A 245,932-nucleotide genomic window follows, 5' to 3' on the forward strand; every position below is an offset into this window, starting at 1 on the left:
TTATGTAAAATGTAATTAATTTAAAAAATGTGTATATTACATCAAGGAATTGGATTTAACAGTAGCACTGTTCATAGATCATATATTTATGACATAAAAAGGAATGATTGTACTATAATTTTGGAGCATTTCCGTATTTGTGTGAAGTTTTTCCAAATGATAATCGGAATTTGATGATTGAGTGTAATATTGATTTAGGAAATAGTTGGGTTACGCCACTGGCAAAAACTCTCAACTCCTTCTCGTCAATAGAACATCCAGTTCGGCTTCTCCCGCAACACAATATCGCTCCCATTCGCGTCCTCTTCCGAGGTATCCGAACACAGACGGATCTCCAACCGCCCGTCCATCCCATCCCATCCTAATCACCCGTCCATTCACTCCCCCCCGGTAGCGCTCAATAATTCATAAGTTCGCGTCTCCTTCCCCGACTGGAGCGACACTGCCAAGGCCCGCCGCCGCCCTACCGTAGCTCCCCCCATTCCCCCCACCAGAAAGCCGAGGGGGGCGTGGTCGCGCCAGGCTGCGCGAACCTTCGCCTACCGTCGCACAAGTGCGCGGTCTGTCGCATGGCTTTCATGTGTATCGGCCTGTCTCGCGTCCGCTTGCCATGCGCGCCGCCGATTGCTGAACCGACGTAGACGCGCGAATCCTCGCACCGCACCTGTCAAAAATATTGGTTTTGCCGATTTTTTTCGCTCCTCTTCTTCGTGTCTCTGGTAGGACGCGTGGTGCCGGGCTGGTGGTGATCCGCGGAGGATAACACGGGAACGGGACTCTGGAAAGTGCGCGAGGGCTGGAGTGGCGGGCTTGATATGGTGTAGGGGCGTCGGGGGTGGACACGCCGCCGCTTATTGCTGGACGCGGTAGACGCCGTACACGGCGTGGTGGTAGTTAAGGTGTCCGCGAGTCGTGGACGCGAGGTCCGTTCCTCGGGGCTGTCGTATCTGCAGATGGGGGTGTTTGAGGACTCCGGTGGTAGGCGCATCTCACACGGCATGCATTGGGTAAGATAATCCCTCTCTCGAAATCAATGAAAATAAATGATCTACATTACATGAAACGGTTGTTTAATTATATGATGATCATCAAAAATATATCTACATCGCTGTCTCATAAATTTCATTTTCATTACCTAACCATTAAAATAAATTTGGTAATTTCAACGGCGCTTTTTGATTTGTTAAGTAATAACAATGGCATATAAATCAAAAATGTACATTTAAATAAAGTAAATAATTAAGTAATAAAGTTCATTCTAATGATTCAAATGATTCCAAATTTATGAGACAGCGACGTAGATATATTTTTAACGATTATCATATAAATAAACAACCAATAAACAACCGGTATATATATATATATATATATATATATATATATATATATATATATATATCAATCGTCTTATTTCCAAAAGTGAAAATTAACTTTCTACCATATATTCAGGCATATATATAGTCTATTTTTATTTGTAATGGCACAAAAAACTCTTTATGGGCCTAATGTTGAATCATTTTATATCCTCTAATCTATTTATTAATTATATTTTCTAAATTTGCCTGTAATAGCATCGTTAGGGTAAAATATTTCCGCTCTTGAAACCAAAAGTACTTGTTCTCAGCCTAAATTAACTTGATCTACTTTATTTGAAACGGTTGTTTATTTATATGATGATCGTTAAAAATATATCTACGTCGCTGTCTCATAAATTTGGAATCATTTGGATCATTAGAATGAACTTTATTACTTAATTATTTACTTTATTTAGTACATTTTTGACATTCATTTAGTAGAGTTCTTAACAATTATAACAAAGAGTTTTTAGGAATCGCTTTATTACCAAAAGTAAGAATTGAGTGGACTCTAAATTTGTCTGTAACAGCATTGTTAGTAGTTCTACATAATTGTAGGACGTATATCATGTAACAAAATCAGGTCAATATTATGTGAAAATTAGTAAACTGATTTTCTGTAACACAATACTTAAGTAGCTAAAGCTGCGGATGAAGAAGAAGGTTTATATTAACCTGCAACTCGGTGTACCACAATATTCCAAAATCCATCATATACCCAGGAATCACGCCGAACAACATTTATTAATATTTAGGTCGTCAATTTATTTGAAGATACACTACAAGTGACCTTTCAAAGCCTGAATCGTTATCACCATTTTACAACTGATAAAAGTCGACAGCAGCCATTCTGGCCTCAGATACTGTTCACATTATATTCTTATAATTTTAGCAAATGTCCTTTTGCAGACGTATGCAGATAATAGTTATGTTTTACAAAAAAAAACATTGTCTACATTACTTCAAACAAACTATTGTTTATTTATATGACTGCTATTAAAATATATCTACCTTATCTATATCTATCTTATAAATTAATTTATTCTACTCACCTGATCATTAAAAGACGATATTTTAAATGACAACAGTAGCATCTATAAATCACTCAATATACTCTCCATTGTTTTATAGATAATTAAAACCAATGTAAACTTTATTCAAAACTAACTAATTTTTAACAATCGCCTAATTACCAAAAGTGAAAATTGGTTTCCTATATTGAGGTCTTATAGTCTCTTTTATTTGAAACAGTTCTTGTTTTTGGGGCCCAAGGTTATGGCAGATATAAGCTTTAATCTATTTGTATATCTACATATTATATACATCAAGAAATTGGATTTAACTATAACCCCGTAATGGCTCTTATATTTATATTGTGTCTACATCATGTCGATTATAAACTAGTATTTAAATTAGAACGTTATTTTGATTATGTTTCTACACTTGAGCATCATGAAACTAACCTGTTTGTTGCCAGTCTAATATAACAGGAACTACATTGCTCTAAACGATTGTTTATTTATATAACCGCTATTAAAAATATATGTATGTAGCTGCCTCATAAAAGTATTTATTCTTATTAACTGTTCATTAAAAGTCTAAAACTTTAAGTTTGTTTTAAGGCGTTTAGTAATTTTGACAAAATTTTGTGCTGTATATTTCAATTTTTTTATAACCTCTTTATTAGATACGCTTAGTACAATCTTAATTTACAATTAATTTATTAGTACTTTTCCTATGTACTTGGATTAGTTAATAAGCAAGACGAGTGCGAGAAAATACATCAGTATGTATTCCTCAATTATAAAATTATAGTTATTTATTAATTATTAACTTATAGCTATAGTTTACACTAAGAGTACACACTAAATTTTCAAACAAGTTCGTATGGTTTTGTTCGTTTCAATCTCCTGACATCTTGCGCGCTGTACAGCAGTTGTGTGGCTTCCACGTTAGTATGATTTATTAATATTCTTTCGTGTTTTAAGGCGAAATCCTGCACAAGTTCGCAAATCCATTTGATTTCCAGGTCATCGTGCAGTTCTTCATTGGTTACATAGCGATAGGCATTGGTAATCAATCGAAGAACCTTGTTTTGACAGCGCTGTATGAATAACTGATTTGAATTTTTAGTGCAACCCCATATTTGCACCCCATAGGTCCAAATTGGCTTTATAATTGTATTATAGATCAACCTCTTTGATTTTAGATTAAGTTGAGAGTATCTTCCGACTAACCAGTATAATTGTTTTATTTTGGTTCTAATGTGTTTTGCTTTGTGTCTAACGTGATGCTATTTCAATATTGTGAATATTTTCTATATAACTAGACTTATTTAAAACTAACTAGTTTATATGACTCATCGTATTGCCAAGGATGAAAATTCATATATCATATCATATTCAAGTATATTATTTTTTTATTTCTATTTATTACTTACCCATCCAGAAGATGGATTGCTAGTTACAAATTGGTATGTAATCGTTATTTACTATAACTTTTACAATGTGTTACTTTGATACCATTCTACAAAACTATACCATACTTTAGCCAGATATATACACAGAAATGCAACCGAGCAAGATCTTTTAACATTTAGGTCTTCGTTTAATTGGCGATACACTCCAAATGACCTTTCAAAGTCTGAATCGTTATCACCAGTTTAAAATTGTCCACAATCTATTATTACGAACTTAATAAAGGTCTTTTTATAGCATAGGCGAAGTTAAAGCAGTCAAAAAATGTAATATGCCAGTCCCATTTTTAGAATATATTCTCGTTGTTTTGATGATAATAAATCGCAGGCTGAAAAAAAGATTATATTATCCTTAGTATACTATTATATAACAATCATATATGTTAAAATAAGCAGTAAATTAATTACTTTTATTATCAATACAGTAATTGACGGCACATTTTGGTTAAGATATTCCCATAAACTTAAAACTAACTAGTTATGTTGTTCCTAGTTTAAAACAACATGTCATATTATTTATATTTATTTGGCAATGATTAAAGATATACCTATGTAGTTGTCCCATAAATTTCTTTATACTAATTACCTGGCGATTAAAAGGTGATACTTTAAATTTTTGAATGAATCTAATGATTTTACCACACTTTTTATGTTCTATATTTCCAATTTGTGAAGTTCTTCATTCGTAGTATCAATTTTTTAATGATACTAATTAATAAATGCATTATTTTTTTATATTTGAAAAAGAATAAAGACTTTGTAGGTCTAATAGTTCCACAGTTTCTAATATCTTTTTAATATAATAAAACTTAATTTTGATAATATTTCTACAGTTGGAGATGAATAAAGATCCTATAGAAAATCAACATAATTGTTTTGTTAATGAAACAGAAATTGTCCAAGAAAGGTTCCCAGTAAATTTCCTTGTAAAATTATTGACTTGTTTTAGATAATTTATGTAAATATTCATTCGTCAACTAGTCTGGTATTTTTAATTACTCGCAAGTTATTTTGTGAAAGTGATTATTTTCATCGGCTAGACAAAAAGCTTTCTAATAATTCTCATATTTTGGCGTTCAGTGATTTTATAACATAAATAATTACTTAGCTGTATATTATATTAAATATGTACGGATACATTGATACCGATTCCTGACTTGTTATAGTAAGTATTAGTTATCACTGGTTTTTGTTTTTATACGATTCGATTTTACTATTTTTAAATAATGAATCTATGTAAGAAATTGGGTATTAAAATAAATTTGACTGTCTTATATTATTGTTCTATTTATTATATTTGTATATACTTGAGTAAATGTTATTAATATAGCATAACAGATCAATTGAAAAGTTACCGGGCTACCACAGTAAAACACATTTTTTTGCTAAAATTAGTTTTTTTTATTCAACATAATTTCCCTCAAGTATGATACAGTTATTATAGCCCTCCAACTTTTCCATACCATTTTTGTAGTACGATTTGTCCTTTGCTTCAAAATAGGCCTCAATTTCGTCGATCAACTCTTCATTCAACGAAACTTTCTTCCCAGCGAGCATGCTTATGAGATCTGAGGACAGCAGATAGTCGCTGGGGGTCAGATCTGGAGAATACGGTGGATGAGGAAGCAATTCGAAGCTCAATTCATGGACTTTTGGCACGGTGTATTGTCTTGCTGAAGCATCACTTCCTTTTCCTTCAAATGCGGCCGTTTTTGGCGATTTTGTCATTCAAACGGTCCATTAACGCTATGTAATAGTCGCTGTTGATGGTCCTTCCTTTATCAAGGTAGTCAATGAAAATTACTCCATGCGCATCCCAAAATACAGACGCCACAACCTTGCCAGCCGACTGTTGCGTTTTCCCACGCTTTGGAGCGGGTTCATAGTGTGCAGTCCACTCGGATGACTGTCGATTGGACTTCGGAGTGAAAAACTCGGGTTTATTATGCTTGATATACACGTTCAGTTGATATCTTTAGAGTGTCTGCTGTTTCATTCAGTTTCAACTTCTTTCAATTTTATTTTGTGCATGTTTTCGTCGGTAACAACCTCTCTTGGGCGTCCACTGCGTTCACTCTCTTCGGTGTTCATTTCACCTCTAAACTCTAAACTGTATTTTTTCCGTTCAAAAAGCAATATTTTATCAACACGCGAAATTCCTTTTTATCCATTTTCCTTACAATAACAAAAATTGCTTCACTCAAAATGCTATAATTCACAAACTAATGATCCGACAGCTGTCAATATACAGCTTATACACGCATCTTTTAAGGCCTAGGGCTAACTAAAAAACATATGGATTTAATTGAAGTAGCGCCATCTATGTATCAGGCCGGGGACTTTTCAATTGAACTGTTACGTATTTGCTTTCCTTTAAAAAGTATTTATCGATAATAATAAGTAATTAAAAATATTTAAAATTCTACTTTTCTTTACTAATGTAAATAACAAGTGGCCGAAGGAAATTGTAACAATGAAATATATTTATCTATCTTACAGTATTGGATGTGTATTAACATAATAATAGTGTATCAATAGACTGTCAGCTTAAATTTTGTACATAATAGATCTAGGGCCCAGAATTTTCTTAATATTGTTTAAAACAATCAGATCTTCTTCTGATCTGATGACTTACTTGAACGGATATTGCAAGATCGTTTTACGGCTTACGAGATTGAGATATCTGTTAAAAATGAATACTATTTTATTTTATTAATGTACATGTAATTCACATAATTATTGTCCAGAACCTACATTATAAACTAATAAAATATCAAAATTGTGTGCCAGATCAGTAAAAGAACATCATATGTTAAAATTAATACCAAAAAATGACCTATTTTATTAAAACATTTGGGGTTATGGAGAGGATGCCCCGTAACTCTCGTTAGGTTTTATGATTGTTTGAATACATTGGTAGCTTTATACATTATTTCTAAACAGAAAGTTGATGTCCAGTTTTGAACTTGTAACTGTAGCTTGTAACCCGAATTGAATTCGAAAAAAATTGACCGATTTTTGTGCCCGATAGATAACTGTTATGATTAGATTTCTTATACTGATATAAAGCTATTGATTTTCATGTCCATATCAAATTACATTTGTCGAATTAATGGCTCATACGATTACAATCTAATTAAAATATGTTCCATTAATGCCTTACGAGATCTAGTTAGTATTATTAAAAAAATTGTACATTTACTGTAGATATTTTTTTATAAAACATCCTCACGTATGTCCCACTAAAAGTGGAATTGTATAATAGACTTTTATCACTATTTCTCATGATTTTAAACTTGGAAGATATTATCTCTTCAATATCTATCACGACAATGTTGGTATTACTTTGATTTTTGGAAATAAATATGATTACATTGTTCGGATAATGCTTAAAATGAATACCTATATAGAAGTGCAGAAGCGAGAAGTCAATTAACTTTATAATATTTACATTATCAGATAGTATCTCTTCTGATCATATTTTAGCTATGGTGCTAGTGTAAAAGTATAGCATAGTGCTAGCATACGCGTTAATATTACTGTAATCAAGTTGATGGAACTTTATGGTGATTAAATAAAAATATCTAGTTTTGTTTTAATAATTTAGGACTGCATACTGTTCCTTTTTTTAATGCCATTTTAAAGTTCATAGAGAGAATAAAACCTAATAGCAACACACCAGTTTGGGTTTATTAACAACAAGCACTCAACAATTGACCAGGTCGACAGAATAACAGATGTTATTGAAAAGGTCTACGAAAGTAAAAAATATACTCAGCTATATTTTTAGATGTAACACAAACTTTCGATAAGGTTTGGCATGAAGGCCTTATTCATAAACTACAGAAAATGCTACCAAAACAACACACTGAACAATTAAAATCATACATTACAACCAGAATGTTTAGAGTCAAACAAGAAGAAGCTTACTCTGCAATAAAAGAAGCTAAAGCAGGTGTACCACAAGGAAGTGTTCGGGGAAGAATGCTTTATCTACTCTACACTTGTGATATACCACAAACGGAAAATATTACGATGGATACATTTGCTGAAGATACTGCGATTATAGCTGTCGGAGACAATAGTGAAGAAGCCTCAAAGATAAGAAGAAGAAGAAGACTGAGATAGGGCCGATGGGTCCTCCTAGTTATATACCTAGATTTAAGTTATCATAAAGACAAATTGTAGGTTGGAAGGAAATTGTGGTTGTAGGACGGAAACAACTAGTGACAATATATTAATTAAATAATATTAAAAAATATTTTAAAGTGTCATTTTTACCAACTAGTCTTTATCTGGGACTGGATCTATTGTTTAGGTGGGCTCCGAACCACGGTCTTCGGCTTTAAGCTACAACTGGCCAGTGATCAACTTAGTTGCCATTCCAGAAGATATCCGGTCTTATCCAGTCTAGCTACTGGTGTATCTGAGATGATTATTCTTCGGCAGATTTTATACCATTGCCTAGATACATTTACAATTGCAAACTGCAAAAATGTTTGTTTTTATAACCTGTTTGTTGAAATAAGTACATTAGTGCTTCTTTGCATCTGGCACATAAGCAAAGGTTCTGTCAATTCAGCCAATGATGACAACAAATAATGAAAATTTAATTATAATTAACTGGATATTGAACTAATTACAAAAAGAGCATTATATATACCAAATATCAAGTTTATCAAAGACTGAATATAAAATAGGTATAGAGAGGCAGTGTACATCAAGTATACAACTTAACAAATCATACATCCAAATACTTTTTTACTTTGAGTGGTATTGCAATGAATGCCGATTGCATTTACATCATTTATTTACATTAACCAACAACATAATGTTTACTTTAGTTACAATATAATCTCTTAGGTTAATTTTGTTTTTATTTCAAATATTACTAAAGAAGATAAGGTACTATTGAACGTTGATCCACGTGAATTGCTTTCCTTATTTTAAGGAGATTTACATAAATATATACCAGGACTGTTTAAAAAGTAATTTATTGAATGAAAGATTTTTCCGACAAAATCAATTTTCCAGTTATTTTATTCGTTAAAACCAATAAATTTTCTCAAGGTCCTCAAAATAAGCGTTTGTTTCAGTGATGACCTCTTATTCATTCAACCTAAATCTCTTACCACCAGCCTATTCTTCAGGTTTGGAATCAGGTACTAGTCACAGGTAGCAGTAGGGTACGCAGGACGAGGCAGCACTTCGTAGACCAGTCTATGGATTTTTCTGATCGTGATCGCGATGAATAAGATGATTCTTCCTTCATATCAATATCAAATCTATCAAAAAGCTCTGTATAATATTCGCCGGTGAACGTTTTCCTCTTTTCACGATAATCTGTTTGAACGGCATCTCCGTCAAATATAACTCGACCTTCTTCGCCAAACATTCCTTTGAAGAAGTCACACAGTTGTGGTTATGGTCGATTGTAAGGAATCGCGGCTCTCATATTGCGGATAGCTTTTTCATATCTAAATATTAATATAAAAAGTAATATTTTTCTTTTATTCTCCGATCGTCCAATATCGCTCCAAGGATTGTATCGATGATCTCTGGTGTGAAGGCCGCTTTTTCGCCAATTGAACTACTATAAACGATTTATTTAATACTGAAATTGATGGTGTAGAGTCTATATAGTTTTTATTAAACCTTTCCTTGGGTTCGGTCTTGGCTTTTTTCTAAAAATAATACTTAATCCGCATATAAGAACTGCTTTTTTTGACTTTTTGCAAAAAATTTGAGAGGTTATTTGCTCTCAATGGGGATCAGTATATATATATCAGATCTCAATATTAACATATGCCGGTTGAGGGCCGCAGTGATGCATTTGAAGTTACAGAACACAAAAAAATTACTTATTAAACGGCTCTCGTATATTATGCTAGACTGTGCAATATTTAAATGTCTCTTTTTAACAACTGGTGGTTTATCTGGACGGAACCTACAGTTTAACGTGGGCCCTGAACCACGGTCCTCACCATTAAGCCTACTGACTGGCGAGTGACCAACTCTAGAAATCATCCCAGAAGACATCCGGTTTTACCCAGTCTGGTTACTGGCGTGACTGGGATCATTTTCCTCATCGGATTTTACAACCTTGCCTAGGACAATCACAACTTTTAAACAATCACAAACATAAATTAACGACCTATCGCCTTTACCACTGCGCCACCAAGCCGGCTATTTTAATTTTAATAGGATATTTTAATTTTTTCACCTTAACTTTATCGAATAATTAACAGTTTTGAATAAAACTAGTTGAATTAAGGCTTTGATTATTTAAATAAAAACATACGCGCTGTTCGATATTTCCTATTGCGCGTTGGAAGTGATAAAAGTGTTTTTTTTTTTTGGTGTTCTTATGTCGTAGCAGACTAAGAACGCAATACAAAGAGCATAAAATAATTTAAAGATTTCTAATTATTAATCGATTTATCTTATTATTTAAATGCACGTATCGGATATGAATAGATTAACCTTCAGAATGCAGATTTGAAAGCGCATACTTGATACAATGCTAATTATACGGAGGGTGCTTAAAAAGTTATTTAGTTTTTTGAGTATATATTTAGTAGAAATATTAGGTTAGAGAAAAAGCAGAGGTAATGAGACTCAAAATCAAAGAACTATACTGGTAAGTCGGAACATACAACTAAGGTATAAACACTGGTTTGTCAGTCAGGGTTGCTAAGACATTGGATCCACCTAGTAAACCATCGCTGCCAAAACAAAGCTCTCCGATAGATTACCAATCCTTATGTCTACTTAACAAGCATAAAACTGTACAACAACTTTAAAATTAAGTAGATATATAAAGTTATACTAGATTTCTCCTTAAAATACGAAAGGACGTTAGTAAATTATAGTAATATGGAAGCAATAGCTTTTAAATAACGTGCAGGAAATCAGAATCAACTTAATACCAAGGACCGTGGTTCGAAGTCCACGTTAACTAGTAGTAGGTCTATCCCCGATAAGCCCTAGTTGGTAATAAAGAGACCGTAAAATATAGTAAAAAGTATATACAAACTCCTACATAACTGTATCGAACAGGAAATATCAAAAAATTGATTTCCATTTATTTAATTCCAATTAAGATGAAACATCAAAAAAACCAAAAACATTTGTTCCTTTTTACGACAGCAGCAACTTGAACTTGTAAAATTTAGTGACAATAAGCTTCTCAATAACTTAAATATACCTAGATGTAATTAATGTAGTACTGTAAATTAGAATTTGCTCTGTTGTATTCTTGCAAAATTGGCCAATTTAGTTATTAAAAACAGTTGATGTGCGTGAAATTTCCATAACAACATCATATAAAATTTTTTATGTTATCATTATTGGTTTCCTAATTTTAGGTGATTTTATTGTGCTACAAATATCACGCTTAGCCATAGATGACTCATATTTTACTAAATTCTTAATTTCAATAATGCAATTATTTTGCTCTAGGACTTCAACTGTTCTTTGAGCCTTTTCTGTATTGACAATTTGATGGATTAGTCATTCTTATATATATGCAACCAATAAAAATGTATGATAACCTCAAAATTAAATGAATCAATGAACTTTTTCTTCTAAAGAATTTACTGATTCTACAATTAGGAAAGCTAGTGCCAATTTAGAGAGAAATTCAGCATTTTAGAGTGGACTAGCCAAGGCTATGGACGAACAACTACAATATTGTTATTACATTTATAAATATACTGGTACATTTTCCATTATTCATATGTAGGCCGAGATGTAGGTGTTCCTTTTTACGATTCATTTAATACAAAATTATTATATCACCTTCATACCTCGGCCAAATTTATTCTGGCAACGTGACAACATTTTTTCTATCTTAATAAAACGATATCGTCCTTTGTCTATTAGTTCGTAATTTAATGTCTAATATACGTCGGCAATTTCAAACAAAGCTTCATTTTCGACATTTAGAACCGTTTGTATTAAATATATATGGAAAATTTATATAATATTTTATTAGGTTGTCTTAATAGATTCCGTCGCGTTTTATCTCAAAACATATTAAATATTAAAAATTGGGAATAAAATATTAAGGTTATATATAGTTTTATTGAACTTGTTTTATGTGACTTTTTTTTGTTGATATTGACCGGAGAAAAGTGACATTCTCTGTTGGTGATTATGTAAAACCTCTACTAATGACATACCATAAAAATGTTAATAGTAATTAATTATTAATTCCGGTAGATACCACAAATTGCCTCTTAGATAGTGTCCATATTTAACTAATCTAAAATTAAGCATTTTCTATCGTAAAAAATGACCAGAATGAAATTAATGGCATAAGGAGAGTTTAAGGTTATTGTTTAGATATGAAGATGGCGCTATTGAATATGAAAATGTTAAATAGATACTGATATAAAACAAATAAAAGTATGAAAATATGTTTTAAAAGTATTTCTTTTATATGTTATATGGGTCATTTCAAAAACCAACTAGGAAACTTACTAATTTCATGAAATTTCATTGAATAGTCACTGAATATTATATGGATACCAATCCATAAATTAAAGTTGCAAAATTTAGTATGATCACCGTATTCACTAGGCATTTCTCCTTCTTGATTGGCCTAGTAAATTGTATTTCCTTAAAACGAAAAGAAAAACGAGGGAAGCTGAACATTGGAAAAAATTTTAAAAAGCCTCAGAACTTATCGCTGAAAATATGTGTTGACGTGATTTGATTTTGATTCATATGCCTCATTTCATTTTCCAGTCCAGTGTTAGTCCTAAAATGAAGCACTCCAATTCATCTTTCTCTCAATTCTATTTATCAACCTAATATTATTTGATGAAGCTGAATAAGATATTACATAATTCTTTTTCAATTCCCAGAAGTATTTCAACAACCTGCCCAATGGGCAATAAGTATTTCTTATGGTAGTTATTGAATATATAACAAATAGAAGATGCTGTAATGTCCATATAGGGGATGTACAAAATAAATACCTGACGTTTATATAATATTTATTTATTTATATGTGTCGCTTTTACACCACTTGTTTTTAAAGTAGTTCTTTACGGAATCGATTAGTAGTAATAGCGGACCATACTACATGTTGCAATCTCAGCCCTTGTACAAATGTTAGCTTTGTGGAACTTCTGCAGTATATTTTTGTCAAGACAGTATTATTCAGGTGAGTGTTGGGACCTGCTGTTACCTTTGTCTAGCAGAACAGTTAAGAAGAATTGTACTCGCTTAAGAACTGGTAGTAATTGATAAGGTTTTGGAGACATAGTATGTTATTGTATTAGGTACATTTAAAATTTATTAAGATTTTTTTGTGGATTTTATTGGTACTAAATTATGATCAATTTGATTAGCAAATTCATTTCCTAAAAAAACAGTAACCAAATATAGCAGGAAATTAATGCATTAATTTGTGCATAAAGAATTAAAATAAATGTTGTAAAGAATAATAGCGATTATAAAATAGGTTGTACAATTTTAATTCCTCATTTATTGTGGAGTTTTTAGTCCCAATGTGGGACAAACCATGGAAAGTGAATTCCATATTACATAATATGATAGCTCGAAATAAATAAATTTACTGGCAGGAAAATATATGACAGATAGGATTTTAAAGATTGAATAGTGGACTAAATAAGAATAACAAAAAAAGTGCCTAATTGTGTTCGTTGTTATTTTAATTAAAATTAAAATTAATAATTAATAAACTTAATAATAATACTTAAAAGTATATAAAAATCATATATACTTATATTTGATACTCTGAAGTTGTTACAGTTCTGAAAATAATCTTACTCATGATACTTTTATTATAATGTTCAGTGGTATATTAACAGTTTGTCGATTAATAAGATTTATGGCCGGCTGGATGGAGCAGTGGTAAAGGCAACAGGACGGTCCTACTACTGTTGCGATAGCCGGTTCGAATCCTGCTGGGGCATGGTCGTAAATTTATGTTTGTGATTGTTTAATATTTGTGATTGTTGTAGGCAAGGATGTAAAATCCGACAAGGATAAGGCTGGGTAAGATCGAATGTCTTCTGGGATGATTTCTAAAGTTGGTCACTTCTACCGACTGGCTGTCGAGGACCGTGGTTCGGAGCCCATGTTAAACTGTAGGCCCAGTTCAGATAAACCCCTAGTTGGTAAAAGGAGACTTTAAAATATATTTATTAAAAAACTTACGGAAATTGGGCTTAATTAAGTGCCATTAGAAAAAATTTAGTGAGTGTTAGTTCTTGAGATAGTTTGCCTATATTTTAATATACAGACATTTGATACCAAATTACCAAATATATTTATGTTATACATGAAATATATTAATTATTAATAATATTGTGACCTTACATTCAAAATATTGTCAAAACAAGTTTCAGTTATGAGAGCATTACAATTTTTAAATTATTCTCTTTATTATATGAGAAACATGCTTAATTTGATAAATTTTGTGGTATTTCGATAAAGTATGGTATATATTTCTTGTATTGATGTTTGAAGTTGAACTTTTGCCCGTTTGAGTCCCGTTTGTGCGTGAGGATGACGTTCTCTTCGTTGAGGCTGACGGCCTCGTCAATGCTCGTCCCCAGATTATAGATATTAAAATTTTTCGGAAAATGTTAGGTCGCACGGCCGGGACTCGATGAAAAAGTCACGATCCCGTATCGTTCGACGGACTGGTGCTGTTGACCTTTCGCAGATTAACAGGTAAACCGATTGAGATGGGCCTCCGTGAGCAAGGCTCGCATTTTTGGGCAGAGGCGTGATTTTGCACGGTTTGCCCTTTTCACGATTGACAAGAGCTCTCTTCAAAAAGAGCAAATTAATATCGTTGTCTTTCTTTTTTACGTTTCAATCTTTTTTTTTTTTTCGGGTTAATGTGATGTCTTCGATAATCCGACGCATCCTTGTATCCAGCTGAACCAAATTTATTATACGAGGATATCTCTTAAAGATTTAGTGAGGAAAATTGAAACCATGTAAAAATTGAATTGAATATTCAATCAATACTGAAAAGAGTAGTTATACTGGTTATATGACTTGTTATATAGTTAGCATTAAGCATAACTATTGATTAAAATGTAAAGTATATTATCTTTATAAAATGTCTATGTATGATTGCTGAAAACCAGCAATAGTAGGTGAAAGATGGAAAGTGTCCCTTTTGCATCCTGCTGAAAGACTGTACAATGGTGTTGAAGTTCTAATGGTAAGTTCTACCACACCCAGTACACTCACAAGACACAGCACCTCGCGATTATCATTTTTTCAAGTGACTGTATAGTGGCTTGGTTGGTAAACGGTTTCGAATGGATCCATGATTGAATCAGTATCAAACCAATGTCTGTCTCTGGACACAGTATCACTATTTTGCCAGAAAAATGGGAAGTATTTGTAGAAAATTATGCAAACTATTTTGCATAAATATTTTGTTATTTTTAATATTTTTCTCTTAAAATGTCTTTTTAATATCGAAAATGACTAGAATACAAGCAGGCAGTATCATATCATCATGTATAAGCAAATCAAAATATACAATGACAGCAATGTAAATTTTATAGAATAATGACAAATATATCAATATATTGTTTAATATTGTATTGATGTTAGTAAATATGTTGTCTTTATTTTGAAGAAGGTTTCATTGTAGAAATATTATTAGGAGAACCCATCTGTTAACATTTATATACGAATAAATATGTCAATGAATATAAGAAAAGGTGGATGAAACGCTTATTATGACTTACGATTGTCCGAAAATATTTTTCAAGGAAAGGAAAATTTAAATGTATAAAGTAACTGAACAGTCCTTATCTCTCTAAATATGAATATATGAATAAATATTTATTTAACAATTTAAAGGAACTCATAAGAGATATAATTAAAAATCGTAGAAGAATGGTAGAAAATTTTCTTTTATATTTAAGCCGAATTTCAACCTCCAGCTTTGCACTTATGTAATGAACCACCTGTCAAATTAATTCAGTTACGTTTGAACGCTAACGCCACTTGTGTTTGTTGAAACTAATCAAGGCTGGCCATATATTAATGCATTCCAGTATACATAATGTTTGGTTTTTTGAAAGAGAAGTTAATTTGTGAAATACACTCAAACATAGACATATACACACACACACACACAATCGACCCGATATGTTCAGAAAAAGGCCCGTACAGTCATATTTAACATAAAGTCGACTTGAAGTTAATGATAAACGACACTAATTTACATATGCGCATTAAATATCGGAATATATAGATACGATATGAATAGAAAACAAGCACCGTTCTACAAATCTAGTTGTTGTTGCGTGCTCATTATATAACTTGGTATAAAAAAAAGTTGGTGTAAAACAATAAATGTATACATTACCCTGGAATTGTAGGTTTCCATTTAGTTCAACATTTTAATATAGTAAGGGACATTTATTATTCCAAATCTAGCGTTGTGATATTTTGTGAATTTTAATTTGAACTGTTGCAACCTAATAATTAAAATATTTACCAGAACATATATTACGGCTGGAGTAGGTATTTTTCTAAATTTCTTTTAAAAACTATTTACAAGGAAACAAATATGTATTAACATTTGTATAACACGCTCAAAAATAACTATTTCAATATTTAATACAACGCCATCAATATTTCTTTTGTGTTAGACAAAATGCTTTAAAGCTCCAAACTACATATTTCGGAGTCAAGTTAGTTGGTGTAGCGGCCAAGGCGGCAAGACGGTATTCATGCTGTTGCGACGGTCACATGTTCGAATCCTGCTGGGTCATGGTTGTGTATTTATATTTGTGATTTGTCTATAAGGCAAAACTGTAAAATCTGACTAGAAAAATTATCTCAGTCAAGCCAGTATCCAAGCTGGGTAAGCACGTCAGGCAGTAAGTCCAGCCCAGATGAATCCTAGTTGGTAAAAGGTAGTCCCTAAAATATAAAAAAACACATACTTGTTGCATTACGTTTGATAGAATGAGCTGTTTGTACTCTATTGGTACTAAAACTGAACTAAACTGTAACGAATATAACTAATAACAAGAATGGTCTGCAAATAGCAATGATTGCTCATATTATGCAATTTCTGAATGAAAAAATCTTATGGATATCTATTTGTAAGCGCTTACATTTAAATTGTTATCACGCATGGTGGTGTAGTTTATCACGTCCACTGTCTACCAGAGTACCCCATAATGTTACTATATGATTTCAGATTTTTGAACTCAAATTTCTCCAAAAAAAATTAGAAAAAATTGATTTCGACGATTGTGAAATACGATAATTATTTCACATAATTTGTTTCAATATTTTAAGATCTCAAAGGGTGTTTGAAAATGTAACGTTCGTTCTATAACTATAAAAATCCCATCAAAGCAAACATTATATTAGTTTTTAATTTCAATATTATCTCTTTCAGTAAGTTTTATGTATAGTAATCATATCCTAGAAGTTTTTTTATTAATATTTTACAAATTAGAGCCTCTCTTGATTAGATCAACTTACAAACTATTCCAAAATATAAACGATATTTTTATAAAGCTTTCTAATAAAAATATCTAATTGTTTACAAATGTGTTATAAACTTAAATAGCAATGTCTTACAATTGATATTTGTCATTCAGTTGTGTATAATTTGAAACAACGATATCCGTAGTGCTAGCCAATTCATTCGACCATCAGATTAAAGTACTCTGCAAAATAAACATTTCTCTACTACCTAAGCCGACAAGCGGTGAAAATTTGGCTGCCGAACATGTGTTCTTGAATATGTTCCTGTTTAATAAAAGTGACAACTAGAAGCATTTCTACGTCTTTATATATTTTATGTGATAATGACAATTTTATTTCGTTTAAAAGTTGCTCTTATTTTATTTAAAAATATTTGATGAATTTGGTCGCTCATTCAAATATAAGGTGTCCCAACTTATTTTTTTAATTATAATAGTTTGATTGAGTTATCAAGTTGACACTATTTTGTTGAAAATGTATATGGTTAGTGGATGAATGCTTGATCCTGGGAGAAATAACGAACCTCTACAGATTCCTGATATAGATAGCCATAATTTCAATATTATTTATAAGTCAAATAAACATTTATGCATATCATAGGTTTTGTCCATCACTTAAAATCATTAGCGATCATTTATAGTTAATCTATCACTATCAAAGCAGAGAAATTAATGATCATGTCTTTTTATTGAGAGTTGCTATGAGTTTTCAAAGGTACCTGATCAGTGTTAATGACTAGCAACAAAATATAAAAAATATCTATATTCAGAGCTTCCAGAGACTTATACATTATTAGTGTGCATTTCAATAGTACTGATGGGAACTGATGCTACGAAGTTTTCATTGGTACAAATTATTTCTATGTCTCTTGTTTCAAATTACTTGCCTGACTGTGTAAAGCTGGTTTTATGGGAAAATATAAGAAAATTTAACATTGACATTTTAACATACATTCAGAGCTACTAGAGACAGAACTTTATCATGATCATTGTTCTTATTGCTTTTTACCACAACACAGTTTAGGTCAAACTAATATATAACTAAATATAATTATAGTTAGACCAAGATTTAACCAATTCTGGTTTTAAAATATTCGCGGAAGAATAGGAAAGGCTTGTGTGATGAGAAAATATGGAATGATTGCAAGGAAAATAGTAAAAATAATCATTTTCATTTCCCTTACTAAGTGCCACAAAAATTCGGATTTATTACACCTGATCATCTTCAAGCACTGCTGCGAATCATCAACTTGTCGTTGTTTTTGGTCAAAAGTGAGCTCACGCAGCATCCACTTTGCACAGAGTTTTGTCAAACCCAAATATTCGAGAATGATATGATGTACACTTTCAGTTGATATATTCAGAGTGTCTCCTATTTCATTCATTTTCAATTTACGGTAATTCAAAGTCATTTTGTGGGTTTTTTAAATGTTTTCGTCGGTAACAACCTCTTTTGGGCATCCACTGCGTTCACCGTCTTCGGCGCTCATTTCACCACATCTAAACTTAGCATACCACTCCTTGATGATTGATTTTCCTGGGGATGTGTCCAGAAACACATCATTAATTCAAGTTTTTGCTTTAACCGTATTTTTTCCCTTCAAAAAGCAATAATTTATCAACGCGTGAAATTCCTTTTAATCATTTTTTTTCACAATAACAAAAGTAGCTTCACCCACAATGCTATAATTCACAAACTAATGATCCGACAGCTGTCAAATTTATACACGCATCTTTTGAGGTTTAGGGCTAACTAAATACATTTAATTCTAGCAGCGCCATCTATATGTTAGCCTAGGGACTTTTCAATTTACCTGTTATCTGTTGAGAACACGGGGAAGTTTAATTTCTGACAATCGACAAAACAATAGCTACTGTTATTGTCGAAGAAAATTTACAAGATAGATGTGGATACAATGTTATCAAGTCATCTAGTTCATTACATAAACATTTCATGTCTATATGTTTTAATATCCACTAAACGAATTTATTTTGCAAATATGTTTGTATATAATATTCACTAAAAAATGTTGTTTGTTCATAATTCTGATAAACAAAACTTATATTATTTTTGAAGGAAGGTCACTCGATTTTTTTTATACAAACAAAAAGACGACCGATTAGATAGGACAAATATATCTCTACAAAACCGACGGTATGGTAAATCAATCAAGAGTTATTCAAATTGCTGTATTCATTTCGATGTAAAAATAACGAGGGTGTCTACGAATAACGGTACAAATGTTGTGCTATCAATAGCCTGCAAGAAAATTAATCAAAAATCCGGTCGCGATCAAAGTTCGGTCGGTCCCCGATGATTTATTTGAAATATTTCTTGCGATAAGAACTTAGATAACGAGCATACACTTTGACATTGAACGGTTATTTTCGATGAGGATTTCGGAGCGAAGATATTATTGTTTTGGTTCGCGTCTTTTTTTTTCGATTACTATTTGGCAAACGACTTGATTTGATAAAGCAAAAAAATCGTAAATAACTAACAATATCAGCATCGTAAATATAGTTTCGCGGATGGGATACCGAAAGCCGAATACAAAATCTAATCTTAATTGAAATCATTTATGACTTCAATCAGGTTTTGGTTCAACCAAGACCGTAATAGGTCTTGGTATCATAGAGTAATAGAGAGAAAACGCAATAGGGGCCTCTATCGAAAAGTTTTGCTTTGGCCAACATCCAGATGGCACCTGTTAAAATATTTCGGTGTGAAGACATTTGATTGGTTCTTTGATAAAATTTACCACGGAGGTGCAGTACGTAACAGCCTTGATGTCACGTTTAATTAACCAATACAATTTAAATAAAAAACAATTTAATTTCTGAAATAAATTTATTAAATAAAATTAAATGAATCAAATAAATATATCTATAAAATATAATCTATTTATCTTCTTCAGTCCATTCCCTATTCCATATTTGTTTAGTGCCATCAATTTAATTTATTAGAGGTATATCAGAGTTCTGTCGTTTTGTTTTCTTATACTGAAAGAATACTTTGAGTCTTTGACTAATAAAATTCCGTTTTACTAAAAGTATATAGCGCACCTCATTATTTATAATATTTTATATGGAAATACTAAATTATACCGAATAATACATATTCCTGAATCCATGAGCTACAATAGATCCAAAAGCAATTCCAAACTATCTTCATTAAGTAGCCTTGAGCCAAAATATTTATTCGGATAATTACACTTTTTCTTTAATGAAATTAACCCCTCAAGGTAGTTATTAAATTGATGACACTTTAACAAATTTGTTCTTACTTGGGCGATACATTTTACACCAAAATTCTTCATGTATTGAATTTCGGTTAATCCTTTCTTAATATATTTGCATTTAGGAGCTATTATCTTATTGGAGTTGCATCTATTGATCCAATAAAAAAAAGTATATAGTCGTTTGCAAATTGGTAATATATAATAATCTTCTGCAAAATAACTTACGAACTTTCATGTATATATATATATATATATATATATATATATATATATATATATATATATATATATATATATATATATATATATATATATATATATATATATATATATATATATTGAAGAACTTTGAACTTGAACTCTGAACTTTTAATATTGAAATAAACCTATGATGATATAATCTTATCAACTCATAACAAATATTTATATTTGCACGTGATAAACAAAGAAATAGTAGAACTATAGATATAAACAATAGAACTATCATTATTATGAAACTTAAAATTTTCTTTGTAGTAAAATATTGTCTTGGTTTGTTGATTTTTTTCTTTGCATATTTAATATCTTCATTGTCAGCTCTAATATGGAAAACAGAGAGAAAATAAGAGAAATTGATGTGGAAATGAAACTTAATTAAGGGTGACCGAATATTACTTCGAATGAAAAATGAACACTTGATAGAGTAATGTGGGAGGTGATTGGGATAATTGAACGCTGTATGTCTGTGTCCTTCAGTGATTGGATTTGTGACGCTTTCGTTTTCGATAGTTCTGTTGCTAACTCACATATTCATTGACTTCAGCGATATTTAACATTTTTGTGTAATCTTTAGACTAGACTGCTGTTGAAACATGTACAATTTATATTCGATAGATTTCAAGGTTGCCACAAAAATAAACATAATTGAATCATAATTAAAATATCAGACTATTATCATTAATAATTCTACTAAAATGTGATTAAGTTGCTCTATTATCAAAAAAAAATTAATATAAACAATATTGTCTAAACTAGCTAGCTAGATAACATGCAGTCATTGGTATTATATAATTCTTTATTGAGATGACGGCAATTTTAAAATAATTGGTTTTTGAACATTATTTTAATTGTCTTTATGTGATAAATTAGCATTACTTGTGTAAATAATTGAGTTCCTAGAGTAAATAAGTAGACCTAATTAACTAGAAGAAAATATAAGGTAACTATATTGATTTTATCCTATATTGAATTATTCCTTAAAACAGCATTTTGTGAGACTTTGCAAGCTGTATTACAACTTTTATTATATTGTCTTATATATTAATAGTTTTGTAATGTATTACAATACTTAACAATATGAGCCAATGAAATGTCTAAAAAATAGAAGGAATTTTGATGTGGTTAACCTGTTAATTAAGGAAAAACAGTTATCATACAATTAAAAATATAATCTAGTAGTTTTGCGATGTAATAACTTTCGTAAAACCTTATTATAGCAACCATCTTAATTACCATACATACTGGTGATGGTACAAGGGCTACTTAGAAAAATACTACCTTGATTGTTTATATATGCAGATATGACAGCCGATCTGTAGTATTTTTTTAAAATTTATTACTACTTTAGTAGTTCCACAATCTGTCTAGAAGACTATAAGTATTTGTTGTTTATATTATATATACATGGCACTTTATTAAGTGATCTCTAGTACAAAATACTATCTTAATTAATTAGTCTTTTTTTTTAAACTTATTCTAAAGTATATATATCTCCAATAATCAGATGTGTTTGTATTACATGTTTTAGTCTAGGCACTTCAATGTCACTTCGCATATTTAGCTGATTAGCGAGCACATTAGGATGCACTTGTCACTCTTTCGAAGTACTTCACACATGTTGAAATACAGGCGATATTGTTTCTAAAGGAATATCGTGTTGTATTACTTCAGTTGAAACATAGTACGGAGCATCGACAGTAGCACGCAACACTTTATTTTGGAAGCGTTGTTTAAAAGATATATTAAACTTACTAAAGATTCTCCATAGTTGGTTCCATATGACCAAATAGGCTTGAGTTGAGATTTATACAATAATATCGACAATTATCTAATGATAACTTGGATTTGCGCCCGATAAGCTAATACATTTGATGGTTGTCCAAGTTGTTTCCGTCTGGCGAATATGTTATTCTTCCCAGTTAGGCGTCGATCTAGGTGCATACCATCAGTAGTAATAAATTTGTAAATTAAGACTCTAGTAAGCATATCTGATGTAACGAGTAATAAATAAAAAAGTATCTAATGCTATTGTTATATAATACGATAGAATAGGCTATGAAGCTAAAAAGGTATGTTCAGTTATATTCTTAGATGTACAAGAAACCGTTGATAAGGTATGACAGCCTTGTTCAGCTACAGAAAATGTTACCGAATAAGCACACTGATCTATTAAAATCTTATATTACACCCAGAATATTTAAAGTCAAACTCCTGGTGCACCACAAGAAATTGTATTGGACTAATTCTTTACCTACTCTACACATGTGATATGCCACATAGAGAAAATATTACAATGGCTGCATTTTCTGATGATACTGCTATTCTTACTCTTGGAGACAATAGCGAAGAAGCCATATGAAAATTACAACAGGCAAATGACAATATAAATAATTGTACCCAACCAAAGACCAATAACTCGCCAAGCACTAAACAATAATTATCTCGGAATAAATCTTGCAAAATTGTTTTAGAAGGAACATGTAAAAAAGAAAAGGAAATACATGGAGTTATTTGGACAAAAATGACAATTAACAGTACATAATAAATTGCTATTATACAAGTGAGTATTGAAACCTGTATGGACATTCGAAATTCTATTATGGGGATGTTCCGCAAAAAGTAATATAAATACAGTAGGAGTTTTTCAGAACAAAGTCCTGAAAATTATTTTAAGTGCACTCAAATACTACAGGTCTGTGTACTTACACCGAAACCTTCAGATACCGACTGTAACTCAACAAATCAAGGGAATTGCAAGAAGACATGAGAACAGGCTTCATTTTTGAGTGAATATCTAAGTAATGCAGCTCTGGGATCATACCAGAATACGACACACATCATTTTCATGTCGATATCGAAATAATACAACTCTTTTATAACACCAGAAGAGGACACAAATTCAAAAGAATCAAACCGTTTGATCTTGTGTGGTGGGGTACATTTAATAGAAACACAGCAGTGTTAATACATAAATATTATTACACTAGAGACTAATATAGAGCCGATAGGTCCTTCTAGATAATACTAATAACTAGATTAAGTTATCATAAAGACAAAATGTAGGTTAGCCGGGCAACGATTAGTAATAATCTAATAAATAATAAGAAATATGTTAGAATACTTCTTATTGCTATGAATTCTATCAAAAAATATTGCTATACGATAAAAAATAAAGCAGAATGAGCGGGATTAAAGCATTCTCATGCGTTCCTTGACCCGCCCGAGTTGTTTTTCTCCTTCGCGAGGCTCCCCGTTCGTTTAGAGGCCCCCTGCTCAACAAGGCATTACACGTTTATTTAGGGGGTCCTAAGTCTTTGCAGTGTCAAAATTATAAACTGGCGTTTGGCCTGGGCCAACATGTGTAAGTCAGCGGGACATCGGCTGGGCCGACCATAATTCTTCGAAGCAGGTGAAACGGTTTATTTTTATGGAATCGAGGCCCGTCTCGTAGCGTCGCGTTCCGATATAAATATCGGGTCCAGTTTTCGAACCCGTTCGAAACCCATCGACGCACGGGTGCTCCGCTCTTCTACTATTCGCGGGGCTTTTTTACGAAAATTCCTGAGGTCTCGGAACGTGGCTTTTTCCTCTACTTTATTGCGTCGCCTTGCCGAACGTTCGCAATCACTGCAATGGTCGCATGTCCCTGTTGGAATTGGAAAATCATTATCGGATGTCTTCGCCATTTCCCGTAGTTGTTAACTATCGGAAGTATTTTAATAACGACCGATTATATTTTCTTCTGGGAAGATTCTCGGATTTTTATGTACTTCGTCTTTTCTCATCCGTCTGACGCGCGGTTTAATTGTTTATGTGGTAGTTTCTGGTTTGTTTATTATTTCTTTATTTGATTTAAACTATTTATCCTAAACTTGTATATTTTAAAATAGATTTTTTTAAACTTCTAGAATACAATACCTAAATTATAATCTGGTGCTAGAATTCTCTATATATTTTAATGTCCTAACAATATAAAACTATAACAAAACTTGGATCTTTACTATTTTTAGCCAAATTTACCATTTTATTTAATGGCCGTTTCTTTATTTTCTTCTCGATATTTTCTACACATTGTTTCTTACACAATTTCTTGCAAATTATAAATTCCAAACAAGTATCAAACAATATTATTGAAACTTATTACGCCAGCTAGATAAAAGTTGAAATATAAGGCAGAAAAATAAGCTTCAAAAACGAGAAACCAGAAGTGATTGAACTGAAGTTCAACTTATTACAACATTCACTTTGTTTATCAGATCTAGTTTCCCTTTACTTTTACCTGGTATTATATCCCAAATAATTCTAAGTAAAACCATAACTTTTTAAAAATTTTCTTCTTTACTTTTTTAAATTTACTACTATTTTTACTAAACGCTATATCTCCTTATTCAGAACATATTTATTAGTATTCGTAAACTAGATGTAGTTTACTGTACTGCTCTTACCTACTAAAATAATGTACTTACTTGGCTAAATGGGAAGAAGTAATAATGATCATATTTGTCGATGATACACCTCCACTATTACTAATAACATTGAGACAAATGCAACTAGACCAAAAACAGCTACTAATAACATTAATGTACATTTCTGTAAGCTAAAGAAGTTACACTAAACAAGTTCGTGTGGTTTGGTTCGCTCCAATCTTTTAATTTTCTGCATGTTGGCCAGAACCTGTATTCCTTTCACGTTACTTTGATTTTGCCGCGATTATTTTATGTTTTAAAACGAAATCTTCATATATTCATTTGATTCCGAGGTCATCGTTCAACTCTTCGTTGATTATGTAGCGATAAACATTGGTAATTAATCGTAGAACTTTATTTTGAATATGTTAGATTTGTTGGTTTGATGTCTTGAATAGAACGCCATATTTCTTTGATTTTTGGTCAAGTTGAGAGTATCTTCCGACTAACCGGTACAGTTGCTTGACTTTGAGTCTAATCTTCTCTGCCTTTTGTCTAACATGATGTTTCCAATTTAACTTACCATCGAGATGTATGCCTAGGTATTTAGCTGATTCTGCTTGAGAAATCGCGCATTCACCACAGAGTAATTAACGCGGACAGATTTAGAGCTATTAAGATTGTAGTTCCAGTCTCTAATCCATTTATAGATCTGGTTAACACTTACTTGTACTTTTTCTACATCTGTAGGCAGAGATATATATTTTGTCACAACCGTATCGTCGGCAAATTTCAGTTCCAAGTACTGTTTATTTTGTTGTTGGGATATCTGCAGTGTAAAGTAGACACCTTTGTAATCCCAAGAGACTACCCGATCCCAAGAAACTCCAACAGAAATATGTTTAAATGTTTAGAATACTCCTTTCAATAAATTATATCTAATATTTTATTATTAATTTATCGAACAAATTAAGAATCATTTTCAAATATTTGTCATAGTCTTATAAATACCAATAGCATTATCAGGCAGAAAACAGTAGATTGCCCACCCTCTATATTAAATTATTGCTGTATTAAAAATGGACTGACAAAGATATCCAATTATTTTAGGGATATATTCTAGACGTATAATAAATAATATGGGTTGGTGGCGCAGTGGTAAAGGCGATGGGACGGTCCTCCTACTGTTGCGATAGCCGCGGGTTCGAATACTACTGGGGCATGCTTGTGAATGTTCTAGGCAAGAGTGGAAACCAGGTTGGGTAAGACCGGATGTCTTCTGGGATGATTTCTAAAGTTGGTCACTCGCCAGTCGGTAGGCTTAATGCTGAGGACCATGGTTCGGAGCCCACGTTAAACTTTAGGCCCAGTCCAGATAAACCCATACTTGGTAAAAGGAGAGTTTAAAATATATATAAAATAATAATAATAATAATATGAATTTAATAAATTATTTGTCACAATAAAAATTCGAATGAAAAATAACGGTGACTAAATTTAAAAATGATACTTAACAGCTAGTAAAAATCACAAGATATTTATAAATAATCGACACTCAAATTTCATTGACAAAAACTATTTATCTCCGATGGATTTGCATTCACCCATGAAGAGAAACATGCTTTTATTCGTACTTTTCAACATCCATAATCTCTTTGTTCGATCACGGGTCAGTCCCAGGCAGTTTTAACATGGATTCGGGATCAAATATACCGGAAAATGGTTTTTAATCTTTGCATAATGCTTCGGTTAACCAGTCGATAGAAAATACATCAATCTTTCGGAGGCCGGATATTATAGGAAACTTTTCAAAATTGACGGAGCTGCGTTCTCGATTTTGTTTTTTTATCGTTTAAGTTTTAAGTTTTACTTACTGTGTTTACTAATGTTGGATTTCTGGTTATATAAATGAGAAATATATATATACGCCCGAGAAAAATTCATCAATCAATATAGTTAGCGCGTAAGTCCGCGACATAATTTTAGTTCATTATACATTTTTCATTAAAGATTTTAATAAAAATTAATGTTTAGCTTTTAATTTCCAATTTGTGAGTTCTATACGTATTTCAAGATAATATATGTGTTAAACTTCACTTTAATTTTTCATGAGGCCTTACGGAGAAAAACTCGAAGAAAATCCTTTATACAACTGGTATAAAAACACTTGTAAAAGTATTCAGGGTCTCTTACATAAAGGTAGACATTTAAGATGAAAGAGTGGTTTGCCGAAGAACATATCTTATGGAAAAATGTGGCCATTTAACATTTTTTGATGAAAATAAATTCAATTGGGATCGCTCTGACGGATATATGTATAAATATCATAATTTAAGAAAAGAACATTAATATTATAAGTTATATTAAATTGGTTGACGGACAATAAACCAAATATGTGGCAAAAATTGCCGGCCAGAATTATATTTTCCTGCGAGACAAAACTGCTATTCATACTGCAAATCTTAAGGTTAAGGTTAAGTTAGCATATACTCTGTGCCCAAATGGTAAACAATTTAACAATGTTTAACAACTAATAAATGCTATCCAAAATTAGTGGAAGAAACTAGACCAATATTATGTTAAAAATCTATATGAAACGCTGCCACAGAGATTAATTGAAATTGTGCGAAATAGAGGATCAGTTCTTTGTTTAACCTAACGGTGCTACAGTATTGTTCGAGTCGATTTTGCGAGAAATCTATAAGTAAACATTAGCTGCTTCCTTCTGATGTTTATATGAATACTATGACTAACATAAACTGTAGATTCTAAAAGCCAAATATTTATTTTAAATAAAAGTTGTAACGAAAATGTGCCGTGTGCTAGCATTTTGTCGCAGAGTGTAATACATACGCTGCTGTTGGTATCGTACTTTTGCGGGATTAGCTGCCATATTCTTTTGAATTAACTAAATAGGGCTGTTGTTCATACTCAGAAGAAAATACTGCTCATCAGTGAATCTTTGTAATACAGAAATTCCACACATCAACATATGTTGGGTCATCAGACCGACAAGCAAGGTGAGTATTAAGTTACAGCCAATATAAATATACATAGATAAATTACCTATATATAAAGTTATACTCCAGCCTGTATAGACGTATGATGTACAGCTATGGGGCACAATCAGCCACTGTAATATTGATATACTAGAAAAGTTTCAAAGTAAAATGAAGATAACCATGTTCAATATTCCACTGTACATAAACAATCAATATGTGTACCTAAATTTAAATGCACAAACAGTAAAGAACGAAATTGAGTAATGCAGCAAGAACTGTCAAGTTAGCCTGGACCAACCCAATAACTAGTTAACTGCTAAACTGCAGTTTAAGATATTCTCGCATTAAAAGAAATAGTATAACCAGATCTACAAAAAAAAAGGAAAAACGTAACCTAAAAAAAGGTAAAAATAAACCCTCTGCAATGTCATAACAGACAACAAAACAATGCACATAATAAACCAGTATAGTACGTGTTAACGAATACGAATACTTATGAGAATCATATAATATATTTTGTTGATAAACATAGATAAGGAATGACACTAAAGGAATTACGAACGCAGTCATTTCGCCAGTCCGTTCGGGTACTTGACATATTTCAGGTAGCGGTTTTATCTCGGTATTGTCATAATGGTACTCGAACGATGCGGCTTATTCTTATCGCCTTCAACATCTGCTGCGCCTAGGAGGCAGTAGGTGGTCCTTCCTTTTCGCTAAATGGCTTAAAAATGACGGATTTCATTTCGACCGCAGTTCTATTGTGTGGTCGTATAATGGAATTGTCACCACTCTTCTCGACCGTTCGCAAAATGAAAAATCGTCCACCAGATGTTGAAAACCGCTTGCGGTAGCACCCAGAAGGAAACACTGTAACTGTAGCACGTGACTCAAGGTTTACATTCCTTCTTTTCTAGTTTCCGAAAGGTTATTTATTGTGAATCAAACAACCGATGTTGAAGCAAAACTGTCGGATTATCACTTTATTGTTTCCATATTATGTATTAGCTTTGTAATGTCTTTGATATAACTGGTCAATTGAAAAAAAAACAGGCAATTTTTTTTATTTCACATAATTCCCTTCAAGGGTGATATACTGATTATAGCGACCCTCGAACTTTTCGATACCATCTTTGTAGTACGATTTGTCCTTTGCTTCAAAATAGGCCTCAGTTTCGGCGATCACCATTTCATACGACGATTTCTTCCCAGCGAGCATTCCTTTGAGATCTGAGAATAAGAAATAGTCGCTGGGTACCAGATCTGGAGAATAGGGTGGATGAGGAAGCCATTCGAAGCCCAATTCATGGATTTTTCCCATCGTTTCTATTGACTTGTGACACGGTGCATTGTCTTAGTGAAGCAGCACTTTCTTTTTCTTCAAATGCGGCCGTTTTCGACGATTTCGTCTTTCAAACGGTCCAATGACGCTGTTGATGATCCTTCAAGGTAGTCAATGAAAATCATTCCATGCGCATCCCAAAATACAAACGTCATAAACTCATCATGTGCAGTCTATTCTGATGTCTGTCGATTGGACTTCGGAGTGAAATGATGGAATCATATTTCATCCATTGTCATATATCGACGCAAAAACTCGGGTTTATTACGCTTGATCATTTTCAAGCACTGCTCCGAATCATCAATTCGTTGTTGTTTTTGGTCAAAAGTGAGCTCGCGCGGCACCCACTTTACACAGAGCTTTCTCATACCCAAATATTCGTGAATGATATGATGTACACGTTCAGTTGATATCTTTAGAGTGACTGCCATTTCATTCAATTTAAATTTACGGTCATTCAAAATCATTTTGTGGATTTTTTAATGTTTTCATCGGTAACAATCTCTTTTGGGCCTCCACTGCGTTCACCGTCTTCGGTGCTCATTTCACCACGTCTAAAACACGAGAAATTCCTCTTTATCCATTTTTTCATAATAACAAAAGTTGCTTCACTCAAAATGCTATAATTCACAAAGTAATGATCCGACAGCTGTCAAATTTATACGCGCACCTTTGGAGGATTGGAGCTAACTAAAAAACCTATGGATTTAATTCTAGTAGCGCCATCTATGTGTCAAACCGGGGACTTTTCAATTGATCTGTTAATTGTTCTTTAAATAGCATCTTTGCAGCCTCAATATCTTCAGGCTAGCCAAATCTCAAAGTTTTTTGTTCAGTTATAATATGGTGGATTAGTTCTAAATGATCAGCGAGCTGTGATTTTGAAGAGATATTCTCATATAAAGGACTGAGAGTCATATTTATCTGCACTTTTACCTTCACAGGGCCAACAATGCCTAAAATATAATGAATCCCGTTTGCAAAATTAAAATATAAATTGAATATATACGCACCTGGATGGAATGTCCTCATATATCTCTTCATTACTGCCTGCTATTTATAATCTAAATATAAACGGTACAACAACAAATAAATTATAAAGAACAAAATTCTTAACCTTATAAAGCAGAAAATCTGGTCGCTGTAGTTCGTTGGATTTTACCTCTTGATGGCTTGTAAAGGGCAAGTCGCAAATCAGGCGGAAACTACCGAAGTTTACCGAATGTTTGCGATGATTATTCAAAACTAGCAACTACTTTTTTTTTGAAGATTCTATCGAGAATTTATTATTCTTTTAGTATTTAAAAAGATTTGTTATCATTTTATATACGTTTTATGACCAGCAATTATCTCAGCATTATTCCTGTGATGCCTTTTCGAATCTAGATAGGAATCTAACTGGTTTCAAGAATGTAAAAATCTTTTTCATCACACTTTAATGTCGAAACAACCAGATACATCGTCAACACCTTTTCGGGCCGTGTAAAACGAAGCACCGACGACTCTCTCTAACAAGATGAAATAAAATGTAGCAGCGCGTAATAAGAAGAAACAATAATTATTTGTCGGTGAGAATTTATTGACGTTAGCGCGGTTCGCTCATTACGGAATATTTTCCAGCTTTTTCCATCTACGGTCGCCATTTTTAATTAAAGCTCTGCCCGATGAATTTTATCGAATGTTTTTATTCATAAGGCATATTTTTTCCAGTTCGGTCTCTATGGCCGGTCGCGATATTAAATATTTTCTCGTTTTCACGTAACGGATATCATCGGTGGCCGGTGTTGCCGCATCAAAGGCGGCTCATGTAATAAATATTCCGTTTATTCATCGGTTTTTTTTTGCGCCACGCTGTGCGGATTTTCTGACTATCCTGTCTTTGACTGAATAAGAGCGAATATCTGGTTTGAGACCAAAGAAAAGTGTTTTATATTGCGACGGTCTTCATGTTATATCAATCCCAACAATTTTTCGTCAACGATACTAATAATGTATTGCCCTATAAATTAGTATTAAAGGATTTTTTGTTGAATTGTATTATCCATCCATAGGCGTCCCTTTTTTTCTTCAAAACATCATCTCAAAGTAAAAAAATGAGAAATTAAAAGATTTAATTAAAGAAAAGTGTTAAAAATGGTCGCTATAATTTGAAAATAAATGGAAAGTTCATATATTTAATTCTTTATTTTTATTAATAACATCTTACTTTGGATATGCTTTGTACAATCTTAATTTAAAAACTAATTTATTAGTACTGTTCTGTAATACTTGCACATACAGCATTTTACGCTGTACATTAAGTTTGGTTTAGTGCTTTTCAATCTTCTGATTTCCTCCTATTCCTTCTGGTGTCCAGAAATTGTACCGTTTCTACGTTGTTGTGATTTAATAACCATATTTCATGTTTTAAGCCGAAATCTTCCGTAATTTCGTAAATATATTTGATTTCGAGGTTATCGGGCAGCTCTTCATTAGGTAACATAGCGTTAACCATTTGTAATTTATCATAGAACTTTGTTTTGGCAGCGTTGGATTACTAGTTGGTTTGCTGATTCAGTGCAACCCCATATTTGCACTCTTAGGTACAAGTTACTTTTATGATTAACTGATAAACCAATCTCTTTGATTTTTAGTCAAGTTAAAAGTATCTTCTGACTGTCCAGTGCAGTTGCTTGATATTGAATCTGATCATTTCTGCTTTTTGGCCTAATATACTGTTTCGTATTTCACCTACCATCGAGATGGATGCCGAGGTATTTAGCTGATTCTGCTTAAAGAATCAGGCATATTCGAAAATAATTTGAAGTGATTTTGCTTTAAAAGTTTTCGTAAGAGTATACGTCAGCTCGAAGATAATATTTATCACCATATTGTCGAAACGGCAAGATTTACTATCTCAGTTTCGGAGAGATAGAAGATTAATGTTTATTAATATTAAAATTCATTGTACACAATTTCTTAATATTCCATATTTCTTCGTTTTCTGCGTCTTTGGAAGAACAAACGGATTCTGCGTTCAAAAGTCTTCAGCGATACAGGAGTCGATTCAGTTTTGAGCTCCTTCCTTACAAGTGACCTTTTCATTCAGGCACAATCGCTTTTGAAATGTGAAACTAGGACTCATATGTTTTTGTTGATGGAGCATGTGTCCAATAAGATTCATTAAGAAATTGATTTCCATTACTGGCACCTTTTATCAAATTAAAACAATAAAATAGAGCCACATAGTTACAGTACGGTCCTAATACTACTTATACACTACTTACGTCATCCTTTCTAAATATTTCAAGCTATTCTTGTATATCTTATATTTTATGATATTGTAACGCGTTAATGTAAAAAACAATGGAATCAGAATGTATAATATAAACTAGCAGGCATCATCGATATAAAACTGATTCACTATGTCGACGATGTGGGAAAATATTTGTTTTCATCTACGGCATCCCGGCGAAGATAACCTAACCGAGTCGATTGTCTGGCATCGCGAGTAAATGACCACTCAATTTCGATAATCGTATTTCGCAGTTTGTTTGTGTAAATAAGATGCACTTTTACGCTGATGAAAATCTGTTCAGCAACGGTCCCGTCTATAATTATTGTTTTTGCTCTCGAAACGAACGATATTGAAGAATGCTACCGTTGCACCATGGATCAATAGGTGAATTTCAGATAAGAGCAAAAGCTTTTTGTCTTAAGAATATCTGCACGTTATAAGAGAATTTTGTTTATAATCGTTAACTTGATTTCTCACTATTTGGTATACAGGATATGGATAAAATAATAAGAACAGCTGACATATACGCAATATTTATTTATTAACAAAGTATTAATCCACAATTTGCTTTTCCACAACAGCTGTGGCATGTAAACTGAGAAGTATATAGATGGCAAAATAATAGCAAACTATTCCTATCCTTAGGTATAAAAACAGAAGTAAATATGTTTTATAAGCGCTTAGACGAATATATATTCCATAAAATTAACTAATAATTCACATGTATCAACTCCACAAGTTCTTGGTAGATTGTTATATGTTATAGGTTGATATTTATTATATATTGGGCTGCAGTAAAATAAATATTAAATGATGTATTAATTAGGTACAATATAAGAATTGATTAGACGCCCACTCGAATGAAAATGTAAAAAATTATCATATTTTTTTAAAGAATTCTGCATGTAAGAATAAAACTTATTCATATTTTTGTATAAAGTTTTCTATAATCATTTTAGACGCAGGATATATTATGGAGATTCATTTTCCATCAAATTCAGTAATAACATCATCAAAGAAATCATCTAAATAATGTTTATGAATAAGAAACGTAATGGTCAACCTAAGATGACCTTTTACCTGGGATATATCTAGATTTAATCAAAAGTTATTTGATAAATAGACTTTAGGCATTAACTTATTTAAATAGTCTATAAAATACAATTCTATTTTATGTTTAGGAATATGTAAAAAGAGCGCTAATACCGTAAAATAAACATCGCTAAATGTCAGAGTCCGAAGAGATATTTGACAGTTTAAAATTCAGTACCATACTTGAGACCGCTAGCAGTGTACTTGGCAGTACTCGCCAATAATAAGTAAACAAGGCAAACACAACGAACATATGAATGCTTTTTGCCGCGACTTCCATCTCTAGAGGCTGAGTCTCCATCAGGATTTCGACATTGCGGCAGCGTATGTAATAGGCGACGGAATGGTAGAGGTCCAACACGTTGGAGACAATTACTGCTAATATTGCCACTTGAACAGTTCTCGATCTAGGCGTTTTAACTATGACATAATAATACATTACGGATACTATTAGAGAGACGAAACCTGAAAAGCAATCTTGTTATTTATCTTCGATTTCTATAAAAATTTACCTAGCAGGATAAAAGAAATTCCAAAATAGAAACATATTGTTGTGAAAACCAATGTGAATCCGATGGACATCTTAACAATAGAGGCTATTACTGAGACAGTAGTTAGAGTAATCAAGCAGATCAGGTATATATCCTCGCTGACAACCATTACTGCAATGTGAATAATTAAATAAAATGTTGACGTAGTACTTTACTTGTGACCTAGGTGAATTTTTGTCCTCTATTCTAAATCATGTTTTTTAATTTTGAGTTAGTTATGTTTTAAATCTTGACGTTGTCGTTATTGATGACATTTGATTGACATTTTTCATATCTTGTATTGCTATTCATTGGTTTCGTTGCATTTCATTGGTTAGTTTAAATTACCATTACAGGCACCTGTAAAGAAAACATTTTATTAGGAAAGCATGTCATTGGTTGACGATTTCACACGCATCACGTGGCCAACTTCTAACGTCTCATTCTACTGACTAAATTTGAAATAAAACCCAAATGTAGTTTTTCAAAAAAGTTAATTAAAATAAATTTCTATATAAATACAAATATTATATAAAAATTTATCCATATTTCTTTAGTGTTCTTAATCTAGCCTACATGGGTTGTTTCATCCAAGGAAAATGACGTCTGATTTTTTTATTTCCATACACACACTGGATAAAAAACACTTTTGAGAATGAAGATACAGATAGAGATATGAAGATATTATAATCAAATTCTAGTGATTTTAATTAAGACACAAAAGGCTGATCGTACTTATGGCTGTTACACAGAAATGGTATTATAAACAAACCGAATCAAACAATCGCGTCATAGAAATGAGACAATCAAATGCCTTTGTAGGCCAATTCAAATGAACCAATCAAAAGCGTAAAGACGAAATGAAACAGTAGTCTTTACATTTTGTGACCGTTATTTATTGACAATTTAAAAAAATGTAGAAAATACAAAATAGATAAAACGGATGGCAGCGGTGTTACCTGGTGATGAGGCTTGGACAGTCGATGGTAGCACGTCTAAACCAAACCATGGTCGGTTGCTGAATGATTGGAAATACCCTTCAATAACATCCCAGATAAACGTCTCGGGGTCGCTAGCTATTCGTTATCGGGTTGGTTCCAGTTGGCGCTGCTGGCATCCCGCCCGTGTTCAACATCTGGGATTATATTTCTGGGTATTTTGTAGACCGTTATTCCACTATGTAAAGTTCGACATGCCTCAAGGTCGCTACATTATTAATGTTATTGTATTCACTAATGTGATAAAATATATGGCTAAATTCTCAAATATGAGATTCTTATTAGGAGCTCCAATGTATTTTGGAAAAACATCCAAAAGGAAAGAAAATATTGGACATAGGAATTTAGTGAATATACCACTTCATGCCAAGATTGCGCCTTTGAAAAATTGCTTTTAATATATTTTCACTAATTTTATCATTTTGCATTTGATATACTATTTTATTGCTTTGGGCAAATAAAAATAATATTATTAATATATATATATATATATATATATATATATATATATATATATATATATATATATATATATATATATATATATATATATATATATATATATATATTCTCAGACATTTATGATATTTTATTATTAGGAGTTTTCATAACAATCTGGTTAGATAATTTATGTGGCGGTCATATTGATGACATTTATTTTCGTCACTAGATCTCGGTGGTTCATATATTTTTAGATGATGATTTGGGTGACTGGGGATTTTTTTAGTGTTGCTTTGTTTTCGGCTTTTTTATTGTACCCATAAAAGCGATATTATCAGTGAGCCGTTTTAGATTTGTGATGATTTATTGGGAAAGAGAGCCAGAGAACCGAAATAATAAAACGTTCATAAAGAATACTGACCTTTTTATTGATGATAGTAAGTGCCGGTCCCGGTTTTAATATGTTTGTTTTTCCTTGGTGTGGTGTTGTAAAATTCGGCCTTAATATTTTATCTTGGGACGATCGGTAATTAATAGAGTTTTAATTATTTAATAAATCTTTATTATCCGTGACTGATTATCTATTATTTGAATCACTCCAACTGTTTTTAAATATCTGAAAATAGTTGACTGATCAACATCTAGCAAGACCTGCATGATAGTATTATGATTATTTGAAGCAGATTTCTTGAGCTTCAATTGCATCAAACATCTGGTGTACTTAGAATTTAGTGATACCAGATTACTAACAATTACATTTTCATTTTTAAGAAATAAGTCACATAAATTATGGGAATTATGGTATTTAAAAATACGTCAGCTTGCTTAGTTTATTTTAATTAGTTTATTTGTTAAATACATTAATTTCTATATAGATAAAGTTACAGAACGTTTGTAGTATATAAATAGTTCACTTAGTGTATTATTTTTATCGCTAAATGGCAAGTCCGTACGAATATAGAATCGGTTCAATGAGTTTTAACAAAGACATGATAACTAATAATTGGTCGAAATAACAGGGAAGGTTGATTTCGACTACATAAATTTTGATTGATACAATTCATGAATTTTGTTCAGTGTAAATCGTCGCATAACAACAATATCGTCAATATGTTTTGCACCTTGTTTTCTTCTGTTTATACTATGGATGAGTCGTTATTTCCTCCACCTTTGATGGTGGTGTTTAAAATATCTTTTCGATGTTCTATTCTTACTCTATCATTATTTCTGTGATTGTTGATAAATGGCTAAGGGATCTGTCTCGAATTTAAAAAAAAATGCTGATGACAAATCCTTTAGAGGACCTAATTCAAGGCTTTCACATCAAATACGATTTTAGCCAAAAATTTATTTACTTAGTCAGTTTTTAAACATTATTTGGATAGGTATGGATTATTCTATGAATCAAAGAATATGTCCACTATCACTATATATTTAGTTTTCTTCGTAAAAATATTCTGTTGTTGATATTTTGCAATTCTTGAGACGGATAGATTAAAACTGACACTGGTATTTTTTTGTCATCTCTATTATACACAATTCAAAATATTTAGATGTGACCAAAATGATCTTTTTTCGAACGCAGACACTGATATTTCAATTGTGAGATAAGTAGAGGTTGTATCAACCAGCAGTCATCATGCGAGACCACCACGCGTGTGTAACCATCATTCATCAAGCGTGTAAAAATGATTCGTGGTTCTAAAGATAAGCCATGTCTCTTTCATTACTCATTTCTTTCTTATTTAGATATATAAGAGTATTGTAAGTAAGGTTTGAAGTGGATTAACTAATGTAATGTAAACCAAACCAATTCACAGAGAACGCAGCAAATCCTCTTAGTTATCGTCAATAAAGCTGATGAAAAGCATGATTGAAATGCAGCATAAAATATCATAATGATGAATCCAAAGAAATTAGTGCCAAGAAAATTTTATAATAGGAGTTTCATAGTTTCAAAAGAAGAATTTATAGATTTTACGGGCCTTGTCGTTTCATAGACCGGAACTTAAGCGTAAGAAAGAAAGACCTTTTTCTCCTTGTACCACACACTAAAACTAATGTTTTCATTATATATACATATGTTTCTATTCTATTTGATGTTTTAATAAAAAATTTTTTCAAGATTATGATGGTTATTGAAACATATTTTTGTCCTGTGTGAGCATAGTGTTTTGTTGAGGTTTCCAAATATATATTTGTTTTCCGAATTGGGTAGATTTTTGCTTCTTGGAGATTCTACTTACTTTGTCTGAGGTCAGTTGAAACAGGCCATTGAGCAGGTTAATTCAAAAGATCCCGCTTAGCTCTAACCTTCAAAAAATGCGTGTATAAATTTGACATCTGCCGGATCACTAGTTTGTGAATTATAGCATTTTGACTGAAGCAACTTTTGTTATTGTGAAAAAATGGATAAAAAGAATTTCGCGTGCTGATAAAATATTGATTTTTGAAGGGAAAAATACAGTTGAAGCAAAAACTTGGCTTGATGCCGAGTTTTCGGACATTGTCCCAGGAAAATCAACCATTAAGGATTGGTATGCTATGTTTAGACGTGGTGAAATGAGCACCGAAGACGGTGAACGCAGTAGAGGCCGAAAAGAGGTTGTTACCGACGAAAACACTAATAAAAAGCCACAAAATGATTTTGAATGAAATTGCGGACACTCTGAAGATATCAACTGAACGTCTGAGAGCTCTGTGCAAAATGGGTGCCGCGAGAACTCACTTTTAACCAAAAACAACGACGAGTTGACGATTCGGAGCAGTGTTTGAAGGTGATCAAGCGTAATAAAACCGAGTTTTTGCATATATATGTGACAATGGATGAAACATGGCTCCATCATTTCACTCCGAAGTCCAATCGACAGTTATCCGAGTGGACTGCACACGCTGAATCCGCTCCAAAGCGTCGGAAAACGCAACAGTTGGCTGGCAAGGTTATTGCGTCTGTATTTTGGGATGCTCATGGAATAATTTTTATTGACTACCTTGAAAAAGGAAGGACCATCAACAGCGACTATCACATAGCGTTGTTGGGCCGTTTGAAGGACGAAATCGCCAAAAAACGGCCGCATTTGAAGAAAAAGAAAGTGCTGGTTCACCAAGACAGTGCACCGTGTCACAAGTTCGTTAAAACAATTGCAAAAATCCATGAAATGGGCTTCGAAGTGCATCCTCATCCATCGTATTCTCTAGATCTGCCCCCCCAGCAACTATTTCCTGTTCTCAGATCTCAAAAAAATGCGTCGAAATTTTCGTCGAATGAAGAGGTGATCGCCGAAACTGAGAACTATTTTCATGCAAAGGACAAATCATACTACAGAAACGGTATCGAAAAGTTGGATGGTCGTTATAATCAGTGTATCTCCTTTGAAGGGAATTATGTTGAATAAAAAAAAACAATTTTTGCCAAAGATATGTGTTTTACTATGGTAGGCCGGGGACTTTTCAATATATATATATATGTAGGGTAAATGATACGGTTCGGTGAATGGAGGTAAAACGAAATGAAACAGTGGTGTTTACATTATGTGACTGTTTATTATTGAAGTAATATAAAATATAAAAATACAAATGGGCAGTCGATGGTGGCACGTCTAAACCAAAGAATGGTCGAGTACTGAATGAATCGAAATACCCTTCAATAACATCCCAGATAAACGTCTCGGGGTTGCCAGCTATTCGTTATCGGTTTCTAGTTGGCGCTGCTTGCACCCCGCCCGTGTTCAGCACCTGGTATTTGATTTCTGGGTATTTTGTAGACCGTTATTCCACGATGTAAAATTCGACATGCCTCAAGGTAGTTACATATATATAAGCTACGTATTTCCACCCTATATCAGTGCTAAATTCCCAGACGTTCAATATCGAAAAAATGAACGCTCCATTTCAATTCAAACATGATTTATAACGCTGCGAACACAAATAAATAAGGCTGCTTTCTCTATCAAAAACACGGCATTTAATACGGATGCCCTGTTATCGCCAACGACCTATACTGTGACTTCCTGAACTCACGATAACCACTGCTGTGGGTGTAGCCGTCGTATTTTTCTTCGAACCTTTTGATCGTTGAGTAATATTGTTAAAATTTAAATTATTTCGATAGGATTTGCGCGGGGTTCGTTCAGACGGAAACCGACACGAGTCCAGATTCTTTTTATTGGATTTCGACAACACTCGAAAATGCGTGGTTTGTTGTTATTATTGTTATACGATAGCTTATATACATATATATCATTTAACAAGTGTTCTTCTAAAATATCTGACTAATGTTCACTATTATGTAACTTTTTAATTTGATATTTATTGTTTTCAACGAACCAATATATATTGTGCAGCACTTATCGATCATTTGTTTTAATACATTTAAGAGGTGGTATCTTCCATTATAATCTAATCAACGATTTGATCAATAGCTATTAAACTAAATAACTATTTGTATTCTAACCATATTGAAATATTATTAAAAATAAATTGACTTGACATAACTTGAGACCAAACTAATAGGTCAAGTCCCCGGCCAGACACATAGATGGCGCTACTAAAATTAAATCTTTATGTTTTTAGTTAGCCCTAACCCTCAAAAGATGCTGGTGTAAATTTGACAGCTGTCGGATCATTAGTTTGTGAATTATAGCATTTTCAGTGAAGCAACTTTGGTTATTGTGAAAAAAATGGATGAAAAGGAATTTCGCGTGTTGATAAAATATTGCTTTTTGGAGGGAAAAATACAGTTGAAGCAAAAACTTGGCTTGATGCCGAGTTTCCGGACACTGCTCCAGGAAAATCAATCATCAATGACTACCCAAAAGAGGTTGTTACCGACGAAAACATTAAAAAAATGATTTAAATTTATTAATTAGAAAAATGATTTTGAATAACAGTAAATTGAAATCGAATGCAATAGCAGACACTCTAAAAGATGGAAGGTCGCTATAATTAGTGTATCATTTTGAATTTTGTTTTCGTTAAATAAGTCAGTTCATATTTTGGATTTTCTTGTACTTTCAGGCCGTTGTTCTTATTGACATCAAAGTCATCACTTTTAAAACGTTGAACGGCGACTCGTAATTGAGATTTGACGGAGAAATATATCTATCCATAAGTATTTGATAGGCTTAACATTAGATTTCTTCATATTAAACAATAAAAGTAATGAATTGTACATTTTTGGTATACACTGAATAATTCAATAATGGATAAGATGGAAAACTGATATTTCATATAGATAAATTTCAAAAAATGTGTGTTTTTAAATTGTGAGTATTTTAAAAATATTTGACAATATTTACCAAATATATATTATCCTGCATAAGCTATATGGTATAAGTAGTTTTAAAGCATGCCTTACCCTACCTTATATGTAGGAAATGACCAAGTTTTTATCGCTTAAAGCACTGCATTCACGTCATCTAAACTAATGACGTTAAAATGTCCAAATGTTACCGCATTGACTTTGAGTTTTAGAACTAATCCTTCTGTACTCCTCATGACCCTGTCTCGGTAATTGCCAGTAATGGATCATATCCGCAATATTTCATCCACTGTCACTGTCATTTTCTGAGCCATTATTCAAGTCAATAACTAAGCTGTTAATTTCCATGTGTTACGGAATTCATCTAGGCTAAAGGTGTTATGATAGACAATATTTTTTCCACACATCCAAACAGTTATTGCTTGAATATATTCTAGACCTGCATGTTCATCGTAGTAATTATCTGCCAAGACTTGCATAATAAGCATCTATGCAATAATAAGAGGACGTAATTTAGATATTAATCTGATATCCTTTTCAGGTCTATACCCATAGAAGCAAATTACACAAAACACAATTAAACATTTGATTTATATTTAGAGAGCAACAATTTCAAATAGTTCACACTGCAACATGGAATCTAAACTATATTTATGTTTTGTAAATTCTTCTTAATTACAGTTTTTGCCGGTGTACATTTTGGGATCTTTTCCATCGGTATACTAATCAGGTTCATTTTCAATAACTATAGTTTTTCCAAGTCCTTTATTAGCTTTTTTCAAACTAGAGCAGAAACATGTTATAGTTAAGGCAAAGGAAAACGCTAACTCTGCTCCAGGAATAATACCATTCCTGTTTCCAGCATGAAGAGTAACAAATTTGCAATGAATTATTAACCTAATCAAATGTTATTCTAACATATAACCTTTCATGTCAAATTTTGTTGGCGTTACGCTATTTTGGTAATTGTTGCCTTCAGAGGCAAAATGTTCTATTTTGAAATATCCATGTCTCATCTAAATATACACATTAAACTAACACACCTTCTTCATTCATTGGATTGAAAGGCGATCCACGACAATTAGCCAAAAACTGTACCCCTTTTTCGAAACTTCAGTGTCGTTGTGTCTCGTCGTTCAAGCAATCGCCCCTTTTTTCTAAACTAAATCAGTTTTCAAGCAAAATAATAGTTTTTTGTTTAAAACACTTTCATAAAATATAACTTATATGCATTAATCATCTGGACGAAGATAATTATTCGAAACGTGATTACGAAACATAAACTTTAGTCTCTATGTGCAGCGAGCACGAAATTCAGATCATTTCCTGATCGGTTGCGTTATGGCCGGCGCATTTTTTCTCCATCTCCCGACGAGGCCTATTCAATCATCGTGGCCGTCGTCGACATCGACGCGGGGCTAGTCGCATGCCACACAGATCGAACCGTCGTCCCGACACGGTCTTTTTGAGAGGCGAGGTCGCGACCCCCGTGTCCGCGTCCCCCCTCGGCCCCCCTCCTTCGGGGGCCACGGGTCTGACAGCTATCAGTCTCACGACTGCACGACGCTGTACCGTACCCGGGGCTCACTGTACGCTCATTACGTGGCCGGATCACCGCGGTTCGTGTTTGTTTAGAACCCAACGTACAATTATGTCCCTTCTACAGGGTGATCGACTTCAGTAATGAATACAGCCCAGACAACTCAGTTATAACCCAACAATATTAATTTTTTAGGGATGTTAAGGTCACTAGTGTTATATCAATACGTTTTCAACATTATCCATGTACTGCATATGAGTTATAATATGTGGAAGGGTTTAGAAAACAAGAACTGTTCATTTACTTGAAAACATTATTTTATTTGTCGAAAAGAAAAGGCGACTTGTCGAACGGCGAAAGCACAATGATAGCACAACCCGTCTCACTCGTTCACCATTCAGGTTGTTTTAAAACAAATGTCCGGATTCATCCTAAAGAAACGGTCAAACATGGTCATTATTCCTTCTGGATAGCTTATAATTACTCTACTAAAATTGTGTTTGAATATTGCCTGTACTTTCTTCTGCCAGTTTGCCTTTGAAGATCTTCGAAATGGTACTGTTTCTAGCCAAATTTCCGTCATACCTCTCTACAGATTCGTCTCACATATTTTGTTGAATCCAGGTCTCAATAGTCGACGGCTAAGAAAATGGTGTTGTAGTGGATGGTGGCCGTTCACCTTGAACTGTAAGCTTCTGTTTAAGTTTCGGTTTCTCATATTTCACCATGTTGGTCAGCGCCATTTTTTCTAAAAACATAACCAAACTTTCATTTTAAAAACGGAGAATAATGTGCTTTTCAGTAATTAGGTTCGGTAAGACCAAATCTAGAATAATCTCTGAAGGATTAGTTAATTGAGCCCGGAAGTAGGGCGCAAAGGGGTGCTATTGCACCAATTTGTAAGGAAAGACACTCAGTTACTGTTTGAATAAAAACTGAAGACTTTTAGGTCGCTGTCCTAATTTGTCCATCATTTTGTTAATACATTCTTTTATTCCTCCTGTGACCGCTGAGCCTTGACTCTACGTTTTGATAATCGTAATTTGCTAACTGTACGGTCATTACTACATGTAGTTGCTAAAATAGTTAAAACAGTTTTGATTGCTTATCATACTGTTGGCTACACTTATTTATTCAGCAAGAGATTCATGTAAAACCGCATTAATTGCTTCATTTGTGTTCATCATCTCGTACCATGTGGTAGTCTCCATATTATGTGAAAGGAAAAACCCTTATAAGTGGACTATCGGTTCCTAGAAAAGGTGTCTGTCAGATACAGTAGAGTTTCAGAGTGGGTGTGACATACACACCACCTTAAATAGGGTGAACCAAGACGTTTACAAGCCATCACGACCATTCACAATAAAGTATTTATGAAATATCCACGACCAATTCAAGATAAATTAGTTATTAGTCAATTTTGTAAAATAAGATCAATCCGTATGATCGAAGATAGTTCATGTATTTTATAGTTTTGCATTGTATTGTAACTGTAAATACAAGTTTAATATAAGTCATGAAGAAACAGTTAAATTTTATTTAAAGAAAGATACACAGGAACTAATTGATGTCAAATTTCGTGAATCACTGACACCTTTAAGAACGACTTATTGTTTGACTTGAACCAGCGTTCTGGAAATTATTCAATGAATTAAACAAGTAATTCAACATGATCCTTCTAGCCGAATAGAAGTAGCACATATCGATTCAATAAAGAGAAACAAAACAAAAAAAAACTGTCCTTGTAGACCATCCTGAGTTGGAAACCTTTGATGTAACTATAGATCATTTTGGACTTAATGATACATAAACATAACATAATGTATTGATGCAGATGGTTCTCCCTGATAGGAATCTTGTAATGAAGGCGCCCATTGGTTACTCGTCAATCAAAAATCTAATGTCGCAAGGATTGTGCCTCAAAATCCTGACACAATCTGGATGCTGAAGAGAAGATTGAAGTGAAATTTAAAAGAAAATAACAAAATAACCACAGTTTATTAAGTGACCATAGGTTCAAGTAAGAATGGTTAATGAAACAGTTATATCTCTATATAGAAAAATCTGCCACAACTTTGGAGGAGACACTGAGGATATAACTAAAACTATAGCATATAACAAAATTATAGTTCTTGTGGTAGTAGTTTCTTTTGGCTTAGAGGGTTACATCTTTCTAGAGGAGAAATGACAGACAATTATAAGAAATGAGGGAAAATATTTCGAATAACATATAATGCATGTGTTTGTTTCAAATACTGTTACCTATCGTTATCTATTTCTCAATATATTTTGCATTACTTTATATAATTGACTTCTTTAAGCCTAAATCTAAAGGTTTAAGATCTGAAAACGAAAGGTTATTGCGTAACTATACGCCTATATGTTTTGAGATTGTTCCACGTTGAATAGAGACGGGATGAAATAAGACTTGTAGCAAATGAACGTAGGCGACCTCTTTATTATGTCATGGTTGGTGTAAATGCTTTGAGAATCCTTAAATCCACAGATCCCCGAAATCAACAGTTCTAGCCTTTGGTTCCTTTGTTACTATAAAATTAATATTGCTGCACGTTAAATGTTTTCGTGAACATAAAGATCTGGAATCAAAGCTACATAATAATAATGTATAAATAGTATTGTTGTACAGGTCAAGGATAGATTCGTCAACACGTTATTTCACGTGCAGCTTTAGAAATATTCATATGCTAGCATCTCTGAATGTGTATCTTTATATAAAATAATTTTTCATTGAAATAAGCGAGAAAAAACGAACCATCTCACTGCACCAGCTCATTACGTGTGGCCATAAACAATATTCTCAGCGCCGTGGCGGCAGAGGAAGTCGTCTCCGGCCAGCTCCTGGATTTATACCTTCCCTTCAGGTGGTTTTAGCACGCAAACCGTCATCTATTTTTAGTATTAAAGGCGTGCCGGGACTACCCCTGCGAGCGTTGCGCTTTTACCGCTTTTTTTCTCTGGTCGGACCGCGTTACTATCCGAAACTTTCCATTCTCTCGTCGGAGCCTTCGACACGAAAAAATTCTCTATCGCCGATCGGTCGACTTGATTTAAATATTTATCCTTATCTCGACATTGCATCTTGATATTAATATTTCGACAAATTTATGCAAATAAAAATCTGTGCCAAACACCTCGGTACAAAGCAGGCCGTGCCCGCTCTCTGAACGTGACAGGTGACAGGTGGGATCTCACTTTTACCGACCGGACTGGAATGTGTAGAGTTTGAAAAGGCGAGAGTCGAGAATGTCTCGGTCTAATCGGTTAAGTCGTGAAGTAAGATAGATATTATGAGACCACATTGCGAAATGTCATAACTCTAGCCAGGTTTACGTCAAATACATATAATACATTTCAGTTATAATATGTATATATATATATATATATATATATATATATATATATATATTTATATATATATATATATATATATATATATATATTTATATATATATATATATATATATATATATATATTTATATATATATATATTTATATATATATATATATATATTTATATATATATATATATATATATATATATATATATATATATATATATATATATATTTTTTAACTTGTTATACATATTAATAACTTGTTATAACATAAATTATATTATAACAGGTCAATTGAAAAGTCCCCGGGCTAGTAAAACACATTCTTTTAGCAAAATTAGTTTTTTTTATTCAACATAATTGCCTTCAAGGGTGCTACACTGATTATAGTAACCCTCCAACTTCTCGATACCATTTTTGTAGTACGACTTGTCCTTTGCTTCAAAATAGGCTTCAATTTCGTTGATCACCTCTTCATTCCACAATTTCTCTCCAGCGAGCATTCTTTTGAGATCTGGGGACAGGAAATAGTCACTGGGGGCCAGATCTGGAGAATACAGTAGATGAAGAAGCAAGTCGAAGTCCAATTCAGGTTTTTTTGCCATCATTTTCACTGACTTGTGACACAATATATTGTCTTGATGAAACAGAACTCTCTTCTTTTTCAAATGCGGCTGTTTTTCGGCTATTTCGTCCTTCAAACGACCCAATAACGCTATATGATAGTGGCTGTTGATGGTCCTTCCTTTTTCAAGGTGATCAATGAAAATTATTACTTGCACATCCCAAAATAAAGACGCCATAACCTTGCCAGCCGGCTGTTGCGTTTTTCCACGCTTTGGAGCGGGTTCATCTTGTGCAGTCCACTCGGATGACTGTCGATTGGACTTCGGATATAAATAATGGAGCTATTTTTCATCCATTGTCACATATCGACGCAAAAACTCGGGTTTGTTATGCCTGATCATCTTCAAACAGTGCTCCGAATCATCAACTGTCGTTATTTTTAGTCAAAAGTGAGCTCGCGCAGCACCCATTTTACATAGAGCTTTCTCATACCCAAATATTCGTGAATGATATGATGTACACGTTCAGTTAGTATCCTTAGAGTGTCTGCCATTTTATTCAGTTTCGATTTACGGTCATTCAAAATCATTTTATGGATTTTTTAATGTTTTCGTCGGTAATAACCTCTTTTGAGCATCTTTTGAGAGTTAGGGCTAACTACGAAACGTATGGATTTAATTCTACTAGCGCCATCTATGTGTCAGGCCGGAGATTTTTCAATTGTCCTGTTACTATAAAAACTTTTACCCGAAGCTTTCTTAACAATATATTTTAATAATACCCTATAACTTTCAAATGAAGTTAATCTTTGATGCTCCTTGATATATCTACCATCCAAGAGCAACAGCACCCAAGAGTCTATTGACAGGGACGCTCAGCATACAAACTATAATTTAATTTTGGCGGGCTGCCAATTCGTGTAAAATATATGTATGTTATTTTGTTGGCATTTATTTCAGGCGATAGTACGAAAAAAAACATAACAAATATTCTTTCTAAGCTCTGTTTTAACTATGATACAATAACAGTAAAATATCTCAAATGGCAGTCCTGAAGCCGATTTAATCTGATCATACAGACATTAAAAGCAGAAGTTTCCTATAATAACAATTAATCTCAATGTAATCTTAAGTTTCAATGCTTCAATGACTTCCTCCGAATATTCTAGTTCCATGACCGAGAAAGGGTTAGTTTTACCGCGAGTCTAATGATTCAGAAAGTTGGATCTATTTTTCTGACTCGTTAACATTTCTGGAGAGGGAAAAACAACTGAACGTGGCTTTCTTTCTTAGATGGAGACATGCACTAATCAACAACGAAAGTTATCGAGCGTTATTTTTGGTAGAATACACCTATTAATAAGATCACTAAATTTATGTTCAAATGTGTTCTGAAGTCATAAGTATTTGAAATAATAATTACAGAATATATCAGCATCAGGTAATTGACACATACATTACAAATAACATTTTTAAACAATAATTTAAATACTAATACAAAATTCTAATATTGCGGATACTGTTAAACTTTTGTGTTTCAGATTTTTAAAATGGTCTTTTTGGAACTCATAATTCTGTTTAAAAGTTTAATATCACTACAGAAATTTGAGTTATATTTCATTGAGTTCCTTCTTAATTTGACAATCATGCACAATCTACTATTGAGATCAAAATCTGATTACTGACCCTCAACTTCTTAAACCCTTTAATTTTAAGGCAGGTTATCCCACTGTTGTTAATTGTTTAGTAAAATTTTCATTATTTTTTGAAATTTATTTACTAAATTTTTGTCAATTAACTTACAATTTGTCTTTACAATAGCTTAAATCTGGTAATATATCTAGGAGAACCTATCGGTCCCACCTTAATATCTAATGTAATAATATTTATATATTAACACTGCTAGTTTTTCTATCAAATGCACCTCACCAAGTCTGTCTTCATGTGTCGTCCCAAAACATTTGATTTCCTGAGTAACAGTCGTTATTTCAAGGTCTCGGTTTAAGTAATGGATCTTGTAGTATCTGGGTGTAACTACAATACTACTCAGAACTTCTGGAAAACTTGTATTTATATTAAATTCCATATGTCCATATAGGTTTTCAATACTTGCTTTTATAATAACAATTTGTGTAGTGATAATTGTGATTTTCTTCCAATTAACCATTATATCTTCCTATATTTAATCGTTAACATTTTCTGTAGCTTACGAACAAGGCAGTGATGACATACCTTCTCGAAGACTTATGCTACATCTAAGAATATAGCTGAACATACATTTCTAGCTTCATAAGCAGTTAGGAACATAAATGAAGGCTTTTGTTATGATCGAATGTGTTTCTTTTATTTTAATATAACGGTTTTCGATTATTTTTTGTAGATTTCTTTTAGTTGCTCGAGAACAGTACGGCCGTACATCAGGTAACCGGAAGAGACGAGCCGTCATCTTCGTCGTCATCATCATCTCCCGGCCTGGTTCCAATAATCTGATTCCCAGCAACCGTTAAGCACATCCATTAAGCTGAACAACACTCCAAAAAGTCCCCGTACAGCACATGGCACGAGTTGGGTTCTTGTCGTCGTCCGCTTCGATGAAATGAAAACGCCGTCGGTACTGGAACTCGCGCTTTATTGATTCCGATGGTGGAGCGGGCCTGTAATTACGGTACAACCGTAATTGTTTCCGATTGAAACCGCTGCCGTACGATAAGGTACCGTCGACCACGACGTGCCGATGCCGATTCGAGTGGTGAAATTTCGGTTTTCGTTGCGGTTCTGACGAGTTATCGACGCCTAATGCATTAAACCGTTTCACTGTTCAGGTTTTCAGTACCATTTTACCACTTTTATTGGTTTTAAAGTACCACTTTAAATGATATGGAATTTCTATTGTATTTTTTTGCATATTATGTATATATTACTGTACGTATATGTTAAGTAATAGGAAAGATTACTGTAATAAAGAATCATAAATATATTGTTTTTTATCAATAATAATATAATAGAGATGTTATAGTATACTATAGAATACTAGAACTTAGTATATAATTATGTACTAATGTATATGTATACATATACAACTGCTCATTCACATTTATTCTAAAATAGTTTTAATAATTGTAGAGCCACGCATTGGATCTTTAATATACAAACTATTAATGTTGTGTAAGAAAATAGAAACCATATAATTGAATGTTTCAATAAACTAGAAGATCAATTCTCCAGCAACACAGTCGTGCAGCAGCTTCTATTCACTATACATTAAATGATCCGATCTTCAATTTTTGGCTAACTTTTTTTCATCGTGCGACGCTCAACCCCATGTAGATATCATTTTTAAAGAACTGCAGCAAAGAAAAATCGAACCACTGGAATAAGAGACGCTATCAATTTAACTTAACTTTATCCTTAACTAGAATACAATGAGAAGGAAAATATTGTCTGATTCTGAAACGAATTTACCGATTGCAATGCACGATAGCATATTATCGAAGCACTTAAACTACAAACAACTACAAGAAAAATCAAAAATACCAAACAGCCATTTTAAATTTATCAAAACAAGCAAATCGCCAAAGCGACGTTAGCTGGTTTATAACTTCTTTTTATTATCACTAATATTTTAAAGAATATTGCAAGCATTTGACAACCGAGCGAATTTTGTAGGTTGATTCAAACGTATCAGACTATCTAGTACCATCTATTTTGTAACTAGAATGAAATCAGAATTTTAATGATTTTTAACTAACCACGAAATGAACCCTAAGAGAACTTCTCGGCTTATTTGAATCCTAAATGTTAAAATAAACAACCATGTCTTTAAGAACAGTCCTAATTTAACATTATCTAACACATTCTTTTTAATTTCCCATTAATAAACTTACACAATGGCTTTCACAATAAATGGTTCAGGATAGGGTATGGGAACTAACCTAAAACTTGTATCAAATAAATTAATGGTTGATATACCATGTAAATATTTTATCCTTGTCGATATAAAATTGGAACTGATTTTTTAATAATTAAAGGCGTCCGCCAATGACCTGAAACTATTGCTAGGTCATACCGTGAAAAATTAATGCCTGTAACGATAGCTTTAAATACTTCAACGTCCTTAGAAAAACAATTTCCCATAAAATAAAAAAATAAAATTGTTCGCAAGTTCGAGGTAATATTGATAACATTATTAGTGAAGTGTCAGATATGTCAGGAGCCACCAGAAAACAAACGCAACCGTCCAGGCAACAGTAAATTTGATAATCGAATTTCTGTTTTAAAGAAGGGTGATGTCATAATAAATTTTGTAACATATCGATTTAATTTTAAAGGGCATCATTTCATCACTTTTCTTTTCGGAATACTTTTGAGTATTGCCATAACTTTCCTGATGATAAACTCACATCCGTTTGTTCCTTTAATCCCACACTGGTTGAAGAAAGATTACGAACTGAATGGTCAGTTATTTATTCAAGAAATAATTGCAGGTTATTAAATGGTGAACTAACTCTTGTAAAAATTGTAACAGCAAACAATATAGGAGACACGTTGAAGGAGACTAGACAATTATTAGAAATCGTGATAACAACAGCTATGACAACATCAGGGCTGAAAGGAGTTTCTCAATATTAAAGCGCACCAAAACGTATGTATTGAGAAACAGTTTATCTCCAGATAATTTTAAGGAGAAAGTGATTACCAAATTCGCGAACAGAATAGAACGTAGGATGGACTTAATTTATAAGAAATAGGTAAGTTTCTTTTTGCAAAAATTGCAGAACAGCTTAAGATATTTACCATGGACCGCCATTATTGTATCCTTTTCAAATTTACATTTACGTAACGTCTGAATACTCTAATTAACGTCAGGAACAGTAATTTTATGGAAACAGCGAAACACAACTCGGTTCGTGACATATTTCCAGTGCCAGTTTCCACACTCTCTATGCGAGCTCGTACCGAAACAACTCCCGCATTACCCACGTTTCCGTAGATTTTAATGAATTTCGGTTCGGCCTTTTAGAGTCACCATTCAACCCCCCATAATGGAGCGAAGTTGTTGACGTCCGACGCGTCCATATACGGCGCCGGACACTGAAAAACGTCGCGAAAACCGCAAAAAACCTCCGCCTTCCGTCTCCGTCGCGCTCACAGCCTCCCTCTCCTCTCTCTCTTATCCCCTGCATACCGATGCGTACGCACGGCCCATCGGAAAAAGGTTTACAGCATCGATAGCGAAATGGCGATTCGATTTTATGACATGGCGACAGAAAAAACGGCCGAGGAGTCGGCTAGAATTTTAAATTTGTAAGGAATTAGCTTTCCCACAGATAAATTGCCATTGATTCCAGAGAGGAAAAAAACCCGATGAATTATATTGTATTTGTCGTTAGGTTCTCTAGGAACGGTACCGGGTGATTGATTTATTTCGCCGGGTACGTGATGCCGTGTCTACCATCTTCAACTTTTGTCCTGGCTATTGTTAAGGGGAATGACAATAGCAGGAACAATGCCGTGTTTTTGTATCACGCTGCGTAATGTTCCGACAGCAATTATATAATTACACGCGTAAATTATGTTAATCACAGTTACAATCACGAACATGTGTACGAGTGTGAAACTCTACAATAAGAAACTATCGAAAACATGACAATAGCGTAGTTCAGTAAGACCAAATGTACTCGTATTTAAGGCAATATTTAAGTTAGTTACTCGGCAGAAGGTAGGCTTATTACTAGCGTTGGGAACTATTGACCGAAAACAGTCAAAACCGTCGATAGTCGCCAAACAGTCGAAACAGTCGATAGTCAAAAAACTAGGGACTGAAGATGGTAACTACTATTTTTAATCAAATGCACGGTGAGAGAGGAAAAGACGGAGAAAATCGCTTGAACCAGTTAATTTTATATGTACTTATACTTTCCAACGATAGAATAAGCGAGACGGAGATGTGCGTATTCCTTTACGTACTAATTTAAAAAAAAGGAAAAAATACTTACTGAATAATATTGTAATAATACATAACATGCAATTTATAATTTAATTTTAAACGAAGTAAAATTACTTGATTATGATATTATTTGAATGTTCTGTGGGTCTGTAAGAAAGAATGGAATTTTTCTATAAAATGGAATAATACACCACAGATGTTTTATTGGATTTTAATGTGTTACTTGCTATTTTTACTTAAACAAAACCTAAAAACTAAAGATGTACAATAATCATAAATACTATATAAAAATTAAACATATACCCAATCATTGAACAACAAGCTAATTGGTGACATAATTAAAAATGATCTGAATGAAATGATATAAATGCTTTATTTATTATTAAACGAAAATATTTTTTAACAAAAATTGAGAGAGTAATGGAAATATTACCTATATTGCCATAAAAATAATCAAACTATTTTAGTATTTATCATTCCCAATTTTATTCTTTTTACCCTATTACATTAACAATCTTGATAAATATCGAACCAAGATGCTATAATATTAATATACCATATAATGTTATTTACAAGCAAATTACCAAAAAATCATAAAACTAGATATATTACATATAAATCTATGTAAGCATAAATTGGGTACATTTTTGTCAAGGTCGCGCATAGGACGACCGAGCCAAAACATTAAAAGTCAGTCTAATTAAACTAGTAGAACCAAAAATAGTAACTAAAAGTACACGACTCTAACAGTCGATAGTAAATAGTAACATTATCAGTCGGAGGGAAAATAGCCACTGAAAACAGTCGATAGTAAAAAGTAGTTAATTACTAAAGAGTCGATAGTTCCCAACACTACTTAATACCAATATTGTACCAGGTGTACCAAAAAATCAAAAAAAGAATATGAAAAAATGTATTTTTTCAAGGTATTGGCCAATTGATTCTAGACATCTTGCCCATCTAAAAAAAATATTTTGTTGTTTGAGCAAAACCATTCATCGAGCCATTTTCTTACTTCTTCGAAATTGGCGATGTGCTGCTCTGTAAGCGCGTATCCCATTGATACGAAAAGTTTATAGTCAAATTGATTGTCAGTAGCAATCACTATTGACTATTTCGGCAGGTTTAAGCAGTTTTGTAACACACCACGACACTCTAGTCCTACCAAACAAAGAGCATTGTCTTGCAACCGAAACGATGTTGCCTTAGAGTCGATCGGCCGGCTACTCCAAATGATTTTTTGCTCTTAGGGTGTTCAAAATAAATTAGCTTTTTGTCACCGTCACTATTCGATGCAGATATGACTTCCGATCCTACCTTTGAATCATTTCACAAACGATTTTTTGATTTTCCAGGTGCATATCATTCAGTTGCTATCGTACCCATTTTCTCATCTTTTGGATTTTCTTCTATGTTATATTTTTTTTTTCTTTTTCTTTCTTCTATGTTATATTATATAGTTTCATATCAGAGCCTTACATATGTCAACATTTAAAATGTATACTTTCCAGCGATTTGTATCTATAACCCAGAAAATATAAAATTATTGTAATCAGACGCCTATTTCAACGTGACAGATATAACATTAAGCTATAAAGGATATATTAGTTAAACATTATCTAATTAGCTTAATTACTATGATTCTAGAAGCTATTATGGTGATTAAATGAATCAAGGCATTCGCTTGCTCAGTAACCATATGTGACTATCAGCAATTGTAAATAAAATGAAATAATTCTGCAAAAATCGGTACAATGTTATAAAAATAAAACGCTATGTTATTTACATAATATGACGAATTAATGGTTTATTTTCATTTAAATCACTGAAGGTCGTTACAGTAATGATGAACCGTAAGTATAAAAATAGTTATCTAATATAATAATAATTTTATAAATACACTCTTTATTGGTGTTATACAGGTTACTTTAGTACTGACTTTTATGATACAAATTAGTTTTGCTTTTTGTGTTTTCTATAAGAATGTTCTCAATTTTGTTTGAAATGTTAATAATGAAAGTATTTTTTTATAAAACACTCAATTTTATTTCTGGCTAGTCATGACTTTGCTTGTGTTAAAATAATGGCTCATTAATATTTTCCAGGCGTGGAGTTTTTCTTAAATGTACATCAAACTAAATCGGCTGAAATCTTTAATAAATATTATATGGTATTGTTTAAATTGAACATAAAGCTTTGCCGCGATCTTATATTCTAGGAAACAATCAGCTTTAGAGTTGAACTTAAGTTGTTAGCATTATAAGGCGATAACAAAATATTTTTTTAATTTTATATACTTTTTAATTTTGGTGTTTGCACCAAAAAGTTAATTTACACATAATTCAGCGGCTTTATAGCAAGTTATTGATGAATAATGTTAATACTCAGTGGTTCTTCAGGAATAATAATATCCAAAGAGACTTGTAAATGGGCACCATTAACCAAAAACTCTTTCATGAGACTTAATATAAAAAATAAGTGTTCTGTTTTATGGTGGGTGGTGTAAAAGTTCTCAATTAAACATTATCATGTAGGTAATTGTTTTCATATTATCAAGGGTTAGTATGTTGCAAAATCCATAAAAAGCCTGAAATTCCACTACTTGTAGCGATATAAGTTATGAAACATGTGTGAAATTATTTGTTGATCTTCTGAATAACACCTTTATCTAAATTTCCATTGTATGGAATATACCCAGTACGGAATGGTTTTCTGAAGTTTTACTAACATCAAATTACAATAGACTACGACTGAGAAACTGAGCTAATGCAATTAGCCTTTGGTGGTCGTCCACAAGGAATTGGGAGTTTTAGTCCAACTCTCAGTAAACAATGTTTGTTACCAGCAACTTCAGTCCGCTTTTAGTGACCTCATTCGCTGAAGTGTGATGCCGCGAAATCACTGACTATATTTTTCATACGGATAATTTTCAAGGCTTGAATGTAATAGACTACGGCTAGTGGTCTTTGAGTACCTTTAATCCACCTTTCGTGATGTTACAACTTCTGCAACGATGCTTTTGCCTGAACTCCATTTAACTACACCTATGAAAGCTTCGAGTATCCAACATCCAATCCAACATCACCCTAACTTCTACGATAATTAATTTTATTCAATTGGTAATTAATTGAATTTCATCAAAATACCTTAATAACCAAAATAACCTTATGACCTTTCCGTCTGTCTAAAATGAGCAAATTTCTACCGTGGAATTACTGTCGACTGCTAGAATCGTCTATTTTCGAAAGAAAATTTAATCATAGTCTTCTATGTAGGGGCATTCCCAACATTAAACCTATTTCGGCTGGAGTTCCACAAGGCAGTGTCTTGGGACCATTTTTAAATAGAAAAAAGATGTATCTCTGTCTAAGAATATACAAGTATCGATCAACAAGATCTATAAATGGACTAGAGACTGAAAAATACAGCTTAATGACTCCAAATCTGTCTATGTTAATTTTGCGTTGCCGCGAATTGACAAATACTTAATTATATCACTTGACGGATGCCCGATTCCTCAAGCAGAATCAGCTTGATACCTCGGAATATATCTCGATAGTAGATTAAACAGGAAACATCATATCAGACAAAAAGCAGAGAAGACTAGATTCAAAGTCAATCAACTGTATTGGTTAGTCGGAAGATACTCCCAACTTAGGATAAAATCAAAGAGATAAGTTTATTAGTCAATCATATTTCCTATTTGGACATATGGAGTGCAAATATGGAGTTGCACTAAAACATCAAACCAACCCGTAACCCAACGCGCCCAAAACAAAGTGCTACGATTAATTAGCAATGGTTATCACTACCTAACCAACGAAGAGCTGCACCATGATCTCGGTATATGGGTAAATGGGTACACAACCAACCAAGATTTCACCTTAAAACATGAAATAAGATTGCTAACTCAAAGCAACGTGGAAGCAATACAACTACTAGACAACACGCAGGAAATCAGAAGATTCAAGCGAACCAAACTACATGAACTTGTTTAGTGTATAAGTATATTTTTAACTTAGTTTAATTAAGCATTATTTAAGTTTTATTTTAATTTGGGAAATACATACTGATGTTTTAATACCGTACTTGTCTTGCTTATATATTAATGCAAGTACAACAGAATAGTAGCAATAAATTACATTATAAATGTAAGCTGTAATTATTTTTAAAAAAATGTGTTGCCAAAAGTATGTGTTTTTCTTTAAATGTACTTCTTATAATTAGTGCTATAAACGACACTCAAAAAAATGTAATTTCCCAAAAAAGACGGTGGAAACTCGAGAACAAAGACGGTAACAGCGAGTGGTTTCCTTCGGCGTGGTAGTCGGTTGTACCAATCGTCCCGTAACCGAGAAGAAAAAATGGTTACGTGACACTGCTCTACCGTGGGTCCCCCATATAAGGCCAGTTTTTACGCTTGACAAGTATCGTATAGGAATTGCCATAACTTCTCTTCCTGATTCATAATTCATTGGCCGTGCTGCCGTTTCTCGATTTACTGCTTTTTTCGGTGGCATCAGTTTGATGAAAATGGCGTCGTTAAAGTTATGGACGCTTGAGAATTTTTGTCGCTGGTCCCCTGCCATATGTCGACGGGAAAAGCAGCTGCCATGATAAGAACGGATCAGGAAATCATGCTCGCTCTTTTTCTTCTTTGGTCATTTGCGCTACTATGAATATATAATCGTCTAACAGACATTACGATCGGTGGTTTGGTTATTAACAACTCATTAATTCCTCGAGACTTTTCATCAATTTTATTTTAAAATCGACCGAAGACTGATAACAAATACCGATTACAATCTGATTAGACTAAGGTTTAAATTAATGATATCAAATTTTATCGTACACTTTTTAATTTAAAATATAGATAACGTGAATATATCATATAAGGTGGTTAATGTGTTTAATTTTGATATTGAAGTTGTTTAGTCATTGCCAACTAACTTATAATTTGGTATTATAGTGACTTAAAAATAGATACTTATCTAAAAAGATACTTACTACTTATTCGCTAAGAGAATAAAAGTTAGTAACAATTTTCAATGTTTCTAGCATTTAGTACACTTCACTACACAACTATACAAGATTGAAACAGAGTTTCACTCTTTTGAGTCTGCGTCCTATTTATTATCTAAGAGTTATCTAAAAGTTGCAGCGAAAACACTGAAATGTGTTCTTTCCTCAAGAATTTCTTTATTTCCTGTATGATAGTTAGGATCCAATAATTCTCAGGACTTTGTTCTAAAATACTTGTATTATGATCGTATTACATTTATTCTCCTTTTGGTATGTTCCTTCCAACGAAGTTTTGCACTAAGATTAGTACCAAGATATTTAGTATTGTTAGTTTATTAGATAATACACTTTTTTTAACTTAAATTACACAATTTATGTGGTAATTTGTTATTAAAGATGGTTCGATATTATGTTCGATTAAATTATACAAAATTAATTATATTATTATAATATACGTACGACGGGGTATTAACGAATCTATTATGTTAATGTGCTAATATAGTATCTTTCAAACGAATACGAATAGTTTTTCAATTTTTCGTTCTTTGGTTTGGAACAACTTAGAATACTTTAGTGCCATTGTATCTGTAAATAATAATTTGTATCAGTAGGTACAATGAAGGAGATTTACTGAAATAAAAAATTGGTAATTAGATTATAGTGGAACTAATTATAATTTGCTATAGGGTAATTATTAAAAAAACTATTTGTAATGTATGATAAGTGACTATTTTAACCTAGTAGTTTTAACATAGTCAAATCGGTAGTGCTAGATAATGTTGATAATCATTTTTCACAGTTCTCTGAAGTAGCTTCATTGGATTTTTTCAATTCGCACTAAATGTTCGCAAATACTATTTTTTATGTGCCATCAGTTAAGATAATAACATGCATAAGAAGATATTGCAAGTTTCCACAATATCTCTAGGATGGCAGATAGCTCTAGAACATTTGTTGAAATAAGAAATGGATTAAAAATGAATAATTTTAAAATATTATTCAATTGTGTGCAGTTAAATATTGAAGACAATTTAAATTAATTAATTTGAGTTAAGCTTTTGATTTTGCCAGATTCTCACACTAACAAAGCAAAAATTTGTTTCAATGGCAACACTGTATTTAATTAATATAATTTCATTCCACATATACATTAAGTAAGTATTACCAAGCATTGTTCAATAAATATCTTATTTCAAAAATAGATGTCGCAATTGTTCGTAGACTTATATGATGAAATAAGTTTTTTTAACTTAGTTTACAACTTCTAAGATATTTTTCAATAATGTGTCCAATGGGCAATAGTTATTTTATGTGGCTTACATTATATAATGCAAAGTAGAAAATTGATTCAATAAGTACTAACTCGAACTTTAATAACTATTCTATCTTGAAACTATATTATATATTATAAAAACTATTATATCAGTATATTCAACAAATTAGAGGGTACTGTATGTGTTTTTTGGGCATTTTGAGAGCACTTTGCAAGTAAAGCGACTACATGATTAAGGTATAAGTATGTATTTCCCTAATTAAAATAACTACTTAAGCTAAAGTTACAAATACACTTATACACACAAAAATGTCGTGTGGTTTGGTTCGGTTTAATCTTCTAATTTCCTGCGCGTTATCCAGTAGCTGTGTTGCATCCACGTTGCTGTAATTTAGTAATATTATTTCATTTTTTAAGGCAAAATCTTGGATCAATTTCTATATCTATTTGATTTCGAGGTCATCGCGCAGCTCTTCGTTGGTTACAGAGCAATAACCATTAGTAATTAATCGTAGAGCTTTATTTTGGGTGCGTTGGATTAGTAGTTGTTTTGATGTTTTAGTGCAACTCAATATTTGCACCTTATAGGACTAAATTGGCTATATAATTGATTGATAAACCAGTCTCTTTGATTTTGGGTCAAGTTGAGAGTAAAATTCAAAACAACGAACAGAAAATAATTTCGCATTAGTAAACATTATTTCATGACAAACAGCAGGGTTTTCTAACAGGAAAAATATAGGAAATTAAACGTGTTTCTATAAGCACAGATGACGTTAAAGATACTGATCTTCCAAAATTAGTAGTTGTTCCAGAAAATACAAACAGAAAAGTTTGGAAAGTAGTGAGTGGGATAGCTGATAGCGCTTTTAAGGTATCAACAATGGTTTCTTACACTAGATGATAGTTGATGAAATATTGAATCAAGAGTACATACTTAAACCAAAATGATGGTTAAGTGAATTGATTGAACTACAAAAAAGACACTTAGAGTCACTCTTGATAAGTGTGTAAATAAGGCCGGTGTCCTAAAAGTTAGTGGACATATTTTGTGCATTTTAATATTGACTTGGCAATAAGAAAACATAATTTAGCTAATATTTTATTTAAATTTAAAACCTGATGTTCACAAATTGACAGCTCGTCGAAAATTATTGTGTAAACAGTGACAAATTTTCTCGGATTATGCGGCATCAGCTCCGAAATAAATCATCCACTCCATCTCTTTGTTACCTCCGTTTTTTTCACTCGAATAAATTAACGAAAGTTTACAAACACGTCGCTTCGAACAAGCGTCGAGAATCCCGTCGGGCTCCGACTAGAAAAAAAATCCCTGGAACCGTACATCACTCTGGAAAAATCTATTTCGAGCGACTCCATTCACTCCCCGGCCGGCTTCGATTTTTATCCGAGATGGTTTATAAATTACCGCGACCGTCATTTGTCTGCGGACGAGCCGACAACAGCGACGCCGTGACAGCGGCGGCGGGCTACGTAATTAACGATCTCAAACGCACATTTTTCAAACGCGAATCGCCGTCATAATTCAACGCGACCTGTCAAACGCGCCGCAGCGAGGGGGGAACGGGACGGGATGGGGGTTGGTGTCGTAAAGAGAGGAGAGGTCGACGTTGCCATGCCACCAAAAATTTATTTTTGTTGACATAAAGGTTTATATAACTACAATTAAATGATATTACCGCAAAAACAGGACTATTCTATCTTATTATAGAGATTATTAATCTTCACTATATGTATCTATTAATCAGTTCGTATGGTAATTTGCGTTTGAGCCTATGTACTTCACTGTCACCACGAAAATTTAACTGTTTGGCGAGTGCATTGGGATACACTAATATTCTTTTAGAGTACTTCGAATCACACTCGTTATGGGTTCTAAGGGGATATCGCGCTGAATCAGTTTGTTGGTTGACACGTAATATGGGTCATCGAGAATAACTCGTAATATTTTATTCTGGAACCTCTGGAGGATATGTCTGTTAGATTTGCTAGTAGTACCCCACAGTTCAATGCCATACATCCCTAGTATTCTTGTGGCTGATATTGGATCCTCGTGTGATGATAAAACCGCTGTATCGTCAGCATATGTTGCAACAGTAGTGTTTCTTGTGGTCGGTAGATCAGCTGTATACAGCAGGTATAACAATGGGTCAAGAACTCTGCCCTGCGGAACACGCGAAACTCATAATTTACAAATTAATTTATTACTACTATTGTGCTGTATTTTCACTTATACACAAGCAAGGATATTAATACATCAGTATGTTTTTGCCAAATTAACTTATACACACAAGTAAGAATACACTTATACACTAAAGAAGTTCGTGTAGTTTGGTTCCACGTGGCTGTGATTTAGCTACTTTATTTCATGGTTTAAGGCGAAATCTTGGATTAGCTCGTGTATCCATTTGATTCCGAGGCCTTCGTACAGATTTTCGTTGCTTACGTAGGCGATAGGCATTGATAATTAATCGTATAATTTTGTTTTGGGTGCATTGGATATTGATTGGGTGGATTGGATACTAGTTGGTTTGATGTTTTAGTACAACCATATATTTGCATCCCATAGGCCCAAATTGGCTTTTTAATTGACTCATAAATAAACCTCTTTGATTTTAGGTCAAGTTCAGAGTATCTTCCGACTAATCAGTAGAGTTACTTAACCAGTTGAGTTTAATCTGCTCTGCTTTTTGTCTAACATGATACTTCTAATTTTATCTACCATCGGGCAAGTGATATAATTAGGTATTTGTGATTTTGCTCCAGCGCAAAATTAACATGGACAGATTTGGAGCTATTCTGCTGTATTTTCCAGTCTCCAGCCCATCTGTATGTCTTGTTGGCCGCTACTTGTACTTTTTCTACAACCTTAGACAGAGATAAATCTTTTTCCTTTCTATGAGTTGTTCCTGGATACCTTCAATAACCTCACCAGCGTCCATATAACGACTGAATTCATCAATCAAAATTTATAAATGTGTGTTGATGTTTTTTTGTATATTTTCCTTACTAGCATCATAATTATCGTCTTCCACAAGTGCTTTTAATGTAGCTAACGCAGAATAATTATTTCCTTTAATTTTACTTAAGCACAACTGAAGTTTACAAATAGAAGCACGAAGTTTTTCTTCCAAAATGAATATATTTGCGACGTTTTCTAATTATTTATTTCCGGGACAATTAATTATATATATTTAAGAGTGTGAAAATATCTATAACACGAAGCTAAATTTATCTGCTATGCCGTATTAGTAAACCGTTTCAACAAATCGTTAATTTTTTTGTCAACCGGTGAAATTTCAATCTCTGCTCTCAGTTCACATACTCCAACATATTAACTTTGGACAACTGTCGAATTTTGCGTGAAATATAAGTGTCTCATGGTCAGAGTCCATTTCAGTGCATATTTTTTTCTAAAGGCGTGTATTTAAGGCGCTATTTTGATAACATTTGCAACTTTTATGGCAATTTGTATGATTAATGGATCCAGAAAAAGTCTTTATGTTTGGCGTAACGTAACGTTAGTAATAAAGAAAACAAATCTTTAATCACTTTTTAATAACTTTAATAACGGTGGCCTTTATGACAAGGATATAATTTAATGAAAAATGTTTTTTTTTTAATTTCTACTAAACATATCTGCTATATACTACTAATCGACTTCGCGAAACTTTAGCCTCCCTTTTTGAAGAAAATGGACCTAACGAGAAGCTTAAAATTAGTCAAGGTTAAAGCTTATATGGAGGAAGAATTTGCATAAAATTTGTATGTGATAAGTCCAACAAATAAGTAAATTCTAATAAAAAGAAATATATCCAAATCAAGAAAGTTTCCCTATCGGAAGGTATATTCAGCTGCAAAAGAAATACACATGTGCGAAAATTTCATCCTAATATAGACTAAGAAAATTCCAGAATACCAAGAATCGCCTGTGCTGTGTTGAAAAATTGATAAAGTTCTGGATACGTAAAATATCATTGCATTAGAGGTAATTGTAATTTTTTTAAAGATATTTCTGTAAATTTTATTGGTATTAACATTAAATCCATTTCAGATTTTATTAGTAAATGCATTTACTAACAAAGTAAACAAATATTGTTGGTAATAAATACATATATTTGCTCATCAAGAGTTACAATGAATGATTTAGTTTCTCATTTGTTGGCGAGTTTTTTTTAGTCCTCATATGGGACACAAAGTAAAGTTGAAAGCAGTAGAGTAATGAAAGCCATAGAAGACAAATTATAGAGGGACTCTCTGAAATGGTGAGATTACAGAATATTACATAACATGATAGTTAAATAAATAAATTTAATGACAGGGGAAAATATGACAGTTACTGTTGTTTGTTAAAGATTGAATATTGGAATGAATAAGTAAAGATCGATGCATTTTTTTTGTAAATTAAAGTTTTGATTTGTAATGTTTATTAGTTAGTTTTTGAACGGTAGTGTATAAAATCTAGAATTTATTTACTAAAACCTCAAGATATAAACTAGAAACCTGGCATCCCGGCAGTATATATTTTTTGGGATGAACGCAACTGATCCGAAATGTCACCGATACTAATAAATTAACCCGAGTTATTTGTACGGCTTAGAAAAACAACATTTTTCTAATATTTCCATCAGGAAAGCGATCGATTCTTTTTTTTATTTCAAGTTTGACGAAACGCGCGAAACTATAAATCAGCCTGAAGTCGGTGGTGCGAGCACGAGCGGTCCGTTTGTTTTCTAGCGTATTAAACTTCAAAAGATGAGTCAAATTATACATTTTTTATGATAAATGGCTTTCGAATGTTCTGCCTCGGCCGTCCCACACAGGTAGTCACTTTTGTTTTTAATTTGCCCGCGTGTCGATATATGTGTCTGTTTACCATTTAATTTTTCTCAATTTCGTACATAAATATAGTTGATATAACACTAATTTAAAAATATAATACGTTATTACATTATTTATTGTTTAATATGGAGTCAGGAGAAATTTTTCATCACGTGGAACACACCAATTATTTGATTCAATTTTGATGGTTGTTTTGCGACGTAACTACATCTACAAAATTGTGAAATTTTGAGTTTAGTTAAAATATAATATATATCTCTTGTATAGTTAAGGTGCCTAATTTATTAGATCATTTAAGTATTTTTCGTAGTATTGGTGACATGGGAAAAGATGGTTTGTTAGATCAGGTCATTGTAGGAAAGGAACAACGAAACATGGGAACAACATTGCTAACAAAAGGTATATCGCATCAAGTGCTTCGGATAATGTTAACCAGCAGTAAATGATTTTTAACACGGTTGGAGCTAACAGAAAAGCCCTTATTGTAGCCATAACTACTCAGTGTAAGGTTCTCCCTAGGTGCCGTAGAACAGGAAAACAATCTGAGCAAATCCCTACCCATCCATAAACCCCGGTAGCTAAACCATCTACAACAATGCCAGCCGTAAACCTGGGCCTTTGTTGGCCGCAAAACCTTGCTATCCTAAATCAGAAGCGACATTAGTAAAAGACCATTTATTTCTAGCTGGTCATTTTCGAAAAATAATTTAAATATAATATAATAAATATAATTTAATAATATATAGTGAAAAAAATAGCCAAGCTGACAAAGTAAAACTTACGAGCAATATAATATAAAAAAAATGAAATAAGGGTCAAAATTTTTAACAGAGTCAAAGAAATTTAGCAAATATTGAAGTAAGAAAACGTGTTATAATCTAATGCAAATGTAATTTGTCAAACTGTGAAGATTTCATACAGGTTTTTCACAATAGGGACATATAAGTTTTATAAAAGACCTGAAAGGAAACTGAACATATATTAATTATATTTTTATTATTTCGTTTTATTTAATACTTTTTTAAATAAAATATGTTATTTCCAAAATACTACCATTTTTATTTACCTCCTGAACCTATTTACTTGACATTTAATCTAATAATCACCTTAAAAAAATTGAAGTATGTAAAGATCGGATTATTCTGTTTTAAATTTACATGGAGCTCAATATGCGCATGCGTCAAATTCTGAGATTACTGTGGAGTGACGTATCCTTAAATATTACAGTAAGTGAACTATGTAATGACTCTTTCGACTGACTAAGGAGACATAGCGAATGTCTCGCAAGTAAAATCGCTGAAAAACAAACAACAAACAACGACATGGCACTTTTTTTACCGCGAGGACCATAACCGGTCGAATTAGAATGGAGAGAAACAGAAAGGAAAAGGGCGAACGTCGAAGGAAAAAAAAACGGATCACGATGAATTTCGAAATCGACTTCGTGCCATTTTCGGAAAAAACGAGCGGTTGTTTTTGCGGGAATCCGAGAAGGATTTTTTCTGGTAGAAACGGACGCGTAAAAGGCGAAACGGCCTGATTGGTATTCAGATACGCGCGTCACGTTGACATCCGTCCAATCAGGAACGGCCGAACGCTCAATCATATACAATTATTTCGCCAACGTTGCCAAACGAAGAACGAGCTACGGAGTCGTCGGGCGGAATGTCGCTTTCATAAATAGCGACGATTTTCTGACGGAACTCGATGGAATTTTGACCATTTTTACATCTCTGTGGTATTTCCTCGTCGCCGTAGGACTCCGGGTTACAACAGTCAAATACAGAAAACTTCCTCATGAATGAAATCTATGTATAAAGTACTCTTAAGTTTGAAAGTAAAAAGACATGAAAACTCTAAAATCCATCTTCATAAAGCATGGAATTTGCATTACTAGGATGAACTAATATTATGGCTCAATTAGATTCTATCCTTGTTGTATACATATACAGAGACACAATGAAAATGTGTCAAAGAATAGGTGTGTTTTATCAAAAATTATAAATTGTATTATATTTTAATAGCGACCCGCCCCGGCTTCGCACGGGTGCAATGCTGATACTAAATTAAATACACTACAGAAAAAATATGAACGTTGTATATAAAAACATAGCGGCCCGCTCCGACTTTGCACGGGCATAAAATATATATGCCTATGTCACTCAATGAAAACATGATTAAAATCGATCCAGTATTTTTGGTTCATTCATTACTGCCCTTGGCCTGCACGCATTAAATTTGGAGTAAAACAATTGCTCTTCCCCTATACTTACTACGAAGATTTCCTGCTATCTTTGGAATATCTAAATTCATACAATTTTTATTACATTACACATTTTTAAACGCAAATTTTAAATTTGTAATATCTCCGAAAATATTTGTTTAATTTACATGCTGTAAGGAACCATATTGATCTATATTAATTGCACAGTGTATTTAAGGTACTTAATTCGATAAGGATTAATGCCGTATTGCTTAAAACAGCTTCGTAAATAAGCCATTTTCTCACGTAAAAAGTAAACAATAAAAATGGTTAATGTGGGTTATCCCTAAAAGATAAACATATACCATCGCGGACTTTTTTGTAGACCTTTTTATGGTGTACAATACTGTAGTACATTAATTTGATCTAACTCGTAGGGTTAGGCAGCGTTTTTGCTAATTGCTAAATAAGCCTAAAAAAATAGGTTAATTTACGACATCACATTAGAAACCTCTAAAATTAGCAATGTTGCCTTAGAATATTATGCATGTATTATACGTATAAACCTTCCTCTTGAATCACTCTATCTATTGAAAAAAACCGCATCAAAATCCGTTGCGTAGTTTTAAAGATTTAAGCGCACATAGGGATATAGGGACAGAAAAGGCGACTTTGTTTTATACTATGTAGTGATGGAGCGGCTTTTGTGAATTGGCTCTTCGAAGATATGACGAGAACGATACTTCCACGAATCCGTGGATATTTCGTGGACTTATACATTTTTCGGCCGAACTAAACGAATCCCTAAGTGAGCACTTAAAGTATGTAAAAGTACCTCCAAAGAAATACAGAACTATCTGTTACAGTGTATGCCTTGAAGTTTATCATAACCAAAAGATTGAGGAAATTAATAATTCTTCATTTTTGGCGATCATGGTGGATGAAACCACTGATCTTGCTGCAAAATCTCAACTGGTAATTATTTTAGATGCGTTCGCGATGGGGAGCCAATAGAGGGTTTTTAGAACTACATAATTCCTGAAATATATCATGTCGAAAGACTTGATGTAGAAACAATTTTAAGCATTATAGATGTGATGATGTGATGCCCCACGTAGACATCATTTTTTACCACCTGCAGAAAAAAATCAAACAAACTGGAACAATAAAGGGAACTTGATTCCAGATCAAGTTGGGAGTACCTTCCAACCGACCAGTATAGTTCTTTAATTTCGAGACTTTCTTTTGCTTGCTTTTTGACTAAAATAATGTTGTGCATTAAATTACATTGTTTACCAACAATCAAATGATAAATGTGCCAAACTGGGCACTTATTAATTGATTCAACGGCGACTATCACATAGCGTTATTGGACCGTTTGAAGGACGAAATTGCCAAGAAACAGCCGCATTTGAAGAAAAAGAAAATGCTGCTTCACCAAGACAATACATCGTGTCACAAGCCAATGAAAACCAAAACCATGACAAAAATCCATTAATTGGGCTTCGAATTGGTTCCTCATCCACTGTATTCTCCAGATCCGGCCCCCAGCGACTACTTCCTGTTATCAGATCTCAAAAGAATAATCGCTGGGAAGAAATATTTGTCGAATGAAGAGATGATCGCCGAAACTGAGAACTATTTTGAAGCAAAGGACAAATCGTACTACAGAAATGGAATCGAAAAGTTGGATGGTCGCTGTAATCAGTGTACCATAGTAGGCCGGGGACTTTTCAATTAACCTGTTGGGATAAAAATAACAACATAACAACCCTCTTTACAATTATATACAAAAATACATGTCACAGAAGAACTTTTTACCTACGACCCCCTTGTGCTTTGGACGTGGAAAACATGTTTAAATTCCCATTCTATATTTCGATGTTATGTGATTTGATCACAAATATATTGAGAGAAAAAATTATTTTGATTAATTATATACGATAAAAAACGCGGCATACGTTAATCGACATCGATGCTAAAACTCCCCGGCCAGAGCACAGAAAAAAGTCGGAGGTTTTCCGTCGGTTCGGTCGTAAAAAAATCGCCCTGTGTGTATGGGCCCGGAGAAATACGCGCTCACGCCACAACGTCGGCTTCTTTACAATGTCGATAAATAAGATAAAAAATGAGAGCAAATGTCGCGCGGCATGTGGCATCGGTGCCCGGCTAGTTAACAACCGGTAAAAAGCGTCCGGTAACGGAACAATTTTTAATAAAATATGCATATTTATACGGCTGCATTAAGAGCCCCGTCTCATTAACTCATTGGGCGATGCCGATTTTTTTTTCTTGGCGTTTCGATATCTGGCGGCCGCTCTTTTTTCCACTTTTACTTCATCTAGAAGGCCGATCGGAATCGTACGAAGGGGACGCGAGTCGACCCGACGATAGCGGTGATCGGAAAACCAGGCCGATAGCTCGCGTATGAATATTCATACGAGTTAAGGGGGCAAATGTGTCTTGCGTCGCTGATTATTGATAACAGACATCAAAATCCAGTTTCGGTGTTAGCTCTTTTTTTTATTCTTTGGTATCGACACACAAAAAAGATACCGTGGAATCTAGAGTTTAAAAAAATCATGTAAAAGCAGGTCAAATATATTTCTAGTTAGTTTTTTTTTAAATACAAGACGGGGATCTAAAATGATGAGTATTAAAGGCCATGAACTTCATAAAGCTGCTGAGCTGAGATGTAGTTACATGTTCAACTGAAAAACCAACATATTGGCGACTGATTTAGAAAAAACTCCAAACCTGCTAGATTTATTCATATCTAGAAATAACAGGTCAATTGAGAATACCCCGTCCTGACACATAGATGGCGCTACAAGAATTAAATCCATATTTTTTTAGTTATCCCTAACCCTCAAAAGATACGTGTATAAATTTTACAGCCGTCGGATCATTTGTTGTGAATTATAGTATTTTGAGTGAAGCACCTTTTTTTAAGTTAAGTTTAGCAAGTTTAGACGTGGTGAAATGAGCACCGAAGGCTGTAAACGCAGTGAACGCCCAAAAGAGGTTGTGAACCGACATTTAAAACATCCAGAAAATGATTTTGAATGACAAGAATGACATAAAGATATCAACTGAACGTGTATATCATATCATTTACAAATATTTGGGGATGAGAAAGCTCTGTGCAAAGTGGGTGCCACGCGAGCTCACTTTTGACCCAAAACAATGACGAGTTGATGATTCGGAGCAGTGTTTGAAGATGATCAACGTAATAAACCAGAGTTTTTGCGTCAATATTTGGCAATGGATGAAACATGGCACCATCGTTTTACTCCGCAGTCCAATCGACAGTCATCCGAGTGGACTGCACAAGATGAACCCGCTCTAAAACGTGGGAAAAAGAAACAGTCGGCTGGCAAGATTATGGCGTCTGTATTTTGGGATGCGCATGGAATAATTTTCATTGACTACCTTGAAAAAGTGACAACAGTGACTATTTGAAAGCGTTATTGGACCATTTGAAGGACGAAATCACCGAAAAACGGCGGCATATGAAGAAAATGAAAGGGCTTCACTAAGACAATGCACCGTGTCACAAGTCACAAAGACAGGTAATCTGGCCCTCAGGACTATCGGACCCAAAGGATATATCGTACTACAAGAATGGTATCGAGCGGTTGGAGGGTCGCTATAAGCAGTATGTCACCCTTGAAGGGAATTATGCTGAATAAATAAAAAAAATTGCTAAAAAATGTGTTTTACTATGGTAGGCCGTGGACTTTTCAATGGATTTGTTATAACGCGCAACTATATGAAAGTCAAAGAAAATTTCAACCTAATTCAGACCACAAGTTCATGATTCTGCCACATCAGAAATACTATTAAAGAAGTAAAACAAACAATATTGAAAGAAATCAATGCTAAAAACCTCCTGGTCTTGACTTAATTACTGAAATAATCTTAAAATATTTCTCAGAAAAGTGCATTAAGTTAATAACGTTTATGTTTGATGCCATGCTAAAACTTAATTTCTTTCCCAGTACTTGGAAAGTGGCCCAAATCATTATGATTCTTAAACCAGGGAAAAAATCAGAAGACACCGCATCAGACCTCTTCATGTGATCTCCATAGTATTTGAAAAACTATACATTAAGAGATTCAAAATATCACAGAAGAGAGAAGTATTATTCCAGGCTATCAGTTTGGTTTTCGCAATAACCACGGAACAACAGAACCAATACACAGATTAATCAACCAAATTACCAACAAATTCAATGATAAAAAATATTGCTCCGCTGTATTCGTCGATATATCTCAAACTTTTGACAGGTGTGGCACACTGGACTGCAGGTTAAATTGAAAAAGCTCTTGCCCCACACTCTCAGCTACTGAAATCATACCTCACAGACAGGTATTTTATTGTCTTCCCCAGGGCAGTGTTCTTGGTCCATTGTTTTATCTATTCGCACCTGGTATCCTGGCCTAGTAAACAAAAACTAATTTATACTATGATTATCAAATATTCCTGAATAACATTGACAACAAAAAATAGAATATTTCCTTCGATACATGAGTCAACTTTTACTAATTTTGGATAAAGAATACCGAATATGAATTAAATTTTTTTAGTGGATTTAATTGGTATGTTATACAATGGATGAGAGTTTATCTTTTAAAGAATATAGCAAATATTACATATGTTAACAACATCTAAGGTCTGGTTGAATTTTTATTTAATGACATTTACAATCTAAAATTTTGAAAAAATACCGATCAAGCGGTTGAATCTAAAAATAATCGTTTGATGGTCTATTAGAACGCTTTTGTTTTCTGCGGATCCTAACATTTTTGCTGTCAGAAAATCAAGATCTCCAGTATATTGGGATTCACGAACTTTGATTAGTTAGCTTTATTCGGTTGATCACCTTCCATAGTTCTTCCATATCTATCGGTCTTCCTTTGCTGGTAGTAACTCTCACATTTGTGATAGTGTGGGAACTAAACGTAAATAAAACCTAAACGTAGAATTGTCCCTTCTTTCTTCCTCATTAAAAATATTAGTGTAATATTTTATTGATTAATTTTTACACTGAAGAGAAAAGGCGTTCTGGACAAAGAAATTCTGGAATATTTGTGGGTAGTATTCGATAAAGATGCGTATAAAACGCAATAAGAATTAGTAAAATTATTGTGAGTGACACGATAAAGGCTTGGATATTTTGTGTCGTAAGTTTGAAGCCAAGAGGCATTAGAATGTATGAATTGCTGTTTCAACGATAAAATCGAAAACGTTTTTGCATCATGTTGTAACTAATGATGAAAAGTAGGTCCATTATGGTAAACCAAAAAAAAAAACGCGAAGATTATCTGATAATGCATCAACATCATCGGCAAAGTCGAATATCCATGACTGCAAGTTAGCACTATGCATGTGGTGGAACCAGCTTGGCGTGATATACTATGAAATGATATACTAAAGCCTACTGAAACCATCAATGGCGATCGCTATCGGCTACAACTGATGCATTTGTATCGAGCACTGCTCGAAAAAGTATTATTATTCAGCACGACACCATACTCATCATATAACACTCAACCATATGTTGCTAAACCAGTGAAAACATACCTGGAAACATAAAAACGGGAAGTGCTTCTCCATCCGCCGTATTTGCCAGATCTTACGCCTTCTGATTACTAGCTGTTCAGACATGTGAGGCATGACCTGCCTGAGCAGTGCCTTACTTCTTACGAAGATACCAAAAACTGAGACGATTCGTGGATAGCCTCAAAAGATACATCGCTCGTTAGCGCTAGTAGCGACTATCGATGAAGAATACTTTGAATAAAATACATTGTATCGATTTTTCATGATAAAGTCTTAAATAAAAAATACTTTAAAATTAATTTATAGGTCTGACATAATTATAACTAGGCTGTAACTAGAAATAAATGATGAACAAATTAAAAATTATAAAAAATCATCGTTTTAAAAGCTGCATAAGCGATGAAAACTTACCTAACCTGTAATAGTGATTTTCCAACTTGGGTGCCTTGTTCAACAACCTTACCTTGAGATGTAGACCTATGTATATGTAACAATCAACTCTATGGTTTGTATGGACTTTTACAAAACTATAGACACTGCAAAAGCCACATGTTGTTTCTTTGTCTTTCTTCCATTCTCGTAATATATCTGAACATGAATTACAACATCTATTTAGAACCCATTACTTTTCTTTATTGCCTAGATTTAGCAATAACAAAATAACTCTAGTAAGCAGACTTCATAAGGGATATTAAATGGTGTTTCTGGTAATAAAAGGTTGTTTCATCAGAAATTCCTCAAGACAAAATATTCAACACTAATTACAATAACACAGACAGAGACCGAGAAAGAAAACACTTGCTAATTCCGAGATATTTCTATTATTTCTGGTTTCAAAGATACTGTGTAGCTCTAGAATGATGATTTCAACTAGACCAGATGCATAATAATGTTAATACGAAACAAGCAACGTAGAAACTATACAAGAACAGTTACTATGGTGCATAAATCTTTACGGGCGGCTCTAACGAGATTCTGAGATAATGTATCGGACGGTCCGACGATTTTTCGAGTATAAATCATACAAAACCAGTAGCTGAAACCGTCGTCTAGGTAGTAAATAACTGGGCCCGTGTTACTAGCAAATGACAACGGCTCGATTTAACTCCGTATTTAATACCGCGACCAAATAAATTCATTTACGCGCATCGTGGCTGCGTTTCCTGTGTGTCGGATGCTGCGAACGGTCGCTACCTTCCAACCTCTTCACCGCACTCGACGATTAATCAAATTGCTTTCGCCACTACGGCAACCGCCGTGAGAATGTGCCGGCGACCGATGAAATTATGGTAAAATCTGTGTGAAATCCGCGGCGGCTCTTCCTCGTCGACCAAGCGTCCTGCCAATCACCTTAATTTCGTACATATGGTCAACGTAATGCTTTAATTCGGATTATTATAGCGAATTTAACTGTTCAGCGTGTTTCGCTTCCAACGGGGTTAAAAAAAAAGGACGATGACCTGATTTTATTTAATTTTATTTTTAGATTTGAAAAGAACATTTATTAAAAATTAGTTCTAAAATATTCTTCACCGTTGGTTTCTATTTCAGCTCATATTTAGGACATAAAAGGAATCCCGCATCTTCTGAATTTGTTTTTAAATTTATTTATTAGGTTGCTGCTGGTCGTTGCCAACTAACCAACATTGTGTGTTTATAATAACTTAAATCTAGGTATATAGTTAGGAGAACCCATGGGCCCTATTTTAGTCTCTGGTGTGATAATGTTATGCATTAACATTACTGCTTTTCTATCAAACGCACTTCATTACATTTCGCTTCACAAGATGAAATTGATTGATTCTTTTGAGCCTCTGTTTTGTCTTGGTGTTATCCAAGAGTTGTATTACTTTATATTGAGATGAAAATGGAGTATTTCTTTGCGATTCTTGATTTCCTGAGTGACAGTCGTTATCTGTAGGTCTCGGTGTAATTAAACAGTCCTGTAGTATTTAGGTGCATCCAAAATATCCTTATCGCGGAACATCCACATAGTTGAATTTTGTATTGTCTTCGAATGGTCATTCGAATAGGTTTTGATACTTGCTTATAAAATAGCAATTTATTATGTACTGACAATGGTGTTTTATTGAATTAACAAATACATTTTCCTATATTTGAACTCCAGATCTTTCCTTTTCTTAGGTGTTCCAGCGAGGTTTTGCATTAAGTTTCAATCCGAGATACTTAGCGTTGTTGATATATGGAATGATAATATTATCTATTGTTATTGGCGCTTGTTGGGTCATTTTATGTGGGGCATTATAGGTTGGGCAGGTTAGGATCCAATTATTTATATTGTTACTTGGCTGTTGTGGCTTTCGTATGGGTTCTTCGTTATTATCCTCGGCAGCAAGAATCACAGTGTCATCCATCGTGATATTTTGTGTGCCATATAGAATAGGTAAATAATTGTCTCCAATACACATCGTTATGGTACACCGGGTTTAGTTTCTTTTAACTATAAACATTCTGGCTGTAATGTAAGATTTTAATAGTTCGATAAAAATTTCCGTAGCATATGAACAAGGCCGTCATGTCATATCTTATGGAAGGCTAATGCTACATCTACCTGAACATACCTTTTTACTTTCAGAGGCTTCTTCCATTATATCTGTTATTCTACGTGCCTGGTCAATTGTTAAATATGTGTTAATAATAAATAATAATTTCATACGTTGTAACTTGTTGAATGTTGCTCACTACAATTCGTATAATTTGGTTGTAATTCTTCTGGTTTCCTGTAGTTTTTAGTTACGTGACATTGTTTTCGCTACGGTACAAGATTGGCCCTACTAAGTTAAATCTGCTGCAATTCATATATCATTTATATAGTTTTGGCTGTTGGTAGGAGCCATCATCTGAATTAATTTCTGATTTTTATGGGTCATCCATGAATCGCTCATTGTTTTAGAATTTTGATAAGCGAAATAAGCGATATACTGATAGAACAACGTCCATATAATACTGTGGGTGTTGTAAGACTTTTAATTTTAAACTAGGAATATTTAGAAGAATTGATTGAAATGTAGTATGAATCCTGTCTCCTAAATTTATACTAGAATAACATGATGCGAGTCTTGACTAAAAGAAACTTCAAATTGTGTTGACTATTGTGTTGAGTAATTATATTAAATTGTATTCTTTTAAGATTAAGTCAGTTTTATAATTAAGAATACCTACTTACTTATCAACCAATAACTAGCGTATCTAAAATCCAGCAACCGTTCTGATTTTGTACAATGTTAGTCTCCTATTTTTCAAATCATTTTGATCCCTGTCCTTGTCCAATTTACAATGTTTATCTTCAATCAAAGTCTGAAAGTCGTTCACCTTTTATTTGACAGACATGTCCAGGGCATTTCAATTTGATTCTAGGGATTTATTCCTTTACATTTGGGTGCAGTCTGAATAGAGTTTACTTTCTTATGATTGTGTTTGTCGATTTGTATTTGTGTCAATTTTTAAACTGTACTTATACTACTTATAATTTAGTATACCGCCTGTTTGTATTCTTAAAGGTGTTTTATTTTTTATTTAACACTTTATATACGTACAACACCCATCGAAGCGTTACAGAAATAAAAGAATGACTTCTAAATCAGCATACCTTAGGTGTAGATGTTTAATTACACATAGTTATGATGGTCATTTATGGTTTTTGAGTTTAAAATAATAATTCCAAAAATTATTTCTCTATAATAAGGGTTCGGAAAGTAAAAGAAATCGTCATAAATTAATTTTTTTCCCGTCACTATTATATTTGAATACATTCCACGTATCATTTAGAGACGATAAAAAGGAAAGAGAGACGGAAGAAAAATCGATTCACGTAGCAATTTCGTTACAATAAAACGCGATGTGCCTCCCGTAAATATAGTGTTTGTTTCCTTTAGCTTCCAGCGTCCGTGCACCGGTAATCGGCACCTTTAAACGATAAAAGTACCAATTGATCCTGCGAAATTGAACGGTGTAAATTACAATTCGACGGAAAATCGACCGTGGACGGAGATTTAATGATTGACTTAGCGCCGTTTTTTCGCTCCTTTAATTCTCATGCATCAGCCACTCTACCGTTAGCATCAACTTATGCGGTAGCCTTAATGTCAGACCTTTAAAAGGTCCATTTACAGATTACCGCTGGTTTAGTTGGAAAACCATTCAGACCATTTCGGTTTGTCCGAATGTTTTCATATAGTAAAATGAGTTTAATTCTCGTTTTTATGATAAAAATGAAGTAATTATATGGTTATTCTACTATGATTACAAAATAGTAACATATTTGAAACAAAATAATAATTTTTTTTCAAATATATTTTCTCCTGTTTCGATTCAAAATCGTTCCTATTGGACGATCAACACGAACAGTCTTTTGAAGTTAGTAAGATCCAGCATAGCTAAATCAGGTGAATAATCGAATAAAAGAGCCTTTTAAAACACCGAGCTGCACCAAATTAACAAAATTTTTGTTTGAATGTTTTGTTCTAATATCTATATATTTCGGTATGCGAAAATGAAAATAACATGAAAAAACTTCCAAATATTTTTTCATACATTCATCAAAACGAAGGCTTAAAGCAGTTTTACTTCAGAGTGGCGGTTTTTCAGGTCATCCGTTCACCTCAAAGAAACCTACAAGAACATAGAATTGGTTTTTCGCAAATTCAAATATGGAGACCATGGAGGGAAGATCTGTCATTCTGATCTGCTGTTTCACAAAATCTAAACAGCTTTTAAACATTCTTTGCAGACTTTTAGAGCTAATGCTTTGTATTGAGAGTTATCGATTTTATGCACGTTAGTATTTCAAGTGTTTCAATTTCTATTTACTAGTCTATTACTAACTGTTTTTCGTGCTTACCATCAACTATATACAATTCTTTAATTACAGCAATACCCTCATTAGTGTATAGTTTTTCGAATTGTAACTGCAATTTTTTATATATTAATTATATATCCAGTTTCTATATAAATGGTCTTCTGCATTTACTATACATAGTTTTCAATTTTTTCAGAACATCATATAAATAAATGAAATACAAGAACAGGCAGAACTTTTGTATTTACATGTCGGAAATTTTCGGTTGAAAAAGTCAACCTTCAATATTGAGAATGTTAATAATTTTAATTATTAATATTACTAACAAATTTCCACCCTACATTTATAAAAAAATTGTCAGTTTTTTGGAAGATTGGGAGTTTCATTTAATTTTCCAACATATGACCGAATATTGCCAAGTTGTACAATCATTCAGATTTTTCCTAGCTTCTATAACAACTATTTTCTTTCAGTGGATAATTTCTCATCATCGTAGGTCTTCCTTCATATTTCTTGTCTTGCGCACCTGACTTAACATACTTATGATTTGAAATAAATGAAAATAATGCCGATTTTAATTAAAACTCGACGTTTTCTCAAGATATTGACACAAAATTGTTGATATATCATCTTTATGCCCTTGACAATGATTATAGTTCAACAATTTCAACTAAGAAAACATTTAAACTTTGGATATACTTATTTGGAAGACAATTTGGTTTGAATTATTAAGTTTCCTCTAAGAATATTATATTTTTATATAATCTAAATGAGTAATAAAGTAAAATTACGCAATTTTTTGACATTATAAATAGATTTTATGCGCCATATTTATCAAATATCAAACTCTAGGTTACAAAAATCTATACCCGCCTGAACCAAAAAAGGCTGATAGAAAAATACCGCAATAAATCTTCCCTAACGACAATTTCCGAGCAATTTTAAAAGGTTGTCGACAGTAATTTTCGACCTGTTATAATAACATACATTAACGTAGGCCCGCCGAGATGATATCGGACAGAAAATTACAGAAATTTTCGAAATGATACCAGTTATAAGTCTATAAACGCGACAATGTTTGCTTTTATGACCAAAACATAACCTAGAAATGTACTATTTCTGTCTCAACGTCTAATTTTATGGTCATAGGAGCGGTTTGGGACATTAGATGAAAGCGAAACGATTAAATTTATTTATATCGGTTGTTAATCAGAAAAGGGACGGCGTATATCATATTTTATTGGGAAATTAATAAAAACAGACCGATTTTTCGATCGACGATTTATTACAGCGATACACTCGGCATTATTTATAGCGAGGCTCCAGAAATGTCGTGTAGATGTCCTTAGTTTCATTGTTGATAATTATTTTATAGTCTGAAAGTAGAACATTGACTTATTGGTGATCTTAATGCAATATCTTCTATAAATCTTCTATACATCTTCTATATATATCGTAACACTAAGTGTCGTTAAAATCATGTAATCTGTTCGAGGTTATTTTGTACTTACGTCATTTGAATTTGTAACATCAAAACGTCGCAATGTTACAGCATCAACTCTGAGTTTTAATTAAGTTTGGCTTTGACATACAACAAAATTCTCATCTAAATAAAATAATTGAACAAAAATGCTATCAAATTTAATTTATTTTAACATTATAGTACATCAAAAAACTACAGTTAATTATACAGCCACACTAGTTTATAGGTTAGAGTTGTAACCTCTTATCACCATTGCTTTCAAGAATTTTGCGTACGTCTGACAACAGGGCGACTTTGACAGGCTCATTCGTTTACATGTTTGAACTAGTCAGACAGCATTGTGTCTCTTTTTAACTAGAATAAAATCAGAAGGAGAATATTGTCCAATTCTGAAACGAATTTACAAATTGCGGCAGCAATACTTTAAACATTTTGATGGAGCATGTACAAACAAAAATTGAATGGACTATATCTTCCATGATCTTGTGTCTTTATCAATTTTTATTTATAACATCCTTTTCTATTTGGATTGTGTGTAACGGTCTTGCCTAAGTATTTAAAATTAAAAACTCTTTGAATTTTGTAATTGTAATTTTCGTTCTTCCTAATTTGATTGTGTCTTTTTTTTATATACAAATTACTATGTCTTCTGCATATGCTACCACTGTATTTATTCGTAATAGTCGTTAAATATGAATGGTATCGGGATAGCCCCTCTCAATATTATTTGTTTAACTTCTTTGCTAGTAATTTTTTTATGAGGTAAGTCCATTTGAAAGGGGGTACCTATATAGAAGAGTTTGATAAGTAGAATTAAAAGATGTCTCTATTGAATTGTTTTTTGAAACTCTTCAGTACTCAAAAGCATTATTAATAAAAATATCAGATGGCTAAATGTATATTTTCAGTTTTAACAATATTTATGTGCTTACACATTGGACTTTTCAATATAAGATTGTTATTATATATAATATAGTTATTCGCAAACTACCTTGTACAGAAAATTCGACATATTTAACAATAAAAATAAGTTTTATATATATTATTATTATTATTATATTTATTTAGCACAAAATTTATTTAATTTAATTATTTTTATTTGAGAAATTTCTGAATTTGCATCAGTTCTATCCGTGTAAGTAATGCATTCAATATTACTTAACTTCTATAAATTAATGATTTTATTTGTATATCCATATAATATAATATATAAAATATAGCGGTGCCATGTGTACTAACCCATATTAAGAACAATGTTCTAATCTTTATCTCCTTTTATATAAATAAACGAGCTCGCGAATGAATGAAAAACACGCCAAGAATGCATTATCTAAAAGTCTTATCTCTAAGCATCAAATTTTCTAAAGGTGGCGTAAAAAATTGGTCGTTTTGTAGTTTTTAGTTTATTCAAGATCTTAACATTGTAAATGAAAGATTACATGTATATTAGATGTTTTTTTCTCTATATAATACATGTGCGTGCTAAAGTGTCAAATTAAAATAATGCGAAAAAAAATTTGAGTTTTTATCCATTATTGATTTTTTATTAATTATGACACTTAAAATTTTAATACTTTTGTATCTTGTATCAATCCAATAAAAAGGTATATATAAAAATGTATTTTATTATAATATTTTGCTTAAAATTGATAGTTTATTCGATGAAATATAATCAGAAAATACAGAAACCCTGCATGATAAGTTCATTGTGGCTAACAGAGATCGATATATCGTTATTTAAAAAAGCATATATGAGAAATTTACTACCACTACCAACCAAAAAGGTCCTTGGTGTGAAAAATATAATTTTAGATTACAACATATAGACCTAAGAAATAATTATGTTATTATTATAGCTATGTACTAATAACTATATTATGTATATGTAATTATTATTACATGTAATTATTATTTTTTCATGTGAAATCATCACGAAGCAGCAATGCAGTGTAACAAGATGCAATATTCTTATTAGAGGATAGTTGTCGTCCTATATTTTAATGTTAGGTCAATTGAAAAGTCTCCGGCGTACCATAGTAAAATATATTCTTTTGGCAAAATTATTATTTTTTTATTCAACATAATTCCCTTCGAGGGTGATACACTGATTATAACGACCCTCCAACTTGTCGATACCATTCTGTAGAACGATTTGTCCTTTGCTTCAAAATAGGCCTCAGTTTCAGCGATCATCTCTTTATTCGACGCACATTTTTTCCAGCAGCATTTCTTTGTTATCTGAGAACAGGAAATAGTCGCTGGGGGCGAGATCTGGAGAATACGGTGGATGAGGAAGCAATTCGAAGCCCAATTCATGGATGCATTGACTTGGTAAGGTAGCACTTTTTTTTCTTCAATGCGGCCATTTTTCGGCAATTTTGCCCTTCAAACGGTCCAATAACGCTATGTAATACTCGCTGTTGATGGTCCTTCCTTTTTCAAGGTAGTCGTTGAAAATTATTCTATGCGCATCCTAAAATACAGACGCCTTACCAGCCGACTGTTGCGTTTTGCCACGCTTTGGACCAAGTTCATCGTGTGCAGTTCACTCATTTATTCACTATTTTTCATCCATTGTCACATATCAACACAAAAACTCGGGTTTATAACGCTTGATCATCTTCAAGGACTGCTCCGAATCATCAAGTCGCCGTTGTTTTTGGTCGAAAGTGAGGCCACGTAGTAATATTCGTAAATGATATGATGTACACGTTCAGTTGATATCTTTAAAGTGTCTGCTATTTCATTCAATTTCAATTTACAGTCATTCAAAATCATTTTGTCGAATTTTTGTAATGATTTTGTCGTTAACAAGAGGTTGAGCGTCCACTGCGTTCATGGTTTTCGTTGCTCATTTCACCACGTCAAAACTTAGCATACCAATCATTGATCGTTGATTCTCCTGGGACAGTGTGCGGAAACTCGGCATCAAGCCAAGTTTTTGCTTCGACTGTGTATTTTCCCTTCAAAAAGCTATATTTTATTAACACGCGAAATTCCTTTTTATCCATTATTTTCACAATAACAAAAGTTGCTTCATTCAAAATGCTATAATTCACAAACTAATGATCCAATAGCTGTCAAATTTATACCTGCATCTTTTGATGGATTAGGACTAAATAAAAAACATATATATTAAATATTGATTTAATTCTAGTAGCGCCATCGAAGTATCAGGCCGGGGACTTTTCAATTGACCTCTTAGATCTCTGTAATACATAATAGATACACAGCTACAATAACGATTAGATGATAGTAGTATATTTACTGAGTCAATGACATTAACGTGATAACTCGAAGATTGAATCTGCAATACAAACAAAAAACAGTTGATCATTAAGCGTGTTGACAGTCGAAAGTGTTACGCGCAGAAAAATGAACGTACTTTGGTCACGTCGTACATCACCGGCTTATAATTAGAAAATCCTTTATCAATAATTTAGGTTAAGCAGTGTCCCCATAGGGCCGCGTAAATCAAAGAAAATCTTCTTACCGATATTTATGTCCGACAAAAGAGGATTTGTCACGCTTTAATTTATCTCTAATGAGGGTACGACGCAGATTTTTCTCCGCTGCATATTAGCCCAGACAAATGGTTTTAAAAAAAACCAAGGCCAGATATATACTATGGGTAGATTGCGATTCATTAAATTGTTATTGTTTGGATTTGTGCTTTTGGATCAACTAAGCTCACTATATGTTTTAGTTTTTTTTCACATTCAAATGATTCATATCATCTTCCTTTTATATTGGTTATTAGCTCTGGGCCATTTACTTAATGTGGTTTTAAAGATCTACTTGAAATTGTTTCCAGTTCTAATCTCCCCAATAATATAAAAATGTATGTATAACCAATTCCCTAGTTATTCAAAGAGACTGTCTTGTGTTGAGTATTGAAATAAAAAGCATGTCAGTCAATCATGAGATTCCCATTGAAAGTGGGATGGAAAGCTGCTGAATTCATAATTTTACCAAACTGGATAAAATCTAAGTGAAGTTGAATTATGCCGCCCTATTTCTTTATTGTTAGTTATAGCTAAAGTCTTTGAGAAATTATGAAACAGCTCAAACTTATTCTTACACAGTTTATACAATTTTACCAGTTTGGTTATAGAAATGTCCACTCAACAATTGATCAAATAGACTGAATCACAGATGCAATTGAAAAATCTCTAGAAAATAAAGGTATGTATGACACGAAGGTTTTCTATATAAAATAAAGTTACTTATCACTAAGCATTTTTACCTACTATTAAAATCTTATTTGATTAATCGATACTTCGGTAACAACATGAAGGAATATAATCTGATCTCTAACCGATAAGAGCTTGCGTGCTTCAAGGAAGTTTGCTCTGGACAGTGTTTTATCTCCTTTACATCAGTGATCTCTCTACAACATTTTATAGCGCTACTGCTTCTTTGCTGATGATACAGCAATATTAGCAGTATCAGAGACTGTAGAGAGCTCAACCCGGAAACACCAATCTTCTCTTGTAAGTTAAGTCTACACATAATATCTAGTTAATACAATATCTAGGAAAATAGCTTAGTTGTAGTTGTTTGTTAATAGGTTAACTTAGATTAAACTTAATTGTTAATTGTTTGCTAGTTTCAATAAATAAATTTATAAGAAATTAATCATCAGTATTCAAGGATAGATTTTCTTAATTAGGTTTAAAAAAGTATTTAAAAAAAAATTACCATATATATTAATCTAAATATTTGGGAACTATTTCTATAACTTTCTATATCTTTTTGGTAACATGCTAATCCGTGCCAAGTTAAAGAATTATGTTGGTTTCATAGAGATCTGTCGTTTCCATTAGCCAGCTTGGTGGCGCAATGGTAAAGGCGACAGTACCATTCACCTACTCTTGCGATAGTCGCGCGTTCGAATGCTGCTGGGGCATGGTCGTAAATTTATGTCTACGACAAAGGAACATGATCCCAGTCACGCCAGTAACCAGGCTGGGTAAGACCGGATATATTCTGGGATGATTTATAAGTTCCTTACCCGCCAGTCGGTGGGTTTAATGCCTTAATATAAAATGTTTCCAGGACTGTAGTACCCGATTATTTTCGAGAAATAATGTTAATTTTGTTTGTATATAATGTTTTTTTCGCTGTTATTAATTTTTGTGTGACCTAAATAATTAATGTTTTAACATCACATCTAAGTTATGTGAATTTTTGTTATATTCAGATTGTTGATGAGCTTTTAATCTTAACATTAAGTTCCATTTGTTGTTGATTAAAATTATATGTCTTTATGGTTATTTACAGCAGCAGAACGAGCAGTATATTGGGCCAGCGTATGACCCCTCGAGAGATCTGTCACCGAATCTACCCTCATGCGAGCCACCACTCAAAGGGGAGCCTCCCGGCGATACCCAGATCAGTACTGCCACCTCAGGTCTCCAGGATAACAACAATCACACCGAAAAAAGTAAGATTCTTATATTATGAATATTCCCTAACCAATTTAGAAATGTCAAGAATACAAAGTTCTTGCAATCTATAACAGTGGATGATATCATCGCAACTAGAATTTATACTTATTCCTAAAAGAGGAGCCGAACACCAAGAATCGATATCTGTGGTAACAAATATCCAAGGAGAATTGTAAAAACAGATACTTTTGATCGTGGTAATTTAGTCAACATCAATTAATATACGGTTTACAATATGTGGTATTTCCTGATATTCACGAGATCATGTTAGTTTTGTTTCAATGCTATGACGGTTTCTTTCGAATCTTCTCACAACAAATGGAGAATTTATATAATAATGTACAAGGACTATTCAATATAGGACATATAGAACATATAGAACTCAATAAAAACTTTAAATTGTAACTTTAGGATAATGATTCTTAATGGATGCTATTGGAAATGGAAATATATTTGTAATGATTTAATAAAGTAGATATTGTCTAATCAAGATATATGAATTTTTTATGGACATATACTTATGTGTATAACGTTATTGACTACTCAATTACGACAGTCTATTTATCATTGAAAACTTATGGGGTGACTTATGAGAAATTATTCCTTTTAGTTTTTACTATTGTTAGTAAACAGCTATACATGTTCAATAAGTTGTAAGCTTGACATTCAGACCAAGCTACCATCTAACTTCCCTAAATTTAGTGCTCATTAAATGCTGACCAACAATTCACAACAATTTGGCGTTTAGGTTGAAAGATAGATTGATCTTAATAAAAGAGATATTATTTTTAAACGCAAGTAACTAAAAAAATGCACCAGAGCAAGAGATTTCACTTAAATAAAAGTTAAAACCTATTTTGAAAGAGTCCTTCTAAACAGAATACGTTGCGAATTTTAAAAAATCTATGAAACATTTAATTTAAGCCCAGTTGATGTTGAACAATCCTCGTGAAAGGATTTTAGAACTTGTGTGGCAAAACCGACTACTGATATTTCTTCTTTGCTGATTCCACATATTATAATTAAAATACAGTAAATTTTATATCAATGGATTTTTCGAAGGTAGTGGAATTTCCTATTAACGTCATACATATTAAAAATAGTTATGGTCAATAGTTTTGAGAAATATAGATGTTATGTAAAATATGAGTATTATACCTTTTTATGTTACTCATTCCTTGTTATGGCTTCCTTATTTACCTGGTGCAACGAATTTATAAATACATTGTTTTTAATTTTCGATTTTAACCAAGCAATTTACTAGTTTTTTTGTTTTTTTTTTCTTCTGCGTTTTTATTCTTGAATATATTATAATAGTGTTATGATATATATTTTGTGTTTAAGTCTAAATTGACAATGTATTGTGTTAGTAATTTTAACCTAATTTTGTATATTTAAAATTTAAAATAAGTTTCCTCGATATTTTATTAACTAACAATAGTACTTTATTTAAAAAATGTACAACGAAATATTTGTTTCAAGGTATTATCGATCTATATTCATTATTTTTTCATACATTTCTGACAGTATTTTTAATTATACGTCGATAAATTAACATTTTTGAAGGTTATCCATGCCTTGACCATTGTCGTATGTCTTTAAACAAACATAGGTAGTATTTAACTGAACTATGAGGCATGGGTTGGAGAAAATGGTAGTTAAAGGTTACAGTGACTGGAGAATCCTTCGGTATAAGTAGCTTTTTGCAAGTTCTGCAGCTTATTATATAGAGGGCGTTATTTAATTTTAACATTAAGATAATTAATCTCGAGACCATCAGATCAATTTCCATATTTGTCTGATTTAATTAAATGGCTTGTTGATTTTCATTGTTTCATCTGTTGTTATTTGATACAAATATTATACGGGTATATATTTATTATGACATTATATTAGAAGCTACTAAAATAAAGCAATTAACATATAATAAAGATAGGACAGATGCTATTCTGTTATTAATACGATATTTGTTCTAGTGCACCAGTCTTGTGGATCCGATTCCTGCAGATCGTCACCACCTAGACCGCCACAGTCGGTAACACCACCGGAACTACGTCGACCTGGATCGTCCTTTGACCACCATATACCGAAAATCGAACCCGACACCACTCCATCGTCACCACCTACACCACCATCCAGGTAAAAATAACTAATTCAGTTTTTAAACCAACCTAACCTAATTTCTTCGGCTTTTTTTAGTTGTGCGGATGATCTAGGTGGCGCGGCTATTTGTGCTGGGTGCGGCGTCAAAATAACGGACCGCTACTATCTTCAGGCGGTGGAACGAAGGTGGCACGCGCAATGTTTGCAGTGTTGCCAATGTAGGAACACTCTGGACGGTGATATCACGTGTTTTTCACGAGACGGGAACATATACTGCAAAAAGGATTACTACAGGTAAGTTTGGATTAAATATTTGGCCTCAACACTGTCGAGATATCTGACACAGGTATATATTGCTAATTACATCATTGTTTTTTGACATTTTAATAACCCATATCCATATGAAATATATCATCCGCTACTATATCAAGTCTATAAATTAATTTTAAAGGATTTACAATAGATATTTTTAATCAACTCAATGAAGCTTCATTAATAGGTTTCAGTTTGCATCGTTTAGTCGAAGTGTGAACAAAAGTGTTTGAATTGGTACCGAGTAAATTCAATTTGAAGAATCGAATGCTGTGTAAAGCTCCATCGATTTGAATATGTGAACGCATTACTCGTTGAAACCTTCAATCGCTATCGACTACAATTGGTGCGTTTGAGTCGAGCGCTGGGCGAATATCGGCCGGAAAGATACAAGAATGTTATTCTTTAGCAAGACAACGCTCGACTACATGTTACAAAAGCGGTGAAAGCATACTTGGAAACATTAAAATGGAAAGTGCTACTTTACCCGCCGTATTCTCCAGACCTTGCTCCTTCTGATTCAGCTCCTACTTGTTTCGACATATTAGTCTTGACCTGTCTGAGTAATACTTCACATCTTATGAAGATACCAAAAAATTTGTTGAATCATGGATAGCTTAAAAAAATATTCGTTTTTTCGAGATAGAATTAGTAAGTTGTCTAAAAGTTTTTTACAACAAAGTTTCAAATTTAAAAAAAAAATTCAAAACTAATTTATAGACAAACAATTTCAGACATATATAAATAAATAAAGAGCTACAATTTTGTCATTAGTTTGACTTTAAAAAGATATTTCCAGCACCTAGATACATAGGGATATAGATAAGCTGGTGTTTCGAGATGATTCGAACGTTACCATCACTATTTCTTAAGGAGCTATTTTCATCCTAAGGGTTAACTTTTAAAGAGTTAGCTAATTTTCAAGAAACAAGAAGCGGGTAATTATAGCGTTAGTAGTAATAATAAGTAACAATCTCGTCAGATGGATTGGTATTCCTTAGTCTGCAATATTCAACCAAGAAGATCTACTAATTGATGTGTTATTTTATTTAACATTCCTATTGAGATCTGTGTTTTGGTTTAGTATAATTATTAAAATGTAAATGAAAGATCAATCAATGAATATATGGCCATAGTAATGGTCACTTCTTTTGGCATGAATGGTCGAATTTTCACTTTCTATGGCCGGCAAATCACCTTTAACATCCGTTTCGTTTGGTTTGAAGGTTTTCTTCTAAATAGTCGGCAAATGTTTCGGCTTTTTCTTGATCACTGCGTACTCTATTTCTCGGTCTCTTACAGATCGGCAGTAGATGTGACCATTTTAAGTATTAGGTAGCTTTACAGCGCGAATAATCTGTTCCCTAGTTTTCTATTAGATTTGTCAGATGGTTATCTATGGGTTTGTTTTTAATTTACATGATTTCCCTTTTCAACCCATGGGTTATGTTGTTTAAAATATTTTTATTTTCGGGTATTCTATTTTGTTGCCATTTTTTTCGTAAATTTCGGATAATTAATCCCTTTAATTGTACTTTTAATTTGTGGATTATTATTCACCAAGCAGCTGGTTGGATATCTACAACGAATTTTTCTGCTTCAAGATGTAATTGTTCGATTGTCTTAAGGGGTACATTTAGTTGAAATCCATTGTTCAGATTTTCAGCAAAAACCTTTCCGGTCTGTTCTCTTGTTTATTGACGTTGGATTTTGTTATTTTCTTATTATATCACTTCACTACATAGTATAAAACAAAGTCGCCTTTTCTGTCCCTATATCCCTATGTGCGCTTAAATCTTTAAAACTACGCAACGGATTTTGATGCGGTTTTTTTCAATAGATAGAGTGATTCAAGAGGAAGGTTTATATGTATAATACATGCATAATATACTAAGGCAACATTGCTAATTTTAGAGGTTTCTAACGTGATGTCGTAAATTAACCTATTTTTTTAGGCTTATTTAGCAATTAGCAAAAACGCTGCCTAACCCTACGAGTTAGATCAAATTAATGTACTACAGTATTGTACACCATAAAAAGGTCTACAAAAAAGTCCGCGATGGTATATGTTTATCTTTTAGGGATAACCCACATTAACCATTTTTATTGTTTACTTTTTACGTGAGAAAATGGCTTATTTACGAAGCTATTTTAAGCAATACGGCATTAATCCTTATCGAATTAAGTACCTTAAATACAGTGTGCAATTAATATAGATCAATATGGTTCCTTACAGCATGTAAATTAAACAAATATTTTCGGAGATATTACAAATTTAAAATTTGCGTTTAAAAATGTGTAATGTAATAAAAATTGTATGAATTTAGATATTCCAAAGATAGCAGGAAATCTTCATAGTAAGTATAGGGGAAGAGGAATTGTTTTACTCCAAATTTAATGCGTGCAGGCCAAGGGCAGTAATGAATGAACCAAAAATACTGGATCGATTTTAATCATGTGACATAGGCATATATATTTTATGCCCGTGCAAAGTCGGAGCGGGCCGCTATGTTTTTATATATAATGTTCATATTTTTTCTGTAGTGTATTTAATTTAGTATCAGCATTGCACCCGTGCGAAGCCGGGGCGGGTCGCTAGTGTTCTATATATATATATTTGATTCTGAATCAGTTGTCCAATAAGTTAGCTTTCCAGTTGTCATGTAACTACATCTTAGCTCAGTAGTTGCTTTATGAAGTTTATGATTAGATAATTATTAGTAATGATAAGGTTGTTTTAGGATGAAAAATGTCGTTTTCAACAGTGAGCTAGTGGGATATGGTCAAGAAACGGGAATACTAATGGATAAATATATTTTCCAGGGCCGCGACCCATGCCTTCTGTTTTTGTTTTGCGGCAGTACTGTGAACGCGGCTTAAGTAATATCTCGAAAGTAAAATTTATTTTGTTTGGCATGGCGGCCTGTCTTTTTCGTTCTCTTGTTGCGCGTCAAATATTTAACGGTTCGTCGAAACGTATTAAGTCACATCGCCTCGAAATAACCTTCGGACTGGCTTAAATACCTCTCCATTCACCGTCCGAGTTGGCGTGTGAGTGTCGTGTTGTTTTTTACTTACGTCTTCTTGGTCCGTTTTTGCCGCTCTTTGCTTTTTTTCTCGTCTCGTTGACGTATTTGACAGAAATGCAGGTGTTGAGGTGTTTTTTCGTCCTCGGTGCGGCGGGATGATGTAATCGACGGCATAAATTGACCGCTACGCTCAAAGCAAAGCGCGTGGTAAGGGCTGGTGCTTGGAATAGACGTGGGCAGCGTTACGTAAATCGGATTGTTGACATTTTCTCCGAAGATTAACTTAATTTCGATCGGTTTATCATTAGCCGTTCGACATTTTTATTTATGCCGTGGGTGCGCATGGGATATCGCGTTGCTTGTCTGTCGTAAGAGGTGTGCGAAAGTTTCTCGATCATATACATTTTTTTTAACTTTGACGCTAGTCACTTTTAATCAGCAATTTGATGTATAGCGAGCTTCACATAGATTAATAGAGAATCTTTTTTTTAATTCTTAATTATTGGTGTAAGATGATTCTAATATTTCTCACAATCCTCGCAAAATTTATTCATATTAAGGAAGACGCTGTTCATGTCAATACAGGGGATACACAACTCGAATACTATATAGTTTCCATAGGGACTAATCTAAAAGAGTAGCATTAAGTCATTATAAAGCAAAATTTTTTATACAGATTATAATTATATATCACATTAGATATTCTTATTGTAATCTTATTTGACAATAGAATACTAGAAATTAAAAACTAGTATTCTATTGTACTTAAATTAATACACCAAGAAGGTGAATGCGAGATAAGTTGATCACTGTCTATAGGGGTGAGAAACTGTGAAACAAAGTTATGAGTTAGAAAATTCATGTAGAGTTAATTAATATGGGTTATGTCAAGGAAGTTTTCTTCATTTCATGATGAAATAATATATGTGTGCTGAGTTTTCATACTAGAATAATTTTAATCGATGAAGCAAATTTCTACCTTGATTTCTTCATTAATTATAAACATTTTCACATATCTATGAATCATTATTCAGAAAGAACTGGACTTAGCTTGTCTTAATTTGGATCTTAAGGATTGTAGGCCGAAAGGATTATCCGATTTGGGAGATTTGTTTAAAAATCACGCTATTAATAATGAAATATTATGATATGGCTAAGAACATTATTTGTTATGGATAGTTTTGGATAATAAATGTCTTTGTATATATAGCATAACACTCCATAAAAAGAAACACAATGTTTTTTAAGGTTTCATCAAAGATATTTGATGTTATTCAAATTTTGAAATTTTAATCCACAGCACATCATACTTAACAGCAAACCAGTATATTTCAGCAGACTTTTAATTTTTTCAGATATCCATATTAATTTTCTTCAGATAGCTGATGGTTACGACGATTTATTTCTTGAATATTATAGAACAAAAAAGCTTTAAAAGGAATACATTAAAATCCAATTACGAAATCTGCTTTTATTGTAGCAATTTTGTCTTGAGAGCGAAAGAATCGTAAATATATTCATGTATTCTTAATTTATTTTTTATGTTCTGTTCTCGCAATAAAATTAATATATTTTGTTCCACTTGCGTATGATTATAATTACAGAATTATTCAATTTATTTATGAATGTGAAGTGATAATTTGAATTTTGAAATTCCTATGATGTCAAATGCGTTTTTGAATATCATATATATTGTTGTTTACTATACCTGGTTTGTAATAAATTGCTCAGTATTTTTATTTAATACGTTTGACATGCAATATGTTATAAAGGATACTTTTTGTTTCTCGTAGTAGTATAACATTTTGTTGTTTCAAATATATCAAATACAACCATCTTGATTATACAAACATCTTGATTGCCTATAACTTTACTCATAGTAAGGATAAATAAATTTGGTTTTCATAAAAAGTTTCATTTGGTCTTTACATTTTTTTTATTATGATTAAAAAATTATAGCGGTTAAATGGTGACCACAGTTTGCTCTGCAACTTTTGGCTCATTTAATGCATTTTCATGATATCCTGCAACATCTGAGGCTGAATTTCTTCAATTTCACGACTAATATTGTCTTTAAGATGTTGAATCCTTTGCGGCTTAATCACATAAACTTTTGATTTTAGAAAAACCCATAAGAAAAAGTCTGGTGTTGTTAAATCCGGCGATATGGCTGGCCGTGTTAAATCGCCACTTCGCGAAATTAGTCTTCGTGGAAAACCGTCATTCAATAATTGAATTGTTGAACGAGCTGTATGTGCTAGGGCCCCATCTTGCTGAAACCACATGTCCTCTAGTCCCTGTTCTTCCTTTTCAGCTACAAGATAATTTCGAATCATGTCTTGGTTCCGTCATGTAGTAACAGTAACTGCAACGCCTTGGTCATTTTCAAAGAAATAGGGACCAATGATGTTTCTACCATGAATTCCACACCATATAGTTGTTTTTAGTGGATGCAATGATATTTCAGAAAATTCTGCGGTTTCCAAAGCCTACTGTTCTGTTTATTGACGTGGCCACATCGCTTATAATCAATTTAGATGAAAAATCTTCAATTTCACCAGACAGCCTTGAGATTGCATTACTGTACTCAACTCGTTGATCAGAATCTCTCGGTAGAAATTTTTGGACTAATTGAATTTTGCACGGTAACTTTTTCTAATCAGTTTTCAAAATTCTCCATAAAGTGCGTGAGGAAATGGTTAACTGGGAACCACGTCTCCGAACTGATGTTCTTGGAGACTCTGCAACACTATCGCGAACCAGAGCCACATTTTCATTGCTCCGAGATGTCCGTTGTCTTTCAGAACAAGGCCTGTTTGCATTCGTACCGTACTGTCGAAAATTCGCATGCAAATGATAAATTGTGATTTTGTGAGGCACTGTACGATTAGGATATTTTGATGATGCAATTTCCGCTAAGTGGAAATAATGGAACCATTACTTTCAATAAATATTGTCACTATTTATGCTTATTTTTGTGGCGTATATTTATCGGTAAAAAAAATGTACGTCTACAAAACACAATGGTTAAGGCGAAACTGGGCTAAAAGTCACATAACCAAGATGGCGCGAAACGAAAATGGTAACGGGACTTTTGTCACACTTGCTGTATTGAACCACAAGTTATCAATAAAATCAAGTGTCTGTAGACCACATTGTACTTGCCATTCAGCTAAGTGTGAGTGTTAGCTGCGGATTTTTTAGACTAAAACGTTGAGTATCATCTGTCTAATAGACACATACATACTTTTAAGCAAGTTTTTGATACAGGGAATCAATTAACGAAATGTCGTTCTACATGTCATGTATATATAGTAATTATAAGAAATAGTGACAGATTGTTGAAACTCTAAAGGTAATTAAACTCTATTTTCAATTAAATAACACGTACATCAAATATTAAAAAAATCCTTATTTATTAGACAAAATAGATGTACTTTTTGTTATCCTATTTATTTTGATAAACTGGTCTATAAATGGAAGCATAATATCGACATTATATAATCAAGTATGATAATAGTATATCGCCGATAAGTATATCGAAATTATTTTAAAAACATGTTTCTTATTTCTGATATAATACCATGAATTTCTCGAGAATTATCTGGAAACGTTTACTTATCGTCGTAAGTGATTTTTTTTCGTATTCCACTAAGTTATTGTTATCGGCGATGACCCTAGACTATCCGTTTTTAGACTAAACAACGTTGATATTCTCTAGTGGTTCGTGCGTAGCAATGCGTTAACTGAAATTCGACTGAAATCATACGATACTAATCGTTAACGTTATCGGTCGCCATACAGAACGATTGATATCGGCTCGCGGCTTCAAAGGACAAGAGACTCGAGAAATACCCAACCAAACATCCATCCCCACGGGGCCCGTTCATAAGATAAACACTTCAAAAGTCATCTCAAATAAGGAGAACCTGTTCCGAACGACCTACAAGTAGTTTTTCGGTACACGGATTTTTCATTCAACATTTACGAGAGGCGATTTAAAAGTTGTTTTTAGTTCATTCTTAATCAGATGTACTTTTGTACCATCTAGTGGTGTGGCGTAACAGGTCACACATTTTTTTGGCAAAATTAGTTTTTTCTATTCAACATAATTCCCTTCAAGGGTGATACACTGATTATAGCGACTTTCTAAATTTTCGATACTACTTTTGTAGTACGATTTGTCCTTTGCTTCAAATTAGGCCTCAGTTTCGGCGATCACCTCTTCATTCGGCGAAAATTTCTTCCCGGCGAGCATTCTTTTGAGATCTAAGAACAGGAAATAGTCGCTGGATACCGCCAGATCTGGAGAATATGGTGGATGAGGAAGGAATTCGAAGTCCAATTAATGATTTTCTGCCATCGTTTTGACTCAATTGTGACACGGTGCATTGTCTTGCTGAAGCAGCACTTTCTTTTCCTTTAAATGTGGCCGTTTTTGGCGATTTTTTTTTCGTTGTTCATTTCACCAGATCTAAACTTAGCATACCAATCTTTGATGGTTAATTTTCCTGGGTTAGTGTCTGGAAACTCGGCATCAAGACAAGATTTTGCTTCAACTGTATTTTTCCCTTCAAAAAGCAATTTTTTTTCAACACGTGAAATTCCTTTTTATCCACTTTTTTCACAATAACAAAAGTTGTTTCACTCAAAATGCTATAATTCACAAACTAATGATCCGACAGCTATCAAATTTATATTCGCATCTCTTGAGGGTTAGGGTTAACTAAAAAAAATATGGATTTAATTCTAGTATCGCCATCTGTGTCAGACGGGGACTTTTCAATTAAGCTGTTATGTTCATTTCTTCCATTTCTTTTCTCTTACTGCTTAGTCTTCTTTCTTCGGCCTGCGTTTTTTCTTCTTTCTAAAGTACTTTTCTGATACATCCATCCTATATTCGCTTAAGACATCCTCTGATTTTTTTTTCTCTACGTTCGTGCTTCTCATATTCTCTTTGGGTTGCTTCTAATATTGTCCTTTTTCGTTGTATCCGTGATTCTTCTGAGATATTTTATTTCTCCTGCTTGCATCTTCATTTTATCTCTCTTTGACAATACCCACGTCTCGCAACCGAAAGCTAGGATTAGTTTGTATAAATTCCGCATGTTAATACGTGGTTTTTATAATTATTTTCGCTGCTTTCAATATCTATAGTTACTTATACTTAAATGCTTTTACCCGTTCTACCTGTACACCCTTTTGGACATTTGGACCCATTATTTCATATTCTATTAGTATCATATTCCATCAGTTTGAAATTATCTGTAGTTCTTCTGACCGTTGATTAGTTGTTATTATTACATTATCTACAAAAGTTTATCTGAATATATGAATATCATTCAGCAGATTGACATTTGACAGATAAGTCATTTCTAGGTTTCCTAAATATCAGCCGATTATAACTGTTTATCAGCTAAAGCGTGCTGCTTTTACTGAAATAAATCTTAATCGCAAGAGGTCAAATCTGGGGAATATGCTATGTGGTGTGGAACGGTATAAGTTCTCAAGGGTTTCTTAGCCAAATTGGGTATTTTCATGCAGAAATAATATTCTATTTCCATTTTGGTCCAGTTTTTCGCTCACTTAATTAATGGTGTAGTGTTTCTCAGTGACGGTCAGACCAGTTTCCTAGAGTTCGTAGTAAAGAACCATTACGAATATATAATTGAATGATAAGTGAATTTTGTGTAATAATAATCTGTCGAAGTACTTACACTAGAATTGACTTATGCCAGTGCTGAATTTAGAGAAATATTTTGCTTAATTGTTTTAGTTTATTTTTAAAAATATGACACATAAAAATATTAGTAAGTAAGGTAACGTATTTCCTTAGTAGGGAGGTTTATAGTATCTCAATACCATTTTATTTCCTATAAGGGTCAACCTTATTTATTAGGATAGTTTTACTAGATATTAGATTAGCTATACTAGATATAACATAAACCAAATATGATTATGTCTCCAAGTTATTAAAAATCGTGTCTATATTCACGCGTTTGTACGCACCGACTTCAAAGTTGTCAAAAAACTTCAAAGTCAGTTGGTAGTAGTTAAAATATTGTAAATAGATAAATAGGTTTAGGTAGGTATTAAGCTAAATTGTGTGTTTATAGTGGGATATAAAATAAGTGTAGTAGATAGGTTTAATAAGGTTTTTGTTTATTTTTGTTTAGTTATTACAACGATTATTATGTAAATAGTTTATTTTGAAGATTTTTTGTGTTAAAAATTTTCTTGTGTTTATTTTTGGATTATTTTTAAAATTTTTAGTGAGTTCCTTATTTATTTTTTGAAGTCAGTTCGATATTTTTGTTAAAAATATTTTATTTTTATACAACTTTTGTAAGGAAGTGTGTCGTAAACAGGATTCTTCAAATTATTTTTTAAGATATAGCTGCTTTAGTGATGGGATATTTAAAAACAAAACTTTAAAGTAATTTTTTTGGAAACTGCCTTTTTCGAGACTGTTGATATTATATCTGAATTTCTACTGATCCGATTTACAATTAATTCTATTATTATATTACAATTCTAAACTGCAAGACTTACTTAAAAGGAATTTAATCAAACTTATTTAAATTGAAAACACCAAGGCTTCCCGAAAATAATCGGTTTGAATGTTGAAGATTATGGTATCGTTAATATTGATTGATCGCTCGCTTGTTACCATCTCTCGACTATCGTCGGTACGGGGATTTAAGTTTGGTCGGTCCAACGTGTAGCTTCCGGCTAAAAATAGTCCGAGTTGAATCTCGTTTTTTTGACAGGTTAAGTTTAAATTTACCTGACAGGCGCTTTGATGTCGCCTCGCCGCTTGTCGCACAGAAGAAAGTTGTAAATAGCGTTACCGACTACCGTTAGACTCCTTTTTCCGTTTCAAAAGTTTCCAATAGCGGTGACCTCGTCCTAGAAACTCGCTCATCTTTTGATGCCGCTGTAATGCTAGCTATTTCGATATAAAAATGTTTTTAATTATGCACCTATAAATATTTTGGAAGCGTCCTTCGATATTGTTGATAATATTTCATAGAATGGGTTGATCTGACACAAAATACATAAACCAATATTGCTGATGTAGGCCGACGCTCTGTCAGGTCTAACTCTTGTACAGAAGATTGATTATTGGTTTCATAGAATTTTAATACTTCATTTGTTGGTGAGTTAATGAAAGTATGAAAGAGCTAAAATGAAACTAATTACATAATTTGCGTAGATGGAAGAAATATCAATTTCAAATTTTTTTTTCATCTATTCCCTATTTTAATATATAAACATGTATTACTTCACCTATTATTCCATACTTATGTTATCCTTATAACATAAAAGTAAAGAAAGATTATGTATTCTGATATTTGATGCCCTGAAGTTGTTACAGTTCTGAAAATAGAGTCATGATATTTTGTCAGTGAATAGAAATCATATTTAATTAAATGTTATTTAAAAAGTTTGGTGTGTGTTTGCTCTGCAGATAGCTTGCATATGTTTTACTATGTCTTAATATAGAGACATTTGCAAATACTGTGGAAACAAGTTTTAGTAACATCATTTTTAAATTAGTCAATTTACTCTGTTGTGATAAATACGATTATCCTTCCGAATTATCCACACTGCCATCTCTAATAGCAATTAATCCGACTAGATATATAGAATGAATATTTGGTATCAGTGTTAATATTAAAACATTTAAAAGGCGTTTTTTGAAATATAATAGGTTAATTGAAAAGTCCCCGGCCTGAGACATAGATGGCGTTACTAGAATTAAATCCATATTTTTTAGTTAGCCCCAACCCTCAGAAGATGCGTGTATAAATTTGACAGCTGTCGGATCATTAGTTTGTGAATTATAACATTTTGAGTGAAGCAACTTTTGTTATTGTGAAAAAAATGGATAAAAAGGAATTTCGCGTGTTGATAAAATATTGCTTTTGGAAGGAAAAAATTACAGTTGAAACAAAAACTTGGCTTGATGCCGAATTTCCAGACACTGCCCCAGGAAATTTATCTATGAAGGATTGGTATGCTAAGTTTAGACGTGGTGCAATGAGTACCGAAGACGGTGAACGCAGTGGATGCCCAAAAGAGGTTGTTACCGTCGAAAACATTTAAAAATTCCACAAAATTATTTCGAATAACCGTAAATTGAAATTGACTGAAATAGCAGTCACCCTAAAGATATCAACTAAACGTGTACATCATATCATTCACAAATATTAGGGTATGAGAAAGTTCTGTGTAAAGTGGTGCCGCGCCAGCTCACTTTTGACCAAAAAGAACGACGAGTTGAAGATTTGGAGCAGTGTTTGAAGATTTCCAAGGGTAATAAAACCGAGTTTTTGAGTCGATATGTGACAATGGAGGAAACATGGCTCCATCATTTCACTCCGAAGTCCAGTCAACAGTCATCCGAGTGGACTGTACACGATGAATCTGCTCCAAAGCGTGGGAAAATGCAACAGTCGGCTGGCAAGGTTATGGCGTCTGTATTTTGGGATGCGCATGGAATAATTTTCATTGACTACCTTGAAAAAGGCATAACAACAGCAATTGTTACATATCGTTATTGGACCGTTTCAAGGACGAAATCGCCGAATAATGGCCGCATTTAAAAAAAAAAGTGCTGCTTCACCAAGACAATGCCCAAAGGAGGTTGTTACCGACGACTATTTCCTGTTCTCAGATCTCAAAAGAATGCTCGTTGGGAAGAAATTTTCGTCGAATGAAGAGGTGATCGCCGAAACCGAGGTCTATTTTGTAGCAAAGGATAAATCGTACTACAAATATGGTATCGAAAGGTTGGAGGGTGGCTATAATCAGTGTATCACCCTTGAAGGGAATTATGTTGAATAAGAAAACTAATTTTGTCAAAAAAATGTCTTTTACTACGTTAGGCCGGGGACTTTTCAATTGATATGTTAATAACCTCCGGTATACCTAAATTACACTTAATGCAATTATCATAATTAATAAAAAAATAGAAGATTTCAATTCATTTAGATTCTTTTTCAATTAGTTAAAAAAATATAGATGCTGAAAATATATTTGGCGTCAAATTAACGGATTGCTAAAAAAATGCATTACATTATCCCGTGAATGCACGTCCATTTTCGAATAATCGGCCACGTATGTTCAGTTTTTGCATGACGGTGCTCATGCAGTGTAGGAAACATGACGAAAACATATTCGCCGTACAAGACCAAAGCTCGTATCGGACTTTCACGGCATATAAATAAGTTCTGCTCTGCTTAGTGTCTGTCTGCTTGATAACGGTTAGGTAACAACGCGAAAAAAATAATGGTAAAAGTATCAAGAAGCGGCCGAGAACATGGAAACACAACTAACCGAATAATAAACACGTTAAAATTGCATTGTTTAGTTCTGTTCACCTTATGGGAATCAGTTCCGCGGAAGAATACTCGCCATATTACTTGCGAGATAGTTAAAATTGAAAGGAAACCGCTTGCGATTATTAATATCCGCTTGCGGTTGTTCTTATCCTTAACATCTCAGCATTGAAAGGTAAACATCGAATGTATATTCTTTCGCATGTGATGCAATCGACCAAGTATCACCTGATTTCGAAGGTATTTTCTCTAAAAATTAAATCACAGAATAATAAGTTACTAATGCATACAACATTTTTTTATTACATTAAAATTTTTACATTAAAATAAAAATTTTTAAAATTTTTAAAAAATTTTTTTATTACATTAAAATGTCAGTTGAAATGTTTCAAAAATTAAACAAAAAATATATGTAGACTTATTTTACACACTGTTTATCAAATATAAAGTACTTTACTGACATCTTTGATGACAAAAATCATGAAAATGTTTGGTTATTCAAAGTTGTTTTGTCCATACGTCATCTAAATTAAAACGTCTCAACACTGTCGTATTAATGTAAGTTTTAGTTCAGTTTGGCTTTGACATACAAAAAATTCTAATCTAAATAAAATAATAGAATAAAAATGTTATCAGATAATTTATTTTAACATTATAGTATATCTAAAAACTACATTTAATCATACAGCCACCATAGTTTATAGGTTAGAGTTATAACCTTTTATCACTATTGCTTTCAGGAATTTTGCATACATCTGACAACCGAACGACTTCGTTTATTGGGTTGTATATAATTAACATTATTTTTTGTTATTAAATATAATAAAGAAAACTTTAAATCACTATCGTAATTGTTAAAAATTAAAATGGGTGAAGTTGTTAATTTGAACTTAAAATATCTTTAGCAGTTAGAAATTTGGAAAGACAAATATGTAAATGAAATATTAGCTCATTGTTGAGTGACTATAGTTAAATATTTAACAGTCATAGAAGGCATGAAGATATACAAAAAGTCATATAATTTGAACCATGAAACTATTTAAAAAATATATACAAAGCAAACTTAAAAACTGGATTGTGTTTAATGATATTAATAAAAAAATTGCAAAAGCGACATCAAAATCATTTCTATGATAATAATCAATATCAGTACTGAAACAAAAGAGTGATACTGAATTATTGTTGAGTTTTGTAGTATAGGAAGAACGTATTATCTTAGTTTGAATCAGATACGCCCTAAATATGTCAAAAGAGATAATATCCGGCGATCTGCGACTTAATCAGCTTAATATAATTTAAAAATAATTCTTTGCAGACAGATTCACTAAACATTACTTTGGGTATCACTTGCATTATCATCACTGACTGGAAATGACATTCTTCTTCAGTGATTATTATAAAATCACATTCTGTTGATAGAAAGAGGGCAAAATATAATAGAAAACTATATATGGATACTTTTGTTAGTGTAAAATTAGTTTTCTGATTGTAAACTATAGTTTTTTTACTAAAAATATGTTGAAATTTTTTAAATTATTACTCCATTTTTAATGATAATTCTTTAATTTTTTTATTATTTTTTTATTTAATTAATTAATTTATTTATTCTTCTCTAAAAAATCCTTTAAATTAAATTACGTAATCAAGGTACTGAGGAAATTATGTTAATAATTAAGGTAATAATAATGAACCAATGCCAGTTACATATATTCAAATAAAATTCATATTTCAAATATCGCAATTTTTTGTCTAAATTTCACAAACATAAAGATTTAATTCTCCGTCATGAAGCAATGACAGTTTCTATTGTATCGCGAACAAATTTTAACGACCAGAACTTTATTCCCTTTTCAGTCCTATGATCGTGATCAGGTCATTACAACTTGTGGATGTTCCCAGGCCGTTTCGTAAAAACCGACAGCACTCCGTTGACCAACATTTTCCTTTCTATGACGGATTAAGTAAATATTTCGATTGATTTGCTCCGAGGACGTGACACGAACTCGAAGATTATTATTGATTTACATAGTTCGACAGGTCTCGTATTGCTATTTATTTTGCTGTTGCGATTGCAACAGCGGTGGGACTGTTTTAAATGCCAGTGAAATATCCTTCAGATGACAGTGGCGGAACTACCATCCAATTATTAGTTTTAAGTAAGTACATGCCGAACTAATTATTTTTAACAAGCCCAATTTCGAAGTTAATTGACTAGTATTAATCTGATTCGTATTCGATCTTTAACACCTTTTCATATTCTCGGACGGTTCCAAGAGCAATGACTACGTGGGGGCAACATTTACATCAGTGATGTCGGTAGGACACTTCAGGCAACCTGTTTCATCGAGTATATTGACGGCTGAACTGTTTGCCATATATAAGGCCCTGATCTCAGTACAAGATGTGCAAGACAAACGATTAGTTATCGCCTCTGATTCAATGAGCCCCTTAAAGTGCCTCCAACTATGTCTACCATATTTATTCCATTCCGAGCTTCTTCGGGCGATGAAAATCGTTGACCACGCAGTTTATTCTTCACGGATGAGAACAAAAAGAAGTCATTGGGTGCCAAATCACGGCTGTACGGCGGATGCCCCATCAATTCGACGTTTTGAGCGCTCAAATAGTCTCTTGTTTGAGCCGATATATGAGAGCTCGCATTGTCCGACGTCTCTTGTTTGTTTTCGTTATTTCACCGAAGACTTCTGGCCAACAAATGGTTGTGTACCAATCAAAATTTACTGTTCTACGATCCTCTATAGGCACTATTGCAATATGACCAGTTTTTCCGAAGAAACAGGCCACCATTTTCTTTGCTTCGTGTGCGAACAAATTTTGTTGGATTTAGTTCATCTTGGAACACCCATACAGTCGACTGCTGCTTGCTTTCGGGCTCATACGAATATATCCATGATTCGTCACCTGTCACGATTTTACGAACGTCGTACGAAGCACCGAGATTGAATTTCTTAACCATTTATTTGCACCAATCGACACGAGTCTTTTTTTGAGCGATTGTCAAAAAATCAATTGTGTGGAATCCAACACGAACATAACTTTCGCACAGCTAAGTGTTCATGTAAAGTCCCATATATGCAGGTGGAACTAATACTTACGAATGCCTCAATCTCACCATAGGTTATATGAGGATCTTGCTTAATCATTTCGTACACAGCATCGATGTTTTCTGGTACACCCGCCGATTTTGGACGACCCTCACGAAACTCATCGGACAGCGAACTACGACCACGACTGAATTCAATAAACCAGCGATACACGGTGGTTTTTGATGGAGCTTCATCGCTAAAAGTCAAATTAAGTTGATTGATCCACTCTTGTTGTGATAATCCACATCGAAAATCGTAAAAAATCATCTCACGAAATGTTCACGATTCAGATCCATTTTTTGCCGAGATGAAACTTTCAACTAAATATAAAATAGACAAATAGTGTCCTTGCGACAAAATGTTCTGAGTACGTATATCGTCAAAAATGTCAAACATTACTATAGAACCGTCAGATTCCCGAAATATAAATAGTGACCCTCGTAATAAATAAGTATTGTGTATATCTGAGGTGTTCATATAATTTTGTTCATCCCCTGTATACACAAACTAACCATGAATATTTTTATTAACATCAATGATTATCTTAATGATTGCCTAACGGTTCAGCATGTAGTTGTCGTCGAGAAGGAAGGTTGTTAATGAAAGAAAAAAATTGTAAACTATTTTGCATAAGCTGTCTAATGTGTTCTCCGTGCAATCGATATATTTGGTTAATCAAAAACATTGAAAAACTGGTTGATTTTATACGAAACTATCGTGCAGGAAACGTATAAATAAAAGAGTTTTTTGCCTGTCTTATACGGTAAATTGGTAATTGACATTAAGGAGTTATCTTTACGCTACAATGTCATAAATTAATACATATTTTACATTTACGGGCGAACAAATATAACGTATTCCACATATAAATCTAATGGCTTTGTATCGCAAACTCATTTCGTTCTATTTCGATTATATATCATTAAAATATTTTATGACTGATAAGCTGATAACATGATAATCTTAGCATGAATTAAAAAAAAAATAATGGAGGAAATAAGGTAAGTTGAAAAAGCAACGAAATAAGAGTAGATGACATAGTGGTTAACTCTTACGTTGCTTCAGACATTGGAACTGTAGGAATGTTCATCTGGTCGCTCGGAATGTGTGGCTGTCGATGCGATTGTTTGTCCGAACACTTACTACTATTTTGTGGAAGGATTTTACACGAGAACTGAAAACCCTGGTTGAAGAAATACTTGTTTATTGCGATATTAACTGATACATGTGGTCGATGGGAGAATGGACAGAATATTAGGTTAGGTAAAGGAAGTACGGTAGCGCTGTGGAAGTGGTACTGTTACGAGGGGCTAGAGAAAAGAAAGCAGAGTGACACGTGCCGTGGAACATACCTCTATGTGGTGTAGGTTCCGGAGTGCATCTGCAATTATGCAATGAATCGCCTAGGAACTGCTTATGAGATGGGGATCCCAACCTGAGAGAGGAGTTTTACGGGATCAGCTGCCATCGAAGTTGTAGCAGGACGTCGTTCGTCTTGGAGCGTTCTGATTTGTTTGAGGGTACTTATAAATGTGGTGCTTACGTATCTCGTTTCGTAATTCAGGGGTGATCATGTGTTGATGTTATGAATGATGGGCTTCTGTGGTTTTCGTCCATCGCATTAGTCTCGTTGGATAACGTCGACCATGTGATGTTGATGGGTTCCGTTCCTCGTGCTATCCTTCCAAGAACGTATCGAGCACCTGTTGAGTGGCTTATGTTGAGCTGGGTTACTTGTTAGGCACTTCGATTACGTCGGGGTCGATGAGATTGTTTGTACGAACACTCAGTACTATTTTGTGGAAGGAATTTATATGAAAACTGAAAACACATGTTGACTAAATACTTGTTTATTTCGGTATTAAAAGATACATGTGGTCGATGGGAGAATGGACAGGATATTAGGTTAGGTAAAGGAAATACGATAGCGCTGTGGAAGTGGTACTGTTAGAACGGAGTAGAGATAAGAAAAGAGAGTGAGACATCGTCGTGGTAATCATTTATAGCCGGGAAGCATGGTACCAATCCACCGTCGTTGCCAACCTTTGAAGTTGCTGTAGATGAATGCGTGGTGGCCTAGTTCGTCAAGTAAATTTCAGGAAAGTATATTTTATTAAATTTTTAAAGCACCTAAAATATTCAGGATTATTCATAAAGAGTTTCAATTTACATATATATAAAATTTTCATAGAATATTAGCTTTCTTCTTGAAAATATATTTCTTTAAACTATATCTTTGTATGTGTATACCACTGTTATAATAGAAGCAAATCATACTATATATGTATAACTCATTTCAAATATTACATTTTCTGTTCGTTTGTATTGCGATTTAAAAATGTTTCTACATGATCATTAGTCAAAGAAATTTCCATCAAGAAGCAAATGAGTTATTGGTTTAACTATTAGGTTGGGCCTGCCAATTTCTTATTGGTCATATATCAGCCGTGGTTAGATTTCTTGTTACAGCGATATTACTTTCTGAGTTATTAATCAATTTGATCGCTACTGATAGGACATTAATCTTATTCAATTACATTCTTTCAATTTCAACCATAGTCCATTGTTAATATTATGTTATCACCTTGGATAAAACAATATAAATTTTTCTAGTTTTTATAGACATGTGAGTCGATCAATTGATTTTATTAACTGCTGTTATTTTCTGAAGAAGAAGAATATTGTTCCAACTCTAAAACAATACTTCTAAGTTTTCCAATGAGTTAAACATTTCGGATATCTTAAACTTTGTCGTGACGTGACGTCCTGTGGTACCAATAGCATACTAGTGGTTAAAGCTAATGTAAGTTTATATAATTTCACGGATTTAGTACAAACTGCAAAACTGACCTAAACAGATGATAAGTTAAATGACATCAAAACTGAAGATGTGCCAATAGACCAAACTTCCCTAACGTTTCTTTCTTTAATTTTTTTTTATTTCAGTTTGATTCTATAGTGCTGTGTCACAAAATTTCACTAAAGTATTTTAAGCGCTAGGCTTTAGGTTTTCAGAATTCGTTTTATGTTATAGTTTTAATGAAAATCCAAGGTGTTTGATGTTAATGTGAATATAAATTGAGAATTGAATTCCAAATGTATAAAGCTGGGACTGATATTGCTGTGAGATTGAAGTACTCGTATATCCATGACTCATTTGTTTCTAAGTCTAGGTACGGACCATCATTTTTTAGAGACATTGATGGTTAAATAGTGTTAAGAACATAAGGAGGCGTCACCTTTTAACCAAAATTATTTGTTATACAATATCAAAGATGATTCTAAAGTTATATTAGATGATTGAAGGTACCACAGCTGCCTTTCTTTACAGTTTTTAAAATGTGTTGGTAAAAAGTAAGTCGGTGAATGGTTTTTCCAACTCCAATTAGAAATGGATACAAATGATGAGATTTCAATGATGCAAATTAAAGTATATAACACTGTGTGACAATTTTTTTCTATAACATCTGATTTTTGTCCAGTTGTACCTGCCAAATGCAAAATCTTTAATGGATTTTTGGTAATGCATACCATTTTAAAGTTATAATCAATTAAAGTATAAATAAATGAATAAATACAGTATAAACCTTTTAAATTATATTTATTTATTTTTATTATTAATTTTATACAAAATATATTAATATATATTTATAAAGAGACAATTAAATAAAATAGCTCAGGTTTAATTCAATAAAAAATCTTGTGTGAACAGTAGAATCCTCTTTCATTACAAACCAGTAATAATGTACTAACATTATAGCATTCCGTCTTCCCTGATAACGCACTTCTATCTGTTTTATATGCTGGTGAAAGCGTTCATATTATTCGATACCCACAATTCCAAGATTAGGATGGGGCAAAAGAAATGGAAATGCAAAAATATATTTTTAAAAACATTGATCGCACCCCATAATTTAAAATTTCTAACCAGTCATTCTATTATATTAAGTCACTCTAAAAGTCCAAAAATCCATGAATTACTTTCTTTGGAGATAACGAAGTGGATAACCCTTTTGCGGTAGGATTTTCGTCGAATTCATTGTCGAGTTTTTAAGTCTTCTCATTTGTGGGTCAACAAAAATACCTTCTTTTAATTTAGCATCACTTATTCGAATATAAAAATTACTCTAGTCTTGACAACATGGCAATATTTTTCATTAAACCAAGTTTTATATGTAAGGGTGGAAGAATCACATTTTTCACACAAGCAAAGTCAGTTCTTTTCGTCAAATATTTAATATCATAGTGGTTTTTGTTGTCTCTACTATCCTACAAATAGAAAAAAAAATATTTCGTGAAACCTCTTTGTGGTCCAAGTTATACACTAACAACTTTTAAATTAGCACAAACTTGTTGTATTCCTTGTATTTGATGAAGTGTGATATTAGTTTAACTTTTTTATACATTTCTTTTAAAATCACTAATATCCAATAAACATCTATATCAATAGGCAATGTTTTTAACAAAGGAATAAGCAATTTAAAATACGTAATTTTATTAATGTTACAAAAATTGTGTTACACAGTGTAATTGCTAGTCTTAGTAGCTTTTCTTAGATTGCTCTCGCAAACTAATACTTATTGAAGAAAGATAATTAAGAAAGATATGATTAATCAATGCTTTGTGTTTCCTGGTCCCCAGAACAGTTTTCAAATAATATTGAAGCTTGTTGTTGCTCTTATTTAATTATTTGAGTTGATACATTTGAGCATCACATTTTACGTTGATCTGCTATTTGTTTAACTAAAACTTTCCCAGGTAATGAAGAGCCCGCTAACATTGTGAGCGACGAATCGATTTATTTACCCGTAGCACAAAGCAAGGTGCTACATATACTTTTTTTTCGCTTATTTCTTCTGGTTCGGAACAATTCGAGCTTGAGAAAGCGGCGCCATTACTCAAGCGACATGACAAAGTGAGGAATGCGTCATGGCGGCTGAAAATGTCGTGCTACTGTTCGATATGACTTCAAATTAATCGGTTCTGGTTCCTTATTAATAGCGACGAAATGGTTCTGGTTGTTCCCCGTGAAAAGGTTCGGATTTTTGCCGCATTTCCAACTGCGATCGAGTTATTCGGCGTCGCTACTCTGGCTGCGTCTTTATTAATGACGTAGTCGGCCGTGTAATTTACTTTTTCATAGCGACGATTCCATTTATTTATTTTCAGCTTGTTGTTCAGATCAACAACTTTAGATTAAATTACTGGCTTCGACGTTTAACTTGCTTCTCGGGTTTTATTATATATAAGGTGTTGTTTCGGTGAAGTGTAAACAACATAGTTTTTTTAAGTTCCAAAGATGTCGATTTATGTTCTGACTATTATAGTCCGGCTATACGGTCCACACTAAATTATTTCAAGCACAATTCAATGTTGGTTGTTTCTGCTTCACCAAAACAATGCACCGTGTCATAAGTCAATGAAAACGATGGCAAAATCCATGAATTGGGTTTCGAATTGCTTCCTCATGTACCGTATTCTCCAGATCAGGCCTCCGCGACTATTCCCTGTTCTCAGATTTAAAAAGAATGCCCTCTGGGAAGAAATTTTCGTCGAATGAAGAGGTGATCGCCGAAACTGAGGCCTATTTTGAAGCGAAAGAGAAATCGTACTACAAAAATGGTATCGAAAAGTTGGAGGGTCGCTATAATCAGTGTTGAATAAAAAAAATTTTGCCAAAAAAATGTATTTTACTATGGTAGGCCGGAGACTTTTCAATTGACCTGTTATATTATCTAAGAATTTAAATTACAATTAATTTGACAGCTACAATAGTTCGTAGGTTCGAGCTGTTTTATTATATTTACATTGTACCATATACTACACCAACAGTTAGGTAGAGTTCTAGGTATGTTTTTTTGTGATGGTATCCCTGGAGGCCTAACTTACCTCTTGGAGCCAATTTCTGAAACCTTCAATTATCGTGGTGCAGTTTAATATATCATTATTCGTATCGCATCAGAATGTATCAACTTCACAATCACATCGTCATTATATATCATATATTATGGGATAAAAATTCTACAGTTTTAAAATGTTCAGCTATTCTCGTCTATTACATTTTATTTTAAACGATAGCTGTTTATTTTTAATACAGAATACATATTTTAATTAATTATTAAGTCATGTTAGGTTTACATAAAAAAAACTTGCTTAAAACTTTTCTATACCCAACTAAAATGAGTATTATATAATTACCTGCCTGTGTTATTCAACTAACATCCAATTTAAAACTAATTCAATTGTTTTTGTATCAAAACCTACTATTGCAGACAGTTCGTCTCTATTCCAAGTCCTTCGAAGGAAATATATGACTCAATTGTGGAACTTTAGTACGTTCAAAGCGTACTAGATGTAGAACGTGACCAAATTTAAATCAAACTGAACTTAACTGAACTCGTAATATATGGAATAAAAGATACAAAACACCATACATTACATTCATTAGTTGAGTCTGAGTGATATTAACACTAAAACAATGTTCCCTTGCAAGAGAGCCTTATATATCGTGCATTAATATATCAGATTGGTATGTCTACAATATATATATAAATATATATATATATATATATATATATATATATATATATATATATATATATATATATATATATATATATAATATTAATAGAAAATATATATTATTGCCATAAATTATGAAAGTAAATTTATTTAAAGGACTATAAATAAACAACAACACAATACACCCAGTAGGACCTTACCAAATTTGTGGAAGAATACTAAAAGACTTCCTTGGAGGAGTTTAGAAGCCATGTTCCATTTGCATAACAAAAAGATGCTGTGGAAAATAGTTTTGTTTCGTTCTTGTTTTGTAACTGTTAATAATTTAAACGAGACTATGTCAGCAGTTTTTAATAACGTTATTTTACTTTTAAAAGAAGATTTAAATATAAGTATATTAGTTGCTCTTTGGGCCAATTAGCAAACTTAAGAAAAACTAAAAATATTTTTCAACTTTCAAAGTTCTTAAAAATCTATTAGAAGAACATAACAGGCCAATGCCACTATCTTAGTATAGTTTTTAAATGAACTAAAATGTAGAATATTTAAATTTATTTAAGAAAAAAAACCAGGTAATAATATTTTAGGGAAATACTCTCAACCGGATATATTTATTGTTACATTAAATATTACTTATTTTTTGGTTTATTGCTTTATATACGTAATAAACATTACAAATATTTAAATTTTTGGTATGAGTCGAGGTTATGAAACATAGTCTCAAGCGTGGAATTATGGAAATATGCATAATAAAATCAAATAATTGTGAAATAAAATGATGCTTCGCTGAAACGTTAAAACAAAGGTATAATTATATTTTTATGTTCATATATTCGATGACCGCTTTTAATATTTTAAAGCAACTTGAATATTTACCAAATTAAGATTCAGATGTCCCGAAACTGTCAATTTATGAATTTTAATAAAGACTCTCGTGTTAGCGCGAGTGGTCTTTGACCGAAGAACCGGTTCCAACAACCCGAACACTCTCGATAAATAGGTCAGACCTAATTTCGGTAGACGACAGTAGAAGGACCCCAGCGTGCGTGCGGAATGGCCAGAACTACTCATGCGCATTTATTCTAAATTAGCTTGACAGATTTCATAGCTACGCATTGTTGTTTACAATAATTGTGGTTTGGTTTTTGCATATATTTAAATAGGTTAATAAAAAGTAGACATAGTCTATTCCAAGTTTTTTTTTGTACATAAGCCATCAAGATGTTTCCCTATAATGACTGGCTACTAGGTATTTTATATTCTAGGTCGAGGAATAATCATTGAATTATTTATTCATGAAACCTCATAATATTATAGTATTTCCAAAATAGCAGCGAACTCACGACAACCAATTCGTCGTAATGTTGCCGCATCAACTCTGAGTTTTAGTTTATTTTGACTATGACGTAATTATTTCATAGCAGATTTCATAGCCACGCATTGTTGTTTACAATAATGATGGTTTGGTTTAGTTTGGTATGTTATCTATACAAAATTTTGTTAAGGTAATATAATTATTTATTACTTAATAGACACAATTAGCGGCAGACAATTCGAAAATAAGTGTATAAGGTATCAATTATTAGTTATAATTTTGTATCACCAATTTTGAAGATTGCTATGGAACACAAGTATATTTATGTTAAATAATATGAAAACAGAATTTGTTTGAAGATTATAGTAAAGGCAAGAATTAAAAATGACCATATTTGTATCTATATACAACTGATTTTGCATATATTTAAATAGGTTAACAAAAAGTTGATATAGTCTATTCCAAGTTTTTTTGTACATACGTCATCAAGATGTTTATTGTATTACCTGCCGCAATTTTTAAATTCATTTCAGAATCAGACAATACTTTCCTTCTCATTTTATTCTACCTAAAACGAGACACAATGCTGTCTGATTAGTTTGAATACGTAAACGATGAGCCTGTCAAGGCCGTCCGGTTGTCAGACGTATGCTAATTTTTTGTAAACCATAATGATAAGAGGTTATAACTCAAACCTATAACCTATTGTGAGTATATATATATATATATATATATATATATATATATATATATTAGATGTACTATAATGTTAAAATAAATTATATTTGATAAAATTCAGAGTTGATGCGGCAACATTGCGACCTTTTGATGCCACAAATTTAAATGACATATATACAAAATAACTTTGAAAAGAGTATATTTAATGAAATGCCTTGCGTTTTCGGGATAGTGTAGATATAACAGGTAGTTAATAAATAATATGAAATAAATTGATAACATAAGATTTAAAGCTTTTTAATTTGTCAGTTCTTTCGGTTTATATAGCTCTCCAAAGTATATAAGCCGTGCAGAAAAATTAAATTAAATTAATATATTGTATAACAAATTTTATTGCAATAAATGGAATAAAACAAACAAAAAATGTCTAAGTAAAATACACAAACAAGCAGTATACATTTTTATATATACAACAAATTTTTAAAGCTCTATATATTTATTTCAAATTTGTCTGAATGCTGTAAAAGTGTGTTATGTACTGTCTTTTGTGAGTTTTCTTATAGGCTTTATAATTATTTTATTTTAATAGTTATTAGCAACTGGCCGTTCAATATCCAAAATCTTTTCCATACTTTCAAATCAATCAGATCATCTAATTAATTTAATAGTTTTCCAACTATTACCCTAGCACTCCTTTTTAGTAAGAATTTGTAGATTATTAGTAGATTATTCAATGACTCTATTGTTAAGTAATATAAGTAAGGGTTTCGTCTGTTTCATTAATAATTTTTATAATTCCATCTTTCATTTACGCTCTAAGTTCCAGGTTTTTCATTTTCCTTTTATCTTGAATGTTCTTTATAAGATGCCACGAACATTAGAGTCTTTGTGGTTTGGCTCCCATAGCTTTTATCTAACTTGCATAAGAGCTGCGGTTCTGCAGAGCAAAAAAGAAAATACGAAAAAGCCCATCCCACTTAACATTCGCGATTTCTTATTGCAATGAATGATAAAAAAGTTTCAATGGAAATACGAGGTATTTTCTGTAGGCTACCGACACACGCTAACGTTATCATTATTTATCTGGGCCGCACGATCGTGCTCTGCGAGCTCCTTCAAATATCAGTATCTTCAGTACAAATGGTCAAAAACAAAGCTGATATTTAAGTGGAGATTTCGATGTATTTAGTCCAGCGCCGTTTAGCCTATGTGTGATATTCTGCTAATTAATAACAACAATATTAATAACTGTGACTATGGAAGTGGTCTTTAATTTAATGAATGTGGAGAGATTTTTAAAATATTCTTACGAAAAAGAGTTGGAATTGAAAGGAAAGAGTAGACCATTACCAGATAGTATTATTGAGAAATCTGGTACAAATAAAGGGAAAAGTAACACCCGTAAATTTAGTAGAGACATTTATTTAAAAAATTAATGGATTTCAACTTTTCTTTTCGTAATACTTTGGGGAGTATTTTGTTAAATAAGTATAATTTCCTGAGGTTAAATTCACTTACGTATGTTCCTTTTATCTTATACTTGATATAGAACGATTACTAACTGAAGTGTCAGTTATTTATTAAAGAAATGATTGGACATTAAATGGTGTACTACCTCTTCAAAAAATTAATAGTAGCAAGTAATATAGGAGACACGTAGAAGGAGACTAGACAATTATTAGAAATAGTGGTAAAAACTCCCATGACAACATCAGAAGCCGAAAGGTGTTTCTCAAAACTAAAGCGCATCAAAACATTTCTCAGAAATTAAATGGCCGAAGATTAATTAACATCAACAGTTTATCTCCGAAATAAAGAAATTTGAAGATAAATAGATTACGAAATTTGCAAACAGAAAAGAACGTAGGAAGGTGGATTTAATTTATAAAAAATATTGAAGTCTTTTTGCAGTAATTGCAGTATTAAACTTTTGTAAAAGTAATATTAACTTAAAAATTACTTCCTAACCACAACTCTCGTAAACAACACTGCTCTTCAACATCAACGTCTTCTAGTTTAGAATAAATGTTCATGAGCAGTTCTGGCCAATTAACAGACACGCTGGGGTCCTCTTGTCGTCTATTTTCTTTACCCACCAGTCGAATTGTTTTGATCCTTCTCCGAGATATTCCCGTTCAATTAGCACCCGTGTTTCCACAACTATCGCGAATCTTATTTAGTTTCGCACACAGATGCACCGCGCTAGCAATCAACGCGTGTTCGACGGCAATAATATGATAATATCGCTTGTTCGGCGCTTGTTTTTACCGTCCGACACGATTTTCAATGCTTATAATTGCGCTCTGATACTTTCATTAGCGCAATTGGAGTTGGCGATGTTCCCGCGACGTCCTCGATGGATTTCCGACATGAAAAAACATTTAAACCGACCCCGTCGAGCGCCTACCGCCGCACACCCGCTGCTTTGCACCCATTAAATCGCGATAAATCAGGACAATGTTGCTGGCTGGGCCTCGGATATCAAAGGCCGCTTTTATGATCTCGCTCATTGATCGACTCCTAAATCGTAAACAAGCCTGATCGGTCTCGTTTTATGGATCCTACATCGTATGTTGGAGATTTCTGTTGTAAATCAATGAATTATGTTGCGGTGTCTTACACCAGTTTCACACATAAGTATATAATCATACATTTGATATACCTTAATATAATTTACTAATTTTTTTCAATTTATTTATTACACTTTTACTAGTCGTTGCTAACCATATATATATATATATATATATATATATATATATATATATATATATATATATATATATATATATATATATATATTATATATATATAACCCTACGAGTTAGATCAAATTAATGTACTACAGTATTGTACACCATAAAAAGGTCTACAAAAAAGTCCGCGATGGTATATGTTTATCTTTTAGGGATAACCCACATTAACCATTTTTATTGTTTACTTTTTACGTGAGAAAATGGCTTATTTACGAAGCTATTTTAAGCAATACGGCATTAATCCTTATCGAATTAAGTACCTTAAATACAGTGTGCAATTAATATAGATCAATATGGTTCCTTACAGCATGTAAATTAAACAAATAATTTCGGAGATATTACAAATTTAAAATTTGCGTTTAAAAATGTGTAATGTAATAAAAATTGTATGAATTTAGATATTCCAAAGATAGCAGGAAATCTTCATAGTAAGTATAGGGGAAGAGGAATTGTTTTACTCCAAATTTAATGCGTGCAGGCCAAGGGCAGTAATGAATGAACCAAAAATACTGGATCGATTTTAATCATGTTTTCATTGAGTGACATAGGCATATATATTTTATGCCCGTGCAAAGTCGGAGCAGGCCGCTATGTTTTTATATACAACGTTCATATTTTTTCTGTAGTGTATTTAATTTAGTATCAGCATTGCACCCGTGCGAAGCCGGGGCGGGTCGCTAGTATATATATATATATATATATATATATATATATATATATATATATATATCTAGGAGGAACCATAGACCCTGTCTTAGTCTCTGATATAATAATATTTATATATTAACACTACTGTTTTTCTATCAAATTCACCTCAATACACCACATAAAACTACACATAAACTACACAAGATCAAATGGTTTGATTCTTTTGAGCATGTGTCCTGTTCCGGCGTTATTCAAGAGTTGTATTACTTAACTATATATGATACCAGAAAATATGGACAATGATACAGAAGAAGAACTCAACAACTCTTCAGCATTCCATGTAATATTATTGATTGAGAATTAATTGAAGCGATCGAATTTGAGTGTTCTCGGTCCAGTTTCCATATTTGGTTATCACAGGAAAAGACACAATGAAATTTGCGGAATGATGACTTAGGGCCTCTTACACGAAAAATGCCGAAAGACGAGTTAATGAGCCATCAAATGATTATTTATCCATCTTCATTTAATAAAGAGCACTTTTAATTTTGCATCATATTCTTTATATCAACAAATATTTTCTGTACATCACAGAAAGTAGATTTGAATCTGAAAACATGAATATGAATGAAGCTTAAGAATTTTTTCCAACTTTCAACAACCAAAGAACTAATTTTGATAACATATAATGGAGCAGATCATAATTATCATCATCAATTCATAACCGGCGGTCAGGGACAATATCTACTGCTCAACCAATACGATTCTGTTGTTGCTTGCAGCAGTTGACGATCGGCCGCAGGTGTTCTGATCTCAAATAATGATTTTTTCACAGAACACTATGATGAATTCATTCTCTTTCCATTCGACAGACATGTCCAAACCATTTTAGTCTGGGTCTCTAAGTTTATTCCTCAACTAGGCACTGATTGTTTCGTCTTAAACGAATCATACCATTTCTAACACGATCTCGGAGAAAAACATCTAGAATTTGCCTTAAGCACCACATTTGATACTCGGAGAAGTTAACTAAATTTATCTCTACCAAATAACATCACCATAAATACATTTTAATCAGTTTAAATGTTGGGAACGTTACAGGTATATTTAATATAAATAATAAATAGTTATATAATAAATTTAAATCCATAAAGCTTATACTGCGCGTATCTAACCAATATAAAGTTATATAAAACGGTATAACCATTTAGTCAGACGCGTGTTCAATGCCATTTCTGTGATAACACCGATTGCTTCATGGTCTCTCCTACTTTTCGAAATGGTTTTCAATACTTGTAAAGGCCTACGGATAGTTTAATTGGTAGAGTTGATGTAGGATTAATACGATTAGGATATTTCCTCTTCGTATAAAGACCTTTACATTACTTCAGTTAAGTTCATATGGTTGTCATTCTACGTATACTGGTCATTAAGAGAAGATGGTAACAATAATTTTTCCCATACCTCAGATATTTGAAATAGCTATTCATCTTGTTTAAGTAGGAAATGTCGTTACTAAATGGCGAATGTTAATTAAAGATATATGCAAATTAATTAATTAATATATTGGCTGTAAATTTTGATATCTCCTTCAGATTTTTTATAAATATATATTATAATTTATAAAACAATATGGGTATAACAGTTTGTATGATAGGTGGAGCTTGATTTCAATAATTGAAATATTTTATGATCCAAAATCAGGTAATTAGATTAACTCCAACATTACAGTTCTATTATTAAGATTGATTATTATGATTGTCGTTGTCAGATCAAGAAAATTAGATTTATTTCACAGTTTTTTTTACACCAGCTATTGCCTTTGCTGTAAATTTTAAAAGATTTTTTCTGATCTTTATGCTTGTTTTTCTCATTTATATTTTATGAATAAGTAAGGCTTTCGAAACCAAAATAATGTAGGCTTAATGCCGATGACCGTGGTTCGGAGTTCACGTCAAACGGAGATTAAATCCAGATAAACCCTCGTTAGTAAAAAATTACCAAATTTGTATTATTACCTAATGCAAAAGGTCTACAAAAATCTAGTTTAAGAAAGTTAAGCAATTAAAATTCAATATTTTTTCACTCTATATCATTTAATATGATTCAATTATTTTACCTTAAAATCCATTTAACCTCTAAAGCACGTAGTGGCTCCTAGAGTAAACTTTCTTAGCACACATGTTGAAAAAATATACAATAGTTTAAATAAACTAATTTTCATAAAAGCAAAAGTGCCAGAACTTTCAATGGTGTACATTGAAATTCATGAGTTTTCTTATATAAATGCAGCAGGTCATATGCAGTTCATTAAGCTTCTAATCATACATAATTTAAGAGCGCTTTATCAATCATTTTAAATCTAAATAAATCAATCAAATTGATACAATAAGCAGGCATTTTGAGAAATATAGAACAACCCTTTATATGCGCTCAGATTACGAACTACGTTGAAAAGTCTCTTTAATTGCTGTGTATATGTATTGATATGAGAAAACCATTAAATATTCTAGTCTCTATCTATATATTTTATAGTATTTTACTATATTTGTTGTTCATTTATGTAATGTTGTTACTTTGCTGTTGTTTTTTGCTTAATTCAATATTATTTATTGAGTTGTCAGATTTTACACAATTCAGTAAATAAGTATGTTTCTACCAGGCTGGGTAAGACTGGAAGTCTTCTGTGATGGTCTCCAAAGTTGGTCGGTCGATAGGTTTAATTTTGAAGACGGTGCTTCTTCCAAGCACTCAGATTAAGTATTAGGTTCATTTCGGATGAACCCTGATTGGTAAAATTAGGACTCTAAAACATAATTAAGAAAGATATCAATGAATTTAAATAAAAATTTTGGATTTATTTTTAAATCATTTTTACCACTGACGGAAGAGCTAAAATAATAATTAATGGAATATCGCATTCCGTAGAAATAAACCAGGAGCATAGGTAAATAATTACACTTGATCATACAGTTATGTATGAAATATGAGCCTATACTAGAATTATTTATGATACGGATAATTAGCATCAATGTTCTTATACTCTAGACACCAGAACAGCAACAACATGTTAAGCGCTCGAATACAGGCAATGAAAATAAAATGTTAAGTATTTTTCAACTCCTTAAGTATCAGAAACTTCTATTTATATACTGACAAAACTATATCAGAGCGTGTTTAACACCAATAACATGAATAAACAGGTTGTTCAGTGATGGCTATTAAGTGCTCTACAAGGTTTTCGATGTTTATAATAGGTTTTTGATACTTTAATTGTAGCTAGGGACCTATCTGTTTGGTCTTAATCCATTATTTCAATTTTGTTATGTATTATTATACAATAAACTGTTGTATTGCAGTACAGCCTTATTGTATTACTGTTCATTTGGCTTGGATTGCCCCTGAATTTAATGTTCTGATATCCTGCGTATCCCTTCTATGATTTAGTAAGCTTATTTCGTGTTTTAAGGTGAACTCTTTAACAAATTCGTAAATTAATTTGATTTCGTGGTTATTACAAATTCTAATAGATTTTATTTCACTCCAGTACTTCTCGTTCTAAGAAATACATAATTATTATAGTATGGCTGTAACAAGAGTCTAATTCTGGAGAATCATAGCATGTACTGAAGGATTAGAATTTGCAATCATGCTATATAAATAGCTAATATTTCCATTGAGACTTAACATTGTTTGGTACATAACAAATCTAATATATTATTATGTTAAGTTTATATATTATGTCTAAATTATTTAACCTTTTATTAAAACATTTAGTTTCGAAAGAAAAAGAGAAAATAAAACCATATGTAAGGCAACAAATATAATATATTTATCAATATATAAAAACACAAGCATCCATTTATATTTAAAATTACTCCCACAGCATCAAAAAATACCTTCTATGCTTCTTCATCGGTGCTGTTCGATATGCAAGAAGAATATGGAAACCCCTCTCTCAATTCATTCAGTACAAGCAAGGAATGCAATACAATTTCATATACATTAAGTTCATGTCTAGAATCTACTTGTATACAATCATACACAAATTTCATATTGTCCTTTATTATGATTAGCATAAAATCTTCTTCCTTAAAAGTAGAGTGGATATGCAGAAACTAAAATTGTGGCTTATTAACATATATCTTGTAGTGTCACTTTTAGGCTTTGTGCCTGTTGCATTCAATTGGTTTGCTTGCTGAATATTATATAAATCTTTATGAGTCAATAATTCTAGTCTGTCCAAATTGCTACTGCTTAAGTCTCCAATATCTCCAATAATCATTCGTGCATTAGAATTTTACCCGTTAATTTGGCTACTTCTCATTCATGATCTATTACAGACAAATTTACAAACAATAATATTTTTAAGAAAATAATATCCACCAACCTTACGAAATAGGATTTAGTTGTTCTTTCAATGTAATCGTTCAATGCCTCATGTTCAAATCGTCAAGCGAGTCCAACTTTTCTCGTTCAATTTTAATAGTTTGGAATGACTCTAAATGATCAATAAGCTGCGATTTTGAAGAGGTATGATATTATAAACTATGTAAAGTCATACTTATCTGTATTTTTACTTTTTCAGGGTCAATTATGCCTAAAATATAATGAAATTGATATAGCATCGAATCCAAATTGCAAAGTTAAAATTAAAAAACCTTAACATATATATAAACGCATCTGGTACGAATGTTCCCATGTCGATGATATCCGCGCTCAAACGATACAAAAATAATAATATAATTTTTGTGACATACACAAAAAATTAAATTACGAGCAAAATAAATCCAATTTGTTGCTCGTACCGACAAAGTGATCAGTTGGTAGTAGCTAAAATAATATTGTAAATAGATGACTAGATTTAGGTAGGTATTAAGCTAAATTGTGTGTATATATTAGAATATAAAATACGTGTACTATATAGGTTAAATAAGGTTTTTGTTTATTTTTATTTAAATATTCTAACGATTATTATGTACTTATGTTGCTTTGAAACGTTTTTTTTTGTATTAAAAATCAAAGCTTGATTATTTTTATTTTTTGGTGAGTTCCTTATATAATTTTTGAAGTCGGTTCAATTTTTTTGTTAAAAATGTTTTATTATAGAATGGCAGTACAAATTCGAAATCTAAATTCATGCCGGCATGTTTTTTATTTTCCTTCGTTAAAAATACGACGAGATGTTCCCATAATTAAGGAGAAGCCGTCGGCCGAATCGGACGTAGGAAAAAAATTATGAAAATCGTTCCAGAAACGGGTCATCCGACATATGGGGAAACGTCGCGAACGGATCAGCTTCCTGCATCGACTAATTGGTAATAGCAGGACGGGACGCTGCGCCCAATTATAGCATTAGTAGCCGATAACTCAGCCGGATCCCGGCTACCCCCCTAAAAATAAACGAATCGCTCATAATTCACTCGTCCGCCGCCTTTCTGGAACGATTAAGGACAAATTTCACCTCCTAAATCATAGTCGCGTTTTATTTTTAAGCCTCCCGTTGCCGATTTACCGCCCCAACTCATCGTAAATTACATTTTAGATGACTACAAGCGAAATTTTCAGATATATTTAGGGCTTTTCGGTTATCGGATACAAGTTGTTTGTTTTTATATCCTCTTTTCGGTACTCCTTAAAGCCGAGCAGTGGTTATTTTTATAGAATCGTAGACGGCAATCGGTAAACTTCGGTAGTCTACGCCCGATTTTGCAACGTTGCCATTTAGGAGCAACCAAAAGGTAGAATCCAATGAACTACAGCAGCCATTTTGGGTTTAATCCTGATACTAACAAAGGCTTTGTCTTATAAGATTAAGAATTCTGTTGTTTATGGTTTATTTATTTTTATAACAGGTCAATTGAAAAGTCCCCGGCCTGACACATAGATGGCGCTACTAGAATTAAATCCATATGTTTTTTAGTTAGCCATAACCCTAAAGGATGCGTGTATAAATTTGACATCCATCGGATCATTAGTTTGTGAATTATAGCATTTTCAGTGAAACAACTTTTGTTATTGCGAAAAATGGATAAAAGGGAATTTCGCGTGTTGATAAAATATTGTTTTTTGAAGGGAAAAAATACAGTTGAAGCAAAAATTTGGCTTGATGCCGAGTTTCCTAACACTGTCCCAGGAAAATCAACCATCAAGGATTGATATGCTAAGGCTGAACGAGTACATAATACCATTCACGAAATATTTGGATATGAGAAAGCTCTGTGCAAGGTTGGTGCCGCGCGGGCTCATTTTTAACTAAAAACAACGACGAATTGATGATTCGTAGCGTAGTAAGCGTAATAAAGTGGAGTTTTTGCATCCATATGTGACAATGGATGAAACATGGCTCCATCATTTCACTCCGAAGTCCAATCAACCTGTCATCCTGTCTGTGAGTGGACTGCACACGAGGAAACCGCTCCAAAGCGTGGGAAAACGCAACAGTCGGCTGGCAAGGTTAGCGCGTTTGTATTTTGAGATGCGCATGGAATAATTTTCATTGACTACCTTGAAAAAGGAATGAACATCAACAGCGACTATTATATAGCGTATTATATAAAAAATGTGTTTTACTATGATAGCCCGAGGACTTTTCAATAGATTTTTAATTTAAACATAATCTGGAATGAAAATAAAGCTCATTGTTGGTATCATCGATATAGAATTATATAAAAATCAATATCTGAAGCGTCCGCGAGACAAGTTAATATTTTTCCGATCGATTCTATTTACGGATAGACCCTCCCGAGCCTCAATCGCTGCCCTCCTACTGTTTTGATTGATTGTCTAGTACTGATTTCGAAACCCAAACTGGAACTCTGGTATATCCATAAATAGTTTAGTACGTTTTAATAGCAGTTTCTTAAATAATTTTAATGTCGCAGGTAATAGCGAAAAAGGTCTATAAGATCCAACTTCTTCTAGCAGTTTAACAAGTTTTTGCAAATATTAGTGGCATAGCTTAATTATAAACGTTGTAAAAATATATTCAACAATTCTCCAAAAAAAAATTTATGTATCTTAAAGCCTTCATTTTACCATCGAGGGTTTATCTGAACTGGACCTACAGTTTAACGTGGGCTTCGGACCACCGGCGAACTTAGAATTCAACCCAGAAGACATCCGGTCTTATCCAGCCAGGATACTGACGTGACCGCGATCATTTTCATTGTCGGATTTCAATCACATCTATCACATCACAAATATTAAACAATCATAAATATAAAGGTACGACGAATATATACGAAAATGTATACGAAATATTTGGATATGAGAAAGCTCTCTGCAAAGTTGGTGCCGCGCGGGCTCATTTTTACCAAAAACAACGACGAATTGATGATTCGTAGCGTAATAAGCGTAATAAAGTGGAGTTTTTGCGTCGATATGTGACAATGGATGAAACATGGCTCCATCATTTCACTCTGAAGTCCAATCAACCTGTCATCCTGTCTGTGAGTGGACTGCTCACGAGGAAACCGCTCCAAAGCGTGGGAAAACGCAACAGTCGCCTGGTAAGGTTATGGCGTTTGTATTTTGGGATGCGCATGGAATAATTTTCATTGACTACCTTGAAAAAGAATGAACATCAACAGCGACTATTATATAGCGTATTATATAAAAAATGTGTTTTACTATGATAGCCCGAGGATTTTTCAATAGATTTTTAATTTAAACATAATCTGGAATGAAGATAAAGCTCATTGTTGGTATCATCGATATAGAATTATATAAAAATCAATAGTTGAAACGTCTGCGAGACAAGTTAATATTTTTCCGATCGATTCTATTTACGGATAGACCCTCCCGAGCCTCAATCGCTGCCCTCCTACTGTTTTGCACCCATTAAATCGCGATAAATCATGACAATGTAGTCGTGCTCAGGACCGTAAAGGTCCCGTTTATGATCTCGCTTGCCGATCAACTTCCATATCGTAAATATATCAGTCGGCTTGACAGATTCAATGATTTTATGCATCGTTTTTCTTATGGAAGGCCTTCCTTTTACAATGCGATGATACGTGTTACTTAGTACAGTTATAGACGGCGTTATTTATGTTCACGCATCGATATCAATTACAATTTATCGGTTTCTGATTATTGCCCTCGTCGTGATAAACTATTCCATTCGTTGCGAGGCTTTTTATCGTTTTGTGTTTCGCTTTATTTCTTGGTCCATAATAGGGTTCAAAAAATGTTATTGTAGTGATGATTGACTATAAAACACGCATCTTTTGAGGCTATCCAGCGATGTACCTCTTTTTAGATATTACCATAGCATTTTTTTTCTTTTATTAATCCCTTAGAACTTCAATTATCTTTTTATGTTGATGCAACATAACTACATTGAGATGTAGAAGATCGCTACAGTAAGTGATCTGCTGTACAAAATTATAATATAAATCTTATTCTAGACATTATTATAAACTATTCTAAAGACTTTCTTAGTCTAAATTCTAACTTATTTTTGGAGATTATTATATCTCAATATATGTGTCCATTAATCATTTCGAATGACCGCATGCGTTTGAGCCTATACAATTCACTGTCATCGCGCATATCAACTATCTGGCGAGTGCATTGAATGAACACTTTTAATCACACTCGATATGGATTCCAAGGGGATATCGCGCTGAATTAGTTTATTGGAGACGTAATGTCAGGTATTTACCATGGCTCGCAACACTTTATTCTGGAACGTCTGAACGATAGCTACGTTAGATTTCCTAGTAGTACGTCAAGATTCAATACCTAATAGGTCTAAATGAGCCTAACTGTTGACTTATACAGCAAGACATTGTTGTCTAAGGATAATGTAAAATTATGCCCTATTTGCTAACAGATTTGGTTTAGTTTAAGCCCAAGCTCTTTGCGTTTTATCGCTATAAGTTTTTTTCATGTTAAGCGTCGAGCAAAATGCATTAGCAGATACCTAATATTGTCTGCTTGCGGGAGTTATTATAAAGTTTTTATAAAATTAGAATTCACTGCATAGTGGAGCTATATGTAGAGATTCACTTACGCCTTCAAAATTTATTTATTTATTGTTCATATTTTGTAGAATATTGAATTTGACAACATGATCCACTAATACCAACTTAACCCGAATTTTACAGGCTTGTTCAGTTACTTGTTCCGAAGCAACAAACATGTTTTTATCTCTTTTTTTTTTTGAACTAGAATAAAATGAGAAGGACAAATCCACTCCAAGTTTAATTAGCAATATATTGAACGTCATATGTGTCCTGAGTCTGTTGTTTATTGGACGAGCTATATATAGCAGTATTTGGAACAAGTGTTTCTAACCATCACAATGTTTAGTTAATATCCTAATTGTGGTATAAGTTTTCATTCAAGGGTTGTCATATTAACAAATAATTTTTATCACATTTATATAAAAACTCAATGTTCAGTCTAAATGTTTCTGTCTTTAACTGTCTAAATCTAAAGTAATCCCAATTCTGAGCTATAGGTCATAGCCACCATAGGTCTTAGCAAAGCAACTTCTGTCTTCTTCAACCATAATATTGAAAGCAATACATACACCAAGATGCGCCCAAAAATTGATTTAAATAATTAAAACTAAATTACTTAAGCTAAAGTTTTACAAGTTCGTGTGGTTTGAGTCGCCTCAATCCTTATTACAGGACAGTTTTTCTTTTCATCCAATACCTTTTCAACAACCACTATTACTCTGTGCACTTAGTCGATTGTCTAACCCAAACTGGAAATCTGGTATATCCATAAATAGTTTGGTACGTTTTAATAGTAGTTTCTCAAATAATTTTGATATCGTAGGTAACAGCGAAAAATGTCTCTAAGAGTCTTCTAGCAGTTTAACAAGTTTTTGCAGATCTTAGTGACTTAGCTTAATTATAAACGTTGTAATAAATATATTCAACAATTCTTCAAAAAAATTTTTTATGTATCTTAAAGTCTTCATTTTACCATCGAAGGTTTATCTGAACTGGACCTACAGTTCAACGTGGACTCCGGACCACGGGCGAACTTAGAATTCAACCCAGAAGACATCCGGTCTTATCCAGCCAGGATACTGACGTGACCGCGATCATTTTCATTGTCGGATTTTAAACTCTTGCCTAAGACAATCACAAATATTAAACAATCATGAATATAAGTGTACGACCATGCCCCAGCAGGATTCGAAACCCCGACTATCGCAGTAGTAGACTCGCAACAGTAGGTGGACCGTCCTGTCGCCATTACCACTGCGCCAACCAAGCCGACAATTCTCCAAATTGATTCACACAAATCAAGACTCCAGAGTGAATGATATAAAGTCAATGATATCAAATTTGGAATTTAGTAATAAAACAAACATACATTTCTGTTCTTCTTTATTACTCATCCCATTGTTTATTATTCTATTGTTATTTAAACTGTAGTTCAGTCTTAATACGCTGATATTAACTAATTATAACTTAATTATATAGCATAATAGAATATATGAGAAAAAGTGCTATGAGAAATTTAAAAGCTACTAAAACAATTATTCATGTTCAGTTCATTGGAGAATTGGAGATTAGGAGCTTTCGGTGAGTGCTGTCCCAATATTTAAAGATAGTTGTACAAATAAGTTAAAAGAATATTGTTATTTTGAACTTTTATCAACAATATAGGATTAAAATTTTATCGACTTTATTGCTAAAATTAGTTTAAAATCGTTCTAAATGTGATGTATGGAATTTTAAAGAAAATTACTATTGAGAAGATATGAGTCTTCATGAATGCTTTCAATGTTTTAGAACAGTGATTATAAATTACCAAAATCTTCTTGGAAAATCGCTATAGATTGTAATTGAAATATTTAAGTTTAGCATTGAAAGACACATTTCCCAAAGCAGAAAGACACTTTTTGGATATAACAACAGTTTGACGACATGTTGAAAAATCTCTGAAGTCCTACATACTTTAAATGGGTTGTTAAAATAATAGTTAAAATATTCTTTCTACCTCTGATTACCATATGGTATTAGGAAAACTGGGCAAAACATAATTATTAACTAAAATTCATGATTTTTCCACAATAAATGCAGGCCAGATAGGTGATATTCAATCGTTAATAGTTAAAAAACAATAACATACTTTTTTGGTACCTCATTAGATAATTGATTTTGGAAGAAATTGATAAGAGCAATTGTTGATTTTCGCGTTAATTGGTTTTATAGACTTGTTTAAGTGTTAAGAGTCTCTATTTATAAGTAACATGTCTACTTGATATAACTTTTGACTGAATTTTCTTGTAAATTAGTTAGAAGCTGAAGTTAAAAGGATTACCAGTTTTTCCTTGAGATGTAAATTATTATTATTTCCTTTTAAACGACATGAGCTCGAGTTCGTTCCAGCGTTGCCAGTTCGGATCTGAAGTCACGCTCCGACCATTTACCGCCAACAGAGCCGATGAATGGACATTCGTGTCGGCATAAGACCGATTTCCGAGATACATAGTCCGGTGACGTCACGGGCAGGCGCCATAGGGAGGCGCTGCTGCCCTCGCGGGACACCCCACGGCGAGATCTTTGGTGGTCGCGGTTGATTTCGGTCGTTTGATGGTCCGTGACAGCTGTGACGACGCAAACATGAGCAAAAAACTTTCATATTTATTCGAGAATTCGCTTAAAAAGCAATAGCTTGATCTTCTTATGTTAATCTCATACAATATGAAGTCGATGTATCGGAAAACAGCTGTCTTGACACATGGGGTATGAAGCTTTTTTTTTTCCAGAATAAAACGATTTAATTAAATGTATTTAACGAAGTAATTAAGGTAACAAAACAATACTTTTGTGTTGTTTTAGGTTGTAATATCATAGTCTAGCCTAATATTGTCATTAATTGAATATAAATCTCTGCGTGCTTTCTAAAATAATTATTATTTAGTTTGTCGATTACAAATCGAAGTTATCCTTGGATAAAAGTATGTTGCAGTAGAGACCAATACTTATCGAAGCGCGCTAAAAATTTCAAAGTTTAGAATGATGGTTAGGAAACGGTAAATGACAGCATGACAATGTCAGTATTTCGTAGCGTGTCTAACTGGTGTTTGATTTGACATGGCGAATTTTGAAATGTATTTTCATTTCTGGTAAAATCTTATTATTCTCACGTTTAATTTGATAATAAATGTATTTTTAATAATCTGTCTATAATATATAATTATTATAAATCAATATTTTTGTATTTCTTTATACAGTCATTTAGCCTACTACAATAAGGTTTCATTAATTAAAAATTGAAATCGGCAATTTATCCGATAGTTCTCTAATATAACTTATAAGCCTTCCAATAAAACAGCCAATGCATGTCATAAAAATATATAATGCCACGTTGCCGCATCAAATTTAAGGTTTGATTTATTTTGACTCTGACAACAAAATACTAATATAAATATAACAATAATAACGTTATCAAATATGATTAATAATGTTATGCATATATTTCCAAAGGACTTAAACTGCAGTTAATTAAACAGCCAACAGTTTAGAGTTGTTTTATTATATTTACATTGAATTTTATTTCCAGACAATATATAATAGAGACAGTAGAGTTCTAGATACGTTTTCGTCTATATTGGTATCTCCTGGAAGCATAATCTATTTAATTAACAAGTGGATATCCAAGTAATCTATTTTACTTCCATTAGAGAGCATTTTCACCTTTTTATGTTTAGTTCTTGTTTCCTTTGTTCCTGTGCTTCCTTGTCAAGTCGTTATATATGTTTAAATTTCTCCAAAGTTTATTTTGTTACAGCCTGTGGACATTTTCCTTTATAAAATTAGTGCATATGCCATATCTGCGACACAGTTAAACACAAAATTCTAGCTTGCTCATGTACATTCTAAAGAATTACGGCCCACAAAATATATGCACAAAAATATTTCAAACTCTACGATATATTAATATTTAGTTATGTCTACTCTTATCACTCTCTGTTGGTAATTGTTAGAATTCAGAGATAAACCCAAAACAAAAAAGTTTCATTCAATCTTTTTCACTCTCAGAATCACTGTTCAAGCCATTTACCAAATTGTTAATTAACATCTGTCAGTTTATTTTCTATCTATCTGATAGAGTTTATCCAAAGCAAAGGTGTTATTTTAGACAATGCCACAGAGTAACTTTTTCCAGGCTTGTTGCTGAAAAGAAAGTAAATTACATAAAATACAAACATTTAATATGTATTTAACAGGTGACGAAAACACACAATAAAACTCAGCTCCAGGTATAGAGCCATGCCTGTTTCCACCATGAAATATAAAATATTAGCAATAAGCTATTAAAAAATGTTATAAGTAACAAAACCTATATTATTCTAGTTGTTGTTTTTCCATTACCCTTTGATTAACTTTATACCATTTATAGCCGTTTTGCCAAGAGCAGTCCAATATTCCATTTTGACGTCTACATACATAAATTAAAGTAATAAAGTGGTATTATTTTTTAAACAATGTCTTAAAGTTCCTCTTCTTGGGTTATATTAGCACCATTTAAATCCGTTGTTTCCTAACAGTGTATGAAGGGATGGCTTACGTGCCTCAAAGAACTGCAAAGAACTCAAATAACTTAAATTTTACGAAGAGTTGGAAGTTCATCAAAATATGCGTCAAAATACCGGTTTCCGGTTTATAACCTCTGATTATTATCATTAAAGTTTTGCATAACATTGCAGATATGTAACAACGGTGTCGACTAGTATTATTTTCATGTTTGAGCGCATCAGAGTTCATTCTGTCTCTTTTTAACTAGAGTAATGTTAATTAGTAAAAAGAGAAGGAAAAATCGGCTTCGAGGAACCACTATGGAAACCACTATATATATTTTTACGAATGACTAGTGGCACAGTGCTCGGTTTAGCTAGACTGACTGAAAATGGAGAAAACAACAATAGCGCTGTGTTATTTGTTCAATGCTGGACAAAGCTGCGGGTTTGAGGACGCGGTAGTCATTACCGGTCAGATTTTCGCCGGATTGAATTCTTGTCACGCGTCGTTGATGGGGCCGAACCGATCGGCCACAAGAGCCAAGATGGGAACTCCGGCGACCGGGTCCGATTTCCGCGAAGTCGCGATCTCGACCAATCGTTGGACGCGGTGTCGCTCGGCTTTGTCTCCCGCGAATGGAGCCCACACAGGCAGCCGGAGCGATACTGTCGCCGCATTCCGGATGGCATTTCGAATCGAACGGTTCGGATCTTAATTTGCCCGCGACCGTTAGGTCGTTGTGGGTGGGTGGTGTCTCTCTCATTGGCAAACGATAACGCGCGTCTGCGAAACTAAATTACTACTTGCTGGAGGAGATAGTATAGGGTCAATACTTATTACCTCTTAACAAAATGAACTTACCTGAGTCTACATATAACAGGTCAATTGAAAAGTCACCGCTCTGATACATAGATGGCGCTACTAGAATTAAATCCATATGTTTTTTAGTTAACCCTAACCCTTAAAAGATGCATGTATAAATTTGAGAGCTGTCGGATCATTAGTTTATGAATTATAGCATTTTAAGTGAACCAACTTTTGTTATTGTGAAAAAGATGGATAAAAAGGCACTTTGCGCTTGATAAAAGATTGCTTTTTGAACGGAAAAAATACAATTGAAGCAAAAAACTTGGCTTTATGCCGAGTTTCCGGACATTGCCCCAGTAAAATCAACCATCAAGGATTGGTATGCTAAGTTTAGACGTGGTGAAATAAGCACCGAAGACCGTGAACGCAGTGGATGCCCAAAAGAGGTGGTTACCGACGAAAACATTTAAAAAATTCACAAAATGATTTTGAATGACCGTACATTGAAATTGAATGAAATAGCAGACACTCTAAAGATATCAACTGAACGTGTACATCATATCGTTCACGAATATTTGGATATGAGAAAGCTCTGTGCAAAGTGTGTGCCGCGTGAGCTCACTTTTGACCAAATCCAACGACGAGTTGATGATTCGGAGCAGTGTTTGAAGATAATCAAGCGTAATAACCCGAGTCTTTGCGTCGATATATGACAATGGATGAAACATAGCTCCATCATTTCACTCTGAAGTCCAATAGACAGTAATCCGAGTGGACTGCACACGATGAACCCGCTCCAAAGCGTGGGAAAACGCATCAGTCGGCTGGTAAGTTTATGGCGTCTGTATTTTGGGATGCACATGGAAAAAGACAAATCGTACTACAAAAATGGAATCGAAAAGTTGGAGGGTCGCCATTATGAGGGTATCACCATTTAAGGGAATTATATTGAATAAAAAAACTAATTTTTCTTAAAAATAGTGTTTTACTATGGTAGGCCGGAGATTTTTAAATTAACCTATTATATGTGTAGTTACGTTGAGTTATTTATAATAGACAGAATACATTATCTCAGATGTTGAACACGTAGGGGCCAGCAACGACGACCAGTAAACGATAACAAAGATCTGGCAATCCCTAGACGTTGATCTCGGATATCGTTGAAGGGTATTTTGTATCTATCATTCAGTCAATGACCATTATTTAGTTCAAACGTGACGTCATCGACTGCCTAAGTGTCTATAGATTAAGAATGATATTTTTTACCAAATATCCATCTGTCATTGACAAGAAGCACGATAATGGCTAATAAGTCTTTAAATATAGGAATCAGCTTCTTTCTTTCTTGAAGAATATTTCTTTGAACACGGCAGACATGAGATACCAATCGGACTAAATATTTATGATTTCATATTATATATTTTGAAAGTATTAAAATTATACGATAGAAAACTTTTTACTATGCGAAAAGTTCAAAAATGGATCATTTCCCTTAGTTTTAGTGTATTGTCAAACCATTAGAGATACGTAAAATATATAACTACATTTTTTTGTAGATACATCATCAAGATGTTTAATGTATTGCCTGCCGCAATTTGTAAATTCGTTTCGGAATCAGACAATATTTTCCTTCTCATTTTATTCTAGTTAAAAAGAGACAGAATGTTGTCTGATTACATCGAACACGTAAACGAATGATACCGTCAAAGGCATCCGGTTGTCAGACAAATACAAAATTCTTGAAAGCAATAAGAAGTGTGATTCTTGAAAGCAATAAGAGGTTATAACTCTAACCTATAAACTATTGTGGCTGTATAATTAACTGTAGTTTTTAGATGTATTATGATGTTAAAATAAAACATTTTTCTTCAACTATTTTATTTAGATTAGAACTTTGTTGTATGTCAAAGCCAAACTGAAGCAACACTCAGAGTTGATGCGGCAACATTGCAACGTTTTGACGACACAAATTTGACGTATCTACAAAATAACTTTAAATAGACTATATATTCTGAACAATTACACTACAAATATCCTATATTATGTTGTCTCATTCTGTCACTGTTGTTTGCGCTATCAGAATTTATCTCATTTTCTAAATTGTAAAATTGTATCGACCACTTTCTTACGCTTCAGGGTTCATTGAGTTCGTCCAAACCAAAGGTGTTATTGTAGATAATGCTCACTGCTAAAAGACCAAACAGTTTTTTATTATACATGAATCTCGACGAACATGTTTATTATAATAATTCTTTGCCATCACCATAACAATTCAATAGTACTAAATGTGCATTGATAGGGACAGAGTAGGAGGAATACTGTGTAGCCATGTTAGTGTGTCCGTTTATATTCTTTTCAGACCACTTTTTAAAAATATGTAAATTACATAACACACAAACATTTAATTTACGTATACGGAGTGACAATTTCAAATCATTGTCTCTGTATATTGTTGAGTTCTTCAAGCATATTTCTGAAGATCAATTTTCTTTGAAATAATTATATCAAATAATGATTATATCGAAAAAAACTATCCACTGTTTTTATACACTTCACATATTTGATTCTGAATAGAGCCAACATCAAAGTGATTTGAATCATCATCTGCTTCACATAGAGACGGTTTCTCTTTGATGAAGCCAACATTATATTATACATCACTTTTTGAGATATTTTAGTCACAGTGTCCATTATAATAACCAGCATAATATTTCCAATAAAAACCGCAGCAACTTAAGTTTAATAAAGTTTTAATAGTATCAACACTTACTGGAAAGAAGGAGTTGCCATTATTTCGTTCCTGTCCTAATTAATTAATTAGAGACGCAATTTGTTTCTGACTAATTAGTTTTTAATATTTGTTGGCTTTGGCATTTCCAGCTAGAACAATCAATCACAACTATTAAGAATTAATTTGATATTTAGCAAAACAAAAATATTGTTTGACGGTTTTGTAACCTATTAAACTATATAATTAGTATCACTAATGTTTTGAAGAATTTTGCGGACACTTGACAACCACGCGAATTTTATAGTATAAATAATTATATGTTCGTACACATCGGACAGCATTATATCTTTTCTTAATTAGAATAATAATAATTTTGAAATTAATTTACAAACTGCAATAAGCAATACATTCTATATCGTGATAACGTGGTTCACTTTTATTTTGAATGGACTATATGTTAGGTGTTTAGTGTCTTTAGTCTGGGGAATAGGCATCGCAAAAATTTAACATTACAATTCATACTCACACTAGTCGCTTTTTAAAGCCATTACAGTCAAATTATAGTTGCAAAATGAATGGTAGAACATGAGCTAGTACCGTTACGTTACCAGCCGAATAATTAACGATTATTTACGTGTAATCTACGAGCCTATTTGTTTTATTTTTAACGGTAGGCAGCCACCGAGCACCGACTGCGCTTTTTTTCTTCGGCTTTTGTTCAACGGGCCGGCAGGTGGTGCAGACCTAAATTCTACGGATTTTATCTTGGCGTTGCACGCAAATCTTCAGACGTTAATTTTTGACACGCCACACGCTTCGAGAAACGCATTTTATAAACTTGCCCCGGCTTCAAGTTTGCGCTTCATTCCCGTTAATTCTAGATCATCGTGTCGGAGTTAACACTCAATTTTTGTTCGAATTTGTTATGTATATGAACCACGCCTCGCATGTTTTTAAGATTAGATGATGCTTAGGGTGCTTGGACCATAAGTTTCTACCAGCAAACGGTGATTTTCAGCGAATGTTTTCTTTTGATTAACTAAGATATACGTTTTTAGGCTTGAAACTTTACATTTTCATAGAGATATAAATATTTGACGATGTTACTTTCGCATATTTTAACATGTATAGCTTTTAAGCTTGATGTCAGTAGAATAAAATGACATCCTTACTTTATTACGCGAGATACATGATTAATTTTATAAGTACTGGTCGAATTTCGACCACTGGGCGATCTCTAGTTTTTATTATAATCGCAGTAAAAAATGTTTAATGTGCTTAAGTTTTATCGCGACGAGGTAATCGAATATTTTTAAGATCTAATTGGATTCTTCGCAATGTTCCAGAATTTTTTTACCTATAAAGCCATGATGAAAATCTAAACTGCTATTTCAAATATGTAATATTTTGAAACACGTATGGCATACGTACAGAACACAAAAAACACGTATTATACACATGTGCTATAGTTTTGTCACTCAGTAGCCGTGGTATATTTTTAGATCTTGGAGACCTATAGGTAATCAATAGCGGTATCTTTGAAATATTCACATCAATTGATCATCATCTTTGACCTATAGTCTTTAGTAGTAGAGCCCAAACGATACACATTCATTTTTGTTAAGAATTAGAATGAAAAATATATGGTGTGCTAAAGTTTTGTCGCGACGAGATATTCTGACATTCTTCACGAACTAATTGGATTCTTCACGATGTTCCGGGAATCTTTTTGCTCACAAATTAAGGACGTATCGATACGGACTTTTTTCTCGCATGGAAAGATTATATTAATCAAACGGTCGTAGTCGCGCAAGGGCCCACTCCACCCCGCGAAACGACAGAACAAACAATAATCATCCGTCTCCGGACGATTTCGCCGTTTCTCAGACGTCGAGGAGCTTCCGCTCGCTCGAGTAGCAGAATTTAACAAGGCGCCGTCGCGATAATTCGCAGGAAAAGAAAATTATTCGAAGGCGCAACGAGAGAACGGCAGGAAAAAAGGGCGTTTGCAATTGCCGCGGGAAAAAGTGTCGCGTCGCTCAAAGGCATAACGAAAGAAAGGACCGGGTGGTAGGCAGCGCGGGGGGAAGGGCGTGGCGGGGGGTGGAGAGGAGAGAGAGGGGGGACTTTGATCCGAACCGGCACAAAATACTGTGAAATTTTTGTGTTAACCTCGATGGGTTAACGGCTACCGTTTATTCGGTTTCGTTTCACAGACGCTTGTCAGGTTGAGGCCTTTCAGTCAGGATGGGATTGATGGCGAGAAAAGCAAAGAGGGAGAGAGAAAACTTTTTTTAATTACGTACGTTGTGTATGTACGTGTGAACAAGTAAAAAAGACTGGTGATAAAGATTTTATAAAATAAAAGTATTGTTTTAAGTCAATGGAAAAACAAAAATATCTGGAGCATTTAAACCGAAGTTAGCACTCTGACGTGTATAAACTTAATATATAGTCTATTCCAAGTTTTTCATATATACGTCTTGGAAATTTGTAACGTCAAGACATCAATAACGTAACGTAACGTCGTAACGGCAATATTTCCGCATCATCTCCCGAGTTTTAGTTCAGTTTGTATATATATTATCGAAGGACTTAAAACTACACTTAAGAACTGCACAGGTATAATAGTTTGTATGTTCGAGTTATTTTATTTACATTATTACAAATCTTTTGACCACCACCTTTGAGGTAGAGTTTCTAGATGCGTTTTTTTATGTAGTGGTATCCCTTAGGAGGCCTAATCAACTTAATTTACGATTATATATCAAAGTAATGTATTTTACGTTCCGTCGTGTTACGTTTTATGTATTTTTCGTAAAATTAATTCGTAAAGTTAATCACTGAATTCTGTCTAATGCATTTACCATATCTACAGAACAGTTAGTATTCATTCTCTCCTCATACATTCTAACTTAATGCTCATGTTTAATTCTGAACAATTACAATGATATCTGTGCACACAAATCTTTCACGCCCTACAATACCATTTTCTACAGTTATATCTATTAATTATGTGCATACCTATAGTTGTTTCCACTCTATCTCAGGAATTTCCAGCATTGTACAGCATTATCACATATCCTGAAAGTTTCCTTCAGTCACTTACACTTTTCGACTCACTGCCCAATTCAATCATTAAACTGTTAATTTCTAATCTGTCTTAAAACATGTTCCCGACTCCAACATTTATCATTTACTTTCTATCGTATCGAGTTCATTCAAACTGAAGATGTTATGGTTAACAACGCTTCCTTCCACATATCCAAACAGTTCTTGATGGAATATCCTTCTTGAGCTGCATGTCCATTATAATAAGCCTTTCCTACTCCCCATATCAACTCGATTGGTTTTACCATACAGTCGTAATACTAGGCGATCATATTGATTAGCAATCAGATCTACTATATATCTTCTTTTGGGCTTATTTCTAAAAAAGTTAATTGCAATCAACGCAATGAAACATTTCATTTATATTTACCTAGTAACAATTTCAAATAGTTCAGTTTTAAGCATAGTCTCTTCAAAACTCAATTCATGTTTGGAAAGCTATTCCTTCATTACAGCCTCTGTTGATAATATTGTAGGGATTTTTCCAACCAGTGTGCTATAATATCGTGTGCTATGATATACAACAAAAAAATGTTATGGTTAATTTGGTCAATCTCTTTTCGTATTGTCAGCATTGAATCATAATCTCACATCCAGAAAGTCCCATTTACTCACTGTCACATTCTGAGCCAGTATTTAAGTCAATAACTAAGCTGTTTAACATGTTGTCTTCGAAGTTTAATTTATGTTTTGCAAGCCAATCCTTAGTTACAGCCTTTGCCAACCATTTATTGGGATCAATGTCTGAAAGTTGCATTGGACTTCTTCGTGGGTTATCTTTATACCATTTAAATCATGTTTATTAATAGTGATCCCCCGAAGTGATCCTCAAAGAGCTGCATATTCCTAAGTTTTCTACGGATACTTTCCAAACTAACAGTTTCCTCGGGAGTAATTTTATTAAATTATGTTTATAGTGAAAAAACTACTCAGCGTTGTTATGCATTTCATAAAATTAATATTAAATAGAACTAACATCTAGGTATGGAGATACTTTCTTTTCGGTGTATAGAAAATGATATAGTTTTTCTTTAATTTGAGATATTTTAGTTATACTACCCACATTAATATCCGGTGCAGTTGCAATACAATATTTCTAATGAAAACCCCAACAGCCTAATATATAATAGTATTAATACGAGTACGAGTACTTATATATCTTGATGACGTAGTTTCACTGCTACTTTTGATAGACTATATGTACAATTTTTCTCGGCTTCAAATCTGAAGGAACCACGTATCACTACATAGTATAAAACAAAGTCGCCTTTTCTGTCCCTATATCCCTATGTGCGCTTAAATCTTTAAAACTGCGCAAAGGATTTTGATGCGGTTTTTTTCAATAGATAGAGTGATTCAAGAGGAAGGTTTATATGTATAATACATGCATAATATACTAAGGCAACATTGCTAATTTTAGAGGTTTCTAACGTGATGTCGTAAATTAACCTATTTTTTTAGGTTTATTTAGCAATTAGCAAAAAGGCTGCCTAACCCTACGAGTTAGATCAAATTAATATACTACAGTATTGTACACCGTAAAAAGGTCTACAAAAAAGTCCGCGATGGTATATGTTTATCTTTTAGGGATAACCCACATTAACCATTTTTATTGTTTACTTTTTACGTGAGAAAATGGCTTATTTACGAAGCTATTTTAAGCAATACGGCATTAATCCTTATCGAATTAAGTACCTTAAATACAGTGTGCAATTAATATAGATCAATATGGTTCCTTATAGCATGTAAATTAAACCAATATTTTCGGAGATATTACAAATTTAAAATTTGCGTTTAAAAATGTGTAATGTAATAAAAATTGTATGAATTTAGATATTCCAAAGATAGCAGGAAATCTTCATAGTAAGTATAGGGGAAGAGGAATTGTTTTACTCCAAATTTAATGCGTGCAGGCCAAGGGCAGTAATGAATGAACCAAAAATACTGGATCGATTTTAATCATGATTTCATTGAGTGACATAGGCATATATATTTTATGCCCGTGCAAAGTCGGAGCGGGCCGCTATGTTTTTATATACAACGTTCATATATTTAGTAGTGTATTTAATTTAGTATCAGCATTACACCCGTGCGAAGCCGGGGCGGGTCGCTAGTTACATATGAAATATATACTCATACAGTGGTTCAAGTTACTTGTATTGAATTGATCTTGATCGATCCAAAGGGAATTAACCGTAACGATCCCAATGGAGCCAATATAGATAGGAGACGGAGACGAAACAACGCGATAAATAATAAGACGTCGATGCTCCTCTCCATATCGACAAACCGTCGATATCGGAACACGTTGCGAGACCGCCCCAGATAAATGAAACCGTCATGTTCGGCCGTTCGGACACGCTCTTTCGGGCGGGACAAAATTAAAAAAATAGTCGCAACGATATCTTTAGTGGCTTTATCAGGACGAGTGGAGTTAAACTTCGATTAATGATTCACGTACGGCTGAGTTACCGCCCGGTTTCAAGGCACGATTTCCGTTGCCGCGGCGGGTCCGCCAGGTCCACCGGGTCCACCGGCTAGGCTCTCTACCAGGTGATAGAACTAGTCGGTTCGTTTTTCGTTGTCCGCTCGATTGTATGCCTTCGTGTAGATTAATAAATAGTTTTCAACAAGCTGAAGCCTACCGTTTCTAAGCTTTTATACATATATAAAATAATGAAACAAAAGTACCAAGGACTTAAAACTTTTAATTAATTATACAGTTATAATAGTTTGTAGGTTATGTTGGGAAGTAGTATTTCTTATATTTTCATTGAACTCTTTTAGACACTACCTATGAGTTAGAGTTCTAGGCGCGTTTTTTTTATGTAATGGTGTATCCTGGAAGCCTAATCCACCTAAATAACAATTGTTTATCCAATTAATGTGTTTTAGTTTCATTAGAGATCATATTTACCCACGTTTAGTTCTTGTTTCCTTCGGTACGGTGATTCCTTGTTAAGTCATTTTGATATCACTGTATTTCTCCTTTAATCTGTTCTGATACTATGCTCTTCAGAAGATGATTATATGCTTTTAAAAATTGAATTATTTTAAAAGCAATGCCTGGAAATTTCATTGGACCTTTTCGGGTTTATCTTTAAACGTTTCAGATCCTATGTTCCTCAACAGTGTATGAAGGGTTGTTCCATATCCCTTAACGAGCAGCATATCTCTAAGCTTTCTATGGATTCTGTTCAGACTAACAGATTTCGCTGAAATAATTGTATTAGATTAATTTATGTTTAAAAAACTAATCACTGATTTTATACATTTCATATATAAGATCTGTGACAGAAACAGGCACACGTAATATTTTAGAAAAGCAAAAGCTTGGCTTCAGTAGATATTTTTTAATACAGCATATCATCAAATTCAGAAACAATTACTAATGTGCATCTTTAGCTGCTGTTTTTAGTTATCTTTCGAACAAGAAACAAATTTAACATCCGAATAGGACCTTTTCTTTGGATGTAGTGCATGAATCGAGCCACCTTTTAACAATATTCATTTAAAATACTTGTTAGTTTCCAAATTTTTTATCATGATATATATATATATATATATATTATTATTATTATTATTATTATTATTATCATAAACATTATATTTTATTATCAATAATATTTTTCATAGACAGACTTATTTAGATATTAGTTAGCCAGTAAGATTAAAATTAAATCAATAGCTTCATAATCAATGATATGCTCCTGCAGCTAATACAGCTGTTTTAGCGTGTATGCCTATAATATTTTGATACAATTCAGGAATATTGCTATATTACCTATTCAATGACATGTCATCACGGCTATTGAAGATTTTCCTTTGACTCCATTAAAACAGCTTCCTGGATAGTTTAACATAGATTTTGGACTATCTATTTAAATAGAAAGTTATGTTCAGTGAAAATAATAAATAAGAACCAACGTTATGCGATTTTTAATGCAAGTATCAAACCTTGATGATCCGAATAATTGTATATATTATTATCATTCTTTTTAATATAGTCCAATGATGGCCAATAAATTTTGCAGTATTTTTCAGTTCATTCGTTTGGTAAATCCTGCTTAGCATGAGCTATTGTTTAGAATAAATGATCATGGAACAAAAATCCATCAAGCGATTATATATAAATTTTAGAAGTTTTGTTACCATCTTAATTTTTGAACTTTTGAATGAAATTAAACAATGAAAGTTTTTGTTTGAATAAAAGACGATAAACAACAAAATTTGTTGTTCAACAAAAGAAGCAAATCTAAAGCTGAGTTTTGACGTGAATAATACATACTTTTTTTGGAATCAGTTGAAAAAAAACCCTTAAAAGAATTCTGACTAGGTACTTGTTTGCTGATTGGTATTTAGTTTGTTCACTTTACTGGAATTTACTAGTCTCTCCCAATAATATTTGCGAAGTTTATAGTGGTTAAAGATATCGAACCATGAATTGGTCCTAATCTCTGAATTGTAAATTTAATTCCGGAAGCCTAGACACTAAAAGGAACTCGCCCGAAGAAAATTGTAACTGGTGATCGTAACTTAAGTTTGTGGAGGGTTAATCGTTAATTTTCAAGTCAAAGAGATTAGATTTGTATTAAGAGGAAAGTGTTCGAGTGGAAAATATCACGGTATCGCACAAGGTTGATGCTTCAATAAAGTGAACGAATTTCTGACCCAACAAACTTAACAAATAATTACCGTATTCGCTCAATATGACTGTGATGGATCTCTTTCTGTGTCTCAAGCTTAAATTCGCATTTTTGTCAAAGCATCAGGATAATTCGCTATGAAAGCTGAGTTTGATTCATGAAAATTCTATTGTACTTGCATACACAAGCAAGACGAGTACGGTATTAATAAATCAGTATATATTTCCGAAATTAAAATAAAATTAAATTGCTTAAGCTACAGTTAAGAATATTCTTATATACTAAACAGGTTCGTGTAGTTTGGTTTGCTTCAATCTTTTGATGTCCTGCATGTTTTCCAGTATTTGATTTCGAAGAATAAATAAGTTTTGACAACTCCATCAGTAATTAGTATAAGATTATTATTTAAAAAATGGTTTAATTTGATAGTCATGCAATAATTTCGGATAAATTATAGACATCATTTGCTTTATTGATTAAGTCTTGGTACCCTAAAAATAATTCACAGTTCTATCGCACACATTGACATCATACGTTAGTACCGAACGTCACAAGCGGTCGTTAACTAAACATCAGACCGAGAAACATTCGCCAGGTCAAACATCACCTGCGCCAAGTAGTGAAACCGATAAAAATGCATTCGATACGAGGCCGCAGAACCGTCGGACATCTCGTGGAAGCGTTCGGCTTCTCGCAGAAGATTTAGATACAGAGTCGGATTAAGATACTGGACGTTTATGAACTGTAAAGCAAAGTTTTTCCAGTCGGTGCTAATCTGTTCAGGTTCAGCGACGTAAAAAATACGACCAGCCAGTTTATATCTTTACTTGAAATTACGACGAGATGGCATTCCGCTCCGTATACAGGATGTATTAAAATCCGAGGCCGGCGATGAAGCTATTCCAGTTCAGTCGGCCAAAATTAAAAGCGAAAATATCCGGAATGTTTGATTTTATAAAATTGTTTCAAGCAGGCAATAATGTGTATATAATTTTTTTTTCCTTTTTAGTCTCTGATCTCAATTGTTCTAAAAATAATTTATGCGATCTTCTATGGACAAATTTGAAGCTTCCCATTTTGCGCTTCTGCTCAGTATTCTTGCTTCAGTCGGGGTTTTGCCCATTGTTTACAGTATCTCTATCGTACTTTTGCCCCAGGATTGCACATGTCTTTCTAAATATAATTTACGTGATATTCTATAGACTAATTTTCCCCTTGTTAGCAGTATCACTCTGGTGGTTTTTCCTTAAGTTCGCTTGGTTTTTTCTAAAAATAATTTATGCGATCTTTCATGGACAAACTTGAAGCATCCCATTTTGCGCTTCTGCTCAGTATTCTTGCTTCAGTCGGGGTTTTGCCCATTGTTTACAGTATCTTTATCGTACTTTTGCCCCAGGATTGCACATGTCTTTCTAAATATAATTTACGTGATATTCTATAGACTAATTTTCTCCTTGATAACAGTATCACTCTGGTGGTTTTTCCTCAAGTTCGCTTGTGTTTTTTCTAAAAATAATTTATGCGATCTTCTATGGACAAATTTGAAGCATCCCATTTTGCGCTTCTGCTCAGTATTCTTGCTTCAGTCGGAGTTTTGCCCATTGTCTACAGTATCTCTATGGTACTTTTGCCCCAGGATTGCACATGTCTTTCTAAATATAATTTACGTGATATTCTATAGACTAATTTTCCCCTTGTTAACAGTATCACTCTGGTGGTTTTTCCTCAAGTTCGCTTGTTTTTTTTTTAATAATTTATGCGATCTTTCATGGACATCCCATTTTGCTTCTGCTCAGTTTTTTTGCGTCAGTCGGGGTTTTTCTCCTCGTCTGCAGTATCTCTCTGACGCTGTTGCCCCAGGTTCGCTAAGAGATTGCCCCTTTCTCTCCTCGCTTACCATTTTGTTCTCATTTCGTGCCTCTTTGTTATATTTCTCACTACTTGAAGTTATTTCATTTTATTTTTGTTTTCTTTTGATACGGTTATACTTTCTTTTAGGTTTTGTTGAATATGAACTTCTTAATTTAATTTTCCATTTTGGATATTGATTTTCTCTGATCAACATGGCTTTCTACTGATTAAGGTTATATTATGTGTATATTGGGAATTTCATTTTCATTCAGTTGTTATCAATACATCATCAGCTAAAGCCCCTTTCGGTCTTTTAGTTTCTTCATATCCTTATATCCTATGTGCAATTCTGTTTTTTCCCTTTAACATTTCTTTGCCATCTTGCTGTTTGGCTTGGCTCCTACTTGAGTAATTAAGGTGAATTTCACTTTATCCCTTACTTATTTTATTCTAATTAATTTTTTCAAAACAATTACAATTTAAATAAGCTAAATATATTTTTATATATATTTTATAATAATGTTTTATTTATTCGACTAATACTGCTATTACTATTGCTGTATGTGTTATTTTCTGGCTATCCGTTTTGTTTTTATGATTTTGTTATTGTTTGGTTATTTTGGAGGAAGATGTTTTAAGAGCTTCTAATGCTACATTTTTAAATAATTATTATTTAAATCGATTTTATTTTACAATGACAGATTCTAAAATAATATCTAATATTACAGTTTGTGGAAATGTTACAGATAATATTATAAAAATAACTAGAAATATACAATATTTTTGACAAACATTATATTAATATATCAGTATACGTAAGTATATAAAAATAGATATTTAGATAATATATTAATGCTATTAATTACTATGAAAAAATGTGGAAAATTTAAAATATTTCGCCATATTACTTCAGCAACCAATAAAAATATAATAAAAACGTTCACTAAAAACCCAATTTTATATATGTTTTCGAAAATATTTAAATTCCCCGCTCGATTATACTAATAACTTAAAAATTAGTCACGAATTATGATTTTAAATTAACTGTAATCTTTTAAAGTATATCTTCTGTATTTAATGCACTTATTCTTTCGAATATTATTTATGTCTTTATATATGTGATATGACCTCCTTTCTTTAGAATACTTTTTGTTGTAATATTACGCAATACTATCCATACTATAGGCTATTTTGAATAGTACAGAAGTATTATAACACACTTATATATATCACATGATTTAAAAGCAGGTTAAATTAGTCGGAAGGCAAACTATTTGCGAATTTGATATAATAGCAAACAAATTGTTTAAGTTTTTATCGACCAATACCAATAATATATTAATAATATTCATTAAAATATTTCTATATTCACTTTCTCACATATTTAATATCGGTTATTAGAGAATTATTAAAATTAATAACATGCTATAAAATTTACGATTCCTATAAATATTAACAAGTTTTTTTTTATTAAATAGCGCGGTAATATAAAACATATAAACATGTGAAGTGTATCCTCTAGTAAATTGTAACGAACTGTCACTAAAAATACAAAAATTCTACATTAAAATTGAAAAATTTAAATTTCAAAATCTTACAGATATTCCTATTCTTAAATTAGTATATGCCTGCATATATTTTGATCAACGATATTATATTGGTGAACTGTCGAGGTCGGCGTTGGTTTCAACAATTTAGAAATGGTGATTTTCATGACATGACTCAAATAACTTTCAGAGAGTTCAGTACTTGATGAGGAAACACTTCCAAAGGAAAGATTGAAAAGGATAGAAAACATTTCGAACTATTTTAACAGTGCAGTTTCCTTTATTGCCAGTTAAAATTACAGGTACCGAAGCTAAATATTCATGGTTACAAGTTCTTGTTGTGTGTATAGTAAAAAAAGTAAAGTAAGGTGTAGAGTGTTACGAGCAGATAAAATCGAATGAAAATGTTACTGGCGATGCCTACCGACGTCAGTTAATCACACTAAATGACGCATTGTTGGATAAAAGATCAGCGGTACCGAGTAAAAGACACATTCTCTGGCATGACAAGGCTGATTCACACGTTGCATGAGTTGTAGTGCACACACTATTGCAGCTCTAATGCAAAATTCTGTCGCAGCTGTCCTTCTCACCAGGCATAGCGCCTTCTATCACTTTTTCGAGTGTGTGCGAAAAGTGCGAAAATCTGCATCATTCTTTCACAAAAAAAGTTGTAGAAAATGATGGGAAAATGGACGGAATGATTAGATTAATTGACGAGATCATCACAGAAGTCTCCCTATCTTACACGCCCTTGGTGATTGGTGACTGTAATGATTGTTTGTCGGATTTAATACAATAGTATAACGTCTAGATTATGAAAGGCTATACAATTTACATACATTATTTTCTAAATAACTTTCGGCCATTCTGAAAAATATTTTGTTATTAGCATTGTAATTCGTTAGATTTTATTAAGATACTATTCTTATAATAATTAATCATCATCCATTAACTTTTATTAATTATGTTCATGTGAATGTAAACAAATTAGATTCCATTAAAGTTGTTTATTGTAGTCAATTAACGGCTAACTGCTAATAACCAAATAATATAATTAAGTTAATAAATCATAGAGATATACGAGGGTTCTGAGATAAATGCTTAGTTTTCAGGAAAAAACTTCTATCTCTCTATAAAATAATTCATATATTTACGTGTTACTTCTATACATCAGCCCAAAATGTTACTACAATGTCTTCTATTTAATCTGATGGTCACTGTAAAAGTTCTAAAAGATAATGTGGTTAGATTCTTTTCTTTTTTGGTAAGTAATTTTTTCGAGGTTGAATCTTATATAACATATGTGTTATATTGATGGAAATGATTTTTCTTACTTTCTTTTTAGGATTTTGTTCTGGAAAACTTAAGTTATACGTGCATTGCTTTTCGCGAAACATCCCCATAATTTTTTTTTGATAACATCTTTGTTATATATGCTTGGTACAATCTTAATTATAAATTAATTTATTTCTACATTTTATTTGTACTTGGATTAATTCACAAGCAAGACGAGTGCGAGATAAATACATCAATATGTATTCCTCATTTATAAAATTATTATAACTTGAGCTATAGTTTACACTAAAGGTATATATTTTATATAAGTTGGTATGGTTTTGTTCGTTTCAATCTCCTCACATCCTGCGCGTTGTCCAGTAGTTGGATTGCTTCCACATTAGTATGATTTAGTAATCTTCTTTCGTATTGTAAGGCGAGATCTTGGATAACTTCGCAACCATTTGATTTCCAGGTCATCGTGCGATGATATCGTTGGTTACGCAGCGATAGGCATAGGTAACTAATCAAAAAAATTAGTTTTCGCAGCGTTGCTTGACTAGATGATTTGAATTTTCAATGCAACACCATATTTGCACGCTGTTTTGACCTATGCCAGATTGGCTTTATGGTTGTCTATAAATCAATATATTTAATTTTATATCAAGTTGATAGTATCTTTCGACTAACCAGTATAGTTGTTTTATTGTGGTTCTAATGTATTTTGCTTTTTGTCTAATATGATATTTCCAATTTAATCTACGGTCAAGATGGATAGCGAGGTATTTAATTGAAATTGAATTGAATTCTATGTGTCCATATAGGTTTTAAGATTTGTTTGTATAATGTACTTTATTATGTGTTGATAATTTTATACGTATTACCACATCATTTTCCTATATTTTAACTTTAGATCTTACCTTCTCTTCTCAGTTTAACATGTTCCTTCCGGCGAAGTTTTGAATCAAGAGTTATTCCAAGATACTTAGCGTTGTTGCTATATAGAACGATAGTATTGTTTATTGTTATTGCTGTTTGTACTATCGAATTTTGGTGAAGTGTTCATTTAGTTTTTTTATTTTCCTGTTTGGGTCCGATTACTTATATAGCCTACTAACTGTTATAACGGTATGTTCGTGTGACTTCTTCATCTCCGACAGTAAGAGTCGCAGTATCATAAACAAATGTAGCCGTTGTGGATATTTTCACATGCGTAAAATAGGCCTAGAGTTGGCTCCAATACACTTCCTTGTGGTACACCTACTTTAGTTACTTTTATGGTAGAATATGCTTCCTCTAGTTGTGATCCTAAACTTTCTGGCTGTAATTTTAATATTGCAGTGTGTAACACTTTTGCTGGACATACTTTTTTACCTTCATAGGTTTTATTGGTATACGTTATCTATGAATTGAAGTGTTGGTATTATTGGTTTATTGTGTTTCATAATAACGAAAAACAGAAAATATAGACAGAATAAAGAGTGAATAGAAAAATAGAGAATATCAAAAATCATTTTGTATGGATGAATTATCCATAAAGCTATACGATTCTGGTCCAGTTCAAGTATTTACTACGCATTTCTTGTACCTTTTTCTAAATCTAAATATATATTCAAATTTTCATCTTATATATAATCAACGGCTAATTACTTATACTATTTTTCAAAGCTTATATTTATATTAAATATTCAGGCTGATATTCTTTAACCTTACTATTTCTCTAATGATGTTATTTTTGTTCTTTAAAGTTTGAAATTCTTCTAATTGTTTACACTTCTATGTGTATATATCGATGCCATTGTTAATATGTTGAAATGTACTAATATAGAAAGAACAAAGAGTGAAAACCAAGAATGTTTTCTTAAAAAAAATATTAGCAAAATTAATTTCGTATAGATACGTTTAAAAAAATATCACTTTTTAAAAACTACGCTGCCTCTGATCAACTTTAAGCATTTACCACGGATGTTTTGGACTTTATCTAATCTTGAGAAATTTTTAACTTTTCATTTTCGATCTAATCAAATGCTTATTATTTCTACTGTTCTCGAAGCTGAATTTTCAAGTTGATTATTATATAACCTTACCATTCTTCTAAGGATGATATAATTACATTCGTATTAATTACTTCTCTTTGTTTACACAGCTATATGTAAATAACGATGTCATTGTTAATATGTAGAAATCTAAAAAATAAAGAATTAAAAGAGAAAACAATGAATGTTCTCTGCAAAAAATGCATATCAAAAATATTTGTAAAAACTGCACTGTTCCTGCCCAACTTTATGCATTTACCACGAATCTTTCGTACTCTTTTCTAATCCTGAGATATATTTAACTTTTTATTTTATATAACCAAATGCTAATTATTGCTACTGTTTTTTAAAACTGATAATTATTGAAATTTTCAGGCTGATTGTTATATAACCTTAACATTCTTCTAACGATGTTATTTACGTTCTTTCACGTATTAATTACTTCTAGTTGTTTACTCTGCCATTTGTATATAACGATGCCATTGTTAATATATTATTAGAGCGTCGAAATTACCAGCGAGAAATAATAAAAAAAAAACGACAGCGCTCAAATATCATTATCCGGAGTCAAACCACTCAATTACCTGGTCAGGAAAAAAATTACGAAACGTATACCGCAATTATCCATTGAAATAAGCGTGAGTCAGTGGAGTCGAGGCGACAAAAAAACCAAAACAAGCCACACCTCCGCCACCGGAACCGCGTTATTAGTGTAGATGACAGTGTCACCTATTAGTTCCGGTCGGGGGGGCGCTGGCAGCACCGTCGATGCGTCGCCATTCATTTGTTCCGCTTGTTTAACCGGGAGTTAAATGTCACAATGGCTCTAGAGTCGAACAGCACGTGACCCTGTCTTGCCCCAATTCTTCCCAATTTAGGGAAAGGGAAAAATGGGGAAGTATTGACAACCGGTCGAATATTTGAAGGAACTTTTATCATTTTGGCAATGCTACAGATAAAAGAAGTGATTTTATTAATTTTTGATACTATTGTAATGTGTTCTCAAACTTGCAGTAAACTCACTTCATCTCAAATAGTGAAGTCAAAAACAGTGTCACGCATTTTATTTCATTTCTGCTTCCGTATATAACAACATCGAAGGGCGTAAACTAAAGTTAATTAAATAGCCACAAGAAATTGTTTTTTTGTAATTGTAATTTTATTATATTTACATTGAACTCTGTTCTAAACCATCTAGGGTGTCACCTAGATGATTAATCCACCTAAATAATAACTGTACATCTGAATGATGTATTTTATTTACATTAAAGAACATATTTACCTTTTCATGTTTAGTTCTTGTTTCCTTCTTTACTGTTTTTTCTTGAAAATTATTCTGATATCATTATATTTCTCCTCAGTTTCTTCTGTTAGCGTTTGTTTACATTTTTCTTCATAAAACTGAATTTAGTCACTGCACTCTACCTCGTGGATTTGCTATATCTGCAAAACAGTTAGTATTCATTGTCTTCTCACACATTTTAACTAAATCTTCTTGTGTATTGTAAACAATTACACACGTAACTATCCATATTAACATTTCACACCCTATAATATGATTTTTTACATTTATCCTATATTAATTATATACATACATATAGTTATTTCCATTCTCATCAGCCTCTCTTGGCATTGAATAAATAATCCCATACCCAGAAAGATTCATTCACTCACTGTCACATTCTAAACCACTGTTGAACTCAATGACTAAGCTATTAACTTTCAATATAACACTAGTTTACAATTTCGCCATTTGTCAGTTTCTTCTTCTGATGGAAGTTCACCCAAATCGGTATTATTGTAGACGTCTTGCATATTTATTATAGTAATTATTTACCGTATCCTATAATAATTCGATCGAATATGCAGCGATGGTGAGGAAGACATTGCACTTTGGGAAAAACTTACTTGATTTGGGAAACATACAACTAGGTATGACACGCGGGGGTATATTCAGACCAGTTCCTTATGCGATGTACACATAGAATTTGCCTACATCCTATTAAAATGTTGTTGTTATATAGAGGAAACTGCAATCCTGGCCTTTGGAGGTAATATCAATGAATCAACTGAAAAGTTACAAATAGATATTGCCGAAATATAATGGTGGACAGAACAAAAGTCAATACAAATAAAAAAATAATTCAATAAATTTTGATTTCATGAGCAAAAGCATCAAGTACAAGCCAGTACATATAAATCAGCAAGTAGTCTCGTATGGAAATACAGACAAATATATTGATGCGTCAAAACTAAAACAATCTGTCAAAATATATTATTTAAAAAAGAAAACTACCTCAACAATTACTGACCCAAGTGTACCTCATTAAATGCTAAACAAATCTGCAGTGAGAATTGACACATTCGTGAATAAATAAACATAATTTTTTATTCCTTTATGGTATATTCGGAAGGCTCTTAACGCTTACCTACAACATATACGCTCAAATCAATGTTGGAGGGAAGATATGAGCATCTATACTGTATATTATCATGGCGAGTAACTATACACATGTATTAAAACCGCATGGGACGCGTATGAGGATCATCAGACGACAAGAAAATGAAAAAGCAGATAGGAATCGATATAAAAATGGCGACGTTTTGCCATCGTAATAAAAGTTTAAAGTTACGGATATTGTCGACGGTAATAAAAGTTTCTTATTCTCGCCTCCTGCCGGATTGTGGCGCTCCAAGAAGAAATTATGTGCCATAAGGGCGGAGATGTCGATGTGAAATCAGATAAAATATACGACAGCGTCGTATGTTTGACTTGTCCGAACAATAACAAAAAACACACAATTCGTAAAGAAAAGGAGTTTGCTGCTGCATTGTTTGTTAATAATTTCACCTCCAGAGCCCCTAACGTACGATATTTGCTGATTTGTGTTATAATTCTTCTCAAATTACAATCATGCCCCAGCAGGATTCTAACTAATTCTAACTATCGAATGAATAGGTGGACCGTTCTGTCGCTTTTACCACTGCGCCAATCAAGCCGGCCTTTTTAAAATATGGCTAATTCTTGAATTATGAATTTGTCTCGCAGAACTACAGTTTTGCGGTAATTTTTAAAATGGGCCTTGATAAATTGTATTGGTTACTTAACCGTAAAGTATACTTAATCGATAGAATAATTTTAACTATAAATTGAAAAGTGGAAAAACTATATAGCCCCGCGACCAAAATTTACCACACACCCCTACGACTAAAGACGGTTAGTCGAGGTATTGACGTAAATATCATAAACTTCATTGTTTACTTAAAAAAGGTACCGCGTAAGATCATTCCATCTGAATGATACGACAAAACTTTAGAATACATACAGTATGCAGTGGAAAACGATTGAGGTCTGAAAAATTATATAAAGAATCATCAAAAGAAATCTAAATGATACAGACAGACAAATAACATTATGAATTACTCCAAATTATATATTAACAGTGAACGAAATTGCTCCTGAAGTTGGCTTGGAAACAAGTCCAGGAATTGTTAAACTTCTACATGATTCTAGGCACTTTAGAAGAAAGAAAGTTTTTAAGGGAAAAACATAAGAACGGTTATAATTGAAAGGCCATGATGCATATAATAATTGCAAACATGATTTGAGAAAAGTCAGATGATTTTAAGTCACAGACAGGTGGAGGAAATGCTGTGTTGAGCTTATTGATTGTTGATAATTGGGAGAATTAATAGTATAAGTTATATTAAAATGATGAACGACAAATATAAGATTGAGTCAAATATGGAACGCAAATTCCCGGCCAGATTTTTATTTCTCTGTAAGATAATGCTGATACTGTTATGAAAGTTGTTGAAAATTGTTGTGTTAAGCTAGCACGTACTGTATACTCAGAAGGTAAAAATTTCCCAATGTTAAATAACTGAAAAATACTTTCAAATGTGGTATAGTTTTGTCGCATTTTTTCGGGGGATTTATTTTACGACGGAGCTAAAAGTATACAATAGTATCTTATACAAATACAAATACAAATTCTTATAGCTGTGCTTATACGAATATCATGATCAATCGTCTTTAACCGCAGAATCTAAAAGTCATCAATTACGTTTTATTGAAAAGTATGTAGTGTGTTAATGTCGCGATGGATGTGGACTTATTTGACTCCTAAATTCTTCTAAAATTGAAAAAATAGCTTGGACGCTCTTCTACATACATATATATATATATATATATATATATATATATATATATATATATATATATATATATATATATTCTGCGATTGATTGACGATTGATCATGATATTCGTATAAGCACTGCTATAAGAGTATATATATCATTATATTTATATTTATATCACTGTACCATAATTTCTTTGGGTATTCACCGGGACCACCATCCTATATGCTGATATAAAAAGACTATTGTATAGTTAACTATAACCATCTCCGTAGACTATCCTAACCCTAATCAAGTGATTACCGTGCGTGAGAGCCGAACAGATGGTGTTAAGTTCTTTTTTTCGCTGTTAATGTTCACACAGCAGGACTATAATTTGACATCAATTGTAGTTTATATTACGCAAATTAAAAGTTTATTAGCGATGTTTTGATTATAGTGCCGCCCGGCTTCCGGTATCATTTCCCCACTTCTGTCTTCGTGTTCATTCACCGATTGTTTCACTACTTTTTTATATATATATATTTTGATTGTGGCGCGGTGTGACACTCATGATGGAGTCATTAATTTTCCACGCTACATAAAAAAGAAGGTTGGAACCGTTGGTCGTTTTGTCGTTGGTTTGTAATGAGGGTAGGCTGTAATAAAAAGATAATGTCACGGATGCACAACTTACGTATCAGATTAATTGGATTTGCTTTGTTATAACCTTATTATATATTATCGTGTGTTGTTTTATTCTATTTTAAACACAAACTTCTGCGCATTTATTTTGCGCATAGATACATGTGTGAACAACAATTTAAAAAAAAAATCAATATATTAAACTTGTTCTGCAAAATTAGAAGCAAGATGAATTTCCAGCTCGAACTGTTTTAAAATTGGGGCCTGTGGTATAGTATAACGAAACGCTGGAAACAATATGTTTGGCCCCTTAGAGAATTCTTAATTGTTGGTAAAGTAGGTGTATCTGTGAGCTATTGTAATAACTTCACTTGTTTGACAAAACAGTTCTAATGCTCAGTATTAATAGTTAAAACATGGAATATTTGATGATGATGGACTTCAATATATATATATATATATATATATATATATATATATATATATATATATATATATATATATGTATATATATATATATATATATATATATATATATATATATATATATATGCGTGGGATTGAATTATGACAATATAAAGTGGCGTATCCTATCATCATCTGACAACCGCCGTACCATCATGTCGCACCAGCGCCGTCTCCCACTGATCTCGGACAAATAAAATCTTCCGGACGCCTAATGCTCACCGTCCCCGACGTATATTAGACGCGGTATGAAATACGCGCCACTAAAACGTGGCCGATTATTAACTGCGTCAATTAAGTGGCCATCTCAAACGGCGACCAGCTTATGACAGAAGCAACAAGTTACTGTGAGAACGCGCCTCGAAGACGTCTCCTCTCCACTATCGCGAGACGAGATCTGGACAAACGGACTTCAATAAAAATATCACCGAAGTCCTCGGATGGTCGCCATAAAAATTCCTACCGTGGAACACGAGGGGGGCTCGGGAAACGTGCGATGGAAACCTACAGGGTGTTTGTAATTTCAACAAGAGCTTGATACTAGATATATTCTAACAGTACAGTTGATCAAAATGGAATTAAATCTGTGAAAAAAGCTACGAAATGCTTCATTTTCATTGAACATGTACGTATATAAAAAATCAAATTAAATATATATCACTTACTGTTAAGTTTTTTATTTAAAGAAATGTATATTTCACAGTTTTCTTTTTACCACATAAACAACAGTCTCGACATCAAATAAGTGACCAATTTAGAGACTTTTACCCTGCTTTTTTTGCTGGTTTGACTGGAATTATTTCTATTCGCACTCTACACTCTTTGATTACTCTATGGAATTACTCTCATATTTTTGATGTTTCAAGGTACATTTCTGAATACAATATATATGATACTTGCTCTGAGTAGCGGTATCTAGTATTAAAAGTAGCAATGGCAAGAATCGTTACACAACCACTGAAAACCATAGTTTGCTGATAGAAACTTAGAAAGGAGCTTGCTCTAACCTTAAAAATCTTTCAATCTGCAAGGTAAAGATGCATGTTCTAATATACCGAAAAAGCCTGAAGATGCGAAATTGCAAGCTTTATTAGATGAAGACCCAAACCAAATTCAACATCTGGTCAAAAACTCAAAAAATAAATGTGGTCCAAGAAACGATTAACGATTGCTTATGAGCAATTGCGAAAATTCATAAGATAGGAAGATGGGTGCTATATCAAATGAATGGCAGGCAAATGGAAAAGGTTAAAACCCTCTATGAAATGCTGCTTCTAAGGTATGACCAGAAATAATTTTTGCATCAAAAGATGATGGGTAATTTTTTTAAATTTATTTTGTAAACCTTAAGCGCAAAAGACGATGGCTATCATGTGACGAAGCCGGCCGATCGACTCCAAGGTCAAATCTTATTTGGTCAAAAGACCGCGAGACCAGAGTGGCGTGGTGTATTAGGAACTGTTGAAACCTAGTGAAATAGTTAATAACAACCTCTAACAACAGTTTTTTCCAAAAAAAAATGGTAATGACTTTCCGGTACACCTGGTAATTTTGATGACTTTCACATTTCTCTACAAGTAACAGTTCTTGATATAGTATCATTGAGTTATTCAGTGCACTTCATATAGGACATTCCTTATGTTTCTTATTTGATTTCAAGACATCTGCTATCGATACTTATCAAATACTTTTTTATGGTGATAATGCTCTGTCATAATGTTAACGACACAGAACGGACTGGAAGACCCAAACAGTTTGATAATTACAAAACGTATTAGAGCAGAACCCAGAAGAAGTTCTCAAAAAACTTTCAGACAGCATAGCAGTTGTTCGATCAATTTACAATACATTTTTTCCAAATTTTCATCCGGCTTTGTGTTGTAACGAACTCTATACAACTACTATCAATCAGTATATATTTAAAATTGATTAGTATCAGAATTTCACGCTAACTTTACATTAACATTAATATCCTATAGTACGAAAAATTATAGGAAATCAATATTTGTTATCTATAGCCAGAAATTTATATATTTTTATGTTTTCACAAAATAGTTTATAGTTATATAAATCTTTATTAAAAAAAACTGTTTGATGTATGATATGAATAAGTATCTGTCTAAAGTAAAATGTTATATTTGGTAGAATTCCGAAGCGTCAACCACCATTAGTCCACCAATATGACTCCAGTTAGAGAGCCAGTAGATGACTGACATGAGAACATCGATTTCTTTTAGAAGCATATATAATAACAACTTACTAACGTTCAAATTATTGTCGAATGTATATAATGTAACGGGGGACAATGATATAGTTAATGGATAGCACTATCCCATCCACATTACTTATTTATTATTTACTAATTTGTTGAAAAAAATTCCTTTTAAGATGGCAAATATTTATACCCCCAATACTAAAAATATAACTTGTATTCTGTATTATTTTTATAACAATATAAAATACATTTGTTTTTGTTACAGGTAATTTTTACAAGGGTTTGTTTAATGTGTAATGATCAGCAGTCGTCAAATTGGTAAGCTTAAATATTATATTATTTTTCTATTATGAATTATTATTTACTATTTAATATTATAGGTTGTTATACTTATTTGACCAACAATATTTTATTAATCATTACACCTGTCGCAATTTATTTAAAGCACTGTATGATTGGTTTATAATGTGTACTACATAATTTAGAATAATTTATATTTACATAAATATTGTTCGTGTTTTAAGATCGTTTCCTTATCTAATCAACGTCATAAAACGATAATATTTATTTATAAACACGAGACTGAACCATTCACCCTGTATAAAGTATAAATAAGTCTCCACATCTCAGTACAGCAATTAGAAATCTGAAAAGATATAGTTTACGACAGTCCGTGCAGGGATACCAACGTGAAATGCACCGCAGGGGTCCAGAGCCGCGTACAGAAGTCTTCGGACGTGACAACACGTCAGTAAAATACAGAAATTGTTGGCGTTGGTTGGCAGTAGATGCCCGATAACCGCCTGCATGAAGAAAAAAAACAAAGAATGAGGATCCATGGGCGCCAACAGGCCTATTTGGTGATTATGATAGCGCCTAGACGGCCTGATGCTCGATGAAAACGCTGATATTAAAGTAGATAGTAATTGATAACGGAGAGTTAAGTCGATAAGATTATAGTGACGAGCCCCGAAAGTTTATGTAAATGTGTTTTAGATGATGTATAGATCGATTAATTTTGAGAAAATCAAATAAATTTTTAGATATGATCTCCATTATAGACTGAAACAGAGTGAAAAATATTTTTAATGATCACAATGTACGCATGGTATAGTCAAACAAAAACTGAAGCTCTTTTTTCTGACAATAGTACTATAGACGTTCAGACACTCTCCTTTAGTTAATTTAGTTCCCTCGTCAGCAGGTCATAAAATAACATCTTCTGATCCGAGCAATTCATTTTATACTTACTTATAACCCAATTTTTAATTTGATTTGTTTGAAATTAATTTATTATTACATTTAATTTGTACTTGGATTAATTCACAAGCAAGACGAGTGCGAGATAAATACATCAATATGTATTCCTCATTTATAAAATTATTATAACTTAAGCTATAGTTTATATTTTACTAAAGATTTCCTGCGTGTTGTCCAGTTGTTGTATTGCTTCCACTTTAGCATGATTTAGTAATCTTCATTTACATTTTAAGGTCATCGTGCAGTTTCTCGTTAGTCACGTAGTGATAGGCATTAGTAATTAATAGAAGAATATAGTTTTGGCAGCGTCGGTTGACTAGTTGTTTTGAATTTTTAGTGCAACCCCATATTTGCATTCTATAGGTCCAAACTGGCTTTATGATTGACTGAAAATTAATTTCTTTGATTTTATAATAACTTGAGAGTATCTTCCGACTAACAAGTATAGTTGTTTTGGTTCTAATGTGTTTTGCTTTTTATCTAACATGATGATTCAAATTTAATCTACCGTCAAGATGGATACCGAGGTGTTTAGCTGATTCTGCTTGAGGAATCGGGTATCCATTGAGTGATATAATTATAGCCTAATTACTAATTAGTTTTGTGTTTGGCATATCTTTCTCGCTGAAAATGCTACTGAGCTAACAGTTTTCTAAATCAGTCAATGTTTAAATATATTTTCCATAAGCCTACAGAGATAAATGCTGAATTTTGGTGATAACACGTTTCGCGAGTATTTGTTTGTTTCCAATGTGCTGTCAATTTCATACTAGGAACCATCCATGTCAGCTGTATTCAGCAACATATTTTTAAAGATTAATAAGTTCCACATTTGGCTACAAGTTATTTAGGAAAATAAAATCGTATTCTAGTTTCTATTCAATTTTGTTTGAATTGTTTTCATTAAGCTCTGACACATCTTAGAAACAAAATATACTGTCAAAATTCGTATCCATCAATGTTTTTTTTTTCAAATAAAACGTAATTTTGATTTCTCCAATGAAAGAAGTAGCGAAAAATATATGCTTTGTTACCAGAGAAGAAATACAGCCAATCTAAAAGGCACAGTATTATTATCAATTTTAATTTGTTGAAAAGAAGACGCGCTTTGTAGATACTAATAGAAATAACTTGGCTAAAGCAACATCTATTTATTGGTAACAATTTTTTTTGCTTAACAGCATTTTTTTTCTCCATAAATTTTAATGATCCAATACGTTTTCAAGGTAATGTTGCATTTTAAAGACAATTTTAATAACCATAATATATTCAAGTTCTAAATATATTGATACAAGTATTGCTAAAAAAAATACACGTGTTACATAATATTGCAAATTGATTTATTTTGTTTCATTTAAAAAATATATTATACTCTATTAAATTCTTCTGACGTCCGTTCAACTTGTTTTTGGTTTTCTTTAGGTTTTTTTTGCAATACTTTATATTTTTGTTAGCTTAATTAGTGTGATATTTTGGTATATATTAGATATGATTTACGATATATCATTCTCAATATCTTGTTTTTATTCTAAATATGCCTTTTATTGAAGCACGATTATTTTAGGAGGAATACCGAAGATTTGTTTTATTAATACATGTGATGTCAACAAATATTGTATTATAATCCTCAACAGGAAGTTTGTAATATAGTTATTACTGTTATATTTCACTTATTTCTTGATTTGATTCTACTGCAGAACTTTGCCTGAGTTAATATATTGTGGTGAATGAATATACATTATTGATTATTAAGTTCGTTTACTTGACAACACTAAACTAGTTGCATAAAAACGCCTTTATTTTTGTAAAAATATTATGATAATCAGTGCGTTTTACAGTATGATTTTATATCCTATAGATATTTTAGTGATCTTGGGCAGTGAAATTTGTAATCAGGAAAGTTTTATCGATTTTTTTTGAGTGTTTAAAAAACATGCCGGCAATTTAATCGTCTTTAATATTATTAGAAAACCACGTATTTTCTTATTTCCATACAGCTTCTACAGTAATATGTTTATGCATTAATATACTCTATAAAATCTGTAGTATTTGATTGAAATAACCATACTGTAGGACTGCCTTCTCGTATATTTAACTTTTTTATGTTGTTTACTGAACTTTACTGTTATTTATATTTAGAAGCTTTTTTGTTGTATTAAAAAAAATTAAAAGCACAAAGCTATCTTCAGTACTTCAGTACAGAAAGAAAAAGGAAAAAATAATTCCAAGCTATTTTTAACTTTACCCAGATTTCCCTGTGATTTTGCGGCCTTTTTGGATTATTTATATTATATATCGAATATTTTGGTAGAATTTGCATATAATATATATAAATATATAATTAAAATTTACGCCTATTCTAATATACAGAATATGAAATATGAGATAGAAACCTTTTTTATTTTTCATAAATTTGCGGTAAATTAACTATAAAATAGCAACAAAACACAATTACTCCTCTGTTGGATTTTTCACTGACTACTGCTGTAGCAGTTGCTCAGGAATGTTAAACGAAGCATGGGTTGTCTTTATTGCGTATCATAACTTTTTTAGATCAAAAAACAAACTTAAAATTATCAGGAAATCGTTTCACTCGTCTACCAAATTATCTTCTTTACTGAAAAATTAAATTATAAACAAAATAACAGAAAATGAGAACAGGAAATAGTCGCTGGGGGCCAGATCTGGAGAACACGGTGGATGAGGAAACAATTCGAAGCCCAATTCATGGTTTTTTTGCCCTCATTTTAACTGACTTGTGACACGGTGCATTGTCTTGGTGAAGCAGCACTTTCGTCGATCGTCGTTTCGGCGATTTCGTCTTTCAAATGGTCCAATAACGCTATGTAATAATCGCTGTTCATCCCAAAGTATAGACGCCATAACCTTGCCTGCCGACTGTTGCGTTTTCCACGCTGTGGAGCGGGTTCATCGTGTGCAGTCTACTCGAATGACATAGTTGCTTCACTCAAAATGCTATAATTCACAAACTAATGGTCCGACAGCTGTCGAATTTATACACGCATCTTTTGAGGTTTAGTGCTAACTAAAAAAATGGATTTGATTCTAATAGCGCCTAAATCTATGTGTCAGGCCGGGGACATTTCAATTGACTTCTTAGATACGATAAATAAGGTTTTTGTTTATTTTTATTTAGTTGTTACAAGGATTATTTTATATATATTTTATTTTAAAATGTCTTTGTTTTATGTTAAACATCTAAATCTGATGATTTTTTAATTTTTAGTGAATTCCTTATTTATTTTTTGAAGTCGGTTCAATTTTTTCGTTAAAATTATTTTATTTAAATTTGTACTAAATATATTTAGCTAACCTTTAGATTTTACTTTAATATATTAACATAGTTAGTAATTTTAATGTTCCTAATGTTACTAATTCATGTTAAATTGCATAGTTAATCTGTTACAGAAAAACTCATTTAATTTAAGAACATCACAGTGAATAATCAGTTCCGTCGTTATTTTAATGCCACCATATCTCAAAGTCCCTCATCCATAACACATCGCGAACTAACAAACGACCCCTGAAATGCCCGAAATACGATTTAGATCTCTCGCATTCTATTTATGTCAAATTCTTCACTCTTGTTCTACACGCGCTCTATCCTACATCAAACAATGCCCATCGCACAGAAACGGCATAAAAAATCTCATCATAACTCGTAGATATATAAAAAAAAACCCTTTTATAAATCCGTATCTATATGTAAATCAGTTTACTAAAACTCTCTCATCTGCATACAAAATACTACCGAGACGTAGCCGATTACAAATTGCCTAGAACACGAGTTTCATTCCTAATTTATTAAAATCGTTTTGTTTATTGAACCAGGAACGATTGAAATATTGAAAAAATTGTATTTTAATGAACCGTTAAGTTTAGTTTCGGTATTGTTGAAGGATATTTTATTCTATGCAACCGCTTATTGTTGAACGTTGTCAATGTTGGCTATTAGATATTCCGTTATAATGAAGATACAAGAAGACAGGATCGCTTAAAATCACAATCAATCTTCATGATAAACGTTTTCTTCGTTTTTTATTTGACGCGGGTTCGGTATTAACAATCGTTTATGGAAATATTCGAAATAATTTGTTTAAAAGACAGTAAATGCGGTATTAAAGAGACGCGATGTAAATTAATCGATGGAATATTCAAGATTTTCTCTGAATATTAATAGTTTATAAATGAGATAATTAAAAATTACATGAAATTACCATATGTAAACTGATATTGCTTATTATTGACTTTTTATTAAAAAATTATACGTTATTGGTTTTCGTTATCTTTAGTATATATTTTCCGTTAAATAGTTTATTGGATTCAGCGTTTATTGTTCAAATTGGTAACACAGCTAAGATAAATAAACTCTTCTTTACTTTGTTCATTAATCAGACTTAATGGGACTTCACTATTATTACTCGCATTTAGCTGTTGAAGGTTTCGAAGTTCTTAACACTAAAACTTTAAATTGCAATCTAGAAAACATATCTAGACATCACGCTAAATCACTTCATGAGAGAGAATGATGAGTACGCAAGATGTTCAGGCCTAAACAACTGTTTTTGGATAGTTTTAAATATGTTAAATGCGATGTAACTCTGAACCTCCAATAGTCAATACACTTGTTGGGGCTTATAGCGATCGTTCTTTCTCGAAAAGAGAGAAGAAACTGAGATTTTTTTTAAAGCAAATTTATATTATACGAGAATATATTGAAATTAACTTGAATATCGCCGTGGAAGAAACTGTTGATGAATAATGATTTGGCAAAATGATGCCAAGTATGTTTTGCGGAAAAGAAACGAGAGATTGAGCGTTGTGCGACTTATTTACATTCTTGCTCAGTAAATACAATTTTCTAATTAATTTCTTGACAGAGGTGTGCTCATTTGTTGGTTTTATCATTCCGTATTTTCCAAATGTTCGTAATAAACACGGGATGCATAGGAAACTTTTTTTAGTAGATTCTCCTTCTTTATATGGATGAGATGCTTGGACTATAGGATTACAATAAGATTTCTCCAGAAATTACTGGTGAAAAAAGAACGCCTACTTGTAAAACGAACTAAGTTGTGTTTGGTAAATACACGTGAGACTAACTTTAAAATATTTTGAATGTTTCTCATTAGTTGTCACTGCTTTGGTGTAGTTGTTTGGGTGACTAATATCGAAGCTGCAAACTCTTCTTGCATTAACATTGAATCTTCATCTTGAAGCTATTCAGACTACTTTCTTTCTGCTTAAATTTGTATAGAATTAACACGTATAGCGTGATTTTGTATTGAAATTGACGCGTGAGAAGCTACACAGGCTCGTATGGATTTGCCACTTTGTGTTTAAATTTCTATAGAAATAGTATTAAAAGAACCAGACAATATTGGGTCTCGAAATGAAAATTAATATACTAACATAACCTCAGATATAAAAAAGTGTGGGGCCATACCTGTCATGCATCAGTACTGTTGAAAAAGCTAAATATCTCTATTTCAAAGCTGCTTGCTCTTGATGCCTTGTGAGTATATTGAGTGACATTTTCAGTTTTTATAACAAATAATAATATAATTTTCTAACATAGACTTGGAGAAATTTAATGAGAAAGACGGGAGAGCGCTAGGGCTAAAGTTAAACAATAATATTAATGAGGTATAAAGTGTTATTGATTAAGTTTTCGGCTTATGGATAAAAATCTATTCCTGTATTAACTAACAATTCTTTTTTTAAAGGAGAACATATTTTTGAGACTTAATAGTGACTAAATATGCACTATATTGCATTTTAAGCAGAGTAGAGCAATACTACCACTAGAAGTCCCCACTTCTGAACCAACACGCTGCTGTTGGTGCTCCAGGACTTCGATCATTCTTTATTAAGTTTCACCAAAATTGCCGATCAGTTGCAGATATTCTGACCTCATATAATGGCAATCTCATATCTTCAGATCGTTTTCTTCTCATTTTCATGGCAGTTTGCTCTATCTTTCCTCCAAATTGTCGAATTCGCCACAGAAGTCGTTTGCTTTTCTTTCGATCAACATCTTCAAACCATTGTAGTCTGCGTTTGCTAATTTGTTTTTCAATTGTGCACCGATTGTGCATCTTAAGCGAATTACTACACCTCTAATCGGATCTGTGAAAAACACATGTAGAATTTGCTTTAGGCATTACATTTTGAAGACCTGAAACTTTTGTTTCATTTCATGTATCTGACGGTAACAGTGTCGAGGTTTTGGAGTCATACAGACGAATTGGCAAGACCAGCGTTCGAAATAGGTGGACTTTAGTCTTAACTGTAACATTACTTTAAGCAGATAACAAAATCCAAGTTCAAAATCGTCTTGATACTTACCGGTAATCCCTGGTAAGTAATAGAGTCTTCATTTCGCGAGTAAAACGGTCTGGTATCAAGATCTCGGGTTTAAATTGAAATTGGCAAAGCCGTCCGGACCGAAGAGCAGTAAAATCTTATTTTTCCCATTGAGGTATCTCTATCCTATGCAAATTGCGGATGAAGTTATGTTCCTAATTCGAACCGAAAGTATCCTTACCGACTCACCAATAAGACCTTAACGGCGGATTCGTCGGCCTATACGTCGCATTCGATACAATCTCGTCCAGATAAAATCACCAAACAACAATTTTTATTATAGCGGTTTTACGATGGTCAGTATCTCGTCACTTTTTACAGGCTTCCATATAATTCAAACGGTTTTACGGTCTCGACAACTTATTATGACTCAATAAATATTTAAAAATGTAAACTTCGGGCTCTAATACTTGGGAATTTTAATTTTTGTCGACGGATTTTTTCGGTCGGGCATCGGACACCTGGACCCAGGGCCGGATCGTATTGCTCGCTCATGAATATGCCTTCGGTGAACGTTAAAAATTAAATTACAGCTGTATATTACGTAATTTTGAAATATACATAGTTATAGAAGATGTACTTGTCTCTGTTGCAATGATAAAGATTATATTTGATTTATTTGTCTAAGAATTGAAATGAATTTTATTTTATTATATAAATTAACTCTCAAATTTTTTATTAATTACATCTTACATTAAAAAATTTTAATTTACATATTAATTTATTACTGCTGTTGTACTTTATGATGACCAAACTGGCTTTATGATTTGTGATAAACCACTCTTTTTGATTTTAGATTAAGTTGAGAGTATCTTCCGACTAACCAGTACAGTTGCTTGACTCTGAGTCTAATCTGCTCTGCTTTTTGTCTAACAATATGCTTCCAGTTCAACCTACCATCGATATGTACTCCGAGTCATTTAGCTGATACTGCTTAAGGAATCGGGCATCCGTCAAGTGATATAATTAGGTTTTTGTTATTTCGCCTCAACGCAAATCTAACAAGGACAGATCTGGAGCTTTTAAGCTCTATCTGTCAGTCTCTAGTCCATTTGTAGATTTTGTTGACCGCTACTGTACCCTTTTACAGCCTTAGACAGAGACATATCTTTTGCTATGATAATTATGTCGTCAGCAAATGTTCCAGCTACTGTTTCTTTTGTTGTTGTTATATCAGCAGTATAGAACAGATTCAGGAGTGGTCCCAAGACATTATACTGTGGAACTCCAGACGAATTGGGTTTAAGTGTTGATAATGCCCCTTCACGCGAGACTCTTTCGAAAACATATGATTCCAGCAGTCGACAGTAATTCCGGGGTAACAATTTGCTCATTTTATAGAGTAATCCCAAATGCATACCTTGTCAAAAGCTTCTGAGATGTCCAGGAATATTGCAAGACAGTATTTATTTTCTTCGAATACCAGTTTAACACAGACTGTTGCTCTATGCACTTTGTCGATTGTCGAGTGGTGATAACTGTTTAAATAATTAACTAAATTAAATAATATTGAATTGTATATTTCCTGCAAATTTAAAATTGTTACCCAATATCACTTGAAGAAATAGACAATATAAACAAACCAAATCGGTACATATAATAATATAGTACATAACATAAAAAATTTTTAATATCACTGCTTTTCAAATATACAGAGGAGGCATTTGCTTTTAAAACTGCTCTAATTTTTTACAGAGTAGTATCTGAACCAATTAATAGTTTCCATTTAAATGTTGTTCCATTCTTGTACCTAAACAAACGCCAATGGCTTCAATTATGTTGGATATGAATAGGAAAATCTAGTCCTCAGTCTCTACTCTAAAACTTTCGTAACAGTTTAATTATGCTAAGGTCTGGCAGTAGTGTAGGCCAGGAAAGATGTTTGATGATATTCTGAGGATAGTCAAGACTGATCCTCAAATGTCGAGATATTCATTTCCATTAATCCGACCGGTGGTGGGAATGAAATAACCAACTGAATACTATGATATTACCGGATCATAGTTTATCATTAGCAATCATATTTTTCTATTAAGATAAAATAAATGGTTGAGTGCTTTTTAGTTAATTCAAATCAATTAAATCCAAAACAAAATAATATAATAAAGTAATAATTATAGGATATATATTTAATTTTTTTATGGTTTTCTGATAATTTTTTTGTATAATACCCTGCTTGTATTTAACCCTGTTTCGTTCATTCTTGATTCATTTGGTTTTAAGTTATTTCAAAACTATCCAAACTTTATATTTATTTTTTAATATATTTAGAAATATAGCTCATTCAATATTCATCATTAGTTTATACATTACTAAGTTTAGTAATATTCTAGACATTAACATTTTAATAATATTGATGTATTTAGGGTCTTATTCTTTCCCTTATACGTATTTTATACTTTTGCAGAGACAAAGCATATTTGCGATCAATGTTATTCAGAAAAAATCGAATTAATTGTTGTTTGTAAAAAGTAGGTAAACTTCTTTATATGAAGCTTTTCTTAAAAAACATCCACCTCGACAGAATAATGAGAAAATTTAAAATAATTTCTAAAAAAGTCTAAGCAGCTTATTACAAATCTTATAAGGATTAAATATCTAATTTCAAAAAGCATTCTTAAGCTCTAAAATTGTGGCCTCTCGTTATATTTATACTCTTCTAGAAAGAAATTATTATATATTTTTTTGCGTTAAAGCCAAGGTACTTATTTTAAAACCTGTATACTTATATATGATTTTATATTAGTTGTAATGTATTTAAAACAAACAGAATAACAGAAAAAACATTTACATTACGTAGGTTTAATTTTTTACATCACCATTTATTTTCTGTTTTGTTTTTACCGTCATTATTAGTTAAATTAATGATTGTACAATAACAAGCTATCTATATATTGGATTAAATATTAGTTCTTCCATTATACTTAGTTCGTTGTCGAATAATATTTGTTGCTAAGTAAGAAATACGGCTGATATATTTATTATTTTATTTATTGTATACAGATGACACTAGTTTTAAACAAATTTATTCATATACTTATAACCAGTTAAATTTGATGTATCATATCAATTTTCTAAAATTAACAAAAGTGTACAGTAACAAAATATAATTTTTGGAAGGTGTAGCATCAAAGCAATCAGATCGTTTTAGATTTTCTGGATCCGTATTGTTTTTGGAGCTATTCAGAGAATATTCCATCTAAAAGGTCTAATTAACCACAGATGTCTGTGAGGGATCTATGTTTTTTTTGGCCTGGAACCGGGAAGGGGAATCCTATTACGGATACCCGGTCGGAAAGACCCGCAGGAATAAGCGAGTTGGACTGGTTATGTGGAGACTGCCTCTGGGCTACCCACTAAACCCCACCCTATCAGCTGATCCAATGACTCTAACTGATACTTCTTACTGTTAGTAAGGAGGGTGTCCGTAACCGGTACACCGTTAAGAGGCACAAGGGCCAGGCAAGGACGTGGCATCACACCACGCAACTTGCGGTACATGAGTTAATCGCTCGCCGGAGAAGGTCGAGACAATTTGGAGTTAGAGTACGACGGGGAAGTGTCGGCTGTGATAGAATAAGGGCACGAAGAGCCGAATGAGTTATTGCCCTAAAATATCGGCCAGTTCTGTAATACATCTATTGTCCGAGAGACGAAGAGTGGAGAAATATCTCGAGTAAACCTCGGATATAAAATCGTGAACTTGGGGGACGTCTGTTTCTCTATGAATTTGATTGTTCCTGACGAACCAGGGGGCATTGATTATTCTCCTGAGAATTTTGTTTTGAAGGACTTGAAGACGTTCCACCTGGCTAGGTGAGACGTATTTTAGATAGACACTGGAGCCGTATAGAACGACTGATCGAACCAGCATCTTGTACAGGAGAGATTTGATAGAGAGAGGAAGCCTGCTGGCCCGGTTGATAAGCGGGAACAGCAAATTAACAAAACCTTGAGCTTTATGGAGACAAGAGCGAGATATGTGGCTTCTTATGACCATGGGATTTCGGCGTTCTCGATTTTAAGACGCGAAATGCTTGGTGCAAAACGCTTCTTGTGGAGGAAGATGGCCTGGGTTTTCTGTGGGTTGACCTGCAACCTCCAGAAATGTAACGACTGGACCGTCTCATCTAGTTGTTTTTGTAGTCTGCTTCGGATGTGTAGTGCTACTCTTGAAGAAGCAAAGTAAGCAGTGTCGTCTGCCTAAAAAGCTGCCTCAACTTGTGGTCTCCTATGGATATCTGAAAGAAAAATATTAAAAAGAGTGGGTGCCAGGGGGAGCCTTGTGGAATTCCTGCGTCGATGGTTTTCGGGCTAGAGAGAATATCTTTAGTCTTCACCTAGAACAATCGTCCTGACTGAAATGATTTGATAAGAGCTGTTAGGTCATGAGGAAGACCTAATCGGATGCATTTCGCCACTAAGTCTTCGTGCCAAACCTCGTCAAAGGCTTTAGTTAGGTCCAAGAAGTCCGCTCCAAATCTTTCACGTCGGTTAAAAGCACAGTTGATTTTTGCTGCCAAGGGGTCTATGTCTGACATGTTCAAGCCATTGTAATTTGCATCTTTGAATGTGTTCCTCAACTATGAGCCTCAGTTTTTAATACTTTGGACTTCCTTGACTTCTTCCCTAACTCTCGAGTCATATGCTGAAAAAACTGTAAAAACAATAAAGTAGGACCATTATTCTAACTGTTTAAATTATGCAATTCGTAACAAATGATTTGCTTTAGAATAAGCGAAATACTTTTTTGTTAATATATTTTATTCTCGAAAATACAAACTGTTACAACATTGGCATATTTTGCCAAATTGGCTCTCTTAAACTTTGGCGATTCTCACGTTTCAAATAATTCATACAAGGAAGAATTATACTTCAAAAATGAAATCCGTAAACATATAAAATTAATAATAGAACAAAGCATAAACTAATAAGGTATTACCATGATAAGGGATAACGATTTGTAGGTTTGATCAACGTAGAGAAATATGTGAAGTGACTCAGACTATTAATTATTAAATAACTTTTAAAGTCTTCCGTATCTCTCTAATAGAGTAGCAAAACTTATTGCGCAACCTGGTCAATATACAACCCCAAGTCTCAGCTATATCATCATTAACCTGTTAAATGTAACAATATACGTAAAAAATATATCTTCTAAAATTCCAGACACAGTTACTTATTATAGTATTCAATATTCTGCTGGTGTGCTGCTGCTTATGTGCAATATTATGCTGATGTAAGAGATGCAGGGAAAATCATGTTGTTTTTCCATGGCCAACGTGTCGAAATGACACAGATACATGACTCAGTATCTTCGCGAGAAGAGAACGAACTCGACGTTCTTCTAAGAACTTTAACTAGAAAGTTGTTCATCATTCAAACGCTATTTATTTATTCCCAGTCCGTCTCTGCGCTGACGTTTTTACGACCGTCCAAACGGAAAAATATGAAATGAACTTTTGTTTCACGAAAATTACGCGGCAGCATAAAAATATGATTTGTGCCTGGTGATGTGTCTCGGCATGTCGAGATTTCGACTATTAAGATGTCTTCGAGATAAGGATGCTGCCAGTGAAACTCGTGGTGGGATATTTGTCATAAAAACTATTCCGAAAATGTTAAAGTGTCGGTCTGAAGTTGGAAGATGTTCAAGCGAGATGTCGGCAGTTATCGGATGGTTTCGGCTAGGAATGCTCTTCTAGTATTTCTCCCGCGTTGTATTTTTTTAAACGTATGCGCCTTCTTGTATAACACAGACGTTGTAATCCGACAAACATGCTTCTTTGGTTTTAAATTAACTTTGGATAACATAAAACGTCATAATGCATCACATAACATTTTGGTTTTGTTGGGTTATTTTAATTTTACATTTTTCAAATTTCAATTCGTATTAAAGGTACTTGGATAGAGTTTTAGATGGTATGGCCGACGTACCGAACTTGTACAAGCAAAGCTTGAAGAACCAAAGTTTTCGGCTGTTTAAAAAATGTACATAGCTAACTTGCATAGTTACTATTATTATGTAGTTCTAACAATGAATAATCAAACATTGATCATGGAAAATGAATTTGTTTCTCGACAATTTCTATATTAAGGAATGAATTTTCATATCACTTTGGATAATTTAACACACGTGTTTTAAATAATGAAATGTGCGGTGTAATATGCAAGTAAAAGTAAGTCACCGAGTGCCTAATCAGAACTGTACGATGGATCATTAAATAATTACGCTTACTTTCATGGAATTTGCTTTATAAAATAATACAGTTTTCTTAAAATACAATCATTTTCGTTTAAAGTTTGTACTAATTAGATTTTGCAAGTCTGTATTTGCAATAAAAAATGTTTTTTCTTTCAGATTTTTTAATATGAAGAGAGTGATGTAGAAGACAGTTGACAAAACATTGTTTAAATAATCATACTGACGAAGATGTGCAATTAAATTAATACATTAATTAATTATACATTAATACATACAATCATGTTCAAAAATAGGGAAAATATTTAGAAATGCAGTTAGGAATTAAAAATTAAAACAAGCTAATTCGAAATATGTTCAAAGTAACACTGAAAAACCTAGATAAGCTGCCGGAATATATACCGTATAGTGTCATTATCAAGTACATGTAACAGTACAAATGACATCCAGTACTTACATTCCATCTGTCAATCGTCATTAACCAATATTCCCTTTACATACCATAACCATTTTCACTTACATTTTATTGTAAGTTTGTAATTTTGTAATTTTGCTGATATAATTTCTTCATATTTCAGTGTTTCACTTTTCAATGTTTTACAACCAGAAACTGCTAGTTCCAACATTTATTATGTTACATTTTAGTGTACAGCCGTAAAATATTTGCTTGAAAATTTTTTTATCTCAGTATATATTTTTACCAACAATTTTGCAAATTAATCAAATTCTTCACCAGATATCACTGACATTATCTAGCTATTATATGACGAGAAATACTCTTGTCTCAAGAAATTACATTCTGAAGCACTGGCGTTCTTCTGTCGTTCTCTGTTTATGGTATAACAATGATATCGCAAAAATGATGGATTAGTTACAGCAATATTTACAAATGATAATTTTGAACTCGCTACAGATTAATACTGGATCAAGATTAAGTAAAGTTTGTTAGCTCTTTGGTATTCTTATCTAAAATGTTGTGTATTTTCAGATTTCTTTATATCTGACAAGCCCATAGAACATATATTACAACTAGTTGTTTACAATAGAGTAATTTTACTTAATAATTTTCTTGATGCTCAGATATCCAGGACTCTATTGGTTCAAAGGGATATTGTCTTCTCAATCTCCACTGTTGTCGAGTAGTTTTCGCAAAAAGTACAATATTAAAATAATATTTTAATTGTAAAAATAACATTTTAATTAAAAAATAAGTAAAAAGTACTAGTAAAATGTTATACAAACTTCAAGTGAAGCACGCAATACAACAACTAGAAACATTTCCGAGAACCACATTGAAATCATACAAGATTAGGACACCTTGAAAGTAACATAAACAGAGCTTGAGGACATAGTTGCAGATTATATTACATAATAAAACTTACATAACCGTCACCACCTGACGTTGAAGAGACAGAAAAAAAAATGTATGCTATCACGCCTACGATAAATTTTAAACATTAACATAAACAAACTCAAATGAGGTCTCTTAAAATTATAAGTACCTTAGTTATTGGTAACTGTGTGGGCAGTTTGAAAATTAAACTTATCACATCTTATTAGCTTTATATATTTTGATTTATAATGAGCGTAATTATTATTTCAAATATATGAAGAGCATTGAGTAAGTATTGTTTTTTATTTTCCAGATATATAACCTCAAAATATTAATAACTTTACTGCAATTTTAAAGACCAATGCGTTAGCTTTCGTAGCCCTGCCAATAAAACAGCCATTTGGTATTGGTCGACCATTTTGTCAAATACAAGATTCTAATTCTGGACAATCATGGCGTTGCCAGTTTTTGCAAATTATACATATATTTGAAGAATATAATATTAAGAGAATAAATCGTCTTGCATTCACAAATTAACCTAGTATTTCCGTGGAGACTCCAGACCAAATATATTATTTTGGTACAATTTTTAACCGACTTCCGAGGAGGAGGTTCTATGTTTGGATGTATATTTTAATGTATGTTCGCCGAATTCTCCGTCAATTATGGACCGATTTTCAAAAATGTTTTTATTCGAAAGAGTGCACTTCCGAGGTGGTCTTATTGGAGCCAATTCAGGATCTAAAGGAGGAAAGGGGGAGAAATTGAGGGAAACCTTCAAACCACCACGTACGTGTACTTGTACGTACGTGCCTTGGAAACCTTCAAACCTTCAAAACGCACAAAGCTTTCACATATGTTTTATCTAAAATAATTAAATATTTTTGTATCATGTTATTCCTGAAATGATATGACGAAAAATCGGAAGTACTACTCTTATTATTTCAATGTCTAGAAATAAAGAAACAGGTTTTGACTAATTTCAGAAAAAAAAAGAAGACAACCTATAAGACGTTGCTTGTTACGCTTCGTTACGCCTACAACATCAATATTCACGTACACCAGCACCACCATAGGAAGTTCATAAGTTCAAAGCCGCCTAATAACGATGCACACATATCTCCGTCGAGCTCATTCACCACTTCGCTCGAACAGGCCATAAAACACCCACCAAAGGTCGTTTTTTTATTATATTTATGCGCAAGAGTAGCTGCCGTGATGAATGGACGACACTATTCAGCTTAATTTGCATCGACCATAAAGTTCTTATCTAATCTGGTTCAGTTCTGTTACGGCTGCTCGGCCTTTCGATGGCTATCGCCCGTGTACGTTCTGTCGAATTCTTCAATTTGGCCTTTAGTGATGTTGTAACATCAGATCATACCGATTCTTATTTTGGTTTGTTAATTTTATTGGTACTTGTCGTCGAGATGGTTACAGTTAGTTGTTAGAGATTTGATTTAAATGGGCGATGGGACAGTAGCAGAATTTTTATGAGGCTGTACGCGTATGTAGTTGAACAGGTGGTCGACTAACAACATGACATTAAATCATAGTTACCACATGCCACCAGTAAAAACTATAGCACTCTAATCAAGTGCTTGACCTTTAATAGGAAAATGAATACATTCTTGCAGCTTTTGTACAGGTAATATAATTTTTTCTCGAAATATACACATTCGATTTGGTTATGCTTGTGTTAACAAGTTCGTGTTAAACAAGAATTTTATCATCAGAAAATTGCATCTTCAGAAGACACGAGAGTTATGTTGGTTATTCGTAAAAAATATAATAAATACATCAAATAATTGAATAAATCTTTTAATTATTACTCTTATTGTTTCAACAACCTGCAGGCGGATGGTTTCGTCTAGCAATGTTCTTCTAGTACTTATCGCGAGTGTTGTATTTTTTTAAACGTATGCGACTTCTTGTACAACACAGACGTTGTAATCTGACAAATATGTTTCTTTTATTTAAATTAACTTTGGATAACATAAAACGTCATAATGCATCACATAACATTAATTCACATTCATCAATACATTCAATCAAGGCCAAAAATTGGGAAGGTATTTACAAATGCAGTTAGGAATAAACAATTATAGCGAAAAGACACAAATGTTGTGTTGGCTGTTCTTAAAAATATAATAATTATATCAAATAATGGAATAATTTTTTAATTATTACTCTTAGTGTTTCAACAATATGCCAGGCAATAAACATTTCTTATGCTAATAATTTGTACATGACATGTTTAAAATCACTTCATTAAGTTATCTCCTGTGTACAATATTATCTTAAGTAGTTAGTCTTATTGTAAATATTATTTTAGAGTCTATATAAGTTGTATAATCAGATAAGATGGTGTTAAACGTTTTAGTCTACACACTTCGCTAGCACGTCACACATTTAGCTGATTAACGAGCACATTGGGGTGCACTAATACTATTTTAAATTACTTAAATCAAATATTTTGAATTAAACTCGTTATGCCTTCTAGAGAGTCATTGTGGTCTATCACTTCATTAGAGACATAGTACGAAGTATCGACAATGGTGCGAACACTTTTCCAAGTTTTTTGGATTATGGGGTATATGGTCCTTCTAGGTTAGGTGTTGGTCTAGATGCATACCAACATATTAAACATCCTCAGCTTGGAGAAGTTATTGATATTGACTGGTGGGGTATGTTCTTCTACACAGAATGAATGTTACATGGGTAGATTTTGTTTTGATACGCCGCGTTTTCAGCTACAGTGTTTGGAGGTTCTTTGATGCTGTTATTGAATCTTTGGAAGATGTTTCGGCTGCATATGTTGCCCCAGTAGTGATATTTGTGGTCAGTAGATCGATTGTATATAGATGATAGATTATCCGGACTAGCACACTTGGAGGAACTTTTGAATATATTGGATGTAATTCAATAAAACTCACCGTCTTTTTTTTTATAGAGAAATTCATACATACACATAATCAAAAGTATATAAGCAAAGACATAACAATTTGATTTAGCAGCATAGCAATATTTAGTACGCGTCCCTATTGCTAATCTCAATGATTTTTGTATAGTAAAAACTGTCGAATGAAATATACCAAAAATTTTGTGCCATTCGAGCTGTTTTACTGAACCTTTAAGATAATGGATAACAAGATTTTGTGTTGATTGAACAGACTGCTTATTCTGGTCGCCCAAAATTAGTTCTGCTCATAATTCTAAAGAAGGAAGAACATTTTTAGAGCCATTCAAGTCAAATAAAAGTGATTTTTTACATCGGTTTGTCATGGTGGATCAAACCTGAATCAGTTTTTGTAAGAGTTGTGAAAACCGTCCAAACTGACCAGAAAATTGAAGGTGTTACGTTTGATATAAAACTCTTCAAAAACAATATAATGATGGCTAGAAAAATAATGCGTTTTTAGTAAATAGTTGCAGTTTGTAAAGATATAGATTGTATTGAGAATAAGACAACAATGAAACAGGACGGAATCAAACAGGAATTTGTATATAAGAAATAAGGGATTTAAATAATATATCGTCATACCAATGAAACAACCAATGCACGTTATCAAAATTTATAATTCAACGTTGCCGCACCAAATTTAAGATTTTGTTTATTTTGACTCTGAAAACGAAATAGTAATGTAAATAAAATAATGAAACAAAAATAACATTATAAAATATAATAAATTTTAACATTATAGCACATCTAATGCACATTTATTAAAAGACTTAAACTATAGAGTTTATAGGTTAGAATTGTTTTATTATATTTACAATAATGTTTGACAACGGTATTGAATAATACCAACACAAATTGAATTTTATGCACTGATTTGGTTACATTGTCTTTTTTTTAACTAGAATAATACTAATTAGTAAAATGAGAAAGAAAAATGCTCCGAGTTTAACAGGAATTATACGTTTTTAAGTGAATCTGGTTAATGACATGCATTTGCTGTTTTATTGGAAGGAGTATAGTACGAATGATGGGCTAAATATATAAATAAGTTGCTTAAAATATAAGAGTGAATTTAATAGTATGAATAAATGAATAAATAATGTTTTTCTTAGTTAAACTGAAAACATTGAATGATGCGTTATAAGTGAAAAATAAGTCAAAGAACATGGATGAACTAATATATATTATGATGTGATATTAAAAACACTTATTTAGTATTGATCTTTATCAATAAATTTTTTTTTTTGAAATTCCAAAAATATACAAAAATACTCACACTCGTCAAATTTGATCATAACACAATACCGAAATATAAAAAACAACCATTATATTCCATTTTAAATAATCTATTTACTATATTAAGAGGAACTAACCTGGTTCTCACAATCCGACTATTTATTTTCAGCCGACACAAATTTACACCCATTTATATTCAAACGGTCTTTTAAAAGAACATAATGTTGATTGATGTTATTCCATTAATGGCAACGTAGGAAATAGATTATGCAAATGATGCGAAGTAGCTGATTTTCCTTTAGTTACTTCTCGGGCATCGAAAGAACAAGGGTAACGACAGCGTGAACCTTCCGATAAATTAATCAATTTTCACTGGATCGTCCGCTAACAGCAGCGCTTCTTCATTCTTCTCTCTTCGTCTCCTAATCCCGTCTAATGCATATTCAAATGTATCGAGATACGGTCGGTACAAATTCTGATGGGAAGCTCGGCCGGATGGCTTCTAGAATGAGAGGCGACGTGGTTTTTAGCGATGGATGATGACGAAGGTGGAGGATTAGACGATAAAGTAAGGCGTTAATCTCTTAGAACGAGATTTTTCCAAAGTACTAGTTTGCCGACGTATGGTACATGAATCATTGAACGAAGATATAGGCATGGTACAACGCTGTTTAACGGTGGTTCTTGAAATAACATTTCAGATTACACTCATCGATACTGTCATTAATATTTAATCGACAACCGACAGTTCTTGACTATTAAATTGTATAATGTGGAATGATTTTGATATATTGAGTGGGTAACTGGATAATAGTCTGTATATATATATATATATATATATTCATCATCATATGATATATATGATATATATAGAGATAGGTGTAGAAGGGAAAGAAAAATTAAGAACATTGTGCAGAACATTGGAAGGTTTAGTAAAATTTAATGAGTAACATATGTGACATATGTATAGTTTGACAGTGACAGATTATTTATTTATTAATTTAAATAATTTAAAGTTTATCGTTTATCGCAGTCAGATCACCGCAATCAGGTCTTATATTAAAAGTTTAATTTAATATATATTTTTAGTTTTGATAAACTAACTCGGTACATATGGCTCTATAGAAACATTAAGGGAGTCAATTTTTATTTTTACTTCAAAGTGGTTCTTTAAAATGCCACCAATTAGATGTAGTGACTTAGGTTTGCTGCAACATTTTGGTTATGCTAGATAGGTTGCAATTTGGAGTTTCATAAGTTTGCAGCTTCAACTGCAGCTTGATTGCTGAACAAGCTGTTCGACCGCCTTCCAAAGACTGCAATTGCAGTTTCATTTTGCGGTCGAATCGCTGCCAAAATCATTAAAATTAAAAAAGTCAGGCTTTGGAATCACAACTCTTGACAAAACATCTTATATATTGGGTGCTGTCACTTCTAATTGTATTAACATTTTGCTGGTAAGCATCAAGCACAGGTCACCCACCAAAATTAATAATGAATTGTGAATTTCTTTGTTCGGAAGAGAGAGGAACATCAACATTATTTATTTACGCGACAGAAGACAAAACAAAACTAAAAATGTCATGTAGCGAATGTCACTATTTTTGACATATTCTTTAAATTCATTTGTACCAGTTCGAGTTAATATTCAAAGTTTAGACATAACAATGTCTATTGGGTCAACTAGTAGTTTTATAATACTGAATATAAAACTTTATATTATTTGTTTTACTATAGTAACTTTGAAATCTATGTTTTAACATTGGACAAAATAGTTTATGTGTTCACGTGTTTGGAGTTTATTTATGATAACAAAAATACTCGAAACACATATGCATTAGTTCGAGATATTTAGATATCTAATTTATGCGCCTCTAAGAGCGTAAAAAATTAGGTGGGAAAGATTAGATAAGGAGAGAGAAGATGTCGAGAGTCAGACGTAATATGTCAACCAACCAATAGACATGTAAACCCATTGAAAGATTTCCAATGGTGTAATTTTGTTTTATTATATAATTAATATAATGTTGCTAGTCGTTTTCGTCTAACCTAGAATTTGTCTTTATGATAACTTAGGTATATAACTCGGAGGACCCATCGGCCTTATCTCAGTCTCTGGTGAAATAATGTTTATACAAGTCACTGCAGAATTTTTAATATATGCACCTCACTACACAACACTACACAAGATCAGACGGTTTGATTCTTTTGAGTCTGTGTCCATTTCTGGTGGTATCCAAGAGTTGTAATATTTCAATATTCGTGTGAGAATGGAATCTTTCCTCAAGCCCCCTTGCAATTCTCTTGATTTCTTGACTGACCGTGGGTATCTGAAGGTCTCGATGTAATAATCAGTCCTACAGTGTTTGGGTGCACCCACAATACCTCTCAGGACTTTGTTCTGAAAATTTTGTTTATGTTACTCTTTGCAGAACATCCCCATAATTGAAGTCCGTATGTCCATATAGGTTACAATATTTGCTTATATAATAGCAGTTTATGATGTACTGATAATTGTGATTTTTTTGCAATTAGCCAGTACATTTTCCTATATTTGAATTCCAGTTCTTTTCTTCTTTATATGTTCCTTCCAGCGAAGTTTTGTATCGAGATTCATTCCGAGATATTTAGCGTTGTTGTTATATGGAATGATAGTATTATTTAATGTTATGGGTGCTTGTACAGTCTGTTTATAGGTGAACTGTACATGTACATGATTTACTTTCATTAATTCTTATTTTCCAAGCTTGTGTCCAATTATTTATATTGTCACTTGCCTGTTGTAATTTTGGTGAGGCTTCTTTTAGTATTGTCTCCGACAGCTATAAACGCAATATCACCAGCAAATGTAGCTATCGTAATATTTTCCGTTTGTGGTACATCACAAGTGTAGAGTAGATAAAGCATTGGTCCCAGTACACTTCCTTTTGGTACACCTGCTCTAGATTATTTTATTGTAGAGTAAGCTTCTTCTTGTTTGACTAAACATTCTAGTTGTAATGTATTATTTTAATAGTTCGGTGTGTTGTTTTGGTAGAATTTTCTTTTAATGTAAATATATATGGCATTTTATTCTTTGAAATTTGTATGTTCATCATTTATTTGTATAAAATATTATTAACAAAAAATTGAACCGACTTCAAAAAATAAATTAGGAATACAATAAAACGCAAAAAACAATCAAACTTATATTTTGAACAAAATTTTTTTTTATAAAACATGTACATGTTTATAATAATCGTTGTAATAACTAAATAAAAATAAATAAAAACCATATTTAACCTATTTACTACACTTATTCTATATTCTACTATATACACATAATTTAGCTTAATGCCTACCTATGCCTATTTGTCTATTTATAATATTATTTTAGCTACTACCAACTAATTAGTTTGAAGTCGGTACGAGCAACAAATTAGATTTGTTTTGTTTGTAATTTAAGTTTGTGTATATGTCATATATAAAATATTAATGCTTGCTTCTATCTTAAAGAATATATGATGCTTTATGAATATATATTATGAATAAAAATACTTTGGTACACCGAACAAAAAGATAACGTATTCATTGACAATAGTTCGACGAGTGAGACACCAACAATGGTCGGACGTCGTGGAAAAAATGCGGGATTTCTCGATGTAGCCGGCCCATATCGAAAAAGCCCCATTTTGAATTTATAAGAAGCCGATCCATACATATGTATGTATTGAACTGTCCCGTGGTATCGGCGAGCCCCTTATGGTACCATAGACAATGGGGCATTGTATGGCAAATCTGCATAATACCCATTCGGTCCCATTCCCATCGATTTATGGGCGTCGCAGGAAGAAGACGAACGGCTGCCTTATCTGGTTGCCTTTTCAACTGCAATTGGTCTCGATTTTTGTTCGAAAATGGTCGATTTACGACATAGTACAGCAACAGTGTTTTACTTTAAATTCGATACAATAAAAATAAAAGCTTTGTAATAGAATTTCAAATCGTTCTCAACTCAGCTCTCGAAACCAGCAGATGATAATAAATCGTAAAGTATATAAGGTTTGTTCAGCATAGAAAAGCACTTCATATAGTCTATGCAAAATATCGCTGAACTCACGTCATCTCAATTTTTGACGTCAACATTTTTTACGGATTTAATTTTATTTTATCTTTGATATATAACAAAATTCTGATATAAATAAAATAATGGAACAAAAATGTTATAAAATATGATTTATTAAAATATTATATCACATCTAATGTATATATTATCGAAGGACTTAAACTACAGTTAATTAAATAGCCAAAATAGTGTGTAGGTTAAAGTTATTTTATTATATTCACACTAAACACTTTTCTAAACCATGATATCCCCTAAAGGCTTAATCCACCTAATTAACAATTGTATATCTGAGTAATGTATCTTATATTACATTCATTAGAGATCATATTTATATTTTATGTTTAGTTCTTGTTTACTTCATTGCTGCGTTTTCTTGTTAAATAATCCAGATATCACTGAATTTCTCCTTAGTTTCTTCTATTTCTACAATACGATTTTATACAGTTATCCTATATTAATTATACCTCTAGTTATTTCCACTCTCATTACTCTGGCTAGGTATTGGCAGCGTTGAATCATAATCCCACATCCACAAAGTCTCATTTCACTCAATTTTTCAACTCACTAATCAATTATCGCTAAAGTTTTGAAGAATTTTGCAGACATTTCACAACTGAACAACTTTTGCAGGGTGCAGGAACTTAAGTATTATTGTCAGTCTAGTATTATCTGCTCTACTACATTAAATTTTCCTTCTGTTTACACCACTTGAATTCCAATTCGAAAGAGCGACATGAATTTCTGGGTCTATTCATTAATTCAAGTGATATTTGGAGAAAGTAGTATCAAGTGAAGGCAGTATACATATCATAACTTTTCATATCATAGCAAAAAAAGCAAAATACAATGATTGATTGGTAATCTATAAATCAGAACAGTAATTAATTTAACTGTTTTAATATTATAACAAAAATTGTCCTAATATTTAATTTATCTATTACCATCACTTTTAGTGATGCTCATGAAGCAAATATGATAACATCATCATATGAAACAAACAGCAGAGCAGATCTGACTCAAAATTAAACAACTGCACTGGTTATCTGAAGATTCTCTCAACTTAATCTAAAATCTAAGAGAGTGGTTTGTGAGGCAAAGTCAGTCAAATATGGAGTTACACTAAAATATCAAACCATTTAATAATTCAACGCTAGCAAAATAATGTTTATAACTATTAATTACCAATGCTTATCGCTACGTAACCAACGAAGAACTGCCCGATGATCGAAATCAAATTGTTTTACGAAGTTATCCAAGATTTCGCCTTAAGATATGAAATAAGGTTACTAAATCATAGCAACGTGGAAACCATAGAGGAAATACATACTTATATAAAAATTTAAGCATATCTAATGTAAAATAATTGATATAGTATAAGTTAAGTTGTCACTCATGCTGTTATATTCTGTCTGAACGACTTAAGGGTATAGATACGCTAGACTTGATGGTTGTTTACAGTTAGACCTCTGTTGTGAAGTTGTAGCTCGATATTTTTTAAATATTATTTAATTAATATATTTTTACTAGTCATTTCCGTCTAACCTATAACTTGTTTTTATTATAACTTAAATCTAGGTTTATACATTTCACTGCTGAATTTTATTAATATATGCACCTCACTACACGACACTACACAAGATCAGATGGTTTGATTCTTTTGAGTCTGTGTCCTGTTCTGGTGGTATCCAATAGTTGCAATATTTCAATATTCTTGTGAGAATGGAGTCTTTCCTCATGCCCCTTTGCAATTCTCTTGATTTCTTGACTGACGGTGGGTATCTGAAGGTCTCGTTGTAGGTAATCTGTCCTACAGTATTTGGGTGCACCCACAATACCTCTCAGGGCCTTGTTCTGAAAAATTTGTATTTTATTTATGTTACTCTTTGCAGAACATCCCCACAATTGAATTCCATAATGTCCACATAGGTTTCAGTATTTGCTTATATAATAGTAATTTATTATCTACAGATAATTGTGATTTTCTTCGAATTAGCCAGTACATTTTCCTATATTTCAATTCCAGTTCTTTTCTTTTCTTCTTTATATGTTCCTTCCATCGAAGTTTTGCATCGAGATTCATTCCGAGATATTTAGCGTTGTTGCTATATGGAATGATAGTATTATTTAATGTGCAGCTCGATATTAATAAGCAACAATTCATTGGTATCACCTATAGTCAATAAAACTTATGTCGTTGCTCAAATTCAGATAGATATATAGGGATATAGTGCAAAACATTTGCTTGTATTGGGTGTTTGAGGTAAAAAATTAATAATATCGTGAATATCTCACACACTTCTTGTGTTATTTCATTACAACATCGGCCAATCCTTATCGAACAACCCTATACAATGTCATCTAACTGAAAAATACCGATAGATGACAAGATTTAACTTAATTTTAGTCCTTTAAATTTCTTACCCCACATTGGTTGATTTTCAGCAATGTCTTCATTGAGCTGAAGTACCCAAAGTCGAGGAATCGGCGTGCTGTGCTGGTCGTATGTCACGATGACGTCACGGCCCGGCATAGCTGCCATGTAGGATGTCGGGCGCGGTAATAAAGATGCAAAGATATCGTCCTGTAAACTGATACGGAACAAATTGTAGAAGCAGTGCTGCCAACGTGGCCCCGCTATCTGATGAGATATAAAACTTTATTACGTATGCAAATTACCGCGAGACGTTGCTCTCCATTCATCATTTTGCGTAGTAGCCGGCTTTATCTTGATACCGCCGCCCTCACGTAGGTGTACTATGGCTTGTCTGTGTGAAATTTTCGAATATAAGAATGAACGGTAGACGTAAGGAGGTCCGTTTAAAGTCGCGACTGTTACACGTTGATTTTACATAATTCTTCTTAGGTTACCGTTCAATATCTCTATCAAGTGACAGACATCACGGTGACATTATTGAAAACAATACATTTACTGAACGCCATTTTGAACCATTTTTATCACAATTTTCTATATCTCGCATTTTTTAATATTAATATTTAGTATACAATTTGTTTTTAAAATAATTTAAACACTAGTTATATATTTAGCAGAACCCATCGGTACTTATATAGCAACAGGTCAATTGAAAGTCCCCGGCCTACCATCGTAAAACAAATTTTTTTGGCAAAATTAGTTTTTTTATTCAACATAATTCCCTTCAAGGGTGATACACTGATTATAGCGACCATTCAACTTGTCGATACCATTTTTGTAGTATGATTTGTCCTTTGCTTCAAAATAAGCCTCAGTTTCGGCGATCAACTCTTTATTCGACGAAAATTTCTTCCCAGTCAGTATTCTTATGATATCTGAGAACAGGAAATATTCACTGGGGGCCAGATCTAGAGAATGCGGTGGATGAGGAAGCAATTCCCAATTCATGGATTTTTGCCATCGTTTTCACTGACTTGTGACATGGTGCATTGTCTTGGTTAAGCAGCACTTTCTTTTTCTTCAAATGCGGCCGTTTTCGGCTGTCCAATAACGCTATGTACTCGGATAGGATGGCTGTCGATTGGACTACGGAATGAAATGATGGAGCCATGTTTCATCCATAGTCACATATCGACGCAAAAACTCGGGTTTATTACGCTGGATCATCTTCAAATACGGCTCCGAATCATCAACTCGTCGTTGTTTTTAGTTAAAAGTGAGCTCGCGCGGCACCCACTTTGGACAGAGCTCTCTCATGCCCAAATATTCGTGAATTATAGGATGTACAAGTTCAGTTAATAACTTTAGGGTGTCTGCTATTTCATTCAATTTCAATTTACGGTCATTCAAAATCATTTTGTGGATTTTTTAAATGTTTTTGTCCGAAACAACCTCTTTTGGGCGTCCACTGCATTCACCGTCTTCGTGCACTTGCACTTCGTCTTCGTCTTCTTGCACACACATTTCATCACGTCGAAACTTAGCATAGCAATCCTTGATGATTGATTTTCCTGGGGCAGTGTCCGAAAACTCGCCATCAAGCCAAGTTTTTGCTTCAACTGTATTTTTTCCCATCAAAAAACAACATTTTATCGACACGCGAAATTCATTTTTATCTATTTTTTCACAATAACAAAAGTTGCTTCACTCAAAATGCTATGGTTCACAAACAAATGATCCGACAGCTGTCAAATTTATACACGAATCTTTTGAGGGTTAGGGCTAACTAAAAAAGCATATGGATTTGATCTGGTAGCGCCATCTATGTGTCAGGGTGGGAACTTTTCAATTGACCTCTTATGATGGCATCAGCAAGGTGTAATCTGTTATTAGCTGCTACAGTCTAATGAAAATGTTATTGCAGATGTCTATTGACGTAAATTGATGTATTGTAAAGGACGTAGTGTTGCAAAAAGAACCAGAAGTAGCATGTAATAGGAGTAAAATCACTCTCTAATATGACAACGCTATACACTCTTGTAGCTCGATTGTGAAAAGTTGTAGAAAAAAAGGATGGACAATATGTTGACTAATATATGTTATGGCAATTTTTTTCACCACCCAATGTTAAAAATCACGATGAAACCCTATTTGTTCACTTATAATATACATGCATTTAAATAGAGGATACCTTGACATTTACTTTCCAAAATATCAAAAATATTTCGTTATTACTTTGACATCAGCCCATCAAAACACCCCATAACAATCGCAGCGTAACAAATGCGAGCGAGCAGACCTAATGCAATTGAGCAATAAATCATCTACTACCACGGCCCCACCGTTCGCTTGATGATATCGTTCAGTACCTTCCACATGGGACCTGCCGGCTTTTGCTTTGTACTCGGTCAGCGTCCGTGAAAATGTGTAACAACGAAATCACCGGTTTAGTTTGTTATCTGAAGGGCACCGAGGTAGGGTCCGATAATTTCTGAATGGAACGACTGATCTTCCTTTTTAATTTTTTTTTCGGGTGTTTTAATAATTGAATAGTTTCGGGTCTCTTTTTTCGTATAGTTTTATGGGCGGTTATATTTTCTAAAATAATTCAGGCATATATTGCATTTGATTATGTGGTTTTATGTTTATGATGTTAAAAATGTATTTTCGCCTTTTCGCAATAAATTACTCATAACTATATTAATTACATTTTATAGTATATATGCTTAGTACAATCTTAGACTCCTAATTAATTTATTAGTACTGTTCTATTGTACTTATATTAATACACAAGCAAGGCGAATAAGAATTTAATACATCAGTAATAGGTCAAAACGCATTTTTTTCGGCGATCACCTCTTCATTCGACGAAAATTTCTCCCCAGCGAGCATTCTTTTCAGATCTGGGAAAAGAGAATAGTCGAAAAAGTTGCTGGGGGCGAGATCTGTAGAATATGGTGGTTGAGGAAGCAATTCGAAGCCTATTTAATCGATTTTTGCCATCGTTTTCACTGACTTGTGACACGGTGCATTGTCTTGGTGAAGCAGCACTTTCTTTTTCCTCAAATGCGGCCATATTTCGGACATTATGGCCTTCAAATGGTCCAATAACGCTATGTAATAGTCGCTGTTGATGGTCCTTCCAGCCGACTGTTGCGTTTTCCCACACTTTGGGGCGGGTTCATCGTGTTTCCATCTGCAGTCCGCTCGGATGACTGTCGGTTGGACTTTAGAGTAAAATGATGGAGCCATATTTCATCTATTGTCACATACAGACGTAAAAACTCGGGTTTATTACGCTTGATCATCTTCAAACATTGCTCCGAATCACAACTCGTCGTTGTTTTTGGTCAAAAGTGAGCTCACGCGGCAACCACTTTGCACAGAACTTTCTCATACCCAAATATTCGTGAATGATATGATGTACACGTTCAGTTGATATCTTTAGAGTGTCTGCTGCTTCATTCAATTTCAATTTATGGTCATTCAAAATAATTTTGTGGATATTTTTAATGTTTTCGTCAGTAACAAAATTTTTTGGGCGTCCTCTGCGTTCACCGTCTTCGATGCTCATTTCACGTCTAAGTTTAGCATATCAATCCTTGATGGATGATTTTCCTGGGGCTATGTCCGGAATCTCGGCATCAAGCCAAGTTTTTGCTTCAACTATATTTTTTCCCTTCAAAAAGCAATATTTTATCGACACGCGAAATTCCTTTTTATCCATTTTTTTCACAATAACAAAAATTGCTTCACTCAAAATGCTATAATTAACGAACTAATGATCCGACAACTCTAAAATGTATATACGCATCTGTTGAGGGTTAGGGTTAATTAAAAAACATACGGATATAGTTCTAGTATCGCCATCTATGTGTCAGGCCGGGGACTTTTCACATGACCTGTTATGTATTTCCCAAATTAAAATAAAATAAATCTACTTAAGCTAAAGTTAAGAATAAATATATAGAGTAAACAAGTTTGTGTAGTTTGGCTCGCTTCAATTTTCTGATTTCCAGGGTGTTGCGCAGTAGCTGTATTGCTTCTACATGGTTATGCTTTAGCGACCTTATTTCATGTTTCATGTTAAGACGAAATCTTGGAATGTTTCGCAGCTCTTCGTTGGTTACGTAGTGGTAAGCATCGGTAATTAATTGTAGAACTTTGTTTTGAACCCCATATCTTCACCCCATAGGTCAACATTGCTAAAAAAATACTGATATATTTATCCTGCACTTGTCTTGCTTATGTGTTGATGCAGGAGCATATTGCTATCGTATTATACAGCAATGGTAAAGAAATAATCGAAGACAATTACTGCATCAATGGATACAAAAGTGCGTCGTTTTGTCGAATATTTGTCGGATCCCAGTATGCATGATGTAAGGATAATTGCGTAACTGTCAAATACAAAACCGCATCGGCATTTTACCGGAGGTAAAGAATATTTTCGTTGCCCCCAACGTCATTCCGACAAGCCGATGAATTCCTCTCCGTCCTTTTACTGGATTCCACGCCGTTTATTGTCAATCAGCGTTCGCGTTCCGGATTTTTTCGCCACGTCTAACGCGACCGTTTGCTCTTGCGTAACGGTACAGCGAAACCTTCGCAAACCCGTAACTTTTCCGAAAACGTACACGCAAACAGATCCGATTTGCATGGGAATGGGCGACAAACGCGCGTTTCTGGCCTGGACCCGTGGGCAGCTCGGCGGGATGGCGCTGTAAAATTGACGATTGACAGCAATGACACGCGTTTGACGACGTAAATCGTACGGTTTTAAATGCCCATCGTTGTTTGTACGCCGCGATGGCATAATCAAGTTACCCGCGGTGGGTCTTGATTTCATTTGGTCGGTTATGTACGATAATTTTCGATGAAAATGTTATGTGATTCTTGCTTCGATAGTTCTGAAGCTGTTTATTGATCGGACGTTGTATATATTAATATTGATTATTCTTCTTTTTATTGTTCCAGATTAACAGGTCAATTGAAAATTCCCCGGCCTACTACACTAAGATACATTTTTTGGCAAAATTATTTTTTTTATTCAACATAATTCCCTTCAAGGATGATACACTCATTATAGCAACCCTCCGACTTTTTGGTACCATTTTTGTTGTACGATATATCATTTGCTTCAAAATAGGCCTCAGTTTCGTCGATCACCTCTTCATTGGACAAACATTTCTTCCCAGTGAGTATTCTTTTGAGATTTGAGAACAGGAAATAGTCGCTGGCGGAATATCTGTAGAATACGGCAGATAAGGAAGCAATTCGAAGCCGAATTCATGGATTTCTTCCATAGTTTTCACTGACTTGTGACCCTACAGAAGCATTTCATTAATTTATTTCTACAACACGATTTTTTGTTTTACTTTATTTTATTTATAACGCTATTTTTGTGGGCATACTGGGTACGTTCAGAATGTTTGTGACTTAATTATAATCACAATCAATTTATTATAATATATGTTCAATCTCAAAAGTGTTGTTTGTGTATCCAGTCTATGTTCATATATATACATATAATATTTTAATATTTTGGTATAGGGCTACTTAATACAGACACAGTCATGTTTGAGTCATGGAGTCAGAAAAATTCTTTCTTCAACAAGTATGTCTAAAACAATACATTAAAATAAAATAAAATACTACAATCCATTGGCCAACAGGTTGAAACTGACTTGATAGACAAGATAGTATCTCATTATTAGTTTATTATATAGTTAACAGATTTTTAATTTGCCTCCTTGACTCCTGTATTTTACCATAATAAGAACACAGCAGTCATTTCAGTCATATCTTGTATTTGATAATTTTTTGTCGCTGTTCTTTAAAGTATTACTTATTGAGATGTTTTCCCCATTTTGATGTATATCATACAATTTAACCGTTTTTATTATCCTATCCACAATTTTCACAATAACGGTGTAAAAATAATTATACCTTGCCTCAATATATTTTTGTCATCATGAAAGGGATGATTTGAAGGTACCACTCCATGAAATTATTAATGGAAATCGCTATAAACCATAATTGATATGTGATACTGCAAAAAAAATAATGTTCTTCTTCAGCAAAACAGCACTCCACTACTTATTTCAAAAGCTATGAAAACATGTTTGGAAACATGAAGATTTGACGAGCTATCCCACCGGCTGTATGCTCCAGACTTTGTTCCTTCTGACTATTATCTGTTCCGATATATGAGTCGCGAGTTGTCTGAGCAGCGCTTCACTTTATATGAAGTTACCAAAAAATGGGTGGATTCGTGGGAAGTCGCAAAAGATACGCCGTTCTTTGGAATCGATGGATAGAATCCACAAACTGCATGAAGGAAGGGAAAAAATAGTTGCTCTCGATGGACAATATTATTTATATATAATTAAATAATAACAATATATTTGGAATAAAATACATTGTAATAATTTTTCACAATATTCCTTTAAATCTAATTTATAATGATGATTGGATTGATCAAAATGATGTGAATTGACCTAATAATTTTTAAAAAACATTTTTTTCCCATCTTCCTGGCAGCATAGCGACTCCCTGTCATTTTCACACTTCATCGGAATTTCGAAACCAGTACCAGCCTGCATCGCAAACCATGCTGCATCTATCTGAAGGAGTGGTCCTTTTTCCAATAATAAACAAGATCTTTTTTCAATAATAAGTCGTTCAATTTGTTTAATCGTTTTGATGTCGATGTGGATGGCTCCACTGAACTAACTCACGGTCTTCTGCTCCACGTAAAACTATTATTATTTGTCTGGTAAACCACAACTGTGAATAGTATAGAGTGGGTAAACCATAAATTTCTAAAGTGTTTGGTGTCCTTTGGCAGCAAATTTCTTGAAATAAAAGAACGGAAATAATCACATTTTAAGTACTCCATGGTTAGTGTTTGTATTAATTGAATAACTCGTTAATACCAAATTAATAATCTGATATTTTATGTAAATAATACGTCGAATCTAACACCTAAGTTATTACTTCGCAGTTTTACCAACTGGTAGTCAACAAGTAGTAGCTGATCAAAATACTTTGTAGCGAATTGAGGCATGTCGAATTTTACATCGTGGAATAACGGTCTACAAAATACCCAGAAATATAATCCCAGATGTTGAACACGGGCGGGGTGCCAATTGGAACCCGACATCGAATAGCTGGCGGCAACCCCGAGACGTTTATCTGGGATATTACTGAAGGGTATTTCGGTCATTCAGTGCTCAACCCTCGTTTGGTTAAGACGTGCCACCATCGACTGCCCAAGCCTCGTCTTCAGGTAACTCCGCTGCCATCCGTTTTATTTATTTGTATTTTCACATTTTTATTTTGCCAATAAATAACGGTCACATTATGTAAACACCACTGTTTCATTTCGATTTACCTCCATTCACCGAGCCACATCATTTTACCCTAAAGTGGTGACCCCGACGTGATCTTTCGCAAAATTGATGACTGAGTATCCATTAACAGGTATCCAGGTAGTTTTATGATCGTTGTACCACTTCTTTCATAGCTTAGTGTTGGTTTCTATTTTTGGGGTTTTGCTATAACATCGCCTCCAAGAAGGTTAACTTTGTGGAACTAGTGCCATACTGTTTTTGTCGAAATAATATTACTCAAGTGAGTGTTGAGTTCTGCTGTCCTACGGCAAAAGTATAACTGAACAATATTCGTCGCATTTTTTACACGGAAATAGTGTAGCCAATATGTAATGAAATATTTTATCTATCCCCTGTATATATTGTTATACTCAGTAATTATTTATATATACACTCTAGTTATAAACGCAGTGATAACAGGAAACGCTATCTTATTCCGTTTTATCTATTTTACCTTTATTTTAACTCACCGAAGACATTTCATAAACGCATACATAAATAACGGTCACATTATGTAAACACCACTGTTTCATTTCGATTTACCTCCATTCACCGAGCCACATCATTTTACCCTAAAGTGGTGACCCCGACGTGATCTTTCGCAAAATTGGGTTTGGACTCGTGAATGGAGGGTACGTAGAAAGTGGTGTATTTTACGTGGCCGTTATATTTTTTTTTTGTTTCAAAATTTTAAATATTTTTAATTCGATTCCTTTTCAATTTTACCTTCAAGATTCATTTTCATTTTATTCCGATTAATTTCATTATTTCCAATTAATTTTAAATTTTTTTTTTTTTGTCAAAATTTTTATTTCACAATCTTTTGGAATATTTTTGCATCACTGCTTAATCATCAGCGTCTCGGCTAAACATTTCTTTCGGCGCTATGTTTAAATCATAATGTCTTCCTTCGCTCGCCGTCTCCGTCATAATGGCAGATATTTTGATTTAAAAGGCTTTGGGCAGCTTCGGTCGGATACCGTCGTTATTTGTTTTTTCTGAATTAACCTAACGTATGTGACTACGGATTAGTCACAGAGCAGCTCCAGAAGCTAGGTACCGATTGCAGTCACCGTAGACTCGTTATGTCTTCGCCGAAGTACCAGAATTGCTAACGTCTGGTCGTCGAAGAAAATAAGCTACCACGTCGTCGAACAGTCGATCCTCCCACAGCGTCGATTACGGGAGCCCTGTCTGAAGAATAGCTTGTTTTCAACGTCGTCGATGGACCACATTCAAGTGCCAAAGCGACGATGATGCAACGGTATCTGTAGGGCCGGAAGATATCAACAGCCGTACCAGATCGCAACCGTACCAACCACAACCGTTTCGAACAATCATATTTTTTCAAAGCCCATTTTACACAGCACATTTGGTTTGTAATTTTATGTAAAATTCTGGCAGGGGAGTATTGTAGCGAATTGAGGCATGTCGAATTTTACATCGTGGAATAACGGTCTACAAAATACCCAGAAATATAATCCCAGATGTTGAACACGGGCGGGGTGCCAATTGGAACCCGACATCGAATAGCTGGCGGCAACCCCGAGACGTTTATCTGGGATATTACTGAAGGGTATTTCGGTCATTCAGTGCTCAACCCTCGTTTGGTTAAGACGTGCCACCATCGACTGCCCAAGCCTCGTCTTCAGGTAACTCCGCTGCCATCCGTTTTATTTATTTGTATTTTCACATTTTTATTTTGCCAATAAATAACGGTCACATTATGTAAACACCACTGTTTCATTTCGATTTACCTCCATTCACCGAGCCACATCATTTTACCCTAAAACTTTAAAAATCTATATTGTATTAAAATGCAAAATATGTATCAAAAGCACAATTTACTTTGCATTGGTTTCATTATCATGCTAAAATTACTACTTGTTCACCAATTAGTATACGTACCTCTTCCTTATTTCATAATTTTTCAACAAACAAAATTATCCTGTTTGGAGTGAGGAAAATCTTTAAGCTCGCCAGAAAATATTCATCCTCAAATACGCATCATAAAACAGAGACTGATAGAATATGATTTTTTAGATATACAGCGGATATACACAAAATAATATAAACTGATATTATTTTTTCATAACATCTTTGTTAGAAATACTTAGTAGGATCTTAATTATAAATTAATTCATTACTGCATTTCATTTGTACTTGGATTAATTCACAAGCAAGACGAGTGCGAGATAAATACATCAAGATGTATTCCTCAATTATAAATTTACAGTAACTCAAGTTATAGTTTGCCTTAAAACATAAACTTTATATAAGTTCGTATGGTTCGCTTCAATCTTTTGATATCCTATGCGTTATCCAGTAGTTGTATTGCTTCCACGTTAGTATGATTTAGTAATCTTCTTTCGTGTTTTAAGGCGAAATCTTGGATAACTTCACAGATCCATATGATTTCCAGGTAATCGTGTAGTTCTTCGTTGGTTACCTAGCGATAGGCATTGGTAATTAATAGAATAATTTTATTTTGACACCGTTGGATGACTAGTTGATTTGAATTTTTAGTGCAACCCCATATTTGAACGCCATAGGTCCAAAGTGGCTTTATGATTGTCTGATAAATCAATCTCTTTCATTTTAGATCAAGTTGAGAGTATCTTCCGACTAACCAGCATAGTTGCTTTATTTTGGTTCTAATGTGTTTTGCTTTTTGTCTAAGATGATGTTATAAACTGATATATACACAACATTTATTTATTAATAAGTTGTTGTCCCATTATTTTGCTAAAGCTAAAGAAGGGGAATCTTCTCCTAAAACCTTTAGAGCAAAAACTTCGCATTCGGTTCAGCTATGTTGAGGGCGATTGTGTTGGGAAGAGAAGATGCTTGATGATGCTTTGATGCTCCTCAAACCAAGACTGGACTTTTTTGGCTGTGTGTATGAGAGTATTATCATCCTGGAATTTGACAGTGTTCGGCGGCAATATGCTAGTCATTTTAAGAGCTTCATCGTTGAGGATGTTGAGATATCCATCCATAGAAATTTAGTCACCGATATGACTGAGTATCCATTAACAGGTATCCAGGTAGTTTTATGATCGTTGTACCACTTCTTTCATAGCTTAGTGTTGGTTTCTGTTTTTGGGGTTTTGCTATAACATCGCCTCCAAGAAGGTTAACTTTGTGGAACTAGTGCCATACTGTTTTTGTCGAAATAATATTACTCAAGTGAGTGTTGAGTTCTGCTGTCCTACGGCAAAAGTATAACTGAACAATATTCGTCGCATTTTTTACACGGAAATAGTGTAGCCAATATGTAATGAAATATTTTATCTATCCCCTGTATATATTGTTATACTCAGTAATTATTTATATATACACTCTAGTTATAAACGCAGTGATAACAGGAAACGCTATCTTATTCCGTTTTATCTATTTTACCTTTATTTTAACTCACCGAAGACATTTCATAAACGCATACATATTCCCATTTTATTCGCTCTCCAATGAACTATTCAGCAGGAACAGCATTATTGTTGCGTATTTATTATAATCGCCATCCAGTTTTATAGCTCGGAACGAAACTGAAATCGATGAAAACGTATAAAGCGAGGAAAAGCGACGTAATCGAGACGTATCCGCACAAAGTCGACCGGACCACCATCTATATGTAAATGCCGATCGATGCTCAACAGAAAACAATTATTACACTTGTAATTACGCGATCGTAAAATAAAATAGAGCGACGTCTGGTCCATTACCAGCTAAACCAGACCCTCCAGCGACTCAATTATGCCACTATTTCAACAAAATCATGTTATACACTTTGAAATATGCTATTAATATGCGTTTGCACTACGTTTATATAATGGTCGAGTTCTTGTACGTTTTTTATATAGGATGTACAAATATTTTTTTATTGTCTTGTATATTTGATACGTAATACGAAAATTAAATTAAATGATTTTTTACGTCTTACATTGGATATACTTAGTACAATCTTAACTTTATTATTACTGGTTTATTATTCCAGACATCAATTTTGTCCATCAATTTGGCTTCTGTAATATACACGGAACAACTGAACAAATACATAGATTGGTCAACCAAATTAACTAAAACTTAAACGATAAAAAATATTACCTAGCTGCATTTATTATTACCTGTGGCACAGTGAACTGCACGTTAAATTGAAAATGCTTTTGCCTCATACGCACTTTCAACTGCCGAAATCATACCTCATAGACAGATATTTTATTGTCAAACAGGGTGACGAATACACTGACCTACAGCTAATAGATTCGGGTGTTCCACAGGGCAGTGTTCTTGGCCCATTATTATATCTTGTCTATACAGCTGACATACTGACCTCAAGAAACACTACTGTTGCAACACATAGTGACGATACAACGGGTTTATCATCAGACGATGATCCAATATCAGCCATAAGAAAAGTCCAGCTTCATAGACAAATAAGACAAAATCTATCTATATGACATTCATCCTTTGTAGAAGAGTAAAGTCCCTCAGTAAAATTGAATAATAATGAACCTCAGCAAGCATACAACGTTAAATGTCTGGGAATGAATTTGATCGACGTTTGATATGGAAAAAACATATAGTGACAAAACGAAAACAGCTTGGGCTTAAACTATCCCAAATGTACTAGCTGATATGGCGTAAATCTAAATTATCATTAACTAACAAGTATACAATACATAATATTGTACAAGTTATTTTTTCTACCATCATGTATTTATAGCCTTTCAATATTAAAACAATTGTTGAACAAAATTAAACTAAATATAATATGCTTGATATGTTATTCACAAATAAATAAATATAATTGTTATTAACTACTTTTCTGCTTTTTTAGTATATTTAAATTGTTCGTCCATAGCAGTGCGATTCACTAACTTTAAAAATATTAATATTTTTATTCAGAATCGAATAAAATCGAAAGAATCGATTCATGTGCTCGATTAATCGATTCTTAGAATTGAAAAAAAAACAAAATCGGAATCGAGAATGGATTCTTTAAGAAACCTTCTCCTCCCTACTCTAACGGAATCCACCCCACATCACGACAGATGAAGATTTCAAGGCGGTGCTTCCGGAACGTCGGCCGACGCCGAGCGAAACTCAAAACCGAACGGTGAAATGCGCGTCCGATATCGCGGTTAGATATCGAGACGCGAACAATGGAACATTTACGAATAACGAACGGTCGTGGCTTTCCTAGATCGAGAACCAGATAGACGCGAGCGTCTGACACCTGTTCGGGGGGCCGAAACACCCCCCGCCGACAACGGAGACGTGGAGGAGTCCCTCTCGGGGCAGCGGACCGTAGGGGAACGACGAGGCGGTCTAGATCGTCGGGTTTCGATGAATCGGCTCTTTTCCATCGCCGTTCCGTGATGATTTTTATCGGGTGGATGCGGAAGAGGAGGATCTTTCTCCGTGTGGTTAGACGTCCTTAATTATGGTTCATATTTACGGTTAGATTGTGAATAGGCGATGGAATCGAACAAATGTCTTCTTATATAACGCATATGCTTTGAGTATCTGCGGTTTACTATCTTTTCTTGACGTATTAAGAGAGTCAAACGTTCAAACGTATTGCCAAAGTTTATAAAAACGTAAAATCCCTTTTAAACTCAAATTATTTTTCTTTCTCATATTATTAATTAGGATTACTGCAATTAAAAAGAGACAGAATGAAGTATGATTCGAACGTGTAACCAAATCGGTCTATAAAATTCGATTTCTATTGGTACTGGTCAATACCGTTGTCATATATGATTGTAAATATAATAACACTATATAATAACTAGAGTTCTTTTATTATATTAACAAACCACTTATCTAGAATACCTAGAGTACGTCTTTTTAAGTAATGGCATATCCTGGAGGTCTAATCTATCTAATTAAGAATTGTATATCCAAGCAATGTATTTTACTTTCATTAGGAAGCTTAGTAACCTTTTTACATTAAGCTATTGTTTCTTTCATTGCTCTGCTTCCTTATTAAGTAATTTTGACATCACTGTGTTTTTCTGAGTTTCTTATGTTATATATATCTATATCTACAAAACAGTATTCATTCTCTCCTTATACATTCTAATGTAATTATTATATCTAATTCTGAACAATTGATCTGAAATCCAAATTTTCGATACAATTTTTATAGTACGATTTGTTCTTTGCTTCGAGATTTCATTGAGAGTTTTTCGCTCAATAAGTCTAGCAATTCATTGCCTTGCAATTATTTGATGCTCCAGGTCGCAGATCTGGAATGATCATTTGTAAGTCGTTGATATGAAAACCAACAATTAGGCTATAATGGAGAAACATCACCATAAGTTTCTAGAGATATCTTATGGGCTTCGGCAGCAGCTTCCCTCAAATCAAATCAAAGCAAGACAAATTAGCATCTGCTTGCACTGAATAAAACAATAATTTGAAATTTAAGTATTATTTTAACACTAAGGTTAAGTAGTTTAATAGTTGCTTACATTAACATTGATAAAAACTCACTTATATCGAAGAACGATGTAAAATACAAGACCCTCTGGAATGAAAACTATTTAGCGCTAATATGAATGGGTTAAGGTCGCACAAAACTGTTGGCGAAGAACGGAACATCTCCAGATGAAGAACAAAGATAAGGAGGCTCGAATAATGGCGGCCAGTACGGTTTTTTCCCATCGTATTTAATTCAAAGCTCATGTTTCCCAAGAACAGTCCAAAACCCACTCGAAACGAAAAAAAATACCGAACCAATTCTAAATTATGCGCATAAAATTTGCAACAATTACTAAATGTTTATCCAGCCTATCCGTTAAACCACTTTCTGTCTCGATCCGAACATGCACCATATTAAAAAAGCCGATTTGATTATACATGTCTCTCGGTTTGAATTCATTTACGCCCAACTGAATTAAAATCGATCCGTTTATTGATCTAGATATTAAGTCGTAGTTATTAATTTGTTGGTATTCGTCGAGGTAATGTCGACGGAGAAGGAAAAGAGATGGCTAAAGTTGTTTCGCGTTGATTGGTTGGGTTTGGATTAGAATTAATCGAAACCGATTGGTTTTTGTTGCCTGTTACCGTAACGGTAGATATGCGATAACTTTGAATTTATTGACAGAAATGTATGGACATTGATCCGATTTTTTCATAATTCGTAACTGAATCAAGATATGTACGGGTATTTAGTCAATTAGGCTTAAGAATACGATCTAGCTGGTCTGTTATTATAGACGCAAAGGAAATAATTTGTTTAACCTAGTAACATAGCTAGTATACTAGTCTTAAAATATAAGATGTTTGTATCTTTGTTTTAGATTTTAAAGTATTTTACCAACTAGGAGTTTATCTGGACTGGACCTACAGTTTAACGTGGGCTCCGAACCGCGGTCCTCGGCATTAAGCCCACCGACTGGCGAGTGACCAATTTAGAAATCATCCCAGAAGACATCCGGTCTTACCCAGCCTGGTTACTGGCCTGACTGAGATCATTTTCTTTGTCGAATTTTACACTCTTGCCTATGACAATTACAAATATTAAACAATCACAATGTGGCGACCGCCACGACCCTTTAGGCCACCACGAATTCACCACCAGCAAGTACAAAGGTTGGTAACGCCGATGGATTAGTACCATGCGGTTCCAGGCGATAAAAGACCATCACGACGACGTCTCGCTCTTTTTTCTTTTCTTCATCCCCTTGTAATAGTACCACTTCCACAGCGCTACCGTACTTCCTATACCTAACCTAATATCCTTTCAATTCTCCCGTCGACCACATGTATCATTTAACATTGAAATAAACAGTATTTCTTCAACCAGTATTTTCAGTTCTCGTGCAAATTCCTTTCAAAAATAGTAGTGAGGGTTCTGACAAATAATCGCAGCAGCAGTCACACATTTCGACCGACTGACCGACCCGACGAACATTCCTACAACAAACATAAATTTACGACCATGCATTACTACTGCGCCACCAAGCCGGCCAACGTTTGTTGGATCAGCTAGTATTATATACTAGTAAATTTAAAACAATCTGATATAAAGTTATTAATTAAAAATCAACATTTAATCAGTTAAATTTCATATATTCACAACGCTTCAAAAATGACCGCTGTTCATTTGAAAATCAGGCTTCTAAATGACAGAACAAAAGAATTCGTTTTACATAAAATAAACTAAATAATAGCAAGAACAATGCCTGGCCATGTTTACAAAACTGTAACTACGTTTCTATCGCACATTGTACCGGATTTTAGAAAAATATATTTTGAATTAAATGGGTTGGAAAGGATTCCGATATCAATCTCTATATAGAACGGGGTTTCTTGAATTAAACCTCGCATAAATCCGGAAAATATACATCTGGAACTACAATAGAACATTATATCGTGGCACATTCTTTCATTACGCTGATTATTCATAATTTAAATGCAAAATATAGAAGATTATTTTTCTGTATACAACTTTTTTTCATTAAGCGAGCGCGGATAAGACCGAGAACTTTTTATATACGACCTATTTGTCTTCAGTTATACTATTATCTCTAGAGATTTGCATATATTACCGAGTTATTTATGAATCCGATAGCAGAATATGTTGCAAAATGATTATAATTCGTTAGGTGTTAGCGAAAAATTAATTTTTATGTTAATTCGTTATTTATTAGGTAATTTTATTTTAATCTATTTAATTTCATATATATAGCATATCCGATGAAACAGCCAATGCACGTCATCAAAATTTATAAAGTCTGCAGGTCGCTGTGTTGCCGCATCAAAATCGACTTATTTAATGTAAAATTAATGTAAATAAAATAATGAACAAAAATATGTCTGGAGGTTTGATCTACTTGAATAACAATTATATATTCAAGTAAAATATTTTAGTTTTATTAAAGAACATATATACCTTTTTACGTCTAGTTCTCGTTTCCTTCGTATCAGTCTTTCCTTGTGAAGTCATTTTGATATCATATACTTCTCTTTTATTTATTCTCTTTCTACCTGTGTACATTTTCTTTGTTGATAATATTAGATTTCAGTGAATTCTCCTTAATACCACATCTGCAAAGTAGTTAGTTTTCATTCTCTCCTCATACTCTCTAACATGTTTCACGCTCTTTCAATACGATTTTCGTCAATTATTCCAATTATACATTCTTATTTAGTTCTTTGCACTCTCATCACTCTGTTTTATAATTGATGGTTTCTCCAAGTTTTTTAAAAGCTGATTTTCAAACCAGTGTAAAAACTTGTTATTGTAAATTTCTCCAATGAATTCGCCCTACAGCATAGAGGAAAAAAGAACCCCAGCATGAAGAATATATATATAATAATGAATTATTTAAAAATATCATGAGTAACAAAACCTAATGAATTAGGAAGGAAGTTCCATTAGACCTCTTCGTGGACCTCTCTTCCTTTTTCCTATTAAATAATATTTTTTCTAATAATATATGCAGATTTTATATATTTCATAAATCTAATCTTGGATAGAGCTGACTTTAACGGAATTTTGATTTTTCAATGAGTGAATATAATGATAGCAAGTCAATTGAAAAGTCCCCGGCCTGACACATAGATGGCGCTACTAGAATTAAATCCTCATATTTTTTAGTTAGCTCTAACCCTCAAAAGGTACGTGTATACATTTGATAACTATCGGATTATTAGTTTGTGAATTATATCATTTTGAGTGAAGCCTGTTGATAAAATTTTGAAGGGAAAATTACAGTTGAAGCAAAAAGTTGGCTTCATGCCGATTTTCCGAACACTGCCCCAGGAAAACTAACCATCAAGGATTGGTATGTTAAGTTTAGACGTGGTGAAATTAGCACCGAAGATGTTGAATGCAGTGGACGCCCAAAAGGTGTTGTTACCGACGATAATATTTAAAAAATCCACAAAATGATTTCGAATGACCGTAAATTAAAATTGAATGAAATAGCAGACACTCTAAAGATATCAACTGAACGTGTACATCATATCATTCATAAATATTTGTGTATGAGAAAGCTCTGTGCAAAGTGGGTGCCGTATGAACTCACTTTTGAACAAAAATAACGATGAGCTGATGATTCGGAGCAGTGTTTGAAGATGATCAAGTGTAATAGACCCGAGTTTTTGCGTCGTTTTTTTACAGTGGATTAAACCCGCTCCTAAGCATGGAAAAACGCAAAAGTCGGCTGGCAAGGTTATGGAGTCTGTATTTTGGCATCAGCATGAAATAATTTTCATTGATTACCTTGAAAAAGGAAGGACCTTCAACAGCGACTACTACATAGCGTTATTGGACCGCCTGCTTCGCATTGTCTTGCACCGTGTTAAAAACCCATGAATTGGGGTACGAATTGCTTCCTCATCCACCGTATTCTCCAGATCTGGCCCCCAACAATTATTTCCTGTTCTCGAATCACAAAAGAATGCTCGCGGGGAAAAATTTTCGTCGAATGAAGAGGTGATCGCACAAACTGAGGCCTATTTTAAAGCAAAAGACAAATCGTACTACAAAAATGGTATCAAAACGTTGAGGAGTCGCTATAATCAGTGTATTACCCTTGAAGGGAATTATGTTAAATAAAAAAAAATTTTGACAAAAAAATTTGTTTTACATTGGTAGGCCGGGTACTTGCAACACGCTAAATATATTTCCAATAAAACCGCAGCAACTTAATATTTTAACACATTTTACTAGAAGAAAGTGTCTCCCATTATCTCGTTTTTGGTCGAAGTAATTCATTAGACACGCCGTTTCTATAGTCTCCAATTATTATAACCAATGTTTCGCAGAATTAGGAAGACATCACTAACCAGTACCAGTACGAACACAAATCGAATTTTATAGACTGACTCTTAACTAGGGTTATATACATCGCATAGAACACATCTGTTCTCAATAAATTAATTTAATTTTGTATAAACATTTTGTTGCTTAAGAGGACATTGGACATTGGACACGAAAGTTTATCTTTAGTTTAATTGAAGGGAAATTAATATGTAATCATACAATGTTGATGAACTATTGGACAAAAATTCAGCCACAATTTTTAAAGTAACAAGATCTGGCGCCTTTTGCTGGAAAAGAAAAGGAGACTTAAAATCGGGCGGCCGCTTCTAAAAATATTGTGGGGCCTATTAGTGGCGTTAAAAGACTATGATCTTGCATGATTAGTCAGCTGACGAGAGACTTGTGCTCTATCCGTCCATACCGGCTGCCGTTTCTCATCGCTAATGAGGCAAGAAATCGATACCTTGTAGGAAGCTGTGTCGCCGACAAAGACCACCACAAAAAAAAACAACCACAACAAATCAGTCGTGATGATGTTATATTATTTTGTTTCTGACACCCTTACGAGAACATATTTCATTTCCCACCAACATTATATTTTCTCTTTTTTATAGATATATTTAAAAAAATATATGAGTCCTAGTGTTTCTTTCAGTCATAACACTTATATAAATATATGTTTAAAAAAAATTATAGGCAATTATTAATTAGGTTGTAGGTTTTGAAAAAATCACTAAACACTGAGTCTGAGTGACTTTGTATATGTATATATATATATATATATATATATATATATATATATATATTTTTTATTATCTATTGGATCCGAATGTTTCTTCGAACGATTTTTATGTATATCTTTATGTAAGCCATATCTAATTTGAGGATATTTTGAGGAAAAACACGTTTGAATTTATTAAAATTGTTCTCTAAAGAATCTGGTATAGTTTATGTAATATACATATATTTTTACAAAATTAGTTAAATCCATAATAATGCACGAGTGTTATACTACTTACAATATTATATCTTATCACAAAACGTTGTCTACTAAAACAATCTCACTTATACCTAAAATTCTGTTTCAAATTTTCAGGTCAGCTTTAGCGCTCCGAAATTATTGTAAACTATCTTTACACCAATTTTTCTCTTCACAGTTATTTTTAATATGACAATACCCTTGCTCTAGTGCACACTATATACAGAATATATATAAATACATATACAATAAATCAGCTAAGTTTTTAAAACTTATAATAGTATTTCAACAGTAGTATATCTATTGTAAAATCGATAAATATTTAAAAATAATAGCCTATGGCAACCATAAATCCAAAATAAACGTTGTAAATCATTTCAGGAAAAGGCCATATAATATACAGCGTGTCAGTAATAATATGTCCGTAGTTTTAAAAAAAATAAATTAATTACTTTCTTTTTCTCATACATGTTGTTAAAATATGGATTTGAAATGCTAATGTCCTTAGATCATTTTGAGTTATATATGATGAGTTGAACGAGCTGTGTGTGCTGTGGCCTCATCTTGCTCTAGTCCTTGCTCACTCAGTCATTTCAGATACAAGAAAATTTCGAATCATGTCTTGGTACCGTTCAGCAATAACAGTGACAACAACACCTTGGTTATTTTCAAAATAATAGGGACCAATGATGTTTTCAGCACGAATACCACACCATACAGTTGTTCTTAGTCGATGCAATGATGTTTCATGAATTAATTGAGGATTCTGTGTTCCCCAAAATCGAGTGTTCTGATCATTGACTTGGCCAGTGAGAAGAGAATGGGCTTCATCGCTCATAAAAATCTTCAATTCCACCAGACAGCCTTAGGATTGCTTTCGGCTTATTCTTGTAGCGTATATTTATCCATAATAAAATATGGACGTCTACACAACACAATGGTTAAAGCAAAACTAAGCTAAACGTCACATAACTGAGATATATATATATATATGTATATATATATATACATGTATATATATATATATATATATATACAAAGTCACTCAGACTCAGTGTTTAGTGATTTTTTCAAAACCTACAACCTAATTAATAATTGCCTATAATATATTTTTTATTATCCATCTTCTATTTCTCGTTTTATAGTTGGCGTATTGGATCCGAATGTTTCTTCGGACGATTTTTATGTATATCTTTATGTAAGCTGTATCTAATTTGAGGAAAAACACGTTTGAATTTATTAAACTTGTTCTCTAAATAATCTGGTATAGATCATATAATATACATATATTTTTAACAAAATTAGTTAAATCCATAATAATGCACGAGTGTTATAATACTTACAACTATTATTAGTCAGCAATTACTTACAATTATATTTTAAATATGTAATCCATTCAAGTATATCTTCAGGTAGTAAGCTGATTTTATGGAAATAACATTCAAAGTAACAGAAATAATATGTTTGAATACAACAATGATCTGTTTTAAGGTCTTTTTAGTTAGTTTTAAAATATTTATTATAATTTATAAGAAATTGAATATGTACGTACAGTACAACTACCAAAACTTATTTTCTCGCCAATTCAATAATCAATGAAAATTTATAGAAATGGAACACTATTTTGGAACTTTAACAAACATTATTCTACTTTATTTTCTTCCAAGTATGGAAACAATATACTTGTGAGCTGCAGTTGTAATTTAAAGGCTTACCTATACCTCTAACAAAATATTGTACTATATGTATACTAGAAAGGGAATTATCATTCATATTTACATGATACAATACTAAAAAGCTCGAGGTTTTAGACCCTTGTATTATTATGCTATTCAAAGCCTTTAAAGTTAGTTGTTTTCTTATCTCGTCAAGCAGAATATGCTTGTAAACGAATTCCTCGCTCAAAGTGTTAATTCTAACACTAAATAACTTACTTCAGATATTAGACAATCGGATAAATACGTATATAAATCGCCAGGATAGATCATGCGACACCAGGCCGGTCCTATTTAGACCTCCCACTGATCCGGAAACCCCAGACCGTTACAAAAACATTCTCACACCGAAAATCGAACACAGAGAGGAAGAAAAAACATATACACGCACCGTACAAATAAAACATTTGTATAAATGTGAATTGTTACAAACGTATTAAGGGCATTACTACGCCAGGGGGACCTAGTGGGGGCCCCCCGTGGAGATGCGCGCCGGATTTACCAACCCCTAAAGAGACCGTTTCGTGACCAGCTATTGAAACTGAGGCACCAGCATTGTTGCCGTTGGGTTTCGATTTTTTTAGCGTCGGTCTCTCTCTCAGTCATGCAAAATGCGGCAAAAAGTCTCCGGTGTTTCCTGTCGATGGGGCAAATTGTTCCATACGATTCATATCGTCACCTCAACGATGTAACATGTAGGTATTGTTTTGAAACAGCTGGGTACAAATACTACTAATATATTATGTTATAATTCCCAGACGTTTGGAAGATGATTAATATGTCATGGTCACAAAACCTGGAAAAATACCAAATGAAATAGAAGCCTATAGACTTATCTCTCCGTTGAAAATAATTTAAAAAGTTCGTAGAATGGAGGAAAATGCTTAATAACAAAAAGGAATAGAATTAAGAAACAGAAAACTTATTAACTCAATATATGATATGACGGCCTATTCATAATCTACAGAAAATGTTACCAAAACAATACACAAAGCCTTGGAGGTTTTATAGGTGCACAAAGATACTACAGGGCTAATTACTTACACGAAGACCTTCAAACCGTCACACAGAAAATCAAGAGAATTGCAATGAGGATAGACCGCATTTTCAGATCATTTTCGACGTAATATAACACTTGGATAACACCAGAACAGGACAGCGACTCAAAGAACCAAAAAATTGGAACTTGTTTTGTGTAGTGAGGTGCATTTATTAAAAAAACACAGCAACATAAGACAGAATAAGACTGAATTGTTCTCCTATATATTTACCTAAATTGAAATTTTTGTAAAGACGAATTTTAGGTTAGTCAGCAACGACTAGTAGCAAAGTAATAAATAAATTTTTAAAATGTTAAATGAATATTACATTGTATTTCTCATACTATATGAATATAAAACTCCTTTGAGATATATAACAGAGATTCAGCTTGTACATATTAATTATATTTCAGTGACACTCAATCTTCTTTGAATTTTATTTTACTATTTATATGACAATATGTTAAATATCAGTATTACGCCAACGATCATCAAACAATAGTCTCATTCGTTAGGAATAGCTGACCTGTTAAACTCGATGGTTTTTTTCGTTTCTCTTCATGGAAAAAATAACTATAACTACTATTGTGTATTATTGAACAATCCAGTGTGTACAGATATTATTAGTCAAACATATTTGCAGTATTGAGTTTCAACTATTTAAAAGTGGTGAGTTTTTATATCAGAGACAAAGAACAGCTTGGACGTGACCAAAAGCCCAGTTCGAATTCTCAAAGAACTTCAAGACATTTAGCAGTTGATGATAGAAAACATTCAATAGAAATACTTGTTCAGGTTGATGAAGAATGACCTGCACAACGTTTTGAATTTTAAAGACGTTTTCTGTTCCCAAAAAATATTTTGATTGAAATATATCGTGCCAATTTTTGTCGATAAATACTTTCTTAACGTAATAAATGATCAGAATACATGCAATAATCTAATAACGATAAATATCTTATCACAAAACGTTGTCTACTAAAACAAATCCCACATCTCACTTATATCTAAAATTCTATTTCAAATTTTCAGGTCAGTTTTAGCGCTCCGAAATTATTGTGAACTGTCTTTACACCAATTTTTCTCTTCACACTTATTTTCAATATGACAATACCCTTACTCTAGTGCATACTATATCAAAATATATATAAATACATATACAATAAATCAGCTATGTTTTTAAAACTTATAATAGTATTTCAACAGTCGTATATCTATTGTAAAATCAATAAATATTCAAAAATAATAGCCTATGGCAACCATAAATCCAAAATAAACGTTGTAAATCATTTCAGGAAAATGCCATATAATATACAGCGTGTCAATAATAAATGTCTGTAGTTTAAAAAAAAATTAAAATAATTACTTTCTTTTCCTCATGTGGTTAAAATATGAATTTGAAATACTAATGTCCTTAGATCATATATGATGAGTTGAACGAGCACACACAGCTGTGACCTCATCTTGCTCTAGTCCTTGCTCACTCAGTCATTTCAAATACAAGAAAATTTCGAATCATGTCTTGGTACCGTTCAGCAATAACAGTGACAGCAACACCTTGGTCATTTTCAAAATAATAGGGACCAATGATGTTTTCAGCACGAATACCACACCATACAGTTGTTCTTAGTGGATGCAATGATGTTTCATGAATTAATTGAAGATTCTGTGTTCCCCAAAATCGAGTGTTCTGATTATTGACGTGGCCAGTGAGAAGAGAATGGGCTTCATCGCTCATAAATATCTTCAATTTCACCAGATAGATAGGATTGTTTCGGCTTGTTCTTGTAGCGTATATTTATCCATAATAAAATTTGGACGTCTACACAACACAAAGGTTAAAGCAAAACTAAGCTAAACAGCACATAACTAAGATGGCGTTCAAGCAAAATAGTAGCGTGATTTTTGCCGCACCTGTTATTTTTCCTCATACGGGCTGAACCTTTACATGGCCTACTATATAGTATATAGAGTAGTATGTGGTCTAGAGTATATATCTAACACTAAAAAATTTGATTATTTTTTACTTTTTAGTGAGTCTCTTATTTATTGTTTAATGTCGATTAATTTTTTTTTGTTAAAGATATTTTATTAAATGATTCCTTTTACCCTGTTATGACAGAAATATGATTAACTTAATACATTGTGGTCGAATTTCGGCTACGCAGCGAGCACTAGTATATAATATTACAAGTAAATGGTGTTAGAATACCAAAATTTTGTTCGTATTTCGGCTACAGATCCACCAGTAGCTATTAAAATATTCCCTGGGTTTTCTGGTTGATTATCAAGTAGTTTAGCGAGACAGAAACAAGTAGGAGAAAAAACAGGCGAATATCACCGCTGTATCGAACTAATTTACCCAACGATGGGCAATCGCCCGTAGTCTAATGGGTCTCGGACGGCGTTTCCTAGGCGCCGCCGTACCGCAAAAAGCCGACCGTGGCATTAGCCAGGAGTAATTGTTATTTAGCGGATCGATTTGTCGGCGAGCGCGTGAAAAACACTCGGAGGTATTTAAATTGATTTCCGCTGGTCTCGATATGGGCCGGGGGACGCTATGGCTACCGCGGCTCGCCGAATGATCGCCATATATGCGACCCGTTTTCGCTTTTACTTATCTAGTTTACTTTCTGAGCGGCACCTGATTAGAATTACAAATGTTTTATAGCTGCCGTATATGCCGAGTGCAGTTTTTTTCCTATTTTCACTTAATTCGAGTCGCGAACAGAAGTTCTACTTCACATTGTTCTTCTGGGAAGTTGTAAAATTCGCATGTTATATCTTTAATTTGTATGGAAATCCGCGTGTCATATCAAAGGTTTTTAGTTTTACCGTTGTCAATCTTGTTCTTGAGATTCTGTCAATTATTCAATTTTAAATATTTTAATATCTATATATAAATATACATATAGTCTATTCAAAGTTATTTTGTACATACATCATCTAAATTTGTGATGTTAAAACTTCGCAATGTTTACAACAAAATTCTAGTTTAAATAAAATAATGAAACAAGAATATGATCAAACATGTATATATCTTAACATTATAGTACATCTAATGCATATATTATCGAAGGACCTAAAACTACAATTAGGAACACAGCTATAATAGTTTGTGTCTTTTTCACACTAGTATGGATAGAATTTTAGGCGCGTTTTTTATGTAGTTATATCCCCCTGAGGCCTAATCCACCTAATTAACAATTATATATCAAAGTAATGTATTTTACTTTTATTGGAAAGCATATTTACCTTTTTACGTTTAGTTCTTACTTCCTTGAATAGTATGTTTACTTTTCAAGTCATCTTGTACACCATTCTTGATAAAATTAATCACTGAATTCATGCCTAATGCATTTACCATATTTACAAAACAGTTAGTATTCATCCTCTCCTCATACATTTTAACCTAATTCTTATATTTGATTCTGAACAATTACAATCATATCTATGCAAACAAATCCTTCATCAATTAAAAAATATTTTGTTTACATTTGGGCGACACAAATTACACTTTATAAAAACCAATATCTAATTTAGTCTCTTATTCATGAGTCCATGTCAAAACCTATTCAGATAAGTACAGTTAGTTTATGGCTCAATGCGATATTACAAAAATTATGTTATGTATGATTTATAATACATATACCATATTTATATAGGAGAAAACATATAATAATGCTTTATGTCAAAAAATCCTGAAATTGAAGAATAAAACAAAAACTTGGCTCGTTATCCTGAATCATTAAATTTATTGTCTTCCAAATAGACCCAAATAGACACATCATATAGGTAACGTCGTGTTGAACAAAAAGAAGTGCAGAATCAGACTCAAAATCCAGGAACTGTACTTGTAAGAGATTGGTTTATATTGTTATCTATCTGGACTTATGGGGTGTAAATATGGAGTATAAACTTGTTGGTAATCCAGCGCTGCCAAAACAATGTTCCACGATTAATTACCAATATTTATTGCTACGTAACCAACGAATAACTGCTGGGTAACTTCGAAATCAAGATCTAGGAATTTATCCAAGATTTCGTCTGAAAACATGAGATGTGGTTACTAAATCACAGTGGAAGCAATACTGTAACCAAACCATAATATATAACCAACCTTTTTGAATTCAACACTCATTTTTGATAATTTCTATTCACGGTAAGTTTTCTGCAACTTTTTCAGCCTCCCGACACATCAAATTATATTTGAAATACAATATTTAACACATTTTTTTTCTAAAAATTTATTTAAAATTGAGATCACAACAGGAAAAATTAATCAATGTAAACCAAATGATTTTCATTATTGCCTTAAAGAAGCTTTTAAAATGAGTGTTTCCGGTAGTTTTCTGACCTAATGAATGTCGAAACTTGAACCGAACACTCCATCTAAATAAATTTAATATATTAATAAATAATCAATAAATATCTAGCTGTTTTATCATTTATCATTAATTAGAGGTATTACTATTACAGATTGTTCGGAATGAAACGCTGTGGACGATGTCAAGCAACGATACTCTCATCCGAATTGGTGATGCGGGCCAGGGACTTGGTCTTCCACGTTCACTGTTTCTCGTGCGAAGTTTGCAACACTCCCCTCACCAAAGGTGACCATTTCGGGATGAGAGGGTGTTCGGTATTGTGTCGGTTACATTTCGAGATACCACCCGATATGCCATCGACAGGGATGTTTCCAATCCACCATTTTCCTACGAAAACAGAACGTAAGTAAAACTTGTCTTAGATGTCATTAGTCAAGGCTTCATATCATTTTGGCTAACATTTTGTGATCAATTATTGAGTTATTATTTCCTGTAGAGCATTGCTGCCATTGACTTCAACATTTTCTATTATATATAGAACAGTTTTTTTGGAATAGCATCCATTAATTTGATGAAAGATGAGCAAAATGAGTCAATTGGCCAACACTTTGACTAAATAAAATTTTCCATTTTCTTGAATATTAGGAAGATTTTTTTCCAAAAAAGTCAGTATTAAATTTCCGGTACACGTGGTATATTGTTTTACCATTCCTTGTACATCGATTTATATAAAATGCAGAAATAAATTTCCGCCTCTTGAAAGGACAAAGATTTATCAGTAAATGTGATTTTATATCTATCATCAGACCACTGAAAAATAAGGTCAATTGAATAGTCCCCGGCCTGACACATAGATGGCGCTACTAGCCCGAACCCTCAAAAGGTGCGTGTATAAATTTGATAGCTGTCGGATAATTAGTTTGTGAATTCTAACATTCTGAGTGAAGCAACTTTTGTTATTGTGAAAAAAAAATGGATAAAAAAGAATTTCGCGTGTTGATAATATATTGCTTTCTGAAGGGAAAAAATACAGTTGAAGCAAAAGCTTGGCTAGAAGCCGAGTTTCCAGATACTGGCCCAATAAAATCACCCATCAAGGATTGGTACGCTAAATTTAGATGTGCTGAAATGAGCACCGAAGGCAGTGGACGGACACTCAAATGTGGTTGTTACCGACGAAAACATTAAAAAATCCACAAAATAATTTTCAATGACAATAAATTGAAATTGAATGAAATAGCCGATACTCTAAAGATATCAACTGAACACGTACATCATATCATTCACGAATATTTGGGTATGAGAAAGTTCTGTGCAAACTGGGTGCCGCGCGAGCTCATTTTTGACCACAAACAACGACAAGTTGATGGTTCGGAGCAGTGTTTGAAGATCATCAAACGTAAACTCGGGTTTAAGTTTTTGCGTCGATATGTGACAATGGATGAAACATGGCTCCATCATTTCACTTCGAAGTCTAATCGACAGTCATGCGAATGGCTGGCAAGGTTATGGCGTCTGTATTTTGGGATGCACATAGAATAGTTTTTGTCAACTGATTTCATACCTTGAAAAAAGAAGGACCATCAACAGCGACTATTACATAGCGTTATTGGACCGTTTGAAGAACGAAATCGCCGAAAACGGTCGCATTTGAAGAAAAAGAGTGCTGCTTCACCAAAACAATGCACTGTGTCAAAAATCCATGAATTGCTTCCTCATCCACCGTATTCTCCAGATCTGGCCCCCAGCGATTATTTCCTGTTCTCAGTTCTCAAAAGAATGCTCGCTGGGAAGAAATGTTCGTTGAATGAAGATGTGATCGCCGAAACTGAAACCTATTTTGAAGCAAAGGACAAATGATACTACAAAAATGGTACCGAGAAGTTGAAGGGTCGCTATAACCAGTGTATCACCCTTGAAGGGAATTATGTTGAATAAATGAAACTAATTTCTCCAAAAAAATGTGTTTTACTATGGTAGGCCGGGGACTTTTCAATCGACTTGTTATATATAACGTAGGGATCCATATTTTTGGAATAACAAACTTATCAAGTCGATTTTAAGCCATCGTCCTTATCGAGACGTACTTTTTGGTGTGGGAATATCTGACAAAGGACTATTTTCCCTCTGTTTAGCGTATATGCCGCCCTTTCCCAGTCCGGAGTTCCACCCAGCGTTACCGCCCCAAGTGCCGCCGCCTCCCGTCGAGCCCCACGTCGGGAAGCCGGCGTTTTTCAACGGGCAAACCGGAGCGCCACCCAGACAAAAGGGACGACCGAGAAAACGAAAACCCAAAGATCTCGAAGGAATGACGGCCAATATCGGTGAGTATTCTTTGTTCGGTTTCTTAGCTGGGGACAGGTATTGTGTTATTATGTTGCTCGACAGCTTTACTCGTTTTATTTTTATTTTCTTTGTCGTTATTAATATTGGAAATCCGAAGGGGAATGTTTTAGGAAATTCATAATTCGTAATACAAACTCCAGATTCGTATTAGCAAATCTTATTATTATATATTATAATTAATATGTTAAGAATGATTAGGAGCTAACTGTGAACGCTTTAACGGCATTTTTCCGTTTGCTCTTGTTTTATTCAAACATTCAGCATTAAAATAAATTACTGAATTCATCAATATCACAACATTCTTCAGGTTGTTGTATATTGTTGTATTAGCTACTTCTACTACCTCGGGGTCACTCCCATCACGTGTAATGTATGCAAATAGTTCATCTATCAATTTTTTGTTTTAATATTTAATTATCACATTGTTAATAGTCGTTTCTGACTAACCTACAATTTGCCTTTATGATAACTTAAATCTAGGTATATAACTAGAAGTACCCATCGGCCCTATCTCAGTCTCTGGTAAAATAATGTTTATACATGTCACTGCTGTATTTTTTATTATATGCATCTCACTACACAACACTACACAAGATCAGATGGTTTGGTTCTTTTTAGTCAGTGTCCTGCTCTGGTGGTATACAAAAGTTGCAATACTTCAATATTCTCATGAGAATGGAGTCTTTCCTTATGACCTTTTGCAATTCTCTTGATTTCCTGACTGACTGTGGGTATCTGAAGGCCTTGATGTAGATAGTTGTCATGCAGTTGATGTAGCCCCCAATGTGTGATGCGTCCACAATACTTTTCAGGGCTTTCTTCTGAGAAATTTGTATTTCTTTATGTTACTCTTTGTAGAACAATTAGCCAATATATTTCCCTATATTTAAATTCCAGTTATTTTTTCCTTCCAGCCAAGTTTTGCATCAATATTCATTCCTTCCAGCCAAGTTTTGCATCAATATTCATTCCGGTATATTTAGTATTGTTGCTATATGGAATGAGAGTATTATTTAATGTTATTGTTTAATTTTTATTTTCCAAGCTTGTGTCCAATTATTTATATTGTCACTTGCCTGTTGTAATTTTCGTGTGGCTTCTTCACTATTGTCTCCCACTGCTATAATCGCAGTATCATCAGCAAATGTAACCATCGTAATATTCCCCATTTGTGGTATATCACAAGTGTAAAGTAGATAAAGTATTGGCTCCAGTACACATCCTTGTGGCACACCTGCTTTAGCTTCTTTTATTATAGAGTAAGCTTCTTCTTATTTGACTCTAAACATTCTGGTTGTAATGTATGATTTTAATAGTTCGGTGTGTTGTTTTGGTAGCATTTTCTGCAGTTTACGAATAAGGCCTTCATGCTAAACCTTATCGAAGGCTTGTGCTATATCTAAGAATATAGCTGAGCATAGTTTTTGACTTTCGTAAGCTTTTTCAATAACATCTGTTATTCTGTGGACCTGGTGAATTGTTGAGTGCTTCTTAGTAAACCCAAACTGATGTGTTGGTATTAGGTTTTTTCTCTCTATGATCGGTTTTATTCTTTTCAACAGGAGTTTTTCAATAACCTTAGATATTACTGGCAGCAATGATATCTATATATATATATATTGAGCATTTGATTTGATGCTGACTTCCCAGGTTTTGGGATCATTATAATTTCCGCCATCTTCCAAATGTCTGGAACATGTTTTAATCTAAATGCTGAATTGATCAAGTTGGTGAGTTTTATAATTCCCTTCCGTTTTTGTAGTAATTTTCCTGTTATTAAATCGTAGCCTGGTTATTCCCTGGGGTTAATGTCAGTTTTAATAACTTTGGTTATTATTTTCAGGTGTTCTGTCTTGTTGCCATTTTTTTCGTTTTTAAAACAATGGGAAAAGCATGTCCCAATTAGGGGCAAAATACTTAAAAGAAGTTAAAGGTAAAATGAATCAGACTGAAAGCTGATTTATTAGTTAGTCATGATTGGCTTACAACCGTTTCAAGCATGATTTGGAATTCAACTGCTGTGTATAACTGACGAGAAATTATCAGCATAACCATAATTAATAGACCCATTTAAATACAAATTGCTAAATCAATTATCGGTGTAGAATTAGGAATATAAGTAATTTATAGCCATAGAGTAATAGAGACGTAACTCAATAGGGGACTCTAGTGCAAAGTTTTGCTTGGCCTCTTTCCATTTTTTAATGTTTTTCTGTTTCCCGGACCCCCAAATTGTATTGTAGGTTCTTTGTAAATTTCATGTTCTTATATTTTTAATATTAATCAACAATATCAACAATTCTACCATCTGCCGGAGAGATTATATAACTATTTTTTTATTACTCTTCGGTAATCCACAATCTGCCCTATTGGTAATAAGTATTTCTTATGTCTATATTATATATACATGGCATGTAGAAAATCACTTCATTAAGCAATCTTCTGTATAAAATATTATCTTAATTAATTAGTCTTATTCTAAAGCTTATTCTAAATTCTACATATGTCTAGTAATCAGATCAGGTGGTTTTAAATGTTTTAGTCTACGCACCTCACTATCACGTCGCATATTTAGCTGATTAGCGAGTACATTGGGATGCACTGACACTCTTTCGAAGTACTTCACACAAACACGTTGAATTACACTCGTTATAGGTTCTAGAGGAATATCGCGTTACATCACTTTATTTGAAATATAGTACGGAGCATCAACAATGGCACGCAACACCTTATTTTGGAACCGTTGAATGATTGATATATTAGATTTGCTAGCGGTACCCTATATTTGGATTCCATATGCCCAAATGGGCTTGAGTATAGACTTATACAGCAATACCTTGTTATCTAATGATAACTTGGATTTGCGTCCGATGAGCCAATAAATTTGATATAATTTTAGTCCAAGTTGTTTCCATTTAAAGAGTATGTGCTTCTTCCAGGTTAGGCGTCGATCTAAGTACATACCAAGATATTTAACATGCTCTGCTTGGGGGAGTTGACGATGCTTGATATTCACTGGTGGACATGTTCTTCTACGCAGGATAAACGTTATATGCGTGGATTTTGTTTCATTGGCTTTAATGCACCATGTCTTCAACCATAATTGTATTTGCTCCAGGTGGGTTTGTAGGTTTATTTATGCTGTGACTGGATCTTCAAGGGATGCTAAGATTGCTGTATCGTCTGCATATGTTGCCACAGTAGTTATTTTTGTGGTGAGCAGATCAGCCGTATACAGAAGATACAGTACTGGACCCAGTACACTACCTTGCGGAACTCCTGAATATACGGGATTTAATTCGGTAGGTTCATCGCTTTGATTTACAATAGCATGTCTATCAGTGAGATACGATTTTAGTAACTGATAGTCCGGATGAGGGAGAAGTTTCTTTAGTTTAACCTGCAAGCCCGTATGCCATACTTTGTCAAAAGCCTGAGATATGTCTAGAAAAGCAGCCGAACAATATTGTTTGGCATTTAGGTCAGTTTTTATTTTGTTTACAAGTCTATGCACTTATTCTATAGTCCCATGCTTATTGCGAAAGCCAAACTGATGTTCTGGAATAATTTTTCTTTTTTCTATTATATAGTTTAGCTTTTTATGAATAACTTCTCGAAATCTTTCGAGATTATATAACTATTAAGGAATTTGTTATATTTTCTAATAGATGGAAGAAGATTTTTCTAAAAATATCCGTTCTAAACTATCCGTATGAATCATTGACCATGCAACAATATTTATATATGTGCATTAATATCCACTAATTCATTTTTGACATCTAATAGAAAATACATAAAAATGCGTTACGTTCTGAGGTCGCAAGAGAAAGGTTACGATAACTGTTGAAACCAGCCGTGAATTCGATTTTTTTCGTCGTTTGCTTCTCGGATTCGAACGCTAAACAACCAGATAAACGTATAATTAAGAAATAAATTAATAAATATTGAAATGGTACATTTTTAACGGCCTTTTAATGGTAATTAGACCATGTGTGTTATTGAAACCATATTTTTCTTCTATTTTTACCGATAGATTTTGGTTTCGTAACTAGATTCAGCACGGTATGATACCTTGTCAACAAGAAATATGAATTAATTATCGTGTTCCTTCGACATGCAGCCTTTGATCATTTCCATTTCGAGCCGTTCGAGTGTAAATATTCCAATACTCAAAGATTTAACACAAAATTAAACATCATTTCTTTATTTATAATTAGGATGTATTAATAATACATCCGTATGCTCATCAGAAAGCTTATACTAAATGAATAAGAGATAAATTAATTATATTTGATTTTAATAACAAGAATTATCCAATTTAAAATGCTTATTTCTTCAAATCTCTTATAGCCGTTTGATTACTTAACATATCTTTACTATGCTGATTTCAGGACATTAAAACGAATATTAGTTCTCTAAATTAATTGAGCAATTTGGTGAATACTATATTTTCGATGAGTTTATATTATATACAAAATGTGCAATAAAAAATTTAAAATAAAAAACAACGAAAAGTTGTAATACTGTCCATTAGTTTTCGACAGCCTATCAAAAACATAATTGGCTACTATTTTTCGTTAACAGTCCACAAAAACTTGTTGCTTTAACTGGAATAAACTCTAGTAAGATGAGGTTAAGTTGCAGGTATGTTTTGCAAGCCATTCCTTAATTATAGTCTTTCCGACAAATCATTAGGATCTTTTTGTTGGAGATTCCTGTTTTTGGTATGAAAAACAATACATCTGCAATGAATTATTAAAAAATATTATGATTTACAAAACCTAATCTAATGTTATTCTAACTTTTGCCTTCTTCCATCAAATTTTGTTGTCTTTGCGGTCTTTTTATTAGAGTCCTGCCAGGACTGGATTAATACTCCATTTTCAAATACGTATGTCTGTATACAAATTAAAATAAAAAGGCCCCCGTAATTTCATTATATGCTTTAGAACTTGTGTTCTTTTAAAAACAATACATACATGCAAGTTGCATTGGATCCCTTCATTACTTATTTTCATGGTATTTAAATCATATATTACCTTAGAGTGTTTGAAGTGATGACTCATATCCCCCAGAGGGTTATCAGAACTGTTATCTCTCAAGGAATTGTATTAAATTATGTTAACATTAAAAAGATTACTCGCCGTTTTTACACATATCATAAATTATATCTTGAATAGAACATCAAGATTGTAGATATTTTCTTTTCGGTGAATACAAAATTGTATAAAATTATGTTGTTTTCTTTTTTGAGTTTTTCAACTACAACATAATAAATATAATTTCATCCCAGCAGCTTAATATTTAATAGCATCAATACTTACCTTTCTAACGCATTTTATCGGTAAGAACGGGCCCCCATTTCCTCGTCCTTGTTGTTGATTAGAGACATAATCTGTTTCTGAAAATTTATTTGGCATCGGTTGTGTTCACAAATATTAAGCATATTTAAGCGATTTGACATATATCAAAATAAGCAAAGCACCAAAACAATATTTGCCAATTTATAACATTTTATTATCACTAGTATTTTTTCAGCCTTCGCATTGTACGTCTTTTTAACTTTAGTACAATGAGGAGACAAATACTGTCTAGTATTAAAACAAAATGACAAACTCCAATAGGCAACACATTATACATCTTGATGACGTGAATTCACCGCTCTATTGGACAGAATATATTTACTTCTGCTTATAAACAAGCACAAATTGTCATGAAGTCGTAACATTTGCAAAAAGTATAGTAAATGTATCTTCATATTATTTAGAATAACTGAACATGTGTAAAATGTATTATGATATATTGTATTACGAAATATATGAACTAGAAACAAAAAGAAACAACAAAACACGATATTTGACAATACGGTTCTTGTAATCGTACGGATAATAGATATATTGACGCAACAAGGGGCTGGCAAATAAGGGTGGTTTTTCGAGGGGGTGATACAAAAGAGACTTGAAGCATTTACGGTATTAATTTGTTCACAGGCATATGGGTGCCTATTGTTATTGATATTGTTCTGTTAGGGATTAGAGTTCAGTTGGAAAATTCTTAACAATTTGCTTGCGGTTGAGTGCTATTTTATTAATGTAATAAAAAACAAACACAAACATATATCAGATTGATCTAGTCATTAAGTAGATTAGTAATTTTAATATTAAAATTATTATTATAATTAATAAAAGCCATTAAATATATTTGTTTAAATACGGATATGTATAGTCACTTTTGCTTTAATCTGCCATAATGTTTTTAAATGATATGCGAGGGAGAACAAATCCTTTTTCATTTTTTACTGTAATCTTCAAACAAATTCTGTTATATATTGCACTTATTTAACAATAAACAAGTTTTCAACGTTAAAAAAGTTATAGTAGAAGAAGAACCCACATATTAGTGTTGCCTTTTCTCATGCTTTGGAATGGGTTTATCGTGTGCAGTCCACTCGGATGACTGTCGATTGCACTTCGGAGTGAAATGATGGAGCCACGCTTCATTCATTGTCACATATCGATGCAAAAACTCGGGTTTATTACGCTTGATCATCTTCAAACACAAGTTGATATCTTTAGAGTTTCTGCTATTTCATTCAGTTTCAATATACGGCCATTAAAAATCATTTTGTGGATTTTTAAAATGTTTTCATCGGTAACAACGTTTGTCCGGCTACTGCGTTCACCTTCTTCGGTGCTCATTTCACCACCTTTAGACTTAGCATACCAATCCTTGATGGTTGATTTTCCTGGGCAGTGTCCGGAAACTTGGTGGTTTTATCAAAACAAAAGTTGCTTCACTCAAAACGCTATAATTTACAAACTAATGATCCGATAGCTGAAAATTTATACACGCATCTTTTGAGGGGTAGGGCTAACTAAGAAAACATATGGATTTAATTCTAGTAGCGCCATCTATGTGTTAGGCCGGGGACTTACCTGTTCGTTTAGACTAGAATTTAAGTAAATCATAACATATTACTAATAATTCATATCTCATATACTTAATTTCGTATTGTCTGCTGCTAATTTTCTGTATTAAATAATAAATTACATTACCTCTACAAATTTTTATAAACATAAAATTAATCAAATCGGTTCATGATATTGAATGATATGATATGAAAATGATGTGGTGAATTTTCTTGTCAGATCAAACATCAATGCAGCGTCATGATATCACTGCACGTGTGTCCAAATAAAAATGAAAATCGTTGATAAACTTGATTACACATCACTAGGTACGAAATAAGACCTCTTTCCTGTATGAACAGGATAAGGTCAGTCGGGTCTGTTAGTAATAATATACAAGACCGTTTTTTACTGATTTTAAATCGTTCTCCAAACACAGAGCCGACACGTTTCACGTTCAAATGGATTCTTTCTTGTAAATGTTTGTCTTAACGATCGAGGACCTCTAATTGAGAGTACCCAATAAAATTAAAAGATAAATTCGTCACATCAATAAAGTTTTATAACGAACCTGATATACGGGACAATAAAACTAGAAGGAGAAATTTAGATAACCAGTCGAAAATTAAAAGTAAACAAGTAAATAAAAAGGCCGCACGGCCGAATTTAACTGTCTCTTTTCCACTACGATGCCCATCGAAATTCATTAGATACCAATCTTGACACGCATTAATTTTAAGTAGCCTTTCCTTGACGTTTCCTTTGAAAAATAAATACGAGCCGTGGAGTTGGAGGGGCGGGGGGTGTATTCGCTCGCACCCGAGACTCGTATAAATCTTTCATTTCGGTAAACCGAAGACTTAATATCCCCGAAATCAGGCTGCGGTTTAGTGACCTTTTCGCCTTCTTGTTTGTTTAATGTGCCAAGATTATTGGCGGTTTTTGGAGAACGCCCGTGGGTATTTCTATCCTTTCTGATCACCTGTTTTGCTAGCGGTTTCGGCAGGTACTTAATAACTGGGTTTTAAATTAGGGTCCAACGGTATTTTAGTATCGGGGATGGATTTTTCTTCGTGGTACCGCTTCTTTTCACGACAGATTTGTGTTAAAACGATCTATTATTATAGCGTATTGTCGACATATTGCTTTTAATCCGCAGATTATTTATATGATATTTTCTCCGTTTATTCATAAAATCATTACTTTTTTTTGTTTATATTAACTTATATAACTTTGTGTTTGTACTCTTTCGATATTATCGGCATTTTTACATCATCACACACCCCTTACACACTTTAAAAGTTACAATTAACACGAAAAATACATGATCTTGATGTTATTGCGCTACCTTCATTGTTTGTCAACTGTATACTGACGTCATATGATACCGGCGATCCTTTGATGCATTTAGTTCCTGAAAACCTTCATTTCCTGCAGAATTAATATGGTTTTAAGAAATAATAAATACAATAGATTATTAACAATAGTTTTTAAAAATAAGTCATAATCCCAATGATATATGGCGCTATTAGGTATGTTGTTGCAGCGAATGTATTATTATTCACTTAAATTCCACAGAATCTGATCATTGTATCTCATGAATTTTATCCATGTTTACCTCCAAAAATTGTAAAACAATGAACCTAGATGATTACTGTAACACCTATTGATAATATATATGTTAAAAATTTGTCAGAAAAGATCCCTTTTAGAGAAGAGACATAAGAAAAATTAGTATATACATAATGTAAACACATTTTATAAATACAAACCATCACTCATAATACTAGAATTGCAGGAATTTTCTCATTTTTCCCATTACACTTTATTTACATATATTATTATCATATTATTTCATTTAAGAATTATTATATTATTATATTAAGAATTACTATAGTTATTTACACTAACTGATATTGCTATTACAAAAGCAAATTAATCTTATTAGTTTTTAAACGATATAAGTGGTAATATTCCAACATTTGCAAGTAGATTTCTTAATTATCTGTATTCTAACTTAAATTTGTACAGAATGTTACAGTTAGTTCTTGAACTAAGGCATTTGATTTGATAGATCTGTGATTCATTATAATGATCATATTTTCGATAAGTAAATAAAATAATTTAGTTTGGGATTCCGTAAACCCTCATGTCATGGAAAGATCATTACATCTTTAATACATATCATCATCTTCATTTTATGAGTTATCACAGGAATAACCCATAATAATCTATAGTCCTTCCAATAAAACAGCCAATGCAGATTATCAAAATTTATAATTCAATCTTACCGTATCAAATTTAAGTTTTAGTTTATTTAGACTATGACATATCAAAATACTAATGTAAATAAAACACTTCACCAAAAATAACGTTATCAAGTATAATTTGTTTTAACATTGTAGTATATATTATGCAATATATGCATTGGACTTAAGTACATCTACTTGCAATATCCAACATTGCACATTCGAAGAACTTCAAATACAATTTATTAATTAGCCACTGTAGCTTGTGGGTTAGAATTATTTTATTATATTTATATTGAACTCTTTTTCCACGTTGCCTATGGGGTAGTTTTCTAGGCATCTTTCTTTATGTAGTTCTATCTTCTAGAAGCGCACTCTACCTTATTAACAATTGTATATATGTATTTTGTTTACATTAGAGAGTGTTTTTACCTTTTTATATTTAGTTTTCGTTTTCCTCGTTCCTATATGTCCTTATTTAGTTATTTTGATATATTTGACTTTCTCCTGAGTTTCTTTATTACTAGTATTGGGAATTAGTATTCATTCTTTTCTCGTAGTCCTCGTAAATGCTAAACTAATGCTCATTACTAAAACTAAACAATTACACAAACATTTATGCACATAAATATATATAAATATTTATCTGTGAAGGTGTTATTGTAAAAAATACTTCTTTCTATATTGTATATGCAAGCTTTTTTATAAAAAAAAATGTAAATTACGCCAGTAACCAGGCTGGATAAGACTGGATATCTTTTGGGATGATCTCTCAGTTGGCTGGTTGGTCAGGTCTCTGGTCAGACCATGGTTCGGAACCCCTCCTAAATAGTTAGTCCAGTTCAGATAAACCTTAGATGGTAGAAAGGAAGCATTGGCAAGAAGGGGCCTTCATTATATCGCTCCTGTTCGAAATAAATGATCAGACACGCAATCAATGCCTGACTTTGACTATTTAATGGCTTTGGCATTTTTAATCTGAGTTATTACAAATTTTAATCAACAGTTACAAATTTATCAAAACAAACGCCAAAGGATCGTTTGCCAGTTTATCACCTCTGATTATTATCATTAATATTTTGACTAATTTTGCAGACGAATGACAACGGTGTCGGCCAGAACTTACACAAACCGGATTTTATAGACCGAATCGGCTACGTCTTCCGCTCCAAGTTTAAAACCAATTTTACGTTATTACAGTCTGAACGGCATTAATGACGTGCAATATCTGTTTTATTGGAAGAACTATATAAGTAATTTCAATAGAAAGCCATTGTTGATGTAACATTGCTTTCCATAAATTGTTAACTGTGTCTTCTAAATAAAGCAACGACCATTTCACATTTTTCAAAGATGTAGTTTCAGGAATAATACACAATATATTTTGTGAGCGAGTGTAATTTTCAGCCTGAGTGAATAACACGGTGAATACATATATGATAATGACGATAAGAAACGATCACGGACAGAGATGGATTTCATGAATAGCGCGTAAATATGCGAGTTATGCCAGTTGAAACAAATTGTCAAAATACCGACAAAGCACGAGGATCCACCGCCCGCCGAAGTGTGTAACCATAACCAGGCCGCCGCTTCAACCGCTTTTCCTTCCCCATCAACAAAACCACCGCACCGGCATTTACCATGTTTAGATAACAATCAAAGGTGATCCGTAACCGACGTTAGTCCGATTCCATTGCGCGTTTAATAAGCTTTTGTTGCGGGCCAGGCCACGACACGCGTCCAGTGGGAATCGAGGAGGCTCAACCGCAATTTCGCGATAGCTATCTATCGAAACGGGACATAATGGAATAATGGAGATTATTAATGGTCGTTGGAGCTCATGGGAACGCGTGGACCGGCGAATAAGCGCCTTAATATTTACGTACGTTAACTTTGCATGTAAACAAACGTGGCTGGTTCAAACAATGACCGATTAAAATCGTTTCCTATAGAGGTTAGGTTTGGTAAAACCACTTCAGTGAGTAAATGAGATAAGTCTGAGATAGGGATGGCGACCGCAGAGAAAAGTATATAATTAACATTTATATAATATTTTAAGAAATATCGATCAGCTTGTTATATTAAAAAGAGAAGATATTTTAAGTACCAAAATTTAAAAGATTTCAGATTAAGTACCCCAAGCCTTTAAAACAAAATAAAATTTTTAAAACCTTATTACAAATATCCATATTTTTTTGTTTAATAAAATGTTAAAAAAATATATTTTATGTATTTAAAAGAAACAAATATATTCATATATTTTCTGCATATCTAATATTAAAGAAATTCTTTATCCATGTCGCATATATCTATATGGAGGACATTTTTTTTACATATTTTAAAGTCTCCTTTTACCAACTATGGGTTTATCTGGACTGGACCTACATTTAACGTGGACTCCGAACCACTGTCCTCGGCATTAAGCCTACCGACTGGCGAGTGACCAACTTAAAAATCATCCCAGAAGACATCCGCTCTTATCATGCCTTGTTACAGGTGTGACTGCGATAATTTTCCTTGTCGAATTTTACACTCTTGCCTAGTATAATCACAAATATTAAACAATCACAACATAAATTTACGACCATGCCCCAGCAGGATTCGAACCCGCGGCTATCGCAACAGTAGGAGAACCGTCGTGTTGTCTTTATCACTGCGCCACCAAGTCGGCAAAAAGGGAAATATTGATCAAATACATAAAATATTAATCTAGTCTAAGTTACACTGTGTGTGTTTATTTGATCATAAAACATTAAACTAAACAAAAGAACATTAAAGTAAAGTTCTTTGTAATTAATGTTAAAAATAGAAGTGTTTTTTTGCCAAATTATACCCGCTCAACAAACTTAATTTACGATAAGATTGTCATTAAATTTATTTATTTTTTTGTGTACCAACAAAAATGTCTTCTTTTAATTTATCTTCACTTAATTTAGAGAAAACTGCGTTTAAGTACAAAAATCCTTTTCAATTTTTATCGTGGCTTTGGCAATATTTTTCATTAAATCAAGTTTTATATGTAAAAGTGGAAGAATCATATTTTCTTGTGGAATAAGAAGTTCAACAAATCGTGAATCAAACATTTCGTGAAACCTTCCTGTAGCCAAAACAATTTTGCAACAACTTTTAAATTACCGCAAACTTTCCAGTTATATTCTTTGTATTTAATTAATTCTAAAATTAGTTTCATGTTTTCATACTTGTCTTTTAAAATCACTGAATATGCAATATTTATATTTTATCTATAAGATCCTGTATATATCTGAAATCATATTCAACCGATTGATTATTTTACTCGAATTTTTTACAGATTTAAACCAAGAATACCTAGACATTCCGTTTGGCAGATCGCCCGGCACCCCCGGTCTTCACGGTTCGAACCAAAGGACCAAGAGGATGAGAACATCGTTCAAACACCACCAGCTGAGGACGATGAAATCGTACTTCGCTATAAATCACAATCCCGACGCCAAGGACCTGAAACAATTGTCTCAAAAGACCGGCTTACCCAAAAGGGTACTTCAGGTGAGTTCTAACATTGTGTTAATTTGATGGTACATTTTATTTACGACACACTATGTTGAAAAAGTTAAAAGCTTTTTAAAATTAAAATTTGTGCTTTTTATTTAAATTATAAATGATAATACGAAGTTTGTGAAATATGTATATATATATATATATATATATATATATATATCATTTATAATGTGAGAGTGAGAGAGGGGAGAGAGAGTGATACAGTGAGTTTCTCTGTTTATACACAGAGTTTAGACATGAATAGAGTCAAATAAAAAATGTGTATGCAATATAGCATGTGGTAGAATATTACGATATTGCATATATCATGTAAATTCATCCAAACATATTTCCAGTAAACCTTGATTAATGATTTTTAGATATTGCTCTTATAACAATATGAATTTTAAAGTTCCACTCCCGTTATTATGTATAAAGTATATAAAATTCAATAAAACTGATAAAAACTAAAGGCCATGAAGGTACGTTTTATTGAATTGCTCGATGATAATGGGCTACAACGGAAACCGGCGTCCTTTTCACACGCATCCTAAGCGAACAGGTTTAGAGCTGCGTTGTATAACGTCGATTATAAACAAGACACTAATTATCGTTGTTTTCTTATTTAAACGATTCGAAAATAAGTGTTCAATTGAGATCGACGACGGCAGAGGTAAAAAAGCCACGAAACGTACACATACACACGAACACTCACGCAATTAAGCACGCAGAGGAGCTGTAAAATGGCGCCACCTCGCCACGATTCCTGAAAGCAACTGTAGCGCGGGGCCGTTAATTAAGGCGGCAGGAGAGCGGCGCGTCCTGCTAATCAGGTGACTGAAACGTCCTGTACCGTTTCCGAATAAGGCCGCCGCTATTAATAACAATAAAGCGAATGTGCCGATAATTGTCCTGCGAGAAACCGGCTGGATGTGCAGGAATCCCTTGGCCATTATCATTTGTTGGTTCGCTTTTATATGGCCGCTGCGGAATCGCTGAAAAAGTCGGGCGACCAGAGGCCGCCATTGGACGCTTTTTGTCCATTCGGTCGAGGACGGGAATGTTATTGTTTTGCGTTCCTGCTACTTTCGGACGGTCGCGGAGTGGGCCGCGTTTTTGTTCTCTTTTCGTTCCTGGTCCGTCATCCGGTCGTCGGATCCCCGAGACAATTAAATTCAAATTTGGCCGAACACGGACAATTAAATAAATACGCCAACAAAAAAGAATGACACCGAAAGATTTGAGGAATTGCCAGAGACGGAAATGGTGACCGAAATAGTGATCTAAATACTCGAAATAAATCTTTGAAGAATCAGATAGATAATCTATCGAAAGTAGCAGCGAACTCACGTCATCTCAATTTAAAACGCCAAAACGTCGCGATATTTAACTTTGACATTTTGGGCATTTTAGTTCATTTTAGTTTTGATATTTAACAACATTTTAATATAAATAAAATAACGAAAAAATGTTTTCTAAAAATAGAATTTATTTTAACATTATAGTACATCTAATAATTACATTATCGAAGGACTTAAAACAAAAAAACAGCCACAGTAGGTTTTAGGTTAGATTTATTTTATTATATTTATATTGAACTCTTTTCTAAACCACCTGTGGTATCTCTTGGAGATTTAATCCACCTATAGTTGTACTGTTTAAAATATTTTATTTTCATTAGTGATCATATTTACTTTTTTATGCTTAATTGTTATGTCTTGTTTTCTTCGTTATTGCGTTTTCTTGTCAAATAATTCTTTTATCGATGTATGTACCTGTATACATTTTTATTAGATTTAGTAGTGTATTGCCATATTTGCAAATATATATATAATTATGTTATATATGTTATGTATATATATATATATATATATATATATATATGTATATATATATATATATATATATATATATATATATATGTATATATATATATATCATATATATATATATATATATATATATATATATATATATATATATGCACTTAAATTTTTCATACTCTGCAATACGATTATCTGCAGTTATCCTGTGTTAATTATATACTCAGCTTTAATTGTTTTCGCTCTCATCACCCTGTCTTGGTATTGTCAGCATTGAATCATAATCCCACATCCAAAGAGTTTCATTCACTAACGGTCACATTCTAAATCACCGTTCAAACCAACCTGTTAATTTCCAGTCTAACACTAGTTCACAATTTCAGCATGATGACCACTGTCAATTTCTTATTCTCTGTCTGATGGAGTTCATTCAAGCCGAATCCTTTCCACATATCCAAACAGTCCTTGCTTATATATTTTACTCAACCTGCATGTCTATTGTAGTTATTCTTTGCTACATCTCATAACAATTCGATTGGATTGAATATACAACGATAGGAAAGAAGCGCCTATATTGCGAGAGAAAATTTTTTAGACTTCTAATCTACCGTGTTTCTTTTTCACGCCTGCTACTATAAAACTAAATTAAGTAAAACAAAATTAAACTTTTCATTTATATTTACCAAGTAACAATTTGAAATACTTCACTTCTTAACATAGTATCTTCCAAAGTTAATTTATTATTTCTAATCTATATTCATATATACCCTTTTTTAATACAATATGTAATTTAGAATATAAAAAATGTTGTACCTCTCAAATATAATAACAAAAAATTATCTGAACTTTTGAGCATTCAATCTTCTTGAAAATAAAAGTTTCTGAAATGCATTTATTCCTTAAAATATACCTTACTGTGCTGTATATACAATAAGCACTGCAAAATTCTAGCCACATTTTTTAAAAATAAAATATAACTGAGAAATTGTTTCTTTCCATCGATGCTACATAACCAAAATAAATGAAATGTAAAAATAAAGTTCTTCCTGGCAGGTATTTGAATTTAACTGGATGTCACAAAGTCATTAATTTGAGTTTCTCAGAGAAATTTGCCTAGTATTAGATAAAAAATGTATTGTATTTATTACCATTCTATATTCATATCTAGTTTAACTAATATAGAAGACTCTAACTTATTTTTTTCAATAAAATTATATGTTATTAATTATTTTTTTATCTCTAGTTTTTTTCACAGAAAATAACTATTAAGAGAATATTCTATACCATATATTATATTATAATACCATACTATATTCATATCTAGTTTAACTAATATAGAAGACTTAACTTGTTATTAACGAAGAACTTATAATATAATATAATATAATAACTTTTTCAATAAAATTATATGATGTTATTAATTAATTTTTTATCTCTAACTTTTTTCGCAGAAAATAACTATTAATAGAATATATAAACAAATCCGATATAAACTGCTAAGCCAATAAAGTACTTAAAATAAGTTAGTAGAGTGCATTTTCTTCTAGTAATATACCTTACTAACTAGTAACTAGTAAAACAGTAGTAAAACTGACTATTCATGTAGTAAAGCTCAGCATGAATGGTCACGTTCTCAGAACTGAAATTTAACTGAAAAATCAAGGAAAAGAACGAAGCCAAGGTGGATCGTTTGAGGAAAAATAAACAAGAACAAAATATATTGAAAAAATCACTGAATAAAAATTTTAACAGAAAATTATATATTGCTGGAAAAACATACATTTATGAGATTAGTAAAATCTGGTAAAGAATTTGTTTTGTATGAGCCTATATTTTGTTATTTTTAATTAATTGAAAAACTTAACAATTAAATCTATTGTTTAGAATCAAGTAAACTATATCTAAATCACGCGACAGTCACAGACATGAAATAATAATTCCAGAAAAAATCAAACAATTGAAATTACAATGAAAAAATTCTGCCCGCACTATTACAAATGATAAAGTGCATCTGCGTCATCGGTTCCGAATTTATAGGGTACAACCACGTTAAATCAGAGTCGCCTATGGGCGACTCGAACGAACGATCGCGACGGGAAAACAAAAGACAAAAGACGAACGATTTTAATGGATCCAGTTTTTCCCGATCGCCGTCGGCCATCCACGGATCCCATTCATTTCTGTTCACAGTTACTACAAAGAGAAGGAGACGTCCTGTTTGAAATATTTTCTTTGAGATGCCATGGCGGGTTTGCGATCTGGTTATTATAATTTGCCGTCTTGTCGCAGCAATTTGTTAATTGAATCCAAAATGGTGTCTTATATTCTAGTTAAATATGTCGTAAGAAATTTAGTTCTTGTGGAATTTCGATAACTGGTGTTATTAGAAGTGTTAACAAATGTTTAACTTTCAACCAGAACCAGCTGAAAATTTAAAAAAATAATAAAAAGTACGAAAACAATATTGCTAGGACCTTGGAAAATGAAAGAGAAAGAAGGAACACGACGAGAACATGGAGAATGATGAATAACATGGAGGCTTAGCTACAACTGAGTCTCTACACCAAAGAAATCAGCTATATTTGGCCAGTGTGCCCATTTTAAAGTTTAAAATCATCCAACTATTGATGATGCTGAACATTCTGGTCCATCTCCAAAATATCGAAAAGTTCACAAAGTTCTACACAAAGCTTCAGATAGTCGTAAAGCCTAATGCTTTGTGATATAGTTGATATTTTGAAGACATCAACAGGTAGTGTACATGAGAATTTCAGTATATTTAATGATTTCGAGCTTAGTTAAAATCAAAATTAACATGTTGGCGATTTAGAGTGTTATTTGCCACATCTAAAGTTAAATAAAAAGGATATATTTCCTCTGTAAGTGACAATGAATGAAATATATATCTAATACAACATATTTAACAAAAAGATTCCATACCATACTCTCCAAAATAACCAAAAAAATCTCTTCGAATATCCATTTGATTCCGAAGCCATCGTGCAGCTCTTCGTTGGCTACGAAGCGACATGCATGGTTGGTATTATGTTTTAGTGCAATCCCATATTTGCAGCGCATGTTACACTGACTGATAATATTAAATATATATAGACATAAATATTACTGAATGCAGCATATTCCAATTGGTCATATGCAGTTTACAAAATCGGTGCCAAAATGTCAAAAATTGTAAATAAATTACTTATTTTATAACTTATAATACTTCAGTAGTCACACACAATATAACAAATATTTTTTAATTAAATTTATGTAGACATAAAAATTACATGCTGCATTCCAAGTTTACCTCATGCAGTTTACAAAATCGGTGCCAAAATACAATCAAACAACCGCAAGAATTGTTACCGACACCCTAACCAGTCCTAAATTCGAATGTTTATGTTACACATGGAGCATATTTACCAAACAACCGTTAACTCCGACCACTCCATTCATAAATAACCGCAGAAATGTGATACGACGTAAACGTATACGAAAACCACGTGCTTTCAATTTTAGGTTAACTGAATGGAAAATACTTTTCAATTTACACGGTCTTCATCATATTACGAGACCATCCCCTTTATTTATATCATCTCATCGATCACATATCTTCATTTCACTTTAGTTATGTTAACTCATGTTTATAATGATCAATAAATATAGCGATGTAATCTTTATGAATAAAACTCATAGAACAATCTGGTATATTTATCAAATACAGTAGTTCCATCTATATAACTTTAATTATTTTTATATGAATGTTTATTTGATTTGATAGGTTTAATAAACTTTATTATTAAGTAATATACAAAAGTTCCATATAAATAACATATATGTTGTATAAAAAATGGTAAATCTACGAAACATATACGACGTGTGATCCACCTTACTGTTTGTTTTTTTATTTTATTTTTAATATAATGAATGTAAATCTTTACTAATCCTGATATTTTATAACGGATTAGACTAATGCTTGTTACTAAGAAATAAACTGAGTTACACTCACTATATTCGTTAATACACACATTAACTCTTATTTTGTACTACGATTTGTCCTTTGCTTCAAAATAGGCCTCAGTTTCGGCAATCACCTCTTCATTCGACGAAAATTTCTTCCCAGAAAACATTCTTTTTGGATCCGAGAACAAGAAATAGTGGCTGGAGGCCAGATCTAGGGAATACGGTGGATAAGGAAGCAATTCGAAGCCCAATTCATGGATTTTTGCCATCGTTTTCATTGACTTGTGACACGGTGCATTGTCTTGGTGAAACAGCACTTTCTTTTTCTTCAAATGCGGCCGTTTTTCAGCGATGTCTTTCTTAAAACGGCCCAATAACACTATGTAATAATCGCTGTTGATGGTCTTTCTTTTTTCAAGGTAGTCAATGAAAATTATTCCATGCGCATCCCAAAATGCAGACGCCATAACCTTGCCAGCCGACTGTTGCGTTTACCCACGCTTTGGTGCGGGTTCATCGTGTATAGTCCACTCGCATGACTGTCGATTGGACTTTGGAGTAAAATGATGAAGTCATGTTTCATCCATTGTCACATATTGACGCAAAAACTCGGCTTTATTACGCTTGATCATCTTCAAACACTGCTCAGAATCATCAACTCGTCGTTGTTTTTGGTCAAAAGTGGACTTGCGCGGCACCCACTTTGCACAGAGCTTTCCGATATCCAAATATTTGTGAAAGAAATAATGTACACGTTCAGTTGATATCTTTAGAGTGTCTCCTATTTTATTTAATTTCAATTTACGGTCCTTCAAAATCATTTTGTGGATTTTTTAAATATTTTCTTCGGTAACAACATCTTTTGGGAGTCCACGGCGTACACCGTCTTCGATGCTCATTTCACCATGGCTAAACTTAGCACACCAATCCTTAATGTTTGATATTTCTGGGGCAGTATCCGGAAACTCGGCATCAAGCCAAGTTTTGCTTCAACTATATTTTTCCCCTCAAAAAACAATATTTAACAACACGCGAAACTCATTTTTATTCATTTTTTTTCTCAATAACAAAAGTTGCTTCACTCAAGATACTATAATTCACAAACTAATGATCAAAGCTGTCAAATGTATACACGCATCTTTTGAGGGTTAGGGCTAACTAAAAATATATGGATTTAATTCTATTAGCGGCATCTATGTGTCAGGCCGGGGACTTTTCAATTGACCTGTTCAGCTTTTGCTATAGAAGCAGACACTAAAACCTATATAGACTTGTGCAATTCGGTTATGTGGATGTTTTATACAAATATTTAAGCAGATCCCCAGCACCCAATTCTCATAGAGGTAATTAGAAGGCTCGCAATAAGACATGGTGAAAAACTCGACTTTTTTTTTAAAACCGAAGTACTGTGACTCTTCAAAAACACTGATCTAGGACGCAAACTCAAGAGAAATAGACCGTATTATCTTGTGTAGTTGTCTAGTGAAGTGCAATAAATGAAATAAAAAACACTGAAAAGTGCTACTAACTTTTATTTTGTTATAGAGTAAGTGAGGACCAAAGGGTTTTTCTAGATATAAACCTAGTTTTAAGTCAATATAAAAACTAGACAACAACTAGTCATAATATATTAATAAATTTTAATAAAGTCTAGTTGCTGACAACTGACTAACAATAAATTGTATGAATAAGTAGATAAAAATTAATAAAAATATCAAAACGAAAATGTTATTTATCAATATACAGATGTACGCTAGAGACAATTCAAATAAAAGACATACCGTTGAAGACAAATCACTCGAAGAACGGAAATATTTTATCGTACGAAATGATAAAGCGCCCGAGGCGACTAAAATTACTACAAAAATACCTGGAATCATAGGAACGACAGTCGTTTGTCATCAGGAAACATACATAGCAACTGCCTGTAGCAATTATCACGAATAGCAGGGAGCAGATGCGATGTCGGCCTCAATAGTTACGAGCCTTAACAGACCGCCAAGCGTAAATTTCCCTTTTTTTTCTCTTGAATTTTCGTATTCATGAACAAAATCCGTGTTATATATACCGGGTCGGTCAATAAATATCACTAGTACGTGTATAATGCAGTAATTATTATTTCAACAAAATTTAAACAACACTTTAGCGATGAAATGAATAACTATTAAGGTGGTGTATCCCTAGAGTTGAATATGTCGCAATAAATATCATAGCAATAATAATAATTTCAACCAATCGCTCGTAACCATCAGAGGACGCTACAAGCGAAGAGTATATATTATAACGGGTAATTAAAAAAAATCCAATGAAACATTTTTATTTGTTTATCTAAATTCTACTGAACACTTAATTTGATAAATAAAACTGAATCAATGTTGAAAATTGTTTCAATAGACCACTGATTGTCACCGATCATTTTAAAGGGGAATATACTGAAACTTTTATTTTTTTAAACTACTTAACGTAATTAATTAACGTTAAAATATGGAATTTATATTCCCTCGACTATTGGTCTTTTTGCTATTTTACTGCATTGTTCTTATTTACCTGAATTTGAAGCTACATATTTTCATTATTAAGATAATATTTTCCTTCTCATTTAATTCTAGTTAAAAAGAGACACAATGCTGTTTAATTAGTTCGAATGGGTAAACGAATCAGCCTGTCAAAGTTGTCCGGTTGTCAGACATATGCACGATTCTTTACACTGACGTTAAGAGGTTATACCTCTAACCTGTAAACTATTGTGGCTGTATAAATAACTGTAGTTTTTAGATGTACTATAATGTTAAAATAAATTATATTTGATAACATGTATGTTCAATAATTTTGTTTAAATTAGAATTTTGTTGTATATTAAAGCCCAATTGAACTAAAACTCAGATTTGATGCGGCAACATTGCAACGTTTTGACGTAACAAATTTATGTGACGTATGTACAAATAATCTTTGAATAGAATATATATAAATTTTATCAGTTATTGTTTTCAATATATGTTTTTTACCTAAAATATATATTGAAAACTAATAAATTCAATAAAAACCAGGCTTATTTGTTAAAATAATAATTTATTTACCTACATTTTTAAATAAAATTTGATGGTTCTTTACTTATTCATTACACTATTCATATGTTTAAAAGAGTAGCTCTCATATTTTTCGTCTCAGTAGATTTATTTATCTCAAACAATCATTTTATTTATTATTTTGGAATCTCACCATTACAGTAGCTCATCTATAATTTGTCTTCTGTGACTTTCGTTAATGTGCTGCCTTGTAACCCACGTGAGGTCTAAAAAATCACCAACAAATGAGAAATTCTGAACAAAAAGATTCATTTTAACTGTTAAATAAATTTATAGCCTGCAGTTATGTGACGTTTAGCTTAGTTTCGCTTTAACCAGTGTGTTGTGTATTTTATTTAGTTATTTTATTTTATTAGCCCATTTTCTTCGCAGTGGCCACGTCAATAAACAGGGAAGTCAATTTTGGCGAACACAGAATCCTCAGTAAATTCATGAAGCATCATTGCATCCTCTAAAAACAACTGTATGGTGTCGTATTCATGCTGGGAACATCATTAGTTCCTATTTTTTTGAAAATGGTCAAGGTTGTTGCTGTTAGTGCTGAACGGTACCAAGACATGATTCGAAATTTTCTTGTACCTGAAATGGAAGAGCAAGGACTAGAGGGCGTGTGGTTTCAGCAAGATGGGGATACAACACACACTACTCGTTCAATAATTCAATTATTGAATGACGTTTTTCAACGAAGACTAATTTCGCGAATGGGCGATTTAGCATGGCCAGCCAGATCTCCGGATATAACAGCGCCAGACTTTTTCTTATGGGGATTTTTAAAATCAAAAGTTTATGTGAATAAGCCCCAAACGATTCAACATCTTAAAGGCAATATTCGTCACGAAATTGAAGAAATTCAGCATCAGATGTTGTAGGATGTCATGAAAAACGACGTAAAAAAGCCGAAAGTTGCATAGCGAATCGCGGTCACAATTTAGCCAATATAATTTTTCAATCATAACGAAAAAAGAATGTAAAGTCTCACACAGTCTTACACAATGTACACTATTTTCTGTTCTCAGACCTCAAAACAATGCTAGCTGGGAAGAAATTTTCGTCGTCAAATGAAGAGGTGATCGCCGAAACTGAGGCCTATTTTGAAGCAAAGGACAAATCGTACTACAAAAATGGTAAAATGGTAAAAATACTAATTTTGCCAAAAAAAAAATGTGTTACTATGGTACGCCGGGGACTTTTTAAATGACCCGTTATATAGAAGATTTCAACTAATTTTCTAACTTATAACGTTATATTTTAACGCATATCTTTGATGATATGCATTTGATATAGATGGTCTAGCGGCAAATAATTCAGGATTTGCGTGCGTCATAAATCCTCCGTTGTCAGTATCGGGTCGCCAACGAGTACCAACCGTGTCCTCACCAACGTCATCCGTGAATACCTGATAGCAATTAATCAAAAACCTGCGTGGAAACGCCGCGGCACACGGATTAGCCGTCTGGAACTGGTCGGCTCTTGATAAATGCCGCGTTTGTCTGGATAAATGTAGCGTTCGGGCGCATCCAGGTTGATATATTATTTCCGAGGGGTTGTTTTTTAGCGTCATCCGTCTTCCAAGCCGCTCGTACCACTAATAAACGTCTGGATCTCGCCTCTAATTAGACCTGATAGCCGACCGTATTTTCCCATTCTTTTTTTGAACGTTTTTATTTATTCTTTTTCGATTCGTCCTCCCACCGGCTAATGTTCTAATTCTGATTAGTTTTTTTTTATTTCTGGATAAAGTATGAATTAATTTTTAAGCTATTACTTGTCTATTACTAGTTACCACCATGGGAGTTCATATCTTATAGAAGACCATGGGAAAATGTTTCGACAGATTCATTCATTGGATATTACTATATCATACAAGCTATTTTATTTTCGTTCGTCAATTTATCGCGACTACACCATGAAATAAATGTATAATATAGTCTATTCAAAGCTTTTTGTACATACGTCATTAAGATGTTTAATGTATTTCCTGCCACAATTTGTAAATTTGTTTTAGAGTCAGAATGAAGTTTAGTATGTGGTTGTTTTTGAGATAGTTTGCATGTATTTTAATATACAGTCATTTGTTAATGTAATTAATGTTATAGGTTATATATTTCTAATATTATATTAAAAATATTGTCAAAATTTGTTTTAGTAGTATCAATATATAATTTATAAGTAATTCTCTTTAATTTATAATAAGAGAAATATGATTAACTTTATAAATTTTGGACGAATTACGATCATAGGACAATCATTAGTATTTATGTATACGAAATGTATACCTATTTCTCCATTTCAAAAAAGATTACGTTAATTTAAATATATATCATAGAGAGAAATAAACCTAATTCCAACACAACAGTTTTGGTTTATTAAGAAGCATTCAACAATTGACCAGGTCCCCAGAATAACTGATGTTATTGAAAAAGCCTACGAAAGTAAAAAAGTATGCTCAGCCATATTCTCAGAGGTAGCATAAGGCTTCGATAATGTTTGGCATCAAGGCCTTGTTCATAAACTACAGAAAATGTTAAAAAACAACACATCGAACTATTAAAATCGTACATTACAACCAGAATGTTTAGAGTTAAATAAGAGGAAGCTTATTCTACAATAAAAGAAGCTAAATCAGGTGTACTATTAATAAGTGTATTGGGGCAAATGCTTTATCTACTCTATACTTGTGATATACCACAAATAGAGAATATTATTGTGGCCACGTTTGCTGATGTTACTGCAATTATAGCTGTCGGGGACAATAGTGAAGAAGCCACACGAAAATACAACAGGCAAGTGACAATATAAATAATTGGACACAAGCTAGAAAATAAAAACTAACGAAAGTAAATCTGTGCATGTGTAGTTCACCTACAATCAGACCGTATAAGCATCAATGACATTAAATAATACTAACATTCCATATAGCAACAACGCTAATTATCTCGCAATGAATGTTGATGAAAAACTTCGCTGGAAGGAATATATAAAGAAGAAAAGAAAAGAACTGGAATTGAAATATAGCAAAATGTACTGGCTAATTGGAAGAAAATCGCAATAATCAATACATAATAAATTGCTATTATATAAGCAAATACTGCGACTTATATGGACATACGAAGTTCAATTATGCAAAAAGTAACATAAACAAAATACACATTTTTCAGAACAAAGTCCTGAGCAGTATAGTGGGCGCACCCAAATACTGCAAGACTGACTACCTATATCGAAACCTTCAGATACCCACAATAAATCAAGAACTCAAGAGAATTGCAAGGAGGCATGAGGAGAGACTCCATTCTCATGAGAATATTGAAGTATTGCAACTTTTGGATAACACCAAGCAGGACAAAGATTCAAAAGAATTAGACCATCTGATCTTACAGCAGTGACATGCATAAACACTATTTCACCAGAGACTGAGATAGGGCTGATGTCCTCCTTGTTATATACCTAGATTTAAGTTACCATAAATACAAATTGTACGTTAGTCGGAAAGAACTAGTAACAGTGTAATAAATAAATTTAATTATTCATGGGTATAGAAGTCACAAAGCTTCTTGCTTTTTTAGTAGCGATAAATCCTGTATTTTTTCTTAGGCGTCGGCAATCGATCTGAAATAGAAAGATTCCCCCAAGCCGCCTTTACGAGAGGGACCCCTTTGCGGCGAACAGTCGTATCGGGTTCGAGAGACTTTTCGCAGGGACCGCGCGCAGGAAAGAAAAATGGCGCCCGAACGCCGAGCGACGTCATCAGAGAGGATCTCCCGTTTCGTTTCCCCCGGGGGATTCGGGATACGTCCGCCGTTGGCCCGCGTAATTGGAGCCAACGGATGCGGGGGAGAGCGAGAGGAGGGGGTCCCTTCCGGGGGAGTTGACGGGGACCGCTATCCCCCTTTTCCCGTTCCTTGGGCGACAGCCACATGAATTATTCTGGAGGACTGGAGTGCTGTACCAACAAAAAAGTTTTGATTTCAGTGTAGAGGAGAATATATTTTCGTCTCTTCTTTATGGATTTTCAACTGATATAAATAACGAAGTTTTTCATCGATATAGTACCATAGTAAACACGATTACATTTTGATATATCGCACTGAAATTAAGGAGAGCACAGAAAAATATTTATAGTCTATACAAGGAAGTTTTGTACATACGTCAACTAAATTGATTAAGTTAAAACGTCGCAATGTTGTAGTATTAACTATGGGTGTTAGTTCAGTTTGGCTTTAATATACAATAAAATTCTAAGCTAAATAAAACTAACTACAATTAAGTACACAGTTATAGTACTTTGTAAGTTAGGGTTGTGTTTGATTATAACTGCACTGAATTCTTTTCCATATAACCTTTGAGCTGGAGTCCTAGGCGAGTTTGTATTTGTATTCCCTGGAGTTATAAGTAACATTTTTAACTTTCATTAGAAAGCATATTTTACGCTTAGTTCTGGTGTCCTTCGGTACAGTAATTCCTTGTAAAGACTGTACATTGATATCACTGTATTTTTTCTTAGTTTGTTCTGTTAATAGCTATATACAGATTTCTTGATAAAACTAGATTTACTCACTGCATTCTCCTTAATGCATTTGCCACATCTGCGAAACATTTACTATTCTTTCTCTCCTGACATATTTTAACCAAATGCTCATGTATATTCTACACAATTACATAAATATCTGTGCACATAAATATTTTACACTCTACAATAAGATAGTCAGTCATAAGATAAGTCTTAAATATTAGCAGCTTTAAACCATATCATATCCAGAAACTTTCATTCAAGTGAATAACTAAGCTGTTAATAATTTTAATCTATCTAACATGTGTTCACAATTCCATCATTTGTCAATTTCTTCTTCAACGTGTCTGATTGGGTTCATCCAAACCGAAGGTGTTATTAACCATTTCAGCAAGAAATACAATATAACTGCCATGAATTATTAATAAATGTTATGAACTATTAAACCTAATCAATTGTTATTCCAACATTTATTTTTTTCCATCATTTTTGTTGTCATAGCACTGTTTTAATTATCATCTTGCCATGAGTAACCATAGGGTATATTGGTCCCATTTTAAAATATCCCTGACTCATTTAAATACTTAAATTGAGATAATAAATATTTCTTCATTATTATATGCTTTTATAAATAAAAGCAATATCTGGAAGATCCATTAGACATTAGCAGTTTCCTTTGAAATAATAGTACTAAATTATGCTTTTATACATTTCATATATTTAATCTCTGAAAGAGCTAACATGAAGCTGATCTTGATTCGTTCCCGGTTCGATTATATTTTACAATTTTTGACATATTTCAGTAACCACATCTGTGTCTAAAAATTATTTTCAATAAGAATAACAGCAAATTAATATTTATATAATTTCGTTACGTTAAAATGAAATCTGAATACTAAGATTAAACATATTTATAGTATATTTGCTTATTGAATAAAAATGTTTGTTTCAGGTTTGGTTTCAAAATGCCAGAGCAAAATGGAGAAGGATGATGTTGAAGCAAGAGGGAAAGTCAGGCGAGAAGTGTTCCGGATCCGAGAGCATCAGCGACATGGAAATGTATGGAGGTCCTGGCGGACCAGCATCCATAGGCATGGCACCCCACAGTCCCCCCTTCCTACTTCCCGGCGGAGCGGGCAGTCCATCGAGTTTGGACTGCTCCTGAGTGTAAAAAGATATATAGATTGAAATTGTTTTCCAAAAAAAAGTCGTGTTAAATGGTATATGGTTAAGAATGGTCGATTGCACAGATAATAGATATTAAGTAAATTATTTAAAATGAAAAACAGTTGTTCCTAATAATAAATTAGTAATAAATCGTATAAGAAATGGAAATTGAATAAAATAAGATGTAGAGAAAAATTGGTAGGTATCATGTAACATGGGAAAAACGTCTTCCTCGTGTAAAGTATTAATTTTAAGGGATTTTTAACGATTTTTGTACCAGTCTTCCGCGAGATCTGCCAAATTTTCTTTAAACGACAAAAATACAAACCGACCTATTTTTCTTAAAATCTTACTGCAGTTAATATCTCTTGAAACAATGCTCAAACGTTTCGACCGATAGGTTGCAGTATAATTTGTATATTTCTTTGTGTATAGTTTAATTTATGCTAAAATGAATAAATGCTACGTTACGTTTTCAATTACCATTAATTGAACTACAGTAGCATATTTCCTATAACATTATTGATAAGTTAACAAATACATTATTATTTAAAATCAAACCAGTGTGTTTTAATTTGCATCCACATCTTACTAGATATAGTTCTCAACGTCTCTAGGTATAAAACAAATCGATGAATATTGATTACTTAATCAATGAGTTCAAAAGCTGCACTATTCGATGTAAGAACTGAGTAGATATAATTGAAAAATGTACCATTGTCAGTTATTTAAAGAGTAACATTTTTCTTCTCACCAAAATATTTAAGATGAATTAGATGATATGCAGGAGGATGATTCTGATTCTAAAATTTAAAAATGTTATTTTAACTAGTCATTATATTCTTGTTTACTATGAGCTCCTAATATAATATTATCATGCATGAAAAGAGTTCGAAGTATTTTATTTTATATAGCAAGTATAACAAGTGAAGTGTTGGATTTTCGTCAGCGATATTATTGCTAAAGAAAGCCCTAGCGCTTCTAGAACAAATTCAAAAGCACAAGAGTACTTATATCGGTTTACCAGTAAACGACTCATGGTTCAATGATATTAATTCTATCTACTAAGCACGGTTATATGTGATACCATAAATCCCCTTCTGAAAAATTGTTTGACAAGAAAATAGTCTTTCTAATAATAATGCCTTACTTTCGAAAAAGGATGTGGAACTGAAAGAATATTATGTCTAAAAAATAAAATTATTATACACATAATATTCTATCATAGTATTTTACATACAAAACCTAGATAACGAAGAACATAGATAAAGAAAACTATTTATATTTATATGAATTTCTCGGCTACGAATCCTCATAGTCGTATGAAGAATAACCCACCTTAAAATCGGATTAACAATTTTGGAATATATAAAGATTATACAAACATAAAAATTCTATTTAAGTATTAAATTACTCCATAAAATATATAAAATGTCAATTAACTTAAATTTAGTTAGTTATTTTTTTTATTCATAGCCAAAATACAAACCAAAAAAATTTTGTTTTTTAAATTAGTGGATTTCTGTCTATGTTACACGTCTAAAAAATTATATATTTTAAAAAAATTAGAAAATACAAGTATTTTCTAATTTTATTTTATCCCATTCAAATAATCATATATTAATGTCAATAGTAGGGATTGTAAATAATTCTAAGCTGAATCGAATGATATTACAATAATTTTTATACAACTTTTGGTTTTTAAGTTACACAATGAAAAGTGTATTTTCAAAAAATTGGTGGATTGCTCTCATTTTACATATCCTAAAAAATATACATTCCAACATCATTTAACTGGAATTTTCCTTTGTTTCACCCCAAAATACATATATTTAGGGTTTGAGCTTTATTCAAGAGGTTAAAAATTCTGCCACTTTTTTCCATATAACGTACATAGTCGTAAAAATTTGAGCTACTTTGCCATTTTCAATTTTTTTTGCTGTCATCTCCATTTAAGTAATCGCAAGTTAATGAAAATAACAGATATTATATAGATTTTTTATGCTGAATGGAATGGAAATACAAAAATTTTTATACGACTTTTGTTTTTTAAGGTATACTGTGAAAAGTATATTTTAAAAAATTTGGTGGATTACTGTTTATCTTACATATCTTACAAATTTTGTATTCTAGAATAAAGTAACTGAAATTTTCGTTTATTTCACACCCAAATCCATATGTTTACGGTCATAGTTAGAGGTCAAAAATTCGGGCATTTATATTTTCCATATAACACACATAGCCGTAAAAATTTGCGAATTTTTACCATTCTTCAATTTTCTTACCATCATCTCCATTTAAATAATCGCTGATAATGATAATAACAGATATTACAAAGAATTTTATGCCGAATCGATTAGTAATACAATATTTTTTATTCAACTCTTGGACAATGAAAAGTGAGTTGCACACCTCAAAACGTATACATTCCAAAGGAATTTAACAGAGATTTTCATCTATTTCATGTCAAAATACATATACTTAGAGAGCTCCAGACTTATCAAAATGGCCAAAAAATCAAAATATAAAAGAAATCAAATAAAAAATAACATAAAACAACTCAAATTCTACAAAAAGCTCAACATTTCAAATGATCAACTCTCTGAAATATTTCTTATGGCCAAGACCGACATTAATTTTATTTCCTTATCATAATTAACTATTGTTTCATATACCTGCAGTAGTGAAAAGAACCCCAACAATGGGTAATCACCTACCGTATCACCCTTTAATTTTTTCACTAATTCGATGTCTTCATTAAGGTGATTCTGTCATCCGCTTTAACTGGGGAGTTGCCAAGGGTCGAATGGTTAGAGGAGCGCACCCTTGAGGTAAGCCAGATTACCCGAGGGTTCGTTCGAGCATATGTTACCGGTTAGGACCAGTCAAGATGTCTAATCGCCATCATCTCGCATTGTAGGAACAAGTGAGCAAAATTGATGATATCGTCTAGCCCTCTTTTTAAGGGGCTTATTATGATTTATAGTTCCGCTGGGGCATCGGAAAGGGGTGGAAAGCGGTTTATGCGGGGTCGCCCTTCGATCTATTACGATTTCTGTTTGTTTGTCGGATTTTTTACGCAAAAATTATTAAAAAACGACGGCTTAGCCCACGAGGTCTTTTGTTAATCCGCTTCGCAGTGATAAATAGGCTATATATCTCGTTTCGTTCTAACAATTCACTCTATTGTATTGTCGGAAAAGTAAAATTTATTCACCGGTTTTATCTGATCACTTCTGTTTTATACAGTACAATGATATAATGATATATTAAAATTTAGAGATAATAATAGAATAGAATAATTAACGGTCTTAAGTGTCCATACTATTAAGATTGCTCTTTTATATAAAAGTTTTTTTTGTAAAAGTTTCTGCAATAATGTTGAATAATGAATCTAAAATTTCCTCCATAATACAAGGAGTCGGAAGCAAATATTGAAAAAAAAGTCAAAAAATGGAAGTTAAGAAACTGGTATCACATTATAACATCAAAAACTTACCAGTCAATATAATCAATAAGGGTAAAAAAATCAGGAATCTGAATTTGTCTACATCTGGTGCCTACTTTTTACAACATTAAATATTATTATAATGATCTTATAAGCATCAGACATATCTTTATTTCTCAATATCGCTATTATTTGATTGCTTGTTAACAGGTTAATTGAAAACTCCCCGGCCTGACAGATAGATGGCGCTACTACAATTAAATTCATATGTTTTTTAGTTAGCCCTAACCATCAAAATATGTGTAAAAATTTACATCTGTCGGATCATTAGTTTGTAAATTACAGCATTTTGAGTGAAGCAACTTTTGTTATTGTGAAAAAAATTGATGAAAACGAATATTGTTTTTTGAAGGGACAAAATACAGTTGAAGCAAAAATTTGGCTTGATGCCGAGTTTCCGGACACTGCTCCAGGAAAATCAACCATCAAGGATTGGCATGCTAAGTTTAGACGTGGTGAAATAAGCACCGAAGATGGTGAACGCAGTGGACGCCCAAAAGAGGTTGTTACCGCCGGAAACATTAAAAAAATCTACAAAATAATTTTGCATGACCGTAAATTAAGATTGAATGAAATAGCAGACACTCTAAATATATAAACTGAACGTGTACATCATATCAATCACAAATATTTGGGTATGAGAAAACACTGTGCAATGTGGATGTCGCGCGTACTCACTTTTGACCGAAAACAACGACGAGTTGATGATTCGGAGCAGTGTTTGAAGGTGATCAAGCGTAATAAACTCGAGTTTTTGCGTCGATATTTGACATTGGATGAAACGTGGCTCGATCATTTCACTTCGAAGCCCAGTCGACAGTCATACGAGTGGACTGTACACGATGAACCCGTTGGCAGCGTGGGAAAACGTAACAGTCGGCTGACAAGGTTATGGCGTCTGTATTTTGGGATACACACGGAATTATTTTCATCGACTACGTCAAAAAAGGAAGGACTATCAACAGCGACTACTACATAGCGTTATTGGGCCGTTTGAAGGATGAAATCGCCGAAAAGGGCCGCATTTCAAGAAAAAGAAAGTGCTGCTTCATCAAAGACAATGTACCGTGTCACAAGTCAGCGAAAATGATGGCAACAATCCATTAATTATTGGGTTTCGAATTGCTACCTTATCCACCGTATTCTCCAGATCTAGCCCCCAGCCACTATTTACTGTTCTCAGATCTCAAAAAAATGCTTACTGGGAAGAAATTTTCGTCGAATGAAAAGGTGATCGCTGAAACTGATGCCTTATATTTTGAAGCAAAGAACAAATCGTACTACAAAAATGGTATCGAAAAGTTAAGGGTCGCTATAATCAATGTATTACCCTTAAAGGGAATTATGTGGAATAAAAAAAACTAATTTTGACAAAAAAATGTGTTTTACTATGGTAGGCCGGGGACTTTTCAATTGACCTATTGTTACTCAAGTATAATAAAACTAAATTAATTTCTGACTTGTTTGCTTTTCAAATTCCGTGAAAATCGACCGATTACCCTAAAAAATGACACATCATCGTTGGGGGAGCGAGAATGCGTTCGGATTCCGCGAAAAATGGGCGAGAAACGACCGTTATACAAACAATCGGCCATAGTGGGCGCCACCGGCGCGTCAACAGCACCAAAAACTAATCCCGTGACTAAACAGGAGGGTAAGCAACTGTCGTAATCCTGTTTATTTTGGAATTAGCGCACTTTACACGAGTGTTATGACAGGTCGACTTTTTGAGATGGTCCGACATGTGTTCCACGTCGGCTCTTGTTTACTTTGGGCATTAGCAGCTTCTTTCCGAGCACTAAATCATCGACGATTGATGCGTTTTATTAAGCGTGAGCTGATGTGTAGAGCTTAATCTTTCACTTGCCCCATTGACGATCTAAATAATGATATTCATGTGTCTTTTATAACCAATATTAATACTAAATACTTATTTTTGTTATTGATTCCTTATTATTTTCTATGAATACGTCATTAATTTTCAAGGCATTGACTTGGTTCCTCTTCTTAGGATATGTTACTCGTCAGTTATATCCGGTTTTGGAGCACGCGCACTATCCTGCATAGAATAAACCATAGAATCTGCCAAATTAATATCTGCAATATCGGCCAAATTTATAACACATCATTTAGTTATAATCGTAGTTAATTCATTAATGGAATTTGTGGATCAAGAATAATAGCGATCATAGCTCATCATATTCTGACATATTTTGGAGAATTTCACTGCTTTCATATATAGTAGTAACTTTTTCATTTGGTTTTAACTATATTGGCTAGATTTGATCCAAACGATTTTAGTCTTTTTGATGCTTGTTTTTAACTTTTTTAATGTTTATTTATATGGTTCTCGGAGACCTTGTTAATTGTTCAAATATGTAAATTCATTTAAATATGGAGTTTTTATAAAAATGGAAAGGCATATAGAAATTATTTTTGTTATTTCATTTTGTTCAATAATTTTTTAAATAAAATGTGTTATTTCCAAAATTTTAACATTTTTATTTACCTTCAGCTCAATACGCTCAATATAGTGGAGCTCAATATGCGCAAGCGCCAAATACGGAGATGACTGATGATACCACAAATATATAAAATATTTAAAAAAAAATTAACTAACTTCAAGAAATAAATAAGGAAATCGTTAAAGTTTACTTTCTGTATTTCGTGTTATCATAATGAATAAACTTTCGAGTTCTTACCACAAAAAGTCTTTAACATAAAAGTGGTTACAACCACACCTCCAACTCAGTGGCTCTCCAGTGGCCCTCCTCATGCTTCCCATACTCAACCGATTCAGACAGACTATCAAATACAAAACTCAATATACTTAGTAAATAGTTCTTAATTTATAAAGAGTTTCCATTAACAGTTAATATCAACAATACGAAAAAAATAAAATTAAGATTGATAAGACGTTAATATGAATATTTTCTAAAGTATTCAACACATATAATATTAATTGCTCTGAAAGTTCACTGACATTCAGATCCTACCTTTTGATATAAAACTATGAAAAAACTATTAGTGTTCGGAAAGAAAGTTTTCTAAATTATTTTAGGATCATGTAATTTAATTACCTTATTAATTATTCATCTAATACGGTAAAATAAAGATTATTATCATTATAATCAACTTCCCATATAAATTCCTGTGATATATCTTTAGTCGCGTTTAGTTCAACTGAACGACCAAGAATTGTCGGAATTAATTTAAGTGCGTTTTCATATTGTAAGTCATTGTAAATATTGTAACGTCGATATAATGAAAATTAAAGCTAAATATTGAAGTCTCAGTGATTATTTAGTTACTGAGACATTCCTTTTTACGATTTTCTAGGTGCAAAATATTTTACTTTAGAATATGGGATGTGACGACAATTTATATTTAATACAAATATATATTATTTAGCTAATTAAGTAGAATTTAAAATAATTTGTAATGCGATAGTGAGAGTAGGGGATGCGATAGACAACATTAATACAGACGTTTTATTAATCTTTTAAATTTAGCAGTATCTAAGTAATATTTTTTGAAAATACTTGCGATATATAGTAAATTCATTCAAAATAATAAATAATAAAGATTTATTATTTCACTTTATATATCCAGAAAAGACACGGGTAATTCAAATTTCAAAAGCATTGTGCCACTCTTGGCAAGACCCTAGTAAAAGGAATAGAAACATATTTCATTTGGTTTCCTTGGTCATAATATTGTTTAATAATTCTTTGCATATAAATTATTCTTCTTGTGAAAGTTACATGAGTATATTTTATTTCATGTGCTTTAATATGCCACGCCACAATTTTCATTTCTCAATGTGAGTTTGGACATTCTTTGATGCCATTATTGGATCTTTGTGAGATGCTAAAATAGCCATCTCGACGTTATGTATATGTTGCCACAATAGTACACTGCCTTACGAAACTTCTGGATATATTAGATGTAAATCACTTCTGGATATATTAGATGTAAATCAGTGAGTCCATATACTTGTTTTATAATGAAATGTCTACTTGTAGAATAAAATTTTAGTAACAGAAAATTTGAATGAGGGGGGAATATCTTTATTTTAACCTATAACTATGTATGCGGTACCTTATCAAAAGCCTGAGATACGTCCAATAATACAGTCGCACAATATCTCTTGGCATTTCATATTTATTTTGCTACGAAACCTAAATTAATGTTCTGGAATAATCCTTCTTTCTTCTGTAATATTATTAAGCCTCTTTATGTATAATTTCGCAAAATTTTTTGAGGTGTCATAACTTATGATGTCGTGAATTCATTGTTTTCAGTAAGAGACTATAAGCGTGTTTTTTAAAACCCTGACGTATGTACGACAAGAATTGGTAATTTCATCGCTGATAATTGTTTAATTCCAGAAAATCTGAAGCCGATGACGGGTGCGTTTTTATGATTTTTTCCCTCCGCGCTCGCCGCGAACCTATAGAAAAAGACCGGTTTCGCCATCTGACAGGCGACATAAAAAGTGGAGAACTGGCCGAGAGATGAACAATGGTCGGTGAACGCCGAATGTCGTCGCATCCGGCCGACCGGCGAATATTTATCGGCTCGATTTTGCAAGAAACAAGAATTTTTCAATGCCCGATGCGCCGCCGCCATGGTTTATTCATCGGCCCGATCGCGGACCACGAACGATTTTTTCCCTTTCTTCCTTCCACTCTTTTTGCTTTTGTCGGCACGACGGCAATCCTGTTCGAGTAATTTTACGATTACGAGAAATGGACGGGTTTTACGATGGGACATTTGAGCTTTTTTGAAAACCGACGCTCCTAAAAATAGACCTGAACGGTCGGATTTGTTGCGTTCCGTCGCCGGACATATCCGATCTTATCAAAATACGAATACGAATAATCGATCAAAGAAATGTTCCTGAGAAGGCTGTTTTAACAAAAGTTTGTCTCAAAAGAGACTCTACTGCCTTTATTTTTCTTTATTTATGATTCTGTATATATCTAGTTCTTTATATCCGCACTAGATGATGTAAAATTGTTGTGGTTTCATTTAGTACAATCCAAATTAACACCTCGAAATAAAATGTGACTATACATGTTAATGTTGAAGACAGTATAGACCTATGGTGTGAGTTTATGGGGTTACACAAGGAAATCTAATGTTAACATGATTTACACTTACTAAAACAAAGTTCTTCGCAACATTGTTATCGCTCCATGGTACATTATAAATGAGGACATCCACAACAATATATGGTTACCAAAATTCATCATCTATATATTGATAAAATATTTTTAACACAAAAAACATTTTAAAATAAAATATGTACATAGTAATTGTTGTAATAACTAAATAAAAATAATCAAAAACCTTATTTAACCTATCTACTACACTTATCTTATATTCTAATATATACATACTACTACCTAAACATATTTAGCTACTTAGCATTTCGGAAGTGCATAGTTCGAATAAAAAAAGTATTTTGAAAATCGGCCCACTATTGACGGACAAACCGGCGAAGAACTGGCGGTAGTTGATAAGATCACAAGCTAATGGATACACAGCATTGTATTACAGGAAATTGTTACATTTATTAAGATTTTTCTGTAAATTTTAGTGGTATTAACTTCTAGTCCATTTCAGGTTTCATTAGAAACTGTATTTCGTAACAATCATGTTACATCCAGAGTTAAAAGATATGTTTTAATTTCTTTTATTGGTAGGATTTTAATTTTTTTAAGAACTATGCAATTTTATTTAAAAATGTAGGTAATGAAATTATTTATTCGTCAAATAAGCCTGGTTTTTTATTAAATATATTGTTTTTCATCAATTAAATATACTGTTTTCGCCTCTCGCCAGCTGCTATTACCTTTTAGTTCAATAAAATATTTTTTATATATGAATTTTTTAGATACAAGAAAAGATCGAAGTCAGAAGGGGCTAAATTTGGCGGTTAGGTATACCTCTTTAAACCAAGTGCCTTTCCATGAATTTCCTGAGTCTATTGTTTTGCTTTTCCTGGGTTTATTATTTTATTAGTATGAATCTGATATTTGAACAAACAAAATTCAAAACGTGGCTAAAATACATATTAAAACTTACTTGGTTAATTTAAATTCCGATAAAAGCTAAAGATTCGAGTTTACGTCACATTTTGTTTTGCAATATTATGTGTGGAGCTACTATTAGACCTTTTACCTTATAATAGATCATCATGCACAACCTTAATCTATAATTTTCCTAGAATTTCTTGTATTGATATAGTTCTACTATGTTCTCACGTCATATCATCGCCTGTAAAATCGCCAGGAACAGTCATTTTTAAATTTATTTTAGTGCTATACCTATAAACAATATAACACACAATATGACACAGTTTGTTCAAATAAGATGCACTTTATCATTAAAAATAATTATTGTGTTGAATATGAACATTTTTAAAACTATTTTCTATATACTTGTTAACTAGATTTTTAATATATATATTTAATTCGTTATTTGTTGTAACTTTAATATAATTATACAAATATGTACATAATAAAATAATGCCATGTAAAACAGTTTTCAAAATATTAATTACGTTCAAATATTTAAGTGATAAATTAGCTTTAATGTCAGTTTAGAGATTTATTATAATTAAATATAAATATTTCCGCATTACAGTATATATTTCAGTTAGAAATTAAACATTTCTGGACTAATTATATAAATAAAACGAATTTTTTTATGTACGAAAAATACGTTTTTGATTATTTTTTTAATCAGTTTAAGATTTAGGATTATTCGTCAAATTAAGATAATCATTAAACTTGTTTAACTAGTTCATTATATTAGCAATTAAGAGCACATTATATTAAAAGATATTATAGTATTTTATTATGAAGAAAACACTACATTACCAATATATTTCCACTATTTTGTCCAGTGTTAGTGTTACAGCAACTTAAGACCTGTATTTCTTATACATCTTCACTACTAATAAATAAAAAATAAAGCATTACAATATTTTTTAATAAACAATTTTTTTATAAATCTCCTAGAACGTCAACAATCTGCCCGTGGGCAATAAGTATTATTATATGATTTCAGTTATATAATATAACCAACCTGGCATGTAGATCACTTCAGTAAGTGATATGCTGTACAACTTATAATCTAAATCTTATTCTAGATACTATTCCAATTTTAATACGATACTTATTTTAAACTCTGTCCTAACTTATACTAAAATCTGTATTAGCTTATTCTACAAATTATTAAATCACACTCTGTGTCTATTAATCAGTTGGTATGGTAGTTTGCGTTTGAGCCTACGCACTTCACTGTCATCGCGCACATTTTACTGTTTGGCGAGTGCATTGGGAAGCACTAATAGTATGTCAGAGTACTTCGCAATAACACTCCGAATCATACTCGTTATGCGTTCTATGGGGATATCGCCCTGAATCAGTTTATTGGATACGTAATATGGGGCATCGACCATGACTCGTAAAACTTTATTTTGGAACAAATAAGTGAACTGTTTGAAGTAATAGAATTACCCTAGTTACATAGAGTTGTAAAAGAACCCCCAGATATTAGTCTATACTACATTATCAACGAATTTAACTGCTAACAACAGTATTGATTCTGTATAAAATATGTATTCTATAACCGAACATCAAAATCAAAAGGCACATATTTATTGAAACCCTTAATAATAATCTCAAAGCCAAAATCACCCTCCCCGTTTATCGAACACCCCTCACGTACAAAAAAAAACCCGAGCCTGCCAAACATAATCGTCACTGACGTGCGGAAAAATAAATAATAGCCGTGCGCAAGGGTAAAATTCGTCCCCTGATCGACAGCCCCCAAAACGCCTGATAAAATCTCCACACCAGACCCTCTGGTTTCAGTCAACGGGTTGGCGATTAAGTTGATGATGTTCATCTAGATGACCCTCGAGTATGCTATAAATATAGTTAGAGGCGTGTCGGGATTTTTGGATGATTTCATTAGGGTAATTATCCGGGTATTGTTGTGGCTTTTTCGGTACGTCACGAACCAAAAAATGCCTCTATTGCTTTTATGATTTATTAACATATTTCCCATGGTTTTCCGATAGATAGATATTCAGTAAAGTTAGCGTCATTTATGGGAAATCAACCTAATCCACTCCTATTATGTGGGTTTTTCTAAGTGAGGGGTTACTCGCTTATTTAGAAAAGCGGCACTTTATGTCATGTTAGAATTTTAATCCAATTATACAAAAAATTTTATTAAAATAACTCATTCATGTATATCTGCAAGGTAGCTAATCAATTTATTAATAATATCTTCTTTTGTAAGATACCAGTGGAGATGCTCAATCAGAGAGACTAGATTCAGAGTAGGATACTTTATGAACAAGGGAGGGATTTTAACGTCGCTTTGTGAAAGAAAACGAACTATTTGTAAGCGTCAACAATATTTATTATTATAAAACAGCCTTTTGTAATACAATAATAATACCGTTAAACCTTTAAACTTTTAATAATGGAAGATACCTAATTTAAAATTAAGCTATTAAGTTATTTATGTATCTATATCCGCAAGGTATACAGTTGATTTATTAATTTTATCTTCTTTTTATAGGAGGCCAGGGGAGATACCTAATCAAAGAGACTAGATCCAGGGTAGGATATTTTATGAACAGAGGAGGGATTTTAATGTCTCTTTGTGAAAGAAAACTAAAAAATTTTTA

The 245,932-nt window shown here is 32.9% G+C and overlaps 2 protein-coding genes across 3 annotated transcripts; one reads left to right on the plus strand and one right to left on the minus strand.

Annotated features, from left to right (window-relative positions):
* The first annotated feature begins 547 nt into the window (after positions 1–547).
* Positions 548–234,273, plus strand: LOC143198516 (protein apterous). 2 transcript variants are annotated; one of them, XM_076407786.1, is made up of 8 exons: positions 548–1,007; positions 83,116–83,278; positions 85,259–85,421; positions 85,482–85,679; positions 204,292–204,542; positions 206,276–206,464; positions 218,957–219,171; positions 233,494–234,273. In XM_076407786.1, exons 1-8 carry the CDS (start codon positions 954–956, stop codon positions 233,704–233,706), a joined length of 1,446 nt encoding a protein of 481 aa, XP_076263901.1. In that variant the 5' UTR covers positions 548–953; the 3' UTR covers positions 233,707–234,273. The 2 variants fall into 2 exon arrangements, with proteins under 2 accessions (XP_076263901.1, XP_076263902.1); XM_076407787.1 differs by having other exon boundaries at positions 550–1,007; positions 83,119–83,278.
* Positions 552–7,861, minus strand: LOC143198518 (uncharacterized). Its single transcript, XM_076407788.1, has 3 exons — positions 3,412–7,861; positions 1,348–3,328; positions 552–1,258 (listed from the first exon to the last, which is right to left on the minus strand). Exon 3 carries the CDS (start codon positions 998–1,000, stop codon positions 668–670), a length of 333 nt encoding a protein of 110 aa, XP_076263903.1. The 5' UTR covers positions 1,001–1,258; positions 1,348–3,328; positions 3,412–7,861; the 3' UTR covers positions 552–667.
* Positions 234,274–245,932: the final 11,659 nt, after the last annotated feature.

This window comes from Rhynchophorus ferrugineus, unplaced genomic scaffold (genome assembly GCF_030347505.1).
Source record: "Rhynchophorus ferrugineus isolate W39M unplaced genomic scaffold, kcgeb_rfMv2 rfM6, whole genome shotgun sequence".
Classification (NCBI taxonomy): Eukaryota; Metazoa; Arthropoda; class Insecta; order Coleoptera; family Curculionidae; genus Rhynchophorus; species Rhynchophorus ferrugineus.

Excerpts from the sequence above, each read along its gene's own strand:
- LOC143198518 (XM_076407788.1), bottom strand. The coding sequence starts at position 1,000 with ATGCCGTGTGAGATGCGCCTACCACCGGAGTCCTCAAACACCCCCATC.
- LOC143198516 (XM_076407786.1), top strand. The coding sequence starts at position 954 with ATGGGGGTGTTTGAGGACTCCGGTGGTAGGCGCATCTCACACGGCATG. Across the intron at positions 83,279-85,258 it reads CAACAATCACACCGAAAAAA|TGCACCAGTCTTGTGGATCC; the intron begins GTAAGATTCTTA and ends TATTTGTTCTAG. Across the intron at positions 206,465-218,956 it reads AGGAATGACGGCCAATATCG|ATTTAAACCAAGAATACCTA; the intron begins GTGAGTATTCTT and ends AATTTTTTACAG.